Genomic DNA, 285704 nt, shown 5'->3' on the forward strand with positions numbered 1-285704 from the left:
AAAATGAGTGATGTAAATTACGTAATCCAACAAGGGGAAGAAGGGCGTCAGGTGGTTCGTGTGAACATGTTAAAGCCTTATCTTAGACCAGAAGGCTGGACAATGTATGCAATACGTGAAGATCCAGACGAAGCCGATAGAACATGCTGGGAAGGGAGAGGGGAGCAATTGTGCAATCTACAAGAAATTAAGATAGCTCCTACATTAACCCTTAATCAGCAGGTGGAGGTTAAACAGATCCTACAAGATTATAAGGAAATTTTCAGTAATACTCCAGGTAGAGCTAAGGGAGTTGTACATCATATCGACACCGGGGATGCCGAGCCCATTGCTGTAACCCCCTATACGATAACAGGAGAATATGTGGGGAAAGTTAGCAATGAGGTAAGGGAGATCTTGAAGGCAGGGATCATAACCCCTTCGGAAAGCCCCTGGGTAGCATCCAAAGTGTTGTTAGACAAACCTGAGGGATCTATCAGATTTTGCCTGGATTATAGGAAGCTGAACCATGTCACTAAAGCAGATGCATATCCAATGCCACATTTAGATAACCTGATCGAAGCTATAGGCCAGGGTCATTACATCACCTGCCTAGACTTAACAAAGGGATACTATCAAGTAAAAATGGACCCTAGGAACCAGGAGAAAACTGTGTTTAGAAGTCGCATAGGGCTGTTTGAGTTTAAAGAATGCGCCAGCCACTTTTCAGCGACTGGTGGACAAAATCCTGAACGGATTATGAGGGTTCACAGTTGCTTATTTGGACAATATTGCTGTGTACAGTCCAACTTGGGATAAACACAAAGAGCACTTAGGGATAGTGCTACAGCGAATTAAAGAGGCGGGCTTAACCATCAAAGCTAGCAAATGCCAGATAGGGGGCTCGATTATTCAATACCTGGGACACATGTTGGGAGGAGGAGTGATGAAACCTTTAGAGACAAAGGTAGAAGCCATTTCAAAATGGCCTACCCCTACCTCCAAGAAGAAAGTCAGAGCTTTCCTAGGACTAGCCGGTTATTATCGAAAATTTATTCCAAAATTTAGTGAGTTAGCAGCGCCTTTATCTGACCTAACTCGGAAGAAGGAGCCAGATAAGGTTAAATGGACAGCAGCGTGTCAGCAGGCCTTTGATGCCTTAAAAAGCGCCTTGACGTCAAGACCAGTCCTTGTTGCTCCTAATTATGATCGTGAGTTCACCGTCTTCACCGATGCCTCCAATGCCAGGATTGGGGCCGTACTGTGTCAACAGGGAGAGAAGGACGACCTGCATCCGATCACCTTCGTAAGCAAGAAATTACTTCCGAAGGAAAGACATTTTTGACCATCGAGAAGGAATGCCTTGCCATCGTGTGGGCAGTATAGAAACTGAAGCTGTACATCTGGGGCCGAACAGCAAGGGTGAATGGTCAGTACATAAGATAAGGGCCGAACTTTTATCTTATGTACTGACCATTCACCCTTGCTGTGGCTGAGAACAATGAAAAACAGTAAGTTGATGAGGTGGGCCCTATCGCTGCAAGACTTTAATTTTACAATTAAAAATGTGAAAGGGTCCCTGAACACCATTGCAGATGCCTTATCAAAAAGACCTGCGGTTGAAAGTTAACCAGTGCACAGTTATAATTTTTCTGTAGTTAACTGAATACCTAAGATATATCAGGTTTTATGTATAAGTGTATATTTTGCCAGAACAAAGTAATTGATGTACCAATGTTATGTGGGATGTGAAGGGTGTAATAACAGATTAGTAAATGTTTATTTGCATTAGATATGTAATGCTGTGGAAACAGTATAGGTGCAATATATTCTGAACAAAAGGCCAAACTAATTGTTAATAATGTGGTGACGGAGGAATTTAAGATAGAGAAAGGGACACGACAAGGTTGCCCAATTTCCCCATTGCTTTTTATATAGGTCCTGGAGGTCCTCTTAAATATGATTAGAAGGGACCAATTGGTTAAGGGTATACAAGTCGGAGCCAAATAGTACAAATTGAAAGCATTTGCAGATGATCTCGTATTGACATTACAGGAGCCAGAATCTAGCACCAAAAGAGTATTGGAACTGATTCAAGAATTTGGTCAGGTTGCAGGATTTAAGTTGAATAAGCTAAAAACTAAGGTTTTAGAGAAAAATCTAACAGTGATTGAGAGAGAGAGGTTTCAGAAGGAGACAAGTTTAACATTGGTTAAGAAAGTGAAATACCTGGGGGTTAATATGACAGCTAAGAATGTGAATTTATTCAAAGATAACTATGAAAAATGTTGGATGGAAGTCAAAAAAGATTTAGAAATATGGTCAAATTTGAAGCTTTCATTGCTAGGCCGTATTGCTGCTATAAAAATGTATTGCCAAGAATGTTGTTTTTGTTTCAAACACTGCAAATTTTGGACAAAATGGACTGTTTCAAGAAGTGGCAGAGAGATATTTCTAGATTTGTCTGGCAGGGCAAGAAGCCCAGAATAAAATTTAAAATACTAACTGATGCAAAAGAAAGAGGTGGATTTGCCCTGCCAGACCTTAAACTTTACTATGAATCAGCTGCATTTTGCTGGCTGAAAGAATGGCTGCTTCTTGAGAACACAGACATTTTGGACTTAGAAGGTTTCAATAATGTATTTGGGTGGCATGCATATTTGTGGTATGATAAGGTCAAAGCACATAAAGCGTTTAAAAACCATATTGTCAGGAAAGCATTCTTTAATGTCTGGATAAGATATAAAGACCTACTTGAAAATATAACCCCAATGTGGTTGTCACCGATGGAAGCGAAGGCTCAGAAAAAGCTCAATATGGAGGCCAAATGGCCGAAATATTGGGAAATTTTGGAACAAGAAGGAGATAAATTGAAATTGCAGAACTTTGAGAAACTAAAAGACAAAGTGCGAGATTGGCTTCATTATTATCAAATAATAGAGGCATACAATTTGGACAAGAAAATTGGCTTCCAGGTGGAAAAATCAAAATTGGAAACAGAACTGTTAGACCCCAAAACTAAGATTTTATTAAGAATGTATAACTTGCTGCTGAAATGGAACACTCAGGATGAAACGGTGAAATCTGCTATGATTAAATGGGCACAAGATGTTGGACATAACATTATGTTGGCTGACTGGGAACAGTTATGGACCACAGGTATGAAATTTCGGCATGTAATGCCTTAAGATAGAATATTATGAAAATGATATACAGGTGGTACATGACACCAGTCAAGCTTGCAAAAATATATCATTTGCCCGAAAATAAATGCTGGAAATGTAAAGAAACTGAAGGTACATTCTTTCACCTTTGGTGGACGTGCCCAAGGATTAAGGCTTTCTGGGAGATGATCTATAATGAAATGAAAAAGGTATTTAAATATACCTTCCTGAAGAAACCAGAGGCCTTTCTCCTGGGCATGGTCGGCCAATTGGTGTTAAAGAAGGATAGAACTTTTTTTATGTATGCCGCAACAGCAGCAAGAATACTTATCGCAAAGTATTGGAAGACACAAGATCTACCCACCCGGGAAGAATGGCAGATGAAGGTGATGGAGTACATGGAACTGGCGGAAATGACTGGCAGAATCCGAGACCAGGGAGAAGAGTCGGTAGAAGAAGATTGGAAGAAATTTAAAGACTATCTACAGAAATACTGTAAAATTAAGGAATGTTAGAAGGATGCTTGAATGAAGTTATGTGGTTTTAGCAGTAATGTTACAAAGGGGTATGTAAAAATGGATTGTAAACAGGTGAGAATGTAAAGTTAAAATATATTAAGATAAATTATTAAGATAAAAGCAAAAATGGAAAGGATTTGCTGAAATAACTAATTGAACTAGAATACAAAGAAGGGAGGTGTGAGGAGGTCAGGGAAACAAGTAAATGAAAGACAAGACATGGAAAGACCGGCTTGTTTTTAATTGTTTTTATTTTTCTGTATTTTGTATTTTTTGTTTCTTTTTCTTTCTTTTTTCATTTTTGTAACTTTTTTGAAACTTTAATAAATATTTTTTTTTTTAAATAGATATGTAATGCTGATTGATCAGGAGAATAACTACCGTAATTTTCGCTCCATAACACGCACTTTTTTGCTCCTAGAAAGTAAGGGAAAATGCCTGTGCGTGTTACGGAGCGAATGCACTGGACTTGAGCCCTGGCTGCCGTCAGTCAAGCAAAGCGTCTGTCCTGCTTTGCTTGCTTTAAAGCAACCTACGGAGGAGCCGGGGAGGAGGGAGGGAAGGAGAGCCATGGCAGCAAAGCGGGAAGCAGCCACTTACACGGGAGGAGGGACAGACGGGAGCCATAGCCAGCCGGAAGGAGGCAGGCAGTTAAACGCCAGCAGGTGCTTTTAAAAGCGTTGCGTAGTCAGCAACAGCTGCTGCAGCCTCAGCTAGCAAAGGTCCACGCGCTCTCTAAACGGAGCAATGAGGCTGCAGAGGGACGGCAGGGCACAGGAGGGGTTGGATTGGGAAGGGAAAAGATTAAGCAACCAGCAGCAAAAAAAAAAAACCCAACCTCGAGCTCTGAGCCACGAACGCAGTGAAAACCAGGAAGTAAAAAAAAAGGCTGGGGAAGGCAAGGGATGAGGGAGAGGGGAAAACTATGCAAATCCCCCCCCCCCCCCGTCTCAGCTGATCGGCTGGGGACGGGAGCTGGAGTGTGCTTTTTTACTTCTGCAGCTTGTTTTCAGGCAGGATAGATTTGAGCATTGTCTGGGTCCTAGTGCCCCTACCGCTTTTTTGTGCTCCATTCTATTGCTGCTGGTTGCTGCTTATCTCTCAAACTGAACCTGATACCAGTAGCCACGTGTACAAACAAAGTAGAAGGCTGCAAGGAGGAGCGCTTTTACACAGCTAATGGCGAATCCCCTGCAATCCAAGTCCTCCTCACTTGCTCAAATCTATTCTGCCTCAAAACAAGGAGCGGAAGGAAGAGGCGGCAAACTGTTAAATGGAAAAAACCCCAGGCACAGGGCAAATACCTTATGTATAGCTTTAAAGCAACAGTGCTCTTTCCCTCCCTCCTCCCCGCTCAGCTCGCCGAAAAGATCCTTCTCCACCCACCCCACGCGTGTTCCTTGTCCCTTGAGTGCTTTTCCTTCCCTCCCCACTTAAAACGTGGTTACAAAGCACAATCCACATGGATCCTCAGGATTTTTGCACTGGGTCACCCCAAATTCACCATCAGATCACATGTCTGTGGCCACAGCATGAACCACAAAAATCATACATCCACTGTTTCGTTTAGAATATTTTTTTCTTCTTTTCCTCCTCTAAAAACTACGTGCGTCTTATGGTCAGGTGCGTGTTATAGGGCAAAAAATACGGTAGGTTAAGTTATCCCTCCTGAGTCAATCTTCTTAAGGGGGGAGGTATGTGGCGTTAGCCCTCCTAGGTGTGTGACATCATACTGGGTCATAAGTGTTGTGACGTGGGGTTTGTGATTTCAGCTCTCTTGACATAATATGCTGGAGACAGTTCTGTAGTAACACTTCTTTATTTAAGCAAACAAGACTGGGAACTGAGGAGGGGAGAGCTACATTTATAGGGACAGGGAACTAGCTAGAAAGGATACATTTTGGAGGGAAGAATATCAGGCAATCACAGTCCTGCCTTTTGGAGGAAACCAATAAGACAGAGGATCCAAATACAGCAGCTTAAATGAACCAATAGTAGCTGTACCCTCTGGAACCAAAAGGCAGTTACTTTACCCTAATGCAAATACAGACAATAATAATACAGATATAAAATCCTTTGACTCAATACACAACACCCCTCCCCCCCTAGTGAGCACCGCAGACGTAATCTCTCAGGTACTGTGGGGTCCTACAACTTCTGCTTGATCTCCTGACAACAGGTGTTGCCGGTTCTGGATTGGATGTTACCTGTGGTGGGGGGGGGGGTGCTATAGGCGTTTCGTCAGGAACAGATGGAGTCCCAGACATCGCAGGGTCCCCTACCTGTACCTCGTCATCCTGAGGACTAGCAGACCCTGGTTCATTTGCTGAAGCCCCTGGTGACTGCACCTCTGGGCCATTTTCACTCTGGTCTTGCAGTTCTGCGTCGTTAGCCAGGGATGAATTATCTGACCCCTCCCTGCTGAGCGCCCGGCGCCTCAGCTGATCTATATGTCTCTTCCAAACTTGCCCATTTTCCAAGGTCACATAGTAGGACACTGGTCCACTAGTCCGGGTGACCACACCAGCCACCCACCGCGGACCTCGTGAATAGTTCCTCACCCAGACCAGATCTTCAGGGGCGAGATACCTTGTTGTGTCAGCCTCAGCCTGGGGGGTTACTCTTGAATTACGGTTTGGCATTTTATCGGGGTGGACATAATCCAGCACCATTACCAGTCTTCTACCCAAGAGCAGCTCAGCTGGCGACTTGCCCGTCGCAGTACACGGCGTCGCATGCTGCAAAAATAACATTCGCGCGATGCGAGCTGACCAGTTACCCTCCATTAAGCACGCAATGGATTCTTTGGCTGTTCTTACCATACGCTCAGCCTGCCCATTGGAGGATGGGTGAAAGGGCGCGGATGTGACCCCTCTTATGAAGTTATCAGCCAAGAATGCCCTGAATTCTTGGGATACAAAAGCTGCCCCATTATCTGATACAATGGTCTCAGGTAACCCGTGGGTTGCAAACAGCTGCCTCAACACCTTGATTACGGCAGCTGATGCCATGCTAGGGACCATCGCCACTTCTAACCATTTGGAATATGCATCGACGATAACCAAAAAGACCTTCCCCTGGAATGGCCCAGCAAAATCTAAGTGCAGCCGGCTCCAGGGAGATCTGGACTGCTCCCACCAGTGAACTGGTGCTCTGGCCACCTCTGGCCGCACCTCTTGGCATGCCTTGCATGTTCGTACCCATTGTTCTATGTTCTGGTCCATTCCAGGCCACCACACATAGCATCGGGCTAGCGACTTCATCCTGACCATTCCCGGGTGTCCCATGTGAAGCGTCTCAAGAACCCTGTTTCTCAGTGGTGCTGGGATGATCACCCTATCTCCCCACAGGAGACAACCCTTATGCATGGACAACTCGTGCTGCCTTGTCGCATAAGGCCTGAATTTGTCTTCATGCGGACCACCTGGCCACCCCCTCCCCACCCAAGTGAGCACACGGGAGAGAACAGCATCTTTCCTCGTTTTCTCAGCTATATCAGTAGCCGTTACAGGAGCCCCCGGAAGTGTTTCCAGCATCATTATGTGCTCCGCTGAAGCAGGATCCACATTGCTCCCGCCAGGAAGAGGCAATCGACTCAGCGCATCAGCGTGGCACAACCGTTTCCCCGGCACATGGGTCAAGGTGTACTGGAACCCGTTCAGGAATATAGACCAACGCAACATTCTGGGGGAGAGAATTTGTGGCGTTTGTTTGTTCGGGTTGAACAACCCTAACAGTGGTTTGTGGTCCGTTTCAATGGAGAAATGGCGACCATACACATAATCATGGAACTTTTTGATTCCTGCCACAATTGCAAGCGCCTCTTTGTCAATTTGAGCATAGTTGCGCTCCGTGGGCGACAACGTATGGGAATAGAAAGAGATGGGCTTTTCCAACCCATCCGGTTCCCTATGACTCAGCACCGCCCCCAGGCCGTATTGAGAGGCATCACATGCCAGGACCAGCGGCTTCGACTCATCATAATGAGCAAGGACGCTCCTGCTACTCAGCATTCCTCGCAAGGAGTCAAAAGCCTTCTGCTGCCCCTGCCCCCATCGCCACACATTCATTTTCAGCAACAGTCGATGTAATGGTTCAGCTACCGAAGCTTTCTGGGGTAAGAACGAATGATAAAAGTTAATAAGTCCCAGGAATGACTGCAACTGCGTCTTGTTCTGTGGTTGTGGTGCCTCGATGATGGCCTTAATCTTAGCATCTTTGGGGTGGATGCCTGATGCATCAATTTTAAACCCCAAGAAATCCACAGTTGGCACCCCAAAACTGCATTTTTCCTTTTTCAGTTGCAACCCCACCTCCTTGAACTTGAGCAACACTGCATGGACACGCGCAACCAGTTCCTGTGGGTATTTTCCAGCAATCAAAACGTCATCAAAAAATGGCAAGACCCCCGGCAGACCTCTTAACAGGCGTTCCATGAGCCCTTGAAAAATCCCTGGGGCCACACAAACTCCAAATTGTAATCTGTTAACTCTGAACGCCCCTTTATGTGTGACAATAGTCTGTGCTTCCGCTGATTGTGGGGTTACTGGCAGCTGTTGGTAAGCTTGTGCCAGGTCAATTTTGGCGAACACCTTGCCCCCAGCCAGTTTAGCCAACAGATGTGATACGACTGGAATGGGGTATGAGTTTCCCCTGAGTGCCTTATTGATAGTACATTTGTAATCTGCACAGATCCTGACTTCCCCATTTGCTTTAAGGGGCGTGACGATTGGAGTCTCCCACTTAGCAGAGTCCACGGGTGAGAGAACTCCCTGCTTGACCAATTTATCCAGCTCTGCTTCGATCTTGGGTTGCAGTGCAAATGGCACTCGCCTTGGTTTGAGTCGGATTGGGGCCACCCCAGGGTCCAATTCGAAGTTAACTGGGGGCCCTTTATAACAACCCAGTTTTCCATTGACGAGACCAGCAAATTCTTTGCATAATGCCTCGCTCCCAACGCCGCCGATCTACAGACCCTGGCGATGTGACCTGTCTTCCCGCACGTCCGGCACATAGCATCCCGGAAACGACAACTCTTCCGCTCATGGTTTCCGCCACAACCAGGGCACCTGCCTCGGTGATCTTTGTGCACTGTGCAGGCCTGACACACTGACTCAACCCCACAGACTGGGCTTTGGCTCGGAGTAGCCTCTAGCTCGTCCATGGCATGCGCAACTTCAATCTGTGGCTTAGGGGCCTTGCGACTGGCATCAAGCTCCTCTCTTTCATAATTCTCCGTGGCGGTGGCCTCCTTCAAGGCTGAAGCAAGGGTAACCTCTTCTTTAGCCACGATGCGTCTTCTGGCTTTCTTGCTGCTCAGACCACCGATAAACCGATCCAGGAGAGTCTCTTCCAGATCTTGGAAGTCGCAGTGCTGAGCGAGCTTCCGCAGTTCAGCTAGGAATGCAGATACAGACTCCCCAGCACGCTGCTGCCTCTTATGAAACTCCAACCGCAGGGCCATCTTGGTCTCAGTAGGCGCCAAATGGCTTGTCAGGCAGGCAAGGATATCTTTGAGAGGTGTCTCACTTAGCTTCGCTGGAGCAAGCAATGCCTTGGCCAGCTTGAAGGTCTCAGGCCCACAGTAGCTCAGGAATGTGGCCCTTCTTTTGCTGGCATCGGTGATCCCTTGAGCCACTGCGAAGAACTCAAAGCGTTCGACGTAGTCTTCCCACGTGTGGGGCTCTGATGCCTGGAAGGGCTCCAATACCCTTGGACTCTCCATTGTCCTGTGGGCAGGGTCGTCTTCTCAGCCAGCCAGTGAGTCTTGTTCTTAGCTACAATCCGGACTCTGAGGCAGGGCTGCGTTTAACCGCTCCTCAGCATTCCGGATCCCACCTTCGTTGCCAGTTGTTGTGACGTGGGGTTTGTGATTTCAGCTCTCTTGACATAATATGCTGGAGACAGTTCTGTAGTAACACTTCTTTATTTAAGCAAACAAGACTGGGAACTGAGGAGGGCAGAGCTACATTTATAGGGACAGGGAACTAGCTAGAAAGGATACATTTTGGAGGGAACAATATCAGGCAATCACAGTCCTGCCTTTTGGAGGAAACCAATAAGACAGAGGATCCAAATACAGCAGCTTAAATGAACCAATAGTAGCTGTACCCTCTGGAACCAAAAGGCAGTTACTTTACCCTAATGCAAATACAGACAATAATAATACAGATATAAAATCCTTTGACTCAATACACAACAATAAGGAAAGGGTTAACTAAGTGTAAAATGATTACAAGGCCACCCCCAGGTTGGTTTGTTATTTTCAAACGCAACCTTTTATTATTCCGCAACTTACCACACAATTTCTCTTTCAATTTGCCCTCTTAACAAATAAAAAAATAAACGCACAAAGGAGGAAAACAAAATACAAGAAAATACAAATGTGGACAGGTCCGATCCTTACGGGCCAAACTTGGGTCCCCAGCAGCTCCCGGACTACAATTCCCATCATCCCTCCCCATTGGTCCTGCTAGTTAGGGATGATGGGAGTTGTAATCCAAAACCAGCTGGAGACCCAATTTGCTTTAAAGGGAAAGTAGGCTGGCCCTGTGACACCCGCTGCTGGCCAAAAGCACTGCCCCAGAATCTGAACCACCCCCAGTACTGCTAATTGAAATTAATAGAGCGCAAAACTGAAGTTTGATCGGCACTTCAACCTCTAGGGAGCTTCTAGGTGCTTTCTGCGCCACCTAGAGTACCCACAGAATTGTGGCGTCTACTGGCAACACACAGAGGAGAACAAATGAAAGACAAACACAAGGGGCAGGAAAAAACCTGGAAAGGGCCATACCAAATGGACATCTGGTGTGAAGAGGTCACTTTCCCCACTGCTGAACAATGCCACAGGTAGAGGAGATGAAATGCTAGAAGTATTCTCTGGGGCAAGGGGAGCTGCTGGGAAAGTGAACTACGGGCTCAAAGTATTACTTTTTTAAAAGGCAGCTGCCTGGCAGCTCTGCATCACCTGGAGCAAGAGGTCTTGTTCTGGCTCCAGCAAAGGTCAGACTGTCAGTTCTTCTCAACTTCTCAAAATTAAGGGGAAATGTGTGTGCGTCCTATGGAGCGAATGCAGGCTCCCTGGCTTCAGCGATAGCAACCCGAAGCCTCAGAAGCCTGCGCTCCGGAGGCTTCACGTTGCTTTCGCTGAAGCCAGGAGAGTCTGGTCTTTGAGGCTGGCGGTGGGGGAAAGCAGCGCCAACACTGGTGGCGTTTACCTAATAATAATAATAATAATTTATTATTTGTACCCCATCCATCTGGCTGGCTTTCCCCAGCCACTCTGGGCGGCTTCCACAGCGACCAAAAATGCACTAAAATCTCACACATTAAAAACTTCCCTGAATACGGATGCCTTAAGATGTCTTCTGAATGTCAGGTAGTTGTTTATCGCTTTGACATCTAATGGGAGGGTGTTCCACAGGGCGGGCGCCACCACCGAGAAGGCCCTCTGCCTGGTTCCCTGTAGCTTTGCTTCTCGCAATGAGGGAACCGCCAGAAGGCCCTCAGAACTGGACCTCCGTGTCCAGGCAGAACGATGGGGGTGGAGACACTCCTTAACGTATACTGGGCCGAGGCCATTTAGGGCTTTAAAGGTCAGCACCTTTGAATTGTGCTCGGAAACATACTGGGAGCCAATGTAGGTCGTTCAAGACACGGGGACTGACTGAGCGGATGGGGAGATGCTTTCAGCCTCAGACACTTGCCGGGTTCTAAAATGGCCGTGCAGGTTAGATTCACGACCCTGGCAGGCTGGATTCATCCCGCGGAACATAGTTTGAGGGCCCCTGGCCTACACTGACTGGCAGCTGCTCCCCAGAGTTTCAGGCAGGGATTTCGTCCAGCCCTTGCAGATGTCAGGGGTTGACCCTGGGACATTCTGCATGCCAAGCAGATGCTCTAGGGCTCCCCATGTTTCCCTAGCCTTTCAACGTTATGCTATTAGCAACCCTGGAAATTCCACCTGCCTCTTTCGAAAGGAGAACACTCTCCTGATCAAATAATAATAATAATTTAATAATCAATTTAATAAATAATAATAATAATAATAATAATAATAATAATAATATATTTATACCCTGCCCACCTGGCTGGGTTCCCAAGCCACTCTGGGCGGCTTCCAACAAAATATTAAAATACAATAGTCCATCAAATATTAAAAGCTTCCCTAAACATAATAACAACAACCATCCATTTTCAGTCCTTTGAATTAGCAATTAAGCATTTCTGGAAAGGGAAATAGCATACTTTTGTATATTAGCATAAAAAGCGTGCATAAGAAATTCTCATAAATTTCTAGCATAAATTCTCATTTATGATGAGATTGGGATTTATTTATTTTGAACCTCGCTTGGTTCCTCCTTGGCTGCCAGTGCGATTGTTTCAGCAGGGCTAGAACTCAGGACCCGCTGCCTTGAGGGACATCTAAGAGCAGTTGGGCAGGGAAAGGTCTCCCTTGGGAGATGGTGGACTCTCCTTCCTTGGAGGTTTCTGAGCAGAGATCAGACGGCCATCTGCCATGGATGCTTTAGCGGAGATTCCTGCATTGCTGGGGGTTGGACTAGATGACCCTGGGATCCCCTCCTATCTCTCCACTCCGGAATTCTAGGAGGAGCTTCCTTGCCTCCTGCAAAGCCCTTTTCCCTGCAAGCTCTTCCTCTGGTTTCTGGCCAAGGGAGGGAGATGCTCAGAGTCCAGCCAAGAGCCTCACCCCCAAAAGGATATCTGGGCATGGGCCTAGCCAGGGTGGCAGCTGCCCCCCTAAATCCATAAAAAATAATAGAAATCTGAGGTTCTGCCAAGCGAGAGAGGGCTGAGCTGGAGGGACTCCGCTTGGCAAGGGTTAAAGAGAAGTGAGCTGCCTTCCTAGAGAGGACAGGAAGCAAGAGGGGGTAGGTCCTCCAGAGCCAAGGCCCCTCCCTCCCCAGTCCTTTCCTTGCTTTGGGGTCTCTCCTGCAAGGGCTGCCTCGCTGTCCCCTCCTGGGATCTGGTGAGTCTCCTCTTTCTCCCCCCAGAGGGTGCAGTGGGGAGACAGGGGGGGGGCAGGGCTGCAGCAGGGGAGGATGCCTGGGGGGCCTGATCAGGGAGGGGCCAGGTCTGCCACGCTCTCCTTCCTGGAGATCAGAGGATCCCAAACTCATTTGGCCCTCCGCCCCCCCTTCAGAAAAAATCTCCCTTCTTTAAACAAAGGAGTCCCTGGGACTTTAACTCTGTGTGACATTGCTCAGCCTCATTGCACAACAGAGAAAACATGTGCAAATGGTTTTCCAAAGCCGGACGAGGAGGTGGACTAGACCCCCCCCCCCAAAAAAAAAACCCACGTGGAGGAAGGAAGGAAAGGTGGGAGAGGAAGGCCAGGAACAAAGAGGGATCCCAGCCCATTTTCTGGCTGCTGCATTACGGACCAGTTTCCCAGTTGTCTCCAAGGGCAGCTCCCCACGGAGGCCACTGCAGCAATCCCCTCGCACACAGAGCATGGCATCCCAGGACCACGTCCTCTCTGTCCCAAAGGGATTGTTGCTGGCAAAGCAGCCGGAAATGGGCGCTGCTACTCACCGAACCTGCAGGGACCTTGGCATGAATGGCTGTGTGTGTGTTAAGCTATCTAACAAAATAATAATAATAAATTACCCGCCTAAATTTCAAGGGAGATGTCTTTGGCTTTGCCCACTTGGCCCTCAGGGGGTTGGTCAGATACATACCTGGCCCTCAGAGCAAAGAAAAAGAGACCCCACCCCAGGAGTCTGTCTGGAGAGCGGCAGAGAGTCCAAGTGCAAGAAAAGGAGACAGAAGCAGGGGAGTGGGGGTGGGGGTGGGGAGCAACTCCTGCGGACCCCCACTAGAGCCAAGTATCCATTTTCACAAGATACAAACGATTCTCTTGTCAGTTGGTTCTGACTTCATGCATTGACTGGAAGGCTGCAGAAACCAGGTTGATTAATCTCCCATAAATCCCTTCAGTTGCCTCCACATTTTGCATTGCTAGAAGGCTAGAGACTTAGTTCTTCTCCTCTTTCTTTTCAAAAAGATAGCTCATGGTCTGGGATGCAGTACAGTCCAGCCCTGGTTCCCAGCAAGACTCATCCATGCTTCCTCAGGGAACCATTCCCCACCTTCAGTTGCCTCCAGCAACATTTTGCATTGCAATCTTCTTTCTAGGAGAGCTTCCTCTCCTCCTCCTCCTGCTTCTTCTTCAGAAAATAGCTCATGGTTTGCTTGCTAATGGAAGCTTTTTCTTCCTCTGACCTGCAAATTCTGTAACAAAACAATGTATTTGCTTTGTAGGATTTCCCTGAGCTTTTCAGTACGACAGACAGAACTTGGCAGAAGTCCAAAGGGTTCCTTGCGATCTCTCAGAGGCTTCCTGAGAGCACACATGGATGAGCAAGACTTAGCTGGCCCTGTAACAGGAATAGGCCATGGCAGCCAAACTGGGAGCAGTGGGGGATTCTGGGAAAACCCAGTGCAGAAGATCCTGGGGGAGGAGGACACCCTCCGCTCAGAGGTGCAGAGCCAGCAGTTGAGGCAGTTCTGCTGCCAGGAGGCCAAAGGACCCCGAGAGGTTTGCAGCCGACTCTACCACTTTTGCCATCAGTGGCTGAAGCCAGAAAGGCACACGAAAGCTGAGATGCTGGACCTGGTGATCTTGGAGCAATTCCTGGCTGTCCTTCCCCCGGAGATGGAGAGCTGGGTGAGGGAATGCGGAGCAGAGACCAGTTCCCAGGCGGTGGCCCTGGCCGAAGGTTTCCTCCTGAGTCAGGCAGAGGAGAGAAAGCAGGTGAGAGAGACTTTCCTCTGGATACTCCCAAGGGGCTCCAAACAGGATGGAGAACATCCCATAATGGTCTGCTGATGGCCCATCCGTTTTCTGAGAAAGCATCCATGGAATGAGATCTCACACCCTTCAAGTCTTTGTCATTCTCTGTCTAATATTTCTCACCATTCTCTGTTTTAAATCCTTGTTTTTTTTTCAGGGAAAGGATCTCTTTGCAGAAATGGACCTGGATTCCTGTGAGGCAGAGAGGCCTCCGTTGGACACCAGAGAGAGGCCACTGGGTAAGGAGGAAGGTGGTTTTTCTCAGTTTGGTCTCATTCTGTTGGTTTTCCAATCATCTGAGGGTTCTCTTCATCTTGTTTTGGGGGGAGACAGTTGGGAACAATGGTCCAGAGCCAGAGGAGGGGAGATGTATTTCTGCACAACTAACATATAAAATGGGCACAAACGTCCAAATGCTCTCAGCAGGTAAGGCTTTCTCAAAGGCCCATCTCCAGTTAGAGATGCCGTGTTTCACCTCTGAGAGAAGCCAGCACTCCTGGCATCATGCTTACCTATTTTCTCTTGCAGGTGACAGAAGGATGCCAGCAAGACCTCCTGATCCGTCTTTTCATGGGGGCAGAAGGGAAGCAGCGGCTGTGGAACCAGATCAGGTCAGGGGAAGCTGCCTTGTGGGGACAGAGGCTGAGGGATGGAGCAATGTCATGGACTGGTTGGGGACAGAGGAATGGTGGGAGGATACAGCTGGGGAACCAGGAAGGAAGATGGCTGAGAGCCAAAGAAGTGGAGGTAGAAGAAGGATGGGCGGTCAGAGGGGGAAGAGGGGGAAGCCTGGGAAGAGGAGGTGTCAGAAGCTGAAGAGGTTACAGGGCTTAGTGAGCTGGGAGACTCTGTGGCAGAATGCAGTGCAGAATCAGAGGCAGAAGAGGAAGGAGGCGAGTGGGAGAGGAAGGTCGGGAGGCAGAGGTGAGTCAGGATAAGGAAGAGCCACCGATGGCTCCCTCTTCTTTTTCCAGAAGCCACCCTCCCTGCTTGTCTCTCAGAGCCAGGAGACCCTGTGCATTGCAGGAATCTCTGCTAGATCATGCTAGAGACAGATGGCCATTCAAAACAGTCTTATTTTTTTTCTTGACTAGGGTTACCAGACGTCCCCTTTTCCCAGGGACTGTCCTCGGATTTGTGAATAATTCTGCGGACAAATACCATCCCTGGAATGTCCCCAGATTTCATCTAATGTCCCTGGGAAATGCAGCAGTGGCAGTCTCAGCAGCCCAGAGCTGCCTGAGAGATCCCTGCCCCCTCCTGCTTGCACGCAAGTAGCAGTTGGGATGGGGCTGCTCCGAAAGGCAGTGTAAAGCCTCGCTTCGCAGCTAAGGGATCTACGCTCCCTCCTGCTAGCATGCAAGTAGGAATGGAATTGGGGCTGCTCCGATGAGAAGGGAGGCATCGCGCTGCCCGAACCTTGGCGTTGCTCTTGGCCCTCCTTCTTCGCCTTCCATGCCTGACCCACCGCGCATCGCTTCCCCATCACCACCACCACCGAAGAACCAACAACTCAGGGGCTACCCAGGCTCATGGAGAAAGGAGATAGAAGCCTCGGAGGAAGGGGAACCATGGCGGTTGAGGTCAAGGTGGTGGCCGCCCCTCTGCCACCTCCGTCGCTGCAGCATCAACGTCCCACACATGTAGTATTATTTATTTATATATTTATACTTAGTGTCCCCGGATTCATTGAAAAAAATCTGGTAACCTTTTACAAGATTCATCAATGAATGCTAAAATTGGTTTCTAAGTGTTGGACAAATGTGAACAAATAGTGGCCTGGATTCACCTAACCAGCCCCATCGGCTGCAAAATGGGGCCTGCCCCCCATTGCTCCCCCCTCCATGCCCCCATGAACCCCTTGAATTTGGCTCTAGGGCATTGGGAGGGAACTCCCCAGAACAGCTCATGAGGAAAGGAGAAAGTGGATCCTTCCATCAGGCAAACTGGAATGCTTGCGTAGGCAAAATGACTTGGAAAACACAAGGTGGAGAACCACGTATTTGCACAAAGACAAATACGCATAATTAAAACGCAGAATAAAATAAGCATCCATATTTGAAATGTGCAGCAAAGCAACCCTATTGAAACAACACCGCAATGTACAGGAAGGAAACAACAGAGCATTGTGTAGCAGATCATATTTCTGCTGTCTCAGAGGAGGACATTTCCATTTTCATTTAGGGTTCATTGTGCTTTGAAGATGTCGCTGTTCGTTTCACGGACGAGGAGTGGGCGTTGCTGGATCCTGACCAGAGAGCTCTGCATAAGGATGTCATGGAGGAGAATCGTGGGATCGTGGCCTCTCTTGGTAAGGCTCCCTGTGGGATCGCCATATCAGACTGGAACTTCAAAAACTACCTCTATGGGACCAACCTCACCTATTTTCACAAAGCTCAACAGTGCCCCCTATAACACCTGGGAACCTAACACCCCCACAATAAAGAGTAAATTACAGTTTTTTCTTTGAACAATCTTTCTCAAATTATTCCTTTTTCTAGCAGGATTGGGCTGGTCTGAACTTCTGAGGCAATCTTAAATGTCAGCTTCAGAATTGTTAGGAAAGATAAGTAGCTTCAGGTTTTTGTTTTTGCTCCTGTCAGTCTTGGGTTGACCAAAGAGACGACTGACATTGGAGATGGCACCACTGTGATAATAATAGTAATTTTTATTTCTATCCTGCCCGTCTGGCTGGGTTGCCTCAGCCACTCTGAGCGGCACAACACATATATAATCATGAAACATAAATAATAATAATCTGAACCCATATAAAAAGAACATTAACTTTAAAATTAACAACTTATACTAGAGGCCAAACTTGTGTAAATCTTTTGTGAAACGTGTATTTCTGAGGTTTGATGTCTCATAACACCACTTTTGTGTGGAGTAATACCATAAAATTATAGAGCAATGGAAAGACAATTTAATGAAGAATGTAATGCAATGACTTTTATGAAGGAGTATTTATTAGAACAGCAATCATAAAGAAAAAAACGTGAAACCTTTGGTAACCATTGGTAACCTTTAGCTTTCATTACGGCCTTACAACGCCTTTCCATGAAGTGAACCAAGTTTTTAGTTCTGCAGCTGTAAGAATGCCAAACCAAGACTGAATTATTGTCTCTGTTAATTGGGCTTTATTGCTGGGTTGCTTCTGACTAATAAGTTTCTTTAGTCGGCTCTATAGATTTCTGATTGGGTTAATGTTTGGGCTATTCCCAGGCCATTCCGGCAGTGAAATAAGATTATCTTGAAAGCACCTTTTGCACTCAGCAGCAACATGACATGGAGCTGAATCTTGTTGAAATAGAAAACAAACAAACAAACAAACAAACAAATATAAATGCTTCCGTATCTGGGTAAAGATCACCTGTGGAACACTTCAGTTTGGGCTCAAGTATTTCATTGATGCGTTTTGTTGTTGTTTAGTCGTTTAGTCGTGTCCTACTCTTCGTGACCCCATGGACCAGAGCACGCCAGGCACTCCTGTCTTCCACTGCCTCCCGTAGTTTGGTCAGACTCATGTTTGTAGCTTCGAGAACACTGTCCAACCATCTCGTCCTCTGTCGTTCCCTTCTCCTTGTGCCCTCCATCTTTCCCAACATCAGGGTCTTTTCCAGGGAGTCTTCTCTTCTCATGAGGTGGCCAAAGTATTGGAGCCTCACCTTCACGATCTGTCCTTCCAGTGAGCACTCAGGGCTGATTTCCTTCAGAATGGATAGGTTTGATCTTCTTGCAGTCCATGGGACTCTCAAGAGTCTCCTCCAGCACCATAATTCAAAAGCATCAATTCTTCAGCGATCAGCCTTCTTTATGGTGATGCGTTTTACATTCCCATTAATGACGCATATTCTGCCCACACCTTTTGCTGCCATGCAAACCCAGATCATCACACTATCTGCGTGTTTCACGGTCGGTGTAATGCAAGTAGGATGTAAATCTCTGATTCTCGCATATTTCATGCCATCAATACCAAGCAAGGAGATTTGGGTCTCAGTGCTCCAAATAACACTGTCCCATTGTTCCACTGTCCAGTTAACATGGGTTTAATCATTTCAAGCTTTGCTTGAGAGATAACAATGGCTTTTTTTTTAAATTCTAACATTTAGACCAGTCCTAGCACTCAACTTCACATTACATTGCTCCATGTCATCTTGTATACACCCATATGATTTTCTTCTGTCATGTAGGGACAGTCTCTCCATTCTTTGATCGTTATCTGCCCTTGTGCACTTTTTCCTGCCTTTACCAGTCTGATTTTATAGTGATTGAGTCTCTTTATACCTCTTCAAAAATATAGAAAGGCCATCTTTGGTTAGGTTTTTCCCAATCTTTCATCTAATTTCTTCATAACAGTAGCCTTGTTCACTTAATACTACAATTTTACATCACTTTCTGGGTGACCAGTCAACTTTTTGTGCCATTTCTATAATTTTATAATGTTTTACAACCTAAGCAAATTGTGCTTTCTTTCTCTGGTTACTTGGCTATAACATTTGCTAGAATGCGGATAATTAAATGAACTTTGTTGAATTTCATTCTTGATTAAATTATCTTCCCATTGATATATAATTTTATGATATTACTCCAAAAGAAGTGGTGTTATGAGCCATCAAACCTCTGAAATACACTTTTTTCCAAAAAGCTTCAATAATTTTGACCACTACTGTATATCAAACAAAGCAACATTCAACAACACATCACAATCTCATAATTAATATGTTGGTTAATGACAAACAACACAGGTAATGAGCACACACCCTTCAGTTCTTCTCCATTTGTTCCTGAGGCTCTAACCCCTTTTTGTCTCCATTGCAGATTGTGATGAAACGGAAATAGGGAACAAACTCTATCAGTGCATGGAATGTGGAAAAAGCTTCCGTCACAGCTCCAAACTCACTACCCATCGAAGAATTCATACAGGGGAGAAACCCTATCAGTGTGTGGAATGTGGAAAGAGCTTCAATCAGAACTCCCATCTCACTTGCCATCAAAGAATTCATACAGGGGAGAAACCCTATCAGTGTGTGGAATGTGGAAAGAGCTTCAGATTCAGCAACGATCTCACTTCCCATAAGAGAATTCATACAGGAGAGAATCCCTATCAGTGCGTAGTATGTGGAAAGAGCTTGAAGAATAACTCCAGTCTCACTTCCCATCAGAGAATTCATACAGGGGAGAAACCCTATCAGTGTGTAGAATGTGGAAAGAGCTTCAGGAAGAGCTGCGATCTCACTTGCCATCAAAGAATTCATACAGGGGAGAAACCCTATCAGTGTGTGGAATGTGGAAAGAGCTTCAGTCAGAGCACCCATCTCACTTCCCATCAAAGAATTCATACAGGGGAGAAACCCTATCAGTGTGTGGAATGTGGAAAGAGCTTCAGTCAGAGCTCCGATCTCACTTCCCATCAAAGAATTCATACAGGAGCGAAACCCTATCAGTGTGTGGAATGTGGAAAGAGCTTCAGTCACAGCCACCGTCTCACTTCCCATAAAAGAATTCATACAGGAGCGAAACCCTATCAGTGTGTGGAATGTGGAAAGAGCTTCAGTCACAGCCACAGTCTCACTTCCCATAAAATAATTCATACAGGGGAGAAACCCTATCAGTGTGTGGAATGTGGAAAGAGCTTCAGGAAGAAGGACATTCTCACTTCTCATCAAAGAATTCATACAGGGGAGAAACCCTATCAGTGCATGGATTGCGGAAAGAGCTTTAGTCACAGCAATAGTCTCACTTCTCATCAAAGAATTCATACAGGGGAGAAACCCTATCAGTGCATGGAATGCGGAAAGAGCTTTAGTCACAGCAATAGTCTCACTTCTCATCAAAGAATTCATACAGGGGAGAAACCCTATCAGTGCATGGAATGTGGAAAGAGCTTCACTCAGACATCCAGTCTCACTTCCCATCAAAGAATTCATACAGGGGAGAAACCCTATCAGTGTGTGGAATGTGGATGGAGCTTCAGTCAAAGCTCCAAACTCACTTCCCATAAAAGAATCCATTCAAAGGTGGGAAAAACCATTTTACAGCTTTAGGAGCTAAGAAATCCGCACCTTTATTACCTGGTATTTGGCTGATTGACATTTAATGCCTTTTGAACATGTGGTGTTTTGTCTTTTTATTTTGTAACCATCCTGAGACCTGTGGGTGTAGGAATAGGTACCAATGTTTAAAGACCTAGGCGTCTCCCCCCCCCATAAAATATTTAAGGAGGCCTGTGGCGTCTGCTTTCCTAGGTTTATGACATCATACTGGGTCATAAGGAAAGGGTTAAATGTGTAAAATGAAAGTGTATAATGATTAACCAGTAGGAACCCAAGGGGAGGAGTTAGAGTTGTTAAGAGGTGAGTCTGGAGTTAGAGAAGGGAGAGGGAGGATAAGTCTGTGGGTTGGGCTAGTTTGATGCGAGAGAGTGAGAGAATCTGTTAAGAGGAGTCAGTTAAACAGCTGGGATAATCAGTTAGAAGGTATTAGGAAGGTATAGGCCGGTAATGAAACTAAGGTTAAGGAACTGACAAGAAAAAAATGTGGAAAGAGCTTTAGTCACAGCAATAGTCTCACTTCTCATCAAATAATTCATACAGGGGAGAAACCATATCAGTGTGTGGAATGTGGAAAGAGCTTCTGTCACAGTCAGAATCTCACTTCCCATCAAAGAATCCATACAAAGGTTGGAAAAACCATTATACAGATTTAGGAGCCAGGCAAATCCACACTTTTTAAACCAGTCCTTAGCTGATTGACATTTAATGCCCTTTTAAAATGTGGTGTTTTGTGTTGTTGTTTTTTTAATGTTGTAACCATCCTTAGACCTGTGGGTGTAGGGAATAGCTGCCAACTTTCTGCACCACCTAGAGTACCCACAGAATTGTGGCTTCTACTGGCAACACACATAGGAGAACAAATGAAAGACAAACACAAGGGGCAGGCAAAAACCTGGAAAGGGCCATACCAAATGGACATCCGGTGTGAAGAGGTCGCTTTCCCCACTGCTGAACAATGCCACAGGTAGAGGATTTGAAATGCTAGAAGTGTTCTCGTGGGCAAGGGGAGCTGCTGGGAAATTGAACTACGGGCTCAAAATATTACTTTTTTAAAAAGTTGCTGCCATTATAGGCATTACAGGCAAAAAGATGGAAAAAACTGCGACCAGGGCCACGTGCTGCGCTGGGTGATTGACAGTGGGGCCAGTCACCACCTCATGCCATCGCCATCTAGTGTTTTTTTTTGTGGAACTGCAAGGCTGTGAAAACTGGAAGAAGTGTAACTCTTGCAGATGGTTCCAAGCGCCAAATAACTATGTCTGGCTCTGTTTATTGTTCTTTTTTTACAGGCGGAGATTGAGGCCTATGTCGTTCCAGAGATGCAGTGCTGTTTGCTTTCTGTTTCCTCTCTTGTCCATGATGGATTCAAAGTGTGTTTTGAAAATAATGTTTATTCCATTTCCAGAGGTGGGCAACAACTGGTCAGTGTTGAGTGCAAAGACAGGCTGTTTGTGCTAGAAACGCCTATTGCAGGTAAAGGTCCCACTGAGGATGCAGAAGCACAGTGTGCTAAGGTTCCCATCCATGATGGGTGCCATCATGGCATTTGGCACCAGAGAATGTCATATGTCAACTGGGGGTACGTGAAGAAGGTCCCAGGGTGCACTGAGGGATGCAAGATGAAGGCATGTGACAAATACCTGGAATGCAGGGCCTTCAAGAAAGCCAAGGTTCAGACGTGCTCTTATCCTAGGTGTGACAGGGTAACCACAAAACTTTTTGAGCTAGTCAATGCAGACCTTTGGAGCCATATGCCAGTTGCCAGGTGGGGTGGGGCCAAATTTGTGTTATCTCTGGTGGATGATTATTCCAGAAATGGGTGGATTTTTTCTCTGAAGCACAAGTGAGAGGCTGCTGCTTTGGTGAAAGACTGGATAACGGCAGTAGAACTACAGTTCTCACTGCGGGTCAGAGCTTTCAATCAGATCGCGTTGGAGAGTTCACCAGGTCTGTGTTGCAGAACTTCTTCTGCCAGAAAGGCATACGCCACAGGTTGACTAGCAAATTCTCCTCAGGAGAATGGAGTTGCAGAATGCAGGGAGAGAACGCTGCAGGAGGCAACCGGAGCCATGCTCTTTGACACAGGGTTGCCCCAGCAGTTTTGGGTGGAAGCGTGGAAATCTGTGTCCTTCACTCTGAACCCTTCTTACAGTTCTGTAGTAGGGGACACGCTCTATTTTCTGCTGCCCAAGGTGCATTTCTTCTTCTTTTCCTACAATCCCTAACAATAATGCTTCAGGCTTTTTTACAAAAGTTAATTGGAACATTTTCTTCAACTTATTGTATATCATTTCCCAGAATTTTTTTATTTTATTACAATCCCACCGCATATAGTAAAAAGTCCCTTTTTTTCTTACCTTTCCAACATATATTTGAGCTGGTTTTATACATTCTTCCTATCTGCACTGGTGATATATAGCATCTATACATCATTTTCATGTAATTTTCTTTCAGCAAAGAGCAGTCTTTAAATTTTAAATCAGTTTTCCACAATCTTTCCCAATCTTCAAACATTATATTATGACCTATATCTTGTGCCCATTTAATCATGACTGATTTCACCTCTTCATCTTTTGTTTCCCATTCTAGCAGAATACTATATGCACTTTTCAGCAACTTCCCTTTCCCTTCTACGACTTCCTTTTGAAATCTAGATGTCGTGTAGCTAAATCCTTTCTTATTGTCTTCTTTGTATATTTCATGTAGTTGCCGATAGCGTAACCAACTCTGAAAGTGGTCTTTTATTTCCTTGTAATCTCTTTGTTTGCATTTTCCTTCTTGATCCTTTAACAAGTCAGCATACGTAAGCCACTTTCCTTTCTTTCCAAGTGGTTTGAGCAGTAAAGCTTCATGTGGTGAAAGCCACCAAGGGGTCTTCTGTTCTAACCTATCTTTATACAGTAGTACCTCGGGTTACATACGCTTCAGGTTACACACTCCGCTAACCCAGAAATAGTGCTTCAGATTAAGAACTTTGCTTCAGGATGAGAACAGAAATCGCGCGGCGGCAGCAGGAGCCCCATTAGCTAAAGTGGTGCTTCAGGTTAAGAACAGTTTCAGGTTAAGAACGGACCTCCGGAACAAATTAAGTACTTAACTTGGGGTACCACTGTATCTCTCCCATATGCTCATTAGTGATTTCCTAATAATATGGTTATACAAACTTTTTTTATATACCTTCCCTTTCCCATGCCATAAATATGCGTGAAACCCCCCTCCCCTGATAAACCTGAAAATTTATTTCTGCCATTTTTTGAAACATTTTGAAAAATCTTTCACAATTACTGGGACTGATTGAAAGAGGAATAGCATTTTTGGCAGAACATTCATTTTAACCACTTAAATTGATCTAATCTAAATACTGGACTACACAATAGCCCGATCTATTTGAAAGCTTAAAATGCATGAGAATCCTCCATAGGGCTGTAGGTAATAAGACACTATACATTGAACATAAAAGCAATTATACACAAAAATTGGGTGTCCCCCCCTTTGTGGAAATAACATACTGGCAGACACATGTTAGCATTCCTACATAATATCACACAATACACTATATACTAATTAAATATCAGTTGCATATCTTGAGGCAATTGTGATCTTTTACATATCTTTTCAATCCTGGGGCACAGAGTCTTGATGTTTAAAAGGTGAGAGAATGTGCTTGTAATTCAACTTTCCCCCCTTTGTCAGCCCCCCCCCCGTCAGTCTATATCCTTTGGAAAGAGATAGCTGTGGTCACTCTGGTGTCTTTTGTTGTTGCTACTGCAGGTAATGAATAGTCTTGTGGTCACGAGGTCTGCGTTGGCATCTGTAGAAGGGATATCCTGTAAGGGGGGGCAGGACTTTTGGGACTTAATGACACAGTTATAAAGGGAAGAGGTAAAAGCCAAAAAGGCGAGAATCTTCTTGAGTTTTCTTGGGAAGCTGCAAGCATTTTATTCATTTCACTATTATTATCTTTGCGAGTTAAGCATTTTATTCATTTCAATATTATGATCACATTTCCATATACCGGTATTTACTACTGTTATTATATGCTAAAAATACAAAAAAAGTAAAAATATAAAAAGAAAACAAAAGTAAAAAAGATAGATTACCAGTTAAACATTTTCTTCCAGATTAAAAATTAATGGACTTGATTCAAAGATAGCAGATTTTTTAAAAAAGTTATTATTAAATATTAAATAACACAAAGATATTATCAAAACCACACAGATTGTTACTGGACTGGAACCTTAAGGACTAGGAGGTGAAGGAGGTGATGGTGAAATGGGCACACGATTGTGGCTATCCAATCAAGATGAAAAATGGGGGGAATTATGAAAAAAGACATAAAATTCACCACGTGCTATCTGATTTTTAGATGCTCCCTGACCCCATCCAAATCAGTCAAAATAAATAAATATCAGCAATAAGTGCTGGAGATGCAGACAAAATGAGGAAACCTTATTTCACATGTGGTGGACATGTCCCCAAAGGGAAAATAAAATAAAATAAAGTAAAGTAAAAAAAATAAATGCTATTTACTTTAAAGAAAACCAAAGCTTTCCTATTTGATATTCTTACAATAAGCATACCAAATGAAAATAAAAGAGAGCTTCTTTACACGACAACAGCGGCTAGGATGTTAATAGCAAAATACTGGAAAATGAGTTAATATCAACAAAAGATGGGTGGCAATTAAAGTTGTGCTAGTACCTTGAACTAGCCACAATGCCAGAACTTCCAAGAGACTGAGATCTACTCCCAGTAATAAAAATCCTGCCAGTGATCTACCCATTGTCTTTGCCCAGAGTTCTTGAGCTTTTCTCAGGGAGCAGTGACCAGAGCTGTGGATCGACCACTAGATCATTTAACAAATTAAAATTATATAAACAATTGTGCTATAAAAGTACATGCCATATATGAAGTATCAAGATAATAGAACTTTTAACACAGTGGTTTCTTCCATGAACAACAAGTCTTACAATGTATATAGGCAGGCGTAGCATTGATTTTAGCTACAGGTGACAGAAATCTACAGCTGTAAGGTTTTCTTCTTAAAGTGACCCCTTTAAAAAAACAAATGTAAAACTTTATCCATACACAGGTTTGTTAATTTGTTAAAATATGTTGAATTACAACATTACATTCATTTATATTACTTAGAATATGTACAACGGATGGAGCCCATGAGAGCGAAACAAGGCATTATTCCGGAAATCCTTGTCAAGACTGTGGAACTGTAATAGGCTCCAATTTGGACTTTATGAACGTATGTGGAACAGAAACTAGCAGACATTTGGTCTTTTGAATGAACTGATTTATTGGGACTTCCGTCTATATTATTGCAATTTATGTGTTGTTTATGTGCAAGATAAACCTTTGATATTGTGATAAGAATGTATAGAAGAGTATTGTTTATGTGAATCCACAGCCGGTTACGTCTTGTGTGTTTGTACATTCAAGGAACAGCATTCCTGATTTTCACAGGAAGTCCCTAAGATGAGTCCCCTTTCAAACAGGATACGTGAACCTAGGCCAGTAGGGTCCTCCTCACTGGCAGACGGAGAACCCCTTCTCCAAAGCCCCTCCCTCCCCCACTTCCCCATGAGGGTCCCCCACACCACCCATCACTCACCAGGATGGCTTTGGCCGTCTCCTGCTTGGAGCACTTCAGGGTTAGGAGCCCCCTGAGCTGAGCTGCCTGGCAGTGATGAATCACCTCCGGCAGGTACAGCTGATCTTCCTCCAGCAGCTGAAAGCCAAAAGTCAGTTCCTCACGAAGGGAGGGCTTCTCCACCTCCGAGAGTGCAGAGTGGGGGGCAAGGAGGGCAGGTCTGAGTCCCTGCTCTGGTTCTCCCCAATACTCACCTCTGAGCGACAGATGTGCAACCGCAGCACATCTGCAAAGAGAAGGACATGGGGACAGGTGAGTCTCTCCCTGAGCACCTGGCAAGGCTATTCCAAGAGTTTTCTCCTGATTCCAAATTCCTACTGCAGGGGAGGAGGGACACCCCAGGCCTTGATTGCCAATCCTGGCCTCCTTCAACCAGAATGTGGCTCCCCAGGCCAAGGGTAGGCAAACTAAGGCCAGGGGGCCGAATGCGGCCCAATCGTCTTCTCAATCTCGCCTGCAGACAATTCGGGAATCAGTGTGTTTTTACATGAGTAGAATGTGTCCTTTTATTTAAAATGCCTCTCTGGCATTTGTGGGGCATAGCAATTTATTCATCCCCCCCATATAGTCTGGCCCCCTAAATGGTCTGGGGGACGGTGGACTGGCCCATGGCTGAAAAAGGTTGCCTGTGGCGTTTACCTCAGCGGGATGCAAGGACTCACTGAGCGGGCGGCGAGATGCTTTCAGCCTTGGAATCTTGGCGGGTTCTGAAATGGATGTGCAGGCCAGATTCACGACCCTGACAGGCTGGATTTGGCCCACGGGACATAGATTGAGGATCCCTGGTCTACATTGACTGGGACATTCTGCATGCCAAGCAGATGCTCTAGGGCTCCCCATATTTCACTTTCAATGTTATGCTATTAGCAACCCTGGAGATTCCACCTGCCTCTTTCATTTAAGAAACAACAACAACAAAAACAACAACAATATATTTATACCCCTCCGATCTGGCTGGGTTTCCCCTGCCACTCTGGGCGGCTTCCAACAAAATATTAAAATACAATAGTCCATTAAATATTAAAAGCTTCCCTAAACATCATAACAACAACCATCCATTTTCAGTCCTTTGAATTAGCAATTAAGCCTTTCTGGAAAGGGAAATGGCATACTTTTGTATATTAGCATAAAAAGCATGCATAAGAAAGTATTACTCATTTATAATGAGAATAGTATTAATTTATTTTGAACTTCGCTTGGTTCCTCCTTGGTAGCCAGTGTGATTGTTTCAGCAGGACTAGAACTCAGGACCCGCTGCCTTGAGGGACATCTAAGAGCAGTTGGGCAGGGGAAAGGTCTCCCTTGGGAGGTGGTGGACTCTCCTTCCTTGGAGGTTTCTGAGCAGAGATCGGACGGCCATCTGCCATGGATGCTTTAGCTGAGATTCCTGCATTGCTGGGGGTTGGACTAGATGACCCTGGGATCCCCTCCTATCTCTCCACTCCTGAATTCTAGGAGGAGCTTCCTTGCCTCCTGCAAAGCCCTTTTCCCTGCAAGCTCTTCCTCTGGTTTCTGGCCAAGGGAGGGAGATGCTCAGAGTCCAGCCAAGAGCCTCACCCCCAAAGGATATCTGGGCATGGGCGTAGCCAGGGGGGCAGCTGCCCCCTTAATCCATAAAAAATAATAAAAATCTGAGGTTCTGCCAAGCGAGAGAGGGCTGAGCTGGAGGGACTCGGCTTGGCAAGGGTTAAAGGGAAGTGAGCTGCCTTCCTAGAGAGGCCAGGAAGCAAGAGGGGGCCAGGTCCTCCAGAGCCAAGGCCCCTCCCTCCCCAGTCCTTTCCTTGCTTTGGGGTCTCTCCTGCAAGGGCTGCCTCGCTGTCCCCTCCTGGGATCTGGTGAGTCTCCTCTCTCTCCCCCAGAGGGTGCAGTGGGGAGACGGGGGGGGGGGTTCCAGGGCTGCAGCAGGGGAGGATGCCTGGGGGGCCTGATCAGGGAGGGGCCAGGTCCGCCACGCTCTCCTTCCTGCAGATCAGAGGATCCCAAACTCATCTGGCCCTCCGCCCCCACTTCAGAAAATATCTCCCTTCTTTAAAGAAAGGAGTCCCTGGGACTTTAACTCTGTGTGACATTCCTCAGCCTCATTGCACAACAGAGGAAACATGTGCAAATGGTTTTCCAAAGCTGGACGAGGAGGTGGACTAGCCCCCCCCCCCCAAAGAAAACCCCACGTGGAGGAAGGAAGGAAGGAAGGAAGGAAAGGTGGGAGAGAAAGGCCAGGAATAAAGAGAGGGATCCCAGCCCATAGTCTGGCTGCTGAATTGCGGACCAGTTTCCCAGTCGTCTCCCAGGGCAGCTCCCCACGGAGGCCACTGCAGCATTCCCCTCGCACCCAGAGCATGGCATCCCAGGACCACGTCCTCTCTGTCCCAAAGGGATTGTTGCTGGCAAAGAAGCCGGAAATGGGCGCTGCTACTCACTGAGCCTCCTGGGACTTTGGCATCAATGGCTGTGTGTGTGTTAAGCTATCTAACAGAATAATAATAATAAAAATAAAAAAAAAATCACCCGCCTAAATTTTAAGGGAGATGTCTTTGGCTTTTCCCACTTGGCCTTTAGGGGGTTGGTCAGATAAATACCTGGCCCTCAGAGCAAATAAAAAGGGACCCCACCCCAGGAGTCTGTCTGGAGAGCGGCAGAGAGTCCAAGTGCAAGATAAGGAGACAGAAGCAGGGGAGGGGGGGAGGAACTCCTGAGGACCCCCGGGTGAGGACCCCCACTAGACCCACAAATGACTCCCTTGTCAGTCGGTTCTGATTTCATGCATTGACTGGAAGGGCAGCAGAAACCAGGTTGATTAATCTCCCAGAAATCCCTTCAGTTGCCTCCACATTTTGCATTGCTAGAAGGCTAGAGACTTATTTCTTCTCCTCTTCCTCCTCTTTCTTTTCAAAAAGATAGCTCACAGTTTGGGATGCAGTGCAGTCCAGCCCTGTTTCCCAGCAAGACTCATCCATGCTTGCTCAGGGAAATATTTCTTTTCCTGTCCCAAAAATTTTGTAACAGAACAATGTATTTGCTTTGTAGGATTTGCTACAGCTTCTCATTTAGAAGGGCAGAACTTGGCAGAAGACTAAAGGGTTCCTTCCGATCTCTCAGAGGCTTCCTGAGAGCACAGATGGATGAGCAAGACTCAGCTGGCCCCAAAGCAGGAAGAGGCCATGGCAGCCAAACTGGGAGCAGTGGGGGGTTCTGGGAAAACCCAGTGCAGAAGATCCTGGGTGAGGACACCCTCCGCTCAGAGGTGCAGAGCCAGCAGATGAGGCAGTTCTGCTGCCAGGAGGCCAAAGGACCCCAAGAGGTTTGCAGCCGACTCTACCACTTTGACCATCAGTGGCTGAAGCCAGAAAGGCACACAAAAGCTGAGATGCTGGACCTGGTGATCTTGGAGCAGTTCCTGGCTGTCCTTCCCCTGGAGATGGAGAGCTGGGTGAGGGAATGCGGAGCAGAGACCAGTTCCCAGGCAGTGGCCCTGGCCGAAGGTTTCCTCCTGAGTCAGGCACAGGAGAGAAAGCAGGTGAGAGAGACTTCCCTCTGGATACTCCCAAGGGGCTCCAAACAGGACAGAGAACATCCCATAATGGTCTGCTGATGGCCCATCCATTTTCTGGGAAAGCATCCATGGAATGAGATCTCACAGCCTTTCTCACCATTCTGTGTTTTGAATCCTTGTTTCTTTTTCAGGGAAAGGATCTCTTTGCAGAAATGGACCTGGATTCCTGTGAGGCAGAGAGGCCTCCGTTGGACACCAGAGAGAGGCCACTGGGTAAGGAGGAAGGTGGTTTTTCTCCGTTTGGTCTCATTCTGTTGGTTTTCCAACTCATCTGTGAGTTATTTTCATCTTGCTTTGGGGGGAGACAGTTGGGAAGAAGGGTCCAGAGGAGGGGAGATGTATTTCTGCACAACTAACATATGAAATGGACACAAACGTCCAAATGCTCTCAGTAGGTAAGTTTCTCAAAAGCCCATCTGTAGTAAGAGATGCCCTGTTTCACCTGTGAGAGAAGCAGGCATTCCTGGCGTCCTGCTTACCTTTTTTCTCTTGCAGGTGGCAGAAGGATGCCAGCAAGACCTCCTGATCCGCCTTTTCATGGGGGCAGAAGGGAAGCAGCGGCTGTGGAACCAGATCAGGTCAGGGGAAGCTGCCTTGTGGGGACAGAGGCCGAGGGATGGAGCAATGTCATGCACTGGTTGGGCACAGAGGAATGGTGGGAGGATGCAGCTGGGGAACCAGGAAGGGAAGATGGCTCAGAGCCGAATGAGTGGAGGTGGAAGAAGGATGGGTGGTCAGAGGGGGAAGAGGGGGAAGCCTGGGAAGAGGAGGTGTCAGAAGCTGAAGGGCGAAAGGGGCTTAGTGAGCTGGGAGACTTTGTGGCAGAATGCAGTGCAGAATCAGAGGCAGAAGAGGAAGGAAGCGAGTGGGAGGAGGGAGGTCGAGAGGCAGAGGTGAGTCAGGATAAGGAAGAGCCACAGGTGGCTCCCTCTCCTTTTGCCGGAAGCCACCCTCCCTGCTTGTCTCTCAGAGCCAGGAGACCCCCTGCAATGCAGGAATCTCACCCAAGACAGATGGCCATCCAAAACAGGCTTATTTTATTTCTAGATTGATCACTGAATGCTCAGATTGGTTTCTAAGCAGTGAACAGATCAGAACAAATAGTGGCCTGGATTCACCTAACCAGCCCCATCGGCTACAAAAAGGGGCCTGCCCTCCATTCCTCCCCCTCTCCATATCCCCATGAACCCCTGGATTTTGGCTCTAGGGCATTGGGAGGGAACTCCCCAGAACAGCTCACAAGGAGAGGAGAAAGTGGACCCTTCCATCAGGCAAACTGGAATGCTTGTGTAGGCATTTGCACAAAGACGAATGCCCATAATTAAAACTTAGAATAAAATAAGCATCCAGAATTAAAATGTGCAGCAGAGTAATCCCATTGAAACAACTCCCCTGCGTGAGTGCCTGAGGGCCCTGCTCCTGCCACTCACCACCTGGCCCAGGGCGGGGCCTGACAGGCCTCATAAGGACGGTTGCTGCTGCTGCTGCTGCTGGCCAGGACTCGGAGCGGCACAATGTTCTGAAACCTGCTGGGATAAGTCCCACGATTGGAATGTAATAGTGGAGGGATACAATCTATTTCAGAGAAACAGACCAGACAAGAAAGGAGGAGGAGTGGCGTTATATGTCAGGGATGTGTATACCTGTGAAGAGATCCTAGATTTAGAACCTCAAAGCCAAAGTGAGAGCATTTGGGTCAAAATTAAGGGAGAGAAGAATAACAGAGACCTCATTGTGGGAGTTTACTATAGATCCCCAAGCCAAACGGAGGACATAGATGATGCCTTCCTGGAACAGATGGCCAAGCATGCAAAAGGAAGGGAGATAGTAGTAATGGGGGACTTCAATTACCCGGATATTTGTTGGATGTCAAACTCAGCCAAGAGCATAAGGTCAAACAGATTCCTCACTGGCCTTGCAGACAACTTCATTGTCCAGAAAGTGGGAGAAGCAACAAGAGGAACAGCCACTTTAGATCTGGTCCTAACCAATGTTGATGACCTGGTTAGTGGGTAGAAGTGGAAGGATCATTAGGCGCGAGTGATCATGCTCTTCTGAAGTTTACTATACAGCGGAAAGGAGCAGCCAAGCATACTAGGACTCAATTTCTTGACTTTAAGAAAGCCGACTTCATAAAACTTAGGGAAGTGCTGGGTGAGATCCCATGGACAGTAATACTAAAAGGAAAGGGAGTTCATGATGGCTGGGAGTTTGTTAAGAGGGAGATAGTAAAAGCACAACTTCAGGCAATACCAATGAGACGGAAACATGGAAGGTGCCTAAAGAAGCCAGGGTGGCTATCTAAAGAACTTTTAACTGAGTTAAGATTAAAAAAGGATGTGTACAAAAAATGGAAAAGGGGGGAAACCACCAAAGAGGAATTCAAACAAATAGCCAGCACATGTAGACACAAAGTCAGAAAAGCTAAAGCACAAAATGAACTCGGGCTTGCTAGAGAGGTTAAAAGCAACAAAAAAGGCTTTTATGGGTATGTCCGTAGCAAAAGGAAGAACAAAGAAACAGTGGGGTCACTCAGAGGAGAAGATGGTGAAATGCAAACAGGGGACACAGAAAGGGCTGAACTCCTTTTTTTTTTTAAGATATTTATTAAAGTTTTCACAAATAAAACAAGGAATAATCATAACCAAAAAAAATGCATACAAAAACAGAAAAACCACAGAACATACATCAAAAAAAGAAAAAACACTCAATCACATAACAAAAGAAGAAAAAAAAATTAAGAACCAACTCAATTTTCTCATTTTTTTCAAAATTCTCATTCGCTTATTTCTTTGACCTCCTCGCGCCTCCCTCTCCTGTATTCCCAGTCATAACATTGGTTCAGCATATCCTTTTTTTTTATAATGATTTTTTATTACAGATTTTTGCAACAACACAAACATATAACAAATACATAAACAAACAAAAAACAAAAACAGAACAAAAAACATGTACCATTTCATATCATAGTTTCTTATACCTTTCTTCCCCGACTTCCTCATGCCTCCCTTTTCTGTATTCCAAGTTCTTATCAATTACTCAGCAAATCTTCCCTTATTTTAATTAAAATTTAAACTAATCTTCCTTATTCTCCTTGTCTTAACCATTACTAATAGTAACCATTTACTTTCCAGTCCAACATCATTCTAACTTTCATTAATTTTGTAATATTTCTTTAAATAATCCTTGAACTTTTTCCATTCTTCTTGCGCTGCTTCTCTTCCCTGGTTTCGGATTCTGCTCGTCATTTCTGCCAAGCCCATGTAGTCTATCACCTTCATCTGCCATTCTTCCAGTGTGGGTAAATCTTGCATCTTCCAGTACTTCGCAATGAGTATTCTAGCTGCTGTTGTAGCATACATAAAGAAAGTTATATCTGTCTTTAACACCCCCTGGCCGACAATACCCAAGAGAAAGGCCTCTGGTTTCTTGGGGAAAGTATATTTAAATACCTTTTTAAGTTCATTATAGATATGGTTCAGCATATCCTTACCCCTTTTTCATTATAACATTTACGTTGATTTTCATCGAATTTACAACTTTATACCTTAACTAATTGTCCTACCATTTTTTCTTACTCTTACTGATCTTATTACCAAGTCCACTTAGGTCCATTCCAACATCATTTTAACATTCGTTAATTTTACAGTGTTTCTGTAAATAGTCTTTAAATTTCTTCCATTCTTCTTCCACCGACTCTTCTCCCTGGTCTCGGATTCTGCCAGTCATTTCCGCCAACTCCATGTAGTCCATCACTTTCATCTGCCATTCTTCCAGGGTGGGTAAGTCTTGTGTCTTCCAATACTTTGCGATGAGTATTCTTGCTGCTGTAGTAGCATACATAAAGAAAGTTCTATCCTTCTTTGACACCAATTGGCCGACTATGCCCAGGAGAAAGGCCTCTGGTTTCTTCAGGAAGGTATATTTAAATACCTTTTTCATTTCATTATAGATCATCTCCCAGAAAGCCTTAATCTTTGGGCACGTCCACCAAAGGTGAAAGAATGTACCTTCATTTTCTTTACATTTCCAACATTTGTTATCGGGCAAATGGTAGATTTTTGCTAGCTTGACTGGTGTCATGTACCACCTATATATCATTTTCATGATATTCTCTCTTAAGGCATTACATGCCGTAAATTTCATACTGGTGGTCCACAACTGTTCCCAGTCAGCAAACATAATGTTATGTCCAATGTCCTGTGCCCATTTAATCATAGCAGATTTAACCGTTTCATCTTGAGTATTCCATTTCAACAGCAAGTTATACATTCTCGAAATTATCTTTGTTTTTGGTTCTAATAATTCTGTTTCCAATTTTGATTTCTCCACCTGGAAGCCGGTTTTTTTGTCCAAAGTATAAACTTCCCTTATTTGATAATAATGAAGCCAATTTCGCACGTTATTTTTTAATTTATCAAAACTCTGCAATTTCATCCGGTTAAAAAGCAACATAAAAGGTTTTTATGGGTATGTCCGTAGCAAAAGGAAGAACAAAGAAACAGTGGGGTCACTCAGAGGAGAAGATGGTGAAATGCAAACAGGGGACACAGAAAGGGCTGAACTCCTCAATGCCTTGTTTGCCTCAGTCTTCTCCGATAAAGAAAACAATGCCCGACCTGAAGAATTTGGAGCAAATGATTCAGCAGAGGAAACACAGCCCAGAATAACTAAGGAGATAGCACAAGAATACTTGGCTAGTTTAGATGTATTCAAGTCTCCAGGGCCAGATGAACTGCATCCAAGAGTATTAAAAGAACTGACAGATGTGATCTCAGAACCACTGGCAGTCATCTTTGAGAATTCCTGGAGAACAGGCGAAGTCCCGGCAGACTGGAGGAGGGCAAATGTTGTCCCTATTTTCAAAAAGGGGAAAAGAGAGGACCCAAATAATTATCGCCCAGTCAGTCTGACATCAATACCAGGGAAGATTCTGGATCATTAAACAAACAGTCTGTGAGCACCTAGAAAGGAATGCTGTGATCACCAATAGTCAGCATGGATTTCTGAAAAATAAGTGACGTCAGACTAACCTGATCTCATTTTTTGACAGAATTACAAGCCTGGTAGATGAAGGGAACGCAGTGGATGTAGCCTACCTTGATTTCAGCAAGGCATTTGACAAGGTGCCCCATGATATTCTTGTAAAGAAGCTGGTAAAATGCGGTCTTGACTATGCTACCACTCAGTGGATTTGTAACTGGCTGACTGACCGAACCCAAAGGGTGCTCATCAATGGTTCCTCTTCATCCTGGAGAAGAGTGACTAGTGGGGTGCCACAGGGTTTTGTCTTGGGCCCGGTCTTATTCAACATCTTTATCAACGACTTGGATGATGGACTCAAGGGCATCCTGATCAAATTTGCAGATGACACCAAACTGGGAGGGGTGGCTAACACCCCAGAGGACAGGATCACACTTCAAAACGACCTTGACAGATTAGAGAACTGGGCCAAAACAAACAAGATGAACTTTAACAGGGAGAAATGTAAAGTATTGCACTTGGGCAAAAAAAATGAGAGGCACAAATACAAGATGGGTGACACCTGGCTTGAGAGCAGTACATGTGAAAAGGATCTAGGAGTCTTGGTTGACCACAAACTTGACATGAGCCAACAGTGTGACGCGGCAGCTAAAAAAGCCAATGCAATTCTGGGCTGCATCAATAGGAGTATAGCATCTAGATCAAGGGAAGTAATGGTGCCACTGTATTCTGCTCTGGTCAGACCTCACCTGGAGTACTGTGTCCAGTTCTGGGCACCACAGTTCAAGAAGGACACTGACAAACTGGAACGTGTCCAGAGGAGGGCAACCAAAATGGTCAAAGGCCTGGAAACGATGCCTTATGAGGAACGGCTAAGGGAGCTGGGCATGTTTAGCCTGGAGAAGAGGAGGTTAAGGGGTGATATGATAGCCATGTTCAAATATATCAAAGGATGTCACATAGAGGAGGGAGAAAGGTTGTTTTCTGCTGCTCCAGAGAAGCGGACACGGAGCAATGGATCCAAACTACAAGAAAGAAGATTCCACCTAAACATTAGGAAGAACTTCCTGACAGTAAGAGCTGTTTGACAGTGGAATTTGCTGCCAAGGAGTGTGGTGGAGTCTCCTTCTTTGGAGGTCTTTAAGCAGAGGCTTGACAACCATATGTCAGGAGTGCTCTGATGGTGTTTCCTGCTTGGCAGGGGGTTGGACTCGATGGCCCTTGTGGTCTATTCCAACTCTATGATTCTATGATTCTTTTAAAAATGTTTTTAAAATTTTCTTTTTCCCTTTTGATTACTTTTTTGTGGGGGGTAGGATGGATGTTTGGTTGGGCTCGGGAATTTGTTTGATTTTGATTGTAATTTTTACAGTTTTTTGTTTGTATTGTTTTATTGTGGGTTCTTTCTTTTCTTTAAGGGTTTTATTTTGTTCTTAAGGGGGGGGTAAGGGCTACCGGGGAGTGGGTCCCAGCCCACAAAATAGCTGGGGCATGTTCCATGGGGGGATGCACTGGGACAACCGATCTCAGTGATCACGGGTAGGATGAGGAGTTACGCTAAGACCAGAGCATGTCGTTACAGAGGAGGCAGGTTTAGTCGTTGTTGGAGGACTATCCCTGCCTCCGGGTCTGGTCCTGACTGGACGGATACTAGAATCAGCAAGCGATACCCACATGACCTGAAGGTGCTGCTGTGCAATGCCAGGTCAATGATTCATAAGACCACTGCCATCCATGACTTGATCATGGATGAAGGACTTGACCTGGCATGTGTAACAGAGACTTAGTTGGATGAAGCAGATGGGCCTGTCCTTGCTGTTGCTTGCCCACCAGGTTTCTCTTGCGCAGCAACCCAGGCCTTGTGCATAGCTGTCAAGTGTCCCTTATTTGAAGGGACAGTCCCTTATTCCAGCGCCATGTCCCGCTGCTGTCCCTTATTGATAGATGTCCCTTAAATGTCCCTTAAATGATGTCCCTTGAATTTCAAAGGAAGCAGCTCCTCTCCCTCCCTCCCTTCCCACCAGGGAGGAGGGAGGCTCCAACTGTGTTGCTTGGCTGTGTTGCTCACCCAATAAGAAGTCTAAGAACGACTGGGGGGTGGAGCTTGCATGCCTTGTGTGTGGCTAGTTAATGCAAGCTGAGGATGTTTTTGAATGCTGAACGCCATTTTGTTGCACGTGCTGCTGCAAACTTTACAGTGCAAAGCCAGGCCGGGGAGCCATCTTAAGTTGAGGCTGCATAGGCCTTGTGGTGCATCTGATTCCGATTCGATTCAGTTGAACCTCTGGTTACAAAGTTGGTTGGACAGTGTTCTCGAAGCTACCCAGCATGAGTTTGACCAGTCTGCAGTGTTAGGATATTTCCGTTCCACCTTAAAAGGGAGCAGGATGTTTGTGTCACAGCCTGCGTGATTTCCTGTCTCACAGGATGTTTATGTTGTCTGTTCCTTTCGTTTTCTGCTGTTTGCCTGAGCAGTCGGAGCAGACGGTCATGTCTTCTTTTGTTCTGACCTACGCCGAATAAACTGTAAATATGCTGTCCTGCTGTGCAACTTTTGCTGTGTGAATTCTGCTGTTAGAGTGTGCACGAAGCCTGAGGCTTCGTGTCGCTGAATTGCTGGTACTGCGTGACTACGGGAGGTTGATGGATCGTCCGGCAAGGAGCTTGGGGGCTCAGATGGACTTTATCTCCCTGGCAGTATCCCAACATGCAGGAGGACAGGAAGACTGGAGTGCCTGGAACAGGTGAGGCCGCAGGTCCCTTATTTTCGATGCTGGTCCCTTATTTTCAAGGCTGCTGGTCCCTTATTTTCAAATCTGTAAGTTGACAGCTATGGCCTTGTGGGCAGGGAGGGGGGGTTGCAGTGCCATGGTCAGATCACTTCCTGGTGCAACTGGACTTCTCTGCGACCCTTCCCCTCTGCAGGGAGGTGGGACCGATTCAGATGGTCCACCCCCGCCACTTAATGGATCCAAATGGTTTCCAGAGAGTGGTAGGGGATGCTTTATCCCATGTTGATGGCCTTTCAGCTGATTCCCTGGTGGCCCGCTGGAATGTGGAGTTAACCAGGGCTATTGACTGTTTGGCTCTGAAGCGCCCTCTTCGATTGCATGGAGCCCGGACAGCCGTGTGGTTTTCCACGGATCTGAGGGCAATGAAACAATCGCTGAGACGGCTCGAGCGCTGGTGGCGGATAACTCATTCTTTTTTTTGTTTTTTTTAAAGATATTTATTAGGGTTTAACAAATACAGAAAAAAGAAAAACAAGCAATAAAGAAAATACAAAAAAACAAAAAAAAACATCTTAAAGACAAAAACATTTAAGAAAAGAAAAGAAAAACTCATTCTGAAGCTGACCGGACACGGGTTAGAGCTCAATGCCGAGCCTACCAAGTGGCAGTAGCAACGGCGAATAAGACTTTCTTGGCCGCCTCTATTGCATCTGCAGAAAACAGCAGCAGGAGACTTTTTCAGGTGGTTTACAATATAGCAGAACCACCTGCTACATCGGGGCCCAGTATGGGGCACATGATCTCTTGCAATGATTTTGCAAAGTTTTTTTGCAGATAAAGTCACTCAGATTCAGGAAGAGGTAGACTCCACCGTGGGAGCAGGGCCGGGGCAGGAGAATGCTAGTGTCCTGTCTAGTCAAGTTGCGTGGGATCAATTCCAATGTGTTACCTCCGAGGATGTGGACAGGCTGCTTGGATGAGTGAAACCAGCCACCTGTCTCCTTGATCCTTGCCCATCCTGGCTTATAAATGCTAGCCGGGAAGGCCTGGGAGATGGGCTTCGTGGGGTCGTGAATGCTTCTCTCTGTGAGGGAGCCTTCCGAGACCCGCTGAAAGAGGCAGTTATCAAACCGCTTATTAAAAAACCATCTTTAGATGCTGCCAATATGGCTAACTATCGCCCAGTCTCAAATCTTCCATTCTTGGGCAAGGGGATTGAGCGAGTGGTTGCTGAACAACTCCAGGCACGCCTGGAAGAAGCGGACCATTTGGATCCCTTCCAGTCAGGATTCAGGACTCATCATAGGGACTGAAACTGCCTTGGTCGCACTGGTCTCATGTTTGTCGCTTCAAGAACACTGTACAACCATCTCGTCCTCTGTCGTCCCCTTCTCCTTGTGCCCTCCATCTTTCCCAACATCAGGGTCTTTTCCAGGGAGTCTTCTCTTCTCATGAGGTGGCCAAAGTATTGGAGCCTCAGCTTCACGATCTGTCCTTCCAGTGAGCACCCAGGGCTAATTTCCTTAAGAATGGATGCGTTTGATCTTCTTGCAGTCCATGGGACTCTCAAGAGTCTCCTCCAGCACCATAATTCAAAAGCACCAATTCTTCGGCGATCAGCCTTCTTTATGGTCCAGCTCTCACTTCCATACATTACTACTGGGAAAACCATAGCTTTAACTATACGGACCTTTGATGGCAAGGTGATGTCTCTGCTTTTTAATATGCTGTCTAGGTTTGCCATCGCCTTTCTCCCAAGGAGCAGGCGTCTTTTAATTTCGTGACTGCTGTCACCATCTGCAGTGATCATGGAGCGCAAGAAAGTAAAATCTCTCACTGCCTCCAATTCTTCCCCTTCTATTTGCCAGGAGGTGATGGGACCAGTGGCCATGATCTTCGTTTTTTTGATGTTAAGCTTCAGACCATATTTTGCGCTCTCCTCTTTCACCCTCATTAAAAGGTTCTTTAATTCCTCCTCACTTTCCTCCATCAAGGTTGTGTCATCTGCATATCTGAGGTTGTTGATATTTCTTCCGGCGATCTTAATTCCAGCTTGGGATTCATCCAGCCTAGCCCTTCGCATGATAAATTCTGCATATAAGTTAAATAAGCAGGGAGACAATATACAGCCTTGCCATACTCCTTTCCCAATTTTGAACCAATCAGTTGTTCCATATCCAGTTCTAACTGTAGCTTCTTGTCCCACATAGAGATTTCTCAGGAGACAGATGAGATGATCAGGCGCTCCCATTTCTTTAAGAGCTTGCCATAGTTTGCTGTGGTCGACACAGTCAAAGGCTTTTGCATAGTCAATGAAGCAGAAGTAGATGTCTTTCTGGAACTCTCTAGCTTTCTCCATAATCCAGCGCATGTTTGCAATTTGGTCTCTGGTTCCTCTGCCCCTTCTAAATCCAGCTTGCACTTCTGGGAGTTCTCGGTCCACATACTGCTTAAGCCTGCCTTGTAGGATTTTAAGCATAACCTTGCTAGCGTGTGAAATGAGTGCAATTGTGCGGTAGTTGGAGCATTCTTTGGCACTGCCCTTCTTTGGGATTGGGATGTAGACTGATCTCCAATCCTCTGGCCACTGCTGAGTGTTCCAAATTTACTGGCATATTGAGTGTAGCACCTTAACAGCATCATTGTTTAAAATTTTAAATAGCTCATGCAAAGTATTGGAAGACACAAGATTTACCCACCCTGGAAGAGTGGCAGTTGAAGGTGATGGACTACATGGAATTGGCGGAAATGACTGGCAGAATCCGAGACCTGGGAGAAGAGTTAGTGGAAGAAGATTGGAAGAAATTTAAAGACTACCTGCCGAAATACTGTAAAATTAATGAATGTTAAATTGATGCTGGATTGAAAATAAGGGGCATTAGCAACAAAGTTAATAAGAATATGCAAAAATGGATTGATAATGGATGAAAATATATAGCCATAATATGTTAAGATATAGAGTTAAGATAAATGAAAGAGGTTAAGGATTTGCTGAATTGACTATGTAAATGGGAATACAAAAAGGGGAGGTGTGAGGAGGTCAAGGAAACAAGCAAATGAGTTGAAAGTTAACAAAAAATGGATTTGTTTTTAATTTTTTCTTACCTATTTGCGTTTTGTATTTTGTATTTTCTCTTATTATGTATTTTTGTACTTTTCTTTTTTCTCTCTTTGTCTATTTTTCTCGTTTTTGTATGTTCTCTTTTTATTCTGTAAACTTTTGTTGTTGTTTTTTTATAAAATCTTAATAAATATTTTATTAAAAAAAATAAAATTTTAAATAGCTCAGCTGGAATATCATCACTTCCACTGGCCTTGTTATTTGCAGTGCTTTCTAAGGCCCATTTGACTTCACTCTCCAGGATGTCTGGCTCAAGGTCAGCAGCCACACTACCTCAGGTGTACGAGACATCCATATCTTTCTGGTATAATTCCTCTGTGTATTCTTGCCACCTCTTCTTGATGTCTTCTGCTTCTGTTAGGTCCTTTCCACTTTTGTCTTTTGTTATGGAAATCTTTGTACGAATGTTCCTTTCATATCTCCAATTATCTTGAACAGATCTCTGGTTCTTCCCATCCTATTGTTTTCCTCTATTTCTTTGCATTGCTCGTTTAAGAAGGCCTTCTTGTCTCTCCTTGCTATTTTTTGGAAATCTGCATTCAATTTCCTGTATCTTTCACTATCTCTCTCGCATTTTGCTTGCCTTCTCTCCCCCGCTATTTGTAAGGCCTCGTTGGGCAGCCACTTTGCTTTCTTGCATTTCCTTTTCATTGGGATGGTTTTCGTTGCTGCCTCCTGTATAATGTTACGAGCCTCCATCCATAGTTCTTCAGGCACTCTGTCCACCAAATCTAAGTCCGTAAACCTGTTCCTCACTTCCACTGTATATTCATAAGGGATTTGACTTAGATTGTATCTTACCGGCCCAGTGGTTTTTCCTACTTTCTTCAGTTTAAGCTTGAATTTTGCTATAAGAAGCTGATGATCTGAGCCACAGTCAGCTCCAGGTCTTGTTTTTGCTGACTGTATAGAGCTTCTCCATCTTTGGCTGCAGAGAATATAATCAATCTGATTTCGATGCTGCCCATCTGGTGATGTCCATGTGTAGAGTCGTCTCTTGTGTTGTTGGAAAAGCGTGTTTGTGATGACCAGCTTGTTCTCTTGGCAGAACTCTATTAGCCTTTGCCCTGCTTCGTTTTGAACTCCAAGGCCAAACTTGCCAGTTGTTCCTTTTATCTCTTGACTCCCTACTTTAGCACTCCAATCCCCTATAATGAGAAGAACATCCTTCTTTGGTGTCATTTCTATAAGGTGTTGTAAGTCTTCATAGAACTGGTCAATTTTGGGCTGAGGTCGCGCAAGCGCTGCGAGTGTGAGGTGTCAGGTTCGTGCGCGCTGCTGCGGCGGAAGTGGTTCTGAGGCGAGCGGGAACATGGCGGTGCAGAAGGCTGTTTGCGTCATGGCTGGCGACTCCCCCGTCAAAGGCGTCATTTTCTTCGAGCAGAAGGGTAACGGACCTGTAACTGTTTCAGGAAGTATTAGTGGGTTAACTCCAGGAAAACATGGGTTCCACGTCCATGAATTTGGAGACAACACAAACGGATGTACCAGTGCAGGCCCTCACTTCAATCCTGAGGGGAAAATGCATGGTGGACCAGAAGATGAAGAAAGGCATGTTGGTGATCTGGGAAATGTGACTGCAGATGGTTCAGGTGTAGCAACAGTATCAATACAGGACCATATTATTTCTCTCTCGGGGCCACATTGCATTATCGGGCGTACTGTAGTGGTTCATGAAAAAGTTGATGATCTGGGTAGAGGAGGAAATGAAGAGAGCAAGAAAACTGGAAATGCTGGTGCTCGTCTAGCTTGTGGTGTGATTGGACTGGCCAAGGCTTAAGATCTTTGACAGTGGCACTGTATACCAAAACCTACATGCAGAATGTAAATGTACCTATAGAACTAGCAATTATTTGGCTTTGTTTAGGATAAAAAGCAACTGTTTAATCTTACGGCTCTGTTAATTGTGGTTTAAACCAATAAGTTGTAAATATAATTTAAAAAAAACAACTGGTCAATTTCAGTTTCTTCAGCACCAGTGGTTGGTGCATAAACTTGGATTACTGTGATGTTAAAAGGCCTGCCTTAGATTCGTATCGAGATCATTCTATCATTTTTGAGATTGCATCCCAGTACAGCTTTCACCACTCTTTTGTTGACTATGAAGGCCACGCCATTTCTTTTACGAGATTCTTGCCCACAGTAGTAGATATGATAGTCATCCGAACTGAATTCGCCCATTCCCGTCCATTTTAGTTCACTGATGCCCAGGATGTCAATATTCTTGCCATCTCATTTTTGACCACATCCAACTTACCAAGGTTCATAGTTCTTACATTCCAGGTTCCTATGCAGTATTTTTCTTTACAGCATTGGACTTTCCTTTCGCTTCCAGGCATATCCGCAACTCAGCGTCCTTTCTGCTTTGGCCCAGCTGCTTCATCAGCTCTGAATCTACTTGTACTTGTCCTCCGCTCTTCCTCAGTAGCATGTTGGACACCTTCCGACCTGAGGGGCTCATCTTCCAGCGTCATAACTTTTATATGCCTGTTGCCTTTGTCCATGGAGTTTTCTTGGCAGGGATACTGGAGTGGCTTGCCGGTTCCTGCTCCAGGTGGATCACGTTTGGTCAAAACTCTCCACTATGACCTGTCCATCTTGGGTGGCCCTGCACGGCATAGCTCATAGTTTCTCTGAGTTATTCAAGAGCATTGTGTAGCAGATCATATTTCTGCTGTCTCAGAGGAGGACATATCCCTTTTTCTTTTAGGGTCCAGTGTGCTTTGAAGATGTTGCTGTTCGTTTCACGGACGAGGAGTGGGCAATGCTGGATCCTGACCAGAGAGCTCTGCATAAGGACGTCATGGAGGAGAATTGTGGGATATTGGCCTCTCTTGGTAAGGCTCCCTGTGGGATCGTCATATCAGCCTGGAAATTCAAAAAATACCTCTATGTGACCAACCTCATCTATTTTCACAGAGCTCAACAGCGCCCTGTATAACACCTGGGAACCTAACACCCTCACAATAAAGAGTTAATTACAGTTTTTTCTTTGAACAACCTTCCTCAAATTAATCCTTTTTCTACCACAATTGGGCTGGTCTGAACTTCCCAGGCCATCTTAAATGTCAGCTTCAGAATTGTTAGGAAAAATAAGTAGCTTCAGGTTTTTGTTTTTGTTCCTGTCAGTCTTGGGTTGACCAAAGAGACGACTGTCAGCGAAGCTCAGGTGCTGCCAGCCAGAGAAGAAGCAGGCCTAGGGGGAGGAGAGTTAGCAGCAGAAGGCAGAGAGGAGGGGGAGAGGAACTGTCATCTGAGCTCTGAACAAAGGGGAGAAGAAAAAGGGAGACAGAATGACAGACAGCTGTGTGAGAGCTACAGGAGTGAGTCAGACGCTGGAATGCAGGAAGCATTCTCTGCCAAATCTCGTAGGATCTGAAAAGTGGCCTAGAGGCTCTAAAGATACTGGAAGAGAAGGTGGGGGCTTCCGTGCTGGGGAAGGGGGAGGAGCTCAGTCTGGGCAACTCCATCTTGTGGGGAGGACGAAGAGTAGAGGAGCTCCGTTCAAGTTTGTTGTTTTAGCAATAAATCTGAAATTATTAACAGCCAGAGTCGTCTCATGACCAAGCCATAGCAAGGACTGGAGATGGAGGGGATGACATGACTGGGCCAAACAAAATCCATCCCAGAGAAGAGCTAGGCTTATGGAATCTCAGGTAGTAGTAGCAGTGATGAGGATGAGGATGATACAGTGGTACCTCGGTTTACAAATTAAGCTTTTCCAGAACAGGTACCACTGTAGTAATAATAATTATTTTATTTCTACCCTGCCCATAATAATAATAATAATAATAATCTGATTCCGTATAAAAAGAACACTAACTTTAAAATGAACAACTTATACTAGTGGCCAAAATTGTGGAAACCTTTTGTGAAAAGTGTATTTCTGAGGTTTGATGGCTTATAACTCCACCTTTGTGTATAATAATGCCATAAAATTATATAGCAATGGAAAGATATTTTAATGAAGAATGTAATGCAATGACTTTTATGAAGGAGTTTTTTTTAGAACAGCAGTCATAACGAAAAATTGTGGAATCTTTGGTAACCATTGGTAACCATTAGCTTTCACTACTGCCTTACAATGCCTTCCCATGAAGTGAACCAAATTTTTAGTTCTGCAACTGTAAGAATGTGAAACCAAGATTGAATTATTGCCTCTGTTCATTGGGCATTATTGCTGGGTTGCTTCTGACTAACAAGTTTCTTTCAAGTATTTCATTTATGTATTTTGCGGCATTTACATTCCCATTAATGACGCAAATTCTGCCCACACCTTTTTCTGCCATCCAACCCCAGATCATCACACTATCTGGGTGTTTCACAGTCGGTGTAATGCAAGTCGGATGTAAATCTTCTCTGATTCTTCTTGTGTATTTCATGCTGTCACTACCAAGCAAGGAGATTTGGGTCTCATCGCTCCAAATAACACTGTCCCATTGCTCCACTGTCCAGTTAACATGGGTTTAATCTTTTCAACCTTTGCTTGAGAGATAACAATGGCTTCTTCCTTAGAATTCTAACATATTGACCATTCCTTGTACTCAACTTCACATTGCATCTCGCCATGTCATCTTGTATACACCAAGATGATTTTCTTCTGTCAGGTAGGGACAGTCTCTCTATTCTTCGATCGTCACTTGCCTTTGTGCACCTTTTCCTGCCTTTACCAGTCTGATTTTGTAGTGCCTGAGTCTCCAGTCTGATTTTGTAGTGCCTGAGTCTGAAGTGAACAGCTGGCTTCGCAAATGGTGTAAACAGGAACGGTTTGGATTCTTAGATCACGGACTGCAGTTTCTTGAAGATGGACTTCTGGCAAGCGATGGGCTGCACCTCACAACGGTAGGGAGGAATGTTTTTGCCAAAAATCTCAGAAACCTCATCAGGAGGGCTTTAAACTGACTAATGTGGGGGAGGGAGACAGTGCTCCTGAAGGTAGGAGTCTATCAATTGATGAAGATGATCATCCAAATGTCATAGACCAAATGGAGCAAAGAGCACGCAGGCCTAGTGGTGGGAGGAAAAAATCCTTAAATAAGAGACACGGGGGAATGATTAATGGACTTCAATGTTTGTACACTAATGCGCAAAGCATGGGAAATAAACAAGATGAGCTTGAGCTCTTGGTACAGCAAACTAAATATGACATAATAGGCATCACTGAAACCTGGTGGGATAAGTCCCACGATTGGAATGTAATAATGGAGGGATACAATCTATTTCAGAGAAACAGACCAGACAAGAAAGGAGGAGGAGTGGCGTTATATGTCAGGGATGTGTATACCTGTGAAGAGATCCTAGATTTAGAACCTCAAAGCCAAAGTGAGAGCATTTGGGTCAAAATTAAGGGAGAGAAGAATAACAGAGACCTCATTGTGGGAGTTTACTATAGATCCCCAAGCCAAACGGAGGACATAGATGATGCCTTCCTGGAACAGATGGCCAAGCATGCAAAAGGAAGGGAGATAGTAGTAATGGGGGACTTCAATTACCCGGATATTTGTTGGATGTCAAACTCAGCCAAGAGCGTAAGGTCAAACAGATTCCTCACTGGCCTTGCACACAACTTCATTGTCCAGAAAGTGGGAGAAGCAACAAGAGGAACAGCCATTTTAGATCTGGTCCTAACCAATGTTGATGACCTGGTTAGTGGGGTAGAAGTGGAAGGATCATTAGGCGCGAGTGATCATGCTCTTCTGAAGTTTACTATACAGCGGAAAGGAGCAGCCAAGCATACTAGGACTCAATTTCTTGACTTTAAGAAAGCCGACTTCATAAAACTTAGGGAAGTGCTGGGTGAGATCCCATGGACAGTAATACTAAAAGGAAAGGGAGTTCATGATGGCTGGGAGTTTGTTAAGAGGGAGATAGTAAAAGCACAACTTCAGGCAATACCAATGAGACGGAAACATGGAAGGTGCCTAAAGAAGCCAGGGTGGCTATCTAAAGAACTTTTAACTGAGTTAAGATTAAAAAAGGATGTGTACAAAAAATGGAAAAGGGGGGAAACCACCAAAGAGGAATTCAAACAAATAGCCAGCACATGTAGACACAAAGTCAGAAAAGCTAAAGCACAAAATGAACTCGGGCTTGCTAGAGAGGTTAAAAGCAACATAAAAGGTTTTTATGGGTATGTCCGTAGCAAAAGGAAGAACAAAGAAACAGTGGGGTCACTCAGAGGAGAAGATGGTGAAATGCAAACAGGGGACACAGAAAGGGCTGAACTCCTCAATGCCTTGTTTGCCTCAGTCTTCTCCGATAAAGAAAACAATGCCCGACCTGAAGAATTTGGAGCAAATGATTCAGCAGAGGAAACACAGCCCAGAATAACTAAGGAGATAGCACAAGAATACTTGGCTAGTTTAGATGTATTCAAGTCTCCAGGGCCAGATGAACTGCATCCAAGAGTATTAAAAGAACTGGCAGATGTGATCTCAGAACCACTGGCAGTCATCTTTGAGAATTCCTGGAGAACATGCGAAGTCCCAGCAGACTGGAGGAGGGCAAATGTTGTCCCTATTTTCAAAAAGGGGAAAAGAGAGGACCCAAATAATTATCGCCCAGTCAGTCTGACATCAATACCAGGGAAGATTCTGGAGCAAATCATTAAGCAAACAGTCTGTGAGCACCAATAGTCAGCATGGATTTCTGAAAAATAGGTCATGTCACACTAACCTGATCTCGTTTTATGACAGAATTACAAGCCTGGTAGATGAAGGGAACGCAGTGGATGTAGCCTACCTTGATTTCAGCAAGGCATTTGACAAGGTGCCCCATGATATTCTTGTAAAGAAGCTGGTAAAATGCAGTCTTGACTATGCTACCACTCAGTGGATTTGTAACTGGCTGACTGACCGAACCCAAAGGGTGCTCATCAATGGTTCCTCTTCATCCTGGAGAAGAGTGACTAGTGGGGTGCCACAGGGTTCTGTCTTGGGCCCGGTCTTATTCAACATCTTTATCAACGACTTGGATGATGGACTCAAGGGCATCCTGATCAAATTTGCAGATGACACCAAACTGGGAGGGGTGGCTAACACCCCAGAGGACAGGATCACACTTCAAAACGACCTTGACAGATTAGAGAACTGGGCCAAAACAAACAAGATGAACTTTAACAGGGAGAAATGTAAAGTATTGCACTTGGGCAAAAAAAATGAGAGGCACAAATACAAGATGGGTGACACCTGGCTTGAGAGCAGTACATGTGAAAAGGATCTAGGAGTCTTGGTTGACCACAAACTTGACATGAGCCAACAGTGTGACGCGGCAGCTAAAAAAGCCAATGCAATTCTGGGCTGCATCAATAGGAGTATAGCATCTAGATCAAGGGAAGTAATAGTGCCACTGTATTCTGCTCTGGTCAGACCTCACCTGGAGTACTGTGTCCAGTTCTGGGCACCACAGTTCAAGAAGGACACTGACAAACTGGAACGTGTCCAGAGGAGGGCAACCAAAATGGTCAAAGGCCTGGAAACGATGCCTTATGAGGAGCGGCTAAGGGAGCTGGGCATGTTTAGCCTGGAGAAGAGGAGGTTAAGGGGTGATATGATAGCCATGTTCAAATATATAAAAGGATGTCATATAGAGGAGGGAGAAAGGTTGTTTTCTGCTGCTCCAGAGAAGCGGACACGGAGCAATGGATCCAAACTACAAGAAAGAAGATTCCACCTAAACATTAGGAAGAACTTCCTGACAGTAAGAGCTGTTCGACAGTGGAATTTGCTGCCAAGGAGTGTGGTGGAGTCGCCTTCTTTGGAGGTCTTTAAGCAGAGACTTGACAACCATATGTCAGGAGTGCTCAGATGTGTTTCCTGCTTGGCAGGGGGTTGGACTCGATGGCCTTTGTGGTCTATTCCAACTCTATGATTCTATGATCCTTATACCTCTTCAAAAATATAGAAATGCTAGCTTTGGTTATGTTTTCCCCAATCTCTCTTCAAATTTTTTCATAATTGTAGCCTTGTTCACTTAATAGTACTATTTTACATCGCTTTCTGGGTGACCCATCAACTCTTTTTGCCATTTCTATAATTTTATTATGTTTTACAACCTCACTAAATGAAAGAACACAAAAAAACCCAACCAACTTGATAGCAATCACATAACACATTGACAAAAGTCAACCTAAGCAAGTTGTGCTTCCTTTTTCTGGTTATTTGACTATAACATTTGATAAAATACGGGTAATTGAACAAACTTGCATTCTTGATGGAATTATCTTGATGGATTAAATTATCTTTCCATTGATATACAATTTTATGTTATTCCTATAAAAGAAGTGGTGTTATGAGCCATCAAACCTCTGAAATACACTTTTCCCCAAAAGTCTTCCACAATTTTGACCACTACTGTATATTAAACAAACCAACTTCCAACAACTCATCAGAATCTAATAATAAATATGTTGGTTAATGACAAACAACACAGGTAATGAACACCCCCCCAACTTCCTTCAGTTCTTCTCCATTTGTTCCTGAGGCTCTAATCCCCTGTTGTCTCCATTGCAGATTGTGATGAATCGAAAATCGAGAAGAAAGGTGACCACGATAAAATCCCCAGAGAGGAGAAGCCACGTAAAAATTTGGAGTGTGGAGAAAGCTGCAGCCAGAGCTCCCATTCCACTTCCCATCAACAAAATCTCATTGGAAAGAAACTCTATCAGTGCATGGAATGTGGAAAAAGCTTCAGTCAGAGCTCCCATCTAATTTCCCATCAAAAAATTCATACAGGGGAGAAACCCTATCAGTGTGTGGAATGTGGAAAGAGCTTCAGTCACAGCCACAGTTTCACCTCCCATCAGAGAATTCATACAGGGGAGAAACCCTATCAGTGTGTGGAATGTGGAAAGAGCTTCAGGAAGAAGGACAAACTCACTTCCCATCGAAGAATTCATACAGGAGAAAAACCCTATCAGTGTGTGGAATGTGGAAAGAGCTTCAGGAAGAAAGACAAACTCACTTCCCATCAAAGAATTCATACAGGAGAAAAACCCTATCAGTGTGTGGAATGTGGAAAGACCTTCAGTCAGAGCACCAATCTCACTTCCCATCAAAGAATTCATACAGGGGAGAAACCCTATCAGTGTGTGGAATGTGGAAAGAGCTTCAGTCAGAGCTTCGAACTCACTTACCATAAGCGAATTCATACAGGAGAGAATCCCTATCAGTGTGTGGAATGTGGAAAGAGCTTCAGTCGGAGCTCCTCTCTCACTTCCCATCAAAGAATTCATACAGGGGAGAAACCCTATCAGTGTATGGAATGTGGAAAGAGCTTCAGTCGGAGCTCCTCTCTCACTTCCCATCAAAGAATTCATACAGGGGAGAAACCCTATCAATGTGTGGAATGTGGAAAGGGCTTCACATGTAGCTCCTCTCTCACTTCCCATCAAAGAATTCATACAGGGGATAAACCCTATCAGTGTGTGGAATGTGGAAAGAGCTTCACTGTTAGCTCCGCTTTCACTTCCCATCAAAGAATTCTTACAGGAGAAAAACCCTATTTGGAGTGTGGAGAAAGCTGCAGCCAGAGCTCCCATTCCACTTCCCATCAACAAAATCTCATTGGAAAGAAACTCTATCAGTGCATGAAATGTGGAAAAAGCTTCAGTCAGAGCTCCAAACTCACTACCCATCAAAGAATTCATACAGGGGAGAAACCCTATCAGTGTGTGGAATGTGGAAAGAGCTTCAGTCACAGCCACAGTCTCACCTCCCATCAGAAAATTTATACAGGGGAGAAACCCTATCAGTGTGTGGAATGTGGAAAGAGCTTCAGGAAGAAGGACAAACTCACTTCCCATCAAAGAATTCATACAGGAGAAAAACCCTATCAGTGTGTGGAATGTGGAAAGAGCTTCAGGAAGAAGGACAAACTCACTTCCCATCAAAGAATTCATACAGGAGAAAAACCCTATCAGTGTGTAGAATGTGGAAAGAACTTCAGTCAGAACTCCCATCTCACTTCCCATAAGCGAATTCATACAGGGGAGAAACCCTATCAGTGTGTGGAATGTGGAAAGAGCTTCAGTCAGAACTCCCATCTCACTTCCCATCAAAGAATTCATACAGGGGTGAAACCCTATCAGTGTGTGGAATGTGGAAAGAGGTTCAAGACACGCTAAGAACTCACTTCCCATCAAAGAATTCATACAGGGGAGAAACCCTATCAGTGTGTGGAATGTGGAAAGACCTTCAGTCAGAGCTCCAATCTCACTTCCCATCAAAGAATTCATACAGGGGAGAAACCCTATCAGTATGTGGAATGTGGAAAGAGCTTCACTCACAGTCAGAATCTCACTTCCCATCCAGAACATGCAATTAGGTAAATCTCCAGGACCAGATGGTTTGACTTCAAGATATTACAGATCTTTGAAAGAATGGTTAATACAACCATTGAAGGAAGTCTGTAATGAAATATTGGAAGGGAGACAGGCACCAGAGTCGTGGAAGGAAGCTTATATTACACTTATACCGAAAACAGAGACTGAAAAGACACAGCTTATGAACTACAGCCCTATATCGCTGCTTAATGTGGATTACAAAATCTTTGCATATATTTTGGCTAAAAGATTAAAAAAGGTGTTAGCAGAAGAAATTCATAAAGACCAAGCGGGCTTTCTCCCGGGCAGACATTTGTCTGACAATACGAGGAATATAATTAATATTCTAGAAAAACTACAAGTGAATATCAATACTAAGGCAGTCTTGATATTTGTGGATGCAGAGAAAGCCTTTGACAACATTTCTCGGAGTTTTATGAAGAAGAATCTATAGGGGATGGGGGTAGGTCAAGGTTTTGAAAATGGTATAGGTGCAATTTATTCAGAACAAAAGTCAAAATTAATTGTGAACAATGTGGTGACAGAAGAGTTTAAGATTGAGAAAGGGACACGACAAGGTTGCCCAATTTCTCCATTGCTCTTTATATCGGTCCTTGAGGTTTTGCTAAATATGATTAGAAAGGACCAAGAGGTTAAAGGTATACAAGTGGGAGCTAAACAGCACAAACTGAAAGCATTTGCTGATGATTTAGTATTGACTTTACAGGAGCCAGAACCTAGTACTAAAAGGGTATTGGAACTGATTCAAGAATTCGGATAGGTAGCAGGTTTTAAGTTGAATAAGATGAAAACGAAGGTTTTAGAGAAAAATTTAACTGTGAATGAGAGAGAGAAGTTTTAGGAGGAGACAGGACTAACATTGGTTAAGAAAGTGAAATATTTAGGGGTTAACATGACTGCCAAAAATGTAAATTTATTTAAGGATAATTATGAAAACAGAGGAAGATGGAAAGGAATTGCTGAAACAATTAATAGAAGTGGAACACAAAAAGGGAGGTGTGAGGAGGTCGTGGAAATAAGTGAATGAAAGATAAGATATGGAAAGTGTTTTAAACTGTTTTTGTTTGGTTATGTTATTTAGTGTTTTTGTATTGTATTGTATTGTTCTTTTTTTCCTCTTTTGTTGTGTTGTGTTTGAATTGTTGGAAAAGTAATAGATATCATTTTAAAAAAAACAGAATCTCACTTCCAATCAAAGAATCCATACAACGGTAAAAAAAAACCATTATACAGCTTTAGGAACCAGGCAGACGCACCTTTTTAACCAGTCTTTTGGCTGATTGACATCTAATGCCCTTTTAATATGTGGTTTTTTTGTTTCTTTTTTTTATGTTGTAACCATCCTGAGACCTGTGGGTGTAGGGAATAGGTGCCAACTCTTAAAGGCCTAGGGGTCTTTGCCCCCCCCCAATTAAATATTTAAGGATGCCACCCCCCAGCTTTGGTGTGTATTTTTCCAAACACAACCTTTTATTCTTCTGCAAATTGCCATACAATTTCTCTTTCAATTTGCCCTCTTCAAAAATAAAAATAAAAACGCACAAAGGTCATGAGGAAAACAAAATACAAGAAAATACAAACGTGGACAGGTCCTATCTTTGCAGGTAAAACGGAAAAGTTGCTTTGAAGCTGGGTTTCCCAAGCTTAGGTCCCCAGCAGCTCCCAGACTACAGTTCCCATCATCCAATCCCATTGGTTTTCCCAGCCTGGGATGATGGGAGTTGGAGTCCAAAAACAGCTGGAGACCCACGTTTGCTTTAAAGGGAACTACGGGCTCAAAATATTACTTTTTTAAAAAGTTGTTGCCATTATAGGCATTGCCATTCAAATGGTGTGCATGCGTCATGTGACTGATTGTGCAAGGTGGGCCTTACCTGGCCCCCCATCAATATTTTATTCAAGTCGGCAGCACTGGGTCGGGTGGTTTCCAAATTAAATAAAGACATAAATCGCCTTCCTTTGCACATGTCAATATCCTCATTATTTTTAAAACTTATTTGCCCTTCATCTGAAGATTTTACATTATAAACATTCAGGATTAAAGCTTGGCTTTCTCAAAAACAAGTGAAGCCAAAGAAATCTCTCCTTTCTTTTCTTTTTGTGGATGGAGTTACAAAGTTTGTTGATCAGGGGACTGCTGTGGAAGTAGTGCATCTCGATTTCAGTAAGGCTTTTGACAAAGTCCTCTGTGATATTTATGTGAGGAAGGTGGTAAAATGTGGGCTGAATGAGGTAACTGTTAGGTGGATTTGACTGACCAAACCCAAAGAGGACTCCTTCATGGTTCCTCCTCATCCTGGGGAAAAGTGACCAGAGGGGTGCTGCAGGGTTCTGTTCTGGGCCCGTTGTTGTTCAACGTCTTGATAAATGACATGGATGAAGGAACTGAGGGGATGCTCATCACATTTGCAGACAACACCAAACGGATCATAATGGCATCCTCTCTCTGCTTCAGCAACAGACAGGGAGACAAAGAACAGCGCAAAAGCACAGCAGAGCGGAAGAGATAAGACTGACTTCCGTTCTTACACTTCCCAAGCCTAGGAAAGTAAACAGGGGCATGTGACATACTAGCCACATATCCAGCAACGGGAGGAGTGAATTGCTAACTCACCACACATGATTGCAGGTGATATAAGTAAAAAAACCTCCTCCTTTTTGCTTATGAGGTACCTAAGAGCCTATATAGATTCCTTTTGTAGGATCTCTGTCGCTAGGAGAAAATAGCAGAGACCAACCAGAGAATATTGAGAAGCAAAGCAGCCAGTAAGCCTGTTCTTTACTAACTGTTGCAACACACACAGGAGAGAGGAGGAGGACCCCGAGCCATGCGTGCAAGCCCTTATATAGACATTTTTAATTGTCCGCCCTGGAGTCCAAGACCACCCCCAGATACATCATAGATACATCACAGAAGGGGAGTAGCCCAAGACCATCCCCCAGATACATCATATCTACATCACAGAAAAGGCTGTCTACAACAGAAATCTGAGTGCGTTGTTTTTACCTTGTCTGCCAGTTTACCTGTTAATGGTCACTTGACTGGATTACCTGGGGAGGCTGGTCATTCTTTTGTAATGATAGTACTTAATTCCTGAGCCAGGTCACAGGCTCACCCTATTCACACCTTAAATGTGCCCTTAAGGCAGGATTTGTGAGGACAGAGAGAATGGGGAGGTTTCTGCATTTCCTTTGACCTTGTAGAAAAATATTTGAGGTGACTGAAAGAGTCAACATGACTTTAGGACTTTTCCTCTGCGTTTTGGACATGTGGTTATATATTTCTATATGTGTTTGCTTGATACATTTAAGAACATTAATATGTATGTATGAGACCTAAACATTCTTATAACAATTCCCCCCTTTGGGGATATAATTTTTTCTAAAAAATTGTTGCCCCACAAATAACAACCTGGCATGTTGTAAATGGATACCTTTGTGTAAGAGACTTGCATGTCAGGCCTCTTAAGGCTATTTGCAAGTGTAGCAATGCCCATAGCTGGACATAGGGTACCATATAAAAAAAAATACATGTTGCATTTTGTTACTAAATTACTTGTGGCATTCTAGCACTTTGGGAGAAACATTCTCAATAGTGGTCTATGCTTTACACTTAGCGGGAAGGTCAAATAATGAGTGAAAAATGCAGTTTTGTGTGTTCCCAGGTGTCAAAGCTAGCTCTCCTCTGGTCTCACACCTCCATCATACCACAGCAGCAACAATCCCTGGTGAATCCCTGGTGTAGGGCTTTCATATTGACCATGTCACCTTGTAGTGGCACAGGTATGGACATTTCTTGAGAGAGATATCTTTGCCTTGGCCTTTCTATGGGATTTTTATTATTATAGGCTCTGGTCTTGGACTCTAGGAAAGTCGCTCAGTTGCAGCCTGGATACACTGGCCCAATTCAAACTGAGTCCAATTAGAACTTATATAGCCCCATGGTTCTCAGCTTTTCAAAGCAATCTGTGAAAAACCATTCTAAAAAGGTCAGTTGTCCAAATTAGTCAATTTAATTCTATAAAGGACCATTCCTGCTAAATCAAAGCATATGCACCTTCATGTATCTGCTGTTTAATGGATCCTGAAGCTTATTCTTGGTGAAGTGAATTTGAAACCATTTAAAAATGGATAGAGAAGTTTGGCACACTGCAGAGTGCCAGGTGGAACAAGGAAATGTGGTCATAAATTGATCTAATCTAAATACTGGACAGTGCAATAGCCTGATCTATTTGAAAGCTTAAAATGCACGAGAATCCTCCATTGGGGTGTAGGCAATAAGACACTATACATTGAGCATAATAGCAATTATACACAAAAATTGAATCCCCCCTTTGTGGAAATAACTTACTCTCAGACACAGCATTCCTACATAATAACACACAACATACTAATGAAATCTGAGTTGCCTATCTTGAGGCAATCGTGATCTTTTACATATCTTTTCAATCCTGGGGCACAGAGTCTTGAGGTTTAAAAGGTGAGAGAATGTGCTTGCAATTCAACTTTCCCCCCTTTGTCAGCCCCCTCCCTGTCAGTCTATATCCTTTGGAAAGAGATAGCTGTGGCCACTCTGGTGTCTTTTGTTGTTGTTGCTGCAGGTAATAAATAGTCTTGTGGTCACGAGGAATTGGGCTGAGGGTTTTCCATCGTTGGGTCTGCGTTGACATCTGTAGAAGGGATATCCTGTAAGCGGGAGGGTGGGGCGGCAGGACTTTTGGGACTTAAAGACACAGTTATAAAGGTAAGAGGTAAAAGCCAAAAGGGGGAGAATCTACTTCAGTTCTCTTGGGAAGCTTCAAACAATAAAAATCTTGGCGAGTTAAGCATTTTATTCATTTCAATATTATTATCACATTTCCATATAATTACTACTGTTTTTATGTGCTTAAATTACAAAAAAGTAAAAATATAAAAGGAAAACAAAAGTAAAAAAGATAGATTACCAGCTAAACAATTTTTTCCAGATAAAGAATAAATGGACTTGACAGAACAACAGCAGATTTTTTTAAAAAAAATATTATTAAATAATACAAAGATATTATCAAAACCACACAGATTGTTACTGGACTGGAACCTTAAGGACTAGGAGGTGAAGGAGGTGGTGGTGAAATGCGCACACGATTGTGGCTATCCAATGAAGATGAAAAATGGGGGAAATTATGAAAAAAGACTTAAAATTCACCACATGCTATCTGATTTTTAGATGGTACCTGACCCTATCCAAATCAGTCAAAATAAATAATTATCCGCAATAAGTATTGGAGATGCAGACAAAGTGAGGGAACCTTATTCCACATGTGGTGGACATGTCCCCAAAGGGAAAATAAATAAAATAAAATAAAATAAATGCTACATCTTGTGTGTTTGTCAATTCCGGGAAGAGCATTCCTGACCCAGATTTTCACAGGAAGTCCCTAAGATGATTCCCCTTTCAAGCAGGATACGTGAACCTAGGCCAGTATGGTCCTCCTCCTCTGGCAGATGGAGAACCCCTTCTCCAAAGCCCCTCCCTCCCCCACTTCCCCATGAGGGTCCCCCACACCACCCATCACTCACCAGGATGGCTTTGGCCGTCTCCTCCTTGGAGCACTTCAGGGTTCGGAGCCCCCTGAGCTGAGCTGCCTGGCAGTTCTGAATCACCTCCGGCAGGTACAGCTGATCTTCCTCCAGCAGCTGAAAGGCAAAAGTCAGTTCCTCACGAAGGGAGGGCTTCTCTACCTCCGAGAGTGCAGAGTGGGGGGCAAGGAGGGCAGGTCTGAGTCCCTGCTCTGGTTCTCTCCAATACTCACCTCTGAGCGACAGATGTGTAACCGCAGCACATCTGCAAAGAGAAGGACATGGGGACAGGTGAGTCCGTCTCTGAGCACCTGGCAAGGCTATTCCAAGAGTTTTCTCCTGATTCCATGTCCTACTGCAGGGGAGGAGGGACATCCCAGGCCTTGGGGGCCAATCCTGGCCTCCTTCAACCAGAATGTGGCTCCCCAGGCCAGGCGTAGGCAAACTAAGGCATGGGGGCCAGATGCGGCCCAATCGTCTTCTCAATCCGGCCCGCGGACAATTCGGGAATCAGTGTGTTTTTACATGAGTAGAATGTGTCCTTTTATTTAAAATGCCTCTCTGGGTTATTTGTGGGGCATAGGGATTCATTCATTTCCCCCCCCCCATATAGTTTGCCCCCCTACATAATAATAATAATAATAATAATAATAATAATAATAATAATTTATTATTTATACCCAGCCACTCTGGGCGGCTCCCAGTAGAGTGTTAAAAACAGGACAGCGTTAAATATTAAAAACTTGAAGAGGGCTGCCTGTCTTTTAAAGATAGGATAGCTGCTTATTTCCTTCATATCTGATGGGAAGGTGTTCCACAGGGTGGGCGCCGCTACCGAGAAGGCCCTCTGTCTGATTCCCTGTAACCTCGCTTCTCGCAATGAGGGAACCGCCAGAAGGCTCTCGGAGCTGGACCTCAGTGTCCAGGCTGGACGATGGGGGTGGAGACGCTCCTTGGTCTGAGGGACGGTGGACCGGCCCACGGCTGAAAAAGGATGCTGACCCCTTCCCCGGGCTAACAAGATGGTCAATATTCGGCTCCACTCCACCCTTTTAAAATTTAAATATCAAACAGATCCCAACTTTCAGAGCATGTAAATCACAGGAGTGGAAAGACCTCTTCTCCACTCACAGAAATGGGACAATACTTCCTTCTCCCACCTTTAAAGGATACGTAAGGAACCTCAACTTCACTCTTCAAGCCAAAAGACAACACTTCCCTGTCCCCGGGTGAAACCCCTGGCCTTTCATTGGTAGAGCCGCCACCACGCCTCTGGCGTTTACCTCACGGGGACTGACTGAGCGGACAGCAAGATGCTTTCAGCCTCGGACACTTGGTGGGTTCTGAAATGGCCGTGCAGGCCACATTCACGACCCTGATGGGCTGGATTCGGCCCGTGGGACATAGTTTGAGGACCCCTGGCCTACACTGACTGGCAGCAGCTCCCCAGAGTTTCAGGCAGGGATTTCGTCCAGCCCTTGCAGGAGATGTCAGGGGTTGACCCTGGGACATTCTGCATGCCAAGCAGATGCTCTAGGGCTCCCCATATTTCCCTAGCCTTTCAATGTTATGCTATTAGCAATCGTGGAGATTCCACCTGCCTCTTTTTAGAGAACACTCACCTGATCGATTTTAAGAATAAATAAATAAATAAATAAATAAATCCCTGCCCATCTGGTTTCCCCTGCCACTCGGGGCGGCTTCCAACAAAATATTAAAATACAATAATCCATCAAATATTAAAAACTTCCCTAAACATAATAACAACCATCCATTTTCAGTCCATTGAATTAGAAATTAAGCATTTCTGGAAAGGGAAATAGCATACTTTGTATATTAGCATAAAAAGCATGCCTAAGAAAGTATTACTCATTTACTCATTTAATTTATTACTCATTATTACTCATTTTGGCAGGGGAAGGGTCTCCCTTGGGAGATGGTGGACTCTCCTTCCTTGGAGGTTTCTAAGCAGAGATCGGACGGCCATCTGCCATGGATGCTTTAGGGAGATTCCTGCATTGCTGGGGGTTGGACTAGATGACCCTGGGATCCCCTCCTATCTCTCCACTCCGGAATTCTAGGAGGAGCTTCCTTGCCTCCTGCAAAGCCCTTTTCCCTGCAAGCTCTTCCTCTGGTTTCTGGCCAAGGGAGGGAGATGCTCAGAGTCCAGCCAAGAGCCTCACCCCCAAAAGGATACCTGGGCATGGGCCTAGCCAGGGGGGCAGCTGTCCCCCTAAATTCATAAAAAATAATAGAAATCTGAGGTTCTGCCAAGCGAGAGAGGGCTGAGCTGGAGGGACTCGGCTTGGCAAGGGTTAAAGGGAAGTGAGCTGCCTTCCTAGAGAGGCCAGGAAGCAAGAGGGGGCCAGGTCCTCCAGAGCCAAGGCCCCTCCCTCCCCAGTCCTTTCCTTGCTTTGGGGTCTCTCCTGCAAGGGCTGCCTCGCTGTCCCCTCCTGGGATCTGGTGAGTCTCCTCTCTCTCCCCCCAGAGGGTGCAGTGGGGAGACGGGGGGGGGGGGTCCCAGGGCTGCAGCAGGGGAGGATGCCTGGGGGGCCTGATCCGGGAGGGGCCAGGTCTGCCACGCTCTCCTTCCTGCAGATCAGAGGATCCCAAACTCATTTGGCCCTCCGCCCCCCCTTCAGAAAAGATCTCCCTTCTTTAAACAAAGGAGTCCCTGGGACTTTAACTCTGAGTGACATCGCTCAGCCTCATTGCACAACAGAGGAAACATGTGCAAATGGTTTTCCAAAGCTGGACGAGGAGGTGGACTAGCCCCCTCCCCAGGAAAGGCCAGGAATAAAGCGAGGGATCCCAGCCCAGAGTCTGGCTGCTGAATTGCAGACCAGTTTCCCAGTCGTCTCCAAGGGCAGCTCCCCACGGAGGCCACTGCAGCAATCCCCTCGCACCCAGAGCATGGCATCCCAGGACCACGTCCTCTCTGTCCCAAAGGGATTGTTGCTGGCAAAGCAGCCGGAAATGGGCGCCCCTACTCACCGAACCTCCAGGGACTTTAGCATCAATGGCTGTGTGTGTGTTAAGCTATCTAGCGGAATAATAATAATAAATTACCTGCCTAAATTTCAAGGGATGTCTTTGGCCCTGCCCACTTGGCCCTCAGGGGGTTGATCAGATACATACCTGGCCCTCAGAGCAAAGAAAAAGGGACCCCACCGTAGGAGTCTGTCTGGAGAGCAGCAGAGAGTCCAAGTGCAAGAAAAAGAGACAGAAGCAGGGGAGTGGGGGTGGGGAGCAACTCCTGAGGACCCCCGGGTGAGGACCCCCACTACAACCAAGCATCCATGTTTCACAAGATACAAATGACTCCCTTGTCAGTCAGTTCTGACTTCACGCATGGACTGGAAGGCAGCAGAAACCAGTTTGATTAATCACCCAGAAATCCCTTCAGTTGCCTCCAAATTTTGCATTGCTAGAAGCCTAGAGGCGTATTTCTTCTCCTCTTCCTCCTCTTTCTTTTCAAAAAGATAGCTCATGGTCTGGGATGCGGTGCAATCCTGTCCTGGTTCCCAGCAAGACTCATCCATGCTTGCTCAGGGAACCATTCCCCCCCCCCCCGTCCTCCCAATTCTGTAACAGAACAATGTATTTGCTTCGTAGGATTTCCTAGAGCTTTTCATTACGACAGACAGAACTTGTCAAAAGACCAAAGGGTTCCTTCTGATCTCTCAGAGGCTTCCTGAGAGGACAGATGGATGAGCGAAACTCAGCTGGCCCTGGAACAGGAAGAGGCCATGGCAGCCAAACTGGGAGCAGTGGGGGATTCTGGGAAAACCCAGTGCAGAAGATCCTGGATGAGGAGGACACCCTCCGCTCAGAGGTGCAAAGAAAGCAGTTGAGGCAGTTCTGCTGCCAGGAGGCCAAAGGACCCCGAGAGGCTTGCAGCCGACTCTACCACTTTTGCCACCAGTGGCTGAAGCCGGAAAGGCACACGAAAGCTGAGATGCTGGACCTGGTGATCTTGGAGCAGTTTCTGGCTGTCCTTCCCCCGGAGATGGAGAGCTGGGTGAGGGAATGCGGAGCGGAGACCAGTTCCCAGGCGGTGGCCCTGGCCGAAGGTTTTCTCCTGAGTCAGGCAGAGGAGAGAAAGCAGGTGAGAGAGACTTTCGTCTGGATACTCTCAAGGGGCTCCAAACAGGACAGAGAACATCCCATAATGGTCTGCTGATGACCCATCCTTTTTCTGGGAAAGCATCCATGGAAAGAGATCTTGCACCCTTCAAGTCTTTGTCATTCTCTTTCTAATATTTCTCACCATTCTCGGTTTTGAATCCTTGTTTTCAGGGAAAGGATCTGTTTGCAGAAATGAAGCTGGATTCCTGTGAGGCAGAGAGGCCTCCGTTGGACACCAGAGAGAGGCCACCAGGTAAGGAGGAAGGTGGTTTTCTCCATTTGGTCTCATTCTGTTGGTTTTCCAACTCATCTGAGGGTTCTTTTCATCTTGTTTTGGGGGGAGACAGTTGGGAACAAGGGTCCAGAGGAGAGGAGATGTATTTTTGCACCACAAACATATGAAATGGGCACAAACGTCCAAATGCTCTCAGCAGGAAAGGCTTTCTCAAAGGCCCATCTGCAGTTAGAGATGCCCTGTTTCACCTGTGAGAGAAGCAGACACTCCTGGCGTCCTGTTTATCTTTTTGCAGGTGACAGAAGGATGCCTGCAAGACCTCCTGATCCGTCTTTTCATGGGGACAGAAGGGAAGCAGCGGCTGTGGAACCAGATCAGGTCAGGGGAAGCTGCCTTGTGGGGACAGAGGCTGAGGGATGGAGCAATGTCATGGGCTGGTTGGGCACAGAGGAGTGGTGGGAGAATGCAGCTGGGGAACCAGGAAGGGAAGATGGCTCAGAGCCGAAGGAGTGGAGGTAGAAGAAGGATTGGCGGTCAGAGGGGGAAGAGTGATAAGCCTGGGAAGAGGAGGTGTCAGAAGCTAAAGGGGTTACAGGGCTTAGTGAGCTGGAAGACTCTGTGGCAGAATGCAGTGCAGAATCAGAGGCAGAAGAGGAAGGAGGCGAGTGGGAGAGGAAGGTCGAGAGGCAGAGGTGAGTCAGGATAAGGAAGATTGTCTCCCTCTCCTTTTGCCAGAAGCCACCCTCCCTGCTTGTCTCTCAGAGCCAGGAGACCTGTGCATTGCAGAAATCTCTGCTAGATAATCCAAGACAGATGGCCATTCAAAATAGGCTTATTTTATTTCTAGATTGATCACTGAATGCTAAAATTGGTTTCTAAGGGGTGGACAAATGAGAACAAATAGTGGCCTGGATTCACCTAACGAGCCCCATCTACTGCAAAATGGGGCTTGCCCCCCATTCCTCTCCCCTCCATGCCCCCATGACCCCCTTGGATTTGACTGTAGGGCATTGGGAGGGAACTCCCCAGAACATCTCACGAGGAGAGGAGAATGTGGATCCTTCCATTGGGGAAACTGGAATGCTTGCGTAGGCAGAATGACCTGGAAAACACAAGGTGGAGTACCACCTATTTGCACAAAGTTGAACACCCATAATTAAAACGCAGAATAAAATCAGCATCCATATTTATAATGTGCAACAAAGCAATCCTATTGAAACAACACCACAATTAACAGTAAGAACACAACAGAGCATTGTGTAGCAGATCATATTTCTGTCTCAGAGGAGAACATTTCCTGTTTCTTTTAGGGTCCAGTGTGCTTTGAAGATGTTGCTGTTCGTTTCACGGACGAGGAGTGGGCATTGCTGGATCCTGACCAGAGAGCTCTGCATAAGGACATCATGGAGGAGAATCGTGGGATCGTGGCCTCTCTTGGTAAGGCTCCCTGTGGGATCGTCATATCTGCCTGGAAATTGAAAAAATACCTCAATGTGACCAACCTCATATATTTTCACAGAGCTCAACAGCACCCCCTGTAACACCTGGGAACTTAACACCCCCACAATAAAGAGTAAATTACAGTTTTTTCTTTGAACAATCTTCCTCAAATTATTCCTTTTTCTACCATGATTGTGTTAGGATATTGATGTTCCTTTCCACCTAAACTGATGTGTGGAGCTATCGTCTGTCACATTTCTGTTTACATTCCAGCACAGCTTGCTGGGAACTTGCGTTTGTGTATAGCTTTTGCCTCATGCTTCCTGCTCTTAGACATGAAGGAGAGCAGACATGTTTTTCTTTTCTTGATCTATGCTGAATATACTGCTTGTAAATATTCTTTACATATGCCTCTGTCCACCCCTTTTTTTAAAAAATAAACATTTTATTAGTTTTTACAATATCAACGACAAACAAAAATATAAAACAAACAAAACATAACAAACATAAATCATAACCTTATTGAAAATAACAGTTATTTACTTTGTAAAACGACTTCCTCGTTTCCCCTTAGTTGAATTTCATTGCATATCCTTATAACGGTTTTCCAAATCCCAATTTTAATACCCTTTAAATTAAACATTAACATATTTAAATCTTCTCCTTCTTGTATTAAACATATTATTTTATCAGTTAACATAAATACAATCCTAAACCCATTAAGTATCTGGACGCTATTTCCAGTTATTTTAGCTTAACAAATTTAGCTAAATAATCATTAAATTTCTTCCATTCTTCGTGGTGTTCCTCCTCCTTCTGGTCACGGACTCTTCCGGTTAGATCGGCTAGCTCCATAAAATCCATCATCTTCATCTGCCATTCTTCTACTGTTGGTAATTCTTGAGTTTTCCACTTTTTAGCTAACAAAATACGAGCCGCAGTTGTTGCATACAAAAACAGATTAACATCTTTCTTGGGCAATTCCGAACCTGTTATTCCAAGCAGAAAGGCCTCTGGTTTCTTTATAAATGTATATTTCAACATTTTTTTCAATTCATTATAAATCTTTTCCCAGAAGTCTTTCACCTTGGAGCAGGTCCACCACATATGAAAGAATGTTCCTTCCTTTTCTTTACATTTCCAACATGTATTATCACAATTATGATACATCTTTGCTAATTTTACAGGAGTCAAATACCATCTATACATCATTTTCATAATATTTTCCTTTAACAAAGTACATGCGGTGAACTTAACCCCTTTCTTCCACAATCTTTCCCAGTCCTCAAACATTATGTTATGTCCTAAATCTCTTGCCCAATCTACCGTATTTTTCGCCCTATAGGACGCACCTAGTTTTCTTTTTTTTTATTAAGATATTTATTAGAATTTTCAAAATATTACAGAATGAAAAAACAAACCAATAAAGAAGATAAAAAGAAAAGAACAAACCCCTTCCCACTGTGTAAGGAAGAGGAAAAAAGAAAAATTCAAAATAAAAGACACAAAAATGACAATAATACAGCAATCCTAAACCCTTTAAAAAAAAGAAAAAGAAAAAAAAGAAAACATATAAAACAAATTCATTATTTTCAGATCCTTAACTGTCATTACCTGTTCTCTTAGACCTCCTCCTCCTCCCTTCCTTTGTATCCTTGTTATTAATTATCCCAGCAAATCCTTTCCTTTCGATGTTTCATAAAATTCTATCATTACACTACCCTAGGTTGTTTTAATCTTATCTTACTATAATAGAATAAACCTTAAAATTTGAAAAGCTTAAATCTAGACCTTACGCTTCTTATAATCGTAATATTCTTTCATAATTCTTTAAGCATCTTTACTAAAGCCAGGTGATTTCTTCCAACATTTTTCTATCATTCATCAACTTTATAAAACAATCTAATAATGAAAAAAGAAAGAAAGATATAAACAAATCCAATCTTTATCCAACGTCCCTTCCTCCTGGTTCCGGGATTTGTCAGTCCTTGTTCCCATCAGCCTAGCCCATTAACCTGGTAACCTTATGTCCAAGGCCCTCAAGTCACTTCCCTGACCCTTCAGCGGCTCTTCTTCATATTTGTAACTGTAATTTCCCTTATCTCCTGCTCGTGGTAACTCCAGCCTAGCAATGTCTCTTACTCGTGGTAGCTCCACCTTGACAATGTTTTTAACCCTTCTCGACAGATCAGACCCTTTTCCGAATTCATCGCTGCATTCCATGTAGTATTTCAAAGCATGTTTCAAGGCCTTCCAAATTTAAGAGCCCCCACAGTCCCAAACATTTCGCCGCCCATTACCATATTTGAAAAGTCCAGACATCCCAACATAGGGGGGTCAATCCAGCCCCCCATTTCCAAACCACACCAAACTTTCCCTTTCCAGCTCTGGCTTTTTCCAAGTTCATTAGTCCAGTCCGAAAGATCATACTCCTGTTGATTCTGTTCTGTCAAAACACACTCCTGATTTAGTGCCACAAACTCCTGTTCTGTCAAGACGCACTCCTGGTTTGAATCCTGGGTAGGCTCCACATATTTTTGCACTGTCTGGTCCAAATATCCCACTGCCTGTTCAAGATTTCTAGTCGAGGTCACCATCCAGTTCACCTTTTCATGTAATTCTTCCAGTAGAGCATTTGTTTTGTAAAAAGCAGACAACAAGGCTTCTGAGTACATTGTCCTGCAAGGTCAGATACTTGTTCCCACGGTTAATCTGTAGCAGCTGTCGGTTCCCTAGAGTTGGTTACAATTTCACAAACTCCCCCTAGGGGGAAGACTTGTTTTTATTCTTGCTACAGAATTTCCTTTTTGGAGATACTTTGTCCATATATATTCCTTTAAAATGCGAAAGGGAACAATGGAATCGCAAAGTTTCTCTTCTTTTAACTATCTGTCGAAAAGCAATTGTCTTTGGTCAATGAGCTTCCCACGTCAGTCCTGACATCCCTCTCCAGGATCCGGATGGAGGAAAATTACTTCCCTTTAAAGTCACTTCAAACAGTCCAAAAAGGAAAAATTCACAATTTAAAATGTTGAAATCCAATCTTTTAAAAACGATTTTCTGAGCTCTAGTTTAATTTGCCTTTACTTTATTCTGTTTACAAAAGAACGGAAGAGTGACTTCCTGTTTAGCTCTTCCCGTTCCGTACCAAATTCAAATAAATTTTTATTTTTAAAGTCCGATTCTGTCCTGCTCTCAAATCTTTGTTTAATATCCAATTGTTCAAGTTCTTAGTACTCACGGGTGCTTATTTTAAAGTCCAAATTGTCCCAGGATAAAGGCAGCACTCTCCGGCAACAGCTAAGCGGCTTCGCTCCTCGGAAATAGCGATTGACTCACAGCACCGCGCCACTTCCCCCTCCTCACTTCGGAGCCCGTTGATGGGTTCCTTAGCGGATTGGGGGGGGTGCTAAAGGTGCCCACCGAGTCCCACGGTCACAGGCTTCATCCGCCTGTGATTTTAAAAGGGTCCCCGCTTCGCCGTAGCGGAGAAGACCCGTTTTCTGCTGAGCCAGTCCCCCCAGTTCAGAGGAAGTCCGCCATTGCTGGTGGCGCCACCCCGGAAGTCAGGACGCACCTAGTTTTCAGGGGGGGAAATCAAGGAAAAAATATGACCCCCCCCCTCGCAGCTCTGGGAGCAGTGGACAGGCTGCACGCAGCCTGTGCACTACTCCAAGACCTTCTCCCTGCTTTTGCGGGAGGTGGCGGAATTCCCCCACCTCCCGCAAAAGCCCACAGGAGCCCCGCGTGACTCCTGCGGGCTTTTCGACCAGGAGGGAGAAGGGACTGAAACGGCCAGTCAGTCCCTTCTCCCTCCTCGGGGAAAAGCCCCCAAGAGCGGCACGCTCTTTAAAGGGTGCGCGGCTCCTGCGGGCTTTTCTAGGAGGTGGGGGAATTCCCCCACCTCCTAGAAGAGCCAGCAGAAGCCGCGGAGCCCCTTTAAAGAGTGTGCGGCTTTTGCCTGCTTTTGCGGGAGGTGGGGGAATTCCCTCATCTCCCGCAAAAGCCCACAGGAGGGTTGTAGAGTAGCGGGAAGGCGTCGTGCGCCTCCCCGCTGCCCCCCATCCTCTGGGGCTGGCGATGGGGGAAGCGCTGCTTTCCCCACCGCCAGCCTCAAAGCCGGGTTGGAGAGTAGCGGGAAGGCATCGCGCACCTTCCCGCTGCCCCCCATCCTCTGGGGCTGGCGATGGGGGAAGCGCTGCTTTCCCCCACTACCAGCCTCAAAGAGCAGACTCTCCTGGCTTCAGCGGAAGCAACTCGAAGCCTCCGGAGCGCAGGCTTCGGAGGCTTCGCGTTGCTATCGCTGAAGCCAAGGAGCCTGCATTCGCCCCATAGGACACACACACATTTCCCCTTCATTTTTGTAGGGGGAAAAGTGTGTCTTATAGGGCGAAAAATACGGTATCATCACCGATTTAACTTGTTCATCTTTCGTATGCCACTCCAGAAAAGCTTGTACATTTTAGATAAGTTTTTACCTTCAGTATCTTAACAACTCCATCTCCAACTTAGATTTTTCCAAGGCAAAACCATTTTTCTTTTCCAGTTTATACAATTCGTTAATCTGGTGGTAATGTAGCCAATTTTGCTTATCTTTAATTTGCTCAAATGGTCCTAATTTATAACCTTCCTTTTCCTCTATTAATAAGTCATAATATCTCAACCATTTGGTATCCATATTTAATTTTTTCTGGGCCGTTGCCTCCACTGGTGAAAGCCATCTGGGCGCCTTTCTTTCTAAAAGGTCTTTGTATTTTATCCAAACATTATACAACGATTTCCGAATTTTATGATTTTTAAATGCTTTATGGGCTTTTACTTTATCATACCACAAATATGCATGCCAACCAAACACATTATCAAATCCCTCCAAATCTAGTAAATCTGTATCTTCTAATTTCATCCATTCTTTAATCCAACAAAGTGCGGCAGCTTCAAAATAGATTTTTAAGTCTGACAGAGAGAATCCCCCTCTTTCTTTGGAATCCGTAAGTAATTTATATTTAATTCTGGGTTTCCTCCCCTTCCACCCTTCTGTCGCAAAGAGTTAATTACTCTGCTGATTAGAGGGTGCTCCAGCTTCTGAAGAGTCCTGAAGCTGCGGGTCGCTGTTTGATGCTGTTCCGCGGACCGGAGTTTGCTCGGTTACCGGCCGGTGGGCTGGAGCCAGCTGGGAGCCTGCCAAATGCCCCCGTTTCCCTTGGACGCATCCCAAGAGATTGGGCTGGTCTGAAGTTCCCAGGCCATCTTCACTGTCAGCTTCAGAATTGTTAGGAAAGCTAAGCAGATTCAGGTTTTTGTTTTTGCTCCTGTCAGTCTTGGGTTGACCAAAGAGACGACTGGCAGCGAAGCTCAGGTGCTGCCAGCCAGAGAAGAAGCAGGCCTAGGGAGAGGAGAGTTAGCAGCGGAAGGCAGAGAGGAGGGGGAGAGGAACTGTCATCTGAGCTCTGAACAAAGGGGAGAAGAAAAAGAGAGACAGAGAGGCAGACAGCTGTGTGAGAGCTACAGGAGTGAGTCAGACGCTGGAATGCAGGAAGCATTCTCTGCCAAATTTAAAGATACTGGAAGAGAAGGTGGGGGCTTCCGTGCTGGGGAAGGGGGAGGAGCTCAGTCTGGGCAACTCCATCTTATGGGGAGGACAATGAGTAGAGGAGCTCTGTCCAAGTTTGTTGTTTTAGCAATAAATCTGAAATCATAGAATCATAGAGTTGGAAGAGACCACAAGGGCCATCGAGTCCAACCCCCTGCCAAGCAGGAAACACCATCAGAGCACTCCTGACATATGGTTGTCAAGCCTCTGCTTAAAGACCTCCAAAGAAGGAGACTCCACCACACTCCTTGGCAGCAAATTCCACTGTCAAACAGCTCTTACTGTCAGGAAGTTCTTCCTAATGTTTAGGTGGAATCTTCTTTCTTGTAGTTTGGATCCATTGCTCCGTGTCCGCTTCTCTGGAGCAGCAGAAAACAACCTTTCTCCCTCCTCTATGTGACATCCTTTTATATATTTGAACATGGCTATCATATCACCCCTTAACCTCCTCTTCTCCAGGCTAAACATGCCCAGCTCCCTTAGCCGTTCCTCATAAGGCATCGTTTCCAGGCCTTTGACCATTTTGGTTGCCATCCTCTGGACACGTTCCAGTTTGTCAGTGTCCTTCCTGAACTGTGGTGCCCAGAACTGGTGCTTCCTGAACTGTGGTGCCCAGATGCTATGCTCCTATTGATGCAGCCCAGAATTGTAATTATTAACAGCCAGAGTCGTCTCACGACCAAGCCATAACAAGGACTGACATTGGAGATGGAGGGGATGCCATGACTGGGCCAAACAAAATCCACCCCAGAGAAGAGCTAGTCTTATGGAATCTCAGGTAGTAGTAGCAGTGATGAGGATGAGGATGATGATAGTAATAGTAATACAGTGGTACCTCGGTTTACAAACTTAATCTTTTCTGGAACAGAACTGTTCTTAAATCGAGGTACCACTGTAGTAATAATAATAATAATTTTTATTTCTACTCTGCCCATCTGGTTGGGTTGCCCCAGCCAATCTGGGCGGCTTCCAACACATATATAATCATGAAACATAAATAATAATAATATGAATCCATATAAAAAGAACATTAACTTTAAAATGAACAACTTATACTAGTGGCCAAAATTGTGGAAACCTTTTGTGAAAAGTGTATTTCTGAGGTTTGATGGCTCCTAACACCACTTTTGTGTGGAGTAATACCATAAAATTATAGAGCAATGGAAAGAATGTAATGAAGAATGTAATGCAATGACTTTTATGAAGGAGTATTTATTAGAACAGCAGTCATAAAGAAAAAACATGAAACCTTTGGTAACCATTGGTAACCTTTAGCTTTCATTATGGCCTTACAATGCCTTCCCATGAAGTGAACCAAGTTTTTTGTTCTGCAGCTCTAATAATGTGAAATCAAGACTGAATTTTTGCCTCTGTTAATTGGGCTTTATTGCTGGGTTGCCTTTGATTAACAAGTTTCTTTTGTCGGCTCCATAGATTTCCGATTGGATTAAAGTTTTGGCTATTCCCAGGCCATTCCGGCAGTGGAATAGGATTATCTTGAAAGCACCGTTTGCACACAGCAGCAACATGACATGAAGCTGAATCTTGTTGAAATAGAAAAATAAATAAATAAATATATAAATATATATAAATGCTTCAGTATCTGGGAAAAGATCACCTGCGGAATGCTTCAGTTGGGGCTAAAGTATTTCATTTATGTATTTTGCGGCATTTACATTCCCATTAATGACGCAAATTCTGCCCACACCTTTTTCTGCCATCCAACCCCAGATCATCACACTATCTGGGTGTTTCATGGTCAGTGTAATGCAAGTCGGATGTAAATCTTCTCTGATTCTTCTTGTGTATTTCATGCCGTCACTACTAAGCAAGGACATTTGGGTCTCATCCCTCCAAATAACACTGTCCCATTGTTCCACTGTCCACTTAACAAGGGTTTAGTCATGTTGTTAATCTTTTCAAGCTTTGCTTGAGAGATAACAATGGCTTTTTCCTTAGAACTCTAACATTTAGACCAGTCCTTGCACTCAACTTCACATTACATGGCTTCATGTCATCTTGTATACACCCAGATGATATTCTTCTGTCGTGTAGGGACAGACTCTCCATTCTTCGATCGTCACTTGTCTTTGTGCACCTTTTCCTGCCTTTACCACTCTGATTTTGTAGTGACTGAGTCTCCTTATACCTCTTCAAAAATATAGAAAGGCCAGCTTTGGTTATGTTTCACCCAATCTCACTTCTATTTTCTTCAATAGATTTTATTGCATTAGCCGTGTGGCCATAGCATGATATACATAGAAATAACAACATAAAATGGGGGTGGGGAGGTAAAGGTAGATATCGTCCTGGGCAAATACTATTTTCTTCATAGCTGTAGCCTGGTTCACTTAATAGTACTATTTTACATCGCTTTCTGGGTGACCAGTAAACTCTTTGTGCCTTTTCTATAATTTTATTATGTTTTACAACCTCACTAAATGAAAGAACACAAAAAAACCAACCAACTTTTTAGCAATCACGTAACACACTGACAAAAGTCAACCTAAGCAAGTTGTGCTTCCTTTTTCTGGTTATTTGGCTACAATGTTTGATAGAATACGGATAATTAAACAAACTTTGTTGAATTGCATTCTTGATTAAATTATCTTTCCGTTGATATATAATTTTATATATTACTCCAAAAGAAGCAGAGTTTTGAGCCATCAAGCCTCTGAAATACACTTTTTTCCAAAACTCTTCCACAATTTTGACCACTACTATATATGAAACAAACCAACATTCAACAACACATCAGAATCTCATAATAAATATGTTGGTTAATGACAAACAACACAGGTAATGAACACCCCCCCCAACTTCCTTCAGTTCTTCTCCATTTGTTCCTGAGGCTCTAACCCCTTTTTGTCTCCATTGCAGATTGTGATGAATCGGAAATCGAGAACAAAGGTGACCACGATAAAATCCCCAGAGAGGAGAAGCCACGTAAAAATTTAGAATGTGGAGAAAGCTGCAGTCAGAGCTCCCATTCCACATCCCATCAACAAAATCTCATTGGAAATAAACTCTATCCGTGCACGGAATGTGGAAAAAGCTTCAGTCAGAGCTCCTCTCTCACTTCCCATCAAAGAATTCATACAGGGGAGAAACTCTATCAGTGTGTGGAATGTGGAAAGAGCTTCAGGAACATCTCCAATCTCACTTCCCATCAAAGTATTCATACAGGGGAGAAACCCTATCAGTGTGTGGAATGTGGAAAGAGCTTCAGGAAGAAGGACACTCTCACATTTCATCAAAGAATTCATACAGGGGAGAAACCCTATCAGTGCATGGAATGTGGAAAGAGCTTCAGGCATAGCTCCTCTCTCACTTGCCATCAAAGAATTCATACAGGGGAGAAACCCTATCAGTGTGTGGAATGTGGAAAGAGCTTCATGAAGAGCTCCCATCTCACTTCCCATCAAAAAATTCATACAGGTGAGAAACCTTATCAGTGTGTGGAATGTGGAAAGAGCTTCAGTGACAGCCACAGTCTCACCTCCCATCAGAGAATTCATACAGGGGAGAAACCCTATCAGTGTGTGGAATGTGGAAAATGGTTCAGTCAGAGCTCCCATCTCACTGCCCATCAAAGAATTCATACAGGGGAGAAACCCTATCAGTGTGTGGAATGTGGAAAGAGCTTCAGGAAGAGCTGCGATCTCACTTGCCATCAAAGAATTCATACAGGGGAGAAACCCTATCAGTGTGTGGAATGTGGAAAGAGCTTCACCAATAGCTCCCATCTCACTTCCCATCAAAAAATTCATACAGGTGAGAAACCTTATCAGTGTGTAGAATGTGGAAAGAGCTTCAGTCACAGCTCCGGTCTCACTTCCCATAAGCGAATTCATACACGGGAGAAACCCTTTCAGTGTGTAGAATGTGGAAAGAGCTTCAGTCACAGCTTCAGTCTCACTTCCCATCAAAGAATTCATACAGGGGAGAAACCCTATCAGTGTGTGGAATGTGGAAAGAGCTTCAGGAAGAAGTACATTCTCACTTCCCATCAAAGAATTCATACAGGGGAGAAGCTCTATCAGTGCATGGAATGTGGAAAGAGCTTTAGTCACAGCAATAGTCTCACTTCTCATCAAAGAATTCATACAGGGGAGAAACCCTATCAGTGCATGGAATGTGGAAAGAGCTTTAGTCAGAGCTCCTCTCTCACTTCTCATCACATAATTCATACAGGGGAGAAACCCTATCAGTGTGTGGAATGTGGAAAGAGCTTCAGTCAAAGCTCCAAACTCACTTCCCATAAAAGAATCCATTCAAAGGTCGGAAAAACCATTTTACAGCTTTAGGAGCTAAGAAATCCGCACCTTTATTACCTTGCGTTTGGCTGATTGACATCTAATGCCTTTTGAACATGTGGTGTTTTGTGTTTTTATGTTGTAACCATCCTGAGACCTGTGGGTGTAGGAATATGTGCCAATATTTAAATACCTAGGCGTCTCCCCCCCATAAAATATTTAATTTGGCCTGTGGCGTTTGCCCTCCTAGGTGTATGGCATCATACTAGGTCATAAGGAAAGGGTTAACTAAGTGTAAAATGATTAACCAATAGGAACCCAAGGGGAGGAGTTAGAGTTGTTAGGAAGTGAGTCTGGAGTTAGAGAAGGAGGGAGGATAAGTCTGTGGGTTGGGCTAGTTTGATGCGAGAGAGTGAGAGAATCTGTTAAGAGGAGTCAGTTAAACAGCTGGGATAATCAGTTAGAAGGTATTAGGAAGGTATAGGCCGGTAATGAAACTAAGGTTAAGAAACTGACAAGAAAAATTATCTCAAACCATAAACTTGTTAATGCTTATAAAATAAACTTGTTTATTTGGTTTAATGTTAACAACTGTCTAGATGCAGTGTGTACCTGAGAGAAACGGGTTGGTGGCAGCGGGGATGCTATCCAGTGGTGGCACAGGGATCAATAGACCGTCAAACGTCTGGGGACCCTGTGTGAACGCCACAAAAGTGTCGGCAGCGGTGGGATAACATCAATACGCCTGTGAGATCCATTCAATACCCTGTGGTGGGATATTTAGATTGCTGCGCCTAGTCACCAAAAAAGCGACGGCAGCAGTGGGATCCAAATCAATATGTTTGAGGCAGGATCAGATAGATACGCCTGTGTTGGGGAAAACAATACTCCTGGAGGGGGAAGGGTAAATCTGTGAAGTGATTACCTAGCCTGAGTGTGTAGTTGTAAAATACCCAAGGTAAGCCACAAAGCCAAAATAACAAGGAAAAAGAGAGCTCAAAATCTGTTCTGGCAGAGGGTTTAGGCTCGTGGTCAGAGGAAGTAAGCTTGAAGGGTTAGAGAGAAAACCCATAGCAGAACTTTGGGACCAGAGTCTTGAGAGCAGCCTAGCCAGAGGGAACGGTACTGAGAGGAAAGTTCTCTTATTTTGTTAATTTACTGGCAATTCTCACTCATACATTATGCCGCCCAAAAAGATAAGAAACCCTGTGAGGGAAACAACTTATTAAAGTTCTGAAGGAGAGGAGAATGGAAATCCTCAGAGGGAAGAGCAGTGTTTAGTAAATGTAACTAACATTCAACCTGAGGCAGGAGGTGCAAAATTCTCTGAAGACTTTGTAAAGTGGAAGTTAGAACAAGAATATAAATTGGAATTAGAAAAGATTAGATCTGTACTAGAAATAGAAAGAATTAAAGCCTAAAGTGAGAACTAAAGAATTAGGGCTGAGCAGGAGAGCGAAAGAATGAGAGCTGAGCAGGAGAGGGAAAGTGAGAGTGAAAGAATGCAATTTCAGCTGGAGATGAGGAAACTGGAATTAGCAGCCATGGAAAATCAAAATAATAGTAATAACACCAGTAGTCAAACTCAAGTGAAGGTAGATTTAAAGCGTTTTCCTGTGTTTAAGGAAAAAGATAGCCCTGAGGCTTTTATTATATCATTTGAAAGAGTTTGTCAAAATTTTCAAGTGAAAGATGAAGATAAGATGAAGATACTTAGAGCCAAAATAAGTGGTGCATTAGCTGAAATCTATGCCCAAATGACTGAGGACCAATCCAAAAATGTTGATATGTTTAAGCAACTAATATATACCAGGTTTGGGATTACCCTAGAACAACTGAGAAAGAAATTTAGAAGTGTGACTAAAGTGAGGGAGGAGACATACGCTCAGTTTGGGGCTAAAATCTCAAACTACCTCACAAAATGGTTAGAACAGGAGAGGGCAGACTCCGTTCCAAAAATCAGAGAAGTGTTTCCTCTGGAACAATTTTATAAAATGATAAACGGCCAATTAAAATATCTTATAAAGGAAAGACACCCTCGATCACTTCAAGAAGCCGCTAACTTAGCTGACCGAATAAATGAAATAAGGGACCATAGGTTTGATGAACCAAGTTTTGGCGGGAAAGAAGAAGAAGAAGAAGAGTTTGGATTTGATATCCCGCCTTTCACTCCCTTTAAGGAGTCTCAAAGCGGCTAACATTCTCCTTTCCCTTCCTCCCCCACAACAAACACTCTGTGAGGTGAGTGGGGCTGAGAGACTTCAAAAAAGTGTGACTGGCCCAAGGTCCCCCAGCAGCTGCATGTGGAGGAGCGGAGACGCGAACCCGGTTCCCCAGATTACGAGTCCACTGCTCTTAACCACTACACCACACTGGTGTGGGGGACTACCAGAAATAAATTCCAACAGGCAAAGGGAAACCCATCTTCAGAGACAGACAAGGGAAATAGGCCATTGTCAAAAGGGCAAAATGACAAGGCCCAAGCAAAGACCAGTCTCACTGAGGAGAAAGGGTGGAAAACAAATTATACAAATCCCAAAGAACCGAAGTGCTGGGGATGTGGAAAACTTGGCCACAAAAAGTTTAATTGTAGAGCTGGAGGGGAAATGTCTGTCAATATTAGCCCTCCAAAAAAGACATATTGTATCAAAGCAGCTGAGGAGAGCCAAGCTAGTCAGGATAGGCCGAAGCCTGCTGAAGTGGTGGAGGCTAAAGTGGCACATTGCTATGCCATTAAACAAGACAATCTTGAAAAACGCTGGGGAAATTATTTGGATTGAAGGGAGGAGATTTCTAGGGTTAAAAGATACAGGCTCGCAAGTCACTATTGTCCACCCAGAGATAATCTGTCCCACCAAAATAATTCCAGGGAAAGTTATGCAATTAAAAGGAATTTCAAAGCAGCCTGAGGTATTACTTGTTGCAGAGATCCATGTTAAGTTCCAAGATTGGTCAGGACAGTGGCAGGTTGCCATTTCTGAGGAGATTCCCACTGCTGTGCTGATCGGATGGGATCTCTTAGAGCATGAACAGAGTTCTTTTGTAGTACTCACTCCAAGGGGTGTCAACAGTCACCCAATGCTGAGGGGAATGCTACTGTTGCCAAAGGAGACCTGAGCTGAGGAACAGATCTCTGAGGGGAGAAATGAAGCCCTGCTGGTTCCTTTTACAAAAAACCAAAAACCTAGTTTGGCCCAAGAACAGAAAGAGGAGTAAAAATGGACCCTAGGAACCAGGAGAAAACTGTGTTTAGAAGTCGCTTAGGGCAGTTTGAGTTTAAAGAATGTGCCAGCCACTTTTCAGCGACTGGTGGACAAAATCCTGAATGGATTACGAGGGTTCACAGTTGCTTATTTAGACGATATTGCTGTGTACAGTCCAACTTGGGATAAACACAAAGAGCACTTAGGGATAGTGCTACAGCGAATTAAAGAGGCGTGCTTAACCATCAAAGCTAGCAAATGCCAGATAGGGGGCTCGATTATTCAATACCTGGAACACATGTTGGGAGGAGGAGTGATGAAACCTTTAGAGACAAAGGTAGAAGCCATTTCAAAATGGCCTACCCCTACCTCCAAGAAGAAAGTCAGAGCTTTCCTAGGACTAGCCGGTTATTATCGAAAATTTATTCCAAAATTTAGTGAGTTAGCAGCGCCTTTATCTGACCTAACTCGGAAGAAGGAGCCAGATAAGGTTAAATGGACAGCAGCGTGTCAGCAGGCCTTTGATGCCTTAAAAAGCGCCTTGACGTCAGGACCAGTCCTTGTTGCTCCTAATTATGATCGTGAGTTCGCCGTCTTCACCGATGCCTCTAATGCCAGGATCGGGGCCGTACTGTGTCAACAGGGAGAGAAGGACGACCTGCGTCCGATCACCTTCATAAGCAAGAAATTACTTCCGAAGGAAAGACATTTTCGACCATCGAGAAGGAATGCCTTGCCATCGTGTGGGCATTATAGAAACTGAAGCCGTACATCTGGGGCCGAACTTTTAGCTTATGTACTGACCATTCACCCTTGCTGTGGTTGAGAACAATGAAGAACAGTAAGTTGATGAGGTGGGCCCTATCGCTGCAAGACTTTAATTTTACAATTAAAAATGTAAAAGGGTCCCTGAACACCATTGCAGATGCCTTATCAAAAAGACCTGCGGTTGAAAGTTAACCAGTGCACAGTTATAATTTTTCTGTAGTTAACTGAATACCTAAGATATATCAGGTTTTATGTATAAATGTATATTTTGCCAGAACAAAGTAATTGATGTACCAATGTTATGTGGGATGTGAAGGGTGTAATAACAGATTAGTAAATGTTTATTTGCATTAGATATGTAATGCTGATTGATCAGGAGAATAACGACTGTAATTTTCGCTCCATAACACGCACTTTTTTGCTCCTAGAAAGTAAGGGAAAATGCCTGTACGTGTTACAGAGCGAATGCACTGGACTGGAGCCCTGGCTGCCGTCAGTCAAGCAAAGCGTCTGTCCTCACTTTGCTTGCTTTAAAGCAACCTACGGAGGAGCTGGGGAGGAGGGAGGGAAGGAGAGCCGTGGCAGCAAAGCGGGCAGCAGCCGCTTACACAGGAGGAGGGACAGACAGGAGCCATATCGAGCCGGAAGGAGGCAGGCGGTTAAACGCCAGCAGGCGCTTTTAAAAGCGTTGCGTAGCCAGCAACAGCTGCTGCAGCCTCAGCTAGCAAAGGTCCACGCGCTCTCTAAACGGAGCAATGAGGCTGGAGAGGGACGGCAAGGCACAGGAGGGGTTGGATCGGGAAGGGAAAAAATTAAGCAACCAGCAGCGAAAAAAACCCCAACCTCGAGCTCTGAGCCATGAGCACAGTGAAAACCAGGAAGTAAAAAAAAAAAAAAGGCTGGGGAAGGCATGGGATGAGGGAGAGGGGAAAACTATGCAAATCCCCCGCTGTCTCAGCTGATCCGCTGGGGATGGGAGCTGGAGGTGCTTTTTTACTTCTGCAGCTTGTTTTCAGGCAGGATAGATTTGAGCATTGTCTGGGTCCTAGTGCCTCTACCGCTTTTTTGTGCTCCATTCTATTGCTGCTGGTGGCTGCTTATCACTCAAACTGAACCTGATACTAGTAGCCACGTGTACAAACAAAGTAGAAGGCTGCAAGGAGGAGCACTTTTACACAGCTAATGGCGAATCCCCTGCAATCCAAGTCCTCCTCACTTGCTCAAATCTATTCTGCCTCAAAACAAGGAGCGGAAGGAAAAGGCGGCAAACTGTTAAATGGAAAAAACCCCAGGCACAGGGCAAATACCTTAAGTATACCTTTAAAGCAACAGTGCTCTTTCCCTCCCTCCTCCCCGCTCAGCTCGCCGAAAAGATCCTTCTCCACCCACCCCATGAGTGTTCCTTGTCCCTTGAGTGCTTTTCCTTCCCTCCCCACTTAAAACGTGGTCACAAAGCACGGATCCACATGGATCCTCAGGATTTTTGCACTGGGTCACCCCAAATTCACCATCAGATCACATGTCTGTGGCCACAGCATGAACCACAAAAATCATACATCCACTGTTTCGTTTAGAATATTTTCTTCTTCTTTTCCTCCTCTTAAAAATTACGTGCGTCTTATGGTCAGGTGCGTGTTATAGAGCGAAAAATACGGTAGGTTAAGTTATCCCTCCTGAGTCAATCTTCTTAAGGGGGGAGGTATGTGGCGTTAGCCCTCCTAGGTATGTGACATCATACTGGGTCATAAGGAAAGGGTTAACTAAGTGTAAAATGATTACAAGGCCACCCCCCAGGTTTGTTTGTGTTTTTCAAACGCAACCTTTTATTATTTCGCAACTTACCATACAATTTCTCTTTCAATTTGCCCTCTTAAAAAAAAAAAAACGCACAAAGGAGGAAAACAAAATACAAGAAAATACAAATGTGGACAGGTCCAATCCTTACGGGCCAAACTTGGGTCTCCAGCAACTCCCGGACTACAGTTCCCATAATCCCTCCCCATTGGTCCTGCTAGTTAGGGATGATGGGAGTTGTAATCCAAAACCAGCTGGAGACCCAATTTGCTTTAAAGGGAAAGTAGGCTGGCCCTGTGACACCCTCTGATGGCCAAAAGCACTGCCCCAGAATCTGAACCACCCCCAGTACTGCTAACTGGAATTAATAGAGCGCAAAACTGAAGTTTGATCTGCACTTCAACCTCTAGGGAGCTTCTAGGTGCTTTCTGCGCCACCTAGAGTACCCACAGAATTGTGGCGTCTACTGGCAACACACAGAGGAGAACAAATGAAAGACAAACACAAGGGGCAGGAAAAAACCTGGAAAGGACCATACCAAATGGACATCTGGTGTGAAGAGGTCACTTTCCCCACTGCTGAACAATGCCACAGGTAGAGGAGATGAAATGCTAGAAGTGTCTCCGGGGCAAGGGGAGCTGCTGGGAAATTGAACTACGGGCTCAAAGTATTACTTTTTTAAAAGGCAGCTTCCTGGCAGCTCTGCATCACCTGGAGCAAGAGGTCTTGTTCTGGCTCCAGCAAACGTTAGACTGTCAGTTCTTCTCAACTTCTCAAAATTAAGGGGAAATGTGTGTACGTCCTATGGAGCGAATGCAGGCTCCCTGGCTTCAGCGATAGCAACCCAAAGCCTCTGAATCCTGCGCTCCGGAGGCTTTGCGCTGCTTTCGCTGAAGCCAGGAGAGTCTAGTCTTTGAGGCTGGCGGTGGGGGAAAGCAGCGCTTCCCCCCACCGCCAGCCCCACAGGCTTGGGGGGCAGCGGGAAGGCGTGCGACACCTTCGCGCTACTCCCCGACCTGGTTTTGAGGCTGGCAGTGGGGGAAAGCAGCACCAACACTGGTAGCGTTTACCTAATAATAATAATAATTTATTATTTGTACCCCGTCCATCTGGCTGGGTTTCCCCAGCCACTCTGGGCGGCTTCCACAGCGACCAAAAATACACTAAAATGTCACACATTAAAAACTTCCCTGAACAGGGCTGCCTTAAGATGTCTTCTGAATCTCAGGTAGTTGTTTATCACTTTGACATCTGATAGGAGGGCGTTCCACAGGGTGGGCGCCATTACTGAGAAGGCCCTCTGCCTGGTTCCCTGTAGCTTTGCTTCTCGCAATGAGGGAACCGCCAGAAGGCCCTCAGCACTGGGCCTCCATGTCCAGGCAGAACGATGGGGGTGGAGACGTTCCTTCAGGTATACAGGACCGAGGCCATTTAGTGCTTTCAAGGTCAGCACCAACACTTTGAATTGTGCTCGGAAACATACTGGGAGCCAATGTAGGTCTTTCAAGACCGGTGCTATGGGGACTGACTGAGCGGGTGGCGAGATGCTTTCAGCCTCAGACACTTGGCGGTTTCTGAAATGGCCGTGCAGGCCAGATTCACGACCCTGGAGGGCTGGATTCGGCCCACGGGACATAGTTTGAGGACCCCTGGCCTACACTGACTGGCAGCAGCTCCCCAGAGTTTCAGGCAGGGATTTCGTCCAGCCCTTGCAGATGTCAGGGGTTGACCCTGGGACATTCTGCATGCCAAGCAGATGCTCTAGGGCTCCCCATATTTCCCTAGCCTTTTAATGTTATGCTATTAGCAACAGTGGAGATTCCACCTGCCTCTTTCGAAAGGAGAACACTCTCCTAATCATATAATAATAATAATAATAATAATAATAATAATAATAATAATAATATATTTATACCCCGCCAACCTGGCTGGGTTCCCCAGCCACTCTGGGCGACTTTCAACAAAATTTTAAAATACAATAGTCCATCAAATATTAAAAGCTTCCCTAAACATAAAAATAACAACAATCCATTTTCAGTCCATTCAATTAGCAATTAAGCATTTTATTAGCATAAAAAGCATGCATGAGAAAGCATTACTCATTTATGATGAGAATAGGATTTATTTTGAAATTTACTTGGTTCCTCCTTGGCAGCCAGTGCGATTGTTTCAGCAGGACTAGAACTCAGGACCCGCTGCCTTGAGGGACATCTAAGAGCAGTTGGGCAGGGGAAAGGTCTCCCTTGGGAGGTGGTGGACTCTCCTTCCTTGGAGGTTTCTGAGCAGAGATCGGACGGCCATCTGCCACGGATGCTTTAGCTGAGATTCCTGCATTGCTGGGGGTTGTGAAGGGAGAAGGAAGGGTTAAACTCAATATTATCTGCACCCAAACTAACTTCTGCAGTTGTGGTAAAGCAGCTAGCAAAAACCGCAATTGCTTCAGTTCTGCAAGCCAGAAGCTGCTTCTTGTTTCATGCTTCTTGCTTCAGTAACGCAAGAGAAGAAAGGGAGGGGGGCTTAGCTAGCCATATAAGGTAATAAGTTATAACCTTGCCAGCTGATTGGGGGGATTGGGAAGAGGGGTGTATGCTCTCAGGTATAAGAATGCTTGTTTACGTGTATTGGGGCCGCCAGTCTTTGGAAAGTATTCCACTGGCTGCCTCTGTGCAGATCTCAATAAAACTCTTTTCTCCGAAGAAGAAGTTGCTTCCCTGGTGCTTTTGTTCTCTCCTCGGTCCTGGGGCAAGCGGGCAAATGAATCCCCGGTAAACTAAGGCTTCAGTTGGACTAGATGACCCTGGGATCCCCTCCTACCTCTCCACTTCTGAATTCTAGGAGGAGCTTCCTTGCCTCCTGCAAAGCCCTTTTCCCTGCAAGCTCTTCCTCTGGTTTCTGGCCAAGGGAGGGAGATGCTCAGAGTCCAGCCAAGAGACTCACCCCCAAAGGATATCTGGGCATGGGCATAGCCAGGGGGGCAGCTGCCCCCTAAATCCATAAGAAATAATAAGAATCTGAGGTTCTGCCAAGCGGGAGAGGGCTGAGCCGGAGGGACTCAGCTTGGCAAGGGTTAAAGGGAAGTGAGCTGCCTTCCTAGAGAGGACAGGAAGCAAGGGGGGCAGGTCCTCCAGAGCCAGGGCCCCTCCCTCCCCAGTCCTTTTCTCGCTTTGGGGTCTCTCCTGCAAGGGCTGCCTCGCTGTCCCCCTCCTGGGATCTGGTGAGTCTCCTCTCTCCCCCCCCCCCGAGGGTGCAGTGGGGAGACGGGGGGGGGTCCCAGGGCTGCAGCAGGGGAGGATACCTATGGGGCCTGATCCGGGAGGGGCCAGGTCTGCCACGCTCTCCTTCCTGGAGATCAGAGGATCCCAAACTCATCTGGCCCTCCGCCCCCCCTTCAGAAAAGATCTCCCTTCTTTAAACAAAGGAGTCCCTGGGACTTTAACTCTGTGTGACATTGCTCAGCCTCATTGCACAACAGAGGAAACATGTGCAAATGGTTTTCCAAAGCTGGACGAGGAGGTGGACTAGCCCCCTCCCCAGGAAAGGCCAGGAATAAAGAGAGGGATCCCAGCCCATAGTCTGGCTGCTGCATTGCGGACCAGTTTCCCAGTTGTCTCCCAGGGCAGCTCCCCACGGAGGCCACTGCAGCAATCCCCTCGCACCCAGAGCATGGCATCCCAGGACCACATCCTCTCTGTCCCAAAGGGATTGTTGCTGGCAAAGCAGCCGGAAATGGGCGCTGCTACTCACCGAACCTCCAGGGACCTTGGCATCAACGGCTGTGTGTGTGTTAAGCTATCTAACAGAATAATAATAATAAAAAAAATCAAAAAAAAAACACCCGCCTAAATTTTAAGGGAGATGTCTTTGGCTTTTCCCACTTTGCCTTTAGGGGGTTGGCCAGATAAATACCTGGCCCTCAGAGCAAAAAAAAGTGACTCCACCCCAGGAGTCTGTCTGGAGAGTGGCAGAGAGTCCAAGTACAAGAAAAGGAGACAGAAGCAGGGGAGGGGGGGAGCAACTCCTGAGGACCCCCACTAGACCCACAAATGACTCCCTTGTCAGTTGGTTCTGACTTCATGCATTGACTAGAAGGCTGCAGAAACCAGGTTGATTAATCTCCCAGAAATCCCTTCAGTTGCCTCCACATTTTGCGTGGCTAGAAGGCTAGAGACTTATTTCTTCTCCTCTTCCTCCTCTTTCCTTTCAAAAAGATAGCTCATGGTCTGGGATGCGGTGCAATCCTCACCTGGTTCCCAGCAAGACTCATCCATGCTTGCTCAGGGAACCAGTCCCCCCCCCCCCCCCCGTCCTCCCAATTCTGTAACAGAACAATGTATTTGCTTTGTAGGATTTGCTAGGGCCTCTCATTAAGACGGACAGAACTTGTCAGAAGACCAAAGGGTTCCTTCCGATCTCTCAAAGGCTTCCTGAGAGCACAGATGGATGAGCAAGATTCAGCTGGTCCCGAAGCAGGAAGAGGCCATGGCAGCCAAACTGGGAGCAGTGGGGGGTTCTGGGAAAACCCAGTGCAGAAGATCCTGGGTGAGGAGGACACCCTCTGCTCAGAGGTGCAGAGCCAGCAGATGAGGCAGTTCTGCTGCCAGGAGGCCAAAGGACCCCGAGAGGTTTGCAGCCGACTCTACCACTTTTGCCACCAGTGGCTGAAGCCGGAAAGGCACACGAAAGCTGAGATGCTGGACCTGGTGATCTTGGAGCAGTTCCTGGCTGTCCTTCCCCCGGAGATGGAGAGCTGGGTGAGGGAATGCGGAGCAGAGACCAGTTCCCAGGCGGTGGCCCTGGCCGAAGGTTTCCTCCTGAGTCAGGCAGAGGAGAGAAAGCAGGTGAGAGAGACTTTCCTCTGGATACTCCCAAGGGGCTCCAAACAGGACAGAGAACATCCCATAATGGTCTGCTGATGGCCCATCCGTTTTCTGGGAAAGCATCTATTGAATGAGATCTCGCAGTCTTTCTCACCATTCTGTGTTTTGAATCCTTGTTTCTTTCTCACGGAAAGGATCTCTTTGCGGAAATGGACCTGGATTCCTGTGAGACAGAGAAGCCTCCGTTGGACACCAGAGAGAGGCCACTGGGTAAGGAGGAAGGTGGTTTTTCTCTCATTCCGTTGGTTTTCCAACTCATCTGGGGGTTCTTTTCATCTTGTTTTGGAGGGAGACTGTTGGGAAGAAGGGTCCAGAGGAGGGGAGATGTATTTCTGCACAACAAACATATGAAATGGACACAAACGTCCAAATGCTCTCAGCAGGTAAGGCTTTCTCAAAGGCCCATCTGCAGTTAGAGATGCCCTGTTTCACCTGTGAGAGAAGCAGACACTCCTGGCTTCCTGTTTACCTTTTATCTTTTGCAGGTGACAGAATGATGCCGGCAAGACTTCCTGATCCGTCTTTTCATGGGGGCAGAAGGGAAGCAGTGGCTGTGGAACCAGATCAGGTCAGGGGAAGCTGCCTTGTGGCGACAGAGGCCGAGGGATGGAGCAATGTCATGGGCTGGTTGGGCACAGAGGAATGGTGGGAGGAAGCAGCTGGGGAACCAGGAAGGGAAGACGGCTCATAGCCCAAGAAGTGGAGGTGGAGGAAGGATGGGCGGTCAGAGGGGCAAGAGGGATAAGCCTGGGAAGAGGAGATGTCAGAAGCTAAAGGGGTTACAGGGCTTAGTGAGCTGGAAGACTCTGTGGCAGAATGCAGTGCAGAATCAGAGGCAGAAGAGGAAGGAGGCGAGTGGGAGAGGAAGGTCGAGAGGCAGAGGTGAGTCAGGAGAAGGAGGAGCCACAGGTGGCTCCCTCTCCTTTTGCCAGAAGCCACCCTCCCTGCTTGTCTCTCAGAGCCAGGAGACCCCCTGCAATGCAGGAATCTCTGCTAGATCATCCAAGACAGATGGCCATCCAACAGAGGCTTATGTGATTTCTAAATAGATCACTGAATGCTCAGATTGGTTTCTAAGCAGTGGACAAATGAGAACAAATAGTGGCCTGGATTCACCTAACCAGCCCATTGGCTGCAAAATGGGGCCTGCCCCCATTCCTCCCGCTCTATGCCCCTATGAACCCCTTGAATTTGGCTCTAGGGCATTGGGAGGGAACTCCCCAGAACAGCTCAGGAGGAGAGGAGAAAGTGGATCCTTCCATCGGGCAAACTGGAATTCTAGGCAGAATGACTTGGAAAACACAAAGTGGAGTACCACCTATTTGCACAAAGATGAATACCCATAATTAAAACTTAGAATAAAATAAGCATCCATAAATAAAATGCGCAGCAAAGCAATCCTACTGAAACAACTCCCCTGCCTGAGGGCCCTGCTCCTGCCACTCATCACCTGGCCCAGGGCGGGGCCTGAAGCCTCATAAGGACGGTTGCTGCTGCTGCTGCTGCTGGCCAGGAGGCCTTGGAGCGGCACAATGTTCTTTTAAAAATGTTTTAATATGTTTTTTTAAATTTTTAAAATCTTTTTTAAAAATTTCTTTTTTCCCCTTTTGATTACTTTTTTTTGTGGGGGGTGGGATGGATGTTAAGACCAGAGCATGTCATTACAGAGGAGGCAGGTTTAGTCGTTGTTGGAGGACTATCCCTGCCTCTGGGTCTGGTCCTGACTGGACGGATACTAGAATCAGCAAGCGATACCCACATGACCTGAAGGTGCTGCTGTGCAATGCCAGATCAATGATTCATAAAACCACTGCCATCCATGACTTGATCATGGATGGAGGACTTGACCTGGCATGTGTAACAGAGACTTGGTTGGATGAAGCTGATGGGCCTGTCCTTGCCGCTGCTTGACCACCAGGTTTCTCTTACGCACAGCTGATTCCCTGGTGGCCCGGTGGAATGCGGAGTTAACCAGGGCTATTGACTGTTTGGCTCCGAAGTGCCCTCTTCGATTGCATGGAGCCTGGACAGCCCTGTGGTTTTCCACGGATCTGAGGGCAATGAAACAATCGCTGAGACGCCTAGAGCGCTGGTGGCGGATAGCTCATTCTGAAGCTGACCGGACATGGGTTAGAGCTCAATGCCGAGCCTACCAAGTGGCGGTAGCAACGGCGAAGAAGACTTTCTTTGCTGCCTCTATTGCATCTGCAGAAACCAGCAGCAGGAGACTTTTTCAGGTGGTTTGCAATTTAGCGGAACCACCTGCTACATCGGGGCCCAGTATGGGGCACATGATCTCCTGCAATGATTTTGCAAAGTTTTTTGCAGATAAAGTCGCTCAGATTCAGGAAGAGTTAGACTCCACCGTGGGAGCAGGGCCGGGGCAGGAGAGTGCTAGTGTCCTGTCTAGTCAAGTTGCATGGGATCAATTCCAATCTGTTACCTCCAAGGATGTGGACAGGCTGCTTGGACGAGTGAAACCAACCACCTGTCTCCTTGATCCTTGCCCATCCTGGCTTATAAAAGCTAGCCGGGAAGGGCTAGGCGATGGGCTTCGCGAGGTCGTGAATGCTTCTCTCTGTGAGGGAGCCTTCCCAGACCCGCTGAAAGAGGGGGTTATCAAACCGCTTATTAAAAAACCATCTTTAGATGCTGCCAATATGGCTAACTATCGCCCAGTCTCAAATCTTCCATGCTTGGGCAAGGTGATTGAGCGAGTGGTTGCTGAACAACCATAACATCCTTCTGGACCGTCTTGAGGGGCTGGGAGCTGGGGGCACTGTCATGTAGTGGTTCCGCTCCTTCCTCCTGGGCCGTGTTCAGAAAGTGGTGGTGGGGGATGAGTGTTCAGACCCCTGGGCTCTCACTTGTGGGGTGCCTCAGGGTTCTGTCTTCTCCCCCATGCTTTTCAACATCTACATGCAGCCGCTGGGAGAGATCATCAGGGGGTTTGGCCTGGGTACTCATCAGTATGTGGATGATACCCAGCTATACCTCTCTTTCAAATCGGAACCAGTGAAGGCATTGACGGTCCTCTGTGAGTGTCTGGAGGCAGTTGGAGGATGGATGGCGGCTAACAGATTGAGGTTGAATCCTGACAAGACAGAAGTACTGTTTTGGGGGGACAAGAGGCGGGCAGGTGTGGGGGACTCCCTGGTCCTGAATGGGGTAACTGTGCCCCTGAAGGACCAGGTGCGCAGCCTGGGAGTCATTCTGGATTCGCAGCTGTTCATGGAGGCACAGGTCAATTGTGTGTCCAGGGCAGCTGTCTACCAGCTCCACCTGGTACGCAGGCTAAGACCCTACCTGCCCGCGGACTGTCCTGTCAGAGTGGTGCATGCTCTGGTTATCTCTCGCTTGGACTACTGCAATGCGCTCTATGTGGGGCTACTTTTGAAGCTGACCCCGAAACTACAACTAATCCAAAATGCGGTAGCTAGACTGGTGACTGGGAGCGACCGTCGAGACGATATAACACCGGTCTTGAACGACATACACTGGCTCCCAGTACATTTCCGAGCACAATTCAAAGTGTTGGTGCTGACCTTTAAAGCCCTAAATGGCCTTGGTCCAATATACCTGAAGGAGCGTCTTCACCTCCATCGTTCTGCCCAGACACTGAGGTCCAGTGCCGAGGGCCTGCTGGCGGTTCCCTCACTGCGAGAAGTGAGGTTACAGGAAACCAGGCAGAGGGCCTTCTCGGTAGTGGCACCCAACCTGTGGAACGCCCTCCCACCAGATGTCAAAGAGCAAAATAACTACCAAACTTTTAGAAGACATCTAAAGGCAGCCCTGTTTAGGGAAGCTTTTAATGTTTAATAGATTATTGTATTCTGGTGTTTTGTTGGAAGCTGCCCAGAGTGGCTGGGGAAACCCAGCCAAATGGGTGGGGTATAAATAAATTATTATTATTATTATTATTATTATTATTATTATTATTAACAGGAAGGATACAACAGAGCATTGTGTAGCAGATCATATTTCTGCTGTCTCAGAGGAAGACATTTCCCTTTTTCTTTTAGGGTCCATTGTGCTTTGAAGATGTTGCTGTTCGTTTCACGGACGAGGAGTGGGCGTTGCTGGAGCCTGACCAGAGAGCTCTGCATAAGGACGTCATGGAGGAGAATCGTGGGATCGTGGCCTCTCTTGGTAAGGCTCCCTGTGGGATCGTCATATCTGCCTGGGAATTCAAAAAATACCTCAATGTGACCAACCTCATATATTTTCACAGAGCTCAACAGTGCCCCCATAACACCTGGGAACCTAACACCCCCACAATAAAGAGTAAATTACAGTTTTTTCTTTGAACAACCTTCCTCAAATTACTCCTTTTTCTACCAGGATTGGGCTGGTCTGAACTTCCCAGGCCATCTTCAATGTCAGTTTCAGAATTGTTAGGAAAGCTAAGTAGTTTCAGGTTTTTGTTTTTGCTCCTGTCAGTCTTGGGTTGACCAAAGAGACGACTGGCAGCGAAGCTCAGGTGCTGCCAGCCAGAGAAGAAGCAGGCCTAGGGAGAGGAGAGTTAGCAGCGGAAGGCAGAGAGGAGGGGGAGAGGAACTGTCATCTGAGCTCTGAACAAAGGGGAGAAGAAAAAGGGAGACAGAATGACAGACAGCTGTGTGAGAGCTACAGGAGTGAGTCAGACGCTGGAATGCAGGAAGCATTCTCTGTCAAATCTCCTAGGATCTGAAAAGTGGTCGAGACGCTCGATCTGAAAAGTGGTCGAGACGCTCTAAAGATACTGGAAGAGAAGGTGGGGGCTTCCGTGCTGGGGAAGGGGGAGGAGCTCAGTCTGGGCAACTCCATCTTGTGGGGAGGACGAAGAGTAGAGGAGCTCCGTCCAAGTTTGTTGTTTTAGCAATAAATCTGAAATTATTAACAGTCTCACGTTTGTGGGAGAGACCAAGCCATAACAAGGAGTGACATTGGAGATGGAGGGGATGCCATGACTGGGCCAAACAAAATCCATCCCAGAGAAGAGCTAGGCTTATGGAATCTCAGGTAGTAGTAGCAGTGATGAGGATGATACAGTGTTACCTTGGTTTACAAACTTAATTTTTTCCAGAACAGGTACCACTGTAGTAATAATAATAATTTTTTGTAATGGCTTGGCTCTCCCACAGAAGCGAGACAGCGGCAGTAATTAGCTCAGGTTTATTGCTCAAACACATAAATCACTCTGGAACTCTTTCACTCCGTGTCTGACTTCCAAGTTTGCAGTTGCCAAGTCTAAACTCCGCCCCTTCCTCTTCTTCCAACAGGGGGAAAAACCCTTTCGCGTCTGCTCTTTCCCCTCCTCTCACTGACCTTTTCGCGCCTTCTAGTTTTTGGGCTAGCTATTCCTGGCCTCTCCCCTTCTGTCTCTGAGCTAAGATTGGTATTTTGTGGATCTTTGCTATCTGCTGCCTTCTCTTTGTTCTCTGAAGCTCTGCCACTCGGCTGCCCCTCCTCCCTCTCACATTCCAGTGTCCTTATCTCTCTTTGCCTGCTTTCATACATTCCAGCCTCTGTCAGCTCCTGAACAAAGCTGACATTTTTATTTCTACCCTGCCCATCTGACTGGGTTGCCCCAGCCACTCTGGGTGGCTTCCAACACATATATAATCATGAAACATCAATAATAATATTCTGATCCCATATTAAAAGAACATTAACTTAAAATGAGCAACTTATACTGGTGGCCAAAATTGTGGAAACCTTTTGTGGAAAGTGTGTTTCTGAGGTTTGATGGCTCATAACACCACTTTTCTGTGGAGTAATGTCTGGGACGCGGGTGGTGCTGTGGGTAAAAGCCTCAGCGCCTAGGGCTTGCCGATCGAAAGGTCAGCGGTTCAAATCCCCGCGGCGGGGTGCGCTCCCGTTGCTTGGTCCCAGCGCCTGCCAACCTAGCAGTTCGAAAGCACCCCCCGGTGCAAGTAGATAAATAGGGACCGCTTCCTGGCGGGAAGGTAAACGGTGTTTCCGTGTGCTGCGCTGGCTCGCCAGATGCAGCTTTGTCACGCTGGCCACGTTACCCGGAAGTGTCTCCGGACAGCGCTGGCCCCTGGCCTCTTAAGTGAGATGGGCGCACAACCCTAGAGTCTGTCAAGACTGGCCCGTATGGGCAGGGGTACCTTTACCTTTACCTTTTAATGTCGTTGTTGTTTTTTAATCGCTTAGTTGTGTCCGACTCTTCGTGACCCCAGGGATCAGAGCACGCCAAGCACTCCTGTCTTCCACTGTCTCCCGCAGTTTGCTCAAACTCATGCTCATAGCTTCGAGAACACTGTCCAACCATCTCGTCCTCTGTCATCCCCTTCTCCTTGTGCCCTCAATCTTTCCCAACATCAGGGTCTTTTCCAGGGAGTCTTCTCTTCTCATGAGGTGGCCAAAGTATTGGAGCCTCAGCTTCACGATCTGTCCTTCCAGTGAGCACTCAGGGCTGATTTCCTTAAGATTGGATAGGTTTGATCTTCTTGCAGTCCATGGGACTCTCAAGAGTCTCCTCCAGCACCATAATTCAAAAGCATCAATTCTTCGGCGATCAACCTTCTTTATGGTCCAGCTTTCACTTCCATACATCACTACTGGGAAAACCATAGCTTTAACTATACGGACCTTTGTTGTCAAGGTGATTTCTCTACTTTTTAAGATGCTGTCTAGGTTTGTCATTGCTTTTGTCCCAAGAAGCAGGCATCTTTAAATTTCGTGACTGCTATCACCATCTGCAGTGATCATGGAGCCCAAGGAAGTAAAATCTCTCACTGCCTCCATTTCTTCCCCTTCTATTTGCCAGGAGGTGATGGGCCCAGTGGCCATGATCTTCATTTTTTTGATGTTGAGCTTCAGACCATATTTTGCGCTCTCCTCTTTCACCCTCATTAAAGGTTCTTTAATTCCTCCTCACTTTCTGCCATCAAGGTTGTGTCATCTGCATATCTGATATTTCTTCCGGCAATCTTAATTCCGGCTTGGGATTCATCCAGCCCAGCCTTTTGCATGATGAATTGACGAAGCCAGCCGTCACAATGGCGCTTGTTTAGCATAAAATAAAGACACAGAGAGCCAGCAATATTTCCATGGACGGAGGGCAGCTCATTCAGACTTCTTCTCCTCTCCGGTCACTTTTTATTATCCTTTGTTCTCCCCAGCCGCATGGCTGCATTCCAATGTCTCACGTTACCTCATCCGGTCATGGCTTTCCCCCCCCCCTCGCCCCATTGGTCAATCACTGCTCAGAGGAAATACAACTCCTTTTAAGGTCAATACATTCTAATACATTGTAAGGCACGGACATGCTGGTCACCGAGGTCAGCAAGGCACCAGGTGGCGCTACAAGCCTTTGCCATGACTTCCTGGCTCCCACAATGAATTCTGCATATAAGTTAAATATGCAGGGAGACAATATACAGCCTTGCCGTACTCCTTTCCCAATTTTGAACCAGTCAGTTGTTCCATATCCAGTTAAAACTGTAGCTTCTTGTCCCACATAGAGATTTCTCAGGAGACAGATGAGGTGATCAGGCACTCCCATTTCTTTAAGAACTTGCCATAGTTTGCTGTGGTCGACACCGTCAAAGGCTTTTGCATAGTCAATGAAGCAGAGGTAGATGTCTTTCTGGAACTCTCTAGCTTTCTCCATAATCCAGCGCATGTTTGCAATTTGGTCTCTGGTTCCTCTGCCCCTTCTAAATCCAGCTTGCACTTCTGGGAGTTCTCGGTCCACATACTGCTTAAGCCTGCCTTGTAGGATTTTAAGCATAACCTTGCTAGCGTGTGAAATGAGTGCAATTGTGCGGTAGTTGGAGCATTCTTTGGCACTGCCCTTCTTTGGGATTGGGATGTAGACTGATCTTCTCCAATCCTCTGGCCACTGCTGAGTTTTCCAAATTTGCTGGCATATTGAGTGTACCACCTTAACAGCATCATCTTTTAAAATGTTAAATAGTTCAGCTGGAATACCATCACTTCCACTGGCCTTGTTATTTGCAGTGCTTTCTAAGGCCCATTTGACTTCACTCTCCAGGATGTCAGGGTCAAGGTCAGCAACCACACTACTTGGGGTATACGAGGCATCCATTTCTTTCTGGTATAGTTCCTCTGTGTATTCTTGCCACCTCTTCTTGATATCTTCTGCTTCAGATAGGTCCTTTCCACTTTTGTCTTTTATTACAGTAATCTTTGTACGAAATGTTCCTTTCATATCTCCAATTTTCTTGAACAGATCTCTGGTTTTTCCCATTCTATTGTTTTCCTCTATTTCTTTGCATTGCTCGTTTAAGAAGGCCTTCTTGTCTCTCCTTGCTATTTTTTGGAAATCTGCATTCAATTTCCTGTATCTTTCACTATCTCCCTCACATTTTGCTTGCCTTCTCTCCCCCGCTATTTGTAAGGCCTCATTGGACAGCCACTTTGCTTTCTTGCATTTCCTTTTCATTGGGATGGTTTTCGTTGCTGCCTCCTGTATAATGTTACGAGCCTCCATCCACAGTTCTTCAGGCACTCTGTCCACCAAATCTAAATCCTTAAACCTGTTCCTCACTTCCACTGTGTATTCTTAAGGGATTTGACTTAGATTGTATCTTACCAGCCCAGTGGTTTTTCCTACTTTCTTCAGTTTAAGCTTGAATTTTGCTATAAGAAGCTGATGATCTGAGCCACAGTCAGCTCCAGGTCTTGTTTTTGCTAACTGTATAGAGCTTCTCCATCTTTGGCTGCAGAGAATATAATCAATGTGATTTCAATGCTGCCCATCTGGTGATGTCCATGTGTAGAGTCGTCTCTTGTGTTGTTGGAAAAGAGTGTTGGTGATGACCAGCTTGTTCTCTTGGCAGAACTGTATTAGCCTTTGCCCTGCTTCGTTTTGAACTCCAAGGCCAAACTTGCCAGTTGTTCCTTTTATCTCCTGACTCCCTACTTTAGCATTCCAATCCCCTATAATGAGAAGAACATCCTTCTTTGGTGTCACTTCTATAAGGTGTTGTAAGTCTTCATAGAATTGGTCAATTTCAGTTTCTTCAGCACCAGTGGTTGGTGCATAAACTTGGATTACTGTGATGTTAAAAGGTCTGCCTTGGATTCGTATCGAGATCATTCTATCATTTTTGAGATTGCATCCCAGTACAGCTTTCACCACTCTTTTGTTGACTATGAGGGCCACTCCATTTCTTTTATGGGTTTCTTGCCCACAGTAGTAGATATGATGGTCATCCGAACTGAATTTGCCCATTCCCTTCCATTTTAGTTCACTGATGCCCAGGATGTCAATATTCTTGCCATCTCATTTTTGACCACATCCAAGTTCATGGTTCTTACATTCCAGGTTCCTATGCAATATTTTTCTTTACAGCATTGGACTTTCCTTTCGCTTCCAGGCATATCCGCAACTCAGCGTCCTTTCTGCTTTGGCCCAGCTGCTTCATCAGCTCTGAATCTACTTGTACTTGTCCTCCGCTCTTCCTCAGTAGCATGTTGGACACCTTCCGACCTGAGGGGCTCATCTTCCAGCGTCATAACTTTTATATGCCTGTTGTCTTTGTCCATGGAGTTTTCTTGGCAGGGATACTGGAGTGGCTTGCCGGTTCCTGCTCCAGGTGGATCACGTTTGGTCAAAACTCTCCACTATGACCTGTCTATCTTGGGTGGCCCTGCATGGCATAGTTCATAGCTTCTCTGAGTTATTTAAGCCCCTTCGCCATGGCAAGGCAGTGATCCATGAAGGAGTTTTAATTAATTAAAATTAATTAATTAAATTAATTAATTAATTAAAATTGATTAATTAACATAATTAATTAATTAGCTTTAATTACGGCCTTACAATGCCTTTCCATGAAGTTTTTAGTTCTGCAGCTCTGAGAATGTGAAACCAAGACTGAATTATTGCCTCTATTAATTGGGCTTTATTGCTGGGTTGCCTTTGATTAACAAGTTTCTTTAGTCGGCCCCATAGATTTCCGATTGGGTTAAAATCTGAGCTATTCCCAGGACATTCTGGCAGTGGAATAGAATTATCTTGAAAGCACCGCTTGCACACAGCAGCAACATGACATGGAGCTGAATCTTGTTGAAATAGAAAAATAAATAAATAAATAAATTATATATATATATATATATATAAATGCTTCAGTATCAGGGAAAATATCACCTGTGGAACGCTTCAGTTTGGGCTAAGGTATTTCCCTTATGTATTTGGGGGCATTTACATTTCCATTAATGACGCAAATTCTGCCCACACCTTTTGCTGCCATACAACCCCAGATCATCACACTATCTGGGTGTTTCACGGTCGGTGTAATGCAAATAGGATGTAAATGTTCTCTGATTCTTCTCCTCGCGTATTTCATGCCATCACTACCAAGCAAGGAGATTTGGGTCTCATCCCTCCAAATAACACTGTCCCATTCTTCCACTGTCCACTTAACAAGGGTTTAGTCTTTCAAGCTTTGCTTGAGAGATAACAATGGCTTTTTCCTTAGAATTCGATCGTCACTTGCCTTTGTGCACCTTTTCCTGCCTTAACCAGTCTGATTTTTTAGTGACTGAGTCTCCATATACGTCTTCAAAAATATAGAAAGGCCAGCTTTGGTTATGTTTTCCACAATCTTTCTTCTAATTTCTTCATAACCGTAGCCCTGTTCACTTAACAGTACTATTTTACATCGCTTTCTGGGTGACCCGTCAACTCTTTGTGCTATTTCTTTAATTTTATTATGTTGTTCAACCTAACTAAATGAAAGAAGACAGAAAACCAACCAACTTGTTAGCAATCACGTAACACACTGACAAAAGTCAACCTAAGCAAGTTGTGCTTCCTTTTTCTGGTTTTTTCGCTATAATGTTTGATAGAATACGGGTAATCAAACAAACTTTGTTGAATTGCATTCTTGATTAAATTAAATTATCTTTCCATTGATATATAATTTTATAATATTACTCCAAAAGAAGCAGAGTTTTGAGCCATCAAGCCTCTGAAATTTTTCTCCAAAGGCTTCTGCAATTTTGACCACTACTCTATATCAAACAAAGCAACATTCAACAACACATCAGAATATCATAATAAATATGTTGGTTAATGACAAACAACACAGGTAATGAACACACACCCAACTCCCTTCAGTTCTTCTCTGAGGCTCTAACCCTTTTTGTCTGCATTGCAGATTGTGATGAATCGGAAATCGAAAACAAAGGTGACCACGATAAAATCCCCAGAGAGGAGAAGCCACGTGAAAATTTAGAGTGTGGAGAAAGCTGCAGTCAGAGCTCCCATTCCACTTCCCATCAACAAAATCTCATTGGAAAGAAACCATATCAGTGTGTGGAATGTGGAAAGAGTTTCAGGAAGAGCTGCGATCTCACTTGCCATCAAAGAATTCATACAGGAGAGAAACCCTATCAGTGTGTGGAATGTGGAAAGAGCTTCAGTAACAGCCGCAGTCTCACTTCACATCAAAGAATTCATACAGGGGTGAAACCATATCAGTGTGTGGAATGTGGAAAGAGCTTCAGTGACAGCCACAGTCTCACCTCCCATCAGAGAATTCATACAGGGGAGAAACCCTATCAGTGTGTGGAATGTGGAAAATGGTTCAGTCAGAGCTCCCATCTCACTGCCCATCAAAGAATTCATACAGGGGAGAAACCCTATCAGTGTGTGGAATGTGGAAAGAGCTTCAGGAAGAGCTGCGATCTCACTTGCCATCAAAGAATTCATACAGGGGAGAAACCCTATCAGTGTGTGGAATGTGGAAAGAGCTTCATGAAGAGCTCCCATCTCACTTCCCATCAAAAAATTCATACAGGTGAGAAACCTTATCAGTGTGTAGAATGTGGAAAGAGCTTCAGTCACAGCTCCGGTCTCACTTCCCATAAGCTAATTCATACACGGGAGAAACCCTTTCAGTGTGTAGAATGTGGAAAGAGCTTCAGTCACAGCTTCAGTCTCACTTCCCATCAAAGAATTCATACAGGGGAGAAACCCTATCAGTGTGTGGAATGTGGAAAGAGCTTCAGGAAGAAGTACATTCTCACTTCCCATCGAAGAATTCATACAGGGGAGAAGCCCTATCAGTGCATGGAATGTGGAAAGAGCTTTAGTCACAGCAATAGTCTCACTTCTCATCAAAGAATTCATACAGGGGAGAAACCCTATCAGTGCATGGAATGTGGAAAGAGCTTTAGTCACAGCAATAGTCTCACTTCTCATCACATAATTCATACAGGGGAGAAACCCTATCAGTGTGTGGAATGTGGAAAGAGCTTCAGTCAAAGCTCCTCTCTCACTTCCCATAAAAGAATCCATTCAAAGGTCGGAAAAACCATTTTACAGCTTTAGGAGCTAAGAAATCTGCACCTTTATTACCTTGTGTTTGGCTGATTGACATCTAATGCCTTTTGAACATGTGGTGTTTTGTGTTTTTATGTTGTAACCATCCTGAGACCTGTGGGTGTAGGAATATGACCTGTGGGTGTAGGAATATGTGCCAATATTTAAAGACCTAGGCGTCTCCCCCCCATGAAATATTTAATTTGGCCTGTGGCGTTTGCCCTCCTAGGTGTATGGCATCATACTAGGTCATAAGGAAAGGGTTAACTAAGTGTAAAATGATTAACCAATAGGAACCCAAGGGGAGGAGTTAGAGTTGTTAAGAAGTGGGTCAGGAGTTAGAGAAGGGAGAGGGAGGATAAGTCTGTGGGTTGGGCTAGTTTGATGCGAGAGAGTGAGAGAATCTGTTAAGAGGAGTCGGTTAAACAGCTGGGATAATCAGTTAGAAGGTATTAGGAAGGTATAGGCTGGTAATGAAACTAAGGTTAAGAAACTGACAAGAAAAATTATCTCAAACCATAAACTTGTTAATGCTTATAAAATAAACTTTTTTATTTGGTTTAATGTTAACAACTGTCTAGATGCAGTGTGTACCTGAGAGAAACGGGTTGGTGGCAGCGGGGAAGCTATCCAGTGGTGGCACAGGGATCAATAGACCGTCAAACGTCTGGGGACCCTGTGTGAACGCCACAAAAGTGTTGGCAGCGGTGGAATAATATCAATACGCCTGTGAGATCCATTCAATACCCTGTGGTGGGATATTTAGATTGCTGCGCCTAGTCACCAAAAAAGCGACGGCAGCAGTGGGATCCAAATCAATATGTTTGAGGCAGGATCAGATAGATACGCCTGTGTTGGGGAAAACAATACTCCTGGAGGGGGAAGGGTAAATCTGTGAAGTGATTACCTAGCCTGAGTGTGTAGTTGTAAAATACCCAAGGTAAGCCACAAAGCCAAAATAACAAGGAAAAAGAGAGCTCAAAATCTGTTCTGGCAGAGGGTTTAGGCTCGTGGTCAGAGGAAGTAAGCTTGAAGGGTTAGAGAGAAAACCCATAGCAGAACTTTGGGACCAGAGTCTTGAGAGAAGCCTAGCCAGAGGGAACGGTACTGAGAGGAAATTTCTCTTATTTTGTTAATTTACTGACAATTCTCACTCACACATTATGCCGCCCAAAAAGATAAGAAACCCTGTGAGGGAAACAACTTATGAAAGTTCTGAAGGAGAGGAGAATGGAAATCCTCAGAGGGAAGAGCAGTGTTTAGAAAATGTAACTAACATTCAACCTGAGGCAGGAGGTGCAAAATTCTCTGAAGACTTTGTAAAGTGGAAGTTAGAAGAAGAATATAAATTGGAATTAGAAAAGATTAGATCTGTACAAGAAATAGAAAGAATTAAAGCCTAAAGTGAGAGCTAAAGAATTAGGGCTTAGCAGGAGAGCGAAAGAATGAGAGCTGAGCAGGAGAGGGAAAGTGAGAGTGAAAGAATGTAATTTCAGCTGGAGATGAGGAAACTGGAATTAGCAGCTATGGAAAATCAAAATAATAGTAATAACACCAGTAGTCAAACTCAAGTGAAGGTAGATTTAAAGCGTTTTCCTGTATTTAAGGGAAAAGATAGCCCTGAGGCTTTTATTATATCATTTGAAAGAGTTTGTCAAAATTTTCAAGTGAAAGATGAAGATAAGATGAAGATACTTAGAGCCAAAATAAGTGGTGCATTAGCTGAAATCTATGCCCAAATGACTGAGGACCAATCCAAAAATGTTGATATGTTTAAGCAACTAATATATACCAGGTTTGGGATTACCCTAGAACAACTGAGAAAGAAATTTAGAAGTGTGACTAAAGTGAGGGAGGAGACATACGCTCAGTTTGGGGCTAAAATCTCAAACTACCTCACAAAATGGTTAGAACAGGAGAGGGCAGACTCCGTTCCAAAAATCAGAGAAGTGTTTCCTCTGGAACAATTTTATAAAATGATAAACGGCCAATTAAAATATCTTATAAAGGAAAGACACCCTCGATCACTTCAAGAAGCCGCTAACTTAGCTGACCGAATAAATGAAATAAGGGACCATAGGTTTGATGAACCAAGTTTTGGCGGGAAAGAAGAAGAAGAAGAAGAGTTTGGATTTGATATCCCGCCTTTCACTCCCTTTAAGGAGTCTCAAAGCGGCTAACATTCTCCTTTCCCTTCCTCCCCCACAACAAACACTCTGTGAGGTGAGTGGGGCTGAGAGACTTCAAAGAAGTGTGACTGGCCCAAGGTCCCCCAGCAGCTGCATGTGGAGGAGCAGAGACGCGAACCCGGTTCCCCAGATTACGAGTCCACTGCTCTTAACCACTACACCACACTGGTGTGGGGGACTACCAGAAATAGATTCCAACAGGCAAAGGGAAACCCATCTTCAGAGACAGACAAGGGAAATAGGCCATTGTCAAAAGGGCAAAATGACAAGGCCCAAGCAAAGACCAGTCTCACTGAGGAGAAAGGGTGGAAAACAAATTATACAAATCCCAAAGAACCGAAGTGCTGGGGATGTGGAAAACTTGGCCACAAAAAGTTTAATTGTAGAGCTGGAGGGGAAAAGTCTGTCAATATTAGCCCTCCAAAAAAGACATATTGTATCAAAGCAGCTGAGGAGAGCCAAGCTAATCAGGATAGGCCGAAGCCTGCTGAAGTGGTGGAGGCTAAAGTGGCACATTGCTATGCCATTAAACAAGACAACCTTTTTTTGAAAAACGCTGGGGAAATTATTTGGATTGAAGGGAGGAGATTTCTAGGGTTAAAAGATACAGGCTCGCAAGTCACTATTGTCCACCCAGAGATAATCTGTCCCACCAAAATAATTCCAGGGAAAGTTATGTGATTAAAAGGAATTTCAAAGCAGCCTGAGGTATTACTTGTTGCAGAGATCCATGTTAAGTTCCAAGATTGGTCAGGACAGTGGCAGGTTGCCATTTCTGAGGAGATTCCCACTGCTGTGCTGATCGGATGGGATCTCTTAGAGCATGAACAGAGTTCTTTTGTAGTACTCACTCCAAGGGGTGTCAACAGTCACCCAATGCTGAGGGGAATGCTACTGTTGCCAAAGGAGACCTGAGGTGAGGAACAGATCTCTGAGGGGAGAAATGAAGCCCTGCTGGTTCCTTTTACAAAAAACCAAAAACCTAGTTTGGCCCAAGAACAGAAAGAGGATGCTGATTTAATTAATTGTTTTGAGGCAGCCCAAACAAAGCAGAAAACCTGGTATGATAAGGAAATTTTCAGTAATACTCCAGGTAGAGCTAAGGGAGTTGTACATCATATCGACACCGGGGATGCCGAGCCCATTGCTGTAACCCCCTATAGGATAACAGGAGAATATGTGGGGAAAGTTAGCAATGAGGTAAGGGAGATCTTGAAGGCAGGGATCATAACCCCTTTGGAAAGCCCCTGGGTAGCATCCAAAGTGTTGTTAGACAAACCTGAGGGATCTATCCGATTTTGCCTGGATTATAGGAAGCTGAACCATGTCACTAAAGCAGATGCATATCCAATGCCACATTTAGATAACCTGATCGAAGCTATAGGCCAGTGTCATTACATCACCTGCTTAGACTTAACAAAGGGATACTATCAAGTAAAAATGGACCCTAGGAACCAGGAGAAAACTGTGTTTAGAAGTCGCTTAGGGCAGTTTGAGTTTAAAGAATGTGCCAGCCACTTTTCAGCGACTGGTGGACAAATTCCTGAACGGATTACGAGGGTTCACAGTTGCTTATTTAGACGATATTGCTGTGTACAGTCCAACTTGGGATAAACACAAAGAGCACTTAGGGATAGTGCTACAGCGAATTAAAGAGGCGTGCTTAACCATCAAAGCTAGCAAATGACAGATAGGGGGCTCGATTATTCAATACCTGGGACACATGTTGGGAGGAGGAGTGATGAAACCTTTAGAGACAAAGGTAGAAGCCATTTCTACCTTCTACCTTGGCTTCTACCTTAGATTTGGTTGGCACGCTTACTTATGGTTGGAGAAGAAGAAAAGCCATAAAGGTTTTGACAATCATATTTTTAGGAGCTCCATAATGGAAATATGGGAGAGGTATAGAAACATATTAGAACCCAAAGTTCCGCACTGGTTGTCACCACTAGAGGTAATAAGTGTAAAGAAAATCAATATGAGAAAGAATTGGATAACTTATGGTGAGTTAGTAACTAAAGAAGGGGGGAAATGGAAAATGAAACCATACGAGCAAGTTAAAGAGCATGTTTACGATTGGTTACATTACTTGCAAATAAACGAAAGGTTCAAAAAGGACCTTAAAGAGAGGGGATATACAGAGAAAGAATCGAAATTTCAAACAGAAATAATTGATAATGATGTTAAGATAATGTCAAAAATGTATAAAATACTTTTGGAATGGCAAACAAAGGATGAGGAGATAAAGTCGGTTATGATACATTGGGCCAGAGATTTTGGTTATAATATACAATTGGACGACTGGGAAAAGGTATGGAATGAAAATATGAAATTTACTGCATCTACGACGTTAAAGGCGAATGTTATGAAAATGGTATATAGATGGTATATTACACCCGTAAAGTTAGCAAAAATGTATAAGACATGTAATAAGTGTTGGAAATGCAAAGAAAAAGAAGGGTCTTTTTTTCATATGTGGTGGGAATGTAAGAAGGTAAAGGGTTTCTGGGAAATGATTTACAATGAATTGAAAAAGATGTTTAAATATACATTTGTTAAAAAACCAGAAGCCTTTTTGTTAGGAATAACAGGAAGTGAGATAAATAGAAGCGATTATAAACTTTTTCAGTATGCAGTAACAGCGGCAAGAACATTGATGGCCCAAAAATGGAAACAAGAGGAGCTACCGACATTGAATGAGTGGAGAATGAAACTTATGGACTATGCAGAACTGGATAAAATGACTGGGAAAATTAGATATCAGAAAGATCACAAATTCATCGAGGACTGGGGAAAGTTTACGGAATATCTGAAAACTATATGTGACGAACAGACAACGCTAGTGGCTTTTAAAGAGGCTTTGTGAAAAAAACAAGGTATATTGTAAAAAAGAAATAGATATGGAAGGTTATTGTTAAATTGGCAATATCATAAAGAAAATGCGGGAAAATAAGAAAAATGGATGATTGAGGGAGGTGCCGATGGAAGTTCAAAAAACAGCAAACATGTAATCATGATGGTACGAACTATTTGTAAAAGAAAAACTTAATAAAAATTTATATATATATAAAAAAAAAAGGTAGAAGCCATTTCAAAATGGCCTACCCCTACCTCCAAGAAGAAAGTCAGAGCTTTCCTAGGACTAGCCGGTTATTATCGAAAATTTATTCCAAAATTTAGTGAGTTAGCAGCGCCTTTATCTGACCTAACTCGGAAGAAGGAGCCAGATAAGGTTAAATGGACAGCAGCGTGTCAGCAGGCCTTTGATGCCTTAAAAAGCGCCTTGACGTCAGGACCAGTCCTTCTTGCTCCTAATTATGATCGTGAGTTCACCGTCTTCACCGATGCCTCTAATGCCAGGATCGGGGCCATACTGTGTCAACACTTAGAGAAGGACGAACTGCGTCCGATCACCTTCATAAGCAAGAAATTACTTCCGAAGGAAAGACATTTTCGACCATCGAGAAGGAATGCCTTGCCATCGTGTGGGCATTATAGAAACTGAAGCCGTACATCTGGGGCCGAACTTTTAGCTTATGTACTGACCATTCACCCTTGCTGTGGTTGAGAACAATGAAGAACAGTAAGTTGATGAGGTGGGCCCTATCGCTGCAAGACTTTAATTTTACAATTAAAAATGTAAAAGGGTCCCTGAACACCATTGCAGATGCCTTATCAAAAAGACCTGCGGTTGAAAGTTAACCAGTGCACAGTTATAATTTTTCTGTAGTTAACTGAATACCTAAGATATATCAGGTTTTATGTATAAATGTATATTTTGCCAGAACAAAGTAATTGATGTACCAATGTTATGTGGGATGTGAAGGGTGTAATAACAGATTAGTAAATGTTTATTTGCATTAGATATGTAATGCTGATTGATCAGGAGAATAACTACTGTAATTTTCACTCCATAACACGCACTTTTTTGCTCCTAGAAAGTAAGGGAAAATGCCTGTACGTGTTACAGAGCGAATGCACTGGACTGGAGCCCTGGCTGCCGTCAGTCAAGCAAAGCGTCTGTCCTCACTTTGCTTGCTTTAAAGCAACCTACGGAGGAGCTGGGGAGGAGGGAGGGAAGGAGAGCCGTGGCAGCAAAGCGGGCAGCAGCCGCTTACACAGGAGGAGGGACAGACGGGAGCCATATCGAGCCGGAAGGAGGCAGGCGGTTAAACGCCAGCAGGCGCTTTTAAAAGCGTTGCGTAGCCAGCAACAGCTGCTGCAGCCTCAGCTAGCAAAGGTCCATGCGCTCTCTAAACGGAGCAATGAGGCTGGAGAGGGACGGCAAGGCACAGGAGGGGTTGGATCGGGAAGGAAAAAAATTAAGCAACCAGCAGCGAAAAAACCCCCAACCTCGAGCTCTGAGCCATGAGCGCAGTGAAAACCAGGAAGTAAAAAGAAAAAAAAAAGGCTGGGGAAGGCATGGGATGAGGGAGAGGGGAAAACTATGCAAATCCCCCGCTGTCTCAGCTGATCCGCTGGGGACGGGAGCTGGAGGTGCTTTTTTACTTCTGTAGCTTGTTTTCAGGCAGGATAGATTTGAGCATTGTCTGGGTCCTAGTGCCCCTACCGCTTTTTTGTGCTCCATTCTATTGCTGCTGGTGGCTGCTTATCACTCAAACTGAACCTGATACTAGTAGCCACGTGTACAAACAAAGTAGAAGGCTGCAAGGAGGAGCACTTTTACACAGCTAATGGCGAATCCCCTGCAATCCAAGTCCTCCTCACTTGCTCAAATCTATTCTGCCTCAAAACAAGGAGCGGAAGGAAAAGGCGGCAAACTGTTAAATGGAAAATACCTTAAGTATACCTTTAAAGCAACAGTGCTCTTTCCCTCCCTCCTCCCCGCTCAGCTCGCCGAAAAGATCCTTCTCCACCCACCCCACGAGTGTTCCTTGTCCCTTGAGTGCTTTTCCTTCCCTCCCCACTTAAAACATGGTCACAAAGCACGGATCCACATGGATCCTCAGGATTTTTGCACTGGGTCACCCCAAATTCACCATCAGATCACATGTCTGTGGCCACAGCATGAACCACAAAAATCATACATCCACTGTTTCGTTTAGAATATTTTCTTCTTCTTTTCCTCCTCTAAAAACTACGTGCGTCTTATGGTCAGGTGCGTGTTATAGAGCGAAAAATATGGTAGGTTAAGTTATCCCTCCTGAGTCAATCTTCTTAAGGGGGGAGGTATGTGGCGTTAGCCCTCCTAGGTGTGTGACATCATACTGGGTCATAAGGAAAGGGTTAACTAAGTGTAAAATGATTACAAGGCCACCCCCCAGGTTTGTTTGTGTTTTTCAAACGCAACCTTTTATTATTTCGCAACTTACCATACAATTTCTCTTTCAATTTGCCCTCTTAAAAAAAAAAAAAACGCACAAAGGAGGAAAACAAAATACAAGAAAATACAAATGTGGACAGGTCCAATCCTTACGGGCCAAACTTGGGTCTCCAGCAACTCCCGGACTACAGTTCCCATAATCCCTCCCCATTGGTCCTGCTAGTTAGGGATGATGGGAGTTGTAATCCAAAACCAGCTGGAGACCCAATTGGCTTTAAAGGGAAAGTAGGCTGGCCCTGTGACACCCTCTGATGGCCAAAAGCACTGCCCCAGAATCTGAACCACCCCCAGTACTGCTAACTGGAATTAATAGAGCGCAAAACTGAAGTTTGATCTGCACTTCAACCTCTAGGGAGCTTCTAGGTGCTTTCTGCACCACCTAGAGTACCCACAGAATTGTGGCGTCTACTGGCAACACACAGAGGAGAACAAATGAAAGACAAACACAATGAGCAGGACCATACCAAATGGACATCCGGTGTGAAGAGGTCACTTTCCCCACTGCTGAACAATGCCACAGGTAGAGGAGATGAAATGCTAGAAGTGTCTCCGGGGCAAGGGGAGCTGCTGGGAAATTGAACTACGGGCTCAAAGTATTACTTTTTTAAAAGGCAGCTTCCTGGCAGCTCTGCATCACCTGGAGCAAGAGGTCTTGTTCTGGCTCCAGCAAACGTTAGACTGTCAGTTCTTCTCAACTTCTCAAAATTAAGGGGAAATGTGTGTACGTCCTATGGAGCGAATGCAGGCTCCCTGGCTTCAGCGATAGCAACCCGAAGCCTCTGAATCCTGCGCTCCGGAGGCTTTGCGCTGCTTTCGCTGAAGCCAGGAGAGTCTAGTCTTTGAGGCTGGCGGTGGGGGAAAGCAGCGCTTCCCCCCACCGCCAGCCCCACAGGCTTGGGGGGCAGCGGGAAGGCGTGCGACACCTTCGCGCTACTCCCCGACCTGGTTTTGAGGCTGGCAGTGGGGGAAAGCAGCACCAACACTGGTAGCGTTTACCTAATAATAATAATAATTTATTATTTGTACCCCGTCCATCTGGCTGGGTTTCCCCAGCCACTCTGGGCGGCTTCCACAGCGACCAAAAATACACTAAAATGTCACACATTAAAAACTTCCCTGAACAGGGCTGCCTTAAGATGTCTTCTGAATCTCAGGTAGTTGTTTATCACTTTGACATCTGATAGGAGGGCGTTCCACAGGGTGGGCGCCATTACCGAGAAGGCCCTCTGCCTGGTTCCCTGTAGCTTTGCTTCTCGCAATGAAGGAACCGCCAGAAGGCCCTCAGCACTGGGCCTCCATGTCCAGGCAGAACGATGGGGGTGGAGACGTTCCTTCAGGTATACAGGACCGAGGCCATTTAGTGCTTTCAAGGTCAGCACCAACACTTTGAATTGTGCTCGGAAACATACTGGGAGCCAATGTAGGTCTTTCAAGACCGGTGCTATACCTCAGCGCAGCATGGGGACTGACTGAGCGGGTGGCGAGATGCTTTCAGCCTCAGACACTTGGCGGTTTCTGAAATGGCCGTGCAGGCCAGATTCACGACCCTGGAGGGCTGGATTCGGCCCACGGGGCATAGTTTGAGGACCCCTGGCCTACACTGACTGGCAGCAGCTCCCCAGAGTTTCAGGCAGGGATTTCGTCCAGCCCTTGCAGGAGATGTCAGGGGTTGACCCTGGGACATTCTGCATGCCAAGCAGATGCTCTAGGGCTCCCCATATTTCCCTAGCCTTTCAATGTTATGCTATTAGCAACAGTGGAGATTCCACCTGCCTCTTTCGAAAGGAGAACACTCTCCTAATCATATAATAATAATAATAATAATAATAATAATAATAATAATAATATATTTATACCCCGCCAACCTGGCTGGGTTCCCCAGCCACTCTGGGCGACTTTCAACAAAATTTTAAAATACAATAGTCCATCAAATATTAAAAGCTTCCCTAAACATAAAAATAACAACAATCCATTTTCAGTCCATTGAATTAGCAATTAAGCATTTTATTAGCATAAAAAGCATGCATGAGAAAGCATTATTCATTTATGATGAGATTTAGGATTTATTTTGAAATTTACTTGGTTCCTCCTTGGCAGCCAGTGCGATTGTTTCAGCAGGACTAGAACTCAGGACCCGCTGCCTTGAGGGACATCTAAGAGCAGTTGGGCAGGGGAAAGGTCTCCCTTGGGAGGTGGTGGACTCTCCTTCCTTGGAGGTTTCTGAGCAGAGATCGGACGGCCATCTGCCACGGATGCTTTAGCTGAGATTCCTGCATTGCTGGGGGTTGTGAAGGGAGAAGGAAGGGTTAAACTCAATATTATCTGCACCCAAACTAACTTCTGCAGTTGTGGTAAAGCGCTAGCAAAAACCGCAATTGCTTCAGTTCTGCAAGCCAGAAGCTGCTTCTTGTTTCATGCTTCTTGCTTCAGTAACGCAAGAGAAGAAAGGGAGGGGGGCTTAGCTATCCATATAAGGTAATAAGTTATAACCTTGCCAGCTGATTGGGGGGATTGGGAAGACGGGTGTATGCTCTCAGGTATAAGAATGCTTGTTTACGTGTATTGGGGCCGCCAGTCTTTGGAAAGTATTCCACTGGCTGCCTCTGTGCAGATCTCAATAAAACTCTTCTCCAAAGAAGAAGTTGCTTCCCTGGTGCTTTTGTTCTCTCCTCGGTCCTGGGGCAAGCGGGCAAATGAATCCCCGGTAAACTAAGGCTTCAGTTGGACTAGATGACCCTGGGATCCCCTCCTATCTCTCCACTCCTGAATTCTAGGAGGAGCTTCCTTGCCTCCTGCAAAGCCCTTTTCCCTGCAAGCTCTTCCTCTGGTTTCTGGCCAAGGGAGGGAGATGCTCAGAGTCCAGCCAAGAGACTCACCCCCAAAGGATATCTGGGCATGGGCATAGCCAGGGGGGCAGCTGCCCCCTAAATCCATAAGAAATAATAAGAATCTGAGGTTCTGCCAAGCGGGAGAGGGCTGAGCCGGAGGGACTCAGCTTGGCAAGGGTTAAAGGGAAGTGAGCTGCCTTCCTAGAGAGGACAGGAAGCAAGGGGGGCAGGTCCTCCAGAGCCAGGGCCCCTCCCTCCCCAGTCCTTTTCTCGCTTTGGGGTCTCTCCTGCAAGGGCTGCCTCGCTGTCCCCCTCCTGGGATCTGGTGAGTCTTCTCTCTCTCCCCCCCCCCCGAGGGTGCAGTGGGGAGACGGGGGGGGGGTCCCCAGGGCTGCAGCAGGGGAGGATGCCTGGGGGGCCTGATCCGGGAGGGGCCAGGTCTGCCACGCTCTCCTTCCTGGAGATCAGAGGATCCCAAACTCATCTGGCCCTCCGCCCCCCCTTCAGAAAAGATCTCCCTTCTTTAAACAAAGGAGTCCCTGGGACTTTAACTCTGTGTGACATTGCTCAGCCTCATTGCACAACAGAGGAAACATGTGCAAATGGTTTTCCAAAGCTGGACGAGGAGGTGGACTAGCCCCCTCCCCAGGAAAGGCCAGGAATAAAGAGAGGGATCCCAGCCCATAGTCTGGCTGCTGCAATGGGGACCAGTTTCCCAGTCGTCTCCCAGGGCAGCTCCCCACGGAGGCCACTGCAGCAATCCCCTCGCACCCAGAGCATGGCATCCCAGGACCACATCCTCTCTGTCCCAAAGGGATTGTTGCTGGCAAAGCAGCCGGAAATGGGCGCTGCTACGCACCGAACCTCCAGGGACCTTGGCATCAACGGCTGTGTGTGTGTTAAGCTATCTAACAGAATAATAATAATAAAAAAAACCAAAAAAAAAACACCCGCCTAAATTTTAAGGGAGATGTCTTTGGCTTTTCCCACTTTGCCTTTAGGGGGTTGGCCAGATAAATACCTGGCCCTCAGAGCAAAAAAAAGTGACTCCACCCCAGGAGTCTGTCTGGAGAGTGGCAGAGAGTCCAAGTACAAGAAAAGGAGACAGAAGCAGGGGAGTGGGGGAGCAACTCCTGAGGACCCCCGGGTGAGGACCCCCACTAGACCCACAAATCACTCCCTTGTCAGTTGGTTCTGACTTCATGCATTGACTAGAAGGCTGCAGAAACCAGGTTGATTAATCTCCCAGAAATCCCTTCAGTTGCCTCCACATTTTGCGTGGCTAGAAGGCTAGAGACTTATTTCTTCTCCTCTTCCTCCTCTTTCCTTTCAAAAAGATAGCTCATGGTCTGGGATGCGGTGCAATCCTCACCTGGTTCCCAGCAAGACTCATCCATGCTTGCTCAGGGAACCAGTCCCCCCCCCCCCCGTCCTCCCAATTCTGTAACAGAACAATGTATTTGCTTTGTAGGATTTGCTAGGGCCTCTCATTAAGACGGACAGAACTTGTCAGAAGACCAAAGGGTTCCTTCCGATCTCTCAAAGGCTTCCTGAGAGCACAGATGGATGAGCAAGATTCAGCTGGTCCCGAAGCAGGAAGAGGCCATGGCAGCCAAACTGGGAGCAGTGGGGGGTTCTGGGAAAACCCAGTGCAGAAGATCCTGGGTGAGGAGGACACCCTCTGCTCAGAGGTGAAGAGCCAGCAGATGAGGCAGTTCTGCTGCCAGGAGGCCAAAGGACCCCGAGAGGTTTGCAGCCGACTCTACCACTTTTGCCACCAGTGGCTGAAGCCGGAAAGGCACACGAAAGCTGAGATGCTGGACCTGGTGATCTTGGAGCAGTTCCTGGCTGTCCTTCCCCCGGAGATGGAGAGCTGGGTGAGGGAATGCGGAGCAGAGACCAGTTCCCAGGCGGTGGCCCTGGCCGAAGGTTTCCTCCTGAGTCAGGCAGAGGAGAGAAAGCAGGTGAGAGAGACTTTCCTCTGGATACTCCCAAGGGGCTCCAAACAGGACAGAGAACATCCCATAATGGTCTGCTGATGGCCCATCCGTTTTCTGGGAAAGCATCTATTGAATGAGATCTCGCAGTCTTTCTCACCATTCTGTGTTTTGAATCCTTGTTTCTTTCTCACGGAAAGGATCTCTTTGCGGAAATGGACCTGGATTCCTGTGAGACAGAGAAGCCTCCGTTGGACACCAGAGAGAGGCCACTGGGTAAGGAGGAAGGTGGTTTTTCTCTCATTCCGTTGGTTTTCCAACTCATCTGGGGGTTCTTTTCATCTTGTTTTGGAGGGAGACTGTTGGGAAGAAGGGTCCAGAGGAGGGGAGATGTATTTCTGCACAACAAACATATGAAATGGACACAAACGTCCAAATGCTCTCAGCAGGTAAGGCTTTCTCAAAGGCCCATCTGCAGTTAGAGATGCCCTGTTTCACCTGTGAGAGAAGCCGGCACTCCTGGCTTCCTGTTTACCTTTTATCTTTTGCAGGTGACAGAATGATGCCGGCAAGACTTCCTGATCCGTCTTTTCATGGAGGCAGAAGGGAAGCAGTGGCTGTGGAACCAGATCAGGTCAGGGGAAGCTGCCTTGTGGCGACAGAGGCCGAGGGATGGAGCAATGTCATGGGCTGGTTGGGCACAGAGGAATGGTGGGAGGAAGCAGCTGGGGAACCAGGAAGGGAAGACGGCTCAGAGCCCAAGAAGTGGAGGTGGAGGAAGGATGGGCGGTCAGAGGGGCAAGAGGGATAAGCCTGGGAAGAGGAGATGTCAGAAGCTAAAGGGGTTACAGGGCTTAGTGAGCTGGAAGACTCTGTGGCAGAATGCAGTGCAGAATCAGAGGCAGAAGAGGAAGGAGGCGAGTGGGAGAGGAAGGTCGAGAGGCAGAGGTGAGTCAGGAGAAGGAGGAGCCACAGGTGGCTCCCTCTCCTTTTGCCAGAAGCCACCCTCCCTGCTTGTCTCTCAGAGCCAGGAGACCCCCTGCAATGCAGGAATCTCTGCTAGATCATCCAAGACAGATGGCCATCCAACAGAGGCTTATGTGATTTCTAAATAGATCACTGAATGCTCAGATTGGTTTCTAAGCAGTGGACAAATGAGAACAAATAGTGGCCTGGATTCACCTAACCAGCCCATTGGCTGCAAAATGGGGCCTGCCCCCATTCCTCCCGCTCTATGCCCCTATGAACCCCTTGAATTTGGCTCTAGGGCATTGGGAGGGAACTCCCCAGAACAGCTCAGGAGGAGAGGAGAAAGTGGACCCTTCCATCAGGCAAACTGGAATTCTAGGCAGAATGACTTGGAAAACACAAAGTGGAGTACCACCTATTTGCACAAAGATGAATACCCATAATTAAAACTTAGAATAAAATAAGCATCCATAAATAAAATGCGCAACAAAGCAATCCTACTGAAACAACTCCCCTGCCTGAGGGCCCTGCTCCTGCCACTCATCACCTGGCCCAGGGCGGGGCCTGAAGCCTCATAAGGACGGTTGCTGCTGCTGCTGCTGCTGGCCAGGAGGCCTTGGAGCGGCACAATGTTCTTTTAAAAATGTTTTAATATGTTTTTTAAAATTTTTAAAATCTTTTTTAAAAATTTCTTTTCCCCCCTTTTGATTACTTTTTTTTGTGGGGGGTGGGATGGATGTTAAGACCAGAGCATGTCATTACAGAGGAGGCAGGTTTAGTCGTTGTTGGAGGACTATCCCTGCCTCCAGGCCTGGTCCTGACCGGACGGATACTAGAATCAGCAAGGGATACCCACATGACCTGAAGGTGCTGCTGTGCAATGCCAGATCAATGATTCATAAAACCACTGCCATCCATGACTTGATCATGGATGGAGGACTTGACCTGGCATGTGTAACAGAGACTTGGTTGGATGAAGCTGATGGGCCTGTCCTTGCCGCTGCTTGACCACCAGGTTTCTCTTACGCACAGCTGATTCCCTGGTGGCCCGGTGGAATGCGGAGTTAACCAGGGCTATTGACTGTTTGGCTCCGAAGTGCCCTCTTCGATTGCATGGAGCCTGGACAGCCCTGTGGTTTTCCACGGATCTGAGGGCAATGAAACAATCGCTGAGACGCCTAGAGCGCTGGTGGCGGATAGCTCATTCTGAAGCTGACCGGACATGGGTTAGAGCTCAATGCCGAGCCTACCAAGTGGCGGTAGCAACGGCGAAGAAGACTTTCTTTGCTGCCTCTATTGCATCTGCAGAAACCAGCAGCAGGAGACTTTTTCAGGTGGTTTGCAATTTAGCGGAACCACCTGCTACATCGGGGCCCAGTATGGGGCACATGATCTCCTGCAATGATTTTGCAAAGTTTTTTGCAGATAAAGTCGCTCAGATTCAGGAAGAGTTAGACTCCACCGTGGGAGCAGGGCCGGGGCAGGAGAGTGCTAGTGTCCTGTCTAGTCAAGTTGCATGGGATCAATTCCAATCTGTTACCTCCAAGGATGTGGACAGGCTGCTTGGACGAGTGAAACCAACCACCTGTCTCCTTGATCCTTGCCCATCCTGGCTTATAAAAGCTAGCCGGGAAGGGCTAGGCGATGGGCTTCGCGAGGTCGTGAATGCTTCTCTCTGTGAGGGAGCCTTCCCAGACCCGCTGAAAGAGGGGGTTATCAAACCGCTTATTAAAAAACCATCTTTAGATGCTGCCAATATGGCTAACTATCGCCCAGTCTCAAATCTTCCATGCTTGGGCAAGGTGATTCAGCGAGTGGTTTCTGAACAATCATAACATCCTTCTGGACCGTCTTGAGGGGCTGGGAGCTGGGGACACTGTCATGTAGTGGTTCCGCTCCTTCCTCCTGGGCCGTGTTCAGAAAGTGGTGGTGGGGGATGAGTGTTCAGACCCCTGGGCTCTCACTTGTGGGGTGCCTCAGGGTTCTGTCTTCTCCCCCATGCTTTTCAACATCTACATGCAGCCGCTGGGAGAGATCATCAGGGGGTTTGGCCTGGGTACTCATCAGTATGTGGATGATACCCAGCTATACCTCTCTTTCAAATCGGAACCAGTGAAGGCATTGATGGTCCTCTGTGAGTGTCTGGAGGCAGTTGGAGGATGGATGGCGGCTAACAGATTGAGGTTGAATCCTGACAAGACAGAAGTACTGTTTTGGGGGCACAAGAGGCGGGCAGGTGTGGGGGACTCCCTGGTCCTGAATGGGGTAACTGTGCCCCTGAAGGACCAGGTGCGCAGCCTGGGAGTCATTCTGGATTCGCAGCTGTTCATGGAGGCACAGGTCAATTGTGTGTCCAGGGCAGCTGTCTACCAGCTCCACCTGGTACGCAGGCTAAGACCCTACCTGCCCGCGGACTGTCCTGTCAGAGTGGTGCATGCTCTGGTTATCTCTCGCTTGGACTACTGCAATGCGCTCTATGTGGGGCTACTTTTGAAGCTGACCCCGAAACTACAACTAATCCAAAATGCGGCAGCTAGACTGGTGACTGGGAGCGACCGTCGAGACGATATAACACCGGTCTTGAACGACCTACACTGGCTCCCAGTACATTTCCGAGCACAATTCAAAGTGTTGGTGTTGACCTTTAAAGCCCTAAATGGCCTTGGTCCAATATACCTGAAGGAGCGTCTTCACCTCCATCGTTCTGCCCAGACACTGAGGTCCAGTGCCGAGGGCCTGCTGGCGGTTCCCTCACTGCGAGAAGTGAGGTTACAGGAAACCAGGCAGAGGGCCTTCTCGGTAGTGGCACCCAACCTGTGGAACGCCCTCCCACCAGATGTCAAAGAGAAAAATAACTACCAAACTTTTAGAAGACATCTAAAGGCAGCCCTGTTTAGGGAAGCTTTTAATGTTTAATAGATTATTGTATTCTGGTGTTTTGTTGGAAGCTGCCCAGAGTGGCTGGGGAAACCCAGCCAAATGCACGGGGTATAAATAAATAAATAAATTATTATTATTATTATTATTATTATTATTATTATTATTATTATTAACAGGAAGGATACCACAGAGCATTGTGTAGCAGATCATATTTCTGCTGTCTCAGAGGAGGACATTTCCCTTTTTCTTTTAGGGTCCATTGTGCTTTGAAGATGTTGCTGTTCGTTTCACGGACGAGGAGTGGGCGTTGCTGGAGCCTGACCAGAGAGCTCTGCATAAGGACGTCATGGAGGAGAATCGTGGGATCGTGGCCTCTCTTGGTAAGGCTCCCTGTGGGATCGTCATATCTGCCTGGAAATTCAAAAAATACCTCAATGTGACCAACCTCTTATATTTTCACAGAGCTCAACAGCGCCCCCTATAACACCTGGGGACCTAACGCCCCCACAATAAAGAGTAAATTACAGTTTTTTCTTTGAACAACCTTCCTCAAATTAATCCTTTTTCTACCACAATTGGGCTGGTCTGAACTTCCCAGGCCATCTTCAATGTCAGTTTCAGAATTGTTAGGAAAGCTAAGTAGTTTCAGGTTTTTGTTTTTGCTCCTGTCAGTCTTGGGTTGACCAAAGAGACGACTGGCAGCGAAGCTCAGGTGCTGCCAGCCAGAGAAGAAGCAGGCCTAGGGAGAGGAGAGTTAGCAGCGGAAGGCAGAGAGGAGGGGGAGAGGAACTGTCATCTGAGCTCTGAACAAAGGGGAGAAGAAAAAGGGAGACAGAATGACAGACAGCTGTGTGAGAGCTACAGGAGTGAGTCAGACGCTGGAATACAGGAAGCATTCTCTGTCAAATCTCCTAGGATCTGAAAAGTGGTCGAGACGCTCTAAAGATACTGGAAGAGAAGGTGGGGGCTTCCGTGCTGGGGAAGGGGGAGGAGCTCAGTCTGGGCAACTCCATCTTGTGGGGAGGACGAAGAGTAGAGGAGCTCCGTCCAAGTTTGTTGTTTTAGCAATAAATCTGAAATTATTAACAGTCTCACGTTTGTGGGAGAGACCAAGCCATAACAAGGAGTGACATTGGAGATGGAGGGGATGCCATGACTGGGCCAAACAAAATCCACCCCAGAGAAGAGCTAGGCTTATGGAATCTCAGGTAGTAGTAGCAGTGATGAGGATGATACAGTGTTACCTTGGTTTACAAACTTAATTTTTTTCCAGAACAGGTACCACTGTAGTAATAATAATAATTTTTTGTAATGGCTTGGCTCTCCCACAGAAGCGAGACAGCGGCAGTAATTAGCTCAGGTTTATTGCTCAAACACATAAATCACTCTGGAACTCTTTCACTCCGTGTCTGACTTCCAAGTTTGCAGTTGCCAAGTCTAAACTCCGCCCCTTCCTCTTCTTCCAACAGGGGGAAAAACCCTTTCGCGCCTGCTCTTTCCCTTCCTCTCACTGACCTTTTCGCGCCTTCTAGTTTTTGGGCTAGCTATTCCTGGCCTCTCCCCTTCTGTCTCTGAGCTAAGATTGGTATTTTGTGGATCTTTGCTATCTGCTGCCTTCTCTTTGTTCTCTGAAGCTCTGCCACTCGGCTGCCCCTCCTCCCTCTCACATTCCAGTGTCCTTATCTCTCTTTGCCTGCTTTCATACATTCCAGCCTCTGTCAGCTCCTGAACAAAGCTGACATTTTTATTTCTACCCTGCCCATCTGACTGGGTTGCCCCAGCCACTCTGGGCGGCTTCCAACACATATATAAACATGAAACATCAATAATAATATTCTGATCCCATATTAAAAGAACATTAACTTAAAATGAGCAACTTATACTGGTGGCCAAAATTGTGGAAACCTTTTGTGGAAAGTGTGTTTCTGAGGTTTGATGGCTCATAACACCACTTTTCTGTGGAGTAATGTCTGGGACGTGGGTGGTGCTGTGGGTAAAAGCCTCAGCGCCTAGGGCTTGCTGATCGAAAGGTCAGCGGTTCAAATCCCCGCGGCGGGGTGCGCTCCCGTTGCTTGGTCCCAGCGCCTGCCAACCTAGCAGTTCGAAAGCACCCCCGGGTGCAAGTAGATAAATAGGGACCGCTTCCTGGCGGGAAGGTAAACGGTGTTTCCGTGTGCTGCGCTGGCTCGCCAGATGCAGCTTTGTCACGCTGGCCACGTTACCCGGAAGTGTCTCCGGACAGCGCTGGCCCTGGCCTCTTAAGTGAGATGGGCGCACAACCCTAGAGTCTGTCAAGACTGGCCCGTATGGGCAGGGGTACCTTTACCTTTACCTTTTAATGTCGTTGTTGTTTTTTAATCGCTTAGTTGTGTCCGACTCTTCGTGACCCCAGGGACCAGAGCACGCCAAGCACTCCTGTCTTCCACTGTCTCCCGCAGTTTGCTCAAACTCATGCTCATAGCTTCGAGAACACTGTCCAACCATCTCGTCCTCTGTCATCCCCTTCTCATTGTGCCCTCAATCTTTCCCAACATCAGGGTCTTTTCCAGGGAGTCTTCTCTTCTCATGAGGTGGCCAAAGTATTGGAGCCTCAGCTTCAGGATCTGTCCTTCCAGTGAGCACTCAGGGCTGATTTCCTTAAGATTGGATAGGTTTGATCTTCTTGCAGTCCATGGGACTCTCAAGAGTCTCCTCCAGCACCATAATTCAAAAGCATCAATTCTTCGGCGATCAACCTTCTTTATGGTCCAGCTTTCACTTCCATACATCACTACTGGGAAAACCATAGCTTTAACTATACGGACCTTTGTTGTCAAGGTGATGTCTCTACTTTTTAAGATGCTGTCTAGGTTTGTCATTGCTTTTGTCCCAAGAAGCAGGCATCTTTAAATTTCGTGACTGCTATCACCATCTGCAGTGATCATGGAGCCCAAGGAAGTAAAATCTCTCACTGCCTCCATTTCTTCCCCTTCTATTTGCCAGGAGGTGATGGGCCCAGTGGCCATGATCTTCATTTTTTTGATGTTGAGCTTCAGACCATATTTTGCGCTCTCCTCTTTCACCCTCATTAAAGGTTCTTTAATTCCTCCTCACTTTCTGCCATCAAGGTTGTGTCATCTGCATATCTGATATTTCTTCCGGCAATCTTAATTCCGGCTTGGGATTCATCCAGCCCAGCCTTTTGCATGATGAATTGACGAAGCCAGCCGTCACAATGGCGCTTGTTTAGCATAAAATAAAGACACAGAGAGCCAGCAATATTTCCATGGACGGAGGGCAGCTCATTCAGACTTCTTCTCCTCTCCGGTCACTTTTTATTATCCTTTGTTCTCCCCAGCCGCATGGCTGCATTCCAATGTCTCACGTTACCTCATCCGGTCATGGCTTCCCCCCCCCTCGCCCCATTGGTCAATCACTTCTCAGAGGAAATACAACTCCTTTTAAGGTCAATACATTCTAATACATTGTAAGGCACGGACATGCTGGTCACCGAGGTCAGCAAGGCACCAGGTGGCGCTACAAGCCTTTGCCATGACTTCCTGGCTCCCACAATGAATTCTGCATATAAGTTAAATATGCAGGGAGACAATATACAGCCTTGCCGTACTCCTTTCCCAATTTTGAACCAGTCAGTTGTTCCATATCCAGTTAAAACTGTAGCTTCTTGTCCCACATAGAGATTTCTCAGGAGACAGATGAGGTGATCAGGCACTCCCATTTCTTTAAGAACTTGCCATAGTTTGCTGTGGTCGACACCGTCAAAGGCTTTTGCATAGTCAATGAAGCAGAAGTAGATGTCTTTCTGGAACTCTCTAGCTTTCTCCATAATCCAGCGCATGTTTGCAATTTGGTCTCTGGTTCCTCTGCCCCTTCTAAATCCAGCTTGCACTTCTGGGAGTTCTCGGTCCACATACTGCTTAAGCCTGCCTTGTAGGATTTTAAGCATAACCTTGCTAGCGTGTGAAATGAGTGCAATTGTGCGGTAGTTGGAGCATTCTTTGGCACTGCCCTTCTTTGGGATTGGGATGTAGACTGATCTTCTTCAATCCTCACTGCTGAGGATTCCAAATTTGCTGGCATATTGAGTGTACCACCTTAACAGCATCATCTTTTAAAATGTTAAATAGTTCAGCTGGAATACCATCACTTCCACTGGCCTTGTTATTTGCAGTGCTTTCTAAGGCCCATTTGACTTCACTCTCCAGGATGTCAGGCTCAAGGTCAGCAACCACACTACTTGGGGTATACGAGGCATCCATTTCTTTCTGGTATAGTTCCTCTGTGTATTCTTGCCACCTCTTCTTGATATCTTCTGCTTCAGATAGGTCCTTTCCACTTTTGTCTTTTATTACAGTAATCTTTGTACGAAATGTTCCTTTCATATCTCCAATTTTCTTGAACAGATCTCTGGTTTTTCCCATTCTATTGTTTTCCTCTATTTCTTTGCATTGCTCGTTTAAGAAGGCCTTCTTGTCTCTCCTTGCTATTTTTTGGAAATCTGCATTCAATTTCCTGTATCTTTCACTATCTCCCTCACATTTTGCTTGCCTTCTCTCCCCCGCTATTTGTAAGGCCTCATTGGACAGCCACTTTGCTTTCTTGCATTTCCTTTTCATTGGGATGGTTTTCGTTGCTGCCTCCTGTATAATGTTACAAGCCTCCATCCACAGTTCTTCAGGCACTCTGTCCACCAAATCTAAATCCTTAAACCTGTTCCTCACTTCCACTGTGTATTCATAAGGGATTTGACTTAGATTGTATCTTACCGGCCCAGTGGTTTTTCCTACTTTCTTCAGTTTAAGCTTGAATTTTGCTATAAGAAGCTGATGATCTGAGCCACAGTCAGCTCCAGGTCTTGTTTTTGCTAACTGTATAGAGCTTCTCCATCTTTGGCTGCAGAGAATATAATCAATGTGATTTCAATGCTGCCCATCTGGTGATGTCCATGTGTAGAGTCGTCTCTTGTGTTGTTGGAAAAGAGTGTTGGTGATGACCAGCTTGTTCTCTTGGCAGAACTGTATTAGCCTTTGCCCTGCTTCGTTTTGAACTCCAAGGCCAAACTTGCCAGTTGTTCCTTTTATCTCCTGACTCCCTACTTTAGCATTCCAATCCCCTATAATGAGAAGAACATCCTTCTTTGGTGTCACTTCTATAAGGTGTTGTAAGTCTTCATAGAATTGGTCAATTTCAGTTTCTTCAGCACCAGTGGTTGGTGCATAAACTTGGATTACTGTGATGTTAAAAGGTCTGCCTTGGATTCGTATCGAGATCATTCTATCATTTTTGAGATTGCATCCCAGTACAGCTTTCACCACTCTTTTGTTGACTATGAGGGCCACTCCATTTCTTTTATGGGTTTCTTGCCCACAGTAGTAGATATGATGGTCATCCGAACTGAATTTGCCCATTCCCTTCCATTTTAGTTCACTGATGCCCAGGATGTCAATATTCTTGCCATCTCATTTTTGACCACATCCAAGTTCATGGTTCTTACATTCCAGGTTCCTATGCAATATTTTTCTTTACAGCATTGGACTTTCCTTTCGCTTCCAGGCATATCCGCAACTCAGCGTCCTTTCTGCTTTGGCCCAGCTGCTTCATCAGCTCTGAATCTACTTGTACTTGTCCTCCGCTCTTCCTCAGTAGCATGTTGGACACCTTCCGACCTGAGGGGCTCATCTTCCAGCGTCATAACTTTTATATGCCTGTTGTCTTTGTCCATGGAGTTTTCTTGGCAGGGATACTGGAGTGGCTTGCCGGTTCCTGCTCCAGGTGGATCACGTTTGGTCAAAACTCTCCACTATGACCTGTCTATCTTGGGTGGCCCTGCATGGCATAGTTCATAGCTTCTCTGAGTTATTTAAGCCCCTTCGCCATGGCAAGGCAGTGATCCATGAAGGAGTTTTAATTAATTAAAATTAATTAATTTAATTAATTAATTAATTAAAATTGATTAATTAACATAATTAATTAATTAGCTTTAATTACGGCCTTACAATGCCTTCCCATGAAGTTTTTAGTTCTGCAGCTATGAGAATGTGAAACCAAGACTGAATTATTGCCTCTATTAATTGGGCTTTATTGCTGGGTTGCCTTTGATTAACAAGTTTCTTTAGTCGGCCCCATAGATTTCCGATTGGGTTAAAATCTGAGCTATTCCCAGGACATTCTGGCAGTGGAATAGAATTATCTTGAAAGCACCGCTTGCACACAGCAGCAACATGACATGGAGCTGAATCTTGTTGAAATAGAAAAATAAATAAATAAATAAATAAATTATATATATATATATATATATAAATGCTTCAGTATCAGGGAAAATATCACCTGTGAAACGCTTCAGTTTGGGCTAAGGTATTTCCCTTATGTATTTGGGGGCATTTACATTTCCATTAATGACGCAAATTCTGCCCACACCTTTTGCTGCCATACAACCCCAGATCATCACACTATCTGGGTGTTTCACGGTCGGTGTAATGCAAATAGGATGTAAATGTTCTCTGATTCTTCTCCTCGCGTATTTCATGCCATCACTACCAAGCAAGGAGATTTGGGTCTCATCCCTCCAAATAACACTGTCCCATTCTTCCACTGTCCACTTAACAAGGGTTTAGTCTTTCAAGCTTTGCTTGAGAGATAACAATGGCTTTTTCCTTAGAATTCGATCGTCACTTGCCTTTGTGCACCTTTTCCTGCCTTAACCAGTCTGATTTTTTAGTGACTGAGTCTCCATATACGTCTTCAAAAATATAGAAAGGCCAGCTTTGGTTATGTTTTCCACAATCTTTCTTCTAATTTCTTCATAACCGTAGCCCTGTTCACTTAACAGTACTATTTTACATCGCTTTCTGGGTGACCCGTCAACTCTTTGTGCTATTTCTTTAATTTTATTATGTTGTTCAACCTGACTAAATGAAAGAAGACAGAAAACCAACCAACTTGTTAGCAATCACGTAACACACTGACAAAAGTCAACCTAAGCAAGTTGTGCTTCCTTTTTCTGGTTTTTTCGCTATAATGTTTGATAGAATACGGGTAATCAAACAAACTTTGTTGAATTGCATTCTTGATTAAATTAAATTATCTTTCCATTGATATATAATTTTATAATATTACTCCAAAAGAAGCAGAGTTTTGAGCCATCAAGCCTCTGGAATTTTTCTCCAAAGGCTTCTGCAATTTTGACCACTACTCTATATCAAACAAAGCAACATTCAACAACACATCAGAATATCATAATAAATATGTTGGTTAATGACAAACAACACAGGTAATGAACACACACCCAACTCCCTTCAGTTCTTCTCTGAGGCTCTAACCCTTTTTGTCTGCATTGCAGATTGTGATGAATCGGAAATCGAAAACAAAGGTGACCACGATAAAATCCCCAGAGAAGAGAAGCCACGTGAAAATTTAGAGTGTGGAGAAAGCTGCAGTCAGAGCTCCCATTCCACTTCCCATCAACAAAATCTCATTGGAAAGAAACCATATCAGTGTGTGGAATGTGGAAAGAGTTTCAGGAAGAGCTGCGATCTCACTTGCCATCAAAGAATTCATACAGGAGAGAAACCCTATCAGTGTGTGGAATGTGGAAAGAGCTTCAGTAACAGCCGCAGTCTCACTTCACATCAAAGAATTCATACAGGGGTGAAACCATATCAGTGTGTGGAATGTGGAAAGAGCTTCAGTGACAGCCACAGTCTCACCTCCCATCAGAGAATTCATACAGGGGAGAAACCCTATCAGTGTGTGGAATGTGGAAAATGGTTCAGTCAGAGCTCCCATCTCACTGCCCATCAAAGAATTCATACAGGGGAGAAACCCTATCAGTGTGTGGAATGTGGAAAGAGCTTCAGGAAGAGCTGCGATCTCACTTGCCATCAAAGAATTCATACAGGGGAGAAACCCTATCAGTGTGTGGAATGTGGAAAGAGCTTCATGAAGAGCTCCCATCTCACTTCCCATCAAAAAATTCATACAGGTGAGAAACCTTATCAGTGTGTAGAATGTGGAAAGAGCTTCAGTCACAGCTCCGGTCTCACTTCCCATAAGCGAATTCATACACGGGAGAAACCCTTTCAGTGTGTAGAATGTGGAAAGAGCTTCAGTCACAGCTTCAGTCTCACTTCCCATCAAAGAATTCATACAGGGGAGAAACCCTATCAGTGTGTGGAATGTGGAAAGAGCTTCAGGAAGAAGTACATTCTCACTTCCCATCGAAGAATTCATACAGGGGAGAAGCCCTATCAGTGCATGGAATGTGGAAAGAGCTTTAGTCACAGCAGTAGTCTCACTTCTCATCAAAGAATTCATACAGGGGAGAAACCCTATCAGTGCATGGAATGTGGAAAGAGCTTTAGTCACAGCAATAGTCTCACTTCTCATCACATAATTCATACAGGGGAGAAACCCTATCAGTGCATGGAATGTGGAAAGAGCTTTAGTCACAGCAATAGTCTCACTTCTCATCACATAATTCATACAGGGGAGAAACCCTATCAGTGTGTGGAATGTGGAAAGAGCTTCAGTCAAAGCTCCAAACTCACTTCCCATAAAAGAATCCATTCAAAGGTCGGAAAAACCATTTTACAGCTTTAGGAGCTAAGAAATCTGCACCTTTATTACCTTGCGTTTGGCTGATTGACATCTAATGCCTTTTGAACATGTGGTGTTTTGTGTTTTTATGTTGTAACCATCCTGAGACCTGTGGGTGTAGGAATATGTGCCAATATTTAAAGACCTAGGCGTCTCCCCCCCATGAAATATTTAATTTGGCCTGTGGCGTTTGCCCTCCTAGGTGTATGGCATCATACTAGGTCATAAGGAAAGGGTTAACTAAGTGTAAAATGATTAACCAATAGGAACCCAAGGGGAGGAGTTAGAGTTGTTAAGAAGTGGGTCAGGAGTTAGAGAAGGGAGAGGGAGGATAAGTCTGTGGGTTGGGCTAGTTTGATGCGAGAGAGTGAGAGAATCTGTTAAGAGGAGTCAGTTAAACAGCTGGGATAATCAGTTAGAAGGTATTAGGAAGGTATAGGCCGGTAATGAAACTAAGGTTAAGAAACTGACAAGAAAAATTATCTCAAACCATAAACTTGTTAATGCTTATAAAATAAACTTGTTTATTTGGTTTAATGTTAACAACTGTCTAGATGCAGTGTGTACCTGAGAGAAACGGGTTGGTGGCAGCGGGGATGCTATCCAGTGGTGGCACAGGGATCAATAGACCGTCAAACGTCTGGGGACCCTGTGTGAACGCCACAAAAGTGTCGGCAGCGGTGGAATAACATCAATACGCCTGTGAGATCCATTCAATACCCTGTGGTGGGATATTTAGATTGCTGCGCCTAGTCACCAAAAAAGCGACGGCAGCAGTGGGATCCAAATCAATATGTTTGAGGCAGGATCAGATAGATACGCCTGTGTTGGGGAAAACAATACTCCTGGAGGGGGAAGGGTAAATCTGTGAAGTGATTACCTAGCCTGAGTGTGTAGTTGTAAAATACCCAAGGTAAGCCACAAAGCCAAAATAACAAGGAAAAAGAGAGCTCAAAATCTGTTCTGGCAGAGGGTTTAGGCTCGTGGTCAGAGGAAGTAAGCTTGAAGGGTTAGAGAGAAAACCCATAGCAGAACTTTGGGACCAGAGTCTTGAGAGAAGCCTAGCTAGAGGGAACGGTACTGAGAGGAAATTTCTCTTATTTTGTTAATTTACTGGCAATTCTCACTCATACATTATGCCGCCCAAAAAGATAAGAAACCCTGTGAGGGAAACAACTTATTAAAGTTCTGAAGGAGAGGAGAATGGAAATCCTCAGAGGGAAGAGCAGTGTTTAGTAAATGTAACTAACATTCAACCTGAGGCAGGAGGTGCAAAATTCTCTGAAGACTTTGTAAAGTGGAAGTTAGAACAAGAATATAAATTGGAATTAGAAAAGATTAGATCTGTACTAGAAATAGAAAGAATTAAAGCCTAAAGTGAGAACTAAAGAATTAGGGCTGAGCAGGAGAGCGAAAGAATGAGAGCTGAGCAGGAGAGGGAAAGTGAGAGTGAAAGAATGTAATTTCAGCTGGAGATGAGGAAACTGGAATTAGCAGCCATGGAAAATCAAAATAATAGTAATAACACCAGTAGTCAAACTCAAGTGAAGGTAGATTTAAAGCGTTTTCCTGTGTTTAAGGAAAAAGATAGCCCTGAGGCTTTTATTATATCATTTGAAAGAGCTTGTCAAGATTTTCAAGTGAAAGATGAAGATAAGATGAAGATACTTAGAGCCAAAATAAGTGGTGCATTAGCTGAAATCTATGCCCAAATGACTGAGGACCAATCCAAAAATGTTGATATGTTTAAGCAACTAATATATACCAGGTTTGGGATTACCCTAGAACAACTGAGAAAGAAATTTAGAAGTGTGACTAAAGTGAGGGAGGAGACATACGCTCAGTTTGGGGCTAAAATCTCAAACTACCTCACAAAATGGTTAGAACAGGAGAGGGCAGACTCCGTTCCAAAAATCAGAGAAGTGTTTCCTCTGGAACAATTTTATAAAATGATAAACGGCCAATTAAAATATCTTATAAAGGAAAGACACCCTCGATCACTTCAAGAAGCCGCTAACTTAGCTGACCGAATAAATGAAATAAGGGACCATAGGTTTGATGAACCAAGTTTTGGCGGGAAAGAAGAAGAAGAAGAGTTTGGATTTGATATCCCGCCTTTCACTCCCTTTAAGGAGTCTCAAAGCGGCTAACATTCTCCTTTCCCTTCCTCCCCCACAACAAACACTCTGTGAGGTGAGTGGGGCTGACAGACTTCAAAGAAGTGTGACTGGCCCAAGGTCCCCCAGCAGCTGCATGTGGAGGAGCGGAGACGCGAACCCGGTTCCCCAGATTACGAGTCCACTGCTCTTAACCACTACACCACACTGGTGTGGGGGACTACCAGAAATAGATTCCAACAGGCAAAGGGAAACCCATCTTCAGAGACAGACAAGGGAAATAGGCCATTGTCAAAAGGGCAAAATGACAAGGCCCAAGCAAAGACCAGTCTCACTGAGGAGAAAGGGTGGAAAACAAATTATACAAATCCCAAAGAACCGAAGTGCTGGGGATGTGGAAAACTTGGCCACAAAAAGTTTAATTGTAGAGCTGGAGGGGAAATGTCTGTCAATATTAGCCCTCCAAAAAAGACATATTGTATCAAAGCAGCTGAGGAGAGCCAAGCTAGTCAGGATAGGCCGAAGCCTGCTGAAGTGGTGGAGGCTAAAGTGGCACATTGCTATGGCATTAAACAAGACAATCTTGAAAAACGCTGGGGAAATTATTTGGATTGAAGGGAGGAGATTTCTAGGGTTAAAAGATACAGGCTCGCAAGTCACTATTGTCCACCCAGAGATAATCTGTCCCACCAAAATAATTCCAGGGAAAGTTATGCAATTAAAAGGAATTTCAAAGCAGCCTGAGGTATTACTTGTTGCAGAGATCCATGTTAAGTTCCAAGATTGGTCAGGACAGTGGCAGGTTGCCATTTCTGAGGAGATTCCCACTGCTGTGCTGATCGGATGGGATCTCTTAGAGCATGAACAGAGTTCTTTTGTAGTACTCACTCCAAGGGGGGTCAACAGTCACCCGATGCTGAGGGGAATGCTACTGTTGCCAAAGGAGACCTGAGCTGAGGAACAGATCTCTGAGGGGAGAAATGAAGCCCTGCTGGTTCCTTTTACAAAAAACCAAAAACCTAGTTTGGCCCAAGAACAGAAAGAGGATGCTGATTTAATTAATTGTTTTGAGGCAGCCCAAACAAAGCAGAAAACCTGGTATGATAAGGAAATTTTCAGTAATACTCCAGGTAGAGCTAAGGGAGTTGTACATCATATCGACACCGGGGATGCCGAGCCCATTGCTGTAACCCCCTATAGGATAACAGGAGAATATGTGGGGAAAGTTAGCAATGAGGTAAGGGAGATCTTGAAGGCAGGGATCATAACCCCTTTGGAAAGCCCCTGGGTAGCATCCAAAGTGTTGTTAGACAAACCTGAGGGATCTATCCGATTTTGCCTCTATTATAGGAAGCTGAACCATGTCACTAAAGCAGATGCATATCCAATGCCACATTTAGATAACCTGATTGAAGCTATAGGCCAGTGTCATTACATCACCTGCTTAGACTTAACAAAGGGATACTATCAAGTAAAAATGGACCCTAGGAACCAGGAAAAAACTGTGTTTAGAAGTCACATAGGGCTGTTTGAGTTTAAAGAATGCGCCAGCCACTTTTCAGCGACTGGGGGACAAAATCCTGAACGGATTACGAGGGTTCACAGTTGCTTATTTAGACGATATTGCTGTGTACAGTCCAACTTGGGATAAACACAAAGAGCACTTGGGGATAGTGCTACAGCGAATTAAAGAGGCGTGCTTAACCATCAAAGCTAGCAAATGCCAGATAGGGGGCTCGATTATTCAATACCTGGGACACATGTTGGGAGGAGGAGTGATGAAACCTTTAGAGACAAAGGTAGAAGCCATTTCAAAATGGCCTACCCCTACCTCCAAGAAGAAAGTCAGAGCTTTCCTAGGACTAGCCGGTTATTATCGAAAATTTATTCCAAAATTTAGTGAGTTAGCAGCGCCTTTATCTGACGTAACTCAGAAGAAGGAGCCAGATAAGGTTAAATGGACAGCAGCGTGTCAGCAGGCCTTTGATGCCTTAAAAAGCGCCTTGACGTCAGGACCAGTCCTTGTTGCTCCTAATTATGATCGTGAGTTCGCCGTCTTCACCGATGCCTCTAATGCCAGGATCGGGGCCGTACTGTGTCAACAGGGAGAGAAGGACGACCTGCGTCCGATCACCTTCATAAGCAAGAAATTACTTCCGAAGGAAAGACATTTTCGACCATCGAGAAGGAATGCCTTGCCATCGTGTGGGCATTATAGAAACTGAAGCCGTACATCTGGGGCCGAACTTTTAGCTTATGTACTGACCATTCACCCTTGCTGTGGTTGAGAACAATGAAGAACAGTAAGTTGATGAGGTGGGCCCTATCGCTGCAAGACTTTAATTTTACAATTAAAAATGTAAAAGGGTCCCTGAACACCATTGCAGATGCCTTATCAAAAAGACCTGCGGTTGAAAGTTAACCAGTGCACAGTTATAATTTTTCTGTAGTTAACTGAATACCTAAGATATATCAGGTTTTATGTATAAATGTATATTTTGCCAGAACAAAGTAATTGATGTACCAATGTTATGTGGGATGTGAAGGGTGTAATAACAGATTAGTAAATGTTTATTTGCATTAGATATGTAATGCTGATTGATCAGGAGAATAACTACTGTAATTTTCGCTCCATAACACACACTTTTTTGCTCCTAGAAAGTAAGGGAAAATGCCTGTACGTGTTACAGAGCGAATGCACTGGACTGGAGCCCTGGCTGCCGTCAGTCAAGCAAAGCGTCTGTCCTCACTTTGCTTGCTTTAAAGCAACCTACGGAGGAGCTGGGGAGGAGGGAGGGAAGGAGAGCCATGGCAGCAAAGCGGGCAGCAGCCGCTTACACAGGAGGAGGGACAGACGGGAGCCATATCGAGCCGGAAGGAGGCAGGCGGTTAAACGCCAGCAGGCGCTTTTAAAAGCGTTGCGTAGCCAGCAACAGCTGCTGCAGCCTCAGCTAGCAAAGGTCCGCATGCTCTCTAAACGGAGCAATGAGGCTGGAGAGGGACGGCAAGGCACAGGAGGGGTTGGATCGGGAAGGGAAAAAATTAAGCAACCAGCAGCGAAAAAACCCCCAACCTCGAGCTCTGAGCCATGAGCGCAGTGAAAACCAGGAAGTAAAAAAAAAAAGGCTGGGGAAGGCATGGGATGAGGGAGAGGGGAAAACTATGCAAATCCCCCGCTGTCTCAGCTGATCCGCTGGAGACGGGAGCTGGAGGTGCTTTTTTACTTCTGCAGCTTGTTTTCAGGCAGGATAGATTTGAGCATTGTCTGGGTCCTAGTGCCCCTACTGCTTTTTTGTGCTCCATTCTATTGCTGCTGGTGGCTGCTTATCACTCAAACTGAACCTGATACTAGTAGCCACGTGTACAAACAAAGTAGAAGGCTGCAAGGAGGAGCACTTTTACACAGCTAATGGCGAATCCCCTGCAATCCAAGTCCTCCTCACTTGCTCAAATCTATTCTGCCTCAAAACAAGGAGCGGAAGGAAAAGGCGGCAAACTGTTAAATGGAAAAAACCCCAGGCACAGGGCAAATACCTTAAGTATACCTTTAAAGCAACAGTGCTCTTTCCCTCCCTCCTCCCCGCTCAGCTCGCCGAAAAGATCCTTCTCCACCCACCCCACGAGTGTTCCTTGTCCCTTGAGTGCTTTTCCTTCCCTCCCCACTTAAAACGTGGTCACAAAGCACGGATCCACATGGATCCTCAGGATTTTTGCACTGGGTCACCCCAAATTCACCATCAGATCACATGTCTGTGGCCACAGCATGAACCACAAAAATCATACATCCACTGTTTCGTTTAGAATATTTTCTTCTTCTTTTCCTCCTCTTAAAAACTACGTGCGTCTTATGGTCAGGTGCGTGTTATAGAGCGAAAAATACGGTAGGTTAAGTTATCCCTCCTGAGTCAATCTTCTTAAGGGGGGAGGTATGTGGCGTTAGCCCTCCTAGGTGTGTGACATCATACTGGGTCATAAGGAAAGGGTTAACTAAGTGTAAAATGATTACAAGGCCACCCCCCAGGTTTGTTTGTGTTTTTCAAACGCAACCTTTTATTATTCCGCAACTTACCATACAATTTCTCTTTCAATTTGCCCTCTTAAAAAAAAAAAAACGCACAAAGGAGGAAAACAAAATACAAGAAAATACAAATGTGGACAGGTCCAATCCTTACGGGCCAAACTTGGGTCTCCAGCAACTCCCGGACTACAGTTCCCATAATCCCTCCCCATTGGTCCTGCTAGTTAGGGATGATGGGAGTTGTAATCCAAAACCAGCTGGAGACCCAATTGGCTTTAAAGGGAAAGTAGGCTGGCCCTGTGACACCCTCTGCTGGCCAAAAGCACTGCCCCAGAATCTGAACCACCCCCAGTACTGCTAACTGGAATTAATAGAGCACAAAACTGAAGTTTGATCTGCACTTCAACCTAAAGGGAGCTTCTAGGTGCTTTCTGCGCCACCTAGAGTACCCACAGAATTGTGGCGTCTACTGGCAACACACAGAGGAGAACAAATGAAAGACAAACACAAGGGGCAGGAAAAAACCTGGAAAGGGCCATACCAAATGGACATCCGTTGTGAAGAGGTCACTTTTCCCACTGCTGAACAATGCCACAGGTAGAGGAGATGAAATGCTAGAAGTGTTCTCCGGGGCAAGGGGAGCTGCTGGGAAACTGAACTACAGGCTCAAAATATTACTTTTTTAAAAGGCAGCTTCCTGGCAGCTCTGCATCACCTGGAGCAAGAGGTCTTGTTCTGGCTCCAGCAAACGTTAGACTGTCAGTTCTTCTCAACTTCTCAAAATTAAGGGGAAATGTGTGTACGTCCTATGGAGCGAATGCAGGCTCCCTGGCTTCAGCGATAGCAACCCGAAGCCTCTGAATCCTGCGCTCCGGAGGCTTTGCGCTGCTTTCGCTGAAGCCAGGAGAGTCTAGTCTTTGAGGCTGGCGGTGGGGGAAAGCAGCGCTTCCCCCCACCGCCAGCCCCACAGGCTTGGGGGGCAGCGGGAAGGCGTGCGACACCATCGCGCTACTCCCCGACCTGGTTTTGAGGCTGGCGGTGGGGGAAAGCAGCGCCAACACTGGTAGCGTTTACCTAATAATAATAATAATTTATTATTTGTACCCCGTCCATCTGGCTGGGTTTCCCCAGCCACTCTGGGCGGCTTCCACAGCGATCAAAAATACACTAAAATGTCACACATTAAAAACTTCCCTGAACAGGGCTGCCTTAAGATGTCTTCTGAATCTCAGGTAGTTGTTTATCACTTTGACATCTGATAGGAGGGCGTTCCACAGGGTGGGCGCCATTACCGAGAAGGCCCTCTGCCTGGTTCCCTGTAGCTTTGCTTCTCGCAATGAGGGAACCGCCAGAAGGCCCTCAGCACTGGGCCTCCATGTCCAGGCAGAACGATGGGGGTGGAGACGTTCCTTCAGGTATACAGGACCGAGGCCATTTAGTGCTTTCAAGGTCAGCACCAACACTTTGAATTGTGCTCGGAAACATACTGGGAGCCAATGTAGGTCTTTCAAGACCGGTGCTATGGGGACTGACTGAGCGGGTGGCGAGATGCTTTCAGCCTCAGACACTTGGCGGTTTCTGAAATGGCCGTGCAGGCCAGATTCACGACCCTGGAGGGCTGGATTCGGCCCACGGGACATGGTTTGAGGACCCCTGGTCTACACTGACTGGCAGCAGCTCCCCAGAGTTTCAGGCAGGGATTTTGTCCAGCCCTTGCAGGAGATGTCAGGGGTTGACCCTGGGACATTCTGCATGCCAAGCGGATGCTCTAGGGCTCCCTATAATTCCCTAGCCTTTCAATGTTATGCTATTAGCAACAGTGGAGATTCCACCTGCCTCTTTCGAAAGGAGAACACTCTCCTAATCATATAATAATAATAATAATAATAATAATAATAATAATATATTTATACCCCGCCAACCTGGCTGGGTTCCCAAGCCACTCTGGGCGGCTTCCAACAAAATTTTAAAATACAATAGTCCATCAAATAGTAAAAGCTTCCCTAAACATAAAAATAACAACAATCCATTTTCAGTCCATTGAATTAGCAATTAAGCATATCTGGAAAGGGAAATAGCATACTTTTGTATATTAGCATAAAAAGCATGCATGAGAAAGTATTACTCATTTATGATGCGAATAGTATTAATTTATTTTGAACTTCGCTTGGTTCCTCCTTGGCAGCCAGTGCGATTGTTTCAGCAGGGCTGGAACTCAGGACCCGCTGCCTTGAGGGACATCTAAGAGCAGTTGGGCAGGAGAAAGGTCTCCCTTGGGAGGTGGTGGACTCTCCTTCCTTGGAGGTTTCTAAGCAGAGATTTCTAAGCAGGACGGCCATCTGCCATGGATGCTTTAGCTGAGATTCCTGCATTGCTGGGGGTTGTGAAGGGAGAAGGAAGGGTTAAACTCAATATTATCTGCACCCAAACTAACTTCTGCAGTTGTGGTAAAGCAGCTAGCAAAAACCGCAATTGCTTCAGTTCTGCAAGCCAGAAGCTGCTTCTTGTTTCATGCTTCTTGCTTCAGTAACGCAAGAGAAGAAAGGGAGGGGGGCTTAGCTAGCCATATAAGGTAATAAGTTATAACCTTGCCAGCTGATTGGGGGGATTGGGAAGACGGGTGTATGCTCTCAGGTATAAGAATGCTTGTTTACGTGTATTGGGGCCGCCAGTCTTTGGAAAGTATTCCACTGGCTGCCTCTGTGCAGATCTCAATAAAACTCTTTTCTCCGAAGAAGAAGTTGCTTCCCTGGTGCTTTTGTTCTCTCCTCGGTCCTGGGGCAAGCGGGCAAATGAATCCCCGGTAAACTAAGGCTTCAGTTGGACTAGATGACCCTGGGATCCCCTCCTATCTCTCCACTCCTGAATTCTAGGAGGAGCTTCCTTGCCTCCTGCAAAGCCCTTTTCCCTGCAAGCTCTTCCTCTGGTTTCTGGCCAAGGGAGGGAGATGCTCAGAGTCCAGCCAAGAGACTCACCCCCAAAGGATATCTGGGCATGGGCGTAGCCAGGGGGGCAGCTGCCCCCTAAATCCATAAGAAATAATAAGAATCTGAGGTTCTGCCAAGCGGGAGAGGGCTGAGCCGGAGGGACTCGGCTTGGCAAGGGTTAAAGGGAAGTGAGCTGCCTTCCTAGAGAGGACAGGAAGCACGGGGGGGGGGCAGGTCCTCCAGAGCCAAGGCCCCTCCCTCCCCAGTCCTTTCCTCGCTTTGGGGTCTCTCCTGCAAGGGCTGCCTCGCTGTCCCCTCCTGGGATCTGGTGAGTCTCCTCTCTCTCCCCCCAGAGGGTGCAGTGGGGAGAGGGGGGGGTCCCAGGGCTGCAGCAGGAGAGGGTGCTTGGGGAGCCTGATCTGCTCCTGCAGGGGGGGGGACCCCAAGTCAGGGAGGAGAGGGTCCTGCCAGGGAGGGGCCAGGTCTGCAACGCTCTCCTTCCTGGAGATCAGAGGATCCCAAACTCATCTGGCCCTCCGCCCCCACTTCAGAAAATATCTCCCTTCTTTAAACAAAGGAGTCCCTGGGACTTTAACTCTGTGTGACATTGCTCAGCCTCATTGCACAACAGAGGAAACATGTGCAAATGGTTTTCCAAAGCTGGACGAGGAGGTGGACTAGCCCCCTCCCCAGGAAAGGCCAGGAATAAAGCAAGGGATCCCAGCCCAGAGTCTGGCTGCTGCATTGCGGACCAGTTTCCCAGTCGTCTCCCAGGGCAGCTCCCCACGGAGGCCACGGCAGCAATCCCCTCGCACCCAGAGCATGGCATCCCAGGACCACGTCCTCTCTGTCCCAAAGGGGTTGTTGCTGGCAAAGCAGCCGGAAATGGGCGCTGCTACTCACTGAGCCTCCTGGGACCTTGGCATCAACGGCTGTGTGTGTGTTAAGCTATCTAGCGGAATAATAATAATAATAATAAAAAAAATCACCCGCCTAAATTTTAAGGGAGATGTCTTTGGCTTTTCCCACTTGGCCTTTAGGGGGTTGGTCAGATAAATACCTGGCCCTCAGAGCAAATAAAAAGGGACTCCACCCCAGGAGTCTGTCTGGAGAGCGGCAGAGAGTCCAAGTACAAGAAAAGGAGACAGAAGCAGGGGAGGGGGGAGCAACTCCTGAGGACCCCCGGGTGAGGACCCCCACTAGACCCACAAATGACTCCCTTGTCAGTTGGTTCTGACTTCATGCATTGACTAGAAGGCTGCAGAAACCAGGTTGATTAATCTCCCAGAAATCCCTTCAGTTGCCTCCACATTTTGCGTGGCTAGAAGGCTAGAGACTTATTTCTTCTCCTCTTCCTCCTCTTTCCTTTCAAAAAGATAGCTCATGGTCTGGGATGCGGTGCAGTCCAGCCCTGGTTCCCAGCAAGACTCATCCATGCTTGCTCAGGGAACCATTCCCCCCCCCCCGTCCTCCCAATTCTGTAACAGAACAATGTATTTGCTTTGTAGGATTTGCTAGGGCCTCTCATTAAGACGGACAGAACTTGTCAGAAGACCAAAGGGTTCCTTCCGATCTATCAAAGGCTTCCTAAGAGCACAGATGGATGAGCAAGATTCAGCTGGTCCCGAAGCAGGAAGAGGCCATGGCAGCCAAACTGGGAGCAGTGGGGGGTTCTGGGAAAACCCAGTGCAGAAGATCCTGGGTGAGGAGGACACCCTCTGCTCAGAGGTGCAGAGCCAGCAGATGAGGCAGTTCTGCTGCCAGGAGGCCAAAGGACCCCGAGAGGTTTGCAGCCGACTCTACCACTTTTGCCACCAGTGGCTGAAGCCGGAAAGGCACACGAAAGCTGAGATGCTGGACCTGGTGATCTTGGAGCAGTTCCTGGCTGTCCTTCCCCCGGAGATGGAGAGCTGGGTGAGGGAATGCGGAGCGGAGACCAGTTCCCAGGCAGTGGCCCTGGCCGAAGGTTTCCTCCTGAGTCAGGCAGAGGAGAGAAAGCAGGTGAGAGACACTTCCCTCTGGATACTCCCAAGGGGCTCCAAACAGGACAAAGAACATCCCATAATGGTCTGCTGATGGCCCATCCGTTTTCTGGGAAAGCATCTATTGAATGAGATCTCGCAGTCTTTCTCACCATTCTGTGTTTTGAATCCTTGTTTCTTTCTCACGGAAAGGATCTCTTTGCGGAAATGGACCTGGATTCCTGTGAGACAGAGAAGCCTCCGTTGGACACCAGAGAGAGGCCACTGGTTAAGGAGGAAGGTGGTTTTTCTCTCATTCCGTTGGTTTTCCAACTCATCTGGGGGTTCTTTTCATCTTGTTTTGGAGGGAGACTGTTGGGAAGAAGGGTCCAGAGGAGGGGAGATGTATTTCTGCACAACAAACATATGAAATGGACACAAACGTCCAAATGCTCTCAGCAGGTAAGGCTTTCTCAAAGGCCCATCTGCAGTTAGAGATGCCCTGTTTCACCTGTGAGAGAAGCCGGCACTCCTGGCTTCCTGTTTACCTTTTATCTTTTGCAGGTGACAGAATGATGCCGGCAAGACTTCCTGATCCGTCTTTTCATGGGGGCAGAAGGGAAGCAGTGGCTGTGGAACCAGATCAGGTCAGGGGAAGCTGCCTTGTGGCGACAGAGGCCGAGGAATGGAGCAATGTCATGGACTGGTTGGGCACAGAGGAATGGTGGGAGGAAGCAGCTGGGGAACCAGGAAGGGAAGACGGCTCAGAGCCCAAGAAGTGGAGGTGGAGGAAGGATGAGCGGTCAGAGGGGAAGAGGGATAAGCCTGGGAAGAGGAGATGTCAGAAGCTAAAGGGGTAACAGGGCTTAGTGAGCTGGGAGACTCTGTGGCAGAATGCAGTGCAGAATCAGAGGCAGAAGAGGAAGGAGGCGAGTGGGAGAGGAAGGTCGAGAGGCAGAGGTGAGTCAGGAGAAGGAGGAGCCACAGGTGGCTCCCTCTCCTTTTGCCAGAAACCACCCTCCCTGCTTGTCTCTCAGAGCCAGGAGGCCCCGTGCATTGCAGGAATCTCTGCTAGATCATCCAAGACAGATGGCCATTCAAAATAGGCTTATTTTATTTCTAGATAGATCACTGAATGCTAAAATAGTCTTCTAAGCATTGTACAAATGAGAACAAATAGTGGCCAGGATTCACCTAACCAGCCCCATTGGCTGCAAAATGGGGCCTGCCCCCATTCCTCCCGCTCTATGCCCCTATGAACCCCTTGAATTTGGCTCTAGGGCATTGGGAGGGAACTCCCCAGAACAGCTCACAAGGAGAGGAGAAAGTGGACCCTTTACGGTTTACAAACTGGAATGCTTGCGTAGGCAGAATGACTTGGAGGATACATTGTGGAGTATTGTGGCTCCCTCTCCTTTTGCCAGAAGCCACCCTCCCTGCTTGTCTCTCAGAGCCAGGAGACCCCGTGCATTGCAGGAATCTCTGCTAGATCATCCAAGACAGATGGCCATCCAACAGAGGCTTATTTTATTTCTAGATTGATCACTGAATGCTCAGATTGATTTCTAAGAAGTGGACAAATGAGAACAAATAGTGGCCTGGATTCACCTAACCAGCCCCATTGGCTGCAAAATGGGGCCTGCCCCCATTCCTCCCGCTCTATGCCCCTATGAACCCCTTGAATTTGGCTCTAGGGCATTGGGAGGGAACTCCCCAGAACAGCTCAGGAGGAGAGGAGAAAGTGGACCCTTCCATCAGGCAAACTGGAATTCTAGGCAGAATGACTTGGAAAACACAAAGTGGAGTACCACCTATTTGCACAAAGATGAATACCCATAATTAAAACTTAGAATAAAATAAGCATCCATAAATAAAATGCGCAGCAAAGCAATCCTACTGAAACAACTCCCCTGTGTGAGTGCCTGAGGGCCCTGCTCCTGCCACTCATCACCTGGCCCAGGGCGGGGCCTGAAGCCTCATAAGGACGGTTGCTGCTGCTGCTCCTGCTGGCCAGGAGGCCTTGGAGCGGCACAATGTTCTTTTAAAAATGTTTTAATATGTTTTTTTAAATTTTTAAAATCTTTTTAAAAAATTTCTTTCCCCCCCTTTTGATTACTTTTTTTTGTGGGGGGTGGGATGGATGTTAAGACCAGAGCATGTCATTACAGAGGAGGCAGGTTTAGTCGTTGTTGGAGGACTATCCCTGCCTCTGGGTCTGGTACTGACTGGACGGATACTAGAATCAGCAAGGGATACCCACATGACCTGAAGGTGCTGCTGTGCAATGCCAGATCAATGATTCATAAAACCACTGCCATCCATGACTTGATCATGGATGGAGGACTTGACCTGGCATGTGTAACAGAGACTTGGTTGGATGAAGCTGATGGGCCTGTCCTTGCTTGTCCACCAGGTTTCACTTACACACAGCAACCCAGGCCTTGTGGGCGGGGAGGGGGGGTTGCAGTGCCATGGTCAGATCTCTTCCTGGTGCAACTGGACTTCTCCGCTACCCTTCCCCTCTGCAGGGAGGTGGGACTGATTCGGATGGTCCGCCCCCGCCACTTAATGTATCCAAATGGTTTCCAGAGAGTGGAAGGGGATGCTTTATCCCATGTTGATGGCCTTTCAGCTGATTCCCTGGTGGCCCGCTGGAATGCGGAGTTAACCAGGGCTATTGACTGTTTGGCTCCGAAGCGCCCTCTTCGATTGCATGGAGCCTAGACAGCCCTGTGGTTTTCCACGGATCTGAGGGCAATGAAACAATCGCTGAGACGGCTAGAGAGCTGGTGGCGGATAGCTCATTCTGAAGCTGACCGGACATGGGTTAGAGCTCAATGCCGAGCCTACCAAGTGGCAGTAGCAACGGCGAAGAAGACTTTCTTTGCTGCCTCTATTGCATCTGCAGAAACCAGCAGCAGGAGACTTTTTCAGGTGGTTTGCAATTTAGCGGAACTACCTGCTACATCGGGGCCCAGTATGGGGCACATGATCTCCTGCAATGATTTTGCAAAGTTTTTTGCAGATAAAGTCGCTCAGATTCAGGAAGAGGTAGACTCCACCATGGGAGCAGGGCCGGGGCAGGAGAGTGCTAGTGTCCTGTCTAGTCAAGTTGCATGGGATCAATTCCAATCTGTTACCTCCGAGGATGTGGACAGGCTGCTTGGACGAGTGAAACCAACCACCTGTCTCCTTGATCCTTGCCCATCCTGGCTTATAAAAGCTAGCCGGGAAGGGCTAGGCGATGGGCTTCGCGAGGTCGTGAATGCTTCTCTCTGTGAGGGAGCCTTCCCAGACCCGCTGAAAGAGGGGGTTATCAAACCGCTTATTAAAAAACCATCTTTAGATGCTGCCAATATGGCTAACTATCGCCCAGTCTCAAATCTTCCATGCTTGGGCAAGGTGATTCAGCGAGTGGTTTCTGAACAATCATAACATCCTTCTGGACCGTCTTGAGGGGCTGGGAGCTGGGGGCACTGTCATGTAGTGGTTCCGCTCCTTCCTCCTGGGCCGTGTTCAGAAAGTGGTGGTGGGGGATGAGTGTTCAGACCCCTGGGCTCTCACTTGTGGGGTGCCTCAGGGTTCTGTCTTCTCCCCCATGCTTTTCAACATCTACATGCAGCCGCTGGGAGAGATCATCAGGGGGTTTGGCCTGGGTACTCATCAGTATGTGGATGATACCCAGCTATACCTCTCTTTCAAATCGGAACCAGTGAAGGCATTGACGGTCCTCTGTGAGTGTCTGGAGGCAGTTGGAGGATGGATGGCGGCTAACAGATTGAGGTTGAATCCTGACAAGACAGAAGTACTGTTTTGGGGGGACAAGAGGCGGGCAGGTGTGGGGGACTCCCTGGTCCTGAATGGGGTAACTGTGCCCCTGAAGGACCAGGTGCGCAGCCTGGGAGTCATTCTGGATTCGCAGCTGTTCATGGAGGCACAGGTCAATTGTGTGTCCAGGGCAGCTGTCTACCAGCTTCACCTGGTACGCAGGCTAAGACCCTACCTGCCCGCGGACTGTCCTGTCAGAGTGGTGCATGCTCTGGTTATCTCTCGCTTGGACTACTGCAATGCGCTCTATGTGGGGTTACTTTTGAAGCTGACCCTGAAACTACAACTAATCCAAAATGCGGCAGCTAGACTGGTGACTGGGAGCGACCGTCGAGACGATATAACACCGGTCTTGAACGACCTACACTGGCTCCCAGTACATTTCCGAGCACAATTCAAAGTGTTGGTGCTGACCTTTAAAGCCCTAAACGGCCTTGGTCCAATATACCTGAAGGAGCGTCTTCACCTCCATCGTTCTGCCCAGACACTGAGGTCCAGTGCCGAGGGCCTGCTGGCGGTTCCCTCACTGCGAGAAGTGAGGTTACAGGAAACCAGGCAGAGGGCCTTCTCGGTAGTGGCACCCAACCTGTGGAACGCCCTCCCACCAGATGTCAAAGAGAAAAATAACTACCAAACTTTTAGAAGACATCTAAAGGCAGCCCTGTTTAGGGAAGCTTTTAATGTTTAATAGATTATTGTATTCTGGTGTTTTGTTGGAAGCTGCCCAGAGTGGCTGGGGAAACCCAGCCAAATGGGCGGGGTATAAATAAATTATTATTATTATTATTATTATTATTATTATTATTATTAACAGGAAGGATACAACAGAGCATTGTGTAGCAGATCATATTTCTGCTGTCTCAGAGGAAGACATTTCCCTTTTTCTTTTAGGGTCCATTGTGCTTTGAAGATGTTGCTGTTCGTTTCACGGACGAGGAGTGGGCGTTGCTGGAGCCTGACCAGAGAGCTCTGCATAAGGACGTCATGGAGGAGAATCGTGGGATCGTGGCCTCTCTTGGTAAGGCTCCCTGTGGGATCGTCATATCTGCCTGGGAATTCAAAAAATACCTCAATGTGACCAACCTCTTATATTTTCACAGAGCTCAACAGCGCCCCCTATAACACCTGGGGACCTAACGCCCCCACAATAAAGAGTAAATTACAGTTTTTTCTTTGAACAACCTTCCTCAAATTATTCCTTTTTCTACCAGGATTGGGCTGGTCTGAACTTCCCAGGCCATCTTCAATGTCAGTTTCAGAATTGTTAGGAAAGATAAGTAGCTTCAGGTTTTTGTTTTTGCTCCTGTCAGTCTTGGGTTGACCAAAGAGATGAATGGCAGCGAAGCCCAGGTGCTGCCAGCCAGAGAAGAAGCAGGCCTAGGGAGAGGAGAGTTAGCAGCGGAAGGCAGAGAGGAGGGGGAGAGTAACTGTCATCTGAGCTCTGAACAAAAGGGAGAAGAAAAAGGGAGACAGAATGACAGACAGCTGTGTGAGAGCTACAGGAGTGAGTCAGACGCTGGAATGCAGGAAGCATTCTCTGCCAAATCTCGTAGGATCTGAAAAGTGGCAGAGACGCTCTAAAGATACTGGAAGAGAAGGTGGGGGCTTGCGTGCTGGGGAAGGGGGAGGAGCTCAGTCTGGGCAACTCCATCTTGTGGGGAGGACGAAGAGTAGAGGAGCTCCGTCCAAGTTTGTTGTTTTAGCAATAAATCTGAAATTATTAACAGTCTCACGTTTGTGGGAGAGACCAAGCCATAACAAGGACTGACATTGGAGATGGAGGGGATACCATGACTGGGCCAAACAAAATCCACCCCAGAGAAGAGCTAGGCTTATGGAATCTCAGGTAGTAGTAGCAGTGATGAGGATGATTCAGTGTTACCTTGGTTTACAAACTTAATTACTGTAGTAATAATAATAATTTTTTGTAATGGCTTGGCTCTCCCACAGAAGCGAGACACCGGCAGTAATTATCTCGGGTTTATTGCTCAAACACATAAATCACTCCGGAGCTCTTTCACTCCGTGTCTGACTTCCAAGTTTGCAGTTGCCAAGTCTAAACTCCGCCCCTTCCTCTTCTTCCAACAGGGGGAAAAACCCTTTCGCGCCTGCTCTTTCCCTTCCTCTCACTGACCTTTTCGCGCCTTCTAGTTTTTGGGCTAGCTATTCCTGGCCTCTCCCCTTCTGTCTCTGAGTTAAGATTGGTATTTTGTGGATCTTTGCTATCTGCTGCCTTCTCTTTGTTCTCTGAAGCTCTGCCACTCGGCTGCCCCTCCTCCCTCTCACATTCCAGTGTCCTTATCTCTCTTTGCCTGCTTTCATACATTCCAGCCTCTTTCAGCTCCTGAACAAAGCTGACATTTTTATTTCTACCCTGCCCATCTGACTGGGTTGCCCCAGCCACTCTGGGCGGCTTCCAACACATATATAATCATGAAACATCAATAATAATATTCTGATCCCATATTAAAAGAACATTAACTTAAAATGAGCAACTTATACTGGTGGCCAAAATTGTGGAAACCATTTGTGGAAAGTGTGTTTCTGAGGTTTGATGGCTCATAACACCACTTTTCTGTGGAGTAATGTCTGGGACGCGGGCGGCGCTTTGGGTAAAAGCCTCAGCGCCTAGGACTTGCCGATCGAAAGGTCGGCGGTTCGAATCCCCGCGGCGCGGTGCGCTCCCGTTGCTTGGTCCCAGCGCCTGCCAACCTAGCAGTTCGAAAGCACCCCCGGGTGCAAGTAGATAAATAGGGACCGCTTACTGGCGGGAAGGTAAACGGCGTTTCCGTGTGCTGCGCTGGCTTGCCAGATGCAGCTTTGTCACGCTGGCCACGTTACCCGGAAGTGTCTCCGGACAGCGCTGGCCCCTGGCCTCTTAAGTGAGATGGGCGCACAACCCTAGAGTCTGTCAAGACTGGCCCGTACGGGCAGGGGTACCTTTACCTTTACCTTTTAATGTCGTTGTTTTTTAATCGCTTAGTTTGTCCGACTCTTCGTGACCCCAGGGACCAGAGCACGCCAGGCACTCCTGTCTTCCACTGTCTCCCGCAGTTTGCTCAAACTCATGCTCATAGCTTCGAGAACACTGTCCAACCATCTCGTCCTCTGTCATCCCCTTCTCATTGTGCCCTCAGTCTTTCCCAACATCAGGGTCTTTTCCAGGGAGTCTTCTCTTCTCATGAGGTGGCCAAAGTATTGGAGCCTCAGCTTCAGGATCTGTCCTTCCAGGGAGCACTCAGGGCTGATTTCCTTAAGATTGGATAGGTTTGATCTTCTTGCAGTCCATGGGACTCTCAAGAGTCTCCTCCAGCACCATAATTCAAAAGCATCAATTCTTCGGCGATCAACCTTCTTTATGGTCCAGCTTTCACTTCCATACATCACTACTGGGAAAACCATAGCTTTAACTATACGGACCTTTGTTGTCAAGGTGATGTCTCTACTTTTTAAGATGCTGTCTAGGTTTGTCATTGCTTTTGTCCCAAGAAGCAGGCATCTTTAAATTTCGTGACTGCTATCACCATCTGCAGTGATCATGGAGCCCAAGGAAGTAAAATCTCTCACTGCCTCCATTTCTTCCCCTTCTATTTGCCAGGAGGTGATGGGCCCAGTGGCCATGATCTTCATTTTTTTGATGTTGAGCTTCAGACCATATTTTGCGCTCTCCTCTTTCACCCTCATTAAAGGTTCTTTAATTCCTCCTCACTTTCTGCCATCAAGGTTGTGTCATCTGCATATCTGATATTTCTTCCGGCAATCTTAATTCTGGCTTGGGATTCATCCAGCCCAGCCTTTTGCATGATGAATTGACGAAGCCAGCCGTTACAAATGGCGCTTGTTTAGCATAAAATAAAGACACAGAGAGCCAGCAATATTTCCATGGACGGAGGGCAGCTCATTCAGACTTCTTCTCCTCTCTGGTCACTCTTTATTATCCTTTGTTCTCCCCAGCCGCATGGCTGCATTCCAATGTCTCACGTTACCTCATCCGGTCATGGCTTCCCCCCCCCTCGCCCCATTGGTCAATCACTGCTCAGAGGAAATACAACTCCTTTTAAGGTCAATACATTCTAATACATTGTAAGGCACGGACATGCTGGTCACCGAGGTCAGCAAGGCACCAGGTGGCGCTACAAGCCTTTGCCATGACTTCCTGGCTCCCACAATGAATTCTGCATATAAGTTAAATATGCAGGGAGACAATATACAGCCTTGCCGTACTCCTTTCCCAATTTTGAACCAGTCAGTTGTTCCATATCCAGTTAAAACTGTAGCTTCTTGTCCCACATAGAGATTTCTCAGGAGACAGATGAGGTGATCAGGCACTCCCATTTCTTTAAGAACTTGCCATAGTTTGCTGTGGTCGACACCGTCAAAGGCTTTTGCATAGTCAATGAAGCAGAAGTAGATGTCTTTCTGGAACTCTCTAGCTTTCTCCATAATCCAGCGCATGTTTGCAATTTGGTCTCTGGTTCCTCTGCCCCTTCTAAATCCAGCTTGCACTTCTGGGAGTTCTCGGTCCACATACTGCTTAAGCCTGCCTTGTAGGATTTTAAGCATAACCTTGCTAGCGTGTGAAATGAGTGCAATTGTGCGGTAGTTGGAGCATTCTTTGGCACTGCCCTTCTTTGGGATTGGGATGTAGACTGATCTATGGAGCCCAATGGCGTCCGGCACACTTCTCTGCGCGACTCTGATCTTCCCCCAAAGACCTTTGACTCCAGCAGCAAGTAAACACAGCGGAACAGAAGCAGGAACGTCATTCGTGTGAGGGCAATAACTCAGGCTGAAACGCAGGCTGTCTCCTTATCTTTAAAGTCTTTATTCCTTAGCACAACACAACAGCTATAAATCTCCTGCCTGGCGACAGAGCGCACATCTTGCTCCTTTCTTGGAACGGAGCAAACACACACTGTCTGAGGCACAGTAAAACACTCCCCTCAGTGTTCTAAAACCCCGCCTCAAAATGTGGGACGTCACTCAGAACTCTTAACCCTGTGAGTTCTGAGCCTCTCTCCACACCCCCTCTCGAATCATATTTTGAGAGGACTTCTGAGTGTTCAACACCTTTCCCATTGCCTTCCGCCCCTTCCTGGCATCGTTGTTAGGCACCTGTTGAACCTCACAAACCTCAGGTTCGCACTGTGCGAAACCAACCCACGCATTTGTGACCTGAAACCTCTCAGGTGGATTCCCTTTGTAGCCCGCGATGACCGCCTGGGCACAAACTGGGGTGCTCCTTCTGACCCACTGGGGCCAGCATGTGCGTCTTCCTCATCAGAAGACTCCCCCTCTGACTTGACACGTCTGTGAGCTTTCTCCATTATGCGCACAGGAGATGAGGGCTCACTCTTGGACACTCTCTTAACAACCTGTGGAGACGCCCTACTCTGTTCAGGGACCTGGTCTCCACCAGCAGGCTCAGGCTCTGGCTCTCCTTCCTCCTCAGAGTCAGACAGACAATCTGAGTGAACGTCAGAGCGCGCTTTGCGCCTTGCCCAACCGTCCTGCTCAAAGAACTCAGCCTGTTTACTGACCAGAAGCTTGGTCTGATCACCTTCTGGATATGCAAATCTCCACCCTTTTGTCGCAGGCTCATATCCACAGAAGATCATTTCCTGGTACCTTGGGCCACCCTCCTGCTGCAGAAACTTTGGTACAGGCACCATGGCTCTGCTACCAAAAGTGCGAAAGAAATGCACAAGCGGCTTCTGCCGATGAAGCAGGAAATACGGGGTGTCACCTACCACTGCATTGTAGCACCTGTTCATCGTGAAATTGGCTGTCTTTACCGCCTCCCCTCAAAAACTTTGAGGCAAACCAGAGTCATCCAGTAGAATCTCTGATGCTCGAACCAGAGCTTTACTCCTAAGCTCTGCCACGCCACTGTCCTGAGGAGAAGTCACCTTGTAACGTAGCCCTCTCTGGCGAAAGAAACCCTTTAAAGCAGACCCAGTGACCTCTGAACCTCGGTCACACTTGAACCCCTGCACCTTGGTGGAGAACCTTAGTTCCACCTCTGCAACCCAATCTTTGATAAGTTGTGTTGCCTCCTCCTTAGTTTTCAGCATGAATGCCCATGCGTTCCGCGTATAATCATCTGTCAGCACCACCAACCACTTGGCCTTGCCCAGACTTGGCTGTGGCATATCAAAAAGGTCTGCATGCACAAGCTCAAAAGGCTTTGTGGTTACTCTCTCCACCCTGGGATGATTAAATCCCTTGTTCCTTGCTTTTCTGCAAGCTTTGCAATTCAAAGGTTGACCACATTCTTTTACCTTGCACCCTTTGGTGCACTCTGATAACATCTGAATGTCCTCACAGGACCCATGTGACATTCTCTTGTGCCACACGCAAGCACACGACACATGAGTGTGATCAGTGGCTTTCCCAGTATTCCCCTCACCCTCCAGAGGTGTTTCCAGAACAAAGAGGTTGTTCTGATTTCTCTCAACACTTATTAGCTGTTTCCCCCCTCTGGAAATTGTACAAACATTTTTCTCAAAACTCACTGAATATCCCTCCTGTAAAAGGCAAGGTACAGATAACAGGCAATGTTTTATCTCAGGTACGAAATAGACCTTCAGTTCAGCCTGCAAGAAAGAAACAAACAGGTTAGCAAAATGAGTCACATGTCCCTGTGAACCAGTAGCAAATTTAACTGTTTTCCCAGTTGAAACAGCCTTGCAGTTCCACATTTGTCCATCAGGTGGGGCTGTGACCAAATGGGCATTAGCAGCCGAGTCCACAACCCAACGTAGCACTCTGGAGTTGAGCTTCTTTGTTGCCTTAGCAACCGACTTCCTGCTGCCCCCGACCTTGGGGCCTTCGCTGCAGGTGTTCTCCAAAACTGCCATAGACGCAGACAGCTGATAAGCGTTTCCTCCCTTCTCTGAAACGCGTACTATCTGCGGTTTCCCACGCCTGCCTCCGGTTCTGGTCTGGTTGCCATGGAAACCCGGCTGGTTCCCATGGGAAGCAACCTTGGACACATCCTGCCCTGTCTCCCTCGCTCTCTGTGGGCAGCTGCGACGCAGGTGTTCAGAAGAAGCACAAACAAAACATCGCCGAGTGAAAAACTTTGCAAACTTGCCTTTGGTCTTCTCTGCCCCCCCAACCTTTCCAGCAGCACTGCTTGAGGCTTTTCTGCTGTTGGGGAAATGGCCTTTGGCTTCTGCTGTGGTTTCTCTGCAAACCCCCTCCAGCTCCTGCCAAACAGCCTGGGCACTCTCAAGACCCTTGGAATGGCCTGCACCCCCAATCTCAGGTGCAAAGTTCTTCTCTTCTCTCAGCTGCTCTCCAGCACGCAGCTCAGGTGTTGGTGCTTTCCAATGGCTCTCCAACACAGTCTTCTTCAGTGCCTGCCTCCTGACCCAGGGCTTGCTCCCGTCCACCTTATCAAAAGGGATTGACGATTTCTGGCTGTCTGCCATCTTCCCCCGGGGCCCGGCCTACTTACAGGTAGCGGTAGTGCCTCCCGGTCCGGCAGATCTCAGCTCCTCCCAGCGAACTCCTGGCTGGCCTTTGGCTGCTCCTCAGCCGACTCTGACTGCAGTCTTTCTTCCCAGCGTCTCATCAGCTGGCCTTTGGCTGCAGTCTTCTCCTCAGCCGGCTTCCCCCCCATGCACGAACGTTGCTTATCTTAATTGCTGATGGTCCATAACCTATGGAGCCCAATGGCGTCCGGCACACTTCTCTGCGCGACTCTGATCTTCCCGCAAAGACCTTTGACTCCAGCAGCAAGTAAACACAGCGGAACAGAAGCAGGAACGTCGTTCGTGTGAGGGCAATAACTCAGGCTGAAACGCAGGCTGTCTCCTTATCTTTAAAGTCTTTATTCCTTAGCACAACACAACAGCTAGAAATCTCCTGCCTGGCGACAGAGCGCACATCTTGCTCCTTTCTTGGAACGGAGCAAACACACACTGTCTGAGGCACAGTAAAACACTCCCCTCAGTGTTCTAAAACCCCGCCTCAAAATGTGAGACGTCACTCAGAACTCTTAACCCTGTGAGTTCTGAGCCTCTCTCCACATGATCTTCTCCAATCCTCTGGCCACTGCTGAGTTTTCCAAATTTGCTGGCATATTGAGTGTACCACCTTAACAGCATCATCTTTTAAAATGTTAAATAGTTCAGCTGGAATACCATCACTTCCACTGGCCTTGTTATTTGCAGTGCTTTCTAAGGCCCATTTGACTTCACTCTCCAGGATGTCAGGCTCAAGGTCAGCAACCACACTACTTGGGGTATACGAGGCATCCATTTCTTTCTGGTATAGTTCCTCTGTGTATTCTTGCCACCTCTTCTTGATATCTTCTGCTTCAGATAGGTCCTTTCCACTTTTGTCTTTTATTACAGTAATCTTTGTACGAAATGTTCCTTTCATATCTCCAATTTTCTTGAACAGATCTCTGGTTTTTCCCATTCTATTGTTTTCCTCTATTTCTTTGCATTGCTCGTTTAAGAAGGCCTTCTTGTCTCTCCTTGCTATTTTTTGGAAATCTGCATTCAATTTCCTGTATCTTTCACTATCTCCCTCACATTTTGCTTGCCTTCTCTCCCCCGCTATTTGTAAGGCCTCATTGGACAGCCACTTTGCTTTCTTGCATTTCCTTTTCATTGGGATGGTTTTCGTTGCTGCCTCCTGTATAATGTTACGAGCCTCCATCCACAGTTCTTCAGGCACTCTGTCCACCAAATCTAAATCCTTAAACCTGTTCGTCACTTCCACTGTGTATTCTTAAGGGATTTGACTTAGATTGTATCTTACCAGCCCAGTGGTTTTTCCTACTTTCTTCAGTTTAAGCTTGAATTTTGCTATAAGAAGCTGATGATCTGAGCCACAGTCAGCTCCAGGTCTTGTTTTTGCTAACTGTATAGAGCTTCTCCATCTTTGGCTGCAGAGAATATAATCAATGTGATTTCAATGCTGCCCATCTGGTGATGTCCATGTGTAGAGTCGTCTCTTGTGTTGTTGGAAAAGAGTGTTGGTGATGACCAGCTTGTTCTCTTGGGAGAACTGTATTAGCCTTTGCCCTGCTTCGTTTTGAACTCCAAGGCCAAACTTGCCAGTTGTTCCTTTTATCTCTTGACTCCCTACTTTAGCATTCCAATCCCCTATAATGAGAAGAACATCCTTCTTTGGTGTCACTTCTATAAGGTGTTGTAAGTCTTCATAGAATTGGTCAATTTCAGTTTCTTCAGCATCAGTGGTTGGTGCATAAACTTGGATTACTGTGATGTTAAAAGGTCTGCCTTGGATTCGTATCGAGATCATTCTATCATTTTTGAGATTGCATCCCAGTACAGCTTTCACCACTCTTTTGTTGACTATGAGGGCCACTCCATTTCTTTTATGGGTTTCTTGCCCACAGTAGTAGATATGATGGTCATCCGAACTGAATTTGCCCATTCCCTTCCATTTTAGTTCACTGATGCCCAGGATGTCAATATTCTTGCCATCTCATTTTTGACCACATCCAAGTTCATGGTTCTTACATTCCAGGTTCCTATGCAATATTTTTCTTTACAGCATTGGACTTTCCTTTCGCTTCCAGGCATATCCGCAACTCAGCGTCCTTTCTGCTTTGGCCCGGCTGCTTCATCAGCTCTGAATCTACTTGTACTTGTCCTCCGCTCTTCCTCAGTAGCATGTTGGACACCTTCCGACCTGAGGGGCTCATCTTCCAGCGTCATAACTTTTATATGCCTGTTGTCTTTGTCCATGGAGTTTTCTTGGCAGGGATACTGGAGTGGCTTGCCGGTTCCTGCTCCAGGTGGATCACGTTTGGTCAAAACTCTCCACTATGACCTGTCTATCTTGGGTGGCCCTGCATGGCATAGTTCATAGCTTCTCTGAGTTATTTAAGCCCCTTCGCCATGGCAAGGCAGTGATCCATGAAGGAGTTTTAATTAATTAAAATTAATTAATTTAATTAATTAAAATTGATTAATTAACATAATTAATTAATTAGCTTTAATTACGGCCTTACAATGCCTTCCCATGAAGTTTTTAGTTCTGCAGCTGTGAGAATGTGAAACCAAGACTGAATTATTGCCTCTATTAATTGGGCTTTATTGCTGGGTTGCCTTTGATTAACAAGTTTCTTTAGTCGGCCCCATAGATTTCCGATTGGGTTAAAATCTGAGCTATTCCCAGGACATTCTGGCAGTAGAATAGAATTATCTTGAAAGCACCGCTTGCACACAGCAGCAACATGACATGGAGCTGAATCTTGTTGAAATAGAAAAATAAATAAATAAATTATATATATATATATATATATATATATATATATATATATATGCTTCAGTATCAGGGAAAATACCACCTGTGGAACGCTTCAGTTTGGGCTAAGGTATTTCCCTTATGTATTTGGGGGCATTTACATTTCCATTAATGACGCAAATTCTGCCCACACCTTTTGCTGCCATACAACCCCAGATCATCACACTATCTGGGTGTTTCACGGTCGGTGTAATGCAAATAGGATGTAAATGTTCTCTGATTCTTCTCCTCGCGTATTTCATGCCATCACTACCAAGCAAGGAGATTTGGGTCTCATCCCTCCAAATAACACTGTCCCATTCTTCCACTGTCCACTTAACAAGGGTTTAGTCTTTCAAGCTTAGCTTGAGAGATAACAATGGCTTTTTCCTTAGAATTCTAACATTTCGACCAGTCCTTGCACTCAACTTCACATTACATTGCACCATGTCATCTTGTATACACCCAGATGATATTCTTCTGTCATGTAGGGACAGTCTCTCCATTCTTCGATCGTCACTTGCCTTTGTGCACCTTTTCCTGCCTTAACCAGTCTGATTTTTTAGTGACTGAGTCTCCATATACGTCTTCAAAAATATAGAAAGACCAGCTTTGGTTATGTTTTCCACAATCTTTCTTCTAATTTCTTCATAACTGTAGCCCTGTTCACTTAATAGTACTATTTTACATCGCTTTCTGGGTGACCCGTCAACTCTTTGTGCTATTTCTTTAATTTTATTATGTTGTTCAACCTGACTAAATGAAAGAAGACAGAAAACCAACCAACTTGTTAGCAATCACGTAACACACTGACAAAAGTCAACCTAAGCAAGTTGTGCTTCCTTTTTCTGGTTTTTTCGCTATAATGTTTGATGGAATATGGGTAATTAAACAAACTTTGTTGAATTGCATTCTTGATTAAATTAAATTATCTTTCCATTGATATATAATTTTATAATATTACTCCAAAAGAAGCAGAGTTTTGAGCCATCAAGCCTCTGAAATTTTTCTCCAAAGGCTTCTGCAGTTTTGACCACTACTCTATATCAAACAAAGCAACATTCAACAACACATCAGAATATCATAATAAATATGTTGGTTAATGACAAACAACACAGGTAATGAACACACACCCAACTCCCTCCAGTTCTTCTCTGAGGCTCTAACCCTTTTTGTCTGCATTGCAGATTGTGATGAATCGGAAATCGAGAACAAAGGTGACCACGATAAAATCCCCAGAGAGGAGAAGCCACGTGAAAATTTAGAGTGTGGAGAAAGCTGCAGTCAGAGCTCCCATTCCACTTCCCATCAACAAAATCTCATTGGAAAGAAACCATATCAGTGTGTGGAATGTGGAAAGAGCTTCAGGAAGAGCTGCGATCTCACTTGCCATCAAAGAATTCATACAGGAGAGAAACCCTATCAGTGTGTGGAATGTGGAAAGAGCTTCAGTAACAGCCGCAGTCTCACTTCACATCAAAGAATTCATACAGGGGTGAAACCATATCAGTGTGTGGAATGTGGAAAGAGCTTCAGTGACAGCCACAGTCTCACCTCCCATCAGAGAATTCATACAGGGGAGAAACCCTATCAGTGTGTGGAATGTGGAAAGAGCTTCAGGAAGAGCTGTGATCTCACTTGCCATCAAAGAATTCATACAGGGGAGAAACCCTATCAGTGTGTGGAATGTGGAAAGAGCTTCATGAAGAGCTCCCATCTCACTTCCCATCAAAAAATTCATACAGGTGAGAAACCTTATCAGTGTGTAGAATGTGGAAAGAGCTTCAGTCAGAGCTCCGATCTCACTTCCCATAAGCGAATTCATACAGGGGAGAAACCCTATCAGTGTGTGGAATGTGGAAAGAGCTTCAGGAAGAACTACCATCTCACTTCCCATCAAAGAATTCATACAGGGGAGAAACCCTATCAGTGTGTGGAATGTGGAAAGAGCTTCAGGAAGAAGTACATTCTCACTTCCCATCAAAGAATTCATACAGGGGAGAAGCCCTATCAGTGCATGGAATGTGGAAAGAGCTTTAGTCACAGCAATAGTCTCACTTCTCATCACATAATTCATACAGGGGAGAAACCCTATCAGTGCATGGAATGTGGAAAGAGCTTTAGTCAGAGCTCCTCTCTCACTTCTCATCACATAATTCATACAGGGGAGAAACCCTATCAGTGTGTGGAATGTGGAAAGAGCTTCAGTCAAAGCTCCAAACTCACTTCCCATAAAAGAATCCATTCAAAGGTCGGAAAAACCATTTTACAGCTTTAGGAGCTAAGAAATCCGCACCTTTATTACCTTGCGTTTGGCTGATTGACATCTAATGCCTTTTGAACATGTGGTGTTTTGTGTTTTTATGTTGTAACCATCCTGAGACCTGTGGGTGTAGGAATATGTGCCAATATTTAAAGACCTAGGCGTCTCCCCCCCATGAAATATTTAATTTGGCCTGTGGCGTTTGCCCTCCTAGGTGTATGGCATCATACTAGGTCATAAGGAAAGGGTTAACTAAGTGTAAAATGATTAACCAATAGGAACCCAAGGGGAGGAGTTAGAGTTGTTAAGAAGTGGGTCAGGAGTTAGAGAAGGGAGAGGGAGGATAAGTCTGTGGGTTGGGCTAGTTTGATGCGAGAGAGTGAGAGAATCTGTTAAGAGGAGTCAGTTAAACAGCTGGGATAATCAGTTAGAAGGTATTAGGAAGGTATAGGCCGGTAATGAAACTAAGGTTAAGAAACTGACAAGAAAAATTACCTCAAACCATAAACTTGTTAATGCTTATAAAATAAACTTGTTTATTTGGTTTAATGTTAACAACTGTCTAGATGCAGTGTGTACCTGAGAGAAACGGGTTGGTGGCAGCGGGGAAGCTATCCAGTGGTGGCACAGGGATCAATAGACTGTCAAACGTCTGGGGACCCTGTGTGAACGCCACAAAAGTGTTGGCAGCGGTGGAATAACATCAATACGCCTGTGAGATCCATTCAATACCCTGTGGTGGGATATTTAGATTGCTGCGCCTAGTCACCAAAAATGCGACAGCAGCAGTGGGATCCAAATCAATATGTTTGAGGCGGGATCAGATAGATACGCCTGTGTTGGGGGAAACAATACACTTGGAGGGGGAAGGGTAAATCTGTGAAGTGATTACCTAGCCTGAGTGTGTAGTTGTAAAATACCCAAGGTAAGCCACAAAGCCAAAATAACAAGGAAAAAGAGAGCTCAAAATCTGTTCTGGCAGAGGGTTTAGGCTCGTGGTCAGAGGAAGTAAGCTTGAAGGGTTAGAGAGAAAACCCATAGCAGAACTTTGGGACCAGAGTCTTGAGAGAAGCCTAGCCAGAGGGAACGGTACTGAGAGGAAAGTTCTCTTATTTTGTTAATTTACTGACAATTCTCGCTCACACATTATGCCGCCCAAAAAGATAAGAAACCCTGTGAGGGAAACAACTTATTAAAGTTCTGAAGGAGAGGAGAATGGAAATCCTCAGAGGGGAGAGCAGTGTTTAGTAAATGTAACTAACATTCAACCTGAGGCAGGAGGTGCAAAATTCTCTGAAGACTTTGTAAAGTGGAAGTTAGAACAAGAATATAAATTGGAATTAGAAAAGATTAGATCTGTACAAGAAATAGAAAGAATTAAAGCCTAAAGTGAGAACTAAAGAATTAGGGCTTAGCAGGAGAGCGAAAGAATGAGAGCTGATCAGGAGAGGGAAAGTGAGAGTGAAAGAATGCAATTTCAGCTGGAGATGAGGAAACTGGAATTAGCAGCCATGGAAAATCAAAATAATAGTAATAACACCAGTAGTCAAACTCAAGTGAAGGTAGATTTAAAGCGTTTTCCTGTGTTTAAGGAAAAAGATAGCCCTGAGGCTTTTATTATATCATTTGAAAGAGTTTGTCAAAATTTTCAAGTGAAAGATGAAGATAAGATGAAGATACTTAGAGCCAAAATAAGTGGTGCATTAGCTGAAATCTATGCCCAAATGACTGAGGACCAATCCAAAAATGTTGATATGTTTAAGCAACTAATATATACCAGGTTTGGGATTACCCTAGAACAACTGAGAAAGAAATTTAGAAGTGTGACTAAAGTGAGGGAGGAGACATACGCTCAGTTTGGGGCTAAAATCTCAAACTACCTCACAAAATGCTTAGAACAGGAGAGGGCAGACTCCATTCCAAAAATCAGAGAAGTGTTTCCTCTGGAACAATTTTATGAAATGATAAACGGCCAATTAAAATATCTTATAAAGGAAATACACCCTTGATCGCTTCAAGAAGCCGCTAATTTAGCTGACCGAATAAATGAAATAAGGGACCATAGGTTTGATGAACCAAGTTTTGGCGGGAAAGAAGAAGAAGAAGAGTTTGGATTTGATATCCCGCCTTTCACTCCCTTTAAGGAGTCTCAAAGCGGCTAACATTCTCCTTTCCCTTCCTCCCCCACAACAAACACTCTGTGAGGTGAGTGGGGCTGAGAGACTTCAAAGAAATGTGACTGGCCCAAGGTCCCCCAGCAGCTGCATGTGGAGGAGCAGAGACGCGAACCCGGTTCCCCAGATTACGAGTCCACTGCTCTTAACCACTACACCACACTGGTGTGGGGGACTACCAGAAATAGATTCCAACAGGCAAAGGGAAACCCATCTTCAGAGACAGACAAGGGAAATAGGCCATTGTCAAAAGGGCAAAATGACAAGGCCCAAGCAAACACCAGTCTCACTGAGGAGAAAGGGTGGAAAACAAATTATACAAATCCCAAAGAACCGAAATGCTGGGGATGTGGAAAATTTGGCCACAAAAATTTTAATCGTAGAGCTGGAGGGGAAATGTTAGCCCTCCAAAAGAAACATATTGTATCAAAGCAGCTGAGGAGAGCCAAGCTAATCAGGATAGGCCGAAGCCTGCTGAAGTGGTGGAGGCTAAAGTGGCACATTGCTATGCCATTGGATTTGGATTGAAGGGAGGAGATTTCTAGGGTTAAAAGATACAGGCTCGCAAGTCACTATTGTCCACCCAGAGATAATCTGTCCCACCAAAATAATTCCAGGGAAAGTTATGTGATTAAAAGGAATTTCAAAGGAGCCTGAGGTATTACCTGTTGCAGAGATCCATGTTAAGTTCCAAGATTGGTCAGGACAGTGGCAGGTTGCCATTTCTGAGGAGATTCCCACTGCTGTGCTGATCGGATGGGATCTCTTAGAGCGTGAACAGAGTTCTTTTGTAGTTACTCACTCCAAGGGGGGTCAACAGTCACCCAATGCTGAGGGGAATGCTACTGTTGCCAAAGGAGACCTGAGCTGAGGAACAGATCTCTGAGGGGAGAAATGAAGCCCTGCTGGTTCCTTTTACAAAAAACCAAAAACCTAGTTTGGCCCAAGAACAGAAAGAGGATGCTGATTTAATTAACTGTTTTGAGGCAGCCCAAACAAAGCAGAAAACCTAAGTCATAAGTCATTAGTCTTAACTTTACAAGAGCCAGACACTAGTACGAAAAGAGTCTTAGAACTAATACAAGCATTTGGTCAAGTAGCAGGTTTTAAGCTGAACAAACAGAAAACGAAAGTACTGGATAAAAATTTAACAGCTGTTGAAAGGGAAAAGTTCCAGAGTGAAACTGGTTTAATGATAGCAAAGAAGGTGAAATACCTGGGGATTAATTTGACATCTAAGAATGTGAATCTATTCAAAGATAACTATGAGAAATGCTGGTCAGAAATTAAGAAAGACCTAGAAGTATGGTCAAATTTGAGACTTTCCTTGTTAGGCCGCATTGCTGTTATTAAGATGAATGTCTTGCCTAGAATGTTGTTTTTGTTTCAAACATTGCAGATTTTAGACAAAATGGATTGTTTCAAGAGGTGGCAAAAAGATATATCTAGATTTGTCTGGCAGGGCAAAAAGCCCAGAATAAAATTTAAGATATTAACTGATGCAAAAGAAAGAGGGGGGTTTGCCCTGCCGGACTTAAAGCTGTATTATGAATCAGCGGCGTTTTGCTGGCTGAAAAGCTGGCTGCTTCTTGAAAATACAGACATTCTGGATTTGGAAGGGTTTAACAACAGATTTGGCTGGCATGCATATATATGGTACGACAAGGTAAAAATCCATCAAGGTTTTAAGAACCATATTGTCAGGAAAGCATTGTACAGAGTTTGGAGTCGATACAAAGATTTGTTGGAAAACAAAACCCCCAGGTGGTTATCACCAATGGAAGCTAAGGAAGTGAAAAAACTTAATATGGAATCTAAATGGCCAAAGTACTGGGAAATTATAGAACAGGAGGAGGGAAAAGTGAAATTGCAGAGCTATGAGAAATTGAAGCCAAAAGTAAGAGATTGGCTTCATTATTATCAGATAAATGAAGTCTTCAAACAGGACAGGAAAATTGGCTTCCAGGTGGAGAGGTCAAAATTAGAAACAGAGTTATTGGAACCCAATACTAAGAATTTGTCAAGAATGTATAATTTGCTGTTGAAATGGAATACACAGGATGAAATGGTCAAATCGGCTATGATTAAATGGGCACAAGATGTTGGACATAACATTATGCTTGCTGACTGGGAACAGTTGTGGACCACGGGCATGAAATTCACGGCATGTAATGCCCTAAAAGAGAACATTATGAAAATGATTTATAGGTGGTACATGACCCCAGTTAAGCTTGCAAAAATTTATCACACGCCCGATAATAAATGTTGGAAATGTAAGGAAACTGAAGGTACTTTCTACCACCTTTGGTGGACGTGCCCAAGGATCAAGGTCTTCTGGGAAATGATTTATAATGAAATGAAAAAGGTGCTTAAATGCACGTTCGTGAAGAAACCAGAAGCCTTCCTCCTGGGCATGGTAGGCCAATTGGTGTCAAGGAAAGACAGGACGTTTTTTATGTACGCTACAACAGCAGCAAGAGTACTATTAGCAAAGTATTGGAAGACACAAGAACTACCCACACTGGAAGAATGGCAAACTAAGGTAATAGACTATATGGGACTGGCAGAGATGACCGGCAGAATCCGAGACCAAGGGAAAGAGACGGTGGAAGAAGATTGGAAGAAGTTTAAAATCTATCTTAAGAACTGTTGTAAAATTAATGAATGCTAAAATGTTTTGGGTAATGCAAAACAGAATTGCAGCGATTAGCAATTGGATATGAGAAACAAGATTTTAAGAAAGTGTTATATTGAAATTAGGGGATGCTGAAAAGATTGATAACAGGGACGCAGAAAGGGGAGGTACGGGGAAGTCGCCGAAAGAAGGTTTAATGAAAAAATGTTAAGAAAGTATACGTGTTTATATGTTTGTTTGTTTATGTATTGTCTTGTATTGTCTTTTATTATGTGTTTAAAAACCAATAAAAAATTTTATAAAAAAAAAAACAAACAAAGCAGAAAACCTGGTATGATAAGGAAATTTTCAGTAATACTCCAGGTAGAGCTAAGGGAGTTGTACATCATATCGACACCGGGGATGCCGAGCCCATTGCTGTAACCCCCTATAGGATAACAGGAGAATATGTGGGGAAAGTTAGCAATGAGGTAAGGGAGATCTTGAAGGCAGGGATCATAACCCCTTTGGAAAGCCCCTGGGTAGCATCCAAAGTGTTGTTAGACAAACCTGAGGGATCTATCCGATTTTGCCTGGATTATAGGAAGCTGAACCATGTCACTAAAGCAGATGCATATCCAATGCCACATTTAGATAACCTGATCGAAGCTATAGGCCAGTGTCATTACATCACCTGCTTAGACTTAACAAAGGGATATTATCAAGTAAAAATGGACCCTAGGAACCAGGAGAAAACTGTGTTTAGAAGTCGCTTAGGGCAGTTTGAGTTTAAAGAATGCGCCAGCCACTTTTCAGCGACTGGTGGACAAAATCCTGAACGGATTACGAAGATTCACAGTTGCTTATTTAGACGTTATTGCTGTGTACAGTCCAACTTGGGATAAACAGAAAGAGCACTTAAGGATAGTGCTACAGCAAATTAAAGAGGCGTGCTTAACCATCAAAGCTAGCAAATGCCAGATAGGGGGCTCGATTATTCAATACCTGGGACAATATGTTGGGAGGAGGAGTGATGAAACCTTTAGAGACAAAGGTAGAAGCCATTTCAAAATGGCCTACCCCTACCTCCAAGAAGAAAGTCAGAGCTTTTGTCCAGCCCTTGTAGGAGATGTCAGGAGTTGACCCTGGGACATTCTGCATGCCAAGCAGATGCTCTAGGGCTCCCCATATTTGCCTAGCCTTTCAACGTTATGCTATTAGCAACCGTGGAGATTCCACCTGCCTCTTTTTAGAGAACACTCACCTGATCGATTTTAAAAATAAATAAATAAATCCCTGCCCATCTGGTTTCCCCAGCCACTCGGGGCGGCTTCCAACAAAATATTAAAATACAATAGTCCATCAAATATTAAAAGCTTCCCTAAACATCATAACAACAACCATCCATTTTCAGTCCATTGAATTAGCAATTAAGCCTTTCTGGAAAGGGAAATGGCATACTTTGTATATTAGCATAAAAAGCATGTCTAAGAAAGTATTACTCATTTACTCATTTAATTTATTACTCATTATTACTCATTTTGGCAGGGGAAAGGTCTCTCTTGGGAGATGGTGGACTCTCCTTCCTTGGAGGTTTCTAAGCAGAGATCGGACGGCCATCCGCCATGGATGCTTTAGCTGAGATTCCTGCATTGCTGGGGGTTGGACTAGATGACCCTGGGATCCCCTCCTATCTCTCCACTCCTGAATTCTAGGAGGAGCTTCCTTGCCTCCTGCAAAGCCCTTTTCCCTGCAAGCTCTTCCTCTGGTTTCTGGCCAAGGGAGGGAGATGCTCAGAGTCCAGCCAAGAGCCTCCCCCCAAAGGATATCTGGGCATGGGCGTAGCCAGGGGGGCAGCTGCCCCCTTAATCCATAAAAAATAATAAGAATCTGAGGTTCTGCCAAGCGAGAGAGGGCTGAGCCGGAGGGACTCGGCTTGGCAAGGGTTAAAGGGAACTGAGCTGCCTTCCTAGAGAGGCCAGAAAGCAAGGGGGGGCCAGGTCCTCCAGAGCCAAGGCCCCTCCCTCCCCAGTCCTTTCCTTGCTTTGGGGTCTCTCCTGCAAGGGCTGCCTCGCTGTCCCCTCCTGGGATCTGGTGAGTCTCCTCTCTCTCCCCCAGAGGGTGCAGTGGGGAGACGGGGGGGGGGGTCCCAGGGCTGCAGCAGGGGAGGATACCTGGGGGGCCTGATCAGGGAGGGGCCAGGTCTGCCACGCTCTCCTTCCTGGAGATCAGAGGATCCCTGAATCCCACGAAATCTCCCTTTTTAAAACAAAGGAGTCCCTGGGACTTTAACTCTGTGTGACATCGCTCAGCCTCATTGCACAACAGAGGAAACATGTGAAAATGGTTTTCCAAAGCTGGACTAGGAGGTGGACTAGCCCCCCCCCCCCAAAGAAAACCCACATGGAGGAAGGAAGGAAGGAAGTTAAGATGGGAGAGAAAGGCCAGGAACAAAGAGAGGGATCCCAGCCCATAGTCTGGCTGCTGCATTGCAAACCAGTTTCCCAGTCGTCTCCCAGGGCAGCTCCCCACGGAGGCCACTGCAGCCATCCCCTTGCACCCAGAGCAGGGCATCCCAGGACCACGTCCTCTCTGTCCCAAAGCGATTGTTGCTGGCAAAGCAGCCAGAAATGGGCGCTGCTACTCACTGAGGCTCCAGGGACCTTGGCATCAATGGCTCTCTGTGTGTGTGAAGCTATCTAACAGAATAATGATAATAAATTACCCGCCTAAATTTCAAGGGAGATGTCTTTGGCCCTGCCCACTTGGCCCTCAAGGGGTTGATCAGATACATACCTGTCCCTAAGAGCAAAGAAAAAGGGACCCCACCCCAGGAGTCTGTGGAGAGCAGCAGAGAGTCCAAGTGCAAGAAAAGGAGACAGAAGCAGGGGAGTGGGGGTGGGGGAGGAACTCCTGAGGACCCCAGGTGAGGACCCCCACTAGAGCCAAGCATCCAAACAAATGACTCCCTTCTCAGTCGGTTCTGACTTCATGCATTGACTGGAAGGCAGCAGAAACCAGGTTGATTAATCTCGCAGAAATCCCTTCAGTTGCCTCCACATTTTGCATTGCTAGAAGGCTAGAGACTTAGTTATTCTCCTCTTCCTGCTCTTTCTTTTCAAAAAGATAGCTCATGGTCTGGGATGCGGTGCAATCCTGTCCTGGTTCCCAGCAAGACTCATCCATGCTTGCTCAGGGAACCATCTCCCCCTCGTCCTACAAATTCTGTAACTGAACAATGTATTTGCTTCGTAGGATTTCCTAGAGCTTTTCATTACGACAGACAGAACTTGTCAGAAGACCAAAGGGTTCCTTCCGATCTCTCAGAGGCTTCCTGAGAGCACAGATGGATGAGCGAAACTCAGCTGGCCCTGGAACAGGAAGAGGCCATGGCAGCCAAACTGGGAGCAGTGGGGGATTCTGGGAAAACCCAGTGCAGAAGATCCTGGATGAGGAGGATACCCTCCGCTCAGAGGTGCAGAGCCAGCAGTTCTGCTGCCAGGAGGCCAAAGGACCCCGAGAGGTTTGCAGCCGACTCTACCACTTTTGCCACAAGTGGCTGAAGCCAGAAAGGCACACAAAAGCTGAGATGCTGGACCTGGTGATCTTGGAGCAGTTCCTGGCTGTCCTTCCCCTGGAGATGGAGAGCTGGGTAAGGGAATGCGGAGCGGAGACCAGTTCCCAGGCGGTGGCCCTGGCCGAAGGTTTTCTCCTGAGTCAGGCAGAGGAGAGAAAGCAGGTGAGAGAGACTTTCCTCTGGATACTCCCAAGGGGCTCCAAACAGGACAGAGAACATCCCATAATGGTCTGCTGATGGCCAATCCATTTTATGGGAAAGCATCCATGGAATGAGATCTCACACCCTTCAAGTCTTTGTTATTCTCTTTCCTACATTTCTCACCATTCTCTGTTTTGAATCCTTGTTTCTTTTTCAGGGAAAGGATCTCATTGCGGAAATGGACCTGGATTCCTGTGAGGCAGAGAGGCCTCCGTTGGACACCAGAGAGAGGCCACTGGGTAAGGAGGAAGGTGGTTTTTCTCAGTTTGGTCTCATTCTGTTGGTTTTCCAACTCATCTGAGGGATCTTTTCATCTTGTTTTGGGGAGAGACAGTTGGGAAGAAGGGTCCAGAGGAGGGGAGATGTATTTTTGCACCACAAACATATGAAATGGGCACAAACGTCCAAATCCTCTCAGCAGGAAAGGCTTTCTCAAAGGCCCATCTGTAGTTAGAGATGCCCTGTTTCACCTGTGAGAGAAGCCAGCACGCCTGGCGTCCTGTTTACCTTTTTTTCCTGTGCAGGTGACAGAAGGATGCCTGCAAGACCTCCTGATCCATCTTTCCATGGGGGCAGAAGGGAAGCAGCGGCGGTGGAACCAGATCAGGTCAGGGGAAGCTGCCTTTTGGGTCAGAGGCTGAGGAATGGAGCAATGTCATGGACTGGTTGGGCACAGAGGAATGGTGGGAGGATGCAGCTGGGGAACCAGGAAGGGAAGATGGCTGAGAGCCCAAGAAGTAGAAGTAGAAGAAGGATTGGCGGTCAGAGGGGGAAGAGGCAGAAGGTTGGGAAGAGGAGGTTTCAGAAGCTGAAGGGGTAATAAGCCTTAGTGAGCTGGCAGACTCTGTGGCAGAATGCAGTGCAAAATCAGAGGCAGAAGAGGAAGGAGGCAAGTGGGAGAGGAAGATCAAGAGGCAGAGGTGAGCCAGGAGAAGGAGGAGCCACCGGTGGCTCCCTCTCCTTTTGCCAGAAACCACCCTCCCTGCTTGTCTCTCAGAGCCAGGAGGCCCCGTGCATTGCAGGAATCTCTGCTAGATCATCCAAGACAGATGGCCATTCAAAATAGGCTTATTTTATTTCTAGATAGATCACTGAATGCTAAAATAGTCTTCTAAGCGTTGTACAAATGAGAACAAATAGTGGCCAGGATTCACCTAACCAGCCCCATTGGCTGCAAAATGGGGCCTGCCCCCATTCCTCCCGCTCTATGCCCCTATGAACCCCTTGAATTTGGCTCTAGGGCATTGGGAGGGAACTCCCCAGAACAGCTCACAAGGAGAGGAGAAAGTGGACCCTTTACGGTTTACAAACTGGAATGCTTGCGTAGGCAGAATGACTTGGAGGATACATTGTGGAGTACCACCTATTTGCACAAAAACGAATACCCATTATTAGAACGCAGAATAAAATAAGCATCCATATTTAAAATGTGCATCTCATCTGTCCTCCCCGTCATCTCTGTTGGGATACTGCCAGGGAGATAAAGTCCATCTGAGCCCCCAAGCTCGGTGCCGGACGATCCATCGACCTCCCGTAGTCACGCAGTACCAGCAATTTAGCGACACTAAGCCTCAGGCTTAGTGCACACTCTAACAGCAGAATTCACACAGCAAAAGTTGCACAAGCATGAGAGCAGAACATGCATATTTACAGTTTTATTCAGCGTTGGTCAGAACAAAGAAAACATGACCGTCTGCTCCGACTGCTCAGGCAAAACAGCAGAAAACGAAAGGAACTTACAACATAAACATCCTGTGAGACAGGAACTTACGCAGGCTGTTATACAAACATCCTGCTCCCTTTTAAGGTGGAACGGAAATATCCTAACATCCTCCCCCTTTCCGTGTAACCTGTAGTACCTGTGGTTCAACCCAATTGCAACCTTTGTGCGTAAACCTTCAGTTGTTCTCTGTTAACAACCTTAGACAACAGATCAGCAGGAATTTCATTTCCTGGCATGTAGGACACCTGAATGAGTCCTTTCTGAATACACTCTCTTGCACGATGTAGCTTAATCTGCAAGTACTTGGTTCTTTGCTTGCAACTCTCCGAGTTCAGCAAAGCCAAACAAGATCTATTGTCTTGATACACTTGTATAGGACATTTCACAGAAACCCCAATGTCCTTAAACAGTTGCATCAACCATTCACAATCCATGAGTGAAAATGACAGAGCATTGAGTTCTGCTTCACAGGAACTTAGGCTAACTGTCGTCTGCTTTTTGCACAACCAGTCAAACAGGCAGTGGTTGTACATGTAGCATACTCCAGAAGTGCTTGTGCCATCCGTGGTGTCACTTCCAAAACTTGCATCTGCAAAGATTTCAAGACCTCCAGTCTTCTGACTGGTGAACCTCAGCCTGTAGTGCAAAGTCCCTTTCAAATACCGGGCTATGCGCTTCAGAGCTTTCCAATCCTGAACAGTAGGATTGTTAGCATGTCTGCTAAGCAGGTTAGTGCTTACAGCAATGTCAGGTCTTGAACATCTAGCAATGAAATTCAACTTGCCTAGAATGCATCTGTACAGCGTTGTGTCAGAAAACGCTTCAGCAGTACTATCTACCTGGTAACCTGTCACCATCGGCGTGTCTGCTGGGTTTGCATCAACCAAATTCAACCTGGTTAATACATCAGTAATTTTCTGTGTTTGGTGTACCAGAAAATTACCTGCTTGGTCCCTCTCTACCTGCAGAGAAAGATAGTTGGATACCTCACCAAGATCCTTCATGTCAAAGTGCTCCTTCAGCTGAGCTAGGGTGCTTTGGTAGAAAGCCTGATTCTTCCAAAACATCAGAAGATCATCAACAAAACATAAACAATACAGTTTGTTTTGCCCCTCCTCCTTGACAAACACACACGGATCAGCTTTGCCCTGGTGAAAACCTAGAGAAAGCAACGTTTCAGTGAGTTTTGTGTTCCAACACCTGGCACTCTGCTTGAGACCATATAAGGATTTCCGCAGTTTACAGACCATTCCCTTCTGTATCTGCATCCCGTCAGGTGGAAGCATGTACAGCTCCTCCCCCAAAATCCCGTACAAAAAAGCTGTATTTATGTCATGATGGGAAACATGCAGTTTCTCCTCCGCAGCGATCTTGAGCATCAGCCGAATGCTCTCATATTTGACCGTGGGTGAGTAGGTCTCGTGGTAATCCTGCCTTGGTACCTGTGAAAAACCTCTGGCAACCAATCTGGCTTTGTGTCTGACAACCTTGCCATTCTGGTCTGTCTTGGCCTTGAAGACCCATTTGCTGCCAACCAGTCTCATCCCTGGGACTACCGGTACCAGCTCCCAAGTTTGGTTCCTGTTCAAGGAATCAACTTCAGCCTTCATGGCATTAAGCCAAGGCTCAGCATCTTTAGAGGTTAACTCCTGGACCTCTTTGAAGCTTGAAGGTTCCCACACCTTCCCTGAGCTACTAAGAACAGCAGTTGCCGTCTTAGCAAACTCATCAGCAAATCTCTTTGGAGGTTTGCCTTTGGTCGCCCTTTCAGACCTGCGAACCAGACGCAAGTCTTCTGGACTCATCTCCTCCTTCTTAGGAGAAAAATGACCAATGGTGAACAGTGGTTCTTCCAGTTCATTGTCAGACTCATCAGATGGTCTGACTGAGGCCTTTGCGCTCTTGTAGTCTGCTGTGTCATCACTGTCACTGACACCAGCAGCAGCGCCGCCCACTGAACTGGAATCCGAACTCTGATCATCATCATCATCATCATCATCCTCAGTTTCCTCAGCTTTCTCAGCATGATCTGCTTTCTTCACATCACCTTCATCCTCCTCTGGGTAACTCTGGAAAATTCCCACATTTTCCCCCCACTTAGGATTGTACTCAACACTCCTTGTGAACTTTATGGATTTAGAGTTAGTCATCCATACCCTGTATGCACCTTTTTCGTACCCCATGAACAAACCATGTGCCCCACGCTTCCCAAGCTTGTTGCTTTGTGGGGTGTGTACCCACATGTCAGAACCAAAGATTCTCAAGTGCTTGGTGTTAGGTTTCTTACCAAACATCTTCTCATAGGGAGTGCAGCCTATAGGTGATGACAGTCTGCGATTAAAAGTGTAAACAAAATTCGAGAGAACCTCCCCCCAAAACTTCTCAGGGAGGTTGGCATCATGCAACATGGTTTTTATCCCTTGCAGCAACGTTTGATTTGCTCTCTCCGCAAGCCCATTCATCCATGGCGATCTAGGCGTTGACATGTCATGCTGGATTCCCTTCTCAGTCAGGAAAGCTTCAAACTGCTGAGAAGTGAACTCCCCGCCTCGATCAGTAAACAGACAGCCGATACGTTTACTGTGAGCATTCTCCAACCAAGCACAGAATGCCTTGAACCTAGGAAATGCTTGCGATTTCTGCTCGAGCACAAACACATGAATGTACCTGGAAAAAGAATCAATTAGAACCATGAAGTACCTTGCTCCTCCCAAAGAGGGCGCTAGAGGACCTACCAGGTCTGCGTGAACTAGCTGGTAGGGTTTGGAAGCCTGCCTGCTAGACTCCTTGCCTTTTGGAGCAACCTTCACCTTGTTCTCTGCACAAGATACATATTTCATGTGAAATTTACAAGGTTTGATGTCCAAATCTTCAACCAACCCAGGCATCTTGGCTAGCGCTTGCCAAGAGAGGTGACAAAATCTTCTATGTGCATCGTGAATGCATCCTGCATGAAGAACCTTGTTAGTTTGTGCAACACAACAAGTATCAGCATTAGATATAACAGCATTGTCATCATAAGTTAGACAGAACAAACCATCCATCAACTTTGCATGCAAAATGTCCTCTTTGCCTTTTCTGATGACACAGACAGTCCTCTTGAAGGTAACCTCAAAACCACGCCCAGTCAGCTGTGGTACACTAATCAAATTGTCCACAGCTCCTGGAACAAAAAGTACATCTCTGATGGTGGTATGCAGACTTGCAAGTTTCACAGTCCCAACTCCTGCAGCTTGCAAAGTCCTTCCATCAGCCAGCTGGACCTCTCCATCTTGAGGTGTGAAGGAGATAAACAGATGGCGGTCTTTGGTGAGATGGCGCGTGGCCCCAGAGTCCACAACAAACCTGGCCTTGGCCTTGTTTCCCACCGGCGTGGGCTTTTGCAGCTTGCCTTTAGCCTTTGGTGAAGCTGTGCCAGCAAACATAGCCTTGTTTTCCACTGGCGAGGGCTTTTGCAACTTGCCCCCCCTGCTCCTGGCCATCAGACGTGCCTTTAGCCTTTGGTGGAGCTGTGCCAGCAAACATAGCCTTGTTTTCCACTGGCGTGGGCTTTTGCAACTTGCCCCCCTGCTCCTGGCCATCAGACGTGCCTTTAGCCTTTGGTGGAGCTGTGCCAGCAAACATAGCCTTGTTTTCCGCTGGTGTTCCACTCCCCTTCTGCTTCGGGCCATCTGCAGGCTTCTTGCTCTGTTTACATCTGGCCTTCCGGCCTCTGCATAGGCTCTGACCTTGGTTCTCACGAGAAACAGAGCTCTCAGCAGCCGACTCTTTGGCTCCCCCTGGAGGCTGGAATGCTGCCTGGGATGACGTTACAGTCTGCTCCCCCTGCAGCTTGCAACCGGTGCCCTCAGCATCCCTGCATTCACTAGCATTCTGGGAAACAGCCAGGACCTCCGATGCATTCAAACCCTGGGCTGGGGTGATTGGCTGGTGGGCCTTTTTCAAAGCATCCCACATGTCACGTGCCGTGAGATTTCCAGCAAGCGTCTTTATTTCCTCCAGAGAGACGGATAAGACTATAATATCAACGGCCCTCAAATTCTGGCCCTGCCATTTCTCTGTCCGAGGAACTGGAGTGGCTTCAGAGACAGTATGCCATACTCCAAACTGACGCAGCAAACTCTCACACCATTTTGCCCAGGTCTGATAATTGTGGCCATTTAGCTTTAGTGGACACGGAGCAGCTTCAGAGGATTGTAAAAGATCCATCTCAGCTATTTGCTTCAGCCGTGAGCCTTTAAAGACGTCTTATCTCGGCAGCTCATAAATCACGATGCCTCTGGCTCGGCTCCCAGGCCAATTAGTCTTTGCCGGAGATCAAAGGCCTTTCCGCGGCATCCAGAATAGCCTCTGCTTTCACTTTTCCAGCACATACCTTTCAGCAGTCTGTCGCTGTCTTACTCTCCTGCAAGTGCCGTGAATCTGGGCCCATAACCTGTTGTTGGGATACTGCCAGGGAGATAAAGTCCATCTGAGCCCCCAAGCTCGGTGCCGGACGATCCATCGACCTCCCGTAGTCACGCAGTACCAGCAATTTAGCGACACTAAGCCTCAGGCTTAGTGCACACTCTAACAGCAGAATTCACACAGCAAAAGTTGCACAAGCATGAGAGCAGAACATGCATATTTACAGTTTTATTCAGCGTTGGTCAGAACAAAGAAAACATGACCGTCTGCTCCGACTGCTCAGGCAAAACAGCAGAAAACGAAAGGAACTTACAACATAAACATCCTGTGAGACAGGAACTTACGCAGGCTGTTATACAAACATCCTGCTCCCTTTTAAGGTGGAACGGAAATATCCTAACAATCTCATCTGTCCTCCTCATCTCATCTCATCTGTCCTCCTCATCTCATCTCATCTGTCCTCCCAGTTGAACGACCTGGCCCAGGGAGAGAGTGAAAAATAGTGGAAGTGAACAGCTGGCTTCGCAAATGGTGTAAACAGGAACGGTTTGGATTCTTAGATCACGGACTGCAGTTTCTTGAAGATGGACTTCTGGCAAGCGATGGGCTGTACCTCACAACGGTTGGGAGGAATGTTTTTGCCAAAAATCTCAGAAACCTCATCAGGAGTGCTTTAAACTGACTAATGTGGGGGAGGGAGACAGTGCTCCTGAAGGTAGGAGTCTATCAATTGATGAAGATGATCATCTAAATGTCATAGACCAAATGGAGCAAACAGCACGCAGACCTAGTGGTGGGAGGAAAAAACCTTAAATAAGAGGCACGGGGGAATGATTAATGGACTTCAATGTCTGTACACTAATGCACAAAGCATGGGAAATAAACAAGATGAGCTTCAGCTCTTGGTACAGCAAACTAAATATGACATAATAGGCATCACTGAAACCTGGTGGGATAAGTCCCACGATTGAAATGTAATAATGGAGGGATACAATCTATTCCAGAGAAACAGACCAGACAAGAAAGGAGGAGGAGTGGCGTTATATGTCAGGGATGTGTATACCTGTGAAGAGATCCAAGATTTAGAACTTCAAAGCCAAAGTGAGAGCATTTGGGTCAAAATTAAGGGAGAGAAGAATAACAGTGACCTCATTGTGGGAGTTTACTATAGATCCCCAAGCCAAACGGAGGACATAGATGATGCCTTCCTGGAACAGATGGCCAAGCATGCAAAAGGAAGGGAGATAGTAGTAATGGGGGACTTCAATTACCCGGATATTTGTTGGATGTCAAACTCAGCCAAGAGCATAAGGTCAAACAGATTCCTCATTGGCCTTGCACACAACTTCATTGTCCAGAAAGTGGGAGAAGCAACAAGAGGAACAGCCATTTTAGATCTGGTCCTAACCAATGTTGATGACCTGGTTAGTGGGGTAGAAGTGGAAGGATCATTAGGCACGAGTGATCATGCTCTTCTGAAGTTTACTATACAGCGGAAAGGAGCAGCCAAGCATACTAGGACTCAATTTCTTGACTTTAAGAAAGCCGACTTCATAAAACTTAGGGAAGTGCTGGGTGAGATCCCATGGAGAGTAATACTAAAAGGAAAGGGAGTTCATGATGGCTGGGAGTTTGTTAAGAGGGAGATAGTAAAAGCACAACTTCAGGCAATACCAATGAGACGGAAACATGGAAGGTGCCTAAAGAAGCCAGGGTAGCTATCTAAAGAACTTCTAACTGAGTTAAGATTAAAAAAGGATGTGTACAAAAAATGGAAAAGGGAGGAAACCACCAAAGAGGAATTCAAACAAATAGCCAGCACGTGTAGACACAAAGTCAGAAAAGCTAAAGCACAGAATGAACTCAGGCTTGCTAGAGAGGTTAAAAGCAACAAAAAAGGCTTTTATGGGTATGTCCGTAGCAAAAGGAAGAACAAAGAAACAGTGGGGTCACTCAGAGGAGAAGATGGTGAAATGCAAACAGAGGACACAGAAAGGGCTGAACTCCTCAATGCCTTCTTTGCCTCAGTCTTCTCCGATAAGGAAAACAATGCCCGACCTGAAGAATTTGGAGCAAATGATTCAGCAGAGGAAACACGGCCCAGAATAACTAAGGAGATAGTACAAGAATACTTGGCTAGTTTAGATGTATTCAAGTCTCCAGGGCCAGATGAACTGCACCCAAGAGTATTAAAAGAACTGGCAGATGTGATCTCAGAACCACTGGCAGTCATCTTTGAGAATTCCTGGAGAACATGCGAAGTCCCGGCAGACTGGAGGAGGGCAAATGTTGTCCCTATTTTCAAAAAGGGGAAAAGAGAGGACCCAAATAATTACCGCCCAGTCAGTCTGACATCAATACCAGGGAAGATTCTGGAGCAGATCATTAAGCAAACAGTCTGTGAGCACCTAGAAAGGAATGCTGTGATCACCAATAGTCAGCATGGATTTCTGAAAAATAAGTCATATCAGACTAACCTGATCTCGTTTTTTGACAGAATTACAAGCCTGGTAGATGAAGGGAACGCAGTGGATGTAGCCTACCTTGATTTCAGCAAGGCATTTGACAAGGTGCCCCATGATATTCTTGTAAAGAAGCTGGTAAAATGCGGTCTTGACTATGCTACCACTCAGTGGATTTGTAATTGGCTGACTGACCGAACCCAAAGGGTGCTCATCAATGGTTCCTCTTCATCCTGGAGAAGAGTGACTAGTGGGGTGCCACAGGGTTCTGTCTTGGGCCCAGTCTTATTCAACATCTTTATCAACGACTTGGATGATGGACTCAAGGGCATCCTGATCAAATTTGCAGATGACACCAAACTGGGAGGGGGGGCTAACACCCCAGAGGACAGGATCACACTTCAAAACGACCTTGACAGATTGGAGAACTGGGCCAAAACAAACAAGATGAATTTTAACAGGGAGAAATGTAAAGTATTGCACTTGGGCAAAAAAAATGAGAGGCACAAATACAAGATGGGTGACACCTGGCTTGAGAGCAATACATGTGAAAAGGATCTAGGAGTCTTGGTTGACCACAAACTTGACATGAGCCAACAGTGTGACGCGGCAGCTAAAAAAGCCAATGCAATTCTGGGCTGCATCAATAGGAGTATAGCATCTAGATCAAGGGAAGTAATAGTGCCACTGTATTCTGCTCTGGTCAGACCTCACCTGGAGTACTGTGTCCAGTTCTGGGCGCCACAGTTCAAGAAGGACACTGACGAACTGGAACGTGTCCAGAGGAGGGCAACCAAAATGGTCAAAGGCCTGGAAACGATGCCTTATGAGGAACGGCTAAGGGAGCTGGGCATGTTTAGCCTGGAGAAGAGGAGGTTAAGGGGTGATATGATAGCCATGTTCAAATATATAAAAGGATGTCACATAGAGGAGGGAGAAAGGTTGTTTTCTGCTGCTCCAGAGAAGCAGACACGGAGCAATGGATCCAAACTGCAGGAAAGAAGATTCCACCTAAACATTAGGAAGAACTTCCTTTTTTAAAAAAATATATATATTTATTGAAATTTTCCACTTTAATACATTAAAAAAATCAAAAAGGAAAAACAAAAAAGTTTAAAAACACATAGAGTTCACAATCCTTATTTTTCTATAACATATTTCCCTGACTTCCCCACACCTCCCCTTCTTATATTCCAATTCAAATTGTTAGTTCAGCAAGTTCTTATCCCTAATTTTTTACCTTTTTCTATTTAGTTCATTTTAAAAAAGCCAATTTTACCTTATAAACATCAATATTTATACATCAGTACTCATTCTTAAAACCTTTTTCTAAAGTCGACCCAAGTTCCCTTCCACGACTTCCCCAATCTTCATACAAATAACAAAACAGAATAAAAACAAAAACAGATTATAATTATGCACCCTTTGGATTCCCAAATTCCACCCCCCCTTTCCCGGTTTCAATCCCCAACAAATGTCCATCAGTCTTAATCTACTATCAGCCTGGAGATCTCATGTCCGAGGCTCTTAATTCTCTCTCAATTCCTCTCTGCCGGTTTTTTTTATGGTCCTTAATATTAAACACCAGATCTCAGAGAAGCTCTAGCCCAATGGGATCCATGTTTCTTCCAGCCAGACCTCCATACTTAAAAGTGGAGCCCGAATCTTGTTTCTTACTCCTTTCAAGTCCAAATGTCCCCAAAGCTCCAACTTCCACCTTAATCAGATTTGTAATCCTTGGATCTTCAGATCTCCACATAAGGAGATCTCTCCATTCTTCAATCTCTAATTCAAACCAGATTTTCGACATCCAGTTCTTATTTTCCTTTGTAGCCATCATGTCAGGCCTCTGGCTCTCCTTTGTCATCTGCAGCATTACAGCTCCTCCTTCCTTTTCCTCAGAAACAACATATATCTCTTTCTCCACACTCTCAAAGCTCTGAAGTTTCTCTTCTTGTCCAGCTGCATGGACTTCCTGAGTCAAGTCCTTATCAAATTCAATGAGTTTATTTACTGTTAAATCCAGAGTTGCAACATTTGTAGCCAAAACATCAATTTGGCCTTGTAACTTTCCCAAGAGAACAAAAACTCTGTCCAATTTAGCTTGTATTTTCAAATTAGCTGTCAAGACTGAAAAAGAGAACTTTGTTTCTCTTGTCTCTGCTGGTTATATTTGTTAAAATTTGGTTATAATTTGTTGAAAACAAGGAAGAACTGATACAAACTAACTTGACTTTTGGATTTGAACTGGAAGGAATATTAAGTAACCAAAATCCCTCTAGAGGGGGTTTTGGGACATTACAAGAATGGCTGAAGGAGGGAAAATACAAGCTAAATTGGACAGAGTTTTTGTTCTCTTGGGAAAGTTACAAGGCCAACATTAGGAAGAACTTCCTGACAGTAAGAGCTGTTCGACAGTGGAATTTGCTGCCAAGGAGTGTGGTGGAGTCTCCTTCTTTGGAGGTCTTTAAGCAGAGGCTTGACAACCATATGTCAGGAGTGCTCTGATGGCGTTTCCAGCTTGGCAGGGGGTTGGACTCGATGGCCCTTGTGGTCTCTTCCAACTCTATGATTCTATGATATCCACATGACCTGAAGGTGCTGCTGTGCAATGCCAGGTCAATGATTCATAAGACCACTGCCATCCATGACTTGATCATGGATGAAGGACTTGACCTGGCATGTGTAACAGAGACTTGGTTGGATGAAGCAGATGGGGCTTTATCCCATGATGCTTTATCCCATGTTGATGGCCTTTCTGCTGATTCCCTGGTGGCCCAGGACTATTGACTGTTTGGCTCCGAAGCGCCCTCTTCGATTGCATGGAGCCCTGATAGCCCTGTGGTTTTCCACGGATCTGAGGGCAATGAAACAATCGCTGAGACAGCTAGAGCGCCGGTTGCGGATAACTCATTCTGAAGCTGACCGGACACGGATTAGAGCTCAATGCCGAGCCTACCAAGTGGCGGTAGCAACGGCGAAGAAAACTTTCTTTGCCACCTCTGTTGCATCTGCAGAAAACAGCAGCAGGAGACTTTTTAAGGTGGTTTGCAATTTAGCGGAATCACCTGCTACATTGGGGCCCAGTATGGGCCACATGATCTCCTGCAATAATTTTGCAAAGTTTTTTGCATATAAAGTCGCTCAGATTCAGGAAGAGGTAGACTCCACCGTGGGAGCAGGGCCGGGGCAGGAGAGTGCTAGAGCCCTGTCTAGTCAAGTTGTGTGGGATCAATTCCAATCTGTTACCTCCGAGGATGTGGACAGGCTGCTTGGGTGAGTGAAACCAACCACCTGTCTCCTTGATCCTTGCCCATCCTGGCTTAGAAAGCTAGCCGGGAAGGGCTGGGAGATGGGCTTCGTGGGGTCGTGAATGCTTCTCTCTGTGAGGGAGCCTTCCGAGACCCGCTGAAAGAGGCGGTCATTAAACCGCTTCTTAAAAAACCATCTTTAGATGCTGCCAATATGGCTAACTATCGCCCAGTCTCAAATCTTCCATTCTTGGGCAAGGTGATTGAGTGAGTGGTTGCTGAACAACTCCAGGCACGCCTGGAAGAAGTGCACCATTTGGATCCCTTCCAGTCGGGATTCAGGCCTCACCATGGGACTGAAACTGCCTTGGTCGCACTGGTAGATGATCTCCGTCAGGCTAGGGACAAAGGTGAGAGCTGTTTCCTAGTTCTGCTGGATCTCTCAGTGGTGTTTGATACCATTGACCATAACATCCTTCTGGATCGTCTTGAGGGGCTGGGAGCTGGGGGCACTGTCATACAGTGGTTCCGCTCCTTCCTCCTGGGCCGTGTTCAGAAAGTGGGGGGGGGATGAGTGTTCAGACCCCTGGGCTCTCACTTGTGGGGTGCCTCAGGGTTCCGTCCTCTCCCCCATGCTTTTCAACATATACATGCAGCTGCTGGGAGAGATCATCAGGGGGTTTGGGCTGGGTGCTCATCAGTATGTGGATGATGCCCAACTCTACCTCTCAAATCGGAACCAGTGAAGGCGGTGAAGGTCCTCTGTGAGTGTCTGGAGGCAGTTGGAGGATGGATGGCAGCTAACAGATTGAGGCTGAATCCTGTTTTGGGGGGACAGGAGGCGGGCAGGTGTGGGGGACTCCCTGGTCCTGAATGGGGTAACTGTGCCCCTGAAGGACCAGGTGTGAAGCCTGGTCTCACAGCTGTCCATGGAGGCACAGGTCACTTGTGTGTCCAGGGCAGCTGTTTATCAGCTCCATCTGGTACGCAGGATGAGACCCTACCTGCGCACAGACTGTCTCACCAGAGAGGTGCATGCCCTAGTTATCTCCCGCTTGGACTACTGCAATGCGTTCTATGTGGGGCTACCTTTGAAGGCGACCCGGAAACTACAACTAATCTAAAATGTGGCAGCTAGACTGGTGACTGGGAGCTGCCACCGAGACCATGTAACACTGGTCTTGAAAGACCTACACTGGCTCCCAGTACGTTTCTGAGCACAATTCAGAGTGTTGTTGCTGACCTTTAACGCCCTAAACGGCCTCGGTCCTGTATACCTGAAGGAGCGTCTCCACCTCCATCGTTCTGCCCAGACACTAAGGTCCAGCGCCGAGGGCCTTCTGGCAGTTCCCTCCCTGCGAGAAGCCAAGTTACAGGGAACCAGCTAGAGGGCCTTCTCGGTAGTGGCACCCTCCCTGTGGAACGCCCTCCCACCAGATGTCAAAGAGAAAAATAACTACCAAACTTTTAGAAGACATCTAAAGGCAGCCCTATTTAGGGAAGCTTTTAATGTTTAATAGCTTATTGTATTTTAGTGTTTTGTTGGAAGCCGCCCAGAGTCCTGGCTGGGGAAACCCAGCCAGATGGGCGGGGTATAAATAAATTATTATTATTATTATTATTATTATTATTATTATTATTATTATTATTAACAGGAAGGATACAACAGAGCATTGTGTAGCAGATCATATTTCTGCTGTCTCAGAAGAGGACATTTCCCTTTTTCTTTTAGGGTCCAGTATGCTTTGAAGATGTCGCTTTTCGTTTCACGGACGAGGAGTGGGCGTTGCTGGATCCTGACCAGAGAGCTCTGCATAAAGACGTCATGGAGGAGAATCGTGGGATCGTGGCCTCTCTTGGTAAGGCTCCCTGTGGGATCCTCATATCTGCCTGGAAATTCAAAAAATACCTCTATGGGACCAACCTCAGATATTTTTACAGAGCTCAACAGCGTCCCCTACAACACCTGGGAACCTAACACCCCCACAATAAAGAGTAAATTACAGTTTTTTCTTTGAACAACCTTCCTCAAATTACTCCTTTTTCTACCAGGATTGGGCTGGTCTGAACTTCCCAGGCCATCTTCAATGTCAGCTTCAGAATTGTAAGTAAAGCTAAGTAGGTTTTGGCTTTTGTTGCTGTCAGTCTTGGGTTGACCAAAGAGACGACTGGCAGCGAAGCTCAGGTGCTGCCAGCCAGAGAAGAAGCAGGCCTAGGGAGAGGAGAGTTAGCAGCGGAAGGCAGAGAGGAGGGGGAGAGGAACTCTCATCTGAGCTCTGAACAAGGGGGAGAAGAAAAAGAGAGACAGAGTGACAGACAGCTGTGTGAGAGCTACAGGAGTGAGTCAGACGCTGGAATGCAAGAAGCATTCTCTGCCAAATCTCGTAGGATCTGAAAAGTGGTCAAGACGCTCTAAAGATCCTGGAAGAGAAGGTGGGGGCTTCCGTGCTGGGGAAGGGGGAGGAGCTCAGTCTGGGCAACTCCATCTTGTGGGGAGGACGAAGAGTAGAGGAGCTCCGTCCAAGTTTGTTGTTTTAGCAATAAATCTGAAATTATTAACAGCCAGAGTCGTCTCACGTTTGTGGGAGAGACCAAGCCATAACAAGGAGTGACATTGGAGATGGAGGGGATGCCATGACTGGGCCAAACAAAATCCATCCCAGAGAAGAGCTAGGCTTATGGAATCTCAGGTAGTAGTAGCAGTGATGAGGATGAGGATGATACATTGGTACCTCGGTTTACAAACTTAATTTTTTCCAGAACAGGTAGCACTGTAGTAATAATAATAATTTTTTGTAATGGCTTGGCTCTCCCACAGAAGCGAGACACCGGCAGTAATTATCTCAGGTTTATTGTTCAAACACATAAATCACTCTGGAGCTCCTTCACTCTGTCTGACTTCAAGTTTGCAGTTGCCAAGTCTAAACTCCGCCCCTTCCCCCTCCTCTCACTGACCTTTTCGCGCCTTCGAGTTTTTGGGTTAGCTATTCCTGGCCTCTCCCCTTCTGTCTCTGAGCTAAGATTCGTATTTTGTGGATCTTTGCTATCTGCTGCCTGCTCTCTGTTCTCTGAAGCTCTGCCACTCGGCTGCCCCTCCTCCCTCTCACATTCCAGATCACATTCCAGTTTCCTTATCTCTCTTTGCCTGCTTTCATACATTCCAGCTTCTGTCACCTCCGGAACAATGCTGACATTTTTATTTCTACCCTGCCCGTCTGGCTGGGTTGCCCCAGCCACTCTGGGTGGCTTCCAACACATATATAAACATGAAACATAAATAATAATATTCTGATCCCATATAAAAAGAACATTAACTTAAAATGAGCAACTTATACTGGTGGTCAAAATTGTGGAAACCTTTTGTGAAATAACGTGAAAGCTTTGGTAACCTTGGTAACCTTTAGCTTTCATTACAGCCTTATAATGCCTTCCCATGAAGTTTTTAGTTCTGCAGCTGTGAGAATGTGAAACCAAGACTGAATTATTGCCTCTTTTAATTGAGCTTTATTGCTGGGTTGCCTTTGATTAACAAGTTTCTTTAGTCAGCCCCATAGAATTCCGATTGGGTTAAAGTTTGAGCTATTCCCAGGACATTCTGGCAGTGGAATAGGATTATCTTGAAAGCACCGTTTGCACACAGCAGCAACATGACATGGAGCTGAATCTTGTTGAAATAGATAAATAGATAGATGATAGATAGATAGATAGATAGATAGATAGATAGATAGATAGATAATAAATATATATATATGCTTCAGTATCAGGGAAAAGATCACCTGCGGAAGGCTTCAGTTTGGGCTAAAGTATTTCATTTATGTGTTTTGGGGCATTTACATGCTGAGATAAGATGGCGCCTGGCACACTTCCCCTGTGCCGATGGACGCCTGTGCCGATAGAAAAAACCTGAGCTCTCTTTGAAGCTCTTAGCAGAGTTATGCAGTGTTGCCTTGTGTCTGGATAATAAATCAGACTGAACGCAGGCTTCTTGCTAATCTCTAACAGCCTTTAATGAAAAGAAAAACATCATAAATCAGCCCGGCAAGAGAGCGGACATTCTTTCGTCTCTCAGCCAAAAAATGAAAGGAACTCACACACAAAGAAAGATTCCCGTATGTGAACATAACCATGCCTCAGAATGTGAGACGTCACACAGAACTGTTTAACCCTGTAAGTTCTGATTCTCCTCAGCGTTGCCATAGAGGCAGCTAGGTGATAAGAAGAACCGTCCTTCTCACTTCCTCTGTCACGTCCTCCCTTCGCATTCCCACCCTGGCCTCCCCTTCTAGACTGGCTGCCATGGAAACCTGGCTGGCTGCCACGAGGACTTGGCTGACTGCCATGGGAAGCGACCTTGGAGACATCCTGCCCTGCCTCTCTGGCTCTCCTCGGACAAGACCGACGCAAGTGGTCAACAGACCCGCAGACAAAACAACGACAAGTGGAAAAAGCCTGAACTGTGCCTTCTGGCTTGGCCCCCCCTCTGCTACCGGCAGGGCACCCTGAGCCAGCTCGACCCTCTCTGAGACAGCGTTCCTCCTCGTCACACAAACGACCGGTGGAAAACTTTGCAAACTTGCCTATGGTCTTCTCTGCCCCCCCCAACCTTGCCAGCAGCTTTCCATGAGGCTGTACTGCATCTGGGGACGTGGCTTTTGGCTTCCGCTGTGGTTTCTCAGCAAACCCTCTCCAGCTCCTGCCAAACAGCCTGGGCACTGTCAAGACCCTCCACCAGAGGTAGCTGTGAGCCCTCCAAACTGAACACGATAGCTTCCACGGCTTTCTGGTCTTTCCTCTGTGAGGCATGGGCATCTGCAACAACCGCTGCTGCAGCTCCGGCTGGAGCTTGCTGTGGGGGCCCTTGGGTTGCCTCCCACAGACCCTTGGCTACCAGCCAGGCCTTCAGCTTCCTTGACCACTCCTCCCAGTTGCTCCCATTTAATTTTTCAAAGGGGACTGAGAATGACTCCTGTCCATCTGCCATCTTCTCCCCCGGGGCTGAGCCTACTCAGGTCACCAGCAGCTCCTCTTGGCACCCGGTCCTGAAGATGAGATCCTCCCCAGCAAGCTTCCCTGCCTCAAACGCTAGGCAGGAGCTCCAGCTGGCTTCTCCTACACACACAGTCACGACGTGGCAACAGCTTCCAAAGCTTGGCTGGTTCCCATAACCTGCTGAGATAAGATGGCGCCCGACACATTTCCCCTGTGCCGATGGACGCCTGTGCCAATAGAAAAAACTTGAGCTCTCTTTGAAGCAGAGTTATGCAGTGTTGCCTTGTGTCTGGATAATAAATCAGACTGAATGCAGGCTTCTTGCTAATCTCTAACAGCCTTTAATGAAAAGAAAAACATCATAAATCAGCCCGGCAAGAGAGCGGACATTCTTTCGTCTCTCAGCCAAAAAATGAAAGGAACTCACACACAAAGAAAGATTCCCGTATGTGAACATAACCATGCCTCAGAATGTGAGACGTCACACAGAACTGTTTAACCCTGTAAGTTCTGATTCTCCTCACATTACATTCCCATTAATGACACAAATTCTGCCCACACCTTTTGCTGCCATACAACCCCAGATCATCACACTATCTGGGTGTTTCACGGTCGGTGTAATGCAAGTAGGATGTAAATCTTTTCTGATTCTTCTCCTTGCGTATTTCATGCCATCACTACCAAGCAAGGAGATTTGGGTCTCATCCCTCCAAATCACACTGTCCCATTGTTCCACTGTCCACTTAACAAGGGTTTAGTCATGGCGTGGTGTAGTGGTTAAGAGCGGTAGACTTGTAATCTGGTGAACCGGGTTTGCGTCTCCACTCCTCCACATGCAGCTGCTGGGTGACCTTGGGCCAGTCACACTTCTTTGAAGTCTCTCAGACCCACTCACCTCACAGAGTGTTTGTTGTGGGGGAGGAAGGGAAAGGAGATTGTTTTTTTATATATAAAATATTTATTAAAGCTTTACAAAATGAAAAAAGAAAAAGAAAAATACAAATAAAAAAGAAAAGAAAACAGTTCCATATTTCCATTACATTCTTTCATTTACTTAATTTTCTGGACCTCCTCTAACCTCCCTTTTTGTATTCCAGTTTATCAGTTCCGCAAATCCTTCCCCTCTTTACTTGTCCTAATCTTTAATCTTCAAATAATGTAACATTAGATTTTTACTTATTAATAGTCCATTTTTTCATACTCCTTATAGTATTATAACTAAAAACCACATAACTTTCAATCCAACATCATTCTAACATTCATTAATTTTGCAATATTTCTGTAAATAATCTTTAAATTTCTTCCAATCTTCTTCCACCGACTCTTCTCCCTGGTCTCAGATTCTGCCGGTCATTTCTGCCAATTCCATATGGTCTATCACCTTGAGCTGCCATTCTTCCAGGGTGGGTAGGTCTTGTGTCTTCCAATACTTTGCGATAAGTATTCTTGCTGCTGTTGTGGCATACATAAAAAAAGTTCTGTCCTTCTTTAGCACCTGTTGGCCGACAATGCCCAGAAGAAAGGCCTCTGGTTTCTTCGAGAAGGTATATTTAAATACCTTTTTCAATTCATTATATATCATCTCCCAGAAAGCCTTAATCCTTGGGCACGTCCACCAAAGGTGAAAGAATGTACCTTCTGTTTCTTTACATTTCCAACATTTGTTATCGGGCAAGTGATAAATTTTTGCCAGCTTGACTGGGGTCATGTACCACCTGTATATCATTTTCATAATATTCTCTCTTAAGGCATTGCATGCCGTAAACTTCATACCTGTGGTCCATAACTGTTCCCAGTCAGCAAACATAATATTATGTCCAACATCTTGTGCCCACTTAATCATAGCAGATTTCACCGTTTCATCCTGAGTATTCCATTTCAACAGCAAGTTATACATCCTTGACAAAATCTTAGTTTTGGGCTCTAACAGTTCTGTTTCCAATTTTGATTCTTCCACCTGGGAAAGGAGATTGTTAGCCGCTTTGAGACTCCTGAAGGGGAGTGAAAGGTGGGATATCAAATCCAAACTCCTCCTCCTCCTCTTCTTCTTCTTTAATCTTTTCAAGCTTTGCTTGAGAGATAACAATGGCTTTTTCATTTAGACCAGTCCTTGCACTCAACTTCACATTGCATTAAGCCATGTAATCTTGTATACACACAGATGATATTCTTCTGTCATGTAGGGACAGTCTCTCCATTCTTCGATCGTCACTTGCCTTTGTGCACCTTTTCCTACCTTTAACGGTATGATTTTATGGTCACTGAGTCTCCTTATAGCTCTTCCAAAATATAGAAATGCCAGGTTTGCTTAAGTTTTCCCCAATCTTTCTTCTAATTTCTTCATAACTGTAGCCCTGTTCACTTAATAGTACAATTTTACATCGCATTCTGGGTGACCAGTCAACTCTTTGTGCCATTTCTATAATTTTATTATGTTTTTCAACCTCACTAAATGAAAGAAGACAGAAAACCAACCAACTTGTTAGCAATCACGTAGCACACTGAAAAAAGTCAACCTAAGCAAGTTGTGCTTCCTTTTTCTGGTTATTTGGCTATAATGGTTCATAGAATATGGATAATTAAACAAACTTTGTTGAATTGCATTCTTGATAAAATTATCTTTCCATTGATACATAGTTTTATGATACTACTCCAAAAGAAGCAGAGTTTTGAGCCATCAAACCTCTGAAATGCACTTTTCTCCAAAAGGCTTCTGCAATTTTGACCACTACTGTATATCAAACAAAGCAACATTCAACAACACATCAGAATCTCATAATAAATATGTTGGTTAATGACAAACAACACAGGTAATGAACACCCCCCCGAGCTCCCTTCAGTTAATGACAAACAACACAGGTAATGAACACCCCCCCCCCCGAGCTCCCTTCAGTTCTTCTCCATTTGTTCATGAGTATCTAACCCATTTTTGTCTCCATTGCAGATTGTAATGAATCGGAAATCGAGAACAAAGGTGACCAAGATAAAATCCCCAGAGAGGAGAAGCCACGTAAAAATTTAGAGTGTGAAGAAAGCTGCAGTCAGAGCTCCCATTCCACTTCCCATCAACAAAATCTCATTGGAAAGAAACCCTATCAGTGTGTGGAATGTGGAAAGAGCTTCAGTAAGAAGGAAAGTCTTACTTCCCATCAAAGAATTCATACAGGGGAGAAACCCTATCAGTGTGTGGAATGTGGAAAGAGCTTCAGGAGGAAGGACATTCTCATATTTCATCAAAGAATTCATACAGGGGAGAAACCCTACCAGTGTGTAGAATGTGGAAAGAGCTTCAGTCACAGCTTCAGTCTCACTTCCCACAAGCGAATTCATACACGGGAGAAACCCTATCAGTGTGTAGAATGTGGAAAGAGTTTCAGTCAGAGCTCCCATCTCACTTCCCATCAAAGAACGCATACAGGGGAGAAACCCTATCAGTGTGTGGAATGTGGAAAGAGCTTCATTCACAGCTTCAGTCTCACTTCCCATCAAAGAATTCATACAGGGGAGAAACCCTATCAGTGTGTGGAATGTGGAAAGAGCTTCAGGAAGAAGGACACTCTCACATTTCATCAAAGAATTCATACAGGGGAGAAACCCTATCAGTGCATGGAATGTGGAAAGAGCTTCAGGCATAGCTCCTCTCTCACTTGCCATCAAATAATTCATACAGGGGAGAAACCCTTTCAGTGCTTTGAATGTGGAAAGAGCTTCAGTCACAGCTCCCATCTCACTTCCCATCACAGAATTCATACAGGGGAGAAACCCCATGAATGTGTGGAATGTGGAAAGAGCTTCAGGAAGAGCTCCAATCTCACTTCCCATCGAAGAATTCATACAGGGGAGAAACCCTATCAGTGTGTGGAATGTGGAAAGAGCTTCAGGAAGAGCTCCGATCTCACTTCCCATCAAAGAGTTCATACAGGGGAGAAACCCTATCAGTGTGTGGAATGTGGAAAGAGCTTCAGGAAGAAGGACCAACTCACTTGCCATCAAAGAATTCATACAGGGGAGAAACCCTATCGGTGTGTGGAATGTGGAAAGCGCTTCAGTCACAGCCAGAGTCTCACTTCCCATCACAGAGTTCATACAGGGGAGAAACCCTATCAGTGTGTGGAATGTGGAAAGAGCTTCAGGAAGAAGGACACTCTCACATTTCATCAAAGAATTCATACAGGGGAGAAACCCTATCAGTGCGTGGAATGTGGAAAGAGCTTCAGGCATAGCTCCTCTCTCACTTGCCATCAAATAATTCATACAGGGGAGAAACCCTTTCAGTGCTTTGAATGTGGAAAGAGCTTCAGTCACAGCTCCCATCTCACTTCCCATCACAGAATTCATACAGGGGAGAAACCCTATGAATGTGTGGAATGTGGAAAGAGCTTCAATCAGAGCTCCGCTCTCACTTCCCATAAAAGAATTCATACAGGGGAGAAACGCTATCAGTGCATGGAATGTGGAAAGAGCTTTAGTCACAGCCAGAGTCTCGCTTTCCATCAAAGAATTCATACAGGGGAGAAACCCTATCAGTGTGTGGAATGTGGAAAATGGTTCAGTCAGAGCTCCCATCTCACTGCCCATCAAAGAATTCATACAGGGGAGAAACCCTATCAGTGTGTGGAATGTGGAAAGAGCTTCAGGAAGAGCTCCGATCTCACTTCCCATCAAAGAGTTCATACAGGGGAGAAACCCTATCAGTGTGTGGAATGTGGAAAGAGCTTCAGGAAGAAGGACCAACTCACTTGCCATCAAAGAATTCATACAGGGGAGAAACCCTATCAGTGTGTGGAATGTGGAAAGAGCTTCAGTCACAGCCAGAGTCTCACTTCCCATCACAGAGTTCATACAGGGGAGAAACCCTATCAGTGTGTGGAATGTGGAAAGAGCTTCAGGAAGAAGGACCAACTCACTTGCCATCAAAGAGTTCATACAGGGGAGAAACCCTATCAGTGTGTGGAATGTGGAAAGAGCTTCAGTAAGAAGGACCAACTCACTCGCCATCAAAGAATTCATACAGGGGAGAAACCCTATCAGTGTGTAGAATGTGAAAAGAGCTTCAGTAAGAAGGACACACTCACTTCCCATAAAAGAATCCATACAAACGTTGGGAAAACCATTATACAGCTTTAGGAGCCAAGAAGGAGAAGAGTGACTAGTGGGGTGCCACAGGGTTCTGTCTTGGGCCCAGTCTTATTCAACATCTTTATCAACGACTTGGATGATGGACTCAAGGGCATCCTGATCAAATTTGCAGATGACACCAAACTGGGAGGGGTGGCTAACACCCCAGAGGACAGGATCACACTTCAAAACGACCTTGACAGATTAGAGAACTGGGCCAAAACAAACAAGATGAATTTTAACAGGGAGAAATGTAAAGTATTGCACTTGGGCAAAAAAAAATATGAGAGGCACAATTACAATCTGAAGAGAAACCAGACTATGCAGAACTGGACAAACTAACTGGGAAAATTAGATATAATAAAGATCAAAAGTTCATCGAGGACTGGGAAAAATTTGTGGACTATCTGAAAAATACATGTGGTGTTAATACAACGCTAGTGGGATTTCAAGAGGCACTGTAAAAAAAAAAGTATTGTTTATTAGAAATAATAGGACTAAGGGGGAATATTGGCAATACGAAAGAAGTTAATGTGTATTAAAGGTATAAATATGGATGATTGTCAGAGACGCTGAAGGAAGTCCAAAACAGTCATAATTTGTTGTATTCGGGATAATATGTATAATTGGATGAAAACTAATAAAATTTATTATAAAAAATAAAAAAATAAAAAATAAAATTACCGAACTCTACTGAAAAAAAAAAAGAAAAAAAAGAGAGAGGCACAATTACAAGATGGGTGGCACCTGGCTTGAGAGCAGTACATGTGAAAAGGATCTAGGAGTCTTGGTTGACCACAAACTTGACATGAGCCAACAGTGTGACGCGGCAGCTAAAAAAGCCAATGCAATTCTGGGCTGCATCAATAGGAGTATAGCATCTAGATCAAAGGAAGTAATAGTGCCACTGTATTCTGCTCTGGTCAGACCTCACCTGGAGTACTGTGTCCAGTTCTGGGCACCACAGTTCAAGAAGGACACTGACAAACTGGAACGTGTCCAGAGGAGGGCAACCAAAATGGTCAAAGGCCTGGAAACGGTGCCTTATGAGGAACGGCTAAGGGAGCTGGGCATGTTTAGCCTGGAGAAGAGGAGGTTAAGGGGTGATATGATAGCCATGTTCAAATATATAAAAGGATGTCACATAGAGGAGGGAGAAAGGTTGTTTTCTGCTGCTCCAGAGAAGCGGACACGGAGCAATGGATCCAAACTGCAGGAAAGAAGATTCCACCTAAACATTAGGAAGAACTTCCTGACAGTAAGAGCTGTTTGACAGCGGAATTTGCTGCCAAGGAGTGTGGTGGAGTCTCCTTCTTTGGAGGTCTTTAAGCAGAGGCTTGACAACCATATGTCAGGAGTGCTCTGATGGTGTTTCCTGCTTGGCAGGGGGTTGGACTCGATGACCCTTGTGGTCTCTTCCAACTCTATGATTCTATGATTCTATTACCTGGCATTTGGCTGATTGACATCTAATGCCTTTTTAACATGTGGTGTTTTGTGTTTGTATGTTGTAACTATCCTGAGACCTGTAGGTATAGGAATAGGAGCCAATGCTTAAAGACCTAGGCGTATCCCCCCCCCATAAAATATTTAAGGAGGCCTGTGGGGTTTGCCCTCCTAGGCGTGTGACATCATTCTGGGTCATAAGGAAAGGGTTAACTAAGTATAAAATGATTAACCAATAGGAACCCAAGGGGGAGGAGTTAGAGTTGTTAAGAGGTGAGTCTGGAGTTAGAGAAGGAGGGAGCATAAGTCTGTGGGTTGGGCTAGTGTGATGTGAGAGAGTGAGAGAATCTGTTAAGAGGAGTCAGTTAAATAGTTGGGATAATCAGTTAGAAGGTATTAGGAAGGTATAGGCCGGTAAAGAAACTAAGGTTAAGAAACTGACAAGAAAAATTATCTGAAACCATAAACTTGTTGTCAGCGCTGCCCGAGGTCCCAGCTCACAGAAGACCAACGCTGCTTCGTTCTTTAGTATAAAAGTCTTTATTGAAGTTCAGTTTCACTTCCACACGCGCAGCGTGCAACGCTACGTCTGTAACCTTAGACCGCCGAAGCTCCGTCTGAATCTCCTCCCCCCTGACACCAGTTTAAGACTCTAGCCTTACTCCACCTCTTCCTCTGTTCCTTCCTCCTCTGGGTCCGCTTGCTCGTCGGGGTCTCACCCTTCCTAGACTCTTCTGACGCTGAGTCCCCTGACTCTTCCCCCTCCCTCCTTCGGGCTTTAGGACCTGGCTCCCAATCCGGGTTTTCTGCTGTCCCGCGCTCCTGCACATTTGAACTTGGCGCGCGCGCGCAGCCTCCCACTTTCCTTCTGACCGTTACACTTGTGTCACTGCTCCCTCCTTCGGGGAAGCTAGCTGGACCTGACCTCCCCTCCGTTTCCCCACTTTCCGATGGGAGCGTGGTCAGCCCTGACTCATCTTCTCTCCCCCCTGGAGGAGATGCTGGTCCTGAGTCATGTGACTCTTCCCCCCCACTGCGCTCCGGTGGGGGAGCTGGTCCTGATCCTCCGCTGCTCCCTTGGGAGTCCCCGCTGGCCCCTTGCTTCTGGTGCGTCCCCCCTGGGACCCCCCTTGCCCTTACCATAGGCGCCCCCTTCTGGGAATCTTCTGATTCGCTGGAGAAGCTCATGGAATCTCTCGGGTCACTGTCATACTCCCCTACGCTCCCCTCGGATTCCTCTCCTTCGCTCTCTATTTGCTCTCTCCCCTGTGCTTCTGCTCCTGAGCCCCTGACACTTGTTAATGCTTATAAAATAAACTTGTTTATTTGGTTTAATGTTAACAACTGTCTGGACTCAGTGTGTACCCAAGAGAAATGGGTTGGTGGCAACGGGGAAATGATCACAGTGGTGGCACAGGGATCAATAGACCGTCAAACGTCCAGGGACCCTGTGGACAGGTCCCATCTTTGTGGGCCAAACTTGGGTCCCCAGCAGCTCCCGGACTACAGTTCCCATCATCACTCCCCATTGGTCCTGCTAGCTAGGGGTGATGGGAGTTGTAATCCAAGAACAGCTGGAGACCCAAGTTTGCTTTAAAGGGAAAGTAGGCTGGCCCTGTGACACCCTCTGCTGGACAAAAGCGCTGCCCCTGAATGTGAACCACCCCCAGTACTGCTAATTGGAATTTATAGAGCGCAAAACTGAAGTTTGATCGGCACTTCAACCTCTAGGGAGCTTCTAGGTGCTTTCTGTCGGGATTCAAACCAGCAGAGCCTCCAGCTCTTAGGAATTTGGCCACCCTCCAGGTGCCCGGCTTGAATCCTTGTGACCTCCCCTGCCAGCGTCTGCCGGCAAGATCAAGGGAGGTCTCTTCGGCGATTCTCCTCAACGTGAAGGAGAACACACCACTCCTCTCCCAGGGAGGGGGAAAGAGACAGACAGAAATATATTTACATGTCTTTATTCCTGTCTTTCACCAGTACAGAGAAAACATGTCTGCACACTCTGCTTCCCAACGCAGAGAGAGAAGAAACTCCACCCATGTACTTCCAGTACAGGGTCATGTGCTGCTCTGAGGTAACATCCGGCTCTCAGAGCACTTTACAAACTGTTCCTGGTTCCCACGGTACAATCCAATAACACCCACATCCTGTTTACCATTCCAGCCACCTGGTGCTTGCTTCTGCATTGCTCCTTTTTCGTAACATCCTCCCCCAAAAGAATCAATGCGTGTTGCAGCAAGCAAAGCATGATCCAGAGAAGAAAACAAACAGTTGTTATACACATAACACTCCCGTTGTTTCAGTTCCACCCTTGGAACTCCCCGCCACTGGTTTCCCCAGTGTACCTCTCTGGTTGTCTGGTTTCCAAGGAATGAGTGCACCTGCATTACCTTGGCTAGCAACTCTCTGTTGTGTCTTTGTCTCCGACTTAGACACAGCTCCAACCTGTCCTCGGTTGTTTACAACAGCAACACATGCAACAGCTAAGTTAGCAAACTCTTTTGAGTACCTCTTGGGTGGTTGACCCTTTGTAACTCTCTCAGACCTACGTATGAGGTGCTGATCCTCTCTGCTCACTGGTCCAGTCTCAGGACTCTTTGGAGAACTAGTTCCAATGGTAAACAGTGGTTCATCCTTCAGTTGTGAAGGCCTATCTATTGAGTGAGACTTCCTCTCAATGACTGTGACAACTGAGCTCTCCGAGCTATCAGTGTCATCACTTTCTGTACAGCTGAAATCAGTGAAATCATCATCATCTGAATCGTCCTCAGTGGGAAATGTGTGTACTATCACTCTCTCCTGTTCAGGAGTACTCTCTAGAAATTTTGTGAGAATCACCTGACCAGATTCAGACAAAATTACTCTGTAGAGACCCTTTTCATACCCCACAAAAATGCCTCTGGCATTCTTTACTCCACCTGGAGCTTCTGTTCTCACATGAGACCCAAAAACCTTGAAATGGGCAACAGAAGGTTTTCTGTGGAACAGTTTCTCAAAAGGAGAACTTCCCAACTCTTTTGAAACCTTTCTCATTTTCGTATAACAGAACGACATTAGAGACTCGGCCCAGTACTCATGTGGCAGATGTGAACTTAGCAATTGCGCTTCCATCCCCTTTTGCAATTCTCTGTTCACCCGTACACAGACACCCCTGTTCCACGCTTCCGCTGAAACAGAAACCTTGTGTCTGATCCCCTTCTTCTGCAGGAACCTTTGGAAATCCTGTAAAAGAAAAATCTGCTTCTCATCTGTGAATAGACAATCAATGTTAGCATCATGCATACTCTTAACTTTGTCACAAAACTCCTGAAACCTCTCCAAGGCTTCCTGTGGCTTTCTCAACACATAAACCCAGACATAGTTAGAGAAATGATCCACACACACAAGATAATATCTTGCATTGCCTCTAGATGGTTCTAGAGGACCAATCACATCAGCATACACCCGCTGAAATGCTCTGTTGACTCCGGTCTTCTTCTTGCTCACACCTGCAAGAGAAACTAGGTTAGACACAGATGAATTACATTCCATGTAATCACTTTGTGCAAAAGTCAACAAATAAAGTCCATCCTTCTCTCTGGCCGAAAGATATAATTCTCCATCTTTGTAGATCTTGCAGCTCTCAGCATCGTAGGACAGTTTCAGTCCTCTCTTTGCAATCTGCGAAACACTCAGCAGATTGAACTTCAATTCAGGAACCAAGTAAACATTGTTTATTGTCAAGTCCAGACTCTTAAGATAGACAGTCCCCACGCCGGCCGCTTCTAGCTCCTGACCATTGGCCTGTGTCACAGTGAAGCTTTGCTTCTTAAACGATGAAAAGAGTCCTTTGTGTGGGGACATATGAACCGTGCATCCAGTGTCGATAACAAACGAGTTCCCAACATCTGGCGTGGTTCCTTTCGCCATCAAAGCCTTTGCAGGTTCCACCATAGGCTTGGTATGACCTTTGCCTGACGCCTCAGGCTTTGCTGAGCGGCCCTTCGCTCCTTTAGGCTGACGTGGCTTCTTGCAGTTCCGCTGAAGATGCCCAGCCTGTCCACAGTTGTAATATTGGACAATATTCAAAGCTACAGCTTTCTCTCCAGTAGCTTCATCGGTGGGGGGATTAGAACTCCGTTCCTCCCTCCCCCTGTCCTTTACTTCCAGTGCAGCATGCCGGCTATGTTCTTCTAGAACCACGGCACTCAGGGGCACTCCCCCCTTCTTGGCATCCATGCTGAATCCAAGGGTCAGCTTTACACTCAATCTCAAGCCAGCTTTCACTTTTCAAGCCAGTAAAACTCCAAAAGTCTTTGTTTACTGCTTCACTGGCAGGCAAACCCTTGGGCTGTTTTGTTTTCAAAACCCTTGCACAGCTGCGCAGATACACTTTCGATTTCCCAGGCCCTTTTAGGCCACTCAGTAACTGGCAGACGTTGCCTAGCAACCTGCTCAGGATGGAACTCCTTATCTCACCACAGGAATTCCTGGTATGCAAGCTTGCTCTTTCAGAGCTGTTGTTTTTCAAACGCAGCTATTGTGAACCAGAAATTAAACCTTTCTGCGTTCACTTTTCTCTCTTGCCCAAAATGCAGCATACCTTTTCTGGGGCTCCGTTGCCTTGAAACACACTCCTCTCGGTGTCCAGCTGTCTGTTTCAGCTTTCTGGCTGCAGGCAGACGCTTTTCTTTATCTCCTTAGGTGCAGAGGATGGCAACGATTCATCGACCTCTCACCTCTCATGCAGATTCTCCTAGATCTGATATCCATCGGTCTGCTACCAGTTGTCGGGATTCAAACCAGCAGAGCCTCCAGCTCTTAGGAATTTGGCCACCCTCCAGGTGCCCGGCTTGAATCCTTGTGACCTCCCCTGCCAGCGTCTGCCGGCAAGATCAAGGGAGGTCTCTTCGGCGATTCTCCTCAACGTGAAGGAGAACACACCACTCCTCCCCCACTCCTCTCCCAGGGAGGGGGAAAGAGACAGACAGAAATATATTTACATGTCTTTATTCCTGTCTTTCACCAGTACAGAGAAAACATGTCTGCACACTCTGCTTCCCAACGCAGAGAGAGAAGAAACTCCACCCATGTACTTCCAGTACAGGGTCATGTGCTGCTCTGAGGTAACATCCGGCTCTCAGAGCACTTTACAAACTGTTCCTGGTTCCCACGGTACAATCCAATAACACCCACATCCTGTTTACCATTCCAGCCACCTGGTGCTTGCTTCTGCATTGCTCCTTTTTCGTAACACTTTCTGCGCCACCTAGAGTACCCACAGAATTGCGGCTTCTACTGGCAACACACAGAGGAGAAGAAATGAAAGACAAACACAAGGGGCAGGAAAAAACCTGGAAAGGGCCATACCAAATGGACATCCAGTGTGAAGAGGTCACTTTCCCCACTGCTGAACAATGCCACAGGTAGAGGAGATGGAATGCTAGAAGTGTTCTCCGGGGCAAGGGGAGCTGCTGGGAAATTGAAGTACGGGCTCAAAATATTACTTTGTTGATCAGGGGACTGCTGTGGAAATTGTGCATCTTGATTTCAGTGAGGCTTTTGACAAAGTCCTCTGTGAGATTTATGTGAGGAAGCTGGTAAAATGTGGGCTGAATGAGATATATGTCTTAGGACATCAAACTGGGAAAGTGGATTTTAAACTGACTGAAGAGGTTTTATGCCCTTGGGAATTTGGTCTCTGTAATCTACCCCTTCGCCTTCCGTTTCTGTGCGCTGCTCTGGTTCGCCAGAAACGGCTTAGTCATGCTGGCCACATGACCCGGAAGCTGTACGCCGGCTCCCTCGGCCAATAAAGCGAGATGAGCACCGCAACCCCAGAGTCAGCCATGACTGGACCTAATGGTCAGGGGTCCCTTTACCTTTACCTATGCATTATAGCAGGGATGTCCAACTTCCAAGATTCCATTCTAGGAATTTGCAAAACAACATCAAACCTTGCGTTACATGAAATACATTCGACAAACACAAGACGTAACCGGCTGTGGATTCACATAAACAATACTCTTCTATATATTCTTATCACAATATCAAATGTTTATCTTGCACATAAACAACACATAAAGTGCAATAAATCAGTTCATTCATAAAGTCCAAGTGTCTGCTAGTCTCTGTTCCAAATATGTTCATAAAGTCCAAATTGGAGCCTACTACTTTTCCACAGTGTACTAGTGTTGCACATGCCTCCATTGTAGGAACCGCATTCCTGTCCCAGAATTTCACAGGAAGTCCCTACAATGATTCCCCTTTCAAACAAGATACGTGAACCTAGGCCAGTAGGGTCCTCCTCGCCGGCAGACGGACAACCTCTTCCCCAAAGCCCCTCCCTCCCCCAACTCCCCATGGGGGTCCCTCCCCAGAACAGCCTCTGCTGTCCGGTGCTTGGACACCTGAAGGGCATGGAGGCCTCTCAGGGCAGCTGCCTGGCAGCTCTGCATCACCTGGAGCAAGAAATCGCATAGGAAGATGGCTGACAATAACATCTCTCCGACCCACAGGAGGTAATTTGGAGGCTATTTTGGGGGTAATTAGCCTCCCAAAACCCACTCAGGATGATGAGTGGGGCCTGCTGTGCCGATACCACCCCCAAATTTTTGAGGGGGATGGGGGCATTAGGCAAAACCCTCCTGTGGGATCTCGGCACTCCTGGACGCTGTCTCTGATTTGCGCCACTAGCTGCAAACTTCTTCTTTTTTTTTAAATTATGTTTATTAAAATTTTCCAAAAAATATAAAAGAAAAACAGAAAAGAAAAAGAAGAAAGAAGAAAGAAAAAAAAGAGAAAAAACAATTGAAAAAGTTTACATTACATTCCATGCCCAATTTCCTTGACTTCCCCACACCTGCCCTTCTTGTATTCCAATTCCAATTTTTAGCTCAGCAATTTTTGTCCCCACACTTTACCTTGTTTCCTCTAATTCAATTTACTTAATCAATTTGAACTTCTAAACCTCAGTCTTTATATTTCGAAACTTATTCTTAAAATACTTTTCCTAAATTCCCCCCATCAATTTAATTAACTTATTTTAACTTAGAAACCTCATTCTTTATAAACCAACACTTATTCTTAACAAACTTTTACTAAGGTCGGCCCCAAGTCCCTTCCCCCAAATCCCCATTTTTATGTTAGTGGCAAAACCAACTTAATTAAAACAGAATATATTTGTACACCCTTTGGATTCCCGAAACCCTACCACCCCCTTCCCCGGTTTCGATCCCCAACCAAAGTCCATCAGTCCATCCGAAATCAGCCTGGCGATCTCACATCCGAGGCATTTAACCCTCTCTCAATTTCTCTCTGCCGGTTTTTTTGATAGTCCTTTATTTTAAATTCCGAATCTCGAAGAAGCTCTGTTCCAATAAGGTCCATATTTCTTCCAGCCAGACCTCCATATTTAACAATGGAGCCAAAATCTTGTTTCTTACTTCTCATAAGTCCAAATGTCCCAAAGGCTCCAAATTCTACATTAGCCAAATTTGTATTCCATATGTCTTCAGATCCCCATAAGAGGAGATCTCTCCAATTTCCATTCTTCACTTCCAACCAAATTTTCATCATCATGTTCTTATTTTCCTTTATGTCCAACTTAACAGGCCTCTGGCTCTCTTTAGTCGTCTGCAGCATCACAGCGCCTCCTTCTTTCTCATGTCCCTCTTTAAACGCCTCCTCAAATGACTCAGATTCCTTCTCCTGTTTGGCTGTAAGGATTTTTGGATCAACAACAACACTTCCCTGTTCATCTGCAGGAACTTGAATCATATCCTTTCCAGGCTCAGCAACTTTATTTACCGTTCCCTTCATTGTTATTACATTCACAGTCAAAACATTTGTCTGCTCCTGTAGTTTTCCCAGGAGAAAGAAGGTCTTTTCCAATTCAGCCAGTATTTTTCCACTTACAGCCATTTTTGTAATGTCCTGAACCCCCTCTAGAGGGATTCTAGTTACTTAATGTCTTCCAATTGCCACCCAAAAGACAAGTTAACCTTTTCTTCCTTATTTTTAACAATTTGTTACCAAATTGTATCAATTGTAACCAGCAAAGACAGCAGAAGCAAAGTTCTCCTTTCCCCCCCAACTTTGACAGCTAATTTGACAGCTGTCAAAATCTATATACCTCTTCCGCAGGCTCTCTCCCCGATCGCTCCCGGGTTTTGGGGGAGGGGTGAATTCCGTTCTCAATGTTAGCTCTTATCCTCCAGCACAGTCACTTAAATTGGCCCAATATAAAGTTAATTGCTTTTTTCCACAAAAAGAAAGGTATTCTCACAACCTTAGTAATAAAATCCTTGCTTTACGATGTTTACAAGGCGGGTAGGCAGACTTCCTTTTAAACACCTTGCCCGATCGTGCCGAATTCCCAGAAATAAATTTCCCTTTTAAGTCCAATTACCGTGTTACTCACGGGTCGTTACTTTTGATCCAAATGTTCAAAGGAAGAAGTTAGCGCTCTCCGTCCATGGCATGCGGCTTCACTCAGCAGGGGAAGCAGTCGAACTCTCAGCACCACGCCGCTCTCCGTCCCCCGTTCCAGAGCCTTTAAAAAGGCTCCTTTACGGGTCGGGGGGGCGCAAATGGTGCCCGCCGAGTCACCAGGTCCACAGGCTTCAGCGCCTGTGGTTTCTAAGGGTCCCCGCGTTGCCGCCGTGGCAGAACCCGACCCCTGTTGAGCAGATTCCCTCCGGAGCTCGGAGGGAATCAGGCCATTAGACGATGGCGCCAACCCGGAAGTCCTAGCTGCAAACTTCAAAGGAAACAATTTGGCAACGAAGGAAATGCACATACTTCATGAAATGAGGAGGAATGAGTGAAGACTGCAACAGAAGAGGTCTCTGGAAAAGCAAGTTTTAAATTATGAGAAGATACGTCAAGATACGGTATGGCAAATGACTGATGGGGGAGAGGGAAAAACATTTTTTTATTTCTTACTAAGTGAAACCATAAGGATCCCCTCCCTTCAAAAGTTAAAAGCCAGAAATGAGGTTTTAAGGACTTAAGCTGTGAATCTAAGGCTGTGTGGAGATAAACTTTCGAACCAAGGCATGTTTTTATAGGACTGTGGAATGTTTAGGAGCTTTGGGCTGACGAGGTCGGAAATGCCTGTCGACGCCATATTGGGAGGCTCTGTCGGAGGAAAAAGCCTGAGAGTGTGTTTGCATTGTGGGAGAGACCCTTCTAAGAGGCTTTAAGTACGACAGAGCTATAAATTTACGAGGGGAAAAAGTCATCTTATCTCCGAAGGTGATAATTTATGGGAACTAACTGGAATGGAGGCGACGGGAAATCTACGCAGGAGTATTATCGGTGTTTATCGGCTTAAGGAGACCATCAGAAGAGACCATAAAGGACAAAGAGAAAATATTTGATTAAGAGTGATGTGGAAACAGCAAGATATGAATATATGTTTGGACTATTTGAACATCTATTTGGACTTATTTGGACTGATTTGGACATTAATGCAGAAGGAATGATTAGATCTGAATCCCTCCTCGGATCTGGAAGTATGGGACCCCCCAACAAAACTTTAAAAAAAAATTCGGCTCTGTAATTTGGAATTTATGTGATGTGATTTGATTTGATGTGATTGGCCGGTTAATAAATTTATTTAAAAAAGAAAAAAGAAAAAAAGAAATCTTGCTCTGGCTCCAGCAAAAGTCAGGCTGTCAGTTCCTCGCAGCGGGGAGCAGGTCTTTGGGATTCTCTCCCTCATAGCTGTCAACTTTTCCCTTTCCTTGCGAGGATCCTATTCGGAATAAGGGAATTTCCCTTTAAAAAACGGGAAACGTTGACAGCTATGCTCTCCCTACTCTTGTTTCCTCCAATACTCACCATTGCTGGATGAGAAAAGCCTCTGGCACATCTTCAAGAAGAAAAAATAAAGAAGTAATAAATGAAATAAGAAGCGAAATAAGAAACAGAGAAAATAAGAACCCACTGATTGCCTCGCCTTGTCCTCCGTCAACTGCCACCAACTGCTCTCTCCTCCACTCGCCTCACTGCTAACCCAAAATGGCCGCCTGCAAGTCTGTGGTCCTTGTCACCATGGCAACCCCCCCCTCACCTGGACCTGGGCCCACCTGGCTCTACCTATTGGGAGATGATCTATAATGAAATGAAAAAAAATGTTTAAGATAATCTTTGTTAAAAGATCAGAAGTGTTTTTATTAGGTATTTTAGGGCATGATTTACTAAAAAAATAAGAGAAATCCATTCATGTATGTGACAACAGCGGCCAGAATTTTACTACCTCAAAGATGGAAAAGTGACGAAATACCAGTGAAAAAACACTGGCAAGAAACGTTGATGGAATACGCTGAAATGGCGAAGCTAACTGAGAGACTTAAAGATAAGGACAATAATGACTTTAAAAAGGATTGGGAACCTTTTAAGATGTATATACAGAAACAATGCATAGAAACGAACTCACTGGCAGGATTTGTTTGTTTTTTTTAAATAAATTTTTATTAATTTTCCAACACATATTAAATAACAATACAAAACAATACAAAAACAAACAAACATATAAACATGTATAATTTCTTAACCTTCTTTTCCTTAAACCTTCTTTCAACGACTTCCCCATACCTCCTTTTTCTGCATCCTTGTTTTAAATTTTTCCAGCAACCCCTAATTTTATTTACTTATGACACTTCCTTTAAATCCTTTTTCCCATGTCCAATTGTTTATCGCTGCAATTCTATTTTGCATTACTCAAAACATTTTAGCACTCATTAATTTTACAATAGTTCTTAAGGTAAACTTTAAATTTCTTCCAGTCTTCTTCCACCGTCTCTTTCCCTTGGTCTCGGATTCTGCCGGTCATCTCAGCCAGTCCCATGTAGTCAATCACCTTCGTCTGCCATTCTTCCAGTGTGGGTAGTTCTTGTGTCTTCCAGTACTTTGCTAAAAGTACTCTTGCTGCTGTTGTCGCATACATAAAAAACATCCTATCTTTCTTTGACACCAATTGGCCTACCATGCCCAAGAGAAAGGCCTCTGGTTTCTTCGCAAAAGTGCATTTAAGCACCTTTTTCATTTCATTATAGATCCTTTCCCAGAAAGCCTTAATCTTTGGGCATGTCCACCAAAGGTGATAAAAAGTACCTTCAGTTTCCTTACATTTCCAGCATTTGTTATTGGGCAAATGGTAAATTTTTGCAAGCTTGACTGGGGTCATGTACCACCTATAAATCATTTTCATAATATTCTCTCTTAAGGCATTACATGCCGTAAACTTTATACCGGTGGTCCATAACTGTTCCCAGTCAGCAAACATAATGTCATGTCCAATGTCCTGTGCCCATTTAATCATAGCTGATTTAACCAACTCATCCTGTGTATTCCATTTCAACAGCAAGTTATACATTCTTCACAGATTCTTAGTACTGGGTTCCAAAAGCTCTGTTTCTAATTTCGACCTTTCCACCTGAAAGCCAATTTTCCTGTCCTGTTTAAAAACTTCATTTATCTGGTAATAATGAAGCCAATCTCTTACTTTGGACTTCAATTTCTCATAACTCTGCAATTTAACTTTTCCCTCCTCATACTCTATAATTTCCCAATATTTCGGCCATTTAGATTCCATGTTTAATTTTTTCACTTCCTTAGCTTCCATCGGTGACAACCACCTGGGTGTTTTGTTTTCCAGCAAATCTTTATATCTAATCCATACATTATATAGGGCTTATCTGGAGGTTAGTCCATCAGGTCCTGGAGATTTTCCCAATTGCATACTTTGAATGGCTCCCTCAATTTCTTGATCAGTAATCTTCTGATTTAAAATCACTTTACTTTGTTCAGAAATTTTTTGTAATCCATATTTTTTGAGAAATTCTTCTATTTCTTTTTCATTCACCGGCCCTTGTGCATAAAGTCTCCTGAAATAACTCTGAAAACAGTTTCTAATCTCATTTGGTTTATAAATGTTCTTTCCTTCCACTTCTAGATTTGTAACTGTGTTCTGTTTTTGTCTCTTCTTCAATTGCCATGCCAGAAGTTTCCCACATTTACCAGCCGATTCAAATGACCTTTGTCTCATTTGTTTTATTTTCCATTCTATCTCTTGGTTCATCAAATCCATATATTGTCTCTGGTAAAACTTAATTTCTCTCAAAATTTCATGTGACTTTGGTTTAGATCTCAATTTCTTTTCCCCTTCTTTTATCTTTTCCAAGATCTTATCCTTCTTCTCATTATGTCTCTTCCTTTTTATAGAATTCTGTTGTATTAAAAATCCTCGCATGACGGCTTTACTTGCGTCCCAAATTACGCTTTTTTCCACTTGTGTTCTCAGATTTATCTCAAAGTAGTCCTTCAATACCTTCTGGGCCTTTTTATACACCTCTTCATCTCTAAATAGGGAGTCATTCATCCTCCATCTAAAGGATCCAGCTGTTGTTGTGTTCATTTCCATCTTTACGGCGTTATGGTCGGAGCAAGTCTTTGGGCAGATTTCCACTTTCTTTATCTTAGATGCCATTCCACTAGTTATCCAAATTTGGTCAATTCGAGTCCAGGTCATTTTTGCCTCAGAAAAGAAAGTTCCCTCTCTCTCCAGAGGGTTCCTTGTTCTCCAAATGTCAATCAAGTTCATATTGTCAGTCATTTCAAAAAAGGTCTTAGGTAGTCTCCCATCTTTGGAGACCACCTGTCTTTGTGCTTTGTCCATATTTGTAGAGACCACTCCATTCATATCTCCCATTAAAACTACATTATAATCCAAATAGTCCATTAATGTCTCATGCAATTTCTTAAAAAATTCTGACTTCCCTTCATTCGGTGCATAAACTCCTATAATCAATAATTTTTCTCCTTGAACTTGAATTTCAATTGCCAAATATCTTCCTTGTTCATCTTTAAATACAAATTTAGGAACCAACTTTTCCTTTGCATAAATCACCACACCTCTTTTCTTTACTTTGTCCGATGAAACAAATTCTTGTCCTAATCTTTTATTAACAAGTAATTTTCTGTGAGCTCTGGTCACATGAGTTTCTTGTAAACAAATCAAGTCCAATTGTTCTTTTTTCAAAATGTGAAAAACCTCATGTCTTTTTCTAGGGAGGTTCAGTCCATTACAATTCCAGCTTAGAATTTGCAGAGACATCTTGTTATTTATTTAGCTACTCCCCCAGCTGCTCCCAGCAAGTCTTCTTCTGTTGGTGTTTTGATCCCAAAGGATAAGTTTGATATGTCTGGTACTTCTGTTAGATCCGTAGGTTCCACCGTTTCCTTCAAAAGGTCCTCCTGGTTCCTTGCCAAAAATAGTTCTTTATCTTGCACTGTTTTTATCTTGATTTTCTTTCCCTTATAGTTGAAAGACAGGCCTTGTGGGAACTCCCATCTGAATAGTATGTTGTTCTTTCTTAATAGGGTGACCAGATCCTTGTAGTAGGTTCTCACTTCCAGGATATATTTAGGAATGTCTTTAAAAATCTGCACACGAAAATCTTCAATCTCAAGGGGTCTTTGAAAATGTAAGTTTAGTATCTTATCTCTCTCTTCCTGAGATCTCAGGGTTATCAAGCAGTCTCTTGGGCTCTTTCTGTTTTATCTCCTGCCCAGTCTAAAAGCAGTTATTATTTTAAATTCCTCTTCTTTCAAATCGTCCTGCCAAAATTCCAGAAATTCTTTTGTAAGAAAGTCTATCAAATTGTCTTTTTCATTTTCTGGAATTGATCTCAATCTCAAGTTTCTATTTTTCCTCTGTAGTTCCATTAAAGACAGGGCCGCATCATGTTCTTCCAGCTTTTTACTGACCGGTACCAATTTTTCCTGTGCATTTTCTGCAGAATTTTTTGCCTCTTCTGCGGAAATTTTTGCTTCCTCCGCAATTTTTCTAGTTATTTCATTTTCTTTAACTAATTTATTTATTGTCTCTGTATTTAAATCCAATTTTGTTGACAGCTCAGACAGCTGTTTGGAATTTTCAGTGCTCTGCTTTGTGAGCGCTTCCAAAGATTCATTTATTTTAACTAATGCCCTTGTCACTGTCACTGTATCCATAGAAAGAGTTGTAGCAGCTGCAGCTGGATTTGAGATTGACCCCCTTCTTTTGAGTTCAACTTTACTCTTAGCTCTTGTTATTATTCTCTCTTCTGTTGGGCCACTCATCCCAAGGTCGTTCCCACGGGAATTACTTTCAGTTGGATAATTCCACAAGCCTATTCCTTGCAATAAAGATAATAGCAATTTCCCTGCAGCCTCTAGAGGGAGCAGTCCAAAGTTCCTATTGCAAAACAGCAAAAGCTCCTTTCAAAGGCAACAAAAGTAATAACCAATTGTTAATTGTATCCAAGTAATAGCAAATTGTAACTTTCCAGAGTACCAGACTTGCCACCAGTAAAGTCTTTACTTGTTATAAAAGAGCAAAGCACCAACTTTGTAACTTTGTAACAACCTCCAGTGACAGCTCTCAGTCCCGGTGACTCACTTTCCAGGCAGCCCTCCCCAAGGGCTCAAGACGGCAGAAATTTCCCCTTCTATGCTTTCTCCATGCAGGAAAGATAAATCAGAAGTCTCCCCCCCCTGCTCCTGCCTGCTAAAAGGGGGGATTAAGTCCAATGTCCGAGTCCGTCAATTTTTAAAGCTGCTTCCTGTCAAATTGCAGCCTCCTATTTCGTTGCTTTGATTACATGCAGTCCGAGGAAGGCAGACTTCCTTATTTTTTGCCTTCTCCGCTTTCAGCCAATTTCTATTTTTTCCTTTTAAAATTTTGTTCCTTCTTACTCACGGATAGTCCAATTACGTTCCGAATGTCAGGAAGAAATCGACGCTCTCCGTCAAATGGCAGCACGGCTTCACTTCGCGGGCTGGGTAGCGGCTCTCAGTACCGCGCTCCCCGATGCCACTCCGGAGCCTTTAAAAAGACTCCTTTGCAGTGAGGGGGGGCGCTTAAGGTACCCACCGAGCCTCCTTGCTCCCAGGCCTCTGCGCCTGAGATTTTAGGGGTCCCCGCTTCGCCGTAGCGGTCAGACCCGAACTCGCGAAGCAGCCTCCCGGAGCGGAGCTCAGCAGGAGGCAGCCATTAGACGCTGGCGCCGACCGGAAGTCCTCACTGGCAGGATTTGAGTGATACAATTACAGTGGACAAATACAAACAGAAAATACAATTATGAGGTAAAAATGAGAAGAAGACACAAATGTTATAATCTTCATTTTAATATATAAGGAATACAAATTTATAAGCAAAAGAAACAGAGGTGTTATAAACCAGTAAGGGAAGTTGGAGAAAGACACGGAGGGGGGGTGTTAATTGAAATTGCAAAATGTAATTTGAATGTTTGATTATGTTAAAATTTCTTTAATTCAGTTATTAAAAGTGGCTCCTCTTACTTAGGGGCCCCACAGACCTCATGGGACACCAGAGCAGATTCCCTTGTTGCTTTTTTGAGTCGACCAGCAATGGGGGTTGCATTTCCTTATTTCCAGGAGGGCTGTTGCTGAAGCACATGACATGCTCTTCACACTTAGTTATCTATTAGGAACACAGGCACAAATTATTGTGTGTGTGTGTGTGTGTATTTGCAAACTACCCCAGTCTGAGCGGTGAGATTCCAGGGGTCCCAGGCGCTTCCCCATCTTCGGTTTCCTTGGAACGAAAATCAGTGGAGACTGTGTTGTCTTTATGATATCTAGTTTTATTTACTCGCATACACAACCTGTGTGTAGGACGGAGGGGCTCACAGCATCAACACCCAAACAGATCTTGCTTCTCTATTAGTGGCAGCTTTGGCTCCAGCACAGAGCAAGCTGGTTTCGGGGTTTCCCACAACTCTCTCTGGGTCTTGCTTTCCTACCTAGCAGTCAGGTGAGATGGGAGGGGGGAGGACAGCCCCCCCCCCCATTAGCTGCAGCTCTTGCAACCCAGCTCCTTCTTTGGGGATGCTGAGGAGGACACTCTATGGCCAGGAAAGGCCCTTGTCTTGCCAAGAAACTTGTCTGTGGGAATCGTGCATCCATAATGCTATGGAAAGGGTTAGTGTATTCTAGAATTTTCTGGTGTCACCAGAAGAGGAAGCCGTTCTTTTCAGTTAGGTCTGTTCTCAACTGCAGATATGAGTAGCCTTGGAAGCCTCTTGGGGAGATGGAAGTGATGAAAGGACTGAATCCATGAGGGAGAGCTACTTGCTCTGAGATGGGGGAACCTTTGGGCAAAGGCCAGCTGAGTAGAGATGCTGTTGGCCGCTAGTTTCCGCTCTTCCCCATTGTCACAGAGGGCGTAACATCGGAGGTCCTGCGGGAGGAAAGATGCCTCAGAGTCAGGGGCCAGTCTGGGCCAAAGCGGCCCCCACTGCCCTCTCCACAGAGTCACTGGCACTCCTGGACCATGAGGGTTGCCAACTTGGGCTGTGGACCAAATTGGGGGTCAAACTGTCAGTATTTCATTCTCCCATTGCTAGTGTAACATGATATCCATGTTTACACCTTCTGTACTGTCTGTGTAAGAATGGAAGTCAGTCTGTAAATCACTTCCATCCTTTGTTTTCTTTTACTCTGACCAAGGAGACGGCTGTGGAAGACAGCTCACGCCATGTTTCTTTGTTATTTTCCGCTGTAAATAAAGCTTAATTTCACATTTTAACACAGTTTGCAGCACATCTGCAAAGAGAAGGACATGGGGACAGGTGAGTCCCTCCCTGAGCACCTGGCAAGGCTATTCCAAGAGTTTTCTCCTGGATTCCAAGTCCTACTGCAGGGGAGGAGGGACATCCCAGGCCTTGGGGGCAAATCCTGGCCTCCTTCTACGAGAATGTGGCTCCCCAGGCTAAGGAGATGGTCAATACCCAGTTCCATTCCACCCTTTTAAAATTTAAATATCAAAACAGATCCCAACTTTCAGAGCATGTAAATCACAGGAGTGGAAAGACCTCTGCTCCACTCACAGAAATGGGACTATACCTCCTTCTCCCACCTTTAAAGGATACATAAGGAACCTCAACTTCACTCTTCAAGCCAAAAGACAACACTTTCCCGTCCCCAGGCGAAACCCCTGGCCTTTCATTGGTAGAGCAGCCACCACGTCTGTGGCGTTTACCTCAGTGCTGTGCGGGGACTGATTGAGCTGAAAACGACATGCTTTCTTTCTTTCTTTTTTTATATATAATTTTTATTAAATTTTTTCCATTATACAAATTCCAATATCAAACATTTTTCACAAATTTCAACTTTTTGGACTTCCATCAGCTTCTCTGCCAATCATCCGTATTTTCCCATTTTTGCACATTTTCTAAATTTGATATTGCATTTTAATATTACTTTTACTGTCCTCTTTCTGTTTAACAATACTCCTCTACCTTTCACAAAGCCTCTTTAAATCCCACTAGCGTTGTTTGTTCATCACATATACTTTTCAGATATTCTACAAATTTTCCCCAGTCCTCGATGAACTTGTGGTCCCGTTGATACCTAATCTTCCCAGTTAATTTGTCCAGTTCTGCAGAGTCGATAAGTTTCATTCTCCATTCTTCAAGAGTCAGTAGTTCCTCCTGTTTCCATTTTTGGGCCATCAATATTCTTGCTGCTGTTACTGCATATTGAAAAAGTTTATTATCCCTTCTATTTATTTCTCTTCCTCTTATTCCTAACAGAAAGGCTTCCGGTTTCTTTACAAATGTATATTTCAACATCTTCTTCAATTCATTATATATCATTTCCCAGAAACCCTTCACTTTCTTACACTCCTACCACATATGATAAAATGATCCTTCTTTTTCTTTACATTTCCAACACTTATTACATGTTTTATACATTCTTGCTAGCTTAACCGGTGTAATATACCATCTATACATGCTTTCAGCCTCGGACACTTGGCGGGTTCTGAAATGGCCGTGCAGGCCACATTCACGACCCTGGGGGGCTGGATTCGGCCCATGGGACATAGTTTGAGGACCACTGGTCTACACTGACTGGCAGCTTCTCCCCAGAGTTTCAGGCAGGGATTTCGTCCAGCCCTTGTAGGAGATGTCAGGGGTTGACCCTGGGACATTCTGCATGCCAAGCGGATGCTCTAGGGCTCCCCATATTTGCCTAGCCTTTCAACATTATGGTATTAGCAACCATGGAGATTCCACCTGCTTCTTTCGAAAGGAGAACACTCACCTGATCAATTTAATAAATAATAATAATAATAATAATAATAATAATAATTTATTTATACACTACCCATCTGGCTGGGTTTCCCCAGCCACTCTGGGCGACTTTCAACAAAATATTAAAATACAAGAGTCCATCAAATATTAAAAGCTTCCCTAAACATAAAAATAACAACAATCCATTATCAGTCCATTGAATTAGCAATTAAGCATTTTATTAGCATAAAAAGCATGCATGAGAAAGCATTACTCATTTATGATGAGAATAGGATTTATTTTGAAATTTACTTGGTTCCTCCTTGGTAGCCAGTGCGATTGTTTCAGCAGGACTAGAACTCAGGACCCGCTGCCTTGAGGGACATCTAAGAGCAGTTGGGCAGGGAAAGGTCTCCCTTGGGAGGTGGTGGACTCTCCTTCCTTGGAGGTTTCTGAGCAGAGATCGGACGGCCATCTGCCATGGATGCTTTAGCGGAGATTCCTGCATTGCTGGGGGTTGGACTAGATGACCCTGGGATCCCCTCCTATCTCTCCACTCCTGAATTCTAGGAGGAGCTTCCTTGCCTCCTGCAAAGCCCTTTTCCCTGCAAGCTCTTCCTCTGGTTTCTGGCCAAGGGAGGGAGATGCTCAGAGTCCAGCCAAGAGCCTCCCCCCCCAAAGGATATCTGGGCATTGGCGTAGCCAGGGGGGCAGCTGCCCCCTTAATCCATAAAAAATAATAAGAATCTGAGGTTCCGCCAAGCGCGAGAGGACTGAGCTGGAGGGACTCGGCTTGGCAAGGGTTAAAGGGAAGTGAGCTGCCTTCCTAGAGAGGCCAGGAAGCAAGAGGGGGCAGGTCCTCCAGAGCCAAGGCCCCTCCCTCCCCAGTCCTTTCCTTGCTTTGGGGTCTCTCCTGCAAGGGCTGCCTCGCTGTCCCCCTCCTGGGATCTGGTGAGTCTCCTCTCTCTCCCCCCAGATGGTGCAGTGGGGAGACGGGGGCGGGATCCCAGGGCTGCAGCAGGGGAGGATGCCTGGGGGGCCTGATCAGGGAGGGGCCAGGTCTGCCACGCTCTCCTTCCTGGAGATCAGAGGATCCCAAACTCATCTGGCCCTCCGCCCCCCCTTCAGAAAAGATCTCCCTTCTTTAAACAAAGGAGTCCCTGGGACTTTAACTCTGTGTGACATCGCTCAGCCTCATTGCACAACAGAGGAAACATGTGCAAATGGTTTTCCAAAGCTGAACGAGGAGGTGGACTAGCCCCCTCCCCAGGAAAGGCCAGGAATAAAGAGAGGGATCCCAGCCCATATTCTGGCTGCTGCATTGCAGACCAGTTTCCCAGTCGTCTCCCAGGGCAGCTCCCCACGGAGGCCACTGCAGCAATCCCCTCGCACCCAGAGCAGGGCATCCCAGGACCACGTCCTCTCTGTCCCAAAGGGATTGTTGCTGGCAAAGAAGACGGAAATGGGACCTTAGCATCAATGGCTGTGTGTGTGTTAAGTTATCTAGCGAAATAATGATAATAAATTAGCTGCCTAAATTTCAAGGGGCCACTTGGACCTTAGGGGATTGATCAGATACATACCTGGCGCTCAGAGCAAATAAAAAGGGACCCCGCCCCAGGAGTCTGTCTGGAGAGCAGTAGAGAATCCAAGTGCAAGAAAAGGAGACAGAAGCAGGGGAGTGGGGGGGGAGCAACTCCTGAGGACCCCCACTAGACCCAAGTATCCATTTTCACAAGATACAAACGATTCTCTTGTCAGTTGGTTCTGACTTCATGCATTGACTGGAAGGCTGCAGAAACCAGGTTGATTAATCTCCCAGAAGTCCCTTCAGTTGCCTCCACATTTTGCATTGCTAGAAGGCGAGAGACTTATTTATTCTCCTCTTCCTCCTCTTTCTTTTCAAAAAGATAGCTCACGGTCTGGGATGCGGTGCAGTCCAGCCCTGGTTCCCAGCAAGACTCATCCATACTTGCTCAGGGAAATATTTCTTTTCCTGTCCTACAAATTCTGTAACAGAACAATGTATTTGCTTTGTAGGATTTGCTAGAGCTTTTCATTACGACAGACAGAACTTGTCAGAAGACCAAAGGGTTCCTTCCGATCTCTCAGAGGCTTCCTGAGAGCACAGATGGATGAGCAAGATTCAGCTGGCCCTGAGGCAGGAAGAAGCTATGCTAGCCAATCTGGGATCAGTGGAGGATTCTGGGAAAACCCAGTGCAGAAGATCCTGGGTGAGGAGGACACCCTCTGCTCAGAGGTGCAGAGCCAGCAGTTGAGGCAGTTCTGCTGCCAGGAGGCCAAAGGACCCCGAGAGGCTTGCAGCCGACTCTACCACCTTGACCATCAGTGGCTGAAGCCAGAAAGGCACACGAAAGCTGAGATGCTGGACCTGGTGATCTTGGAGCAGTTCCTGGCTGTCCTTCCCCTGGAGATGGAGAGCTGGGTGAGGGAATGCGGAGCGGAGAGCAGTTCCCAGGCGGTGGCCCTGGCCGAAGGTTTCCTCCTGAGTCAGGCAGAGGAGAGAAAGCAGGTGAGAGAGACTTCCCTCTGGATACTCCGAAGGGGCTCCAAACAGGACAGAGAACATCCCATAATGGTATGCTGATGGCCCATCCATTTTCTGGGAAAGCATCCATGGAATGAGATCTCGCAGTCTTTCTCCCCATTCTCTGTTTTGAATCCTTGTTTCTTTTTCAGGGAAAGGATCTCTTTGCAGAAATGGACGTGGATTCCTGTGAGGCAGAGAGGCCTCCGTTGGACACCAGAGAGAGGCCACTGGGTAAGGAGGAAGGTGGCTTTTCTCCGTTTGGTCTCATTCTTTTGGTTTTCCAACACATTTGAGGGTTCTTTTCATCTTGTTTTGTGGGGAGACAGTTGGGAAGAAGGGTCCAGAGGAGGGGAGATGTATTTCTGCACAACAAACATATGAAATGGGCACAAACGTCCAAATGCTCTCAGTAGGTAAGGATTTCTCCAAAGCCCATCTGTAGTAAGAGATGCCCTGTTTCACCTGTGAGAGAAGCAGGCACTCCAGGCGTCCTGATCACCTTTTTTCTCTTGCAGGTGACAGAATGATGCCGGCAAAACTTCCTGATCCGTCTTTTCATGGGGGCAGAAGGGAAGCAGTGGCTGTGGAACCAGATCAGGTCAGGGGAAGCTGCCTTGTGGGGACGGAGGCCGAGGGAAGGAGCAATGTCATGGGCTGGTTGGGCACAGAGGAATGGTGGGAGGATGCAGCCGTGGAACCAGGAAGGGAAGACGGCTCAGAGCCGAAGGAGTGGAGGTGGAAGAAGGATGGGTGGTCAGAGGGGGAAGAGGGGGAAGCCTGGGAAGAGGAGGTGTCAGAAGCTGAAGGGCGAAAGGGGCTTAGTGAGCTGGGAGACTCTGTGGCAGAATGCAGTGCAGAATCAGAGGCAGAAGAGGAAGGAAGCGAGTGGGAGGAGGGAGGTCGAGAGGCAGAGGTGAGTCAGGATAAGGAAGAGCCACAGGTGGATCCCTCTCCTTTTCATAGAATCATAGAGTTGGAAGAGACCACAAGGGCCATCGAGTCCAACCCCCTGCCAAGCAGGAAACACCATCAGAGCACTCCTGACATATGGTTGTCAAGCCTTAATAATAATAATAATAATAATAATAATTTATTATTTATACCCCGCCCATCTGGCTGGGCCTCCCCAGCCACTCTGGGCGGCTTCCATAAAAACCAAAAATACAGTAAAATATCACACGTTAAAAACTTCCCTGAACAGGGCTGCCTTAAGATGTCTTCTGAATGTCAGGTAGTTGTTTATCTCTTTGACATCTGCTGGAAGGGCGTTCCACAGGGCGGGCGCCACTACCGAGAAGGCCCTCTGCCTGGTTCCCTGTAGCTTTGCTTCTCGCAATGAGGGAACTGCCAGAAGGCCCTTGGCGCTGGACCTCAGCGTCTGGGCAGAATGATGGGGGTGGAGACGCTCCTTCAGGTATACTGGACCGAGGCCGTTTAGGGCTTTAAAGGTCAGCACCAACGCTTTGAATTGTGCTCGGAAACGTACTGGGAGCCAATGTAGGTCTTTCAAGACTGGTGTTATATGGTCTTGGCGGCCACCCCCAGTCACCAGTCTAGCTGCTGCATTCTGGATTAGTTGTAGTTTCTGAGTCACCTTCAAAGGTAGCCCCACGTAGAGCGCATTGCAGTAGTCCAAGCGGGAGATAACCAGAGCATGCACCACTCTGGCGAGACAGTCCGCAGGCAGATAGGGTCTCAGCCTACGTACCAGATGGAGCTGGTAAACAGCTGCCCTGGACACAGATTTGACCTGTGCCTCCATGGACAGCTGTGAGTCCAGAATGTCTCCCAGGCTGCGCACCTGGTCCTTCAGGGGCACAGTTACCCCATTCAGGACCAGGGAATCCTCCACACCTGCCCGCCTCCTGTCCCCCAAAAACAGTACTTCTGTCTTGTCAGGATTCAACCTCAATCTGTTAGCCGCCATCCATCCTCCAACCGCCTCCAGACACTCACACAGGACCTTCACCGCCCTCACTGGTTCTGATTTAAAAGAGAGGTAGAGCTGGGTATCATCCGCATACTGATGAACACCCAGCCCAAACCTCCTGATGATCTCTCCCAGCGGCTGCATGTAAATGTTGAAAAGCATGGGGGAGAGGACAGAACCCTGAGGCACCCCACAAGTGAGAGCCCAGGGGTCTGAACACTCATCCCCCACCACCACTTTCTGAACACGGCCCAGGAGGAAGGAGCGGAACCACTGTATGACAGTGCCCCCAGCTCCCAGCCCCTCAAGACGGTCCAGAAGGATGTTATGGTCGATGGTATCAAACGCCGCTGAGAGATCCAGCAGAACTAGGAAACAGCTCTCACCTTTGTCCCTAGCCCGCCGGAGATCATCAACCAGTGTGACCAAGGCAGTTTCAGTCCCATGATGAGGCCTGAATCCCGACTGGAAGGGATCCAAATGGTCCGCTTCTTCCAGGCGTGCCTGGAGTTGTTCGGCAACCGCTCGCTCAATCACCTTGCCCAAGCATGGAAGATTTGAGACTAGGCGATAGTTGGCCATCGTGGCCGCATCTAAAGATGGTTTTTTAAGAAGCGGTTTAATAACCGCCTCTTTCAGCGGGTTTGGGAAGGCTCCCTCACGGAGGGAAGCATTCACCACCCCACAAAGCCCATTGCCCAGTCCTTCCCGGCTAGCTTTTATAAGCCAGGATGGGCAAGGATCCAGGAGACAGGTGGTTGGCTTCACTCGTCCAAGCAGCCTGTCCACATCCTCGGAGGTAACAGATTGGAATTGATCCCACTCAACTTGACTAGACAGAACTCTAGCACTCTCCCGCCCCGTCCCTGCTCCCATGGTGGAGTCTACTTCTTCCCCAATCTGAGCGATTTTATCTGCAAAAAACTTTGCAAAATCATTGCAGGAGAACATGTGGCCCGTACTGGGCCCCGATGTTGCAGGTGGTTCTGCTAAATTGTGAACCACCTGAAAAAGTCTCCTGCTGCTGTTTTCTGCAGATGCAATAGAGGCGGTGAAGAAATTCTTCTTCGCCGTCGCTATCGCCACTTGGTAGGCTCGACGTTGAGCTCTAACCTGTGTCCGGTCAGATTCGGAATGAGTTATCCGCCACCGGCGCTCTAGCCGTCTCAACGATTGTTTCATTGCCCTCAGATCCGTGGAAAACCACAGGGCTGTCCGGGCTCCATGCAATCGGAGAGGGCGCTTCAGAGCCAAACAGTCAATAGCCCTGGTTAACTCCACATTCCAGCGGGCACCAGGGAATCAGCTGAAAGGCCATCAACATGGGATAAAGCATCCCCTACCACTCTCTGGAAACCATTTGGATCCATTAAGTGGCGGGGGCGGACCATCCGAATTGGTCCCACCTCCCTGCAGAGGGGATGGGTCGCAGAGAAGTCCAGTTGCACCAGGAAGTGATCTGACCATGGCACTTCTTTCGTTTCGCTTTTACTTAGTGTCAGATCACCAACATCCATAGAGGTAAACACCAGGTCCAAGGCATGTCCGCAGCTATGGGTTGGGCCAGACTTATTCAGGGACAGCCCCATGGAGGCCATGCTTTCCACGAAGTCCCGAGCGGCCCCTTGTAAGGTCGTGTCGGCATGGATGTTAAAATCCCCTAGGACGACCAAGCTAGGTGTCTCCAGGAGAACATCCGCCACGACCTGAAGCAGCTCGGGCAGGGAATCCTTGGTGCAGCGGGGAGGTCAATACACCAAAAGGAATCCTGTACTACCCCTATTGCCCAACTTCCAGAACATGCACTCGGAAAACTGGGTCTTCCCAATAGGACGCCCGGTGCAAACTAATGACTTCCTAAAAATCACTGCAACCCCCCCTCCCCGCCCACATGACCTGGGTTGCTGTGCGTAAGAGAAACCAGGTGGACAAGCAGCGGCAAGGACAGGCCCATCTGCTTCATCCAACCAAGTCTCTGTTACACACGCCAGGTCAAGTCCTCCATCCATGATCAAGTCATGGATGGCAGTGGTCTTATGAATCATTGACCTGGCATTGCACAGCAGCACCTTCAGGTCATGTGGGTATCCCTTGCTGATTCTAGTATCCATCCGGTCAAGGCCAGACCCAGAGGCAGGAATAGTCCTCAGACAACGACTAAACCTGCCCCCTCTGTAATGACGTGGTCTAGTCTTAGCGTAACTCCTCCTCCTACCCGTGATCACTGAGATCGGTTGTCCCAGTGCATCCCCCCCTGTGGAACATGCCCCAGCCATTTTGTGGGCTGGGGCCCACTCCCCGGAAGCCCTGACCCCTCCCCCTAAGAACGAAATAACACCTTAAACAAACAAACAAAACCAATAAAACAATACAAACAAAAAAATAATAATGTAAAAATTACAAAAACATCAAAATAAAAATAAAAAAATTCCCCAAGCCCAACCAAACATCCATCCCACCCCCACCTGCCACATACAAAAAATCCAAAAGAAAATTTTTTTAAACATTTTAAAAACACTCTAAAAACACTCTGTGCCCCCCTGGCAGTAACAACTGTCCTGGTGAGGCCTGTCAGGCCCTGCCCTGGGCCAGGTGGTAAGTGGCAAGAGCAGGGCCCTCAGGCACTCACACAGGGGAGTCCTCCTGGGCAGCAGGCAGCAAGCAGCACGCAGTCCTTATGAGGCTTCAGGCCCCGCCCCAGGCCAGATGGTAAGTGGCAGGAAGGAGCAGGGCCCTCAGGCACTCACACAGGGGAGTCCTCCTGGGCAGCAGGCAGCAAGCAGCAAGCAGTCCTTATGAGGCTTCAGGCCCCGCCCCAGGCCAGATGGTAAGTGGCAAGAGCAGGGCCCTCAGGCACTCACACAGGGGAGTCCTCCTGGGCAGCGGCAGCAAGCAGCACGCAGTCCTTATGAGGCTTCAGGCCCCGCCCCGGCCATGTGGTAAGTGGCAAGAGCAGGGCCCTCAGGCACTCACACAGGGGAGTCCTCCTGGGCAGCAGGCAGCAAGCAGCAACTGCTTAAAGGCCTCCAAAGAAGGAGACTCCACCACACTCCTTGGCAGCAAATTCCACTGTCAAACAGCTCTTCCTGTCAGGAAGTTCTTCCTAATGTTTAGGTGGAATCTTCTTTCTTGTAGTTTGGATCCATTGCTCCGTGTCCACTTCTCTGGAGCAGCAGAAAACAACCTTTCTCCCTCCTCTATGTGACATCCTTTTATATATTTGAACATGGCTATCATATCACCCCTTAACCTCCTCTTCTCCAGGCTAAACATGCCCAGCTCCCTTAGCCGTTCCTCATAAGGCATCATTTCCAGGCCTTTGACCATTTTGGTTGCCCTCCTCTGGACACGTTCCAGTTTGTCAGTGTCCTTCTTGAACTGTGGTGCCCAGAACTGGACACAGTACTCCAGGTGAGGTCTGACCAGAGCAGAATACAGTGGCACTATTACTTCCCTTGATCTAGATGCTATACTCCTATTGATGCAGCCCAGAATTGCATTGGCTTTTTTAGCTGCCGCGTCACACTGTTGGCTCATGTCAAGCTTGTGGTCAACCAAGACTCCTAGATCCTTTTCACATGTACTGCTCTCAAGCCAGGTGTCACCCATCTTGTATTTGTGCCTCTCGTTTTTTTTGCCCAAGTGCAATACTTTACATTTCTCCCTGTTAAAATTCATCTTGTTTGTTTTGGCCCAGTTCTCTAATCTGTCAAGGTCGTTTTGAAGTGTGATCCTGTCCTCTGGGGTGTTAGCCCCCCCCTCCCAGTTTGGTGTCATCTGCAAATTTGATCAGGATGCCCTTGAGTCCATCATCCAAGTCATTGATAAAGATGTTGAATAAGACCGGGCCCAAGACAGAACCCTGTGGCACCCCACTAGTCACTCTTCTCCAGGATGAAGAGGAACCATTGATGAGCACCCTTTGGGTTCGGTCAGTCAGCCAGTTACAAATCCACTGAGTGGTAGCATAGTCAAGACCGCATTTTACCAGCTTCTTTACAAGAATATCATGGGGCACCTTGTCAAATGCCTTGCTGAAATCAAGGTAGGCTACATCCACTGCGTTCCCTTCATCTACCAGGCTTGTAATTCTGTCAAAAAACGAGATCAGGTTAGTCTGACATGACTTATTTTTCAGAAATCCATGCTGACTATTGGTGATCACAGCATTCCTTTCTAGGTGCTCACAGACTGTTTGCTTAATGATCTGCTCCAGAATCTTCCCTGGTATTGATGTCAGACTGACTGGGCGGTAATTATTTGGGTCCTCTCTTTCCCCCTTTTTGAAAATAGGGACAACATTTGTCCTCCTCCAGTCTGCCGGGACTTCGCCTGTTCTCCAGGAATTCTCAAAGATGACTGCCAGTGGTTTTGAAATCACATCTGCCAGTTCTCTTAATACTCTTGGATGCAGTTCATCTGGCCCTGGAGACTTGAATACATCTAGACTAGCCAAGTATTCTTGTACTATCTCCTTAGTTATTCTGGGCTGTGTTTCCTCTGCTGAATCATTTGCTCCTTTTGCCAGAAGCCACCCTCCCTGCTTGTCTCTCAGAGCCAGGAGACCCTGTGCATAGCAGGAATCTCTGCTAGATCATCCAAGACAGATGACCATCCAAAACAGGCTTATTTTATTTCTAGATTGATCACTGAATGCTCAGATTGGTTCCTGAGCAGTGGACAAATGAGAACAAATAGTGGCCTGGGTTCACCTATCCAGCCCCATTGGCTGCAAAATGGGGCCTGCCCCCCATTCCTCCCCCTCTCCATGCCCCCATGAACCCCTGGAATTTGGCTCTAGGGCATTGGGAGGGAACTCCCCATAACAGCTCAGGAGGAGAGGAGAAAGTGGACTCTTCCATCGGGGAAACTGGAATGCTTGCGTAGGCAGAATGACTTGGAAAACACAAGGTGGAGAACCACGTATTTGCACAAAGACGAATACCCAAAATTAAAACTTAGAATAAAATAAGCATCTATAAATAAAATGTGCAGCAAAGCAATCCTGTTGAAACAACTCCCTTGCGTGAGTGCCTGAGGGCCCTGCTCCTGCCACTCACCACCTGGCCCAGGGCGGGGCCTGAAGCCTCATAAGGACGGTTGCTGCTGCTGCTGCTGGCCAGGAGGACTCGAAGCAGCGCAATGTTCTTTAAAAAATGTTTTTAAAATTTTCTTTTTTCCATTTTGATTACTTTTTTTTGTGGGGGTTGGCAAGGATGTTTGGTTCGGTTCTGGAATTATATTTTCTTTTATAAGGGTTTTATTTTGTTCTTAAGGGAAGGGGTCAGGGCTGCCGGGTAGTGGGTCCCAGCCCACAAAATAGCTGGGGCATGTTCCATGGGGGGGGGGGATGCACTGGGACAACCGATCTCAGTGATCACGGGTAGGAGGAGGAGTTACGCTAAGACCAGAGCATGTCATTACAGAGGAGGCAGGTTTAGTCGTTGTTTGAGGACTATCCCTGCCTCTGGGTCTGGTACTGACTGGACGGATACTAGAATCAGCAAGCGATACCCACATGACCTGAAGGTGCTGCTGTGCAATGCCAGGTCAATGATTCATAAAGCCACTGCCATCCATGACTTGATCATGGATGGAGGACTTGACCTGGCATGTGTAACAGAGACTTGGTTGGATGAAGCAGATGGGCCTGTCCTTGCAGTTGCTTGCCCATCAGGTTTCTCTTACACACAGCAACCCAGGCCTTGTGGGTGGGGAGGAGGGGTTACAGTGCCATGGTCCGATCACTTCCTGGTGCAGCTGGACTTCTCTGCGGCCCTTTCCCTCTGCAGGGAGGTGGGACCGATCCAGGTGGTCCGCCCCCGCCACTTAATGGCTCCAAATGGTTTCCAGAGAGTGGTAGGGGATGCTTTATCCCATGTTGATGGCCTTTCAGCTGATTCCCTGGTGGCCCGCTGGAATGTGGAGTTAACCAGGGCTATTGACTGTTTGGCTCTGAAGCGCCCTCTTCGACTGCATGTACCCCAGACGGCCCTTTGGTTTTCCACGGATCTGAGGGCAATGAAACAATCGCTGAGACAGCTAGAGCGCCGGTGGCGGATAACTCATTCTGAAGCTGACTGGACACGGGTTAGAGCTCAATGTCGAGCCCAGTGGCGTAGCGTGGGTTGTCATCACCCGGGGCAAGGCAAGTAATTTGCGCCCCCTAACCCGTGGATTTGCGCCCCCTAACCCATGGATTTGCCCTAACCCCAGATGTTGCGCCCGGTGCGGCCGGCCCCCCCTGCACCCCCCACGCTACGCCACTGGTCGAGCCTACTAAGTGGCGGTAGCGACGGCGAAGAAGACTTTCTGCATCTGCAGAAAACAGCAGCAGGAGACTTTTTCAGGTGGTTTGCAATTTAGCGGAACCACCTGCTACATCGGGGCCCAGTATGGGCCACATGATCTCCTGCAATGATTTTGCAAAATTTTTTGCAGACAAAGTCGCTCAGATTCAGGAAGAGGTAGACTCCACCGTGGGAGCAGGGCCGGGGCAGGAGAGTGCTAGAGCCCTGTCTAGTCAAGTTGCATGGGATCAATTCCAATCTGTTACCTCCGAGGATGTGGACAGGCTGCTTGGACGAGTGAGACCAACCACCTGTCTCCTTGATCCTTGCCCATCCTGGCTTATAAAAGCTAGCCGGGAAGGGCTGGGCGATGGGCTTTGCGAGGTGGTGAATGCTTCTCTCTGTGAGGGAGCCTTCCCAGACCCGCTGAAAGAGGCGGTTATCAAACCGCTTCTTAAAAAAACATCTTTAGATGCTGCCAATATGGCTAACTATTGCCCAGTCTCAAATCTTCCATGCTTGGGCAAGGTGATTCAGCGAGTGGTTTCTGAACAACCATAACATCCTTCTGGACCGTCTTGAGGGGCTGGGAGCTGGGGGCACTGTCATGTAGTGGTTCCGCTCCTTCCTCCTGGGCCATGTTCAGAAAGTGGTGGTGGGGGACGAGTGTTCAGACCCCTGGGCTCTCACTTGTGGGGTGCCTCAGGGTTCTGTCTTCTCCCCCATGCTTTTCAGCATCTACATGCAGCCACTTGGAGAGATCATCAGGGGCTTTGGGCTGGGTGCTCATCAGTATGTGGATGATACCCAGCTATACCTCTCTTTCAAATAGGAACCAGTGAAGGAGGTGAAAGTCCTGTGTGAGTGTCTGGAGGCTATTGGAGGATGGAAGGCGGTTAACAGATTGAGAGTGAATCCTGACAAGAGAGAAGTACTGTTTTTGGGGGACAGGAGGTGGGCAGGTGTGGGGGACGCCCTGGTCCTGAATGGGGTAACTGTGCCCCTGAAGGACCAGGTGCGCAGCCTGGGAGTCATTCTGGACTCGCAGCTGTCCATGGAGGCACAGGTCAATTGTGTGTCCAAGGCAGCTGTTTATCAGCTCCATCTTTTATGCAGGCTGAGACCCTACCTGCCCGCAGACTGTCTCTCCAGAGTGGTGCATGCTCCGGTTATCTCTCACTTGGACTACTGCAATGCGCTCTATGTGGGGCTACTTTTGAAGGTGACCCGGAAATTACAACTAATCCAAAATGCGGCAGCTAGACTGGTGACTGGGAGTGACCGCCGAGACAATATAACATTGGTCTTGAAAGACCTACACTGGCTCCCAGTACGTTTCCGAGCACAATTCAAAGTGTTGGTGCTGACCTTTAACGCCCTAAACGGCCTCGGTCCTGTATACCTGAAGGAGCGTCTCCACTTCCATCGTTCTGCCCAGACACTGAGGTCCAGCGCTGAGGGCCTTCTGGCGGTTCCCTTGCTGCGAGAAGCCAAGTTACAGGGAACCAGGCAGAGGGCCTTATCGGTAGTGGCACCCGCCCTGTGGAACGACCTGCCACCAGATGTCAAAGAGAAAATTAACTACCAAACTTTTAGAAGACATCTAAAGGCAGCCCTGTTTAGGGAAGATTTTAATGTTTAATAGATTATTGTATTTTAGTGTTTTGTTGGAAGCCGCCCACAAAGACAAATACCCATAATTAAAACGCAGAATAAAATAAGCACCCATAATTAAAATGTGTAGCAAAGCAGTCCTATTGAAACAAAACCGCAATTAACAGGAAGGAAACAACAGAGCATTGTGTAGCAGATCATATTTCTGCTGTCTCAGAGGAGGACATTTCCCTTTTTCTTTTAGGGTCCAGTGTGCTTTGAAGATGTCGCTGTTTGTTTCACGGACGAGGAGTGGGCGTTGCTGGATCCTGACCAGAGAGCTCTGCATAAGGACGTCATGGAGGAGAATCGTGGGATCGTGGCCTCTCTTGGTAAGGCTCCCTGTGGGATTGTCATATCTGCCTGGAAATTCAAAAAAATACCTCAATGTAACCAACCTCATCTATTTTCACAGAGCTCAACAGCGCCCCCTATAACACCTGGGAACCTAACACCCCCAAAATAAAGAGTAAATTACAGTTTTTTCTTTGAACAATCTTCCTCAAATTATTCCTTTTTCTACCAGGATTGGGCTGGTCTGAACGTCTGAGGCCATCTTAAATGTCAGCTTCAGAACTGTTAGGAAAGCTAAGTAGCTTCAGGTTTTTGTTTTTGCTCCTGTCAGTCTTGGGTTGACGAAAGAGACGACTGACATTGGCGATGGAGGGGATGCCATGACTGGGCCAAACAAAATCCACCCCAGAGAAGAGCTAGGCTTATGGAATCTCAGGTAGTAGTAGCAGTGATGAGGATGAGGATGATGATAGTAATAGTAATACAGTGGTACCTCGGTTTAGAAACCTAATCGTTTCCGGAACAGGACAGTTCTTAAATCAAGGTACCACTGTAGTAGTAGTAGTAGTAGTAGTAATAATAATAATAATAATAATAATAATAATAATATTTTTTATTTCTACTCTGCCCATCTGGTTGGGTTGCCCCAGCCACTCTGGGCGGCTTCCAACACATATATCATCATGAAACATAAATAATAATAATCTGATTCCATATAAAAAGAACATTAACTTTAAAATGAACAACTTATACTAGTGGCCAAAATTGTGGAAACCTTTTGTGAAAAGTGTGTTTCTGAGGTTTGATGGCTCATAACACCAGTTTTGTGTGGAGTAATACCATAAAATTATAAAGCAATGGAAAGAAAATTTAATGAAGAATGTAATGCAATGACTTTTATGAAGGAATATTTATTAGAACAGCAGTCATAAAGAAAAAACGTGAAACCTTTGGTAACCATTGGTAACCTTTAGCTTTCATTATGGCCTTACAACACCTTCCCATGAAGTGAACCAAGTTTTTAGTTCTGCAGCTCTAATAATGTGAAACCAAGACTGAATTAGTGCCTCTGTTGATTGGGCTTTATTGCTGGGTTGCCTCTGATTAACAAGTTTCTTTCGTCGGCTCCATAGATTTCCGATTGGGTTAAAGTTTGGGCTATTCCCAGGCCATTCCGAAAGTAGAATGGGATCATCTTGAAAGGACCGTTTGCACACAGCAGCAACAGGACATGGAGCTGAATCCTGTTGAAATAAATAAATAAATATGCTTCAGTATCTGGGAAAAGATCACCTGCGGAACGCTTCAGTTTGGGCTCAAGCATTTCGTTTATGTATTTGGGGAGCATTTAAAGTTAAAGGGACCCCTGACTGCTAAGTCCAGTGGCGAACGACTCTTGGGTTGTGGCGCTCATCTCGCTTTATTGGCCAAGGGAGCCGGCGTACAGCTTCCAGTTCATGTGGTCAGCATGACCAATCCTCTTCTGGCGAACCAGAGCAGCGCACGGAAATGCCGTTTTAAACCAACCAACTTGTTAGCAATCACGTAACACACTGACAAAAGTCAACCTAAGCATGTTGTGCTTCCTTTTTCTGCTTATTTGGCTATAATGTTTGATAGAATACAGATAATTGAACAAACTTTCTTGGATTGCATTCTTGATTAAATTATCTTCCCACTGATAAATAACTTTATAATATTACTCCAAAAGAAGTGGGGTTATGAGCCATCAAACCTCTGAAATACACTTTTTTCCCAAAAGGCTTCCACAGTTTTGGCCACTGTTGTTGTTGTTTAATCGCTTAGTCGTGTCCGACTCTTCGTGATCCCAGGGACCAGAGCACGCCAGGCACTTCTGTCTTCCACTGTCTCCCGCAGTTTGCTCAAACTCATGCTCGTAGCTTCGAGAACACTGTCCAACCATCTCGTCCTCTGTCATCCCCTTCTCATTGTGCCCTCCATCTTTCCCAACATCCCTTTTCCAGGGAGTCTTCTCTTCTCATGAGGTGGCCAAAGTATTGGAGCCTCAGCTTCAGGGTCTGTCCTTCCAGTGAGCACTCAGGGCTGATTTCTTTAAGATTGGATAGGTTTGATCTTCCTGCAGTCCATGGGACTCTCAAGAGTCTCCTCTAGCAACATAATTCAAAAGCATCCATTCTTCGGTGATAAGCCTTCTTTATGCTCCAGCTCTCACTTCCGTACATCACTACTGGGAAAACCAGAGCTTTAACTATATGGACCTTTGTTGGCAAGGTGGTGTCTCTAAGTTGGTCATTGCTTTTCTCTCAAAAAGCAGGCGTCTTTAAATTTCGTGACTGCTGTCACCATCTGCAGTGATCATGGAGCCCAAGGAAATAAAATCTCTCACTGCCTCCATTTCTTCCCTTTCTATTTGCCAGGAGGTGATGGGCCCAGTGGCCATGATCTTCCTTTTTTTGATGTTGAGCTTCAGACCATATTTTGCACTCTCCTCTTTCACCCTCATTAAAAGGTTCTTTAATTCCTCCTCACTTTCTGCCCTCAAGGTTCTGTCGTCTGCATATCTGATATTTCTTCCGGCAATCTTAATTTTGGCTTGGGATTCATCCAGCCCAGCCTTTCGCATGATGAATTCTGCATATAAGTTAAATAAGCAGGGAGACAGTATACAGCCTTGTCTTACTCCTTTCCCTATTTTGAACCAATCAGTTGTTCCATATCCAGTTCTATCTGTAGCTTCTTGTCTGACATAGAGATTTCTCAGGAGACAGGCGAGATGATCAGGCACTCCCATTTCTTTTCTTTTTTTTATATAAATGTTTATTAAAGTTTTACATATTAAAAAGGAAAAAAAGAGAAAGAAAAAACACAAGTAAGAAAGAAAAAATACAGAAGATAAAAGTACAAAATACAAGATACATAACAAGTATAAAAAAGAAAAAAAAATTAAAGAAAAGAAAGAATCATATGTTTCATGTCTTAATTTTAGTTACTTATTTCCCTGACCTCCTCACACCTCCCTTTTTTGTATTCCCGTTCACATATTCTGTTCAGCAAATTCTTACCCTCTTTCATTTATCTTAACTCTATATCTCAACATAATATAACTTTTATGATTTCATCCATCATCAATCCATTTTACATATTCTTATTAACCTTTTTACTAATACCACTTAATTTCAATCCAACATCATTTTCACATTCATTAATTTTGCAATATTTCTGCAGATAGTCTTTAAATTTCTTCCAGTCTTCTTCCACCAACTCTTCTCGCAGATCTCGGATTCTGCCAGTCATTTCAGCCAGTTCCATATAGTCCATCACCTTCATCTGCCACTCTTCCAGGGTGGGTAGATCTTGTGTCTTCCAATACTTTGCAATAAGTATTCTTGCTGCTGTTGTTGCATACATAAAGAAAGTTCTATCCTTCTTTGGCACCAATTGGCCGACTAAGCCCAGGAGAAAGGCCTCTGGTTTCTTCAAGAAGGTATATTTAAATACCCTTTTCATTTCGTTATAGATCATCTCCCAGAAAGCCTTAATCCTTGGGCACGTCCACCAAAGGTGAAACAATGTACCTTCTGTCTCTTTACATTTCCAACATTTATTGTCGGGTAAATGATAGATTTTTGCAAGCTTGACTGGTGTCATGTACCACCTGTACATCATTTTCATAATATTCTCTCTTAGGGAATTACATGCCGTAAATTTCATACCTGTGGTCCACAACTGTTCCCAGTCAGCTAGCGTGATGTTATGTCCGACATCTTGTGCCCATTTATTCATAGCCGGTTTAACCGCTTCATCATGAGTGTTCCATTTTAACAGCAAGTTATACATTCTTGACAATATCTTTGTATTGGGGTCTAACAGTTCTGTCTCCAATTTTTATTTTTCCACCTGGAAGCCAATTTTCCTATCCAAATTATAGGCAACCAATTATAATGCAACCAATCACACACTTTATCTTTTAATTTCTCAAAACTTTGCAATTTTAGTTTGTCCCCTTCTTGCTCTAAAATGTCCCCTTCTTGCTCTAAAATTTCCCAATATTTCGGCCATTTGGCCTCCATATTGAGCTTTTTCAGAGCCTTTGCTTCCATCGGTGACAACCACCTTGGGGTTTTATTTTCAAGTAAGTCTTTGTATTTTGTCCAGACATTAAACAAAGCTTTCCTGACAATATGACTCTTAAAAGCTTTATGAACTTTAACCTTGTTGTACCATAGATATGCATGCCACCCAAAGACATTATTAAAACCCAGGCACTCCCATTTCTTTAAGAACTTACCATAGTTTGCTGTGGTCAACACAGTCAAAAGCTTTTGCATAGTCAATGAAGCAGAAGTAGATGTTTTTCTAGAACTCTCTAGCTTTCTCTATAATCCAGCGCATGTTTGCAATTTGGTCTCTGGTTCCTCTGCCCCTTCGAAATCCAGCTTGCACTTCTGGGAGTTCTCGGTCCACATACTGCTTAAGCCTGCCTTGTAGAATTTTAAGCATAACCTTGCTTATGTGATTTGAGTGCAATTGTGCGGTAGTTGGAGCATTCTTTGGCACTGCCCTTCTTTGGGATTGGGATGTAGACTGATCTTCTCCAATCTTCTGGCCACTGCTGAGTTTTCCAAACTTGCTGGCATATTGAGTGTAGCACCTTAACAGTATCATCTTTTAAAATTTTAAATAGTTCAGCTGGAATATCATCACTTCCACTGGCCTTGTTATTAGCAGTGCTTTTTAAGGCCCATTTGACTTCACTCTCCAGGATGTCTGGCTCAAGGTCAGCAACCACACTACCTGGGCTGTATGAGACATCCATATATTTCTGGTATAATTCCTCTGTGTATTCTTGCCACCTCTTCTTGATGCCTTCTGCTTCTGTTAGGTCCTTACCACTTTTGTCCTTTATTATGGTAATCTGTGTACAAAGTGTTCCTTTCATATCTCCAATTTTCTTGAACAGATCTCTGCTTTTTCCCATTCTATTGTTTTCCTCTATTTCTTTGCATAGCTTCTCTGAGTTATTCAAGTCCCTTTGCCACGGCAAGGCAGTGATCTATGAAGGGGATTTTGATCACTACTGTGTATCAAAGAAAGCAACATTCAACAATTCATCAGAATCCAATAATAAATATGTTGGTTAATGACAAACAACACAGGTAATGAACACATACCCAATTTGACGCGCAGTGTAAATTAATAATGCTGAGTTTCTAAGTGAAAGAATAAGAGCTTTACTGAGTTAAAATAAACTTCTTCATAAAAACATGGTTCCAAACAGTTTGACTGATATTACATACTGACTCTGCTCACAACTGAGGCGGACTGACTCTGACTGAAATCTTACAGAGAACACAGAGAGAAAATGGCTGCCAAGTCACATGTCAGAGTGACTCAACAGTTAGCAGTTAGGCCTGAATGACTTTAGTAGACCCAAATGATTGTGCATTCCCAGCACCTCCCAGCCTGTTTCCTGCTTCTGCTCTCATGTGTCTTTGTCATATGACACAACTCCCTTCGGTTCTTCTCCATTTATTCAGGAGGCTCTTATCCCTTTTTGTCTCCATTGCAGATTCTGATGAATCGGAAATCGAGAACAAAGGTGACCGTGAAAAAATCCCCAGAGAGGAGAAGCCACGTAAAAATTTGGAGTGTGGAGAAAGCTGCAGTGAGAGCTCCCATTACACTTACCATCAACAAAATCTTATTGGTAATAAGCTCTATCAGTGCATGGAATGTGGAAAAAGCTTCAGTCACAGCCAGAATCTTGCTTCCCATCAAAGAATTCATAGAGGGGAGAAACCCTATCAGTGTGGGGAATGTGGAAAGAGCTTCACTGATAGCTCCTCTCTCACTTATCATCAAAGGATTCATACAGGGGAGAAACCTTATCAGTGTGTGGAATGTGGAAAGAGCTTCTGTCACAGCCACAGTCTCACTTCCCATCAAAGAATTCATACAAGGGAGAAACCTTATCAATGTGTGGAATGTGGAAAGAGCTTCACTGATAGCTCCTCCCTCACCTCCCATCAAAGGATTCATACAGGGGAGAAACCCTATCAGTGCATGAAATGTGGAAAGAGCTTCAGTCAGAGCTCCCATCTCACTTCCCATCAAAGAATTCATACAGGGGAGAAACCCTATCAGTGTGTGGAATGTGGAAAGAGCTTCACTGATAGCTCCTCTCTCACCTCCCATCAAAGGATTCATACAGGGGAGAAACCCTATCAGTGTGTGGAATGTGGAAAGAGCTTCAGTCACAGCCACAATCTCACTTCCCATCAAAGAATTCATACAGGGGAGAAACCCTATCAGTGTGTGGAATGTGGAAAGAGCTTCAATCAGAGCTCCGCTCTCACTTCCCATCAAAGGATTCATACAGGGGAGAAACCTTATCAGTGTGTGGAATGTGGAAAGAGCTTCAGTCACAGCCACCATCTCACTTCCCATCAAAGAATTCATACAGTGGTCAAACCCTATCAGTGTGTGGAATGTGGAAAGAGCTTCGGTCAGAGCTCCCATCTCAGTTCCCATCAAAGTATTCATACAGTGGGGAAACCCTATCAGTGTGTGAAATGTGGAAAGAGCTTCACTGATAGCTCCTTTCTCACTTCCCATCAAAGAATTCATATAGGGGCAAAACCCTATCAGTGTGTGGAATGTGGAAAGAGCTTCAGAAACAGCCGCAATCTCACTTCCCATCAAAGAATTCATACAGGGGAGAAACCCTATCAGTGTGTAGAATGTGGAAAGAGCTTCATTCAGAGCTCCTCTCTCACTTCCCATCAAAGAATTCATACAGGGGAGAAACCCTATCAGTGTGTGGAATGTGGAAAGAGCTTCACTGATAGCTCCTCTCTCACTTCCCATCAAAGAATTCATACAGGGGAGAAACCCTATCAGTGTGTGGAATGTGGAAAGAGCTTCCGTCAGAGCTCCCATCTCACATCCCATCAAAGAATTCATACAGGGGAGAAACCCTATCAGTGTGTGGAATGTGGAAAGAGCTTCAGTCAGACCTTCTCTCTCACTTCCCATCAAAAAATTCATACAGGGTTGAAACCCTATCAGTGTTTGGAATGTGGAAAGAGCTTCACTCATACCTCCTCTCTCACTACCCATCAAAGAATTCACACAGGGGAGAAACCTTATCAGTGTGTGGAATGTGGAAAGAGCTTCAGTCAGAGCTCCCATCTCACTACCCATCAAAGAATTCACACAGGGGAGAAACCTTATCAGTGTGTAGAATGTTGAAAGAGCTTCAGTAACAGCCGGAATCTCACTTCCCATCAAAGAATCCATACAAAGCTGGGGAAAACCATTATACAGCTTTAGAATCCAGGCTTTGGCTAATTGACGTGTATGAAGATCAAAGTATTATGGGCCTTAATTTATGATGAGTTAAAAAAGGTGTTTGGAATAACTTTTCTAAAAAGACCATAGGGATCTCTGTTAAGTATTGTTGGCTGCCTTTAGAGAGATATTTTTATATGCAACGGCCACAGCTCGGACTTAGGTGGGAAAGGGGTGGAAGGAAGACGAAGTTTCGACAATAACGGACTGGCATGACAAGCTACAAGAATTTGCTGAAATGGTGCAGTTGACAAATAGCCTGAGAGGCACTTCAAAACAAAACAAAATTTAAAAATGGGATAGATATATGTTCAAAAATACAGTAAAGTTTCGCTATCTATGCTAGCATTCAATTGACGTTGGAAAGAGACTGAGTTGAGAAATAAGACCAAGGGTACATATTGATATAGCAATGTATTAGAAAAAATGTAAAGAAATATACAATAATAAGAATACATTCATTTGTGAAAAAGGAATATACAACAGGATAGACAGGAAGTCCAAAGTGTTGGTACATATATGATTTTGGAATAATTTTTTGTCTTTGTTTGTTTTTTTTCTTTTAGCATGTAAACTTTGTATACATGTTGAAAATTATAGTAAAATAATCCTTGTGATGTAACATGATCATGTTTACCGATGTAACATAAGAACATTAATAAATAATTTTAAAAAATACATCTAATGCCCTTTTAACATGTGATGTTTTATGTTTTTATGTGGTCTTTTTATGTTGTAACCATCCTGAGACCTGTGGGTGTAGGGAATAGGCTACAACCCTTAAAGGCCTAGGGGTCTTTGACCCATCCCCCAATAAAATATTTGAGGATGCCACCCCCCAGTTTTTGGTGTTTTTCCCCCCCCCAAACGCAACCTTTTATCCTTCTCTTAAAAAATAAAAAAATAAACTCACAAAGGTCATGAGGAAAACAAAATACAAGAAAATACAAATGTGGACAGGTCCCATCTTTCTGGGCAAAATGCAAAAGTTTATTTAAAAGAGGCTTTCCCAAACTTGGGTCCCCAGCAGCTCCCAGACTATAGTTCCCATCATCCCTCCCCATTGGTCCTGCTAGCTAGGGATGATGGGAGCCGTAGTCCAAAAACAGCTGGAGACCCAAGTTTGCTTTAAAGGGAAAGTAGTCTGGCCCTGTGACACCCTCTGCTGGACAAAAGCACTGCCCCAGAATCTGAACCACCCCCAGTACTGCTAACTGGAATTAACAGAGCGCAAAACTGAAGTTTGATCGGCACTTCAACCTCTAGGGAGCTTCTAGGTGCTTTCTGCACCACCTAGAGTACCCACAGAATTATGGCGTCTATTGGCAACACACAGAGGAGAACAAATGAAAGACAAACACAAGGGGCAGGAAAAAACCTGGAAAGGGCCATACCAAATGGACATCCGGTGTGAAGAGGTCACTTTCCCCACTGCTGAACAATGCCACAGGTAGAGGAGATGGAATGCTAGAAGTGTCTCCGGGGCAAGGGGAGCTGCTGGGAAACTGAAGTACGGGCTCAAAGTATTACTTTTTTAAAAAACAGATACTTCAGTAACAGATACTTTAGAGAAATGATTTAGGAAATTGCTTTTATATAAGAAAAGCAGGATACAACAAATAAAGCTAAATAACTCAGCAGAGGGGAAGCTGAGGGAAGTTCACAGGAGGGGAGGGAAAACAATGGTAAATAACATGATGATTGAAATCTGTATTTTTATTTGTTATAAAATTCAATAAATATTCATTTATTTTTAAAAAAAAAGAAAGTAAAGAGAGACATGTGACATACTAGCCACTTATCCAGCAATGGGAGCAGTGAATTGCTAACACAACACACATGATTGCAGATGTTACGGAAAAGACATGGGGTGGCAAATCTTTAAAGTTGTCACAATGTGTTCCATTCTGGGCATCACCGAAGGAGAAGGGATGTGTCTGCAAGCATTGGAGAGTGAATTTTAAGTTATGGTAGGGTGGGGTGGGGTGATGGGCTGAAATTTAGCCAAGCTTTGTTCTTTGGTAGAAAAAGATGGAAGGATTGGTTTTCAGAGTTTGGAATAGAGAGTGTTAAGAAGTGGAAGGTGAAAACGGTGATGTTTTGGAGCAGAGCTGGCGATATCAAGCATTTGAGTGATTATCTGGGGATTTTCATCACTTTGTCTGTTATTCAAATTGGACTTCAAATAGGCTAAAGTCAAGCCAAAGTTTAAAGCACATGCAAATTCATAATTAGGTGGAATGTGCCTTGACCAAACTTTTATTCCTGGCTTTTGGTGGGAAAGTTGAGTTGTTGGGTTGTCTGAATGTTGAAGTTCTGATCTATTTAAAGTTTCAGATCTATAAGCCTGCTTGCTAAGCAAAAATAAACAGGAAAGCATACATATCAGAAATGTCTTAGGACATCAAACTGGGAAAGTGGATTTTAAACTAACTGAAAAGGTTTTATGCCCTTGGGAATTTGGTCTCTTAAATCTTAAATCTACCCCTTCGCCTTCCTTGAGTCCCTGGTAGGACAAGCCAATCATGGCTTTATTCAAATGGTAATTTAGTCAGGTGATGCAACACTTCAAATGGTATAATAGATTGCTGAATCATGAACCCTGTACATGTACAGTGGCTACATTAGTTTAAAAAAATAAGAAAAGAAAAAGTAGGTTTAAACCAAGAGGTGACAAAGCTATGCTCTGCACATGAAACTTGATTCAAATTTCTTTTTGTAAAATTGGGAGCCATTGAGGGAACGGCAGTATGAAGTACCCCTTTTGTGTGTTTGTGTAAAATGGTTGGTTGCCCCAAATCTTTGCCCCAGGGGGTCACAAAGGGGAAATAAGGGTGAAGTACTGAACCATCAACATGGGACGCGGGTGGCGCTGTGGGTAAAACCTCAACGCCTAGGGCTTGCCGATCGCATGGTCGGCGGTTCGAATCCCCGTGGCGGGGTGAGCTCCCGTCTTTCGGTCCCAGTTCCTGCCCACCTAGCAGTTCGAAAGCACCCTTAAAGTGCAAGTAGATAAATAGGGACCGCTTTATAGCGGGAAGGTAAACGGCGTTCCGTGTTTTGTGAATCCATCACACAGGTGCCTCTGCCCACCCCCCCCCCCCCGGACAGCAGAATAAAGCTCTTTCTCTGGATTTAACCCCTTGGTGTCAATTGACCCTTTTCGTCTCTGCCCGGGTGCAACGTTTTCCTACCCATGGTTAAAAGGCCTAGAAAGGCTACAGGACGTCCAACTTCCAAGATGCTGAGATCTACTCCCAGTAATAAAAAACCTGCCAGTGATCTACCCATTGTCTTTGCCCAGAGTTCTTGAGTTGTGGATCGACCAGTAGATCGCGATTGACCTGTTGCACATGCCTCCATTCTAGGAACAGCATCCCTGATGCAGAATTTCACAGAAAGTCCCTAAGATGATTCCCCTTTCAGACAGGATACCTGAGCGTAAGCCAGCAGGGTCCTCCTCTCCGGCAGCCCCAGAACGGCCTCCGCTGTCCGGTGCTTGGACACTTGAAGGGCATGGAGGCCTCTCAGGGCAGCTGCCTGGCAGTTCTGCATCACCTGGAGCAAGAGATCTTGCTCTGGCTGCAGCAAAAGTCAGGCTGTCAGTTCCTCTCAACTGAAAGTGCAGAGTGGGGGGCAAAGAGCTCTGGCACCAGGGGGAAGGTCCCTTTTCTTTCGAGGATCCTGTAGCACCCTGCTTGTGGTTAACGCTTAGCTGAAATGAAATATTCAACGCAGCAATAGAGAAATTAAAATAATAATTTATTTGTCAGACAAATAAATGATAGGCACAGTGGTATATGGTTACCAAAGCTCTGCCTGCCCTCCAGCCCTGATGGCCAGCACTTATATTTCCTCAGCCCAGCCCCCTTGCTCCTCCTTTGGCTGCCTCTGTCCAATCAGCCTGGTTGAAATTCCTATTGGCTGTTTGCTAGAACCAATCATAAAAGATACACCCATTTCCTATTACCTTTTATGGGAGACAAAGAGCTATATTTCCTTCTATCCATAAATGGCAGACAAGTAGCCATATATCTTACATTTGCCTCGACAAGGCACCTTAATTACCAGATCACCTTTTGCCCCTGTTGCCCCTGCATTCCAAAACAAATGGCTAAAACAGATGGCTCATGGTATTAAGTTCTATCTAAACAGAGATCTTACTATTTACCTACTCTTAATTAGTGTTTTTGCAGCTTGGTTGTATACTGTAATATGTAGGGTCAGTGTAACCTTTGCTCCCAGCCTGTATTTCCCTTTTACAACCTTGAGAAACCTGTCTCCTGCTACTGCTTTAAATCAGGGGGGCCCTTGTCCAAAGTACTGCCAAAGTACTTAGCCAGCTGGTTTTCTGCCTGGCATGAAATATTTGCAAATCTTTAAGCTCATTTTAAAATACAGGCCTTGATCAGATACCTCAATCCTATTCGGAATAAGGGAATTTCCCTGTAAAAAAAGGGAAACGTTGACAGCTATGCTCTCCCTACTCTTGTTTCCTCCAATACTCACCATTGCTGGATGAAGAAAGCCTGTGGCACATCTTCAAGAAGAGAAAAACAAGTAATAAATGAAATAAGAAACTGAGAAAATAAGAATCCACTGATTGCCTCGCCTTGTCCTCCATCAACTGCCACCAACTGCTTTCTCCTCCACTCGCCTCACTACTAACCCAAAATGGCCGCCTGCAAGTCTGTGGTCCTTGTCACCATGGCAACCCCCCCTCACCTGGACCTGGGCCCACCTGGCTCCACCTATTGGGAGATGATCTATAATGAAATGAAAAAAAGGTTTTAAGATAACCTTTGTTAAAAGATCAGAAGCGTTTTTATTAGGTATTTTAGGGCAGTATTTACCAAAAATTAAGAATAATCCATTCATGTATGTGACAACAGCGGCCAGAATTTTACTAGCTCAAAGATGGAAAGGCGATGAAATACCAGCGAAAACACTGGCAAGAAAAGTTGGTGGAATACGCTGAAATGGCGAAGCTAACTGAGAGACTTAAAGATAAGGACAATAATGACTTTTTAAAAGATTGGGAACCTTTTAAGATGTATATAGAGAAACAGTGCATAGAAATGAACTCACTGGCAGGATTTGAGTGATACACTTACAATGGACAAATACAAACAGAAAATGCAGTTATGAGGTAAAAATGAGAAGGAAGAGACAAATGTTATAATCTTCATTTTAATATATAAATACAAAATTATAAGCAAAAGAAACAGAGGTGTTATAAACCAGGAAGGGAAGTTGGGGGAAGTCGCATGGCGGGGGGGGGGTGTTAATTGAAATTGTAAAATGAAATTTGAATGTTTGATTATGTTAAAATTTCTTTAATTAAGCTATTTTTTAAAAAAGAAAGGAAAGAAAAGCAATGGCTCCTCTTACTTAAGGGCCCCACAGACCTCATGGGACACCAGAGCAGATTCCCTTGTTGCTTTTTTGAGTCAACCAGCAATGGGGGTTGCATTTCCTTATTTCCAGGAGGGCTGTTGCTAAAGCACATGACATGCTCTTCACACTTAGTTATCTATTAGGAACACAGGCACAAATTATTGTGTGTGTGTGTATTTGCAAACTACCCCAGTCTCTGAGCGGTGAGATTCCAGGGGTCCTAGGCGCTTCCCCAGATTCAGTTTCCTTGGAACGAAAATCAGCGGAGACTGTGGCGTCTTTATGATATCTAGTTTTATTTACTCGTATACACAACCGGAGTGTAGGACGGAGGGGCTCACAGCATCAACACCCAAACAGATCTTGCTTCTCCATTAGTCGCAGCTTTGGCTCCAGCACAGAGCAAGCTGGTTTTGGGGTTTCCCACAACTCTCTCTGGGTCTTGCTTTCCTACCTAGCAGCCAGGTGAGATGGGAGGGGGGAGGACAGCCCCCCCCCATTAGCTGCAGCTCTTGCAACCCAGCTCCTTCTTTGGGGATGCTGAGGAGGACACTCTATGGCCAGGAAAGGCCCTTGTCTTGCCAAGAAACTTGTCTGTGGGAATCGTGCATCCATAATGCTATGGACAGGGTGAATGTCTTCTAGAATTCTCTGGTGTCACCAGAAGAGGAAGCCATTCTTTTCAGTTAGGTCTGTTCTCAACTACAGAGGATGAGTAGCCTTGGAAGCCTCTTGGGGAGATGGAAGTGATGAAAGGGCTGAATCCATGAGGGAAAGCTACTTGCTCTGAGATGGGGGAACCTTTGGGCAAAGGCCAGCTGAGTAGAGATGCTGTTGGCCGCTAGTTTCCGCTCTTCCCCATTGTCACAGAGGGCGTAACATCGGAGGTCCTGCGGGAGGAAAGATGCCTCAGAGTCAGGGGCCAGTCTGGGCCAAAGCGGCCCCCACTGCCCTCACCACAGAGTCCCTGGCACTCCTGGACCATGAGGGTTGCTAACTTTGGTTGTGGACCAAATTGGGGGTCAAACTGTCAGTATTTCATTCTCCCATTGCTAGTGTAACATGATATCCATGTTTACACCTTCTGTACTGTCTGTGTAAGAATGGAAGTCAGTCTGTAAATCACTTCCATCCTTTGTTTTCTTTTACTCTGACCGAGGAGCCGGCTGTGGAAGACAGCTCACGCCATGTTTCTTTGTTATTTTCCGCTGTAAATAAAGCTTGATTTCACATTTTAACACAGTTTGCAGCACATCTGCAAAGAGAAGGACATGGGGACAGGTGACTCCGTCCCTGAGCACCTGGCAAGGCTATTCCAAGAGTTTTTTCCTGGATTCCAAGTCCTACTGCAGGGGAGGAGGGACATCCCAGGCCTTGGGGGCAAATCCTGGCCTCCTTCTACCAGAATGTGGCTCCCCAGGCTAAGGAGATGGTCAATCTCTGGTTCCACTCCACCCTTTTAAAATTTAAATATCAAAACAGATCCCAACTTTCAGAGCATGTAAATCACAGGAGTGGAAAGACCTCTGCTCCACTCACAGAAATGGGACTATACCTCCTTCTCCCACCTTTAAAGGATACGTAAGGAACCTCAACTTCACTCTTCAAGCCAAAAGACAACACTTTCCCGTCCCCAGGCGAAACCCCTGGCCTTTCATTGGTAGAGCAGCCACCACGCCTGTGGCGTTTACCTCAGTGCTGTGCGGGGACTGACTGAGCTGACGGTGACATGCTTTCTTTCTTTCTTTTTTATATATAATTTTTATTAAAATTTTTCCATTATACAAATTCCAATATCAAACATTTTTCACAAATTTCAACTTTTTGGACTTCCATCAGCTTCTCTGCCAATCATCCGTATTTTCCCATTTTTACACATTTTCTAAATTTGATATTGCATTTTAATATTACCTTTACTCTTTCTGCTTAACAATACTCCTCTACCTTTCACAAAGCCTCTTTAAATCCCACTAGCGTTGTTTGTTCATCACATATACTTTTCAGATATTCTACAAATTTTCCCCAGTCCTCGATGAACTTGTGATCCCATTGATACCTAATCTTCCCAGTTAATTTGTCCAGTTCTGCAGAGTCGATAAGTTTAATTCTCCATTCTTCAAGAGTCGGTAGTTCCTCCTGTTTCCATTTTTGGGCCATCAATATTCTTGCTGCTGTTACTGCATATTGAAAAAGTTTATTATCCCTTCTATTTATTTCTCTTCCTGTTATTCCTAACAGAAAGGCTTCCGGTTTCTTTACAAATGTATATTTCAACATCTTCTTCAATTCATTATATATCATTTCCCAGAAACCCTTCACTTTCTTACACTCCTACCACATATGATAAAATGATCCTTCTTTTTCTTTACATTTCCAACACTTATTACATGTTTTATACATTCTTGCTAGCTTAACTGGTGTAATATACCATCTATACATGCTTTCAGCCTCGGACACTTGGCGGGTTCTGAAATGGCCGTGCAGGCCACATTCACGACCCTGGGGGGCTGGATTCGGCCCATGGGACATAGTTTGAGGACCACTGGTCTACACTGACTGGCAGCTTCTCCCCAGAGTTTCAGGCAGGGATTTCGTCCAGCCCTTGTAGGAGATGTCAGGGGTTGACCCTGGGACATTCTGCATGCCAAGCGGATGCTCTAGGGCTCCCCATATTTGCCTAGCCTTTCAACATTATGGTATTAGCAACCATGGAGATTCCACCTGCTTCTTTCGAAAGGAGAACACTCACCTGATCAATTTAATAAATAATAATAATAATAATAATAATAATAATTTATTTATACACTACCCATCTGGCTGGGTTTCCCCAGCCACTCTGGGCGACTTTCAACAAAATATTAAAATACAATAGTCCATCAAATATTAAAAGCTTCCCTAAACATAAAAAATAACAACAATCCATTATCAGTCCATTGAATTAGCAATTAAGCATTTTATTAGCATAAAAAGCATGCATGAGAAAGCATTACTCATTTATGATGAGAATAGGATTTATTTTGAAATTTACTTGGTTCCTCCTTGGTAGCCAGTGCGATTGTTTCAGCAGGACTAGAACTCAGGACCCGCTGCCTTGAGGGACATCTAAGAGCAGTTGGGCAGGGGAAAGGTCTCCCTTGGGAGGCGGTGGACTCTCCTTCCTTGGAGGTTTCTAAGCAGAGATCGGACGGCCATCTGCCATGGATGCTTTAGCGGAGATTCCTGCATTGCTGGGGGTTGGACTAGATGACCCTGGGATCCCCTCCTATCTCTCCACTCCTGAATTCTAGGAGGAGCTTCCTTGCCTCCTGCAAAGCCCTTTTCCCTGCAAGCTCTTCCTCTGGTTTCTGGCCAAGGGAGGGAGATGCTCAGAGTCCAGCCAAGAGCCTCACCCCCAAAAGGATATCTGGGCATTGGCATAGCCATGGTGGCAGCTGCCCCCTTAATCCATAAAAAATAATAAGAATCTGAGGTTCTGCCAAGCGAGAGAGGACTCAGCCGGAGGGACTCGGCTTGGCAAGGGTTAAAGGGAAGTGAGCTGCCTTCCTAGAGAGGCCAGGAACCACGGGGGGGGGGCTGGTCCTCCAGAGCCAAGGCCCCTCCCTCCCCAGTCCTTTCCTTGCTTTGGGGTCTCTCCTGCAAGGGCTGCCTCGCTCGCCCCTCCTGGGATCTGGTGAGTCTCCTCTCTCTCCCCCCAGAGGGTGCAGTGGGGAGACGGGGGGGGGGGGGGAGGTACCAGGGCTGCAGCAGGGGAGGATGCCTGGGGGGGCCTGATCAGGGAGGGGCCAGGTCTGCCACGCTCTCCTTCCTGGAGATCACAGGATCCCAAACTCATCTGGCCCTCCGCCCCCACTTCAGAAAATATCTCCCTTCTTTAAAGAAAGGAGTCCCTGGGACTTTAACTCTGTGTGACATCGCTCAGCCTCATTGCACAACAGAGGAAACATGTCCAAATGGTTTTCCAAAGCTGGACGAGGAGGTGGACTAGCCCCCCCGTGGAGGAAGGACGGAAGGAAGGAAGGAAGGAAGGAAGGAAGGAAGGAAGGAAAGGTGGGAGAGAAAGGCCAGGGATAAAGAGAGGGATCCCAGCCCCTGGTCTGGCTGCTGCATTGCGGACCAGTTTCCCAGTCGTCTCCCAGGGCAGCTCCCCACGGAGGCCACTGCAGCAATCCCCTCGCCCTCCGAGCAAAGAAAAAGGGACCCCACCCCAGGAGTCTGTCTGGAGAGTGGCAGAGAGTCCAAGTACAAGAAAAGGAGACAGAAGCAGGGGAGGGGGGGAGCAACTCCTGAGGACCCACGGGTGAGGACCCCCACTAGACCCACAAATGACTCCCTTGTCAGTCGGTTCTGACTTCATGCATTGACTGGAAGGCAGCGAAACCAGGTTGAGTAATCTCCCAGAAATCCCTTCAGTTGCTTCCACATTTTGCGTGACTAGAAGGCTAGAGACTTATTTCTTCTCCTCTTCCTCCTCTTTCTTTTCAAAAAGATAGCTCACGGTCTCAGATGCGGTGCAGTCCAGCCCTGGTTCCCAGCAAGACTCATCCATGCTTCCTCAGGGAACCATTCCCCCTCCTCACACACAAATTCTGTAACAGAACAATGTATTTGCTTTTTAGGATATGCTACAGCTTCTCATTTAGAAGGGCAGAACTTGTCAGAAGACCGAAGGGTTCCTTCCAATCTTTCAGAGGCTTCCTGGGCGCACAAATGGATGAGCGAGACTCAGTTCTCCCCGAAGCAGGAAGAGGCCATGCCAGCCAAACTGGGAGCAGTGGGGGATTTTGGGAAAACCCAGTGCAGAAGATCCTGGGTGAGGAGGACACCCTCTGCTCAGAGGTGCAGAGCCAGCAGTTGAGGCAGTTCTGTTGCCAGGAGGCCAAAGGACCCCGAGAGGTTTGCAGTCGACTCTGCCACTTTTGCCACCAGTGGCTGAAGCCGGAAAGGCACACGAAAGCTGAGATGCTGGACCTGGTGATCTTGGAGCAGTTCCTGGCTGTCCTTCCCCCGGAGATGGAGAGCTGGGTGAGGGAATGCGGAGCAGAGACCAGTTCCCAGGCGGTGGCCCTGGCCGAAGGTGTCCTACTGAGTCAGGCAGAGGAGAGAAAGCAGGTGAGAGAGACTTTCGTCTGGATATTCCCAAGGGGCTCCAAACAGGATAGAGAACATCCCATAATGATCTGCTGATGACCCATCCATTTTCTAGGAAAGCATCTATGGAATGAGATCTCACACCCTTCAACTTTTTGCCATTCTCTTTCTAATATTTCTCACCTTTCTGTGTTTTTAATCCGTGTTTCTTTCTCAGGGAAAGGATCTCTTTGCAGAAATGGACGTGGATTCCTGTGAGGCAGAGAGGCCTCCGTTGGACACCAGAGAGAGGCCACTGGGTAAGGAGGAAGGTGGTTTTCTCCGTTTGGTCTCATTCTGTTGGTTTTCCAACTCATCTGAGGGTTCTTTTCATCTTGTTTTGGGGGGAGACAGTTGGGAAGAAGGGTCCAGAGGAGGGGAGATTGATTTTTGCACCACAAACATATGAAATGGGCACAAACATTCAAATGCTCTCAGTAGGTAAGGCTTTCTCAAAAGCCCATCTGCAGTTAGAGATGCCCTGTTTCACCTGTGAGAGAAGCAGACACTCCTGGCGTCCTGCTTACCTTTTATCTCTTGCAGGTGACAGAATGATGCCGGCAAGACCTCCTGATCCGTCTTTTCACGGGGGCAGAAGGGAAGAAGCAGTTGAGGAACCAGATCAGGTCAGGGGTAGCTGCCTTGTGGGGACAGAGGCCGAGGGATGGAGCAATGTCATGCACTGGTTGGGGACAGAGGAATGGTGGGAGGATGCAGCTGGGGAACCAGGAAGGGAAGATGGCTGAGAGCCCAAGAAGTGGAGGTAGAAGAAGGATGGGCGGTTAGAGGGGGGAAAGGGAGAAGGCTGGGGAGAGGAGGCGTCAGAAGCTGAAAGGCTAACAGGGCTTAGTGAGCTGGGAAACTCTGTGGCAGAATGCAGTGCAGAATCAGAGGCAGAAGAGGAAGGAGGCGAGTGGGAGAGGAAGGTTGGGAGGCAGAGGTCAGTCAAGATAAGGATGCCAGAAGCCACCCTCCCTGCTTGTCTCTCAGAGCCAGGAGACCCTGTGTATTGCAGAAATCTCTGCTAGATCATCCAAGACAGATGGCCATCCAAAACAGGCTTATTTTATTTCTAGATTGATCATTGAATGCTAAAATCGGTTTCTACGTAGTGAACAAATCAGAACAAATAGTGGCCTGGATTCACCTAACTAGCCGCATCGGCTGCAAAATGGGACCTGCCCCCTTTTTCTCCCCCTCTCCATGCCTCCATGAATCCCTTGAATTTGGCTCTAGGGCATTGGGAGGGAACTCCCCAGAACAGCTCAGGAGGAGAGGGAAAAGTCGATCCTTCCATTGGGGAAACTGGAATGCTTGCCTAGGCAGAATGACTTGAAAAACAGAATGTGGAGTACCACCTATTGCACAAAGACAAATACCCATTATTAAAACTTAAAATTAGCATCCTTATTTAAAATGTGCAGCAAAGCAATCCCATTGAAACAACATCGCAATGTACAGGAAGGAAACAACAGAGAATTGTGTAGCAGATCATATTTCTGCTGTCTCAGAGGAGGACATATCCCTTTTTCATTTAGGGTCCAGTGTGCTTTGAAGATGTCGCTGTTCATTTCACGGATGAGGAGTGGGCGTTGCTGGATCCTGGCCAGAGAGCTCTGCATAAGCACGTCATGGAGGAGAATCGTGGGATCCTGGCCTCTCTTGGTAAGGCTCCCTGTGGTATCGTCATATCTGCCTGGAAATTCAAAAAATACCTCTATGGGACCAACCTCATCTATTTTTACAGAGCTCAACAGCACCCCCTATAACACCTGGGAACCTAACACCCCCACCCCCAGTTTTTCCTTTGAACAACCTTCCTGAAATTATTCCTTTTTCTACCAGGATTGGGCTGGTCTGAACTTCCCAGGCCATCTTCAATGTCAGCTTCAGAATTGTTAGGAAAGATAAGTAGCTTCAGGTTTTTGTTTTTGCTCCTGTCAGTCTTGGGTTGACCAAAGAGACGACTGGCAGCGAAGCTCAGGTGCTGCCAGCCAGAGAAGAAGCAGGCCTAGGGAGAGGAGAGTTAGCAGCGGAAGGCAGAGAGGAGGGGGAGAGGAACTGTCATCTGAGCTCTGAACAAAGGGGAGAAGAAAAAGGGAGACAGAATGACAGACAGCTGTGTGAGAGCTACAGGAGTGAGTCAGAGGCTGGAATGCAGGAAGCATTCTCTGTCAAATCTCCTAGGATCTGAAAAGTGGTCGAGGCGCTCTAAAGATACTGGAAGAGAAGGTGGGGGCTTCCGTGCTGGGGAAGGTGGAGGAGCTCAGTCTGGGCAACTCCATCTTGTGGGGAGGACGAAGAGTAGAGGAGCTCCGTCCAAGTTTGTTGTTTTAGCAATAAATCTGAAATTATTAACAGCCAGAGTCGTCTCACGTTTGTGGGAGAAACCAAGCCATAACAAGGAGTGACATTGGAGATGGAGGGGATGCCATGACTGGGCCAAACAAAATCCATCCCAGAGAAGAGCTAGGCTTATGGAATCTCAGGTAGTAGTAGCAGTGATGAGGATGATACAGTGTTACCTTGGTTTACAAACTTAATTTTTTCCAGAACAGGTACCACTGTAGTAATAATAATAATTTTTTGTAATGGCTTGGCTCTCCCACAGAAGCGAGACACCGGCAGTAATTATCTCGGGTTTATTGCTCAAACACATAAATCACTCCAGAGCTCTTTCACTCCATGTCTGACTTCCAAGTTTGCAGTTGCCAAGTCTAAACTCTGCCCCTTCCTCTTCTTCCAAGAGGGGAAAAAACCCTTTCGCTTCCCCTCTTTCCCCCTCCTCTCACTGACATTTTTGCGCCTTCTAGTTTTTGGGCTAGCTATTCCTGGCCTCTCCCCTTCTGTCTCTAAGCTAAGATTCGTATTTTGTGGATCTTTGCTATCTGCTGCCTGCTCTCTGTTCTCTGAAGCTCTGCCACTCGGCTGCCCCTCCTCCCTCTCACATTCCAGCTCACATTCCAGTTTCCTTATCTCTCTTTGCTTGCTTTCATACATTCCAGCCTCTGTCAGCTCCGGAACAAAGCTGACATTTTTATTTCTACCCTGCCCGTCTGGTTGGGCTGCCCCAGCCACTCTGGGCGGCTTCCAACACATATATAAACATGAAACAGAAATAATAATATTCTGATGCCATATAAAAAGAACATTAACTTAAAATGAACAACTTATACTGGTGGCCAAAATTCTGGAAACCTTTTGTGAAAAGTGTATTTCTGAGGTTTGATGGCTCATAACACCACTTTTGTGTGGAGTAATACCATAAAATTATATATCAATGGAAAGATAATTTAATGAATAATAATAATAATAATAATAATTTATTATTTATACCCCGCCCATCTGGCTGGGCCTCCCCAGCCACTCTGGGCGGCTTCCATAAAAACCAAAAATACAGTAAAATATCACACGTTAAAAACTTCCCTGAACAGGGCTGCCTTAAGATGTCTTCTGAATGTCAGGTAGTTGTTTATCTCTTTGACATCTGCTGGAAGGGCATTCCACAGGGCGGGCGCCACTACCGAGAAGGCCCTCTGCCTGGTTCCCTGTAGCTTTGCTTCTCGCAATGAGGGAACCGCCAGAAGGCCCTCGGCGCTGGACCTCAGTGTCCGGGCAGAATGATGGGGGTGGAGACGCTCCTTCAGGTATACTGGACCGAGGCCGTTTAGGGCTTTAAAGGTCAGCACCAACACTTTGAATTGTGCTCGGAAACATACTGGGAGCCAATGTAGGTCTTTCAAGACCGGTGTTATATGGTCTCGGCGGCCGCCCCCAGTCACCAGTCTAGCTGCTGCATTCTGGATTAGTTGTAGTTTCCGAGTGTAATGTAATGACTTTTATGAAGGAGTATTTATTGGAACAGCAGTCATAAAGAAAAAACGTGAAACTTTTGGTAAACATTGGTAACCTTTAGCTTTAATTACAGCCTTACAACGCTTTCCCATGAAGTGAACCAAATTTTTAGTTCTGCAGCTGTAAGATTGTGAAACCAAGATTGAATTATTGCCTCTGTTAATTGGCCTTTATTGCTGGGTTGCCTCTGATTAACAAGTTTCTTTAGTCGGCTCCATAGATTTCTGATTGGGTTAATGTTTGGACTATTCCCAAGCCATTCCGGCAGTGGAATAGGATTATCTTGAAAGCACCTTTTTCACACAGCAGCAACAGGACATGGAGCTGAGTCCTGTTGAAACAGAAAATAAATATATAAGTAGGAGGGGGCCGCTAGGGGCGCCTTGGAAGATGGCGGATATTAACATCTATCCAGCTCGCACAAGGTAATTAGAGGCTGATTATGGGGAGTAAATCAGTCTCCCTCATCTCTCCAGGGAGGAGAGATGCAGTTTTCACCCGCTGTTGCCATAAATCACCCCCGAGTTCGGAAGAAGGAGGGGGTGAGGCACTGGGTGCACAACCCTCGGCGGGCCTCGGAACTCCTCCGAAGCTACTTCCAGGAGCGAAACTAGTTGTGTTACTTAAAAGGAAAAAAATTGGTGAAAGATAATGCACAGGCTTCAAGAGAGGCAGGAGGTTTTTATCTGCTAACAATTTTACCACTGAAATGAAGAAGACTGAGACGGAAGATTACATCAAAGAACTACAGACATGCTGGTATGTGGATTGGAGTGCAACGGAACTAAAGGGGGGGGGGAATGACTTTTTATCTTTTTTTGCTCTATGTGATTAACTAATAACCCTCCCTCTTAGTATATCCATCACAGCAACTAATTGGCAAATGGGACTAAAAAGGAACTGTGTGGGAATAATATGAATTTAAAGGTTTTACTCTGTGAAGGATTTGGAAAGAAGGGCTCTCTTTGTGACGCAGTTAGAATGGAGATTTGATACGAGACCCGTGTTGCAGGAGGTTTGGTCTTGGGGAGGGCGAGCCAAAGATTTATTACTTTCAATGAGATTGTGACCTGGAAGGGGCAGCCCTCCTGGAAAAAGACTAATTTACGATGCAACAGGTCGGGAAAGTTAAAGAGCGAGCTTTTGGACTGTATTTCATCGGAACAACAAGATGGCGATTGCTTGCTCGAGCGGAAATGCCTGGATTATTGGGATTTACGAGAGAGCAGTACAAAGCTCACACAGAAATACAGATAAGACTGTTTCTTTCAACCCACTTGCGGAGCAATTCGGTGGTGAATGGAAAGGAAAATGAGTAATGACAAGGATTTAGAAGAAGGGACTGGAAATATCATTCTTAATATGAAAGCAGCAGAAAATATTTGAGGATTGGACTCCTGCCGATCAAGAAGCATGGGTACCACCCACAAAAATTTATAATTTGGAAAATAATTGGATTACATGATATGTATTGTTATAATTTGGACTAATTGGTTTGGTGTGTTTAATTCGGTAATATGAAACTTAATAAAAATTATTATTTTTTAAAAAAAGTAAATATATAAATATATATTTATATAAATATATATAAATGCTTCAGTATCTGAGTAAAGATCACCTGCGGAAGGCTTCAGTTTGGGCTAAAGTATTTCATTTTTTATTTGGGGGCATTTCCATTCCCATTAATGACGGAAATTATGCCCACACCTTTTGCTGCCATACAACCTCAGATCATCACACTATCTGGGTGTTTCACAGTTGGTGTAATGCAAGTAGCATGTATTTTTTTAAAAAATATATTTATTAAGATTTTTGAATTTAATACAATACAAAAAACATAAAGTCAAAAAGAAAAAAAAGAAAAACAAAAAGCAGAAAAAATTAAAAACACATAAAGTTCACAAAATCTATTTTTCAATAACATATTTCCCTGACCTCCTCATACCCCCCTTTCTTGTATTCCAATTCAAATTGTTAATTCAGCAAATCCTTATCCATAATTTTTAACCTATTTCTATGCTTAATTTAACATATTATTATTTTACTTTTTCTCTTTCATTCATTTCCTCAATTTATTTTTGCTAACCTTATTTTCCTTTAATTTAGCCCGTTTTAAAACCAACCAATTTTACCTTATCCAAACTTCAACATCAACACCTGTACCTCAATATACATTCTTAAAACATTCTTTCTAAAGTCGACCCAGGTTCCCTTCCACGAATTTCCCAAATTTCATACACATTACCAAAACAAAATGAGAGTAAAAACACATTATAATTATGTACCCTTTGGATTCCCAAGCCCCACACCCCCCTTTCCCGGTTTCAGTCCCCCACAAATATCCACCAGTCTTAATCTAGTATTAGCCTGGAGACCTCACATCCGAGGCTCTTAATTCTCTCTCAATTCCTCTCTGCTGGTTTTTCTGATAGTCCTTAAAATTAAACACCAAATCTCAGAAACGCTCTGGCCCTTCAGGATCCATATTTCTTCCAACCAGTCTTCCATACTTAAAGGTGGGGCCCAAATCTTGTTTCTTACTCCTTTCAAAACCAAATGTCCCCAAGGCTCCAACCTCCACCTTAAGCAATTTTGTAATCCTTAGGTCTTCAGATCTCCACATAAGGAGATCTCTCCTTTTTTCCATCTCCAATTCAGGCCAGATTTTCCACATCAAGTTCTTATTTTCCTTCATTGCCATCATGTCAAACCTCAAATCCTCTTTCAACATCTGCAGAATTACAGTTCCTCCTTCCTTTTCTTCAGGGACAACATATGTCTCCTTCTCCAAGTACTCAATGTTGTCAAGTTTCTCTTTCTGTTCAGTTGGATAAACTTCCTGATTCAAATCCTTATCAGGTTCCATGATATTGTTTACAGTTGAGTCCAGAGTTGTAACATTTATAGCCAAAACATCAATTTGGCCTTGTAACTTTCCCAAGAGAACAAAGACTCTGTCTAATTCAGCCTGAACTCTCCCTCCTCCAGCCATTCTTGTAATGTCCCAAAACCCCCTCTAGAGGGATTTTGGTTTCTTAATGTTCATTCCAGTTCAAATCCAAAAATCCAGTTAGTTTGTATCGGTTCTTCCTTGTTTTCAACAAATTGTAACAAAAATTGTAACAGATATAACCAGCAGAAGCAGCAGAAACAAAGTTGTCTTTTTCTGTCTTGACAGCTAATTTGACAGCTGTCAAGCTCTTTAGTACCTCATCAACAGGCTCTCTCGCGGAACACTCCCGGGTCCGGGAGGGTGACACTTCAGCTCCCAAAATTAGCTCTTTTATCCTCCAGCAAGATTTCTTATACTGCCAAACCGTGAAATTAAAGTCTTTTACCAAAGAAGGAAAAAAGAGGTTCTCTCGACCTTAGTTAGCAGGTTTTGCTTTAACTTGTTTACAAGACGGGGAGGCAGACTTCCTTTTTACACCTTCCCTGATCGTGCCTAATTCTTAAAAAAAAAAAAAATCTTTACGATACCAATTTCCGTAGTACTCACGGGTTGTTACTTTTAGAGTCCAATTGTTCCAAAGAAGAAGTCAGCGCTCTCCGACCATGGCAATGCGGCTTCACTCTGCAGGAGAAGCAGTCGACTCTCAGCACCGCTCCGCTCACCCCGTCCCCCATTCCGAAGCCTTTAAAAAGGCTCTTCACAGGTCGGGGGGGCGCAAATGGTGCCCGTCGAGTCACCAAGTTCACAGGCTTCACCGCCTGTGATTTTTAAGGGTCCCCGCGTCACCGAAGCGGCCAGACCCGATCCTACAGAGCCGATTCCCTCCGGAGCTCAGAGGGAATCCGCCATTAGTCGATGGCGCTAACCCGGAAGTCTCGGTGTAATGCAAGTAGCATGTAAATCTTCTCTGATTCTTCCCCTTGTGTATTTCATGGCATCACTACCAAGCAAGGAGATTTGGGTCACATCCCTCCAAAAACATTGTCCCATTGTTCCGCTGTCCAGTTAACATGGGTTTAATCTTTTCAACCTTTGCTTGAGAGATTTTCTTTAATCATTTAGTCGTGTACGACTCTTTGTGACCCCATGGACCAGAGCAGGCCAGGTCCTATTGTCTTCCACTGCCTCCCGCAGTTTGGTTAAACTCATGCTTGAGAGATAACAATGGCTTTTTCCTTAGAATTCTAACATTTAGAGCAGTCCTTGCACTCAACTTCACATTACATCTCGCCATGTCATCTTGTATACACCAAAATGATTTTCTTCTGTCATGTAGGGACAGTCTCTCTATTCTTCGATCGTCACTTGCCTTTGTGCACCTTTTCCTGCCTTTACCAGTCTGATTTTATAGTTGCTGAGTCTCCTTATACCTCTTCAATAATATCGAAATGCCAGCTTTGGTTAGGTTTTCTCCAATCTTTCATCTAATTTCTTCATAACTGTAGCCCTGTTCACTTAATACTACAATTTTACATCGCTTTCTGGGTGACCAGTCAACTCTTTGTGCCATTTCTATAATTTTATTATGTTTTACAACCTCACTAAATGAAAGAACAAAAAAAAAAACCAACTTGACTGCAATCACATAACACACTGACAAAAGTCAACCTAAGCAAGTTGTGCTTCCTTTTTCTGGTTATTTGACTATAACATTTGATAGAATATGGGTAATTGAACAACCTTTGTTGAATTGCAGTCTTCATTAAATTATCTTTCCATTGATATATTATTTTATGATATTACTCCAAATGAAGTGGTGTTATAAGCCATCAAAACTCTGAAATACACTTTTTTCCAAAAGTCTTCCACAATTTTCACCACTACTGTATATCAAACAAACCAACATTCAACAACTCATCAGAACATAATAATAAATATGATGGTTAATGACAAACAACACAGGTAATGAACACCCCCCCAACTTCCTTCAGTTCTTCTCCATTTGTTCCTGAGGCTCTAATCCCTTTTTGTCTCCATTGCAGATTGTGATGAATCGAAAATTGAGAACAAAGGTGACCACGATAAAATCCCCAGAGAGGAGAAGCCGTGTAAAAATTTAGAGTGTGGAGAAAGCTGCAATCAGAGCTCCAATTCCACTTCCCATCAACAAAATCTCATTGGAAATAAACTCTATCAGCGCATGGAATGTGGAAAGACCTTCAGCCAGAGCTCCTCTCTCACTTCCCATCAAAGAATTCACACAGGGGAGAAACTCTATCAGTGTGTGGAATGTGGAAAGAGCTTCAGTCGGAACTCCCATCTCACTAAGCATCAGAGAATTCATACAGGGGAAAAACCTTATCAGTGTGTGGAATGTGGAAAGAGCTTCATTCAGAGCCACGATCTCACTTCCCATAAGAGAATTCATACAGGGGAGAAACCCTATCAGTGTGTCGAATGTGGAAAGAGCTTCAGGAAGAGCTCCGATCTCACTTCACATCGAAGAATTCATACAGGGGAGAAACCCTATCTGTGTGTGGAATGCGGAAAGAGCTTCAGTCACAGCCACAGTCTCACTTCCCATCGAAGAATTCATACAGGGGAGAAACCATATCCGTGTGTGGAATGTGGAAAGCGTTTCAGTCACAGCCACAGTCTCACTTCCCATCAAAGAATTCATACAGGGGAGAAACCCTATCCGTGTGTGGAATGCGGAAAGAGCTTCAGTCACAGCTCCGGTCTCACTTACCATCAAAGAATTCATACAGGGGAGAAACCCTATCAGTGTGCGGAATGTGGAAAGAGCTTCCCTGAAAGCTCCTCTCTCACTTCTCATCAAAGAATTCATACAAGGGAGAAACCCTATCAGTGTGTGGAATGCGGAAAGAGCTTCACTCAGAGCTCCTATCTCACTAAGCATCAGAGAATTCATACAGGCGAGAAACCCCATCAGTGTGTGGAATGTGGAAAGAGCTTCACTCAGAGCTCCTATCTCACTAAGCATCAGAGAATTCATACAGGGGAGAAACCCTATCAGTGTGTGGAATGTGGAACGAGCTTCACTCAGAATTCCAAACTCACTTCCCATCAAAGAATTCATACAGGGGAGAAACCATATCAGTGTGTGGAATGTGGAAAGAGCTTCAGTCACAGCCACAATCTCACTTCACATCAAAGAATTCATACAGGGGAGAAACCATATCAGTGTGTGGAATGTGGAAAAAGCTTCAGTCAGAGGGCCAATCTTACTTCCCATCAAAGAATCCATACAAAGGTTAGAAAAACCATTGTACAGATTTAGGAGCCAGGCAAATCCACACTTTTTTAACCAGGCCTTTGGCTGATTGACATTTAATGCCCTTTTAAAATGTGGTGTTTTGTGTTTTTATTTTGTTTTTTTATGTTGTAACCATCCTGAGACCTGTGGATGTAGGGAATAGCTGCCAACTTTCTGCACCACCTAGAGAACCCACAGAATTGTGGCTTCTACTGGCAACACACATAGGAGAACAAATGAAAGACAAACACAATGAGCAGGCAAAACCCTGGAAAGAGCCATACCAAATGGACATCCGGTGCGAAGAGGTCACTTTACCCACTGCTGAAGAATGCCACAGGTAGAGGAGATGGAATGCTAAAAGTGTTCTCCGGGGCAAGGGGAGCTGCTGGGAAATTGAACTACGAGCTCAAAATATTACTTTTTTAAAAAGTTGCTGCCATTATAGGCATTCCAGGCAGAAAGCTGGAGGGTGAGCAGGCCCAGGCTATGCTGCACCCAAGAGTGGGGGTGAAGGGAGAAGTGAAGAGACTGAAAGCTTTTTCTTCCCGATGCGTTTGCGGTGCGGCTCTGAATTCCACCTGGTCCGGAATTGTCCAGTGGAGCCACAGGATTTCTCCAAGGCCGTTTTCTTTGGCAACCAGATAACAGGAGCTGCCAAGCGTGGGAAGCCTCGAAAGGTCTCAAGGAAACTGGCAGAGACATGTCGTCACAGTATCATTTGGCTGCTGCTATGGCAACACTGAAAAACTGCGACCAGGGCCACGTGCTGAGCTGGGTGATTGTCAGTGGGGCCAGGCACCACCTCATGCCATCGCTATCTAGTGTTTTTTTGTGGAACTGCAAGGCTGTGAAAACTGGAAGAAGTGTAACTCTTGCAGATGGTTCCAAGCGCTATGTCTGGCTCTGTTTATTGTTCTTTTTTACAGGCAGAGATTGAGGCCTATGTCGTTCCAGAGATGCAGTGCTATTTCCTTTCTGTTTCCTCTCTTGTCCATGTTGGGTTCAAAGTGTGTTTTGAAAATAATGTTTATTCCATTTCCAGAGGTGGGCGACAACTGGTCAGTGTTGAGTGCAAAGACAGGCTGTTTGTGCTAGAATCGCCTATTGCACGTAAAGGTCCCACTGAGGATGCACAAGCACAGTGTGGTAACCTTCCCATTCATGATGGGTGCCATCATGGCGTTTGGCAGCGGAGAATGTCACATATCAACTGGGGGTACATGAAGAAGGTCCCAGGGTGCACTGAGGGGTGCAAGATGAAGGTATGTGACAAATACCTGGAATGAAGGGTGCCTTCAAGAAAGCCAAGGTTCAGATGTGATCTTATCCTAGGTCTGACAGGGTAACTACAAAACCTTTTGAGCTAGTCTATGCAGACCTTTGCGGCCCTATGCCAGTTGCCAGTCTGGGTGGGGCCAAATTTGTGCTATCTGGTGGATGATTATTCCAGAAATGGGTGGATTTTCTCTCTGAAGCACAAGTGAGAGGCTGCTGCTTTGGTGAAAGACTGGATAACGGCAGTGAGAACTGCTGTTCTTACTGTGGGTCAAGGGCTTTCAATCAGATCGCAGTGGAGAGTTCACCAGGTCTGCCTTGCAGAACTTCTGCCAGAAAGGCATACACCACAGGTTGACTGTAGCAAATTCTCCTCAGGAGAATGGAGTTGCAGAATGCAGGTAGAGAATGCTGCAGGAGGCAACCAAAGCCATGCTCTTTGACACAGGGTTGCCCCAGCGGTTTTGGGTGGAAGCGTGGAAATCCACATTGTTCACGCTGAACCGTTCTTACAGTTCTGTAGTAGGGGACACGCCCTATTTTCTGCTGCACAGCAAGAAGCCCAAGGTGCATTTCTTCCATGTGTTTGGATGTGAGGCTTGGGTCCTTGTGCCAAACACAGAAAGGGTGGCCCTAGGTCCCAGAGAATGATCCTTTGTGGGTATGAGCCAGGGACCAAGTGGTGGAGATTTGCCTATCCAGAAGGCAATCAGTCTAGGATTCTAGTCAGCAGGAGTGCTGAGTTCTGTGAGCAGAGTGGGTGGAAATGCATACATGGGAATCCAGACATTCTTTCAGAGAGTCTGCTTGACTCTGCTGATGAAGGAAAGGTAGAAACTGATCCTGCTGCTGAGGCTCAGAGTCCCAACCCAGAGCAGGAATAGGAAAGGGCATCTCCTAAAGCTGTTAAGCTAGAGCCAAAGAGTGCTCCTCCTCACCCACAAGTCCAGTTGAGAAATCCAGAATGCGCAGTAAGTCAGAGGGGAGAGCAAGGACACACTAGTTGGCCCTAGTGGTCAGAGGGGGTACCTGAGGTTGTGCTGAGGTGTTCAGCTCACACTACTAAAGGAAAACCACCTGAAAGGTTTGAGGTCACTAGCGTGTGGATTGGTGTGGCTCAGTGTGAACCAGAGAGTTTTGAGGAAGTTCAGAAGTTGCCTGAAGAGGAAGCCAGGAAGTGGCAAGAGGCAATGCAGAAGGAAATGAACTCAATGGAGTCTCTAGGTGTGTTCTCCATCACGACGCTGCCAGCAGGCAAGCAGGCCGTGAGCAGCCGTCGGGTTTACTGTCTTAAACCCACAGCAACTGGAGAACCACAGTACAAGGCTAGGCTGGTAGCCAGAGGGTTTACGCAGTGGAACTACTGCCTTACACTGAGGTGTATGCTCCTACCTCCAGAAGTAAAAGTCTGTGCATGCTCTTAGCCATTGCTGCACAGAGAGGTCATCAGGTGCATCACTTTGATGTGGATGTAGCCTATTTGAACTCAGACCTCCAGGAAGATCCTTACATGCATCCTCCTCTAGGGCTTGAGAGCAATAGGCCAGATGCAGTGTGGAAGCTTCATAAGTCCATTTACGGTCTGAAGCAATCGGCCAGGAACTGGAACTTGTGTCTGAATGAAGCCTTAGAGAGCATGGGTTTCATTTTTTTTATATATATAAAATTTTTATTGGTTTTTCAACATATAATATAAGACAATACAAACAACAAACACTAACAAACAAACATATAAACGTATAATTTCATAAATTTTTTCGTATACCCAATTTCAACGACTTCCCCATGCCTCCCTTTTCTTCATCCCTGTTTTAAATTTTTTCAGCAACCCCTGGTCTGAATTACTTATTAATTCCTTTCTTTAACCCTTTTCTTTCCTCTTGTCCAATCATTTATCGCTGCAAATCTGCTATGCTTTACCCATGACATTTTAACACTCAATAATTTTACAAGAATTTTTAAGATAAAGTTTAAATTTCTTCCAGTCTTCCTCCACCGTCTCTTTCCCTTGGTCACGGATTCGGCTCGTCATCTCTGCTAGTCCCATGTAGTCGATCACCTTCGTCTGCCACTCTTCCAGTGTGGGTAGTTCTTGTGTCTTCCAATACTTTGCTAGTAGAACTCTTGCTGCTGTTGTAGCATACATAAAGAACGTCCTATCTTTCTTTGACACCAATTGGCCTACTATGCCCAGGAGAAAAGCCTCTGGTTTTTTGTGAAAGGTACACTTAAGCACCTTCTTAATTTCATTATATATAGTTTCCCAGAAGGCCTTAATCCTTGGGCACGTCCACCAAAGGTGATAGAAAGTGTCGGAATTCAAACCAGCAGACCCTCCAGCTTAGCTCTTAGTCCAGAGGAATTTGGCCACCCTCCAGGTGCCCGGCTTGAATCCTTATGACCTCCTGTCTGCGTCTCCCGGCAAGATCAAAGGAGGTCTCCAATCGGCAATTCTCCTCAACGTGAAGGAGAACACACCAGTCCTCCCACTCCTCTCCCAGGGAGGGGGAAAGAGCCAGACAGAAATATATTTACATGTCTTTATTCCTGTCGTTCACCAGTACAGAGAAAACATGTCTGCACACTCTGCTTCCCAACTGCAGAGAGAGAATAAACTCCACCCATGTACTTCCAGTACAGGGTCATGTGCTGCTCTGAGGTAACATCCGGCTCTCAGAGCACTTTACAAACTGTCCCTGGTTCCCACGGTATAATCCAATAACACCCACATCCTGTTTACCATTCCAGCCACCTGGTGCTTGCTTCTGCATTGCTCCTTTTTCGTAACAGAAAGTACCTTCAGTTTCATTACATTTCCAGCATTTATTATTGGGCAAATGATAGATTTTTGCAAGCTTAACTGGGGTCATGTACCACCTATAAATCATTTTCATAATATTCTCTCTTAAGGCATTACAAGCCGTAAATTTTATACCGGTGGTCCATAACTGTTCCCAGTCAGCAAACATAATGTCATGACCAATGTCCTGTGCCCATTTAATCATAGCTGATTTAACCATTTCATCCTGTGTATTCCATTTCAGCAGCAAATTGTACATTCTAGACAGATTCTTAGTATTGGGTTCTAACAATTCTGTTTCTAACTTTGATTTCTCCACCTGGAAGCCGATTTTCCTGTCCTGTTTGAAAACTTCATTTATCTGGTAATAATGAAGCCAGTCTCTTACTTTAGACTTCAATTTCTCATAACTCTGTAATTTCACATTTCCACCTTCTTGTTCTACAATTTCCCAATATTTTGGCCATTTAGATTCCATATTAAGTTTTTTAACTTCCTTAGCCTCCATTGGTGACAACCACCTAGGGGTTTTATTTTCCAACAGATCTTTATAACGAATCCAAACATTGTATAGTGCTTTCCTAACAATATGGTTTTTGAAACTTTTATGAATTTTTACCTTGTCATACCATATATATGTATGCCAACCAAATCTATTATTGAACCCTTCTAAGTCCAAAATGTCTGTGTTCTCAAGAAGTAGCCAGTCTTTCCGCCAGCAAAAAGCTGCTGCTTCATAGTACAGTTTTAAGTCCGGCAGGGCAAACCCCCCTCTTTCTTTTGCATCAGTTAGTATCTTAAATTTTATTCTGGGCTTTTTCAGCCCAGAGAGCATGGGTTTCAAGAGGAGTCTTGCTGATAGCTGCCTGTACCTGAAAGGGTCAGGAGAGTCACAAGAGGTGGTCTTGATTTTTGTGGATCTGGAAGTCCGTGCCTAGGATGGGAATAAAGTTTGGGGACACTCTAGTTGGGTGGAAGTCCCAAAAGTAGAGTCTCATTGCGCTTTCCTCTACTGAAGCTGAATTCAGTGCGTTGTCAGAGCTTTGCAGAGAACTAGAGTTTTACACGTGTTTGGTCCAAGAAATCTGCGGGGATTGTTGTTTGCCCGTCACTGTCTGGGAGGATAATCAACCCTGTCTGAAGTTGGCAGAGTCTGGGCAGTTTAAGGCCAGAACCAAACATTTGGACATACGTTTCCAAAACGTGTGTCGGAATGTCCAGTCAGGCTTGGTGATGCTGAAGTACTGTCCAAGCCAGCAGAATCTGGCAGATGGGTTTCCAGAGGCACAGTGAATTCTGTGCAGGGTTGTTTTGGGGGTAAGTGTTGATGCTTACGAGCCCCAGCAGTGCAAGACAAGAGGGGGTGTGAGGAGAATCAGAGCTTACAGGGTTAAAACAGCTCAGAGGCTTATGTTGTGCCCACTGAGGGGTGGACATCCTTACATCCGGGATCTGTTATTTGTCTTTCTGCTTTCGTTTTCTGACCAAGACGAAAGGAGTAGCGATATCTGCCGCTCCCAGAACGGATGATTTATTTTTGCTTCTGTACATATTTTTGCTTCTGTACATAAAGCTGCTTAGATTAGAAAGTGGCTGTGTATAGATGCACACAAGCACAAAGCTGTGTTTCTCTGCTACAAGTCCAGGAAGCTGAGTCGCAGCGTAAGAGTACCAGACTCCACAGGCTCTGGATCGCAGAGCCTAACCCCACAGTTCCTAAGGGACCAAAAAGATAATTGCAGCCTGGATGCACTTGCCCAATTCAAACTGATTCCAATTAGAATTTATATAGCCCCATGGTTCTCAACTTTTTTTTGGAATATTTTTTATTAGGAATTTCAACAGCAATTTATAAAAAAACACATCATCCTCATTCCCCCCATTTCCCCCTCCCCCCAGAAAGAAAACCTCCCTTCCCGCATTATATTATGACCTATATCTTGTGCCCATTTAATCATGACTGATTTCACCTCTTCATCTTTTGTTTCTCATTCTAGCAGAATACTATATGCACCTTTCAGCAACTTCCCTTTCCCTTCTACGACTTCCTTTTGAAATCTAGATGTTGTGTAGCGAAATCATTTCTTATTGTCTTCTTGTAACCAACTCTGAAAATGGTCTTTTATTTCCTCGTAATCTCTTCGTTTCCATTTTCCTTCTTGATCCTTTAACAAGTCAGCATAGGTAAGCCACTTTCCTTTCTTTCCAAGTGGTTTGAGCAGTAAAGCTTCATGTGGTGAAAGCCACCAAGGGGGTTGCTGTTCTAACAAATCTTTATATCTCTCCCATACACTCATTAGTGATTTCAAAATTATATGGTTATAAAAACTTTTATGTACCTTCCCTTTCCCATGCCATAAATATGCGTGCCAGCCAAATCTATTGTCATGTCCTTCCAATTCTAATGCTTCTTGCTTTTCCAACTTCACCCAGTCCCTAATCCATATCAGGCATGCAGCTTCATAATATAATTTAAAGTCTGGGAGGACAAAACCGACTCTGTCTTTTATGTCTGTGAAAAACCATTCTAAAAAGGGCAGTTGTTCAAATTAGTCATTTTAACTCTATAAGGGACCATTCCTGCTAAGTCAAAGCATATACACCTTCATGTATCTGCTGTTTAATGGCTCCTGAAGCTTTGTCTTGGCGAAGTGGATTTGAAACCATTTAAAAATGGATAGAGAAGGTTGGCACACTGCAGAGTGCCAGGTGGAGCAAGGAAATGTGGTCATAAATTGATCTAATCTCAATACTGGACTCCGCAATAGTCTGATCTATTAGAAAGCTTAAAATGCATGAGAATCCTCCACTGGGGTGTAGGCAATAAGACACTATACATTGAACATAAAGACCATTATACACAAAAATTGGGTCCCCCCTTTGTGGAAATAACATACTGTCAGACACAGCATTCCTACATAATAACATACAACATACTAATTAAATAATCAGTTGCCTATCTTGAGGCAATCGTGATCTTTTACATATCTTTTCAATCCTGGGGCACCGAGTCTTGAGGTTTAAGAGGTAAGAGAATGTGCTTGCAATTCAACTTTCCCCCCTTTGTCAGCCCCCTCCCTGTCAGTCTATATCCTTTGGAAAGAGATAGCTGTGGCCACTCTGGTGTCTTTTGTTGTTGTTGCTGCAGGTAATAAATAGTCTTGTGGTCACGAGGAATTGGGCTGAGGGTTTTCCATCGTTGGGTCTGCGTTGACATCTGTAGAAGGGATATCCTGTAAGTGAGAGGGTGGGGCAGGACTTTTGGGACATAAAGACACAGTTATAAACGTAAGAGGTAAAAGCCAAAAAGGAGAGAATCTCCTTGAGTTTTCTTGGGAAGCCGCAAACAATAAAAATCTTGGCGAGTTAAGCATTTTATTCATTTCAATATTATTATCACATTTCCATATAATTACGACTGTTATTATATGCTAAAAATACAAAAAAAGAAAAAATATATAAGGAAAACAAAAGTAAAAAAGATAGATTACCAGCTAAACAACTTTTTCCAGACAAAAAATAAATGGACTTGACAGAACAACAGCGGGTTGTTGTTTTTTTTAAATAATATTATTAAATAATACAAAGATATCAAAACCACACAGATTGTTACTGGACTGGAACCTTAAGGACTAGGAGGTGAAGGAGGTGATGGTGAAATGGGCACACGATTGTGGCTATCCAATGAAGATGAAAAATGGGGGAAATTATGAAAAAAGACTTAAAATTCACCACATGCTATCTGATTTTTAGATGGTACCTGACCCCATCCAAATCAGTCAAAATAAATAAATATCAGCAATAAATGTTGGAGATGCAGACAAAATGAGGGAACCTTATTCCACATGTGGTGGACATGTCCCCAAAGGGAAAATAAAATAAAATAAATGCTATTTATTTTAAAGAAAACCAAAGCTTTCCTATTTTATATTCAAACAATAAGCATAGCAAATGAAAATAAAAGAGTGTTTCTTTACACGACAACAGCGGCTAGGATGTTAATAGCAAAATACTGGAAAATGAGTTAATATCAATAAAAGATGAGTGGCAATTAAAGTTGTGCTAGTACCTTGAACTAGCCACAATGCCAGAACTTCCAAGAGACTGAGATCTACTCCCAGTAATAAAAATCCTGCCAGTGATCTACCCATTGTCTCTGCCCAGAGTTCTTGAGCTTTTCTCAGGGAGCAGTGACCAGAGCTGTGGATCGAGCACTAGATCATTTAACAAATTAAAATTATAAAAACAATTGTGCTATAAAAGTACATACCATATATGAAGTATCCAGATAATGGAACTTATAACATAGTGGTTTCTGCAGTGAACAACAAGTCTTACAATGTATATAGGCAGGCGCAGCATTGATTTTAGTTACAGGTGACAGCAATCTGCAGCTGCAAGGTTTTCTTCTTTAAGTGACCCCTTTAAAACAACAAATGTAAAGCAAACTTGATCCATACACAGGTTTGTTAATTTGTTAAAATATGTTGAATTGTGACATTATAGTCATTTATATTACTTAGAATATGTAGAAGGAATGAAGCCCATGAGAGCGAAACAAGGCATTATTCCGGAAATCCTTGTCAACACTGTGGAACTGTAATAGGCTCCAATTTGGACTTTATGAACGTATGTGGAACAGAAACTAGCAGACATTTGGTCTTTTGAATGAACTGATTTCTTGGGACTTCCGTCTATATTATTGCAATTTATGTGTTGTTTATGTGCAAGATAAACATTTGATATTGTGATGAGAATATATAGAAGAGTATTGTTTATGTGAATCCACAGCCGGTTACGTCTTGTGTGTTTGTACATTCAAGGAACAGCATTCCTGATTTTCACAGGAAGTCCCTAAGATGATTCCCTTTTCAAGCAGGATACGTGAACCTAGGCCAGTATGGTCCTCCTCCTCTGGCAGACGGAGAACCCCTTCTCCAAAGCCCCTCCCTCCCCCACTTCCCCATGAGGGTCCCCCACACCACCCATCACTCACCAGGATGGCTTTGGCCGTCTCCTGCTTGGAGCACTTCAGGGTTCGGAGCCCCCTGAGCTGAGCTGCCTGGCAGTTCTGAATCACCTCCGGCAGGTACAGCTGATCTTCCTCCAGCAGCTGAAATACAAAGTCAGTTCCTCAGGAAGGGAGGGCTTCTCCACCTCCGAGAGTGCAGTGGGGGGCAAGGAGGGCAGGTCTGAGTCCCTGCTCTGGTTCTCCCCAATACTCACCCCTGGGGGAGGGATGTGCAACCGCAGCACATCTGCAAAGAGAAGGACATGGGGACAGGTGAGTCCGTCTCTGAGCTCCTGGCAAGGCTATTCCAAGAGTTTTCTCCTGATTCCAAATTCCTACTGCAGGGGATGAGGGACACCCGAGGCCTTAGGGGCCAATCCTGCTCTCTTTCAAGCAGAATGTGGCTCCCCAGGCCAGGGGTAGGCAAACTAAGGCTTGGGGGCCAGATGTGGCCCAATCGTCTTCTCAATCCGGCCCGCGGACAATTCGGGAATCAGCGTGTTTTTACATGAGTAGAATGTGCCCTTTTATTTAAAATGCCTCTCTGGGTTATTTGTGGGGCATAGGAATTCGTTCAGCCCCCCAAAAAATATAGTCTGGCCCCCTACATGTTCTGAGGGACGGTGGACCGGCCCATGGCTGAAACAGGTTGCTGACCCCTGCCCCAGGCTAAGAAGATGGTCAATATCCAGTTCCACGCCACCCCTTTAAAATTTAAATCTCAAAACAGATCCCAACTTTCAGAGCATGTTAACCGCATGAGTGGAAAGACCGCTGCTCCACGCACATAAATAGGACTATACTGTACTTCCTTCTCCCACCTTTAAAATAAACATCTACGTAATGAAACCGACCCATGTCTGCCTTCCTCCACCAACCTGCACTTCACTCTTCGAGCCAAAAGACAACACTTCCCCGTTCCCAGGTGAAAACACCTGGCCTTTCATTGGTAGAGCCGCCACCACACCTGTGGTGTTTACCTCAGTGTGACGCAAGGACTGAGTGGATGGTGAGATGCTTTCAGCATCAGACACTTGGTGGGTTCTGAAATGACCGTGCAGGCCAGATTCACGACCCTGACGGGCTGGATTCAGGCCACAGGACATAGTTTGAGGACCCCTGGCGTACACTGACTGGCAGCAGCTCCCCAGAGTTTCAGGCAGGGATTTCGTCCAGCCCTTGCAGGAGATGTCAGGGGTTGACCCTGGGACATTCTGCATGCCAAGCAGATGCTCTAGGGCTCCCCATATTTCACTAGTCTTTCAATGCTATGCTATTAGCAACTGTGGAGATTCCACCTGCCTCTTTCAAAAGGAGAACACTCACCTGGTCAATAGTAGTAGTAGTAGTAATAATAATAATAATAATAATAATAATAATAATAATAATAATAATAATTTATACCCAACCCATCTGCCTGGGTTTCCCAGCCACTCTGGGAAGCTTCCAAAAAAATATTAAAATACAATAGTCCATCAAATATTAAAAGCTTCCCTAAACATAATAACAACAACCATCCATTTTCAGTCCATTGAATTAGCAATTAAGCATTTATGGAAAAGGAAATAGCATATTTTTGATGCGTGCACAAGCATGCATAAGAAAGTATTACTCATTTCTGATGAGAATAGGATTTATTTATTTTGAACTTCGCTTGGTTCCTCCTTGGCAGCCAGTGCGATTGTTTCATCAGGGCTAGAACTCAGGACCCGCTGCCTTGAGGGACATCTAAGAGCAGTTGGGCAGGGGAAGGGTCTCCCTTGGGAGGTGGTGGACTCTCCTTCCGTGGAGGTTTCAAAGCAGAGATCGGACGGCCATCTGCCATGGATGCTATAGCGGAGATTCTTGCAATGCTGGGGGTAATAATAATAATAATAATAATAATAATAATAATAATAATTTATTATTTATACCCCACCCATCTGGCTGGGTTTCCCCAGCCACTCTGGGTGGCTTCCAATAAAACACTAAAATACAATAACCTATTAAACATTAAAAGCTTCCCTAAACAGGGCTGCCTGTTTGGGGAACTAGACCCCTCTTGCTTCGGGTTGGACTAGATGACCCTGGGATCCCCTCCTATCTCTCCACTCCTGAATTCTAGGAGGAGCTTCCTTGCCTCCTGCAAAGCCCTTTTCCCTGCAAGCTCTTCCTCTGGTTTCTGGCCAAGGGAGGGAGATGCTCAGAGTCCAGCCAAGAGCCTCACCCCCAAAAGGATATCTGGGCATGGGCGGAGCCAGGGGGGCAGCTGCCCCCTTAATCCATAAGAAATAATAAGAATCTGAGGTTCTGCCAAGCGAGAGAGGGCTGAGCCGGAGGGACTCGGCTTGGCAAGGGTTAAAGAGAACTGAGCTGCCTTTCTAGAGAGGACAGGAAGCAAGGGGGGGGCCAAGTCCTCCTCAGCCAAGGCCCCTCCCTCCCCAGTCCTTTCCTTGCTTTGGTGTCTCTCCTGCAAGAGCTGCATCGCTGCCCCCTCCTGGGATCTGGTGAGTCCATAGCTGTCAACTTTCAGATGTGAAAATAAGGGATCAGCAGCCTGATCCCGGGGACAGTCTACGGGATATCTAAGAATCCAGGATAGCAGCGGGAAACGGCGCTGCAATAAGGGAATTTCCCGCAAAAAAGGGAAGGTTGCCAGCTATGGGTTGAGTCTCCTCTCTCTCCCACCAGAGGGTGCAGTGGGGAGACGGTGGGGGTCCCAGGGCTGCAGCAGGAGAGGGTGCCTGGGGGGCCAGATTTGCTCATGTGGGGGGGACCCCAAGTCAGGGAGGAGAGGGTCCTGCCAGGGAGGGGCCAGGTCTGCAACGCTCTCCTTCCTGGAGATCAGAGGATCCCTGACTCCCACGAAATCTCCCTTTTTAAAACAAAGAAGTCCCTGGGACTTTAACTCTGTGTGACATCGCTCAGCGTCACTGCACAACGGAGGAAACATGTGCAAATGGTTTTCCAAAGCTGGAGGAGGAGGTGGACTAGCCCCCCCCCCCCAAAAAAAAACAACGGGGAGAAAGGAAGGAAAAGTAGGAAAGAGAGGCCAGGAATAAAGTGAGGGATCCCAGGCCATAGTCTGGCTGCTGCATTGGAAACCAGTTTGTGTTAAGCTATCTAATAGAATAATACTAAATTAAAAAATCAAGGGAGATGTCTTTGACCCCGCCCACTTGGCCCTCAGGGGGTTGGCCAGATACATTCCTGGCCCTCAGAAGTGAGAAAAAGAGACCTCACTCCAGGAATCTGTCTGGAGAGTGGCAGAGAGTGCAGAAAAGGAGACAGAAGCAGGGGAGTGGGGGTGGGGGGAGCAACTCCTGAGGACCCCCGGGGTGAGGACCCCCACTAGAACAAGGCACCCATTTTTCACAAGATACAAATGACTCCCTTGCCATTCAGTTCTGACTTCACGCATTGACTGGAAGGCTGCAGAAACCAGGATGATTAATCTCACAGAAATCCCTTCAGTTGCCTCCAAATTTTGCATTGCTTGAAGGCTAGAGACTTATTTCTTCTCCTCTTCCTCTTTCGTTTCAAAGAGATAGCTCATGGTCTGAGATCTGGTGCAGTCCAGCCCTGGTTCCCAGCAAGACTCATCTATGCTTGCTCAGGGAACCATTTTTCCCCGTCCTACAAATTCTGTAACAGAACAATGTATTTGCTTTGTAGGATTTGCTAGAGCCCCTCATTAAGACGGACAGAACTTGTCAGAAGACCAAAGGATTTCTTCTGATCTCTCAGAGGCTTCCTGAGAGCACAGATGGATGAGCGAGACTCAGCTGGCCCTGAAGCAGGAAGAGGCCATGCCAACCAAACTGGGAGCAGTGGGGGATTCTGGGAAAACCCAGTGCAGAAGATCCTGGATGAGGAGGACACCCTCCGCTCAGAGGTGCAGAGCCAGCAGGTGAGGCAGTTCTGCTGCCAGGAGGCCAAAGGACCCCGAGAGGCTTGCAGCCGACTCTACCACCTTGACCATCAGTGGCTGAAGCCAGAAAGGCACACAAAAGCTGAGATGCTGGACCTGGTGATCTTGGAGCAGTTCCTGGCTGTCCTTCCCCCGGAGATGGAGAGCTGGGTGAGGGAATGCGGAGCGGAGACCAGTTCCCAGGCGGTGGCCCTGGCCGAAGGTTTCCTCCTGAGTCAGGCAGAGGAGAGAAAGCAGGAACAGAGAAAGCAGGTGAGAGAGACTTTCCTTTGTTTTGTTTTTTAAAGTAATATTTATTAAAGTTTTGACAATATAACACCAACAATAACAACAAAACAACACAAATACAAAAAATAAACAATCAAACAATAAAAAATACACAAAATTAGTTTAAACCTTCTATAGTATAACTTTCATTAGCTTGTTTCTTTGACCTCCTCACACCTCCCTTTTTGTATTCTGCTTCAATTTGTTATTTCAGCAAATCCTTTCCATCTTTCCCAAATTTTTATCCATATTTTATTAAAACAAGGTAATTTAACCTTTCCTGCTTTCCGTCAATAATTTATTTAACATATATTCTTTAAAATACTTATGCAAAAGTCAGATTATTTAATTCCAGTCTCTTTCTAAACTTCCTTAATTTTACTATGTTTCTGTAAATAGTCTTTAAATTTCTTCCAATCTTCTTCCACCAACTCTTCTCCCTGGTCTCGAATTCTGCCGGCCATTTCCACCATTTCCATGTAGTCCATCACCTTCATCTGCCATTCTTCCCGGGTGAGTAGATCTTGTGTCTTCCAATATTTCGCGATGAGTATTCTTGCTGCTGTTGTAGCATATATAAAGAAAGTTCTATCCTTCTTTGGCACCAATTGGCTGACCATGCCCAGGAGGAAGGCCTCTGGTTTCTTCAGAAAGGTATACTTAAATACCTTTTTAATTTCATTATAGATCATTTCCCAGAAGGCCTTGATCTTTGGGCATGTCCACCAAAGGTGAAAGAATGTACCTTCCAACTCTTTACATTTCCAACATTTATTATCAGACAAGTGATAAATTTTTGCAAGCTTGACTGGTGTCATGTACCACCTATATATCATTTTCATTATATTCTCTCTTAAGGCATTACAAGCCGTAAATTTAATACCAGTGGTCCATAACTGTTCCCAGTCAGCCATCATAATGTTATGTCCAACATCTTGTGCCCATTTTATCATAGCTGATTTCACTGTCTCATCCTGAGTATTCCATTTCAGCAGCAAGTTATACATTTTTGACAAATTCTTACTTTTGGAGTCTAGTAGCTGTGTTTCCAGTTTTGATTTTTCCATCTGAAAGCCAATTTTTTTGTCCAAATTATAAGCCTCCATTATTTGATAATAATGAAGCCAATCACGCACTTTATTCTTTAACTTTTCAAAGCTCTGTAATTTCAGTTTATCTCCTTCTTGTTCCAAAATTTCCCAATATTTCGGCCAACTGGCCTCCATATTGAGTTTTTTCTGAGCTTTCGCTTCCATTGGAGACAGCCACCTTGGGGTTTTATTTTCCAATAAATCCTTATATCTTATCCAGACACTAAAAAGAGATTTTCTGACAATATGATTCTTAAATGCTTTATGTGCTTTGACCTTATCATACCACAAATATTCATGCCATCCGAATACGTTGTTAAAACCTTCCAAATCCAAAATATCAGTATTCTCAAGAAGTAGCCATTCTTTCAGCCAGCAAAGCGCCGCTGCTTCATAATATAGTTTAAGGTCCGGCAGGGCAAATCCACCTCTTTCTTTAGCATCAGTTAAAATCTTAAATTTTATTCGAGGTTTCTTGCCCTGCCAGACAAATTTTGAGATATCTCTCTGCCACTTCTTGAAACACTCCATCTTATCTATAACTTGCAGTGTTTGAAACAAAAACAACATTCTAGGCAATACATTCATCTTTATAGCAGCGATTCGGCCCAGCATTGATAATTTCAAATTTGACCATATTTCTAAATCCTTTTTCACTTCTGACCAACATTTTTCATAATTGTCCTTAAATAAGTTCACATTTTTAGCTGTCAAATTCACCCCTAAATATTTCACTTTTTTAACCAGTGTTAATCCTGTCTCTTTCTGGAACCTCTCTTTCTCGATCTCTGTTAGATTTTTCTCTAGCACTTTGGTTTTCATTTTGTTCAATTTAAAACCTGCTACCTGGCCAAATTCTTGAATTAGTTCCAGTACTCTCTTAGTACTGGACTCTGGTTCCTGTAATGTCAGTACCAGATCATCAGCAAACGCTTTCAATTTGTACTGTTTTGCTCCAACTTGTATACCTTTAACCAATTGGTCTCTTCTAATTATATTTAACAGAACCTCCAGAACAGATATAAAAAGCAATGGGGAAATTGGGCAACCTTGTCGTGTTCCTTTCTCTATCTTAAATTCTTCTGTAACTACGTTGTTCACAATTAACTTAGCCTTTTGTTCTGAATAAATTGCACCTATACCATTCTCAAACCCCTGACCAACCCCCATCCCTTGTAAATTTTTCTTCATAAAGCTCCAGGAAATATTGTCGAAAGCTTTCTCCGCGTCCACAAATATAAGAACAGCTTTAGTGTTAATGTTCACTTGTAGTTTCTCCAGAATATTTATTATGTTCCTTGTATTGTCAGACAAATGTCTGCCCAGGCTTCCCTTCAAGTCTTTGTTATTCTCTTTCCTACATTTCTCACCATTCTCTGTTTTGAATCCTTGTTTCTTTTTCAGGGAAAGGATCTCTTTGCAGAAATGGACCTGGATTCCTGTGAGGCAGAGAGGCCTCTGTTGGACTCCAGAAAGAGGCCACTGGGTAAGGAGGAAGGTGGTTTTCTCCATTTGGTCTCATTCTGTTTGTTTTCCAACTCATCTCAGGGTTCTTTTCATCTTATTTTGGGGGGAGACAATTGGGAAGAAGGGTCCAGAGGAGGGGAGATGTATTTCTGCACAACAAACATATTAAATGGGCACAAACATTCAAATGCTCTCAGCAGGTAAGTCTTTCTCAAAAGCCCATCTGCAGTTAGAGATGCCCTATTTCACCTGTGAGAGAAGCAGGCACTCCTGGCGTCCTGCTTACCTTTTTTCTCTTGCAGGTGGCAGAAGGATGCCGGCAAGACCTCCTGATCCACCTTTTCATGGGGGCAGAAGGGAAGCAGCAGCTGTGGAACCAGATCAGGTCAGGGGTGTTGATTCGTAACAAGGGGAAGCTGCCTTGTGGGGACTGAGGCCGAGGGATGGAGCAATGTCATGAACTGGTTGGGCACAGAGGAGTGGTGGGAGGAAGCAGCTGGGGAACCAGGAAGGGAAGACGGCTGAGAGCCCAAGAAGTAGAGGTAGAAGAAGGACTGGCGGTCAGAGGGGGAAGAGGCAGAAGGTTGGGAAGAGGAGGTTTCAGAAGCTGAAGTGGTAATAAGGCTTTGTGAGCTGGGAGACTCTGTGGCAGAATGCAGTGCAGAATCAGAGTCAGAAGAGGAAGGAGGCGAGTGGGAGAGGAAGGTCGAGAGGCAGAGGTGAGTCAGGAGAAGGAGGAGCCACCGGTGGCTCCCTCTCCTTTTGCCAGAAGCCACCCTCCCTGCTTGTATCCCAGAGTCAAGAGATCCCCTGCAATGCAGGAATCTCTGCTAGATCATCCAAGACAGATGGCCATCCAAAAGAGGCTGATTTCATTTCTAGATTGATCACAGAATGCTCAGATTAGTTTCTAAGCAGTGGGCAAATGAGAACAAATAGTGGCCTGGATTCACCTAACCAGCCCCATCGGCTGCAAAATGGGGCCTGCCCCCCATTCCTCCCCCTCTCCATGCCCCCATGAACCCCTGGATTTTGACTTTAGGGCATTGGGAGGGGAGGAGAAAGTGGATCCTTCCATTGGGGAAGAATGACTTGGAAAACACAAGGTGGAGAACAACCTATTTGCACAAAAAAGAATACGCATAATTAAAACTTAGAATAAAATAAGCATCCATAAATAAAATGTGCAGCAAAGCAGTCCTACTGAAACAACTCCCCTGCCTGAGGGCCCTGCTCCTGCCACTCACCACCTGGCCCAGGGCGGGGCCTGACAGGCCTCATAAGGACGGTTGCTGCTGCTGCTGCTCCTGCTGGCCAGGAGGACTCGGAGTGGTGCAATGTTTTTTTTAAAATGTTTTTTAAAATTTTCTTTTTTCCCTTTTGATTACTTTTTTTTGTGGGGGGTGGGATGGATGTTTGGTTGGGCTCGGGAATTTTTTGATTTTGATGTGTTTGTAATTTTTACAGTTTTTTGTTTGTATTGTTTTATTGTGGGTTCTTTTTTTTTAAGGGTTTTATTCTTAAGGGGAGGGGTCAGGGCTGCCAGGGAGTGGGTCCCAGCCCACAAAATAGCTGGGGCATGTTCCATGGGGGGGGGATGCACTGGGACAACCGATCTCAGTGATCACGGGTAGGAGGAGGAGTTACGCTAAGACCAGACCATGTCATTACAGAGGAGGCAGGTTTAGTCATTGTTGGAGGACTATCCCTGCCTCCAGGCCTGGTACTGACTGGACGGATACTAGAATCAGCAAGCGATACCCACATGACCTGAAGGTGCTGCTGTGCAATGCCAGGTCAATGATTCATAAAGCCACTGCCATCCATGACTTGATCATGGATGGAGGACTTGACCTGGCATGTGTAACAGAGAATTGGTTGGATGAAGCAGATGGGCTTGTCCTTGCCGCTGCTTGCCCACCAGGTTTCTCTTACACACAGCAACCCAGGCCTTGTGGGCGGGGAAGGGGTGTTGCAGTGCCATGGTCAGATCACTTCCTGGTGCAGCTGGACTTCTCTGCGACCCATCCCCTCTGCAGGGAGGTGGGACCGATTCGGATGGTCCGCCCCCGCCACTTAATGGCTCCAAATGGTTTCCAGAGAGTGGTAGGGGATGCTTTATCCCATGTTGATGGCCTTTCAGCTAATTCCCTGGTGGCCCGCTGGAATGTGGAGTTAACCAGGGCTATTGACTGTTTGGCTCTGAAGCGCCCTCTTCGACTGCATGTAGCCCAGACAGCCCTGTGGTTTTCCACGGATCTGAGGGCAATGAAACAATCGCTGAGACAGCTAGAGCGCCGGTGACGGATAACTCATTCTGAAGCTGACCGGACATGGGTTAGAGCTCAATGTCGAGCCTACCAAGTGGCAGTAGCAACGGTGAAGAAGACTTTCTTCGCCACCTCTATTGCATCTGCAGAAAACAGCAGCAGGAGACTTTTTCAGGTGGTTCGCAATTTAGTGGAACCACCTGCTACATTGGGGCCCAGTATGGGCCACATGATCTCCTGCAATGATTTTGCAAAGTTTTTTGCAGATAAAGTCGCTCAGATTCAGGAAGAGGTAGACTCCACCGTGGGAGCAGGGCCGGGGCAGGAGAGTGCTAGTGTCCTGTCTAGTCAATTGTGTGGGATCAGTTCCAATCTGTTACCTCCAAGGATGTGGACAGGCTGCTTGGACGAGTGAAACCAACCACCTGTCTCCTTGATTCTTGCCCATCCTGGCTTATAAAAGCTAGCCGGGAAGGGTTGGGAGATGGGCTTCGTGGGGTCGTGAATGCTTCTCTCTGTGAGGGAGCCTTCCCAGACCCGCTGAAAGAGGCGGTTATCAAACTGCTTATTAAAGAACCATCTTTAGATGCTGCCAATATGGCTAACTATCGCCCAGTCTCAAATCTTCCATTCTTGGGCAAGGTGATTGAGTGAGTGGTTGCTGAACAACTCCAGGCACGCCTGGAAGAAGTGCACCATTTGGATCCCTTCCAGTCGGGGTTCAGGCCTCATCATGGGACTGAAACTGCCTTGGTCGCACTGGTCGATGATCTCCGGCGGGCTAGGGACAGAGAGCTGTTTCCTAGTTCTGCTGGATCTCTCAGCGGCATTTGATACCATCGACCATAACATCCTTGTGGACCGTCTTGACGGGCTGGGAGCTGAGGGCACTGTCATACAGTGGTTCCACTCCTTCCTCCTGGGCCGTGTTCAGAAAGTGGTGGGAGGGGATGAGTGTTCAGACCCCTGGGCTCTCACTTGTGGGGTGCCTCAGGGTTCTGTCCTCTCCTCTATGCTTTTCAACATCTACATGCAGCCGCTGGGAGAGATCATCAGGGGGATTGGGCTGGGTTTTCATCAGTATGCAGATGATAGCCAGCTCTACCTCTCTTTCAAATCGGAACCAGTGAAGGCGGTGAAATTTCTGTGTGAGTGTCTAGAGGCGGCTGGAGGATGGATGGCGGCTAACAGGTTGAGGTTGAATCCTGACAAGACAGAAGTACTATTTTGGGGGGACAGGAGGCGTAGTGTGGGGGACTCCCTGGTCCTGAATGGGGTAACTGTGCCCCTGAAGGACCAGGTGCGCAGCCTGGGAGTCATTCTGGACTCGCAGCTGTCCATGGGGGCACAGGTCAATTGTGTGTCCAGGGCAGCTGTTTATCAGCTCCATCTGGTATGCAGGCTGAGACCCTCCCTGCCCGCAGACTGTCTCTCCAGAGTGGTGCATGCTCTAGTTATCTCTCGCTTGGACTACTGCAATGCACTCTATGTGGGGCTACCTTTGAAGGTGACCCGGAAACTACAACTAATCCAAAATGCGGCAGCTAGACTGGTGACTGGAAGTGGCCGCTGAGACCATATAACACCGGTCTTGAAAAACCTACACTGGCTCTGAGATCGTTTCTGAGCACTGGCTCCCAGATCGTTTCTGAGTGTTTCTGCTGACCTTGAAAGCCCTAAATGGCCTCGGTCCAGTATACATGAGGGAGCGTCTCCACCTCCATCGTTCTTCCCAGACACTGAGATCCAGTGCTGAGGGCCTTCTGGCGGTTCCCTCACTGCAAGAAGCCAAGTAACAGGGAACCAGGCAGAGGGCCTCCTCGGTAGTGGCACCCGCCCTGTGGAACGCCCTCCCACCAGATGTCAAAGAGAAAAATAACTACCAAACTTTTAGAAGACATCTAAAGGCAGCCCTGTTTAGGGACACTTTTAATGTTTAAGAGATTATTGTATTTTAGTTTTTATTGGAAGCCGCCCAGAGTGGCTGGGGAAACCCAACCAGATGGGCGGGGTATAAATAATTATTATCATTATTATTGTTATTATTATTATTATTATTATTATTATTATTATTATTAACAGGAAGGAAACAACAGAGCATTGTGTAGCAGATCATATTTCTGCTGTCTCAGAGGAGGACATTTCCCATTTTCTTTTAGGGTCCAGTGTGCTTTGAAGATGTCGCTGTTTGTTTCACGGACGAGGAGTGGGCGTTGCTGGATCCTGACCAGAGAGCTCTGCATAAGGATGTCATGAAGGAGAATTGTGGGATATTGGCCTCTCTTGGTAAGGCTCCCTGTGGGATTGTCATATCTGCCTGGAAATTCAAAAAATACCTCTATGGGACCAACCTCATATATTTTCACAGAGTTCAACAGCGCCCCCTATAACACCTGGGAACCTAACACCCCCACAATAAACAGTAACTTACAGTTTTTTCTTTGAACAATCTTCTTCAAAATATTCTTTTTTCTACCAGGATTGGGCTGGTGTGAACTTCCCAGGCCATCTTCAGTGTCAGCTTCAACCTTCCACAATTTTGACCACTACTATATATCAGACAAAACAACATTCAACAAGTCTTCAGAATCTAATAATAAATATGTTGATAAAATGACAAACAACACAGGTAATGAACACACACCCAACTCCCTTCATTTCTTCTCCATTTGTTCCTGAGGCTGTAATCCCTTTTTGTCTCCATTGCAGATTCTGATGAATTGGAAATTGAGAACAAAGGTGACCACGATAAAATCCCCAGGGAGGAGAAGCCACGTAAAAATTTGGAGTGTGAAGAAAGCTGCAGTCAGAGCTCCCATTTCACTTGCCATCAACAAAATCTCATTGGAAAGAAACTCTATCAGTGCATGGAATGTGGAAAAAGCTTCAGGAAGAGCTCCGATCTCACTTCCCATCAAAGAATTCATACAGGGGAGAAACCCTATCAGTGCGTTGAATGTGGAAAGAGCTTCAGGAAGAGCTCCCATCTCACTTCCCATCAAAGAATTCATACAGGGGAAAAACCCTATCAGTGTGTGGAATGTGGAAAGAGCTTCACAGATAGTTCCTCTCTCATTTCCCATAAAAGAATTCATACAGGGGAGAAACCCTATCAGTGTGTAGAATGTGGAAAGAGCTTCAGTCAGAGCTCCTCTCTCACTTTCCATCAAAGAATTCATACAGGGGAGAAACCATATCAGTGTGTGCAATGTGGAAAGAACTTCAGGAAGCGTTCCAATCTCACTAAGCATCAGAGAATTCATACAGGGGAGAAACCCTATCAGTGTGTCAAATGTGGAAAGAGCTTCACTGAAAGCTCCTCTCTCACTTCCCATCAAAGAATTCATACAGGGGAGAAACCCTATCAGTGTGTGGAATGTGGAAAGAGCTTCACTCACAACCACAGTCTCACTTTCCATCAAACAATTCATACAGGGGAGAAACCCTATCAGTGCGTGGAATGTGGAAAGAGCTTCAGGAAGAGCTCCTCTCTTACTTCCCATCAAAGAATTCATACAGGGGAGAAACCCTATCAGTGTGTGGAATGTGGAAAGAGCTTCACTCACAGCCACAGTCTCACTTTCCATCAAACAATTCATACAGGGGAGAAACCCTATCAGTGCGTGGAATGTGGAAAGAGCTTCAGGAAGAGCTCCTCCCTTACTTCCCATCAAAGAATTCATACAGGAGAAAAACCCTACCAGTGTGTGGAATGTGGAAAGAGCTTCAGAAATAGCTCCTCTCTCACTTCCCATCAAAGAATTCATACAGGGGAGAAACCCTATCAGTGTGAGGAATGTGGAAAGAGCTTCACATGTAGCTCCTCTCTCACTTCCCATCACAGAATTCATACAGGGGAGAAACCCTATCAGTGCGTAGACTGTGGAAAGAGCTTCAGTCAGAGCCAAAATCTCACTTCCCATCAAAGAATTCATACAGGGGAGAAACCCTATCAGTGTGTGGAATGTGGAAAGAGCTTCGGTCAGATTGCCAATCTTACTTCCCATCAAAGAATCCATACAATGGTCGGAAAAACCATTATACAGCTTTAGGAGCCAGGCAAATCTGCACCTTTTTAACCAGGCTTTTGACTGATTGACATCTAATTCCCTTTTAATATGTGGTGTTTCGGGTTGTTGTTTTTTTATTTTGTAACCATCCTGAGACCTGTGGGTGTAGGGAATAGGCGCCAACTCTTAAAGGCCTAGGGGTCTTTGCCCCACCCCCAATAAAATATTTAAGGAGGCCACCTCCCAGTTTTTGGTGTGTTTTTTTCAAACACAACCTTTTATTCTTCTGCAACTTGCCATACAATTTCTCTTTCAATTTGCCCTCTTAAAAAAATAAAAAAAATAAACGCACAAAGGTCATGAGGAAAACAAAATACAAGAAGATACAAACATGGGCAGGTCCCAACTTTGCGGGCAAAATGTAAAAGTTGCTTTGAAGGAGGCTTTCCCAAACTTGGGTCCCCAGCAGCTCCCGGACTACAGCTCCCATCATCCCTCCCTATTGATTCTGCTAGCTAGGGATGATGGGAGTTGTAGTCCAAAACCAGCTGGAGACCCAAGTTTGCTTTAAAGGGAAAGTAGGCTGGCCTTGTGACACCCTCTGCTGGACAAAAGCACTGCCCCAGAATCTGAACCACCCCAGGACTGCTAATTGGAATTAATAGAGCGCAAAACTGAAGTTTGATCGGCACTTCAACCTCTAGGGAACTTCTAGGTGCTTTCTGCACCACCTAGAGTACCCACAGAATTGTGGCTTCTACTGGCAATACACATATAAGAAAACAAATGAAAGACAAACACAAGGGGCAGGGAAAAATCTGGAAAGGGCCATAGCAAATGGAAATCCGTTGTGAAGAGGTCACTTTCCCCACTGCTGAACAATGCCACAGGTAGAGGAGATGGAATGCTAGAAGTGTTTCTGGGGCAAGGGGAGCTGCTGGGAAATTGAACTACGGGCTCAAAATATTACTTTTTTAAAAAGTTGCTGCCATTATACGCATTGCCATTCAAATGGTGTGCATGCATCATGTGATTGATTGTGCAAGGCGGGCCTTACCTGGCCCTCCACCAATATTTTATTCAAGTTGGCACCACTGGTTCGGGTGGTTTCCAAATTAAATAAAGACATAAATCGCCTTGCTTTGCACTTGTCAATATCCTCATTTATTCTTTTTTAAATTTATTTGCCCTTCATCTGAAGATTTTACAACATACAGGATGAAAGCATGGCTTTCTCACAAACAAGTCAAGCCAGAGAAATCTCTCCTTTTCTTCTTTTGGATGGAGTTACAAACTTTGTTGATCAGGGAACTGCTGTGGAAATTGTGCACCTTGATTTCAGTAAGGCTTTTGACAGAGTCCTCTGTGAGATTTATGTGAGGAAGCTGATAAAATGTGGGCTGAATGAGGTATATGTCTTAGGACATCAAACTGGGAAAGTGGATTTTAAACTGACTGAAGAGGTTTTATGCCCTTGGGAATTTGGTCTCTTAAATCTACCCCTTCGCCTTCCGTTTCTGTGCGCTGCTCTGGTTTGCCAGAAGCGGCTTAATCATCCTGGCAACATGACCCGGAAGCTGTACGCCGGCTCCCACGGCCAATAAAGCGAGATGAGTGCCGCAACCCCAGAGTCGTCCACGACTGGACCTAATGGTCAGGGGTCCCTTTACCTTTACCTATGCATTATAGAAGGGGCGTCCAACTTCCAAGATGCTGAGATCTACTCCCAGTAATAAAAAACCTGCCAGTCATCTACCCATTGTCTTTGCCCAGAGTTGTTGAGCTTTTCTCAGGGAGCAGTGATCAGAGTTGTGGATCCACCAGTAGATCGCGACTGACCTGTTGCACATGCCTCCATTCTAGGAATTTGCAAAACAGCATCAAACCTTGTGTTACATGAAATACATTCGACAAACACAAGACGTAACCGGCTGTGGATTCACATAAACAATACTCTTCTATATATTCTCATCACAATATCAAATGTTTATCTTGCACATAAACAACACATAAAGTGCAATAATATAGACGGAAGTCCCAATAAATCAGTTCATTCATAAAGACCAAATGTCTGCTAGTTACTGTTCCACATATGTTCATAAAGTCCAAATTGGAGCCTACTACAGTTCCACAGTGTAGTAGTGTTGCACATGCCTCCATTGTAGGAACTGCATTCCTGACCCAGATTTTCACAGGAAGTCCCTACATGATTCCACTTTCAAACAGGATACGTGAACCTAGGCCAGCAGGGTCCTCCTCTCCGGCAGACGGACAACCCCTTCCCCAAAGCCCCTCCCTCCCCCACCTCCCCATGGGGGTCCCTCCCCAGAACGGCCTCCACTGTCCGCTACTTGGACACTTGAAGGGGATGGAGGACTCTCAGGGCAGCTGTCTGGCAGTTCTGCATCACCTGGAGCAAGAAATCTTGCTCTGGCTCCAGCAAAAGTCAGGCTGTCAGTTCCTCACAGCTGAGAGTGCAGATTGGGGGGCAAAGAGCCCTGGCAGCGGGGAGCAGGTCTTTCGGATCCTCTCCCTCATAGCTGTCAACTTTTCCCTATTCTTGCAAGGAATCCTATTCAAAAAAGGGAAACGTTGACAGCTATGCTCTCCCTACTCTTGTTTCCTCCAATACTCACCATTGCTGGATGAAGAAAGCCTCTGGCACATCTTCAAGAAGAGAAAAACAAGTAATAAATGAAATAGGAAGCGAAATAAGAAACTGAGAAAACAAGAATCCACTGATTGCCTCGCCTTGTCCTCCATCAACTGCCACCAACTGCTCTCTCCTCCACTCGCCTCACTGCTAACCCAAAATGGCTGCCTGCAAGTCTGTGGTCCTTGTCACCATGGCAACCCCCCCTCACCTGGACCTGGGCCCACCTGGCTCCACCTATTGGGAGATGATCTATAATGAAATGAAAAAAAATGTTTAAGATAATCTTTGTTAAAAGACCAGAAGCGTTTTTATTAGGTATTTTAGGGCAGGATTTACCAAAAGATAAGAAAAATCTATTCATGTATGCGACAACCGTGGTCAGAATTTTACTAGCTCAAAGATGGAAAGGCGATGAAATACCAGCGAAAGAACACTGGCAAGAAAAGTTGGTGGAATACACTGAAATGGCGAAGCTAACTGAGAGACTTAAAGATAAGGACTATAATGACTTTTTAAAAGATTGGGAACCTTTTAAGATGTATATACAGAAACAATGCATAGAAACGAACTCACTGGCAGGATTTGAGTAATACAATTACAGTGGACAAATACAAACAGAAAATTCAATTATGAGGTAAAAATGAGAAGGAAGAGACAAATGTTATAACCTTCATTTTAATATATAAGGAATACAAAATTATAAGCAAAAGAAACAGAGGTGTTATAAACCAGGAAGAGAAGTTGGGGGAAGTCGCATGGTGTGGGGGGGTGTTAATTGAAATTGTAAAATGTAATTTGAATGTTTGATTATGTTAAAATTTCTTTAATTCAGTTATTAAAAGTGGCTCCTCTTACTTAAGGGCCGCACAGACCTCATGGGACACCAGAGCAGATTCCCTTGTTGCTTTTTTGAGTCGACCAGCAATGGGGGTTGCATTTCCTTATTTCCAGGAGGGCTGTTGCTAAAGCACATGACATGCTCTTCACACTTAGTTATCTATTAGGAACACAGGCACAAATTATTGTGTGTGTGTTTGTATTTGCAAACTACCCCAGTCTGAGCGGTGAGATTCCAGGGGTCCCAGGCGCTTCCCCAGATTCAGTTTCCTTGGAACGAAAATCAGTGGAGACTGTGTTGTCTTTATGATATCTAGTTTTATTTACTCGTATACACAACCGGAGTGTAGGACGGAGGGGCTCACAGCATCAACACCCAAACAGATCTTGCTTCTCTATTAGTCGCAGCTTTGGATCTGGCACAGAGCAAGCTGGTTTCGGGGTTTCCCACAACTCTCTCTGGGTCTTGCTTTCCTACCTAGCAGCCAGATGAGATGGGAGGGGGGGAGGACAGCCCCCCCATTAGCTGCAGCTCTTGCAACCCAGCTCCTTCTTTGGGGATGCTGAGGAGGACACTCTATGGCCAGGAAAGGCCCTTGTCTTGCCAAGAAACTTGTCTGTGGGAATCGTGCATCCATAATGCTATGGAAAGGGTGAATGTCTTCTAGAATTCTCTGGTGTCACCAGAAGAGGAAGCCATTCTTTTCAGTTAGGTCTGTTCTCAACTGCAGAGGATGAGTAGCCTTGGGAGCCTCTTGGGGAGATGGAAGTGATGAAAGGACTGAATCCATGAGGGAGAGCTACTTGCTCTGAGATGGGGGAACCTTTGGGCAAAGGCCAGCTGAGTAGAGATGCTGTTGGCCGCTAGTTTCCGCTCTTCGCCATTGTCACAGAGGGCGTAACATCGGAGGTCCTGCGGGAGGAAAGATGCCTCAGAGTCAGGGGCCAGTCTGGGCCAAAGCGGCCCCCACTGCCCTCACCACAGAGTCCCTGGCACTCCTGGACTATGAGGGTTGCCAACTTTGGCTGTGGACCAAATTGGGGGTCAAACTGTCAGTATTTCATTCTCCCATTGCTAGTGTAAAATGATATCCATGTTTACACCTTCTGTACTGTCTGTGTAAGAATGGAAGTCAGTCTGTAAATCACTTCCATCCTTTGTTTTCTTTTACTCTGACCAAGGAGACGGCTGTGGAAGACAGCTCACGCCATGTTTCTTTGTTATTTTCCGCTGTAAATAAAGCTTAATTTCACATTTTAACACAGTTTGCAGCACATCTGCAAAGAGAAGGACATGGGGACAGGTGAGTCCCTCCCTGAGCACCTGGCAAGGCTATTCCAAGAGTTTTCTCCTGGATTCCAAGTCCTACTGCAGGGGAGGAGGGACATCCCAGGCCTTGGGGGCAAATCCTGGCCTCCTTCTACCAGAATGTGGCTCCCCAGGCTAAGGAGATGGTCAATCTCCGGTTCCACTCCACCCTTTAAAAATTTAAATATCAAAACAGATCCCAACTTTCAGAGCATGTAAATCACAGGAGTGGAAAGACCTCTGCTCCACTCACAGAAATGGGACTATACCTCCTTCTCCCACCTTTAAAGGATACATAAGGAACCTCAACTTCACTCTTCAAGCCAAAAGACAACACTTTCCCGTCCCCAGGCGAAACCCCTGGCCTTTCATTGGTAGAGCAGCCACCACGCCTGTGGCGTTTACCTCAGTACTGTGCGGGGACTGATTGAGCTGACGGCGACATGCTTTCTTTCTTTCTTTTTTATATATAATTTTTATTAAAATTTTTCCATTATACAAATTCCAATATCAAACATTTTTCACAAATTTCAACTTTTTGGACTTCCATCAGCTTCTCTGCCAATCATCCGTATTTTCCCATTTTTACACATTTTCTAAATTTGATATTGCATTTTAATATTACCTTTACTCTTTCTGTTTAACAATACTCCTCTACCTTTCACAAAGCCTCTTTAAATCCCACTAGCGTTGTTTGTTCATCACATATACTTTTCAGATATTCTACAAATTTTTGCCAGTCCTCGATGAACTTGTGGTCCCATTGATACCTAATCATGCCAGTTAATTTGTCCAGTTCTGCATAGTTGATAAGTTTCATTCTCCATTCTTCAAGAGTCGGTAGTTCCTCCTGTTTCCATTTTTGGGCCATCAATATTCTTGCTGCTGTTACTGTGTATTGAAAAAGTTTATTATCCCTTCTATTTATTTCTCTTCCTGTTATTCCTAACAGAAAGGCTTCTGGTTTCTTTACAAATGTATATTTCAACATCTTCTTCAATTCATTATATATCATTTCCCAGAAACCCTTCACTTTCTTACACTCCTACCACATATGATAAAATGATCCTTCTTTTTCTTTACATTTCCAACACTTATTACATGTTTTATACATTTTTGCTAGCTTAACCGGTGTAATATACCATCTATACATGCTTTCAGCCTCGGACACTTGGCGGGTTCTGAAATGGCCGTGCAGGCCACATTCACGACCCTGGGGGGCTGGATTCGGCCCATGGGACATAGTTTGAGGACCACTGGTCTACACTGACTGGCAGCTTCTCCCCAGAGTTTCAGGCAGGGATTTCGTCCAGCCCTTGTAGGAGATGTCAGGGGTTGACCCTGGGACATTCTGCATGCCAAGCGGATGCTCTAGGGCTCCCCATATTTGCCTAGCCTTTCAACATTATGGTATTAGCAACCATGGAGATTCCACCTGCTTCTTTCGAAAGGAGAACACTCACCTGATCAATTTAATTTATTATTATTATTATTATTATTATTATTATTATTATTTTATACACTACCCATCTGGCTGGGTTTCCCCAGTCACTCTGGGCGACTTTCAACAAAATATTAAAATACAATAGTCCATCAAATATTAAAAGCTTCCCTAAACATAAAAATAACAACAATCCATTTTCAGTCCATTGAATTAGCAATTAAGCATTTTATTAGCATAAAAAGCTAATAAATGCATGAGAAAGCATTACTCATTTATGATGAGAATAGGATTTATTTTGAACTTCGCTTGGTTCCTCCTTGGCAGCCAGTGCGATTGTTTATGCAGGACTAGAACTCAGGACCCGCTGCCTTGAGGGACATCTAAGAGCAGTTGGGCAGGGGAAAGGTCTCCCTTGGGAGGTGGTGGACTCTCCTTCCGTGGAGGTTTCTCAGCAGAGATCGGACGGCCATCTGCCATGGATGCTTTAGCGGAGATTCCTGCATTGCTGGGGGTTGGACTAGATGACCCTGGGATCCCCTCCTATCTCTCCACTCCTGAATTCTAGGAGGAGCTTCCTTGCCTCCTGCAAAGCCCTTTTCCCTGCAAGCTCTTCCTCTGGTTTCTGGCCAAGGGAGGGAGATGCTCAGAGTCCAGCCAAGAGCCTCACCCCCAAAGGATATCTGGGCATGGGCGTAGCCAGGGGGGCAGCTGCCCCCTAAATCCATAAAAAATAATAAGAATCTGAGGTTCTGCCAAGCGAGAGAGGGCTGAGCCGGAGGGACTCGGCTTGGCAAGGGTTAAAGGGAAGTGAGCTGCCTTCCTAGAGAGGACAGGAAGCAAGAGGGGGCTGGTCCTCCAGAGCCAAGGCCCCTCCCTTCCTAGTCCTTTCCTGCAAGGAAGGGGGGTGTTGCTTTGGGGTCTCTCCTGCAAGAGCTGCATCGCTGTCCCCTCCTGGGATCTGGTGAGTCTCCTCTCTCTCCCCCCAGAGGGTGCAGTGGGGAGACGTGGGGGTCCCAGGGCTGCAGCAGGAGAGGGTGCCTGGGGGGGCTGATCCGGGAGGGGCCAGGTCTGCCACGCTCTCCTTCCTGGAGATCAGAGGATCCCAAACTCGTCTGGCCCTCCGCCCCCCCTTTCAGAAGAAATCTCCCTTCTTTAAACAAAGGAGTCCCTGGGACTTTAACTCTGTGTGACATCGCTCAGCCTCATTGCACAACAGAGGAAACATCTGCAAATGGTTTTCCAAAGCTGGACGAGGAGGTGGACTAGCCCCCCCGTGGAGGAAGGACGGAAGGAAGGAAGGAAGGAAGGAAGGAAGGAAAGGTGGGAGAGAAAGGCCAGGAACAAAGAGAGGGATCCCAGCCCCTAGTCTGGCTGCTGCATTGGGGACCAGTTTCCCAGTCGTCTCCCAGGGCAGCTCCCCACGGAGGCCACTGCAGCCATCCCCTCGCACCCAGAGCATGGCATCCCAGGACCACGTCCTCTCTGTCCCAAAGGGATTGTTGCTGGCAAAGCAGCCGGAAATGGGCGCTGCTACTTCCTGACAGTAAGAGCTGTTCGACAGTGGAATTTGCTGCCAAGGAGTGTGGTGGAGTCTCCTTCCTTGGAGGTCTTTAAGCAGAGGCTTGACAACCATATGTCAGGAGTGCTCTGATGGTGTTTCCTGCTTGGCAGGGGGTTGGACTCGATGGCCCTTGTGGTCTCTTCCAACTCTATGATTCTATGATTCTACTCACTGAGCCTCCAGGAACCTTGGCATGAATGGCTGTGTGTGTGTGTCAAGCTATCTAACAGAATAATAATAGTAATAGTAATAATAATAATAATATTAAAATAAAAAATAACCCACCTAAATTTCAAAGGAGATATCTTTGGCTTTTCCCACTTGGCTCTCAGGGGGTTGGTCAGATACATTCCTCACCCTCCGAGCAAAGAAAAAGGGACCCCACCCCAGGAGTCTCTCTGGAGAGTGGCATAGAGTCCAAGAACAAGAAAAGGAGACAGAAGCAGGGGAATGGGGGAGAGCAACTCCTGAGGTCCCCCAGGTGAGGACCCCGACTAGAGCCAAGCATCCATTTTTCACAAGATACAAACAATTCTCTTGTCTGTTGGTTCTGACTTCATGCATTGACTGGAAGGCAGCGAAACCAGGTTGAGTAATCTCCCAGAAATCCCTTCAGTTGCTTCCACATTTTGCGTGACTAGAAGGCTAGAGACTTATTTCTTCTCCTCTTCCTCCTCTTTCTTTTCAAAAAGATAGCTCACGGTCTCAGATGCGGTGCAGTCCAGCCCTGGTTCCCAGCAAGACTCATCCATGCTTCCTCAGGGAACCATTCCCCCTCCTCACACACAAATTCTGTAACAGAACAATGTATTTGCTTTTTAGGATATGCTACAGCTTCTCATTTAGAAGGGCAGAAATTGGCAGAAGACCGAAGGGTTCCTTCCAATCTTTCAGAGGCTTCCTGGGCGCACAAATGGATGAGCGAGACTCAGTTCTCCCCGAAGCAGGAAGAGGCCATGCCAGCCAAACTGGGAGCAGTGGGGGATTTTGGGAAAACCCAGTGCAGAAGATCCTGGGTGAGGAGGACACCCTCTGCTCAGAGGTGCAGAACCAGCAGTTGAGGCAGTTCTGCTGCCAGGAGGCCAAAGGACCCCGAGAGGTTTGCAGCCGACTCTGCCACTTTTGCCACCAGTGGCTGAAGCCAGAAAGGCACACGAAAGCTGAGATGCTGGACCTGGTGATCTTGGAGCAGTTCCTGGCTGTCCTTCCCCTGGAGATGGAGAGCTGGGTGAGGGAATGCGGAGCAGAGACCAGTTCCCAGGCGGTAGCCCTGGCCGAAGGTGTCCTACTGAGTCAGGCAGAGGAGAGGAAGCAGGTGAGAGAGACTTTCGTCTGGATACTCCCAAGGGGCTCCAAACAGGACAGAGAACATCCCATAATGATCTGCTGATGACCCATCTGTTTTCTAGGAAAGCATCTATGGAATGAGATCTCACACCCTTCAACTTTTTGCCATTCTTTTTCTAACATTTCTCCCCATTCTCTGTTTTGAATCCTTGTTTCTTTTTCAGGGAAAGGATCTCTTTGCAGAAATGGACGTGGATTCCTGTGAGGCAGAGAGGCCTCTGTTGGACACCAGAGAGAGGCCACTGGGTAAGGAGGAAGGTCGTTTTCTCCGTTTGGTCTCATTCTGTTGGTTTTCCAACTCATCTGAGGGTTCTTTTCATCTTGTTTTGGGGGGAGACAGTTGGGAACAAGGGTCCAGAGGAGGGGAGATTGATTTTTGCACCACAAACATATGAAATGGGCACAAACGTCCAAATGCTCTCAGCAGGTAAGGATTTCTCAAAGGCCCATCTGCAGTTAGAGATGCCCTGTTTCACCTGTGAGAGAAGCAGACACTCCTGGCGTCCTGTTTACCTTTTGTCTCTTGCAGGTGACAGAATGATGCCGGCAAGACCTCCTGATCCGTCTTTTCACAGTGGCAGAAGGGAAGAAGCAGTTGAGGAACCAGATCAGGTCAGGGGAAGCTGCCTTGTGGGGACAGAGGCCGAGGGATGGAGCAATGTCATGCACTGGTTGGGGACAGAGGAATGGTGGGAGGATACAGCTGGGGAACCAGGAAGGGAAGATGGCTGAGAGCCCAAGAAGTGGAGGTAGAAGAAGGATGGGTGGTCAGAGGGGGAAGAGGGGGAAGCCTGGGAAGAGGAGGCGTCAGAAGCTGAAAGGCTAACAGGGCTTAGTGAGCTGGAAAACTCTGTGGCAGAATGCAGTGCAGAATCAGAGGCAGAATAATAATAATAATAATAATAATAATAATAATAATAATAATAATAATTTATTATTTATACCCCGCCCATCTGGCTGAGTTTCCCCAGCCACTCTGGGCGGCTCCCAATCAGTGTTAAAAACAGTACAGCGTTACATATTAAAAACTTCCCTGAACAGGGCTGCCTTAAGATGTCTTCTGAATGTCAGGTAATTATTTATCTCTTTGACATCTGATGGGAGGGCGTTCCACAGGGCGGGCGCCACTACCGAGAAGGCCCTCTGTCTGGTTCCCTGTAGCCTCACTTCTCGCAATGAGGGAACCGCCAGAAGGCCCTCGGCGCTGGATCTCAGTGTCCGGGCTGAACGATGGGGGTGGAGACGCTCCTTCAGGTATACAGGACCGAGGCCGTTTAGGGCTTTAAAGGTCAGCACCAACACTTTGAATCGTGCTCGGAAACGTACTGGGAGCCAATGCAGATCTCTCAGAACCGGTGTTATGTGGTCCCGGCGGCCACTCCCAGTCACCAGTCTAGCTGCCGCATTCTGGATTAATTGCAGTTTCCGGGTCACCTTCAAAGGTAGCCCCACGTAGAGCGCGTTGCAGTAGTCCAAGCGTGAGATAACTAGAGCATGCACCACTCTGGCGAGACAGTTCGCGGGCAGGTAGGGTCTTAGCCTGCGTACCAGGTGGAGCTGGTAGACAGCTGCCCTGGACACAGAGTTAACCTGCGCCTCCATGGACAGCTGTGAATCCAAAATGACTCCCAGGCTGCGCACCTGGTCCTTCAGGGGCACAGTTACCCCATTCAAGACCAGGGAATCCCCCACACCAACCCGCTCCCTGTCCCCCAAAAACAGTACTTCTGTCTTGTCAGGATTCAACCTCAATCTGTTAGCCGCCATCCATCCTCCAACCGCGTCCAGGCACTCACACAGGACCTTCACCGCCTTCACTGGTTCTGATTTAAAGGAGAGGTAGAGCTGGGTGTCATCTGCATACTGATGAACACCCAGTCCAAACCCCCTGATGATCTCTCCCAGCGGCTTCATATAGATATTAAAAAGCATGGGGGAGAGGACAGAACCCTGAGGCACCCCACAAGTGAGAGCCCAGGGGTCTGAACACTCATCCCCCACCACCACTTTCTGGACACGGCCCAGGAGGAAGGAGCGGAACCACTGTATGACAGTGCCCCCAGCTCCCAGCCCCTCTAGACGGTCCAGAAGGATGTTATGGTCGATGGTGTCAAAGGCCGCTGAGAGATCCAGCAGAACTAGGAAACAGCTCTCTGTCCCTAGCCCGCCGGAGATCATCAACCAGCGCGACCAAGGCAGTTTCAGTCCCATGGTGAGGCCTGAATCCTGATTGGAAGGGATCCAAATGGTCCGTTTCCTCCAGGCGTGCTTGGAGTTGTTCAGCAACCACCCGCTCAATCACCTTGCCCAAGAATGGCAGATTTGAGACTGGGCGATAGTTGGCCAAATTGGCCGGGTCTAAAGATGTTTTTTTAAGAAGCGGTTTAATGACCGCCTCTTTCAGCGGGTCTGGGAAGGCTCCCTCACAGAGGGAAGCATTCACCACCCCGCAGAGCCCATCGCCCAGCCCTTCCCGGCTTGCTTTTATCAGCCAGGATGGGCAAGGATCAAGGAGACAGGTGGTCGGTTTCACTTGTCCAAGCAGCCTGTCCACATCCTCGGAGGTAACAGATTGGAATTGATCCCATGTAACAGGACCAGACAGAACTCTAGCACTCTCCCGCCCTGGCCCTGCTCCCACGGTGGAGTCTACCTCCTTCTGAATCTGAGCGATTTTATCTGCAAAAAACTTTGCAAAAGCATTGCAGGAGATCTTGGGGTCCCTACCAGGCCCCGGTGGTACAGGTGGTTCCGATAGATTGCGAACCACTTGAAAAAGTCTCCTGCTGCTGTTTTCTGCAGATGCAATGGAGGCGGCGAAGAAGGCCCTCTTCGCCGTCGCCATTGCCACTTGGTAGGCTCGACGTTGAGCTCTAACCCGTGTCCGGTCTGATTCAGAATGAGTTTTCCGCCACCGGCGCTCTAGCCGTCTCAACGATTGTTTCATCACCCTCAGCTCCGGGGAAAACCACGGGGCTGTCCGGGCTCCATGCAATCGGAGAGGGCGCTTCGGAGCCAGACAGTCAATAGCCCTGGTTAACTCCGCATTCCAGCGTGCCACCAGGGAATCAGCTGAAAGGCCATCAGCTTGGGATAAAGCATCCCCTACCACTCTCTGGAAGCCAATTGGATCCATTAAGTGGCGGGGGCAGAAGAGGAAGGAGGCGAGTGGGAGAGGAAGGTTGGGAGGCAGAGGTGAGTCAGGATAAGGATGCCAGAAACCACCCTCCCTGCTTGTCTCTCAGAGCCAGGAGACCCTGTTTATTGCAGAAATCTCTGCTAGATCATCCAAGACAGATGGCCATCCAAAACAGGCTTATTTTATTTCTAGATTGATCACTGAATGCTAAAATTGGTTTCTACGTAGTGAACAAATCAGAACAAATAGTGGCCTGGATTCTCCTAACTAGCCCCATCGGCTGCAAAATGGGACCTGCCCCCTTTTTCTCCCCCTCTCCATGCCTCCATGAATCCCTTGAATTTGGCTCTAGGGCATTGGGAGGGAACTCCCCAGAACAGCTCAGGAGGAGAGGGAAAAGTCGATCCTTCCATTGGGGAAACTGGAATGCTTGTGTAAGCAGAATGACTTGAAAAACAGAATGTGGAGTACCACCTATTGCACAAAGACAAATACCCATTATTAAAACTTAAAATTAGCATCCATATTTAAAATGTGCAGCAAAGCAATCCTATTGAAACAACATCGCAATGTACAGGAAGGAAACAACAGAGAATTGTGTAGCAGATCATATTTCTGCTGTCTCAGAGGAGGACATATCCCTTTTTCATTTAGGGTCCAGTGTGCTTTGAAGATGTCGCTGTTCATTTCACGGACGAGGAGTGGGCGTTGCTGGATCCTGACCAGAGAGCTCTGCATAAGGATGTCATGGAGGAGAATCGTGGGATCCTGGCCTCTCTTGGTAAGGCTCCCTGTGGTATCGTCATATCTGCCTGGAAATTCAAAAAATACCTCTATGGGACCAACCTCATCTATTTTTACAGAGCTCAACAGCACCCCCTATAACACCTGGGAACCTACCACCCCCACCCCCAGCTTTTCCTTTGAACAACCTTCCTGAAATTATTCCTTTTTCTACCAGGATTGGGCTGGTCTGAACTTCCCAGGCCATCTTCAATGTCAGCTTCAGAATTAGTTAGGAAAAAAGTAGCTTCAGGTTTTGGCTTTTGTTGCTGTCAGTCTTGGGTTGACCAAAGAGACGACTGGCAGTGAAGCTCAGGTGCTGCCAGCCAGAGAAGAAGCAGGCCTAGGGAGAGGAGAGTTAGCAACGGAAGGCAGAGAGGAGGGGGAGGGGAACTGTCATCTGAGCTCTGAACAAAGGGGAGAAGAAAAAGGGAGACAGAATGACAGACAGCTGTGTGAGAGCTACAGGAGTGAGTCAGACGCTGGAATGCAGGAAGCATTCTCTGCCAAATCTCGTAGGATCTGAAAAGTGGTCGAGACGCTCAATCTGAAAAGTGGTCGAGGCGCTCTAAAGATACTGGAAGAGAAGGTGGGGGCTTCCGTGCTGGGGAAGGGGGAGGAGCTCAGTCTGGGCAACTCCATCTTGTGGGGAGGACGAAGAGTAGAGGAGCTCCGTCCAAGTTTGTTGTTTTAGCAATAAATCTGAAATTATTAACAGTCTCACGTTTGTGGGAGAGACCAAGCCATAGCAAGGAGTGACATTGGAGATGGAGGGGATGCCATGACTGGGCCAAACAAAATCCATCCAAGAGAAGAGCTAGGCTTATGGAATCTCAGGTAGTAGTAGCAGTGATGAGGATGAGGATGATACAGTGGTACCTTGGTTTACAAACTTAATTTTTTCGAGAACAGGTACCACTGTAGTAATAATAATAATTTTTTGTAATGGCTTGGCTCTCCCACAGAAGCGAGACACCGGCAGTAATTATCTCGGGTTTATTGCTCAAACACATAAATCACTCCGGAGCTCTTTCACTCCATGTCTGACTTCCAAGTTTGCAGTTGCCAAGTCTAAACTCTGCCCCTTCCTCTTCTTCCAAGAGGGGAAAAAACCCTTTCGCTTCCCCTCTTTCCCCCTCCTCTCACTGACATTTTTGCGCCTTCTAGTTTTTGGGCTAGCTATTCCTGGCCTCTCCCCTTCTGTCTCTAAGCTAAGATTCGTATTTTGTGGATCTTTGCTATCTGCTGCCTGCTCTCTGTTCTCTGAAGCTCTGCCACTCGGCTGCCCCTCCTCCCTCTCACATTCCAGCTCACATTCCAGTTTCCTTATCTCTCTTTGCCTGCTTTCATACATTCCAGCCTCTGTCAGCTCCGGAACAAAGCTGACATTTTTATTTCTACCCTGCCCGTCTGGTTGGGTTGCCCCAGCCACTCTGGGCGGCTTCCAACACATATATAAACATGAAACAGAAATAATAATATTCTGATGCCATATAAAAAGAACATTAACTTAAAATGAACAACTTATACTGGTGGCCAAAATTGTGGAAACCTTTTGTGAAAAGTGTATTTCTGAGGTTTGATGGCTCATAACATCACTTTTGTGTGGAGTAATACCATAAAATTATATATCAATGGAAAGATAATTTAATGAAGAATGTAATGTAATGACTTTTATGAAGGAGTATTTATTGGAACAGCAGTCATAAAGAAAAAACGTGAAACTTTTGGTAACCATTGGTAACCTTTAGCTTTAATTACAGCCTTACAACGCTTTCCCATGAAGTGAATCAAATTTTTAGTTCTGGAGCTGTAAGAATGTGAAACCAAGATTGAATTATTGCCTCTGTTAATTGGGCTTTATTGCTGGGTTGCCTCTGATTAACAAGTTTCTTTAGTCGGCTCCATAGATTTCTGATTGGGTTAATGTTTGGGCTATTCCCAGTCCATTCCGGCAATGGAATAGGATTACCTTGAAAGCACCTTTTTCACGCAGCAGCAACAGGACATGGAGCTGAGTCCTGTTGAAATAGAAAATAAATATATAAGTAGGAGGGGGCCGCTAGGGGCGCCTTGGAAGATGGCGGATATTAACATCTATCCAGCTCGCACGAGGTAATTAGAGGCTGATTATGGGGAGTAAATCAGTCTCCCTCATCTCTCCAGGGAGGAGAGATGCTGTTTTCACCCGCTGTTGCCATAAATCACCCCCGAGTTCGGCAGAAGGAGGGGGTGAGGCACTGGGTGCACAACCCTTGGCGGGCCTCAGAACTCCTCCGAAGCTACTTCCAGGAGCGAAACTAGTTGCGTTACTTAAAAGGAAAAAAATTGGTGAAAGCAAGGCACAGGCTTCAAGAGAGGCAGGAGGTTTTTATCTGCTAACAAGTTTACCACTGAATTGAAGAAGACTGAGACGGAAGATTACATCAAAGAACTGCAGACATGCTGGTATGTGGATTGGAGTGCAACGGAACTAAAGGGGGGGATGACTTTTTATCTTTTTTTGCTCTATGTGATTAACTAATAACCCTCCCTCTTAGAATATCCATCACAGCAACTAATTGGCAAATGGGAGTAAAAAGGAACTGTGTGAGAATAATATGAATTTAAAGGTTTTACTCTGTAAAGTATTTGGAAAGAAGGGCTCTCTTTGTGACGCAGTTAGAATGGAGATTTGATACGAGACCTGTGTTGCAGGAGGTTTGGTCTTGGGGAGGGCGAGCCGAAGATTTATTACTTTCGATGAGATTGTGAACTGGAAGGGGCAGCCCTCCCGGGAAAAGACTAATTTACGATGCAACAGGTCAGGAAAGTTAAAGAGCGAGCTTTTGGACTGTATTTCATCGGAACAACAAGAAGGCGATTGCTTGCTCGAGCGGAAATGCCTGGATTATTGGGATTTACGAGAGAGCAGTACAAAGCCCACACAGAAATACAAACAAGACTGTTTCTTTCAACCCACTTGCGGAGCAATTTGGAGGTGAATGAAAAGGAAAATGAGTAACGACAAGGATTGAGAAGAAGGGACTGGAAATATCATTCTTAATATGAAAGCAGCAGAAAATATTCGAGGATTGGACTCCTGCCATCAAGAAGCATGGGTACCCCCCACAAAAATTTATAATTTGGAAAATAATTGGATTACATGATATGTATTGTTATAATTTGGACTAATTGGTTTGTTGTGTTTAATTCGGTAATATGAAACTTAATAAAAGATCACCTGCGGAAGGCTTCAGTTTGGGCTAAAGTATTTCATTTTTTATTTGGGGGCATTTCCATTCCCTTTAATGATGAAAATTCTGCCCACACCTTTTGCTGCCATACAACCTCAGATCATCACATTATCTGGGTGTTTCACGGTTGGTGTAATGCAAGTAGCATGTAAATCTTCTCTGATTCTTCCCCTTGTGTATTTCATGGCATCACTACCAAGCAAGGAGATTTGGGTCACATCCCTCCAAAAACATTGTCCCATTGTTCCGTGTCCAATTAACATGGGTTTAATCTTTTCAACCTTTGCGGGGGGCCACTAGGGGGCGCATAGGAAGATGGCCGACAATAACATCTCTCCGACCCACAGGAGGTAATTTGGAGGCTATGTTGGGAGTAATTAGGCTCCCTACACACTCAAGACAGTGAGTGGGGCCGTTTGCCTGCTGTGCCCGATATCACCCCCGAATTTTTGAGGGGGATGGGGGCATTAGGCACAAAAACCCTCCTGTGGGATCTTGGGACTCCTGGACGCTGTCTCTGACCTGCGCCACTAGCTGCAAGAACTTCAAAAGAAACAATTTGGCACGAAGGAATGCACATGCTTCAGGAAATGAGGAGGAGTGAAGACTGCAACAGAAGAGGTCTCTGGAAAAATAAGATTTAAATTATGAGAAGACACGTCAAGATACGGTATGGCAAAGGACTGAAGGGGGAGGGGGGGAAATGTTTTATTTTCCTACTTATGTGATTAAACCCAAGAATCCCCTCCCTTCAAGAGGCAAAAGCCAGAAATGAGGTTTTAAGGACTTAAGCTGTGAATCTAAGGCTGTGTGGAGATAAACTTTCGAACCAAAGCATGTTTCTAGAAGACTGTGGAATGTATAAGAGCTTTGTTCTGACACAGTCAAAAATCCCGTCGCCATTTTGGGAAGCTCTGTCGGAGGACTAAGTCCGGGAGGAGGAAGAGTGAAAGAGAGCGTTCTTACATCGTGGGAGAAACTCCTCAAAGAGGTCTTAAGAGCGACAGAGCTATAATTTACGAGGGAAAAAGTGATCTTATCTCCGAAGGTGAAGATTTATGGGAACCATCTGGAATTGAGGATTGACGACGGGAAATCCACACAGGAGTATTATCGGAGTTTATCGGCTTAAGGAGACCATCAGAAGAGACCATAAAGGACAAAGAGAAAATATATGATTAAGAAGTGATGTGGAAACAGCAAGATAAGATTGGAAAGAACTATGAATATGTGTTTGGACTGTTTGAACATCTATTTGGACTTATTTGGACTGATTTGGACATTAATGCAGAAGTAAGGATTAGATCAGAATCCTTCCTCGGATCTGGAAGTATGGGACCCCCCAACAAAATTTAAAAATTCGACTCTGTAATTTGGAATTTATGTGATGTGGTTTGATTTGATGTGATTGGCCGGTTAATAAAATTTATTTTTTAAAAAAAATCTTTTCAACCTTTGCTTGAGAGATTTTCTTTAGTCGTTTAGTCGTGTATGACTCTTTGTGACCCCATGGACCAGAGCACACCAGGTCCTACTGTCTTCTCTGCCTCCCGCAGTTTGGTTAAACTCATGCTTGAGAGATAACAATGGCTTTTTCCTTAGAATTCTAACATTTAGAGCAGTCCTTGCACTCAACTTCACATTACATCTCGCCATGTCATCTTGTATACACCAAAATGATTTTCTTCTGTCATGTAGGGATTGTCACTTGCCTTTGTGCACCTTTTCCTGCCTTTACCAGTCTGATTTTATAGTTGCTGAGTCTCCTTATACCTCTTCAATAATATTGAAATGCCATCTTTGGTTAAGTTTTCCCCAATCTTTCATCTAATTTCTTCATAACTGTAGCCCTGTTCACTTAATACTACAATTTTACATTGCTTTCTGGGTGACCAGTCAACTCTTTGTGCCATTTCTATAATTTTATTATGTTTTACAACCTCACTAAATGAAAGAACAAAAAAAAAAAACCAACTTGACAGCAATCACATAACACACTGACAAAAGTCAACCTAAGCAAGTTGTGCTTCCTTTTTCTGGTTATTTGACTATAACATTTGATAGAATATGGGTAATTGAACAACCTTTGTTGAATTGCAGTCTTCATTAAATTATCTTTCCATTGATATATTATTTTATGATATTACTCCAAATGAAGTGGTGTTATAAGCCATCAAAACTCTGAAATACACTTTTTTCCAAAAGTCTTCCACAATTTTGACCACTACTGTATATCAAACAAACCAACATTCAGCAACTCATCAGAACATAATAATAAATATGATGGTTAATGACAAACAACACAGGTAATGAACACAAGCCCAACTTCCTTCAGTTCTTCTCCATTTGTTCCTGAGGCTCTAATCCCTTTTTGTCTCCATTGCAGATTGTGATGAATCGAAAATTGAGAACAAAGGTGACCACGATAAAATCCCCAGAGAGGAGAAGCCGCGTAAAAATTTAGAGTGTGGAGAAAGCTGCAATCAGAGCTCCAATTCCACTTCCCATCAACAAAATCTCATTGGAAATAAACTCTATCAGCGCATGGAATGTGGAAAGACCTTCAGCCAGAGCTCCTCTCTCACTTCCCATCAAAGAATTCACACAGGGGAGAAACTCTATCAGTGTGTGGAATGTGGAAAGAGCTTCAGTTGGATCTCCCATCTCACTTCCCATCAAAGAATTCATACAGGAGAAAAACCCTATCAGTGTGTGGAATGTGGAAAGAGCTTCATTCAGAGCTCCTCTCTCACTTCACATCGAAGAATTCATACAGGGGAGAAACCCTATCAGTGTGTCGAATGTGGAAAGAGCTTCAGGAAGAGCTCCGATCTCACTTCACATCGAAGAATTCATACAGGGGAGAAACCCTATCCATGTGTGGAATGCGGAAAGAGCTTCAGAATGAGCCATGATCTCACCTCCCATAAGAGAATTCATACAGGGGAGAAACCCTATCAGTGTGTGGAATGCGGAAAGAGCTTCAGTCAGATCTCCGGTCTCTCTTACCATCAAAGAATTCATACAGGGGAGAAACCCTATCTGTGTGTGGAATGCGGAAAGAGCTTCCGTCAGATCACCAATCTCACTTACCATCAAAGAATTCATACAGGGGAGAAACCCTATCTGTGTGTGGAATGTGGAAAGAGCTTCCCTGAAAGCTCCTCTCTCACGTCCCATCGAAGAATTCATACAAGGGAGAAACCCTATCAGTGTGTGGAATGCGGAAAGAGCTTCACTCAGAGCTCCTATCTCACTAAGCATCAGAGAATTCATACAGGCGAGAAACCCCATCAGTGTGTGGAATGTGGAAAGAGCTTCACTCAGAGCTCCTATCTCACTAAGCATCAGAGAATTCATACAGGGGAGAAACCCTATCAGTGTGTGGAATGTGGAACGAGCTTCACTCAGAACTCCAAACTCACTTCCCATCAAAGAATTCATACAGGGGAGAAACCATATCAGTGTGTGGAATGTGGAAAGAGCTTCAGTCACAGCCACAATCTCACTTCACATCAAAGAATTCATACAGGGGAGAAACCATATCAGTGTGTGGAATGTGGAAAAAGCTTCATTCAGAGGGCCAATCTTACTTCCCATCAAAGAATCCATACAAAGGTTAGAAAAAACCATTGTACAGATTTAGGAGCCAGGCAAATCCACACTTTTTTAACCAGGCCTTTGGCTGATTGACATTTAATGCCCTTTTAAAATGTGGTGTTTTGTGTTTTTATTTTGTTTTTTTATGTTGTAACCATCCTGAGACCTGTGGGTGTAGGGAATAGCTACCAACTTTCTGCACTACCTAGAGTACCCACAGAATTGTGGCTTCTACTGGCAACGCACATAGGAGAACAAATGAAAGACAAACACAATGAGCAGGCAAAACCCTGGAAAGGGCCATACCAAATGGACATCCGGTGTGAAGAGGTCACTGTCCCCACTGCTGAACAATGCCACAGGTAGAGGAGATGGAATGCTAGAAGTGTTCTCCCGGGCAAGGGGAGCTGCTGGGAAATTGAACTACGAGCTCAAAATATTAATTTTTTAAAAAGTTGCTGCCATTATAGGCATTCCAGGCAGAAAGCTGGAGGGTGAGCAGGCCCAGGCTGTGCTGCACCCAAGAGTGGGGGTGAAGGGAGAAGGGAGAAGTGAAGAGACTGAAAGCTTTTTCTTCCCTATGCGTTTCCGGTGCAGCTCTGAATTCCACCTGGTCCGGAATTGTCCAGTGGAGCCACAGGATTTCTCCAAGGCCGTTTTCTTTGGCAACCAGATAACAGGAGCTGCCAAGCGTGGGAAGCCTCGAAAGGTCTCAAGGAAACTGGCAGAGACATGTCGTCACAGTATCATTTGGCTGCTGCTATGGCAACAGTGAAAAACTGCGACCAGGGCCACGTGCTGAGCTGGGTGATTGTCAGTGGGGCCAGTCACCACCTCATGTCATCGCTATCTAGTGGTTTTTTGTGGAACTGCAAGGCTGTGAAAACTGGAAGAAGTGTAACTCTTGCAGATGGTTCCAAGCGCTATGTCTGGCTCTGTTTATTGTTCTTTTTTACAGGCAGAGATTGAGGCCTATGTCGTTCCAGAGATGCAGTGCTGTTTGTTTTCTGTTTCCTCTCTTGTCCATGTTGGGTTCAAAGTGTGTTTTGAAAATAATGTTTATTCCATTTCCAGAGGTGGGCGACAACTGGTCAGTGTTGAGTGCAAAGACAGGCTGTTTGTGCTAGAATCGTCTATTGCACGTAAAGGTCCCACTGAGGATGCACAAGCACAGTGTGGTAACCTTCCCATTCATGATGGGTGCCATCATGGCGTTTGGCACCGGAGAATGTCACATATCAACTGGGGGTACGTGAAGAAGGTCCCAGGGTGCACTGAGGGGTGCAAGATGAAGGCATGTGACAAATACCTGGAATGCAGGGTGCCTTCAAGAAAGCCAAGGTTCAGATGTGCTCTTATCCTAGGTCTGACAGAGTAACTACAAAACCTTTTGAGCTAGTCCATGCAGACCTTTGCAGCCCTATGCCAGTTGCCAGTCTGGGCGGGGCCAAATTTGTGCTATCTCTGGTGGATGATTATTCCAGAAATGGGTGGATTTTCTCTCTGAAGCACAAGTGAGAGGCTGCTGCTTTGGTGAAAGACTGGATAACGGCAGTGAGAACTACTGTTCTTACTGCGGGTCAAGGGCTTTCAATCAGATCGCGGTGGAGAGTTCACCAGGTCTGCCTTGCAGAACTTCTTCTGCCAGAAAGGCATACACCACAGGTTGACTGTAGCAAATTCTCCTCAGGAGAATGGCGTTGCAGAATGCAGGTAGAGAATGCTGCAGGAGGCAACCAAAACCATGCTCTTTGACACAGGGTTGCCCCAGCGGTTTTGGCTGGAAGCGTGGAAATCCACATCGTTCACTGAACCGTTCTTACAGTTCTGTAGTAGGGGACACGCCCTATTTTCTGCTGCACAGCAAGAAGCTGGGCATGTTTAGCCTGGAGAAGAAGAGGTTAAGGGGTGATATGATAGCCATGTTCAAATATATAAAAGGATGTCACATAGAGGAGGGAGAAAGGTTGTTTTCTGCTGCTCCAGAGAAGCGGACATGGAGCAATGGATCCAAACTGCAGGAAAGAAGATTCCAGCTAAACATTAGGAAGAACTTCCTGACAGTAAGAGCTGTTCGACAGTGGAATTTGCTGCCAAGGAGTGTGGTGGAGTCTCCTTCTTTGGAGGTCTTTAAGCAGAGGCTTGACAACCATATGTCAGGAGTGCTCTGATGGTGTTTCCTGCTTGGCAGGGGGTTGGACTCGATGGCCCTTGTGGTCTCTTCCAACACTATGATTCTATGATTCTATTCTAAGCCCAAGGTGCATTTCTTCCGTGTGTTTGGATGTGAGGCTTGGGTCCTTGTGCAAACACAGAAAGGGTGGCCCTAGGTCCCAGAGAATGATCCTTTGTGGGTATGAGCCAGGGACCAAGTGGTGGAGATTTGCCTATCCAGAAGGCAATCAGTCTAGGATTCTAGTCAGCAGGAGTGCTGAGTTCTGTGAGCAGAGTGGGTGGAAATGCATACATGGGAATCCATACATTCTTTCAGAGAGTCTGCTTGACTCTGCTGATGAAGGAAAGGTAGAAACTGATCCTGCTGCTGAGGCTCAGAGTCCCAACCCAGAGCAGGAACAGGAAAGGGCATCTCCTAAAGCTGTTAAGCTAGAGCCAAAGAGTGCTCCTTCTCACCCACAAGTCCAGTTGAGAAATCCAGAATGCGCAGTAAGTCAGAGGGGAGAGCAAGGACACACTAGTTGGCCCTAGTGGGTCAGAGGGGGTACCTGAAGTTGTGCTGAGGTGTTCAGCTCACACTACTAAAGGAAAACCACCTGAAAGGTTTGAGGTCACTAGCGTGTGGATTGGTGTGGCTCAGTGTGAACCAGAGAGTTTTGAGGAAGTTCAGAAGTTGCCTGAAGAGGAAGCCAGGAAGTGGCAAGAGGCAATGCAGAAGGAAATGAACTCAATGGAGTCTCTAGGTGTGTTCTCCATCACGACACTGCCAGCAGGCAAGCAGGCCGTGAGCAGCCGCCGGGTTTACCGTCTTAAACCCACAGGAACTGGAGAACCGCAGTACAAGGCTAGGCTGGTAGCCAGAGGGTTTACGCAGTGGAACTGCTGCCTGGTGTATGCTCCTACTTCCAGAGCATAGGTGTATGCTCCTACTTCCAGAAGTAAAAGTCTGTGCATGCTCTTAGCCATTGCTGCACAGAGAGGTCATCAGGTGCATCACTTTGATGTGGATGTAGCCTATTTGAACTCAGACCTCCAGGAGGATCTGTACATGCATCCTCCTCCAGGGCTTGAGAGCAATAGGCCAGATGCAGTGTGGAAGCTTCATAAGTCCATTTACGGTCTGAAGCAATCGGCCAGGAACTGGAACTTGTGTCTGAATGAAGCCTTAGAGAGCATGGGTTTCAAGAGGAGTCTTGCTGATAGCTGCCTGTACCTGAAAGGGTCAGGAGAGTCACAAGAGGTGGTCTTGATTTTTGTGGATGATACAATCTATGTGGCAAAGACAGGGAAAGAGGTTCAAGGGTTTGCCACAGAGCTTGGAAAACATTTCCAACTCAAAAACCTAATCCAGTGAAAGTTTACCTAGGCGTCCAGATAGATAGGTCCCAGGACGGAAGCTTCTTGCTCAGTCAGAAAGGCCAGATTGAGCTGTTGCTTGAGAAGTTCAGAATGAAAGACAGTCAGCTAGGGGAATGTGCCGAGTTCGAAAACACTGAGATCTTTCAGTCAGCTCTGGGTAGTTTGCTGTATCTCTCCCAGTGGAGCAGACCAGACATACGCTAGCATTTGCTACCAATCTGCTCAGCAGGGAAGCTACAAGGCCAAGTGTGAGTGCCTGGAATGGTATCAAGAGGATGCTGGGTTACCTGCAGGATACCAAAGATTTCTGTCTCAAACTGTTGGCTAAGGGTGAAACCAAGCTTACGTGCTGGACTGATAGCGACTGGGCGAATCTGGAAGTCTGTGCCTAGGATGGGAATAAAGTTTGGGGACACTCTAGTTGGGTGGAAGTCCCAAAAGCAGAGTCTCATTGCGCTTTCCTCTACTGAAGCTGAATTCAGTGCGTTGTCAGAGCTTTGCAGAGAACTAGAGTTTTACACGTGTTTGGTCCAAGAAATCTGCAGGGATTGTTGTTTGCCCGTCACTGTCTGGGAGGATAATCAACCCTGTCTGAAGTTGGCAGAGTCTGGGCAGTTTAAGGCCAGAACCAAACATTTGGACATACGTTTCCAAAACGTGTGTCGGAATGTCCAGTCAGGCTTGGTGATGCTGAAGTACTGTCCAAGCCAGCAGAATCTGGGAGATGGGTTTCCAGAGGCACAGTGAATTCTGTGCAGGGTTGTTTTGGGGGTAAGTGTTGATGCTTACGAGCCCCAGCAGTGCAAGACAAGAGGAGGTGTGAGGAGAATCAGAGCTTACAGGGTTAAAACAGCTCAGAGGCTTATGTTGTGCCCACTGAGGGGTGGAGATCCTTACATCCGGGATCTGTTATTTGTCTTTCTGCTTTCGTTTTCTGACCAAGACGAAAGGAGTAGCGATATCTGCCGCTCCCAGAACGGATGAATTATTTTTGCTTCTGTACATATTTTTGCTTCTGTACATAAAGCTGCTTAGATTAGAAAGTGGCTGTGTATAGATGCACACAAGCACAAAGCTGTGTTTCTCTGCTACAAGTCCAGGAAGCTGAGTCGCAGCGTAAGAGTACCAGACTCCACAGGCTCTGGATCGCAGAGCCTAACCCCACAGTTCCTAAGGGACCAAAAAGATAATTGCAGCCTGGATACACTTGCCCAATTCAAACTGATTCCAATTAGAATTTATATAGCCCCATGGTTCTCAACTTTTTTTTTGAATATTTTTTATTAGGAATTTCAACAGCAATTTATAAAAAACACATCATCCTCATTCCCCCCATTTTCCCCTCCCCCCAGAAAGAAAACCTCCCTTCCCGCATTATATTATGACCTATATCTTGTGCCCATTTAATCATGACTGATTTCACCTCTTCATCTTTTGTTTCTCATTCTAGCAGAATACTATATGCACCTTTCAGCAACTTCCCTTTCCCTTCTACGACTTCCTTTTGAAATCTAGATGTTGTGTAGCGAAATCATTTCTTATTGTCTTCTTGTAACCAACTCTGAAAATGGTCTTTTATTTCCTCGTAATCTCTTCGTTTCCATTTTCCTTCTTGATCCTTTAACAAGTCAGCATAGGTAAGCCACTTTCCTTTCTTTCCAAGTGGTTTGAGCAGTAAAGCTTCATGTGGTGAAAGCCACCAAGGGGGTTGCTGTTCTAACAAATCTTTATATCTCCCCCATACACTCATTAGTGATTTCAAAATTATATGGTTATAAAAACTTTTATGTACCTTCCCTTTCCCATGCCATAAATATGCGTGCCAGCCAAATCTATTGTCATGTCCTTCCAATTCTAATGCTTCTTGCTTTTCCAACTTCACCCAGTCCCTAATCCATATCAGGCATGCAGCTTCATAATATAATTTAAAGTCTGGGAGGACAAAACCGACTCTGTCTTTTATGTCTGTGAAAAACCATTCTAAAAAGGGCAGTTGTTCAAATTAGTCATTTTAACTCTATAAGGGACCATTCCTGCTAAGTCAAAGCATATACACCTTCATGTATCTGCTGTTTAATGGCTCCTGAAGCTTTGTCTTGGCGAAGTGGATTTGAAACCATTTAAAAATGGATAGAGAAGGTTGGCACACTGCAGAGTGCCAGGTGGAGCAAGGAAATGTGGTCATAAATTGATCTAATCTCAATACTGGACTCCGCAATAGTCTGATCTATTAGAAAGCTTAAAATGCATGAGAATCCTCCACTGGGGTGTAGGCAATAAGACACTATACATTGAACATAAAAACAATTATACACAAAAATTGAAT

The 285704-nt window shown here is 45.6% G+C and overlaps 10 protein-coding genes and 2 long non-coding RNA genes across 15 annotated transcripts in view; 10 read left to right on the top strand and 2 right to left on the bottom strand.

Moving 5' to 3' along the window:
- Positions 1 to 14036: 14036 nt before the first annotated feature.
- LOC310761873 (uncharacterized protein) lies at positions 14037 to 73098 on the top strand (the record flags this gene model as incomplete). The annotated part of the gene is made up of 5 exons (XM_083612072.1): positions 14037 to 14438; positions 14635 to 14716; positions 15006 to 15088; positions 43289 to 43415; positions 70753 to 73098. 5 exons carry the CDS (start codon positions 14037 to 14039, stop codon positions 72177 to 72179), a joined length of 2121 nt encoding a protein of 706 aa, XP_083468198.1. The 3' UTR covers positions 72180 to 73098.
- LOC310760975 lies at positions 34755 to 37473 on the bottom strand. Its single transcript, XR_014547142.1, has 3 exons — positions 37433 to 37473; positions 36465 to 37068; positions 34755 to 36413 (listed from the first exon to the last, which is right to left on the bottom strand). It is a non-coding gene; the product is annotated as an uncharacterized lncRNA (long non-coding RNA).
- On the top strand, positions 41810 to 42465 carry LOC310762118 (superoxide dismutase [Cu-Zn]-like). The gene has a single exon (XM_083612605.1). It carries the CDS (start codon positions 41891 to 41893, stop codon positions 42356 to 42358), a length of 468 nt encoding a protein of 155 aa, XP_083468731.1. The 5' UTR covers positions 41810 to 41890; the 3' UTR covers positions 42359 to 42465.
- Positions 58769 to 95179, top strand: LOC310760763 (uncharacterized protein). Its single transcript, XM_083609915.1, has 6 exons — positions 58769 to 58942; positions 82239 to 82731; positions 82905 to 82980; positions 83256 to 83338; positions 86793 to 86919; positions 93906 to 95179. Exons 2-6 carry the CDS (start codon positions 82330 to 82332, stop codon positions 95078 to 95080), a joined length of 1863 nt encoding a protein of 620 aa, XP_083466041.1. The 5' UTR covers positions 58769 to 58942; positions 82239 to 82329; the 3' UTR covers positions 95081 to 95179.
- An 11959-nt stretch (positions 95180 to 107138) lies between these two features.
- On the top strand, positions 107139 to 177728 carry LOC310761834 (uncharacterized protein; the record flags this gene model as incomplete). The annotated part of the gene is made up of 5 exons (XM_083612031.1): positions 107139 to 107396; positions 107570 to 107645; positions 131401 to 131483; positions 135556 to 135682; positions 175542 to 177728. The coding sequence occupies 5 exons, from the start codon at positions 107139 to 107141 to the stop codon at positions 177722 to 177724; spliced, it is 2727 nt and encodes a 908-aa protein (XP_083468157.1). The 3' UTR covers positions 177725 to 177728.
- LOC310760819 (uncharacterized protein) lies at positions 111363 to 120359 on the top strand. Its single transcript, XM_083610001.1, has 2 exons — positions 111363 to 111598; positions 118558 to 120359. Exons 1-2 carry the CDS (start codon positions 111565 to 111567, stop codon positions 119814 to 119816), a joined length of 1293 nt encoding a protein of 430 aa, XP_083466127.1. The 5' UTR covers positions 111363 to 111564; the 3' UTR covers positions 119817 to 120359.
- A 20332-nt stretch (positions 177729 to 198060) lies between the features above and the next one.
- Positions 198061 to 218113, top strand: LOC310760708 (uncharacterized protein). Its single transcript, XM_083609761.1, has 6 exons — positions 198061 to 198180; positions 199270 to 199762; positions 199930 to 200011; positions 200296 to 200378; positions 209859 to 209985; positions 215499 to 218113. Exons 2-6 carry the CDS (start codon positions 199361 to 199363, stop codon positions 217178 to 217180), a joined length of 2376 nt encoding a protein of 791 aa, XP_083465887.1. The 5' UTR covers positions 198061 to 198180; positions 199270 to 199360; the 3' UTR covers positions 217181 to 218113.
- A 9860-nt stretch (positions 218114 to 227973) lies between these two features.
- Positions 227974 to 238169, top strand: LOC310760788 (uncharacterized protein). The gene is made up of 4 exons (XM_083609951.1): positions 227974 to 228063; positions 228347 to 228429; positions 229342 to 229468; positions 236594 to 238169. The coding sequence occupies exons 1-4, from the start codon at positions 228003 to 228005 to the stop codon at positions 237850 to 237852; spliced, it is 1530 nt and encodes a 509-aa protein (XP_083466077.1). The 5' UTR covers positions 227974 to 228002; the 3' UTR covers positions 237853 to 238169.
- A 2280-nt stretch (positions 238170 to 240449) lies between these two features.
- On the bottom strand, positions 240450 to 247023 carry LOC310760970. The gene is made up of 3 exons (XR_014547136.1): positions 246903 to 247023; positions 244767 to 246328; positions 240450 to 240591 (listed from the first exon to the last, which is right to left on the bottom strand). It is a non-coding gene; the product is annotated as an uncharacterized lncRNA (long non-coding RNA).
- Positions 247024 to 249342: 2319 nt separating this feature from the next.
- LOC310760727 (uncharacterized protein) lies at positions 249343 to 261995 on the top strand. 3 transcript variants are annotated; one of them, XM_083609805.1, is made up of 7 exons: positions 249350 to 249403; positions 250572 to 251079; positions 253590 to 253671; positions 253955 to 254037; positions 258082 to 258208; positions 258402 to 258551; positions 258632 to 261072. In XM_083609805.1, exons 2-7 carry the CDS (start codon positions 250663 to 250665, stop codon positions 259972 to 259974), a joined length of 2202 nt encoding a protein of 733 aa, XP_083465931.1. In that variant the 5' UTR covers positions 249350 to 249403; positions 250572 to 250662; the 3' UTR covers positions 259975 to 261072. The 3 variants fall into 3 exon arrangements, 2 of the variants coding, with proteins under 2 accessions (XP_083465932.1, XP_083465931.1); XR_014547113.1 differs by lacking the exon at positions 258402 to 258551 and having other exon boundaries at positions 249352 to 249561; positions 258632 to 260647; positions 260823 to 261995; XM_083609806.1 differs by lacking the exon at positions 258402 to 258551 and having other exon boundaries at positions 249343 to 249403; positions 250644 to 251079.
- A 5097-nt stretch (positions 261996 to 267092) lies between these two features.
- The window catches only part of LOC310760694 (uncharacterized protein), a 58150-nt gene continuing 39538 nt past the window's right edge, over positions 267093 to 285704 (top strand). The window contains exons 1-3 of one of the 2 annotated variants that reach the window (XM_083609681.1): positions 267093 to 267139; positions 268562 to 269054; positions 269251 to 269332. In XM_083609681.1, coding sequence (XP_083465807.1) covers positions 268653 to 269054; positions 269251 to 269332 — 484 coding nt within the window. In that variant the 5' untranslated portion in view covers positions 267093 to 267139; positions 268562 to 268652. Of the gene's footprint in view, positions 267140 to 268157; positions 268221 to 268561; positions 269055 to 269250; positions 269333 to 285704 lie in introns of those variants that run through there. The other variant, XM_083609680.1, reaches the window with a different exon arrangement.
- On the top strand, positions 269440 to 284421 carry LOC310760775 (uncharacterized protein). The gene is made up of 3 exons (XM_083609932.1): positions 269440 to 269698; positions 272880 to 273006; positions 278631 to 284421. Exons 1-3 carry the CDS (start codon positions 269483 to 269485, stop codon positions 279935 to 279937), a joined length of 1650 nt encoding a protein of 549 aa, XP_083466058.1. The 5' UTR covers positions 269440 to 269482; the 3' UTR covers positions 279938 to 284421.

Source organism: Podarcis filfolensis, assembly GCF_964270895.1.
Source record: "Podarcis filfolensis genome assembly, chromosome: 4".
NCBI classification, from domain to species: Eukaryota; Metazoa; Chordata; class Lepidosauria; order Squamata; family Lacertidae; genus Podarcis; species Podarcis filfolensis.

Bases quoted from the DNA above. Each gene is read 5' to 3' on its own strand.
- LOC310760819 (XM_083610001.1), top strand. From the start codon at position 111,565: ATGGAGGAGAATCGTGGGATCGTGGCCTCTCTTG. The intron at 111,599-118,557 runs GTAAGGCTCCCT...TCTGCATTGCAG, and splicing joins TGGGATCGTGGCCTCTCTTG to ATTGTGATGAATCGGAAATC.
- LOC310760763 (XM_083609915.1), top strand. From the start codon at position 82,330: ATGGATGAGCAAGATTCAGCTGGTCCCGAAGCAGGAAGAGGCCATGGC. The intron at 82,732-82,904 runs GTGAGAGAGACT...TCTCACGGAAAG, and splicing joins AGGCAGAGGAGAGAAAGCAG to GATCTCTTTGCGGAAATGGA. The intron at 83,339-86,792 runs GTCAGGGGAAGC...TTTTTCTTTTAG, and splicing joins TGGCTGTGGAACCAGATCAG to GGTCCATTGTGCTTTGAAGA.
- LOC310760708 (XM_083609761.1), top strand. From the start codon at position 199,361: ATGGATGAGCAAGATTCAGCTGGCCCTGAGGCAGGAAGAAGCTATGCT. The intron at 200,379-209,858 runs GTCAGGGGAAGC...TTTTTCTTTTAG, and splicing joins TGGCTGTGGAACCAGATCAG to GGTCCAGTGTGCTTTGAAGA. The intron at 209,986-215,498 runs GTAAGGCTCCCT...TCTCCATTGCAG, and splicing joins TGGGATCGTGGCCTCTCTTG to ATTCTGATGAATCGGAAATC.
- LOC310760727 (XM_083609805.1), top strand. From the start codon at position 250,663: ATGGATGAGCGAGACTCAGCTGGCCCTGAAGCAGGAAGAGGCCATGCC. The intron at 251,080-253,589 runs GTGAGAGAGACT...TTTCTTTTTCAG, and splicing joins AGCAGGAACAGAGAAAGCAG to GGAAAGGATCTCTTTGCAGA. The intron at 254,038-258,081 runs GTCAGGGGTGTT...ATTTTCTTTTAG, and splicing joins CAGCTGTGGAACCAGATCAG to GGTCCAGTGTGCTTTGAAGA.
- LOC310760775 (XM_083609932.1), top strand. From the start codon at position 269,483: ATGGGCACAAACGTCCAAATGCTCTCAGCAGGTAAGGATTTCTCAAAG. The intron at 269,699-272,879 runs GTCAGGGGAAGC...TTTTTCATTTAG, and splicing joins CAGTTGAGGAACCAGATCAG to GGTCCAGTGTGCTTTGAAGA. The intron at 273,007-278,630 runs GTAAGGCTCCCT...TCTCCATTGCAG, and splicing joins TGGGATCCTGGCCTCTCTTG to ATTGTGATGAATCGAAAATT.
- LOC310762118 (XM_083612605.1), top strand. From the start codon at position 41,891: ATGGCGGTGCAGAAGGCTGTTTGCGTCATGGCTGGCGACTCCCCCGTC.
- LOC310760788 (XM_083609951.1), top strand. From the start codon at position 228,003: ATGGACGTGGATTCCTGTGAGGCAGAGAGGCCTCCGTTGGACACCAGA. The intron at 228,430-229,341 runs GTCAGGGGTAGC...TTTTTCATTTAG, and splicing joins CAGTTGAGGAACCAGATCAG to GGTCCAGTGTGCTTTGAAGA. The intron at 229,469-236,593 runs GTAAGGCTCCCT...TCTCCATTGCAG, and splicing joins TGGGATCCTGGCCTCTCTTG to ATTGTGATGAATCGAAAATT.